This window comes from Theropithecus gelada, chromosome 4 (assembly GCF_003255815.1).
Source record: "Theropithecus gelada isolate Dixy chromosome 4, Tgel_1.0, whole genome shotgun sequence".
In the NCBI taxonomy this organism is placed as follows: Eukaryota; Metazoa; Chordata; class Mammalia; order Primates; family Cercopithecidae; genus Theropithecus; species Theropithecus gelada.
Genome location: NC_037671.1, coordinates 74,341,462 through 74,629,819, shown reverse-complemented (window position 1 = coordinate 74,629,819; position 288,358 = coordinate 74,341,462). Strand labels below are relative to the sequence as shown.

At 38.1% G+C, this 288,358-nt stretch overlaps 4 protein-coding genes, 1 non-coding gene and 2 pseudogenes across 8 annotated transcripts in view; 2 read left to right on the top strand and 5 right to left on the bottom strand.

The window, feature by feature from the left end:
- The window catches only part of MYO6 (myosin VI), a 161,005-nt gene extending 148,705 nt beyond the window's left edge, over nt 1-12,300 (bottom strand). Inside the window, exon 1 of the mRNA XM_025382209.1 lies at nt 12,059-12,300. The gene's annotated coding sequence lies outside the window, so the exon portion shown is untranslated. The remainder of the gene's footprint in view (nt 1-12,058) is intronic.
- Nucleotides 12,301-46,433: 34,133 nt separating this feature from the next.
- On the bottom strand, nt 46,434-66,032 carry LOC112622809 (sentrin-specific protease 6-like). Its single transcript, XM_025382709.1, has 8 exons — nt 65,519-66,032; nt 63,937-64,029; nt 58,481-58,908; nt 52,767-52,870; nt 50,951-51,039; nt 48,766-48,834; nt 48,523-48,673; nt 46,434-46,963 (listed from the first exon to the last, which is right to left on the bottom strand). Exons 3-8 carry the CDS (start codon nt 58,764-58,766, stop codon nt 46,754-46,756), a joined length of 909 nt encoding a protein of 302 aa, XP_025238494.1. The 5' UTR covers nt 58,767-58,908; nt 63,937-64,029; nt 65,519-66,032; the 3' UTR covers nt 46,434-46,753.
- Nucleotides 66,033-78,274: 12,242 nt separating this feature from the next.
- Nucleotides 78,275-156,789, bottom strand: SENP6 (SUMO specific peptidase 6). 2 transcript variants are annotated; one of them, XM_025382707.1, is made up of 16 exons: nt 155,704-156,096; nt 136,784-136,877; nt 134,418-134,478; nt 124,377-124,522; nt 123,260-123,364; nt 117,343-117,363; nt 110,224-110,294; nt 98,541-98,686; nt 94,438-94,735; nt 91,557-91,786; nt 87,418-87,588; nt 82,658-82,691; nt 82,073-82,267; nt 80,881-81,107; nt 79,461-79,570; nt 78,275-79,325 (listed from the first exon to the last, which is right to left on the bottom strand). In XM_025382707.1, exons 1-16 carry the CDS (start codon nt 155,753-155,755, stop codon nt 79,205-79,207), a joined length of 2,082 nt encoding a protein of 693 aa, XP_025238492.1. In that variant the 5' UTR covers nt 155,756-156,096; the 3' UTR covers nt 78,275-79,204. The 2 variants fall into 2 exon arrangements, with proteins under 2 accessions (XP_025238492.1, XP_025238493.1); XM_025382708.1 differs by lacking the exon at nt 117,343-117,363 and having other exon boundaries at nt 155,704-156,789.
- Nucleotides 113,932-114,025, bottom strand: LOC112623938 (annotated as a pseudogene).
- Nucleotides 156,790-164,702: 7,913 nt separating the features above from the next.
- On the bottom strand, nt 164,703-164,791 carry LOC112623941 (annotated as a pseudogene).
- Nucleotides 164,792-267,699: 102,908 nt separating this feature from the next.
- Nucleotides 267,700-288,358, top strand: part of FILIP1 (filamin A interacting protein 1) — a 202,777-nt gene continuing 182,118 nt past the window's right edge. For all 3 annotated transcript variants that reach the window (XM_025381365.1, XM_025381363.1, XM_025381362.1), the window contains exon 1: nt 267,700-268,200. The gene's annotated coding sequence lies outside the window, so the exon portion shown is untranslated. The remainder of the gene's footprint in view (nt 268,201-288,358) is intronic.
- On the top strand, nt 287,707-287,867 carry LOC112624030. Its single transcript, XR_003119348.1, has one exon. It is a non-coding gene; the product is annotated as a U1 spliceosomal RNA (small nuclear RNA).

The following is a 288,358-nucleotide window of genomic DNA, read 5'->3' as shown; positions in this document are numbered from 1 at the left end:
CCCCATAAAATATAACATTAAATTCTGATTGAAATAAGTACTTTCTGGTTGCTAAAACATCTGTCGTGACAGCTGGTCATATGGTCAAACTCATTCAATTTCCATCCTTCTTTTCCCTCCTCCCATACATGAAAGAAAATCTTTCTTTAACATAAACCTCTTCAATTAGCTATTTGAATACATGACGACTAGTTTTTCACTTTACATTCATCTGTTTTCTCCATCATCTCAGTGGCCAATACAAGCCACGGTTTTGTTTGAAATATCAAGCACAAGAATAATAAATACATGAAGTATTTTCTTCGTTCTTCTCATCTTAAAGCTCAACCATGATGAACAAGAGCAGAGAAACTAATACATTCCTCTTCAAAACACACACAGGTTCTTTGTTCTTCCCCCAGATACTAAGACCAAAAGGATAACAGACAGCAAATCATGCCCACAAACCAAAACACAGCTGGTTCATCTAATTTTAGAAAAAAAATAACAAGGAAGAAGAGAAAAGTTCTCTCTGGAATAACTCAATCCTCAAATCAAGGAAATTCAAAGAATACAACATGGAAAAACTAAGAGCCTCAAATATCTCCTGCGGGATACTAATTCCATCAATGTCAAATCCAAATAAACAATATGTTTTTAGAAGATCCCACAAAAGTCTGAAATCACTCCTTTAAAAAAAAAAAAAACGGGCCCACTTACAGAGAAAATATCTAAATGGTTGGTTTCCAACCACAGCTGTACAGGTGTTATTCAGTTGATTCCAAACCTGTTTCTCATTTTCACCATACGCTTTAAAAAAGACAAGCTGGGAAACATATTTGTTTGTTTGTTTAACTCAGTTATAACATTTATATCCAGAAATACACTTGATTTGTATGCTAAATTCTCACAGCCAGATGTTTATTAATTTGCTCAACCCTGCACAATACGGCTCTTCCTTTTCTGGAGGTCATGAACAAGGCCTTCTCTAGCTGCTTCTTAATCTGAGTAAGATCTTGTACTTCTTTTTAACTGGAACCCTCAAGAGAAGAAAGAAAATATAAGTCATAATCTAATTGTTTTGGGGGGAGTATTACTTATATCCCTAGAATCGTTCATACCATCTCTTTAAGATGAGAAATCATTTTCTTTAGTAACCCCTAAGGAATCTATCCAAAATAAAGAGCACAAACTTTTCACCAGAACTAAGATTAACTAGGTAAAATTGGTGTTAGCAAAATATCAGCTACTGCATGATAACAGCAAATTGCAACAGATTTATACAGAAATTTAATGTGTCCTCAAAAGGACTTCGGAAGGATGAACAACTATTTCCCAATAGTCTTGTTTCTATTAACTATTACCATGTCAACACTATGTTCTAGTGTTCTTGTTGTCAAAAAAAATCCAGGTGAATACGAAGTATAAATTCCAGAAAAGCAAAAGACTTATTGCCAAAATATTTTTAATTTAGCCACTAAAGATTTTTAATGAATGACACATGTATTCCATTAAACCCAGACTGCCTAGTGAAGAAAATTTCAGAAAACCTCAGCAAAGTACAACAATATATTAACAAAAGTGCTTTGTGTTAACAGACCTAGATTATGTTTCTTGTTGGGTTATATGGATCATCAAAAGTTCCTAAAATAATTGTTCGGTTAAATGAGAAAGTGATTAAACTATTTCTCAAAGTATGTATAAAACAATTAGTCCCAAGCATTTTGCAGATGTATCACAATGCTACAAGTTTTTTTACATGTACCAAGGAAATGCTACAAATCCCGAAAGGTTCTAAATAATGTCCTAGTTAATCTCCATTTGCTCCCTTACATCCTCAATTCCTTCTCTGCTCTTGCACTGGAAGAATGAGCCTTAAAAAAATAATAATAATTTGGGCTCCCCAGCTGGGTTCTAGTAAAGTAAGTCACTGGTGGAGACTCGGAGGAAGAGGGAGGAGAGATCAGGGAACCTCCCTTCATGCCCCTCCTGCTTCAAAACCGCAGCTCCCTCTAGCCCTCCTCCACAATGCCAGCTTTCTGCTCTGGTAATTTCTGGAGAACTAAGAGTTTCTTACTGTTTCTAATCCCTGAGCACTTTACCACACTTGTTCGTTCTCTAACCTCTGCAAATAGCCTCTTCATGTGAACCATCGGGGTAAAATCTCTTTCCTTTTGGGACTTTGCCTGATAAGACTAACAATACCAAGTCTGATTATTCAACAGTACACTATCTAAAGAAATCTAAGTTTTTAACAGTTTTTACAATCTATAGAAACGGCCAGGCACTGTGGCTCACTCCTGTAATCCCAGCACTTTGGGAGAGTGAGGCGGGTGGATCAGCTGAGGTCAGGAGATCGAGACCAGCCTGGCCAACATGGTGAAACCCCGTCTCCGTTAAAACTACAAAAATTAGCGGGGCATGGTGGCACATGCCTGTAATTCCAGCTACTCAGGAGGCTGAGGCAGAAGAATCACTTGAACCTGGGAGGGGGAGACTGCAGTGAGCTGAGATCATGCCACTGCACTCCAGCCTGGGCAACAGGGCGAGACTCCGTCTCAAAAAAAAAATTTAAAAAAAGATCTATACAAACATGTATTTATACATTTTTACTATATGTATAATTGTTAAAAATTAACAATTTTTAACTAATATTAACTAATCACCTCCAAATGAAGCTAGTTAAAAAGCTCAGGCCAGTGGCTCACACCTGTAATCCCAACACTTTGGGAGGCTGAGGCGGGCGGATCATGAGATCAGGAGATCGAGATCATCCTGGCTAACACAGTGAAACCCTGTTTCTATTAAAAATAAGAAAAATTAGCTGGGCATGGTGGCAGGCGCCTGTAGCCCGCTACTCCGGAGGCTGGGGCAGGAGAATAGCGTGAACCCAGGAAGCGGAGCTTGCAGACAGCCAAGATCACGCCACTGCACTTCAGTCTGGGCGACAGAGCAAGACTCCATCTCAAAAAAAAAAAAAAAAAAAAAGGCTGAAACAGTCATTACAATTTAATTTAGGTGCGAAATTTAACACTGCGTTGTCTTCTCCATACAAATGCTATAAGCCCCAAATAAGCTTAAAAAAAAAAAAAAAAAAGTCAATGGGCTGGACGTGGTGGCTCACACCTGTAATCCCAGCACTTTGGGAGGCCGAGACAGGGGAATCACAAGGTCAGGAGATCGAGACCATCCTGGCTAACATGGTGAAACCCCATCTCTACTAAAAATACAAAAAAAAATTAGCCGGGGGTAGTGGCGGGTGCCTGTAGTCCCAGATACTCGGGAGGCTGAGGCAGGAGAATGGCGTGAACCCGGGAGTCGGAGCTTGCAGTGAGCCGAGATTGCACCACCGCACTCCAGCCTGGGCGACTGAGCAAGACTCCGTCTCAAAAAAAAAAAGTCAATGAAGAGATTCTGGTAACATATTTCACTTCCCTCTACCACACACTGCCTGGTTAACCCAAACAAATTGTCGTTATTCTTGTTGAAGCCCTTCCTAACCATAAGATACAGAAAAAGTTTAAGCCAGTAGTTCTCTAATTCCAGTTTGCACATAAATCAAAAGGGAAGCTTGCAAACTTAGTGAAACCCCGTGTCTACTAAAAATATAAAAATTGGCTGGGCATGGTGGCATGCGCCTGCAGTCCCAGCTACTCGGGAGGCTGAGGCAGGAGAATTATTTGAACCCAGGAGGCGGAGGGTGTGGTGAGCCAAGATCGTGCCACTGCACTCCAGCCTGGGCAACAGAACGAGATTCCATCTCCAAAAAAAAAAAAAGCCAACTTCAAGATTCCAACCAAATCACTAATATATTGCTTTTCTTGCTTTTGTTTGAAAATTCCACATTAAATATGGCAAAAAAAAAAAAAGTAACAATAATAATGAATGTACAATATGTGCTAGCCAGTGTGATCTGTGTTTTACATGTATTATTATCTAATTCAATCCTCACAAGAACCACACCAGGTAGGTAATATTGTTACTTCCATTTTATAGATGAGAAAACTGAAGCCCAGATAAATAAAATAATTTGACCAAGTTAATAAGTGACAGGATTGCCTCAGGTCTGCCTATCCTCTTACCCAGGAGCTGGACAAGAAAGCATTGTGCTTAAATGCAACTCTGGAGCCCCAGGGCTGTCAGAGAGAGGATTAAGCCTGACAACCAAGTAGTCAGGCAAGCAATACTCTCCCATCTCCTCCCAACCCCAATTCCCACCGCTCACCCAACAAGAGACTCCCCACACCTATCACTCCCACCTTCGTGATGTGTCACACATCCTAGTAGAACATCAGAAGTCTGTCTCTATATGTGTGTGTGTATACATATATATACACACACACATATGTATACACATATATACATATATATGTATACACACACACACATAAGTACCCTTCCACATTAGTATCTACTACATGCTTAGACCTAACAGAGACCCAAATTCCAGCACCACCAAATAAGCCTGAGGAAATTTAACAGCTCTGCCCCTCAGTTTTCTAATCTGTAAAATGAAGGTCATAACACCAACACCACTGAGGTGACAGTGATTGAGCTAATGTATACAAAAGTACTCACTTGGCATAGTATCTGACATGGTAGTAAAAGCTCAATAAAAAATAGCTGCTATCGGTCAGGCACGGTGGCTCACGCCTGTAATCCCAGCAGTTTGGGAGGCCAAGATGGGCAGATCACCTCAAGTTCGAGACCAGCCTGGCCAACATGGTGAAACCCCATCCCTACTAAAAATACAAAAATTAGCCGGGGATGGTCACGAGCACCTGTAATCCCAGCTACTTGGGAGGCTGAGGCAGGAGAATCTCTTGAACCCAGGAGACGGAGGTTGCAGTGAGCCAAGATCGTACCACTGCACTTCAGCCTGGGTGATAGAGCAAGTCTCTGTCTCAAAAAAAGAAAAAACAATAGCTGCTATTAAAATTATACTTTGCTAATCTCTTCTCTTACAACACCAACATATCAATCCTACTCCCATTTATTTTTTGCTTGCATGTTGTTGGTTTTTTTGAGACAGAATCTGGCTGCGTTGCCTAGGCTGGCCTGGAACACCTGGGCTCAAGCATTCCTCCCGCCTTAGCCTCCTGAGTAGCTGGGACTACAGGTATGCATCACCGTGTCCAACTCTAGTTCCCACTTATTTTACCTCACTTTTCTTTGCTGAAAGTGTGACAAATGATGAAACATACTTACATTTATCAAAGCAGGTTGGTAACAGTGCCATAACCCAACAGTCTGGGAGTCTTTGACAGACGGGTTAGGAGTAGAATATTCCAGAGCAAATAAGTCATGCAGTAGCCCTCAAATTGCACCACTCTGACAACTGTCTATTTCCCAACTTCAGGGTCAGCCCTGTTGATTACATCCTAGTATGAAGAGTCTATAATTAACTTAACTCAAAACAACAATAAAATGTCAGTACAGGGGCTTGGTCTTAATTTAATCACTGTATCCCTAGCACTTAGAATAGTGCCTGGTCCGTGGTAGACACTCAAGTATGTTTTATATAAATGAAGACATAAAGGAACCAACACAGACACACACACAGTTCTTTAGTGAGTTTTACAAAGACAGTTGTAACTATCAGATCACTACCAATGCACAAAGTAACAAAAGTTATTTTCAAAATTCCCCCAGAATATTTTTCTCCTTCGTTTTAACTAATTGTTGGTTTTCTTTAAAAATTCTCCAACTAGAACAGCTAATTACCAATTTCAGTCTAGTAATCTATTAAAAATGTTAAAGTAGTTCCATCATGATGCATCATGCTCATCTTCTACCTTCCATTAAAAAAAAAAAAAAAACCTGTAACAATTTAACAATCACCATTTTAGTGACCCTAAGTTTTCAGAACTTCCTGAACCACCTGACTTGAAGCCATAAGGTGAGGTTAAATACATAAGCAATAGGGGGAAAGGGGTGGACTTACTACTTTGGGACTACACAGAGAAAGGTTCCATTCTCAATGATGCTTCTAAGTAGCCACACTGACCTTGAACAAGTTACTTAATTTTAAGTAATGTATTTATTTATTTAGAGACAGGATCTTGCTCTGTCACCTAGACTGGAGTGCAGTGGTGCAATCACGGCTCACTACAGCCTTGACCTATCAGGCTCAGGAGACCCTCCCACCTCAGCCTCCTACATAGCTAGGACTATAGGCGTGCACCACCACACCCAGTTAATTTTTGTACAATATTTTTTTTTGAAAGGGTTTCACCTCCAGGCTGTTCTCAAACTCCTGGGCTAAAGTGATCCTCCCACCTCAGCCTCCCAAAGTGCTGGGATTACCAGCGTGAGCCACCACAAGCAGTCAGTATTTTTAATTTTTTGAGTTTCCATTTCCTCACCTATAGAAAAGGAATAAATTTACTAAATCTACTTCATTGAGTTGTTTTAAGGACCAGATGCATATACAATTATATTAAAGCAATAAAATGCCATATGAATATAAGTTAATAGCTTTTGACATGTATGTCTTTGGATTTTAAATGGATGATTTCTATTTATTTTTTCCTATCTCTGCAACTCTTCCCATTTCCTGAATCCAAAGATATGCCAGGACAGGGAGGAATCAGTTCACACTTGACATATCTAAAACACAGTGGGCCCTCAGTAAATATCTGTTGAAAAAGATGTTCATCCACATATATTAGAAATAAAAAAATTCTGCCACACAAAATATATTACTTTGTAAAGGTTAGTCAGCGGCTTACTTTCTTTTTTTTTTTTTTTTTTTTTTTTTTTTTTTTGACGGAGTCTCACTCAATCGCCCAGGCTGGATTGCAGTGGCACAGTCTCAGCACGCTGCAACTTCCACCTGCCGGGTTCAAGTGATTCTTGTGCCTTAGCCTCCCGAGTAGCTGGGATTACAGGCACCCACCACCATACCCAGCTAATTTTTGTATTTTTAGTAGAGATGGGGTTTCACCATGTTTCCCAGGCTGCTCTCAACTCCTGACCTCAGGTGATCTGCCCACCTTGCCCTCTCAAAACGCTGGGATTACAGGTGTGAGCCACCGTGCCCCAGCCAGGTTATTTTCAAATAAAATAACAAATGACCTAACATACTCAAAAGATGACTGTGTTTTTGTAGGAGTTTCCTTTGTGCACATTACTCAGCTTGATATTTACCCCATGTGAATATACACTGAAGGAATGTGCTTCGGTGTTTTGGTTTCACTTGAGACATGCCTTCTGTATAAAATATTATTTCCTCTCTCTTTAGCACCAGCAAGATTTCTAAAGATGCCAGATTTCTTCTTTAGGTTTCACTTTCTATGCTTCAGTACTCACAGAGAAAACTTTTGGTGGACTTATGGTCATTTCTCAAACCATTATGTCATTCGTACATTAATCAATAAGAAAAATAAGCTAATTTTTGAAAACAGTAACTAGAAAGACACTGCAAAATATTTACAGATTCCAGTCCACTCAAATTTGTCAAATAAATCAGAACCATTTTAAATGCAAAAGATCCTGGTTCCTCTGAACATTATATAATGCCAGCAAGGCATGGTAGCTCATGCCTGTAATCCCAGTACTCTGGGAGTCCGAGACAGCACATCATCTGAGCTGAGGAGTTCAAGACCAGCCTGGGCAACATGGCAAATCCCCTCTCTACCAGAAATACAAAAAAGGTAGCCAGGTATGGTGACATATACCTGTGCTCCCAGCTACTCGGGAGACTGAGGTGGGAGTGTCACTTGAGCCTGGGAGATGGAGGCTGCAGTAAGCCGAGATCATGCCACTGCACTCCAACCTGGATGACAGAATGAGACCCTGTCTCCAAAAAAAAAAAAAAATATATATATATATATATACACACACACACACACACACACACACACACACGCCATTTCCTGAATCCAAAGATACGCCAGGACAGGGAGGAATCATTTCACACTTGACATATCTAAAACACAGTGGGCCCTCAGTAAATATTTGTTGAAAAAGACGTTCATCCATCTTTTTGGTCTTTTAGGACAAGACCATTAGCCCAGAAAATTATTTTGTAGATCAAGCCCCTCAATCTGTGATCTCTCCAATTATGCTAGATGCCTAATAAATATATAGATTATATATACACACACATATATATAATGCCTCCAAAAGAGAACTTAAGCTTATTTAACTCTAGTTCTTGATGTGGATGCCACAGATCATCTATTACCAATTTATATTAGTAATATTACTAATTTATATCAGGTGGGGTTTCGTATTTATACTTGAATATGAATATCCTTGAGATAAAAAATTCCTAATAGTTCAAGGCAAATAATGAAAAAACCCGTAATGGTAGCCACCCAACTCAGCCTTCCTACCTTGCTTCTGCTCATTTACCCAACTACATCCTACTGCTGAAATGCATGATTCCTAGTTTGCTACAAAAAAAATGGACTTTACGTGCTCATTTTTGTCATTTATGTCTATTGCAGCTCAAGGGATATTCCACAGACCATAGAAAAGATTTGTCCTAATGGTTTCTAAGTGACAATTTAATCATAATCTAAAAACAAGTCCCCCTCTCAAGATTAGAGAATTAATTACATAATATTTAAAGGATAGCTACTGCATTTATGGGCAATAATCTATCTTTTTCATTAGGGGAAAATTTTACAGTTCTATCCTAACCAGGAACATTACAATCTAATTCTAGTTCTTATAAACCTATCAAAGTTAAACGTGCACAATACATATAATGTTCTAGAACTAGATGAAAAATGAGAAGGCAGCAGCATCACCGTTCAAGGCTGTCAACTTGAGAATGAAGACACAAAAAGAGGATTCTAAATTAGTTCCAGAACTACATTCATGGCCTATCACATCTACTCCTGGATGCTTTTGTCAAACCTTGAATTATATTCTTTGACATAATACCAGTTTTGCTGGTTTAAACAGTCCACCAAGTGAACTGAAACCAAGGCAAACTGTTCTGGTGGAAAAAACACGGGCTTCGTGGCCAAATGACTCAGGTGTGAATCCAGACTTTGCCCTTCTGGAGCAAGCATTTAATTCTTTGAGCCTAGACTTCCTCATCTGTGTAAGGACAAGACCATTAGCCTAGAAAATTATTTTGTAGATCAAGCCCCTCAATCTGTGATCTGTCCAATTATGGTAGATGCCTAATAAACGTGCAACAATCTGATAGTAGTAAAGGGCCGGTTCACAAATTACCATGAAATATCTCATTATGGGGATCATAACTAAACTCTATGAGACTGCAATCCCAGCACTTTGGGGGGCCAAGGCAGGAAAATCACTTGAGCTCAGGAGTTTGAGACCAACCTGGCCAACATGGTGAAACCCCATCTCTACTAATAATACAAAAATTGGCCAGGTGTCGTGATGGGCACCTGTAATCTCAGCTACTCAGGAGGCTGAGGCAGGAGAATCAGTTGAACCCAGGAGACTGAGGTTACAGAGACCCGAAATCGTGCCACTGCACAGCCTGGGTGACAGGGAAAGACTCTAACTGAGAGGAAAAAAAAAATGAATAAATAAACTCTGAGATGTATTTAAGTTATAACACTTTTAAATATTTTATTTTTAGATAAGATATTTTAATATATAAAAATGAAAACTACAGAGGTTAGTAAACTCTTCTTAAAAGTGATATTTTACATGTCAAAAATGGAGCTTCAACTATCAACAGAAAGTTAAAATGGGTTAGTTTTTTTCAAATGTTTGGATGTTTGTATCTATTCAAGCCTCACATGGTCAAAGTCTTTAAAATTTTCTAAAGAAAGCTACATTTTGGAACCCAGATACAGCCCGGTTGTCTAAACAATGGGCTACATGATACACCACAGACTCCAGGCAAAGTCACAACAGGATGAGAACAGAGCCTTCAGCCTCTCTCAGATTTCCTGGCCACTGTTATTTTAAAACTTGACCATGTAAACATAAACAGGGAAAAAAATCCATTTCAGATAATCCCTACTGGTTATGATTTACGATCTTTTGTTTTTAATACAATATTTAATTGCATTAATTTACGTTAAATATTGTAATTGTTCATTATATTTTTCTTGCTCATGTTTCTGGGCACTAACCGAGAATATACATGTATACCATACATAGTTTTATATATTTATACAGTTTTTAATCATGATCTTTCCTTAAATGTCATTCATACTTCTGTTACTGACATTTACAATGGTTTCTGAAAACAAAATTGTAACTTACAAAGATGAGAGAATGATAAACAGTATGTCACACACACAAAATACAAAAGTAGTGGGTAAATGTACATAAGACTAAAATGACTTCTGTTTACCAATGTGGATGCAATTCCTGAGTAACGTAAAATACTCAAAATGAGCTGTATATATAAAAGTCGGTGAGCTATTTTGAACAGCGGCATGGTTTCAAGCTCTGGCTACAGCCCACTTTGTAACATTTGCGGCGGTTTCTACAATTAAGGGCAAAAGGCACAAAGGTAATTTTTTCACTAAACATTCTCCAGTTTGAAAACCACAACTCAAGACATCTAGGAAATTCAGTTAATTTGTACAGAAATGCTGTTTTGCCGCCAACCTTTGTACCATGACCACTACCAGTCCAAGTTCAAGATTCACGTTTTATGGTGTGAAGATAAGTTTCAGCTAAACCTTAAGCGTGTTAATTTTTAGTCCAGGCGCGGGGGTTCACACCTGTAATCCCAGCACTTTGGGAGGCCGAGGCAAGTGGATCACTTGAGCTCAGGAGTTCGAGACCAGCCTGGCCAACATGGCGAAACCCCCTCCCTACTAAAAATACAAGAATTAGCTGAGCTGCGGCGTGAGCCTGCAGTCCCAGCCACTTGGGAGGCTGAGGCAGGGCAATCGCTTGAACTCGGGAGGTGGAGGTTGCAGTGAGCCGACAGAGCGAGACTCTGCCTCAAAAAAAAAAAGTTAATTTTTAAAACTCTCAAATTATGACTTTATTTAGACTGCCTCTATACCACCAGAGCATTAAAAAAAAAAAAAAAAGAGTCTTGTTTAGCCCATACAGTCTATTAAGTTAGGGCAGTGCTCCTCATTTCTCACTAATACTTGTAAATCAGGATTTAAGCATCCCTCCACCACATCACTTTATGCCAGATAAGATGTAATGAATTTTTGGCCAGGCGCAGTGGCTCACGCCTGTAATCCCAGCACTTTGGGAGGCTGAGGCGGGTGGATCATGAGGTCAGGATTTCAAGACCTGCCTGGCCAAGATGGTGAAACCTCGCCTCTACTAAAAATACAAAAAAAATTAGCCGGGCGTGGTGGTGGGCGCTTGTAATCCCAGTTACTCGGGAGGCCGTGGCAGAGAACTGCTTGAACCCGTGAGGTGGAGGTTGCAGTGAGCAGAGATCGCGCCACTGCACTCCAGCCTAGGCGACAGAGTGAGGCTCCGTCTCAAAAAAAAAAAAAAAAGATGTAATGAATTTTTTAAACTGTGCGGAAATACTTTTAAACATGGATGTTCTAGTAATAACCCCATCAAATTATGTTCTACTTCAAATCCCAGAGTTTGCGCATTTTAATCTTTTTCGGGAGTTTTTGGAAATTAACAAAAAAAGTTCTTGTTCAGTAGCATATCCGTAAATTGACATACTCAAGGTACTGGACCACCTAGAGACTAAGAATAAGGCTTTAGAAAGTCTCAATCTGGTCTCCTACATGATTAGACTATTAATGGTATCCTTTGATCTTCACATCTCAGAACAAATTACGCTCTCCCTGCGCTGAATTTTAAGCATGTTTACAAAAGAGAAAATAAAACTATCACGGAGTGTCCAAGTCCGAGTTAGGCACCTGAGTGCTCTGCTTCTACCTGGGAGCCAGGGAAGAAACACAAAGGGACCTTGGTGATGAGAACCCATGAAAGGAAACTGTCTCTCGGTGGAAACGAGAACCACCTCGGCCCCACCGCTGCCCAGGGCCCACCCATCACCTGCTTCTCCCACCCGCGTCCTCGGGCAGTGAACAGAAGCGTCGGCTCCGGAGCTGCTACAGGAGGCCCGGGAGCAAGGCCGGGCCGGGGACCGCGAGACCCCGGCGCCGACGCACCGCAGCGGGGGCTCCGGGACACTCACCGGTGCGGGCGCAAAGGCAGGTGCGCGGCGGCAGGGCTACCTGTGCGGGTGAAGCTGGAGGGCGCAGTGAGAAGTGATGAGGGCCAGTGAAGAGGGCGACGACGCGGACGGGCACCAGGACGGGGCGGCTACAGCAGCCGGGCTGCGGCTGGCTTCCTGCTCGGACAGATCCCGAGTCGGTCTCCGCCCGCCGGCCGGCGCCCCGCCGAGTCCCCGGCACTGCGGCGTGCACGTCACGGCTACGGAGCGCCCGAGGGGGCGGGGGCGCCGGGGCCGCGGCAGGCCGCCGGGCGCGCGCTCTGGGAGGGGGCGCGCTCCGGCAGAGGGCGCGCGACCCCCGGGGTCGCCCCGCCCGCGGCGCAGAGCCTCCGGGGCGGGGGAAGGCGCCCTGCGGCGCAGGGAGGGGCTGCCGCGGGACGAGCTTGGAGTTGTTGTTCTTCCCACGGCGAAACGGCCTCCTTTGCCGCGGTAGTTGTTTCCAGACCCGACGAAGCAGGTCCTCTCCGGCTGGATGCTGTGACTGTGCAGTCTGCCAACAGCTAGAATCAGTTCAAGCAGGGAGAAAGTTGTTCGGAGAGGGGGCGAGGAGTCCGGAGCTCCGCGCGGGGGACCTAGGAACTAGGGGGACCCAGGAACCAGGTGTCCGCGCTTGGGCGGCAGCGAGGCTGCGTGGCGGTTGCGGCAAGAACCACTGTTCACTCGGCTCCGGATCGGGCCGTCTGCCCTTCCTAAGGAGGAACCTTCCTGCACAACTAAGTTGCCATTCGGTCTTTGTAGGAGGGAGTTTGGGATGGGAATTTCGCACCTGTTTGCCTCTTCCCCCTCCCACCTTCGCCACCGCATTCACTTTTTAGAGCCCCTACCTTCTCAGTCGTTTAAATGTTACTGTTTTTTTAAGTGACATATCTGTTAGTCACCTTTTAAAATATGAAGTACCTATGCAAATTTGAATTATGTGGTGAAAAAACACCTTTACGATGAAAACAGCTTCTTTTAAGGCAAGGAAATGACAATTGACTATAATGCTAAATGTATCCGCTGAAAAAAGAGCCTACTTACACATGAGAATTACACGTTTTTCTCCAACATTTATATGTAGCGGCTTGGAAACGTCTGGAAATCTAGAAGATTCTGACAAGGAGACAAATTTCTGATACTTAAAGGCTCCGCGGCTCTCTGGGTGGAGAAATTTAAAAACTAAGTTCTGATAAGATGTTTTAGCATTCAACTAAAACAATAAAATATTTAAAATAAAATAGGGAAGTAAGAAAGAGGAAGAGAAACAAAGAACGGAAATAATTTACAGCAATCTCAGAAATTTAATTCCAAATTGCCAGAAGGTAAGTCTTAGGTATATAAAACTAAATTTCAAAACAAACTGAAAAAAAGAGGGAGAAGATGAAGATGGCTGCCTCAGTTCGCTGTTCTGACTCAATTTTGGATTTAATACTAAACTTCATTTGGCAAACCAATAGAAGTCAATACTTTTTTTTTTATTTTCTTAAATTTTTTGTGTTGTTGTTGGTAAACAGGGGCTTGCTATGTTGCCTAGGCTGGTCTTGAACCTTGGCCTCAAGTGATTCTCCCACCTTGGCCTCCCAAAGTGCTGGGATTACAAGTGTGAGCCACCACTCCTAGAGAAATCAATACATTTTAAAGATTTTTTGTAGCTAATGACTTCCGTGATTTTTTTTATCTCCTTTGCCCCACACTTCCAATCCATTACTGAGTGCCTTTGCTTCTGGCTCTATAATATCTCTCTAATGTATCAAATTCCTCTTTATAGCCACCACCATTATCTTGTTTCAGGCCACTATCATTTCAAGTATTGCATATTGCCTTAGTCACCTAACCAGTTTCCCAGGCCGCAGTTTTATCCCCTTCTAATCCAGTCTTTACAACGTCATCAGTTTGTCTTTTATGCACTCCACTATTTAAGTTTATGTAATGGCACTCTCTGACTCTTGATGTAAAGTCCAAACCACTTAAGATATGTTGTAAGATCCTTCTTGATTTAGCCACTAGTCACAACTGGCTGTTTTTGTTTGCCTAACATAATGGGGATTTCCTTTTTTTCCTCTTCTTTTTTTTTCTTTTCTATTTTTTTTTTTTTTTTTTTTTTTTTTTTTTTTTTTTTTTTTTTTTAGAAAGAGTCTCCCTCTGTCTCCCAGGGTGCAGTGCACAGGTGTGATCTTGGCTCGCTGCAACCTCTGCCTCTGGGGTTCAAGCGATTCTCCTGCCTCAGCCTCCCAAGTAACTGCGACTATAGGCGGGCACTACCACACCCGGCTAATTTTTATGTTTTTAGTAGTGACAGGTTTTTGCCATGTTGGCCAGGCTGGTCTCGAACTCCTGACCTCAAGTGATCTGCCTGCCTTGGCCTCCCAAAGTACTGGGATTACAGATGTGAACCACCACACCCCCCGATTTTCTTTTTGAGACAGGGCCTTGCTCTATCGCCCAGTCTGGGGTGCAGTGGTACAATCTAGTTCACTATAACCTCAACCTCTTGGGCTCAATGAATCTTCCCATCTCAGCCACCTGAATAGCTAGGACTATAGGCACATGCCACCATGCCAGGCAGTGTTTTTATTTTTTACTTTTTTATAGAGACAGGGGTGTTCTGGGTTGCCCAGGCTGATTTTGAACTCCTGGACCCAAGCGATCCTCCTGCCTTGGCCTCCCAAAGCACTGTGATTACAGGTGTGAGCCACTGTGCCTGACCATGTTTTTTTCTTCTAAGTGAATGTGAATGTGTTTTCATTGGTTATGAGGTCCCCAATTCATTGCGGTCCAAAACTCACACAGCTGTCTGTCTTAAACCAGGCTTCCTCACACAGTGTTACCTGCCTGTCTTTGGAATGACTCGCATCCAGTGTCCTAGCCCTGCTTACCTCTCCAGTCTCATTTCTACCCACTGCCTTTCTCTATTTCTTGTCCTTTATATTCAGGCCATTCTGAAAGTACTTATGTGTCCCAGAACAGACGGCTATGCTATTTATTACATTGGAGCATTGCCAAGCTAAATCCAATTAATCCTTCAGAACAAAGCCTATTTGTTCCCTCCAAGAAGTTTTCCCTAAACCCCCTTGGTACAAATCCTAGGTGCTTTTTGATGCTCTTTCCCATTTCTCACTTAACACCCATTGCACATACCTCTTCAAACACATATTTCACTATTGCTACTTAAGTTTACTTATAAGTATCCTCCAACTGGACTGTAAAACTCCTTGAGGTCATAGTGAGGGACTTAATCTTTGCATCCCTAATGCCAGGCAGAGTGGCTTTCACATGGTAGTCACTCATTAAGCAGTGCCTACCATAAGTATTACTATTGAATACATGGGACAGATGGATAACAACTGGCAAGAGAGTTGACACTTGTAAGAAACTGCATGCACTGGCAGGGCTCTGTCGCTTATGCCTGTAATCCCAGCACTTTGGGAGGCCAAGGTGGGCAGATCGCTTGAGCCCAGAGTTTGAGCATGGTGAAACCCCATCTCTACAAAAAAAAAAAAAAAAAAAAAAAAAATTAGCTGGGCTTGTATTCCTAGCTACTCAGGAGGCTGAGGTGGGAGGATCCTTTGAGCCTGGCTTGGGGGGTTGAGACTGCAGGGAACCATGATCACACCACTGTACTCCAGCCTGGGTAACAGAGACCCTGTCTCAAAAAAGAAAAATTGCACGTGCTGTCGTTAAGCATGATGGATATAACTCATCTTATTTGTCGCAAAAACTTACCTTAACAAGTTATTCCATATCTCTACAGTCATGCATCACATAATCATGGGGATACATTCCGAGAAATTCATCATTGGATGATTTTGTCTTTGTGTGAACATCATAGAATGGACTTACACAAACCTAGAGAGTATAACCTACTCTCTGGGCTATATGGTATAGCCTATTGCTCCTGGACTACAAACCTGTACTGCTTATTACTTTAGTGAATACTGTAGAAAACTGTAACACGATGGTAAGTATTTGTGTATCTAAACATAGAAAAAATACCATAAAAATATGATATTATAATCTTTGGGACCAGTGTATATGCAATCTGTTATTAATCGAATGTCACTGTGCAGCACGTGACTAAGTTTTTCAGCTTTGCTGTCACTCGTTAAATATTTGTAAGACCCTGGATCTTCTTGTGCCATCCCAGAAATTTCTAACTGAGACCCATGGATCCTTTATCACAGATAGGAACTCCACAAATCCCCCTGAAATCATGTGCAAAAATTTGTAGTTTCATTTCTCTTTTTTTGTGGGAGTAGATATCATAGGTATGTGAAGGGCTGTACACCCTCCCTGGCTGACATCTGCTTTAACAGCTTCAACTGCATCTATGTCACCAACTCTTTTTTATTATAGGCAAGCTTTACTATGTATGAACTTGATTTCACATGCAAAGTTAGAATTACAATTTCACTGAAAATTAACTCATTAAAATATATAAACATCACAGTATAGATATGTTATCCAAAACTCCAAAAGGTAATGAAACTGGTAACAGATATTGCTACTCATTTTTGCTCAGATACAACAGTATTAATGAAACTGGTTCCCAGACAAGTACGTACCACTTGCTCCTGTGCCTTAAGGAGGAGAGGATGTTATAACACAGGCATTATTGATGCAGTGATTCATGGATAATTGCTCCTTATTAACACTGCTAAAATTAGGTTCACATTTTTTACTTTGTGTGGGAGCTGATGACTCTTGTGGAGCTGATGACTCTTGTCCTTTTGTTTTTGAGGGATGTCTTTCAGTGCATTGACATCAAACCCACTCATTGCAAAATGCATCACAGATGGAAATGTAAGCCTCTTCGCAAAGCAAACCACTGGAAATTCATAGGTAGTATCCAACATTGGTGTATAACTGATCTCCAAGAATATGGCAGCATCGTTTCTTTGGAACATAATTTTCTTAATCTCACAAGAAGTGACAAGAAAACTCAAATGACAACAGTCAGTTAAATGATAGGACAGTTATTTCCCAGGTGTATGTCCCCAATTGTAATGTCTGCGTTGTTATCAAAGGGCCTTATTTTCATCCTAACAACCAATCATCAGAAACTGTTGAAACTATTCAATAAACCAACCATTGAAATTATTGCTGGATTGAGTCCAGAAGAATTCCAAAACAATAAAGAAAAGAGGAAGGACCTGCCTAAGAGCACAGAGGTCTTCATTGCCCCAGACTCCAAGACATAACACAGGGACCCGGAAATGGCCATATGTCACCGACTTTTAAGTGAGGCAAGCTGAACACCCACAGGTCTAATATTTTTCTTCCTCACTGCCCCAGATAATCCCCTTTCCACAGACCTATTATGACTCTGTATAGTATTACCAGACACTGGTTCCTGGGTTTTAAGTCACCCAGGACTCCTTCCCTTCCTCAACTGTAGTTTTGGAGTCACCAAATCCAGTTCATTCTATATCATAAGGCATTTCCAAGTTGATGCCTTAATTCTCATCATCCCTTAGTACAGACCATCACCTTATTTTATCCAAACTCTTGACATTGCCTCTGCTCCTTCTAGTTCAGTGTCTCTACCACTCCTAGAGAGTTACCCCTCTCCCCAAAATCTGATTATGTCACCACCTTTACCAAGTTTTGATGCCTTTGGCTAAGAATATTTGCGTGACTAAACTTTAGTTAGGCTTGTGAACCTTCTCCTAGGTCCATCTGTGCCCTTCCTTATGAAATCCAGTTTTATCAAGAACTTTGCCAAGTCATTTTAGCAAGAACCCCCCATCCTCAATATCTGATCCCCTCTCTTGAAAGAAAGAGAGAAAGAAAAGAGAGAGAGAAAGGAAAGAAAGAAAAAGAAAGAGAAAAGAGAAAGGAAAGAAAGGAAAGGAAGGGAGGGAGGGAGGGAAGGAGGGAGGGAGGGAAGGAAAGAAAAGAAAAGAGTCTTGCTCTGTTACCCCAGCTGGAGTGCAGTGGTGCCATCATGTCTCAGTGCCGCCTCAACCTTCTGGGCTCAAGTGCCCTCCTGCTTCACCCCCACCTTTCCCAGTCACTGGGACTACAGGCGCATGCCACCACACCTGGCTAATTTTACTTTTTGTAGACGTGAGGTCTCACTATGTTGCCCTGGCTGGTCTTGAACTCCTGGGCTCAAGTGATTCTCCTACATCAGCCTCCCAAAGTGCTGGGATTACAGGCGTCAGCCACTGTGCCCAGCCATGTGGTTTTATAATTACATTTTTATATCTGTTTTTCTCTTTAATAACTCTCCAAAATACTGAGCTTTTAAATTTAAAAAAGGCCGGGCGCAGTGGCTCACACCTGTAATCCCAGCACTTTGGGAGGCTGAGGCGGGTGGATCACCTGAGGTCGGGAATTCGAGACCAGCCTGCCCAGCATGGCGAAACCCCATCTCTACTAAAAATACAAAAAATTAGTCGGGCCTGGTGGTGGGTGCTTGTAATCCCAGCTACTTGGGAGGCTGAGGCAGGAGAATCGCTTGAACCCAGGAGGAGGAGGTTGCAGTGAGCCGAGATAGCACCACTGCACTCTAGCCTGGCAGACAAGAGTGAAATCCGTCTCAAAAAATAATAATAATAATTTTTAAAAATGGTCTATTATTTTCTTTTTCTTTTTCTTTTTTTTTTTTTTTTTTTGGAGACATCTACTGTGTCACACAGGCTGTAGTGCAGTAGCACTCAGCTCACTGCAGCTTCAACTTCTCGGCTCAGATGATACCCCTACCTCAGCCTCCTGAGTAGCTGAGACTACAGGCTTGTGCTACCATGCCTGGCTAATTTACGCATCTTTTGTAGAGACCAGAGTTTCATCATGTTGCCCAGGCTGGTCTCAAACTCTTGGGCTTGAGCGATCTGCCTACCTTGGCCTCCCAAAATGTTGGGGCTACAAGCGTGAGCCACGGTGCTCAGCCTTTCTTATTATTTTCTTAGCACATTAGTTGGATTCGTACATTGCCTACCTCATTGAATTAATAAAAATAACAATGCTAAAATTTAATGAATGCATAGTATGTGCCAGAACTGTGCTAAGCACTTTACTCAAATCGTGTCATTAAATTTTCATAGCCCTATGAGGTAATGTGGTAAGTATTTGCTTTTTGCCTACCTCACTTCTGTACTGCCATCTTACTTGTGGAGAATCCTTCATTCTGAGTCTTAGTGGAGGCAAAGCCCACCTCACACGTTGGAAACTGGTGTAGGCCAAAGTCCTTCACTTCGCAACCTGGCAGCTAGGGTATAGGCATGACATGGAACATAGGCTAAGCCAACTGGATGCTCTCACCTGAAACCTGGAATTTGGACAAAGAGATGCAAAGATGCCGTGATGGAGAGTGGTAATTCACAATGGTGTGCGTGGTTGTAGCAGCCAGGGTCTGCAACAGTGCCAACAGTGACATCCTAAAGGATGGCCCTGTACCTTTTACAAACCTGGTTCTCCACTGTTCCCAGAGATTCTGTGGGCTACATTATATTCTTTCAATATATTCGCTTTCTGGATAAGTTAATCAGAGTTCATTTCTGTTGCCTTCAACCAACAACTCCAATAGATTTGGAGAAGTTATATTGTTAGCTCCATTTTACATAAGAGGAATGAGTAGGTGCTTATGTGTTTATTTAATAAATAAATGAGATATCTACAATTCAGTAGCTTCTAACAGTTTTGGTTTTTTTCTCAGTTATTAACAAATCTGCACTAATGTTTATCATCTGGAATGTGCAGGGAATTAAGCAGGTTCCCTAGACTATATCTTAACTCATACCCATACACCGTCAACATCTGCATCTACCATACTTTATCATGAAAAAAACCTAATGTTTAATAATTGTGAAAATCATAATTTTTTTTTTTTTTTTGAAATGGAGTCTTGAGCTGTCACCCAAGCTGGAGTGAAGTGGTGCAGTCTCAGCTCACTGTAACCTCTAACTCCCGGGTTCAAGCTATTCCACCTCAACCTCCTGAGTAGCTGGGATTACAGGTACATGCCATCACACCTGGCTAATTTTTGTATTTTTTAGTAGAGATGGGGTGTTACCATATTGGCCAGGCTGGTCTCGAACTCCTGGCCTCAAGTGATCCACCCAGCTCAGCCTCCCAAAGTACTGAGATTACTGGCATGAGCCACTGTGCCTATCCCATAAATCATTTCCTTAAAAAGACTGAATAGTGTTTATCCTCCTGAATTTGCTCTAGAAAGAAAGTAGGCTGGCTGGGCGCAGTGGCTTATGCCTGCAATCCCAGCACTTTGGGAGGCTGAGGTGGGTGGATCACTTGAAGTCAGGAGTTTGAGACCAGCCTGGCCAACGTGGTGAAACCCCATCTCTACTAAAAATACAAAAATTAGCCAGCCTTGATGGTGGGCGCCTGTAATCCCAGCTACTCGGAAGGCTGAGGCGAGAGAATTGTTTGAACCTGGGAGGTGGAGGTTGCAGTGAGCCGAGATTGCGCCACTTCACTCCAGCCTGAGCAACAAGAGCGAAACTCCATCTAAAAAAAAAAAAAGAAGAAAGAAAGTAGGCTAATATATTTTGGAAAGACTTTCAATATAAAGACTAAAATTAAAGCAGAAATGTGTTTTATCAATAGATAATTTTTAAACCTTTCTTAACCAAATTACCACACATCTCTTAACATTCTAGCTTCTGGAGATTTCACTATAATTTCTCTAATTTTAATTCCTAGCTGGGCCAGGTGGGTGGCTCATGCCTGTAATCCCAGCACTTAGGGACTCTTAGGATCACTTCAGCCCAGGAGTTTGAGACCAGTCTGGGCAACATAGAAAGACCCTATCTCTATAAAAAATAAAAAATTAAAAAATAAATTTAAACTCCCAGCTAGTTTGGACTGTTCCAGCAGCATTATAATTCACAGTAAACTGAAAACAATAGCACATATAACCAGAGATTATCACCTCAAATATCTTAATTGAAATGTTAAATATTTTAATAATAGTATTTCATCTACTTTGTCTTATCTTATGACCTTAAGCTCAAGTGTGGTAATTTGATGAAAAGAGGAGAGTTGATCATTTTTTTCAAACTGAGCCAGATGTAACCTAAACAGGTTGTAGAAATGAAAAGAAAGCAAATAAGTGAAAGCCTGATATGGTTTGGCTGTTTCCCCACCCAAATCTCATCTTGAATTTCCACGTGTTGCGGGAGGGACCAGGTGGGACGTAACTGAATCAGAGAGGCAGGTCTTTCCCCTGCTGGTCTCATGACAGTGAATAAGTCTGATAAGATCTGACAGTTTGGAAAAACAGGAGTCACCCTGCACAAGCTCTCTCTTTGCCTGCTGCCATTCATGTAGGAGGTGACTTGCTCCTCCTTGCCTTCTGCCATGATTGTGAGACTTCCCCAGCCATGTGAAACTGTAAGTCCAATTAAACCTCTTCTTTTGTAAATTGCCTAGTCTCAGGTATGTCTTTTTTTAGCAGAGTGAATGGACTAATACAAAGCCATTCTAAAGGAGCAAAATTAGATTATAATTTATTCTATTACTCAGTGAATAGTGTGAGAAGGAATGACAGCACTTGACACCAAGTGAGAAGCCACCAAGGTGAGGAACCTGCATCCAGGCCTGTCTTCAGAGGACTGTGACCTGGATAAATCATATAATCTCTCTGAGGTTCAGTTTACTCATCTATAAAATATGAGAATACCTCCTCCATAGGGTAATGATTAAATGATTAAATAACATAATCCAAAAATAAAAGCATTTTGCAAACTACCAAGAGGTCTACAAATAGCATATTATCAATGCCCATGTATAGATAATGTACACAATAATAAATCATTTAAAAGAATATGTTCATATGTAATCAAATGCTAGAACATTTTGTATATGTGTTTGAACAAGAAAAAAGTAGCTTTTTAAACATAAAACCGAGGCAGGAGGATCACTTGTGAGTAGGAGTTTGAGACCAGCCTGGGTAACAAAGGGAGAATCCATCTCTACGAAAAAAAAAAAAAAAATTTAGCTGGGCACACCTGTGGTATCAGCTACTTAGGAGGCTAAGGTGGGAGGATGACTTGAGCCTGAGAGACTGAGCCACAGTGAGCCGTGATCATGCCACTTTCCTCTAGCCTGGGCCACAGAGCAAAACCCGGTGTCAAAAATAAATAAATAAATAAAACCAGCCCAGAGCAGTGGCTCATGCCTATAATCCCAGCATTTAGGGAGGCCAAGGCAGGAGGATCACTTGAGCCAAGGAGTTTCAAACCAGCATGGGCAACAGAGGGAGACCCTGCCTCTAAAAAAAAAAAAAAAAAAATGGCCGGGGGTGGCGATGCCAACTACTTGGAAGGGTAAGGTAGGAGAATCACTTGAGCCCAGGAGATTGAGGTTGCAGTGAGCCATTATCATGCCATTGCAATCCAGCTTGGGTGACAGAGTGAGACCCTGTCTCAAATATAAATAAATAAAATAAATACTAACATTTATCTGAAATTAGTTTTGTTTTAAATGCAGAGATTAATATGAGAAATCAGTTACAGAATTTCTTTGTTATATGCAGTTTTGATGAAATCTGAATGTTAAAAATGTATAGAACTGTGTGTAAGAAATATAACTTCTAAAATGTTTTCCTACTTTAAAGATGTCTCCCTACTATAGCGATGCTACTCCCAGGAACAAAATAAGAAAAGTAGAATAGAGCCGGGCGTGGTGGCTCACGCCTGGAATCCCAGCACTTTGGGAGGTCGAGGTGGGTGGATCATTTGAGGTCAGGAGTTCGAGACTGGCCTGGCCAACGTGGTGAAACCCTGTCTCTACTAAAAATACAAAAATTAGCCTGGTGTGGTGGTGGGTGCCTGTGATCCCATCTACTCGGGAGGCTGAGGCAGGAGAATAATATGAACTCGTGAGGTAGAGGTTGCAGTGAGCTGAGACTGTACCATTGTGCTCTAGCCTGGAAAAAAAAAAGTAGAATGGGCGAGGTGGCTCACTTCTGTAACTCTATCACTAGCCAGATGTGGCACACACCTGTAGTTCCAGTTACTCGGGGCTGAAATGAAAGGATCACTTGAAGCAACCCAAAAGTTTGAGGCTGCAGTAAGCTGTGATTATGCCACTGTGCTCCAGTCTTGGTGACAGAGGGAGACTCTGTCTCAAAAAAGAAAAGCAGTTGAATATATGTTATTGTTGTGTGTATATATACATATGTGTGTGTGTGTGTGTGTGTGTGTGTGTATATATATATATATATTTTTTTTTTTTTAAGGCAGTCTCACTCTTATCACCCAGGCTAGAGTGCAGTGGCGAGATCTGGGCTTACTGCAACCTCCGCCTCCTGGGTTCAAGTGATTCTCGTGCCTCAGCCTCTCGAGTAGCTGGGATTACAGTCATGCATCACCACGCCCCGCTAATTTTGTATTTTTAGTAGAGACAGGATTTCACAATGTTGGCCAGGCTGGTCTCAAACTCCTGATGCCACCTCAGCCACCCAAAGTGCTGGAATTACAGGCATTACTGTTGTATGACTAAATAACAACTGAATAAATGGATATTATTTAATTTAAAAAATCAGATGTCTGACTCAAAGAAGCTTTGAGAAGGTAGAGAAAATAGCTTAAATTAAATTTGAAAGAAGGAAACCATAAATATATATTTGCTATAGATAGATCTTCTGTATATATTAGGCATAAATACCTGGAAAAAAATGAAAAAAAATCTGGTAGCACAATTCTGAAAGGTAAATTTTCTACAGTCTACATATTTCTGAACATCCAGTCCAGAAAACACACCAAAAAATTTATGGTGTTTAAAATCTGTAAAATTGTGTTTTTATACATTAATCGTAAATAGGTCACAATTTAAGCATTTTCAATAATTAGTTGACCCTTATTTAGACATTAATATTATAAACATAATTCTACCCTCAGATTGAATTTAATGCCCACAGGAAATAATCTGTGTAATTCTCTATTTTAGCACACTTTGTATTATATTGAATGTTTTATTTATTTATTTATTTATTTATTTATTTATTTATTTATTTTATTTTTTTATTTTTTTGAGACAGAGTCTCGCTCTGTTGCCCAGGCTGGAGTGCAGTGGCCAGATCTCGGCTCACTGCAAGCTCCGCCTCCCGGGTTCACGCCATTCTCCTGCCTCAGCCTCCTGAGTAGCTGGGACTACAGGCGCCCGCCACCTCGTCCGGCTAGTTTTTTGTATTTTTTAGTAGAGACGGGGTTTCACCGTGTTATCAGGATGGTCTCGATCTCCTGACCTCGTGATCCGCCCGTCTCGGCCTCCCAAAGTGCTGGGATTACAGGCGTGAGCCACCGTGCCCAGCCTGAACGTTTTATTTATATGCCTATGATCTCACTGAGGTCTTGTTTCTCTTTGCATATACAGAGCCAGCTGGGACATAAAAGGCATATACTCAGTAAATGTTTGTGGAATGAACTGAGCTGAATGAACTCTAGCTTTATCAGGTTCATACTCTTAACAGTGTAGGTCTTTCAGAAATGAACTTTTTTTTGGAGACAGAGTCTCGCTCTGTCACCAGGCTGGAGTGCAGTGGCGTGATCTCAGCTCACTACAACCTCCACCTCCTGGGTTCAAGCAATTCTCGTGCCTCAGCCTCCTGAGTAGCTGGGATTACAGACACGTGCCACCACACCCAGATAATTTTTGTATTTTTAGTAGAGACGGGGTTTCACCATGCTGGCCAGGATGGTCTTGATTTCCTGACCTCGTGATCCACCTGCCTTGGCCTCCCAACGTGCTGGGATTACAGGCGTGAGCCACTGTGCCCGACCAGAAATGAACATTTTTTTAAGAACTTTTTAGAGCTTTGCTATAGAAGAGAGGGGGGCTTTGCTCAATTCTCCACGGAGACATTAAATTGAAATAACTATTCCGCAGGTGATTCAATCTTTATAAAGTATATATAATTTTTTTTTCTTTAAAATGAATTTTCACTGTGCTTGTAACTTTTTTCTCACCCATGGACTTGGGTCACAGTACTTATTTTTATTTTTATTTTTTTGAGGCAGGGTCTTGTTCTGTCTCCCATCTGGAGTACAGTGGCCCAATCACGGCTCACTGTAGCCTCAACCTACTAGGCTCAAGCGATCCTCCTATCTCAGCCTCCCAAGTAGCTGGGACTGCAGGCGTGCACCACCACACATGGCTAATATTTTGTATTTTTTGTAGAAATGGGGTTTTGCCATGTTGCCCAGGCTGGTCTCAAACTCCTGAGCTCAAGCATTCCACACCCCTCAGACTCCCAGAGTGCTGGGATTATAGGCATGCCTGGCCCAGAATTTCTGATTTTTAATTTCACCAATTATCCTTCAATTTTACACATGTAAAATATTCTATGATGTTGCTAGTTTACAAAAAAAAAACTAACTTTTCTCAAGGTTATGAATAAAACATTCAAAGTTGATACCGTGTACATAAGAAATTACTATATATGTAATATAAAAAGGCAAAAGAAAATATTGGGGGTGGGGCGTACTATTTAAATAAATTAGTGATACCTTGTATTCTTCTGAAAAATGTTTGTTAAATAAATTAAAAGTTTGTTAGTGGTTGGTTTCCTAGTCTTAAAAATAGTAGTATCTTGAAAGAGATCAAGGAAGTATTGAGTCATCACTGACCAGGAAGTTCCTAATTAAATATGTGTCAGAGTTAAATATTATCCTTCAGTTAATAATAAACGTAACTTGAAAGTGAACAAAGCATTAAATTGATGCACAAAGTTATAACTTGAATTCATTCACTTAGGCTTTTTTAAGATTTACCAAATAATTAGTATATTAGTTAGCCTTTGCTATGTAGCCAACAAAGTCTCAACAAAATCTCAGTGTATTTACAAAGAGCATTTGTTTCCTTCCTGGTAAGTATACAGGTCATCAAGGCAACTCTAGTTGTCTGCTAGTCAATTCAGTCTGTTAATGTGTCTGTTTCTGGGGTATAAGATGAAGGTCCAGTGACTACCTGAGGCATGTACTCCTGTTGTCTTAGGTCAGAAACATGTGGTGCCTCTTAAAGCCTAACATCAGAATTGGCATACTGCTACTTCTGTACACATTTTATTGTCAAAAAAAAGTCAGATGGCCTATCCTAGATCAATGAGGCAGGATGAATAGTCTTATAATGAATGTGTGGGAAGCACATGTTTGCTGAATAATAACCTAATCTAAATATATATATTATAGATACTTATATGTAATATAAATATGTAATATATATTTATAATATATAATATATTATATTTATATATTATATATTATATTTATATATTATATTTATATATTATATATTTTATAATATATTTATATATAATATAAACATAATATATAATACATATATATTATATATATTATAGAGAGACAGAGAGAGTACATTTCCAACAATCTGTAGGTCAAAGTGGTCTATTAGAAAGTATTGAGGCCGGGTGTGGTGGCTAACACCTGTAATTCCAGCACTTTGGGAGGCCGAGGCGGGTGGATCACCTGAGGTCAGAAGTTTGAGAGTAGCCTGGCCAACATGGTGAAACTCCATCTCTACTAAAAATACAAAAATTAGCTGAGGATGGTGATGCACACCTGTAGTCTTGGCTACTCGGGAGGCTGAGGCAGGAGAATCACTTGAACCCAGGAGGCGGAGGTTGCAGTGAGCTGAGATTGCACCACTGCACTCCAGCCTGGGTGACAGAGCAAAACTTCGTCTCAAAAAAAAAAAAAAAAAAAGGATTGAAGCCCATTCAGTGATCCCAGCTACTTGGGAGGCTGAGGCAGGAGGATCCCTTGAGTTCAGGAGTTCAAATTGAATCCAGCCTAAGCAACATAGTGAAACTTCATTTGATATAGTTTGGACATTTATCACCACCCAGATCTTATGTTGGATTGTAATCCCCAATGGTAGCGGTGGGGTCTGATGGGAGGTGTTTGGGTCATGGGGGTAGATCCCTCATGGCTTATGCTTGGTGTTGTCTTTGTAACTGTGAGTTTTCATGAGCTCTGGTCATTTAAAAGTGTGTGGCACCTTCTCCCTCCCTCCACCTCTCCTCCTTTCCCTCCCACACGCCTCTCCATTCCCGTCTTTCATGCTCCTGCTTTCTATATGAATTGCCTGCTCCCACTTTGCCTTCTGCCATGACTGAAAACTCCCTGAGGCTTCACCAGAAAATGAACAGAGGCCAATACCATGCTTCCTGTAAAGCCTGCAAAACTGTGAGCCAATTAAACCTCTTTTCTTTATAAATTAAAACTGTGAGCCAATTAAACCTCCAGTCTCAGGTATTTCTTTTTTCTTTTTTGAGACGGAGTTTTGCTGTGTTACCTAGACTGGAGTGTAGTGGTGTGATCTTGGCTCACTGCAGCCTCTGTCTCCCAGGTTCAAGCGATTCTCCTGCCTCAGCCTCCCGAGTAGCTGGGACTACAGGTGCGCACCACCACGCCCAGCTAATTTTTGTATTTGTAGTAGAGACGGGGTTTCACCATGTTGTCCAGGCTGGTCGAACTCCTGACCTCAGGTGATCCACTTACCTTGGCCTCCCAGAGTTCTGTGATTGCAGGCGTGAGCCACCACGCCCAGCCCAGTCTCAGGTATTTCTTTGTAGCAATGCAAGAACAGCCTAATACATCATGTCTAAAAAGAAGGGTGAGGGTTTGGTAGATTAAGAAATGCATGTGGGAGACTTTGGACATACTGGTAATTTTTTTTAACCTGGGTAATGAATATACAGATGGGTTATCTTAGTAATAATACATTGAGCTGTACATTCATTCACTACCTGTGCACTTTTTCTGTACATGTAAACCTATAAAAGGGAAACTGTTTCTCTATACACTCACAGAATACTTCTGACACCAAATGTATGTAGTAATTCTCCAGCTATACCAACAACTGGGTATCCTGCAATTTAATTCAATTCTGACACTGTCTACCTGGTGTCAGACTTCCCTGGTTAAGGGCTTAGTCCCTCAAGACTGCCACCACTTCAGATGACAGTCACAAGTCCCAGGTTGTCACCTGCACTTCCGACGGACCATCTATAAATTAGGGATTCCCACGACCCTCTCCTTAGGTTTGATAATTTGCAAAAGTAGCTCACAGAACTCAGGGAACATCTGTTTATGTTTACCAGTTTATTTTAAAGGATACAACTCAGGAATGGTCAGATAGAAGATATGCCTCGGGCAAGGTATATGTAGGAAGGGGCTCAGATCTATGCTCTTGCCAGATATACCATCTTCCTGACATGTGAATTCACTCACCAACCCAGAAGTTCTCTGAACACCATCATTTAGGATGTTTATGTAGACCTCATTATGTAAGCATGATTGATTAAGTCATTGGCCTTTAATAATTAAGGTAACCTCCAGCATTTCTGCCCTACCTGGAGGTCAGGGGTGGAGGCTGAAAGTTCCAACCCTCTAATGACATTGTTGGTTCCTCTGGCAGCCAGCCCTCCCATTCTAAGAGGTTTTACAAAAGTCACTTCATTAATATAAGCCAAAGAGTGGTTGAAAAAAAGCTTGTTCTGAATGAAAAAGACACTGTATAGAAGTATGTATTTTTGGGGCAGGGTGGGGTGGCAGGGTCTTGTTTTGTCATCCAGGCTAGAGTGCAGTGCTCTGATCATGGCTCACTACAGCCTCAACCTGGGCTCAAGCAATCCTACTACCTCGGCCTCCTGAGTAGCTGGGACTACAGACGCACACCACCACGCCTGGCTACTTTCTGTGTTTTTTTGGTGATATGGAATTTCACCATGTTGCCCAGGCTGGTCTCAACCTCCTGGGCTCCAGCTATCCACTTGCCTCAGCCTTCCAAAGTGCTGGGATTACATGCATGAGCTATTGTGCCTGGTTCTGTGTTACATTTTTTGAACTAAAAGTTGATAATTTAAAAAATACAAGGCCGGGTGTGATGGGTCACAACTGTAATCTCAGCACTTTGGGAGGCTGACGCAGTTGGATCACCTGAGGTCAAAAGTCGAGACTAGCCAGCCGACATGGTAAAACCCTTTCTCTACTAAAAATACAAAACTTAACCGGGTATGGTGGCGCACATGTAGTCCCAGCTACTCAGGAGGCTACTCAGGAGGCTGAGGCAGGAGAAACGCTTGAACTTGGGAGGCAGAGGTTGCAGTGAGCTGACATTGCCCACTGCACTCCAGCCTGGGCGACAAGAGTGAAACTCCGTCTCAAACACACACACACACACACACACACACACACACACACAAAACAGCTGAGCATGTGGTGCATGCCTGTAGTCCCAGGTATTTAGGTATTTAGGAGGCCAAAGGTGGGATGATCACTTGAGGCCAGGAGTTCCAGGGCAGCCTGGGCAACATAGGTAGATGTTGTCTCTAAAATAAATAAATAAAATTTTAAAAATAACTTTCATAATTTATTCAAGAGGTATATATCAATATATCCAAGTTGGCACTAGAAAAAATTTTTACTGTTGTGTATTTAAATCTTTTGAAGCATAAAATACTAAAACCTTAGTGTTATTACTCAAATTGTGGAGGATGATAATATCAAGTAGTGGACTTTAAGGAGCACCAGAAAAAAAATAAGATAGAAATTATCAGAACGAATCTCTTTAAAAAGGTTAAGAATTGTTTTCTGAAGCTTTTTAGTTGAGTGTATGTGCATGGAGGGAGCTGTACGGAGAACTGTATTTTACATAGGAATTTAATTGAAAATATCCTGTTAAGTCTGACAAAGGATAAAAAATATCTGGCAGCCATTGCCTATCCCAGAAAAGATAGAATCTTCAGTTCATAAATCTGGTCTTGCTGTGGGATTTTTAGGTTATTTGGCAATTTGAGGAAATTATGACCAGTGCTGTATCCAGACTAGAACAATTTCTCCCTAGGAGGCTTATGATTATCTTTTTTATAGCCACCTTTCTCAAGATTTAAGGATTAAAAATAACTGACTGGGCTGGGCATGGTGGCTCATGCCTGAAATCCCAGCACTTTGGGAGCCCGAGGTGGGTGGACCACTTGAGGTCAGGAGTTCAAGACCAGCCTGGTCAACATGGTGAAACCCTGTCTCTACTAAAAATTCAAAAATTAGCCCAGCATGGTGGCAGGTGCCTGTTATCTCAGCTAATTGGGAGACTGAAGCAGGAGAATTGCTTGAGTCTGGGAGGCAGAGGTTGCAGTGAGCCAAGATCATGCCACTGTATTCTGGCCTGGGTGACAGAGCAAGACTCTGTCTCCAAATAGTAATAATAATAATGATAATGATAATAACTGTTATAATAATCTGTGAATTAGCATCTCAAACCCTGCTGGTAACAGACAGCAATTTTTTCAATTGTTCTAATGAATAATTAGATTTCTGGCTCACTTCAGTACTCATTATATTTCCCTTTTCACCCTTTGTGTGTTGTAGGTATGTCTTTTGCACATGGTCTTTCTCTGCCCCAGACAATTTCTTTAAACTCCTCTCATTTTCGTATTATCTTCCTCTCCAGATTCCATATTGATTTGTTTATAGTGACTTTGTCATACATTGAGATATTTTTTCTTTTTCTTTTTTTTTGAGATGGAGTCTTTCTCTGTCACCCAGGCTGGAGTGCAGTGGCATGATTTCGACTCATTGCAGCCTCTGCCTCCCTGGTTCAAGCGATTCTCATGCTTCAGCCTCACTGGGATGACAGGCGTGTACCACCACGCCAAGCTAATTTCTTGTATTTTTAGTAGAGATGGGGTTTTGCTATGCTGGCCAGGTTGGTCTGGAACTCCTGGCCTTAAATGATCCACCCACCTCTGCCTCCCAAAGTGCTGGGATTACAGGCGTGAGCCACTGTGCCAGGCCATGCTGATATTTCTTTTCCTGGCTTCCCTGGGGAATTTTTCCTTTGATCTAAGCTTTGAGGAGTTTTTTGTTTGTTTTGTTTTTTGTTTTGTTTTTTGTTTTGTTTTTTATTTTGTTTTGTTTTGTTTTGTTTTCAAGAGACAGGGTCTTACTGTGTTATCCAGATTGAAGTGCAATGGTGCCATCATAGCTCACTACAACCTCAAACTCCTGGGCTCAAGCCATCCTCGTGCTGCAGTCTCCTAAAATGTTGGGATGATAGGCATAAGCCACAGCGCCTTGGCAAGTTTTTGAGAGGTTAAAAAAAATTTAAAACACCACCACTAACACTACTGGCATTATATAAAGTTGCATTATAGTAACAGAATACTAGAAAGGAATCAACATTTTATAGTGTTTTGCCTTCCCTTCTGAGAACATGATTATCTGTTTCTTTCTGTTCTTTGTAGGTCTTGTGCTCATGGATGAGGTTGTGTAGTTCTCTCATTTGCCTTTTTTCTTAGTTTTATTCCTAAGTATTTTAATAGTTGTTGGTTATTACGGTGAATTTTTTTTCAATTCCTTTCCTACATTCTCATTGTTAGAATTAGTTTTTTATACAGGCATTGCCCAATTATCTTATTTGTTCCAGTGGTATTAAAAAAAAGTTTTCTGAGCTTTCTAGTTTGATAATAATCTAATAAACAGAAATGCTCCTTTTATTTATTTTTCCAAAGGTTATACCAGTTATTTCATTTTTCTAATGTTAGAATATTTGCTGTATGTGAAAAAACAATGAATAGTATTGTCTATTTCTTTATATTTAAATGGTTTTAAGTGTTTTACTATTTAATATATTGTTACTTTCTTCCATCTTTACTAGAATTTTTAAATTAAAGATATACTGGCTTTATAAATGATTTAGGATACCTTCACCAATTTGTATGCCCTAGAATAGTTCAAATTGCCTCAAATTTAGTATTTTTAATTATTTTTATTTTATTTACTTATTTTTAAATTGTATTTATATTTTTGGAGACAGGGTCTTGCTCTGTTACCCAGGTGGAGTGCAGTGGTGTGCTGATGGCTCACCGTAGCCTTCATCCTGACCTCAAGTGATCCTCTCACCTCAGCCTACTGAGTAACTGGGACCACAGGCCTGTGCCATCATACCAGCTAATTTTAAAAATATTTTGTAGAGATGGGTTTGCCCAGGCTAGTCTCAAATTCCTGGGCTCAAGCAATCCTTGTGCTTTGGCCTCCCAGAGTACTGGGAATACAGGTGTGAGCTACCACACCCAGCCCAAATTTAATTAAAAAATTCAAATCTAAACAGTGTGGCGATTCCTCAAGGATCTAGAACTAGAAATACCATTTGACCCAGCCATCCTATTACTGGGTATATACCCAAAGGATTATAAATCATGCTGCTATAAAGACACATGCACACGTATGTTTATTGCAGCACTATTCACAATAGCAAACACTTGCAATCACCCCAAATGTCCATCAGTGACAGACTGGATTAAGAAAATGTGGCACATATACACCATGGAATACTATGCAGCCATAAAAAAGGATGAGTTTGTGTCCTTTGTAGGGACATGGATGCAGCTGGAAACCATCATTCTCAGCAAACAATCTCAAGAACAGAAAACCAAACACCACACGTTCTCACTCATAGGTGGGAACTGAACAATGAGAACACTTGGACACAGGAAGGGGAACATCACACACTAGGGCCTATTGTGGGGAGGGGCGGGGGGAGGGATAGCATTAGGAGATATACCTAATGTAAATGACAAGTTAATGGGTGCAGCACACCAACATGGCACACGTATACATATGTAACAAACCTGCACGTTGTGCACATGTATGCTAGAACTTAAAGTATAATAAAAAAAAAAAAGAAGAGACCTTACAAAAAGGATATACTTTTTTGTACTTTTAAATTTTTATCAAATTTATCATAAGTTCACATGTTAGAGTCAAATGCTTATATTCTAATTTTTATGAAGCATAGTTTCTTACCATCACCCTACTTTCCCCTCCCAGAAGCAACATGCAACTCTTTCTGACTGATTCTTTCAGTGTTTTGTCGTCATTGTTGTTTTGTTTTGTTTTGAAGGTAGATGGTGCAAGAGAGTATTATTTAGGATCTAATAAAAGTTATAAGTAAATCTGAAAATAAATAAATGAATAATAAAAAATAAAAATTCAAATCTAGCTGGACACAGTGGCCCAGCCTCTGGAATGACCTGACCTCTGGGGAAAAAAAAAAAAAAATTAAATGCAATAACTGATCTTGTTATTTAACACATTAACACTTTGCCAGTATCTTCTAAGTGTACATAATCTAATCAAGTTGTTTACTTCTTGAATTAATTCTGATATTTTCTAACTCTTCAGAAATTTATGTAATTTTTTCAAGCTTTCAGATTGTAGTAGTATAATTACATGTTAAAGTCTTTTTTTTTTTTCTTGCTTTGTTGCCCAGGCTGCAATGGCACTATCTCGGCTCACTGCAACCTCTGCCTCCCAGGTTCAAGCGATTCTCTTGCCTCAGCCTCCCAAGTAGCTGGGACTACAGGTGCATGCCACCATGCCCGGCTAATTTTTGTATTTGTAGTAGAGATGGAGTTTCACCATGTTAGCCAGGCTGGTCTCAAAGTCCTGACTTCAGGTGATCTGCCCACCTTGGCCTCCCAAAGTGCTGGGATTGCAGGCATGAGCCACCTCGCCGGGCCATGTTAAAGTCTTTTTTAAGCCTTTCTGTATCTGTGATATGTCTCCTTTCTCCTATTTTCCTTTTAAAATTTTATCTCTCTCTTTTTTTTTTCCTATCAGTCTCAAGAATTTATCTAATTTATCTTTTCAAACAAATCGAATTGTGACTTTATTTTTGGACAGGGTATGGTAGTGTAGTAGGAAGTTCCAATCATTAATGTTAACTTCTGTCTCAATTTCCTTTCCCAATTTATTTGAAAAAAAAAAATGTATTCACTGTTCTGTTCCTAATTTTATTTTTGTATTTTAAAATATTTTGCAATTTAATGGACACACAAAACTTCACTGATAATAACAATTTCATAAATTAATAAGTGTTAGGAAGTTGGGGGAGTGGTCAAGGTAATAGGAAGAGGGAAACAGCCAGTGTTTTTGTACAGGTGCTGTTTCACAAATCACCAGATGTTCCTAATTTTTTTTTTTTTGAGATGAAGTCATCCAGGCCAGAGTACAGTGGTGTGATCTCAGCTCACTGCAACCTCCGCCTCCCGGGTTCAAGCGATTCTCCTGCCTCAGCTTCCCGAGTAGCTGGGATTACAGGCGCACACCACTACACCCGGCTAATTTTTTGTATTTTTAGTAGAGACGGGGTTTCACCCTGTTGGCCAGGCTGGCCTTGACCTCCTGACCTCAGGTAATCCACCCGCCTTGGCCTCCCAAAGTGCTAGGATTATAGGCATGAGCCACCGGGCCCAGCCCTGATTTTTAAACGAGAAGTTTTAGTTTCTTTAATTTTTGTGTTTAATAATGAAGATGTTTAAACCTATATATTTCCTCTGAGTTCAGCTTTCACTATGTTCTACAGTTAGACAATCAATATAGAAATTTCAGAAATAAACTTCAGTAATATAATAATTAAATATATGACACACATGGGAATTCACTTTAGTGTGAAACAGGATTTTTAATAAATAGTGCTGGCACAAATGACCATCTAGAAAAATATAAAGTTTTAAAGAGTATAGGCCAGGCAAGGTAGCTCACACCTATAATCCCAGCACTATGGAAGGCTGAGGCAACCAGATCGCTTGAGCCCAGGAGTTAGAGACCAGCTTAGGCAACATGGTGAAACCCCATCTCTACAAAAATACAAAAATTAGCCAGATATGGTGGCACATTCCTGTAGTCCCAGCCACTCAGGAGGCTGAGGTGAGAGGATTGTTGGAGCCTGGGAGGTCAAGGCTGCAGTGAGCCAAGATTGGGCCACTGTACTCCAGCCTGGGTAATGGAGTGAGACCTTGCCTCAAAAACCAAACCAAACCAAAACAAAACTGTGTATGACAAGAGATATGGTTATTATATTCTTTTTCTTTTTTTTCTTTTTGAGACAGAGTCTCAAAGGTTGGAGTGCAGTCACCCAGGTTGGAGTGCAGTGGCCCAATCTTGGCTCGCTGAAGCCTCAACCTCTGTGCTCAAGCGATCCTCCCACCTCAGCCTCCGGAGTGGCTGTGACTACAGCAACACACCAACACACTTGGCTAATTTTTAATTTTTTTGTAGAGATGAGATCTCATCACATTGCTCAGGCCAGTCTTAAACTCCTGGGACAAGCAATCCTACTGCCTCAGCCTCTCAAAGTGCTGGGGTTACAGGCATGAACCACCACACATGGCCATTTTTTTGTGTGTGTTTTTTAAGAGACAGGGTCTTGCTCTTTCACCAGACTGGAGTGCAGTGGCATGATCATAGTTCACTGTAACCTCAAAATTTCTGGGCTCAAGGGCTCCTCCCGCCTCAGCCTCCTCAGTAGCTAGAACTGCAGGTGTGTGTCTCACTATGTTGCCCAGGCTGGTCACAAACTCCTGGCCTTAAGCAATCCTTTACCTTGGCCTCCCAAAGCACTAGGATTACAGGCATGAGCCAGTGCACTCAGCCTCTGTAGTTTTATTACTTATATTTTAAAAATTTCGCAAGAATCATGACAGTAAATGTACTATTCTGAGTCAAGAAGGAATGTCTTAATCAAGATTGAAAACTCAAAAGATACATAAAAAGAAAAACTTTGGTATGGAAAGTATATGACAAAGTCTACAGACAATAAATTAGGAAAAAATACATTTGTAACAAGATGGCAATGTTATATGCAGAAGGCTTAAATATTAATGAAAAAAAAGACCAGTGGAGAATGGACAAATGATGGGCACAGCTAACGTGGGGGGAAAAAAAAGGCTCAAATTTAAACTAATGATGGGCCGGTCATGGTGGCTCACACCTGTAATCCCAGCACTTTGGGAGGGTAAGGTGGGTGGATCACTTGAGGTCAGGAGTTCCAGATCAACCTGGCCAATGTGGCAAAACCCCATCTCTACTAAAAATACAGAAATTAGCTGGACGTGGTGGCACATTCCTGTAATTCCAGCTATTTGGGAGGCTGAGGCAGGAGAATCCCTTGAACCCGGGAGGCGGAGGTTGCAGTGGGCACAAGCTACTGAGCTCCAGCCTGGGTGAGGGAGTGAGACTTCATCTCAAAAAAGAAAAAAAAAAAACCTAACTAATGATGAGGGAAATATGCAAATCAAAGTAATAATGAAAGATAGCCTTATATGCAAAAGGCTTGCAAAATTAAAAGAGCTATAATACCTATTGTTGATTAGGATTCAGGAAAAACTGTATTTTAATGGCTATAGAAAATTTAATATTACATCCTTTTGGAAAAGAAGCTGGTAATATCTACAAAAATTAAAAGTACATATGACCTTTGATCCTACAATCCTTGGGAAACTATTCTAAAGAAATAAAACTACCAGCATATAAAGAATCAGATAAATATTTTAGACAATGATGATTGCAAAAAACTGGAAACAAGTGAATGCCCATTAGCGTGGTAGTCACAAAATATTCCTCTCCTTTTGGAAATATGGCGAGAGTAAACTGATTTGTTCCTTGTGAAGTTAGGAGTGTCCACTGACTTCAGAGCAGTGCAGTGTGAATGGAAGTGATGTGACACTTCTGGGTAGAAGCTGGAAGACTCAATGTGCTGCTCACCAGTTTCCTGTCCCACCCTGGAGTAGCTATGGAAGTTTGTATCAACCTAGAGCTTCATCAGTCTGGGTAGGTGAGTAAATGATGAACAGAGCTCCCCTATTTTCCTCTTTGGAACATGGAGCATGACCAAAGAAAGGAAACTTTTTGGGGAGGGTAAGTTCTAAGATTTTGGAATTGTTGCTATTGCATAACAAGCCTATTGACACTGATAGAGCAAGGGAATAGCTAAATAAATTATGGTCCATCATAAAATAAACTTAATTATACCAGATGGCCTGGATTTCCACAAGATATGCTGAGACAAAAGAAAGATTCTGGAAAATGTTTTTATGCTTATCCTAGTTTTTACAAGAAAAACAATTTATAAATACACCTTTATACATGTATTAGTATGTATAGATGTATATAAGAGTATATGAATATAGGGAAAGATATGAAAGCATACAAAGTTAAAATAGGTTATAAAGGAAATTAAAATCCAGACTATAATAATTTAGAGAGCAAAGCTTTATGGGATGATCACATGACTCAAAGTTATTCACATTTAATTGTAATTACAAATAAAATACTGTCGGTAGATATGATAAAATAATTTCATACATGTTTCATTGAATCCTGATGCTTTGATGCTTGCTGCTTTCTTGGTCTTACCTGCATCAAGAGGTTTTCAAACACCTGGCTGAAAACACTACTAAGAAGCCATACATACATCCTTATGGTCTTGCCTGAGAACTTGTTGGAAATGTAAATTTGAAGGCCCTCCTGGATACTCCCTGAATCAGAAACTCTGGGGACAGGACCTAGTACTCTGCATTTTGTCAAGCCTTCCACGTGATTCTGATGCAAACCAAGGTGTAGCTTTATTCCAGAGATTAAAATATGAGGAAACAATGTCCATCTTAGAAATAAGGTAATTTATCCGGGTGCAGTGGCTCACACCTGTAATCCCAGCACTTTGGGAGGCCGAGGTGGGCAGATTACAAAGTCAGGAGTTCGAGACCAGCCTGGCCAACATGGTGAAACCCCATCTCTATTAAAAATACAAAAATTAGCTGGGCATGGTGGTGTACTTGTAATCCCAGCTACTCAGGAGACTGAGACGGAGAATCGCTTGAATCTGGGAGGCTGCAGTGAGCTGAGATCATGCCACTGCACTCTAGCCTGGGCAACAGAGGAAGACTACGTCTCAGAAAAAAGTAAATAAAAAAGAAAGAAATAATTTATTAGACTATCATTTTAACACACCATCTTCTCTCTTCTTCCAATTTGCAAATTCATTCCTTATTTTCCATCTAAATTCCCAGTGATCAAATCTGATTGGCCTGTTTTTGTTTAGCTTTTTATCTGCTAAGTCGTATCACTAAACTAACCTTCCTTGAGATCAAGTATCTACCCTAAATACAGTTAGCTGTGACAGGAGGAGAATGGGATGGGGGAGAGCAAGTGATACAAAACGTAACTAGCTATGTTACAAGAACTTTGGACAGTTTCGCTAAGAAACATTTGGAAATGTTGCCTGTTCAGATCAAGTATAGTAAACTGTTTTTATGTTGATAAAATCTTTTCCTCTGGAGTGTTGATATTCCATGCTAATTTTATATTTTTTATCTTTACATTTTAAAAATTGCAAAACTTTGGTGTTTTAGTGCTGGTTTTTTATTTGGTGGTATCACATGCTTTATACACAGTTTTGCTTTTAAAATCAATTTTCTTGCTGGACGCAGTGGCTCACCCTCGTAATCCCAGCACTTTGGAAGTCTGAAGCAGGAGGATTGCTTGAGGCCAGGACTTCGAGGCTGCAGTGAGCTATGATGATGTCACTGCACTCCAGCTTGGCCAATAGAGCAAGACTGTCTCTTAAAAAAAAATTAAAACCAACTTTCTATAAATGTCTTCAGTTAGACATTTTCTGTCCATTTTTCCGCTGTATATATTTAGCTAATTCCTTTCTTTATAAAGAAAAAACAAAAGTCCTAAGACAAAACCAACCAACCAACCATTTCCTTTTTTTTTTTTTTTTTTTTTTTTGAGACAGGGTCTTGCTCTGTTACCCAGACTGGAATGCATTAACTTGATCATAGCTCACTGCAGCCTTCAACTCCTGGGCTCAAGCAATCCTCCCATCTCAGACTCCCAAGTAGCTGAGATTTTAAAATTTTTTGTAGACCATGTGGCCTTGTTATGTTGCCCAGGCTGGTCTCGAACTCCTGGCCTCAAGCGGTCCTCCTGCCTTGACCCCTGCAAAGTGCTGGGATTACAAGTGTGTGCCACTGTGCCTGGCCTACTTCCTGTTTTTATTGCATGTTTCTAAAAGGAACATTTCAAATGAAATATCCAAATTATGTCTTACTATTTCAGCATTCCTATGATCATAGGCATAATTGTATCTGTTACCCTAACTACAGTACTTCATAATTAGTTTACTTATTAGAGTAGAGGTTTACACTCATTCTTGTCCCCAATAATGCTTTCATTACCATTGTGATATTTCTGACATTCACATTTGATGTTATTTCTCTGCTTGAAATGCATTATCCTAAAGCTTTTTAGGATAATGACCAAAATCAATCTTTTTTGGGGGGACGGTGTCTCACTCTTGTCCCAGGCTGGAGCGCAGTGGTGTGATCTCGGCTCACTGCAGCCTCTGCCTCCCGGGCTCAAGCAATTCTCCTGCGTCAGCCTCCCAAGTAGCTGAGATTACAGGCGCCCACCATGACGCTCAGCTAATTTTTTTTTATTTTTAGTAGAGATGGGGTTTCACCATGTTGGCCAGGCTGGTCTTGAACTTCTGATTTCAGGTGATCCACCCACTTCAGCATCCCAAAGTGCTGGGATAGGTGACAGCCACTGTGCCCGGCCATGACCAAAATCTTGAACATAGCTTCAAAAGCCTGCATGATTCGGCCCCAGCCTACCTTTCTACTTCATTCTGAACTCGTATTACACATTTTCATTTTTAAAATTATGAAAATGTTTACTTATATTAAAAAAATAACAAACCCCTATACAATCAGTTTCAGTAATAAGCAAAATTATGCTACACTGCATCTCTAAAAAAAAAATAGGTATATCTTATTTATTTTCACTTACTTTTATCTAGTACAGGTTAACCTAGCTTCTAGGTAAGGTTGTGAATTCAAAACCCAGCCTTGCTATTCCTTTGGATTTCTTTGTCCTGGAAATTGGGAGTAATAGCAGTACATCTCTTATGTCGTTGTGAGGAATAAGTGAATTCATTGATTTAAAATGCTTAGACCAGTCAGGTGTGGTGGCTCACGCCTGTAATCCTAGCACTTTGGGAGGCTGAGGCAGACAATCACTTAAGGTTAGGAGTTCAAGACCAGCCTGGTCAACATGGTGAAACCCCGTCTCTACGAAAAATACAACAATTAACTGGGCACTGGCTGAGTGCAGTGGCTCACACCTGTAATCCCAGCACTTTGGGAGGCTGAGGCGGGCAGATCACGAAGTCAGGAGATTGAGACCATCCTGGCTAACACAGTGAAACCCCGTCTCTACTAAAAATACAAAGAAAAATTTAGCCGGGCGTGGTGGCAGGTGCCTATAGTCCCAGCTACTCGGGAGGCTGAGGCTGGAGAATGGCGTGAACCCAGTAGTCAGAGCTTGCAGTAAGCCGAGATCGTGCCACTGCACTCCAACCTGGGTGACAGAGGGAGACTCTGTTTAAAAAAAAAAAAATTAGCTGGGCATGGTGGCGCGCGCCTATAATCCCAGCTACTCGGAGGCTGAGGCAGGAGAATCGCTTGAACCCAGGAGGTGGAAGTTGTAGTGAGCCGAGATCGTGCCACTGCACTCCAGCCTGGGCAACAGAGTGATACTCCATCCCAAAAAAATAAAATAAGATAAAACATAAATAAAATGCTTAGACCAATGTTTGCTATCCTTAATAAATGAAACCATTATCATTGAGAACGAATTACACATCTTCCTACCTCAGAGCCTTTGTACAGCCTAGAAACACTATCCTCTCTTCCCCTTCCAGAACTTCCAGACTTCCAGTTCAAATGTTACACCTTCAGGGAAGACTTCCTTAACCTCCCCAGATTAAGCTATCTTATCTTAATATACTCCATGAACTTATCTTAATATACTCTATACTTACTTGAAATGATTAATTTGTGTGGCTGATTAACATGTCTTTTCCATGACACTATAAGAAAGCTCCAGGAAGGAAGATGGTAACTGTTTGGCTGCTCTGTCACCAGCACCCAGTACAAAGTAGACGCTCAAAACATTTATTCAAAAAATAAGAACTAATTTATTTTCACCTAACTTGTTTTTGATCAAATCTTCTGTTACCATGTATAAAGCTAATTATGATTATGTAATAATATATTCTCTAACAGGTTTGAACAACTTGTTTTCAGTTAAGGGGTTAAAAACACTGGAAATTAATAACAATAATTTCTAACTTACAGAATAGTTAAACGTTTTTTACGGAGACAATTTTTTTAAAGACACGAAGGTCTTGCTTTGTGGCTCAGGCTGGATTTGAACTCCTGGGCTCAAGTGATCCTCCCACCTCAGCCTCCCAAGTAGCTGGGTTTACAGATGTGTGTCACCATGCTGAGCTCCAAGAGTACTTTCTTGCACATATATATTTTTTTTGAGACGGAAGTCTCGCTCTGTCGCCCAGGCTGGAATGCAGTGGCGCGATCTCTGCTCACTGCAAGCTCCACCTCCCAGGTTCATGCCATTCTCCTGCTTCAGCCTCCCGAATAGCTGAGACTACAGGCGCCCGACACCACGCCTGGCTAATTTTTTGTATTTTTTAGTAGAGATGGGGTTTCACCGTGTTAGCTAGGATGGTCTCGATCTGCTGACCTCGTGATCCCGCCTGCCTCAGCCTCCCAAAGTGCTGGGATTACAGGCGTGAGTCACTGCAACCAACTGGCGCACAGATTTCTTTAGAAGAAAAAAAAAATGCTTCTAGGTATAAACTTTGTCTATTGCAGTTTAATTCTAAAATAAAAGATAATTGAGTGGAAGTTGAGGGTTTAATCTAGCAGTTAAGTGGTTCAGATATAAACAGAAGGAAAAGTCTCAAGATAACGTTTCGATCCACTTTCATATTTTTACACAATTGCTACTTGTATATGAGGAATTTAGGGGATTTGCTAACCTTTCAAAAGATTAGTATCACTAAATTTGCTTTTTTCTAGAAGAATCCACTTGTATAAAAATATTTGTAATTTTTACACAATGGTTATTTTCATCATGATTAAAGAAAAATTCTCCTTATTAAACTTCATTTCCCTAAGACACTGGTCACATATTTTCAAGTTTCTGAATCATATATATACCCAACTATTAATAAAATGTAAAAAAAACAAACCTCAAATCAATTTTAAAAGCATCTTCTATCGAAGGTCAGTTCACAAAAACCCCCAATAGTTGAAACTATGTCTTCTGACGGGTAGCATTTATAAGGAAGTTTAGAAAGCCAGTCCAGGAGAGAAAGATTTGGTCAAATTCTACAGTAATGCTGTGTTCTGCACATTAGCCTATTAGAGACTCCAAGAAGTCCCATGAGGAGACCTGCTTAAACTGTTTTCTAAATTTAAATGACCACATAATCTATTATCTATGAAAACAAAGTTATCAAACACACTTTAAAAATTCATGGTCTATCTGCATTCTACCGATTAACTGGTCCAGAATCCCGTTAAAAATATTAAACAGGCTGGGCACGGTGGCTCACGCCTGTAGTCCCAGCACTTTAGGAGGCTGAGGCAGTTGGATCACTTGAACCCAGGAGTTCGGGACCAGCCTGGGCAACATGATGAAACCCAGTCTCTACAAAAAAAAAAACCCAAAAAACAAAACATACACACACACACACAAATTAGCCAGGTGTGGTGCCACACACCTGTAGTCCCAGCTACTCAGGAGGCTAAGGCAGGACAATTGCTTGAGCCCAGGAGTTTGAGGCTGCAGTGAGCCAAGATCGTGCCACTGCGCTTCAGCCTGGGTGGCACAGCAGGATCTGGTCTCAAAAAACAAACAAACTATATATATATTGTTAGTGGTCCCATGATCCCATGATATGATCCTGGTGACCCCTGCTTTAGGAGTTCATAAACCAGTCTTTTGATAATTCATCTTAGAGTCTTATCAAGAACTACTTTATAATTTGCAGAATCTACTTTTTCCCTTTGAAAATCAGGACGTTTGCTAGTTTCTAACCTATGAGTAGTTTAATATAGGTTGAGCATCTCAAACCTGAACATCTGAAACATTTTGAGCACTGATATGACACAAAAGAAATGCTCCTTGGAGCATTCCAGATTTCAGATTTGGAATGCTCAACAGTATGAATACAAACACTCTAAAATACAAAAAAATCTGAAACACCTCTGGTCTGAAGCATTTCAGGTAAGACATACTCCGCCTGTACTTTAATTCCTCAAGGCTTAGTAACAGCACGACCTCATCAATCAGGTTCTCAATGGGAATTTGGGGGAAGCACTTAAAAGCGTATCTTTAAGCACTGGTGAGAAGAAAACGCAGACAAGCCTCACTACCTTTGGGACCAGCAACAAGAAAGCCACCAGAGACAAATACTGATCCTTTCAAATCAGTGGCTTGCCACAAGGAGGTGTGCACCAGAAATAACTGGGAAATTCTTAGTTTATAAAGCTCCTTGGATGATTTTAATACATGTTTAGATAAAAATCCTAGTTTTGTGGCATGCACCTGTAGTCCCAGCTACTTAGGAAGCTGAAGTGGGAGAATCGCTTGAGCCAGGGAGGTGGAAGTTGCAGTGAACCAAGATTGTGCCACTGTACTCTAGCCTGGGTGATAGAGTGAGACCCTGTCTCAAAAAAGAAAAAAAAACCTATTTTTGGGTACCATCCTTCTCACTGTAATCATGTCCACTAAGTACAATTTAACCGTAATCATTTGTAATAAAGACCTCTATGCTTTTAACTTTTATGAGTATTTTAGGCCATGAGTCGATGGTATCTTTCTCTAAGTACACTGTACTCTTGTTTCCTTAATAGTATTTTAGGAAACTCTAGCATTATTCTTTGATCTGGCTTCTAAGAATTAAGGTGGTAGGGCTGGGCTACTTTCCCCCATAATTCATATTGCTTTCACTTAACCAACCAATTCTCCCTCTACAGGTAGTAAGTTTTGGAATAGCAGTTTTCATAACCCTTTTTCTTCTTCCTGAGTAGGAAATGACAAATGTACCAGAAATTTTAGCACATTTCTTAGTAGATAGAGTCTGGTTTTGCCTCTCTGTACTTGGTGGTCTTCAACTATTTACTTACATCCACTTGACTAAACAGCCTGTAGTTCACCTTAACAATAATCTCCCTCTTCTTTTGTCCTTACAGTGATCTAAAGAGCAGCCTTGTTATCTGTATCTCTTCTAGACAAACAGCACTACACTGAGTCATGAGCTGTTTCTTCTGACCAAGTTATTCCCTTCCATTGTTATATTCCAGTTGCTTTGCTCCACCAAACTCTTGGTCATATTATATATTAAAATATGTTCTTTATTATTCCTGTTCAGTGAATTGTCTGAGATTTTAAGTACAATTATTGATTTTGGGGGAATTAAAACTTACTCTTTTTACATTGTCTTACAGTTTTCAGAGTTTTTTTTTTTTTTTAAATAAAAATTATTGAATTCATTTTGTTAGCTTAAAACAAGATGTAATTTAGAGAATCATTTATGCTTTCAAATAAAACCTCCTACATTTAATTGACTAAAAGTTTAAGCACAAGTTACTACACAAAGAAAAGCTGTTTTAGGGTTATGTGAACTTGAAATAACACCATTAAGTTTTTCAGCTGTCTGAAAGTAGTACAGCAACATTAAAGGGAAGAGACTAAACACCACCTCTGCTCCTAAACTAACAAGAGCTGAGACACATACAAATTTTATGGCAAGTAATCTAAAACTCTTCTAAAAATGATTAACTGTTATTCTATCCAACAAGAAAACCAATACAACAGATCTATCTAATTAGTTAAGACACCAGATACTCGTCATGCAGTTTCAGTGTCAAGTAACAAACCTCTATAAGTTGTTTCACAAGTTCTAAGTACTCATAACATAACACATTTTAAAAGGCTGATCCCACTTTAAACTACATAGAGTACACAATTATCAAGTGAATGTGCATATACACCAAAGATTCTCAAGTCTAATTTTGAAGCTCAACCTGGCAGCCTCCAAAGATTTCAATATATTGCAATGTCACTAGCATAACTTCCAAAAATAAAATTTCACATGGGGTGGGAAAAATACCATCAAATAGCTGAGTATTCTACCTCTAGAAAGCTGACATACATTAATCTATATTTTTCATGTTAAAATGTGATTGACTTGAGTTGGTACAAGGGATAAATTATATGTTTATCTTACCAAACATTATCTAAGGGTGCAAAATGTAACCATTACAAATTAACACAAAAGTAGGCATTTTAGAATAGTTTTTCAGTACCTTCAGATTCTGACGAAATATAGTTCATTAAAAAAATTATGTGTGCCAATTTTGCTTATTGCTATTAGGTTTTTAAAAAAAACTTCAATTTTTTATCCCAGTTTTATTAGAGATTGCAAAGCATTTTGCCATGTTCAGAAAATAACAAAATTAAACTTGTTTTTCCTATCTGAGCTAATTAAGATATCTGAGCTAATAGCTCTAAGTTACTACTATAAAGAGATAATCAGAAATATAGTTCAAAGTAACAAACTACAATTGATAATCACTAATGGTGACCTTTCATTTTAATATTTCTCTTATTGAGACTCTATTGTGTCTCAATAGATATTTTTTGGTTGTTGTTAACATTCCCATTCACCCTGAAGACACCCATGGGACTTTATTAAATTCAAGAAAATACCCTAAGATATTGATTGCAATGTCAGAGGTGGCCAAATTAAAAATAAAATAATTGCTGATGATTAGGCCTTCTTTTTATTCTCAACTATTTTTGATATGTGTATTTAAAAACTCAATATTTAACAAAAAATGACTATGTTTCAAGTTTCAAAGTTCATTTGAAAGAAGTATATATCATTTCATTTGAAAAATAATGAAGTTTCTGCAGATATATGTAAGATCCCTATATGTGCTATAAATCTGTCATGGAAACCATCAAATTTTAGTACTTTTAAAGGGGAATTCAAAGATTTTTGCTGTATTATGCAATTTAATACAGTAATTTTACATGTAAAAAATAATTTACCCTGAAAAACTCAAGCAAAAAGTCTGATATTTTATCAAAATAATAACAAAATGAGCAATGAAAAAATAGCAAAAGTTTACCAAAAAATAGTAAATTCCTATTTAAATTCCTGTGTTTACTGTATGACACAGATTGTAGCATACTTCAAGCTGTAATATAAACACGGGATATTTGAAATTCAAGCTGCACTTACCAAAATAGTTTTAACCTGAGTCTTTGATGTCTTCAGAAATGCATTTGATGATAATATATGCCAGAATAGTTATTTTGTAGTAGTATAAGGTTACTTTTTTTGAATTGCTCTTAATACTCTTTCCTCTTAAATATTTGTGTAAAATTACAAATATTTATTACATTTCTTGGGTTCACTGAACACAAGGCAGTGTCTGAATTGAAAGGCTGTTACTTTGCTCCTGTTATACAAGCATATAAAGATGCTTAGTTCAAAAAATCTTAGATTTAATATTATTTTCACATTTTGACTTATTTTAGAACAAATATAAAGGGTCAAAATATTACCATAGATATCTGAATATTCCCATGAAATATGTCACACCCACTGAGGAATTAAACAAGTTCACTAAAGAATATCAAATTAATCATTTCCTCCTATAAATATTTTCTTTTTATTTGTGTTTAGAAGTTGCAATTTTAGGTACTATTAACAGAAAATACATAACAAAAGCTTCCTAACAAGTGAAAAAAATAATTATAAATGTTGGAAAAATTGGCCTCATTAACATATTTACAGACTTTTACTTAATACATACGCCTTTGGAAATTAATTATGTGACATTTATACAAGCGTCAAAATTTCCAAATCACTGAGTAGTGAGCACTTCAGTTCTTTACTGTCTACACCCAAATTTGAAAGTCATTTTTAGTTTTTGAAGGTAGAACTGACAAGTAACAGAAATGGTCAATCTGAGATACTATTGACATATTGTTCTATTCCTTCGCCTAAAGGTGCTTCTGTTGAGTAAGTGTCCTTATGCTTTTTTTTCTCTTTGCTCTGATCTTCCTGTAGCTTCAGAATTATGTTTCGGATTTCTTCTCTTTTTGTTCTCATTCTTGGTGGAGGAAACCAGTTTGCCAAATTCATAGGTAGTTCAAAATTGAGAATTGGATTCTGAAAATAAAACAATTAAATGCATATTAGAAAATTGTAATAAATAACCTTTCATTTCAATCACAGAAACATTCCAAAGTTAAAAATAAGAAAACCCAGCAACTCATTCAATATGTATTTGTGTATTATCTATCACAAGTCAAGTACTGTGCTAGGTACTGGAGATACAAGACACAGTTTCTGTCACAGATCTTACAGTCTAGATCAGGGTTTGCCAGTGGACCAAATTCTGCCCACTGCCTGTTTCTGTAATAAAGTTTTATTGGAATACAGTCACACTAACTCATTTACATATGGTCTACAGATGCTTTCACTGGACAACAGCAGAACTAAGAGGCAATAGAGACCGTACAGTTGCAAAGTCTAACGTATTTACTACTTTATTAACGAGTTTGCTAGCTCCAGTTTAGAAAGACAGGTAATTCAACAATTAAAACAAGAAATATGGCAAGTATTATGACAGACGTATAGAGTACTGTGAAAATACATATCTGGGGGTTTTATGCAATTCCAAGAGGAAGTGATATTTAGGCTAAGACCTGAAGAAAGAATATAGGTTAGACAGCCAAGGTATGATAGAAGCAACAAAAGAATATTCCAGGTTAGGAAATATGAATCAAGGCCCAGAGGCAAAAAAGAACACCAAACAATGGCATTCAGGTGGCTGGCTGTTATATTAAATGCTAGAGTGAAAATGGTGGGAAAATGAGGCTAGAAGCTTAAATTAGGGGTCATATCACATAGGTGTTTATCAATCATGTGAAAGATTTTGCTCTGTAAATCAACAGCCACAGGAAGCCACTATAAGATTTAAAGTAGGAAAAGAACAGGATTAGATTTATGTTTTTGTAAAACAACCATGAAAAACAGAAGGCAGGAGGCACAGGAATCTGTTAGAGATTGGTATAGCAGTTCAGAATAGTGACACTTGCGGATAAAGAAGTAAACCTATCTGACATTAAGTGACAATTCACAGAACCTAGTGGTCATCCACTGTATGGTGGATGAAGATAGGAGTCAAGATCACTATAAAGAATATCCAAGAGAGGTATGTGTGGTACTGTACCTCTGAAGTCAAAGCCAAGAGAGTGAGGAAGAAATGGTTGACACTGTCGAAGGGTGCTGGAAAGTCAAAAGCAATTTTAACATAAGGATAAGGATGAAGCCAGATTTTAGAGATTACAAAGGTAGAATCTGTAGAATTAGAGTGTGAATATAAACACTTCTTAAGAAATATATCTATGAAGAGGAGAAAAGAGGCTAAAAGAGGCAGTGTGAATCACGGGAGAGATTTCTTAAGGTGGAAAGAGCTAGTAGAGAGGGCAGGTTGATTGCAGGTTGATAGAATGAGCTCAACAAGCCTTGGATTTGATGAACTGTAAATATACTATTTTTATGCCTTGAAGGTTCTTCCATTTAGAAGTTTTTGCTCCATGGGACAATTTTTGAAACAATAATTTTGAAACTCTGAAATATTTGCTTATTGTGTTTTTTACTAAGGTAAAGTCAAATGCACTATTTTATTATTTATTATATCAGATCCAACAATTGAAACCCACCTCAAAAAAGCTCTCTACATACTGCAATACATATACACCACAGTCACTGAAGTTGTTCTGCTGTGGTACTTTTGGATTAGAGCCCTTCATAACATCTTTGGAAAAACTTCTTTTGCTTCCTTTTTTAACTTCCCATTCCACTTCTAAATACCTGCAATAATTCATATATATTAAGAATATACATATATATAAATATACATAGTTCTTCACCCCATCAGAATACAAAATAAAGTGTGAACTTACTCTCTTAAAATTTTGACAACATTTGACCGAGAAGGGCCTCGGAGTGAGTCCATAAGTAAGATACAAGGTCTGCAGGGTAAAAATAACCAAAAGTCGAATACTTCATAATATTTCAAAGGCATACAGGGATTAAAAGTGGCATATTATAAACAATCAAATTTAAAACCTCCAAAATTCCCTTTGTATGACTCAGTACTAGTGACGGGAAAAAAATGAACCTTATAGACACATTTGAACTTTATAATCTAATAATACTTAAATATCTATGGATATATTAAATATTGAATTATAGAATATTAACCGTATCTTAGCTATATTTTATACTAAAATTCTGTAGTTGGTTTCTAAAAGTACTTCAAAATTAGGAAAAAGTCAAAACAATTCTGAAAATTTGAACATCCCCATATTCCAAATCAAAAAAAGAAGGGCCATGAAAAAGTAGAAAGAAAATAATCCCCCCGACCCCAGGGTCTTACTCTTGTCACCATGTGAAGTGGCGTAATAACGGCTCACTGCAGCCTCAATGTCCCGAGCGCAGGTAATCCTCCCACCTCAGCCCACTGAGGAGTTGGAACTACAGGCATGTGTGACCACGCTCAGCTAATTTTTGTATGTTTTTTGTAGAGACAGGGTTTTTCCATGTTGCCCAGGCTGGTACAGAACTCCTGGGCTCAAGCTATCTGCCCGCCTCAGCTTTCTAAAGTGCTGGGATTATAGGCATGTACTACTGCGCCCAGCCAAAAACCTCATTTTTAACTAAAATTTATTATAGATAAAACAGGTAATCATCATATAAAACAATTAGTTTAGAATGTTTGGTTTTTTTTTTTTTCAAGATTTAACTTCAGAACACACTGTATAACACTCTGTATAACTCTGTATATAAATGTTGATGGCTGATGATTCAACTTTCAATATTTTAATTCTATAAAGTTATGTTGTAAACTCAAGTAAGGAAGTCTAATGTAGAGCCCAAAGCCCTCAAATGTTAAAAAAATCGAGGTTATTTTTTAGCCACCACACTTGGTTCTTTTTTTTTTTTTTAAATTAACTTTTTCCAGAGATGGGGTCTCACTGTGTTGCCCAAGCTGGTCTTGAACTCCTGGCCTCACGCAATCCTCCTGCTTTGGCCTTCAAAAGTGCTAGGATTATAAGTGTGACCCACTGTGTCTGGAATTGATCTAGGTTCTTCCTGCTAAAATTTTATAAAGTTTGGAGCAGATTCTTTAACTACCCTAGGTCTCTATTTTTCTGTAAAATGATGCTTCATTTTCAAAGTCTCTTAATAGTTTCTGTCAACATTTTCTATAAAAAAAAGTCAAAGGAGATTAAACCTAGAAATAGGTAATACTTCATCTAAGAAGTTCAACATCGCTGGAGAGACCTCAGAATAAACATGTACTTCTGAAAACCAAAACTGACTCATTTATTTGGAGCTCTCAGTTGGAACATGTCTCTTACATGTGCCTTAGGTTACTCCACAGCCTTCATAAAGCAGCTAAGGAATCAGTGTAAACTCCAACCCCATGTTACTATTTTATTTGATATATAGTAATTTCTGCTCCAAAACACTGTTAAGTAAAAAGGAACAGTGGTTCACTATCAAAACTTGTGGCCAGGCGCGATGGGTCATTCCTGTAATCTCAGCACTTTGGGAGTCTAAGGCAGGCAGATCGCTTGAGGCCAGGAGTTTGAGACCAGTCTTGCAAACATGGCAAAACCCCATCTCTACTAAAAATACAAAACTTAGCCAGGCATGGTGGTGCGCACCTGTAGTCCCAGCTATTCCTGAGGCTGAGTATGAGAATCGCTTGAACCTGGGAGGCGGAGGTTGTGGTGAGCTGGGATCGTGCCACTACACTCTAGCCTGGGTGACAGAGCAAGACTCTGTCTCAACAAATATATACAAAAAAAAAAAAGTAAACAAAACAAAACATTTGTGTGTGCACACGTGCATGCAGAGGCTGGGGAAACTGGCAAATGGAGGACTGAAATGATTATCCATTCTTCCCATTTTAATCCCTGGATAGCATGCCTCAAGTTTCCTCACTGACTCTGACAGCATTTATGAGTTTTGCTTAAGTATTTGTTAAAAAAAAAAAAAAAACTGTCCTGTTATGTTTTATTGTATGAGCATACTGAAATAAAAATTATGTAGTTTGCAAGATACACAGTTAATGCTTACTGTTTACAGATAGTAGGCTTTAAATGCCACTGTCCTATTTCTGAATTGCAGCTGTCATCAGCAAGGAATCCATCATCACTGCTATCATCCTATAAGAGACAGCCTACTGTTAATATTGAAAATATATAATCTAAATAACTAATAACCTAACAAAATAGCACATTGGAGACAAAATATTTGTAATGAATGTCAAAAATTTTTCTCTATTTAGGTGATTGGACAATAGAGATATGTTGCTTAGTTCCAATTATCTAATGCTACAACATTGATATTTTAAGGAAAAGAAACTACCAAAGGTTTATAACAAATTGTTACATCTATTTACTCAATCTAGAATAAATCTTTAAGATTGAATATATTATGACCGATTCTTATCTCACCAAATATCACTGCTCTGATTTTAGTTTATTTTTACAAAAATTTAGTTTGTTGGCTAAGACAGCTATTTCACAATAGGATATAAATAACATGTTACTTTACATGATAATGTTTTCACACCAGAAATATTTAAAGGGTTTTTGGAAACACTGTTTTCCTTGAGAAACCCACATAACCATCTCACTTGAGAGAAGCTAACTTAAGGACACTGTGTCCTTATTTTGCAGATTCTCTTGAATGTAAAATAAACAAGGCTTTTTTGGTCATTGTTGTTCTTTGAGAAAGCTTCTAGCAACTTTATGAATGGAATAATCAATAGTAGGAATAATAGTAATAATAAAGCACAGTTACATTAGCTTGTTCACATCACAGGTAACTGTTATAATCAAAAGTACCTAAGTGCTCATTATAAATCATGAATGTAATTCCTATATATGTTGGATTGAAAAGCTGTATTTAGCTGTCATACATTGTAAACCAAGAGATATCATAACATGCCTTTTGTTCACAGAAAGATAAAGCAAAAGGAAAGATGGTACAGTATAAAGCTATCTTCACTACTATACAACTCAGTATGTCCTAACAACTAACGAAAGGTCAGAGAATTAACAAAATGGTATGCTGTAGGATTATTATAAACTTTTCTCAATATAAAATCCTCTTTAACAGAAGCTAAAAAGTATTTTCACACATATACTTTATTCTTGCTGTTAATACTGTTTATTAACAGTATTTAATAAGAGACTCTAAGGAAATGTCAAATGAGACTCTAAGGAAAAGTCAGAATTCATCTATATTAACTTTAAATATTATCTGCTTCTGCCATGACATATATAAATTGAATCAGGCAGGAGAAAAAAAATCACTGGAAAAATGGGGAAACAATATAATTTTTTGGTACTCATGTACCACATAACTGAAGATTTAAACATTTGCTTCCTGAATGTCAAGTCAGGTTAAAGGTTAAGTATGACCCATAAATGCTTTGAAAGAGGAAAGTGGGTAGTGGTGGTGGTAGCTGAATTAGGGTGGGATAATTAATATTATACTAAAGTTCAGTCCACACCATAGTAGCAGCAACAACAGCATGAATACATTTATCCTGGCAACTTCTGACTTGAAAGCTGAATTTGTTTTTTAAGATATGATCCAAATCCAGAAGCCATGATAAATTACTAGTTGAAGAAATTGCTTTACAAGACTTTATAAAGTACAATTTTTTAATTTTTCTTTTTCTTTTCTTTTCTTTTTTCTTTTTTTTTAAAGAGATGGAGCTTCCTTATGTTGTCCAGGCTGAACTCAAACTCCTAGGCTCAAGAGATCTTTCTGCCTTAGCCTCCCAAGTCACTGGGACTACAGGTATGCACCGCCATGTTCAGCAAGAAAAACGTTTAATCAGATAGAACATTAGAACTTTTTGCCAAGCATTAAGTTTTACCTGGTTATCCTGATCTTCTGAGAAGTCAATGAGTTCATCTTCAAGCATTTTACCACCTTCAGGTGATTCATCGCTATAGTTTAGTCTGATATTGCTTAAGCCATCTGTACCAGTAAGAAACATTACATAATAAAAAAGGCCATGTCTATCACTCATGGTATATGAGGCTGAAATTAATGCTAGTAGTTAATTAAGGATATAGTAGTCAAGGACACAAAATCTGCCTTAGTCTGTAATATCACAAACATAAAGTGAGTTATTTTAAAAACCTGGATTGACATGTCAATTACAGTTGTTTCCACTACTCAGATGCTAAAATTCATTAAAATTTAAAAACTAAGTATCAGCTATATGATTAAGTATATATATACTTAAATACATATATATATGTATATGTGTAAAGAAGTAAGTACTTTTGTGCTAGGCAAGTCAGGTGTCTTTAGTAATGAAAGCTATGACAGTCTGAAAATAACCTATGTCCAATAACAGAAACAGCAAATCACAGAACATAAAAGAAAATGCAACTGCATAATAATTAAAATTTCAAAAATGTGGAAAATTATACAATTCAGGGCAAAAATGAACATTAATTACAAGTAAGTAATAGGTCTGTTTTTAGACAAATAATAAGGAACTATTTTGCCAAAAGAAGCTAATCACGTTTCAAAGAAATGCAAGATTTACTACCATTTCAAAATTTTATTTTACTTATTTATTTATTTTTTATTTTTTTGAGACGGAGTCTTGCTGTTGCCCAGGCTGGAGGGCAGTGGCACAATCTCGGCTCACTGCAACCTCTGCCTTCTGGGTTCAAGTGATTCTCCTGCCTCAGCCTACTGAGTAGCTGGGATTACAGGTGCATACCACCATGCCTGGCATCTTTTTTCTTTTTGAGTCTTGCTCATTGCCCAGGCTGGAGTGCAGTGGCGCAATCTCGGCTCACTGCAAGCTCTGCTTCCCAGGTTCACGCCATTCTCCTGCCTCAGTCTCCCGAGTAGCTGGGACTACAGGCGCCTGCCACCACGCCCAGCTCCTTTTTTGTCTTTTTAGTAGAGACAGGGTTTCACCGTGTTAGCCAGGATGGTCTGGATCTCCTGATCTCGTGATCCACCCGCCTAGGCCTCCCAAAGTGCTGGGATTACAGGCGTGAGCCACTGCGCCTGGCCACATTTTTCTATTTTTAGTAGAGATGGGGTTTTGCCACGTTGACCAGGCTGGTCTTGAACTCCTGTCCTCAAGTGATCCACCTGCCTTGGCCTCCCAAAGTGTTGGGATTACAGGCATGAGCCACCATGCCTGGCCTTATTTTTTTAAGAGACAGGATTTCTCTCACTCTTTTGACCAGGTGGAGTCCAGTGATGCAATCATAACTCACTGTAACCTTAATCTCCCAGGCTCAAGCCATCCTCCTGCTTTGGCCTCCCAGAGTGCTGGGATTACAGGTGCACACCACTATGCCCAGCTGATTTTTATTTATTTATTTTCCTTTCAAAAATTTGAAAAGCATGACTCTTAGGTATTTTAGACAGGATAAAATTAATTTTGGTTTAAGTTACTAAAAAGGTGTTAAGATATTAACATAAACAAGATGGGATGAAAAGGAAGCAAAAAATCTGAAAAGATATATAATCCAGACTGGCTAACACAGTGAAACCCTGTCTCTACTAAAAAATACAAAAACTAGCCAGGTATGGTGGCATGTACTTGTAATCCCAGCTACTCGGGAGGCTGAGACAGGAGAATTGCTTGAACCTGGGATACAGGGGTTGCAGTAAGCCAAGATCGCACCACTGTACTCCGATCTCAGTGATAGAGTGAGACTGTCTCAAAAAAAGAGAAAAGATATGTATCTAACTGTTGTGTTCAGAAGCATACTATTTAAAATAGCCAATAAACCAATAAAGCACCATGGGGCCAGACACAGTGGCCTAGCACCTGTAATCCCAGCTAGCACTTCGGGAGGCTGAGGCAGGAGGATCACTTGAGTTCAGAAGGATCACCTGGGCAACATAGCGAGACCCTGTCTCTACAAACAAAATAAAATAATCATACAGGTGTAGTGGTGTGCACCTGTGGTCCCAGTTACTCAGGAAACTGAAGTGGGAGGATCACTTGAACATGGGAGGTTGAGATTACGGTGAACTGTGATTGCATCGCTGTACTCTTAACTCGTATGAAAGTGAGAATATGTCTCGAAAAACAACAAAAATCCACCACCACAACAAAAAAACCACTATGAGCTGAGCGCAGTGGCTCACATCTGTAATCCCAACACTCTGGGAGGCTGAGATGGATGGATTGCTTTAACACAGAAGTTTGAGACCAGCCTGGGCAACATAGGGAGCCCCTGTCTCTACAGAAAATAAATTTTGCCGGGCAGGTGACACATGCCTATAGTCCCAGCTACTCGGGGGGTTGAGTTGGGAGGATTGCTTGAGTCCAGGAGGTAGGGACTTCAGTGAGCTGTGACTGTGCCACTGCATTCCAGCCTGGGCAACAGAGTGAGACCCTGTCTTTAAAAAAAAAAAAAAAGAAAAAAGAAAAAAAAGAATTACCTCTTCAAGTTATCTTTTCCAAAAATCTGTATTTTTAAGTCTGTTTAAAGCTAAAACACCTGTATCTGAATAAAATTTGTCCAAAATCTTCAGGCAATTCAGAATTAGTTACAATTGGGTTACTTCTAGCAGCAAATCATTATTATCTATGTAAACTGTGGTCACATAAATATCTATCTACCTTAAACTAAACTACAAATGCCTTTCAAAAACAGGAGAAAAATAGCTTAAATGATGCAGTCAATTCCCTCCATAAACAAATGATCTGGAGTAAACTGAGAGGTGATGACTTGATCAGTGGTTCTCTCAATCAGTGTCAGTTCCTGAGAACTTCTCATATAATGAGACCATGTGAAGATGCTGAGTGTGATTCCAGAGTTTAAGCGTACACATATTTCATGCACCATGGCAAGCCAACTATTTCACAAGGTGTCAAGTGAAAAAACAGCAAGTGAAAGTAGTGATTCCACACATTGTTACTTCCCTAGTTTACTGTAAAAACCTAATTTCCACTTATTTACTACAGCCTGTTATCTGACATAGTCAACACTTGTTGACTATATGTGAAATCACTGTATGTGATTTTTTGTAAAACATTTGTTTCAGAGGAAGAGATAGCTGATATGGTATACACATACTAAAAACAAAACAAAAATGTACAAAGTATAATTCAAAAATGAGTAAATGGGATAAACAAGTATTAAGGCCGCAAACTACATAAAACAAGTTATTTTTGGCTTTGGTCTCCATTAGGATTTTTGAGGCTATTTACTCAAATTTAACTGGATGTTACTTGACCAGAAAATTAATTTGTAGGTGAGAGCACTAGAAATCTCTGGAGTTGGTGTATATGAAGTCCTAGGCTTTTGTCCCATTGCTTTAAGTCAAGCACCTTAATTCATCTGAATTTACATTAAAGTACGTAAGATTATTGGCCAAAAGGAGACTTAAAAAAAGAGCCATACTAAAATTTAATTCACATACCATATACACCCATTTAAAGTATACAATCTAATATTTTTTAGTATATGCACAGTCATCACAACCAATTTTTAAACCTTTTCATCATCTCAAAAAGAAACCCCATACCACTTAACTATCACTCTCTTCCTACATTCCCACCCACCTCACCTGACCACCCCCAAAAGCCCCAAGCAGCCACTAATCTACTCTAGATTTTCCTGCTCAGGAGATTTCTTACAAGAGCTCAACAGGTCGAGTGAGGTGGCACGCACCTCTAATCCCAGCTACTAGGGAGGCTGAGAAGACAATCACTTGAACCTGGGAAGGGGAGGTTGCAGTGAGCCAAGATTGTGCCACTGCACTCCAGCATGGGTGACTAGGAGAGACTCCATCTCAAAAAAAAAAAAAAAAAAGGCTTAACTGTAGCTTTCTAACTCACTAAAATAATATAAGCTGGTATAAGTGCCAAGAGTATGTTCCATATTCACAATTTTTGATAGGTTCTTTCTGAATTCACATAATTTATTCTATGTCCTATACCAATATTTTTCATCCAAAGAAAATTCATTAATTCCATGAGCAAGGTGTTAGGAAAAAAAGAAGAAAAATGTATTAGATCTATTCACAGTTTAAGAAGTTTGCAATATAGCATGTTATGGGTTTTTATGGTGAGGACTATTTTACTTGTAGGTTGGAGAGGAAATTATACAATTGACTTGATATCAAATTTAAGAATTTGAACAGAAACTAGCTTTTTATTTATTTATTTACTTTTAAGACGGAGTCTCGCTGTTGCCCAGCCTGAAGTGCAGTAGCACAATCTCAATTTACTGCAACCTCCGCCCCCGGGTTCAAGTGATTCTCCTGCCTCAGCCTCCTGAGTAGCTGGGATTACAGGCGCGTGCCACCATACCCAGCTAATTTTTGTATTTTTAGTAGAGATGGGGTTTTACCACGTTGGTCAGGCTGGTCTCAAACTCCTGACCTGGCGATCCACCCACCTTGGCCTCCCAAAGTGCTGGATTTAACCACACCTGGCCACAACTAGATTTAACAGGTTCTACAACTACGGAACTGACTCAAGGACAAAAATCAATATATTAGAGCTGAAGAGAGATTTAAACAAGCAGAGATTGGACCAGTGCTCCTCTTCCCACTGAAAACAGTGAAGGAGAGTGAGGAATGAAGAACCAAACTTTAATTGGAATGTCCACAACTATTTTGAGGAGAAAACTTTAATTTCTGCCTTGGTCCATTTGATCTCAATTTACACATTGGTAAATTTGTGTTATACATCTAAGACTGCACAATTACTGTTAATGCTGAATACTGTAAATTTCCTATGAAATTAAATCCAAGTTCCAATAAATGGAAAATATAAACTTTGTTCTACAATTTCAAAATTGCCCTCTAGGGGTGACAGAAGAAACAGAATATAAAAAGGGCACAAGGGGATTTTTTTTTTGGAGTGATGAAAAGTTCTCAATTTTTTTGTTTTTTTATTTTGAGATGGGGTTTCCCTCTGTCACCCGGGCTGGAGTGCAATGGCGCGATCTCCACTCACTGCAACTTCAGCCCCCTGAGCTCAAGCAACCCTCCCTCCTCAACCTCTCAAGCAGCTGGGACCACAGATGTGCACCACCATGTCTGGCTAAGTTTTTGTATTTTTGGTAGAGACAGGGCTTCACCATGTTGCCCAGGCTAGTTTCAAACTTCTGAGCTCAAGTAATCTGCCAATCTTGGCCCCTCAAAGGGCTGGGATTACAGGTGTGAGCCACTGTGCCCTGGTCAGGTTCTCAATTTTGACTGCAGTAGTGATTACATGACACTATATATACATTTATCAAAGTTCATTAAGCTACACTCATAAAATGAGTGAATGTTATTATAATTACACTTCAGTATAAAAGTAAGTTGTGTTACTATATTGTTATAAGTAAATTCTTTAAAAATTTTCTATTTATTTATTTTTTGGAGATGGGGTCTCGCTATGTTGCCCAGGCTGGTCTCAAACTCCTGGCTTCAAGTGATCCTCCCACCTTGGCCTCCCAAAGTGCTGGGATTATAAGTGTGAGCCACCACACCCAGCCATTAACCTGATTTTTTTTTTTTTTTAAACAGGATCTTAATCCTGTTTATTAAAAAATCCAGATTATTCTGAATTTTTTCATTCTTTCAAAGCATTTAGATACGTACCTGTATGATGCGTGGAACTTAAACCTTCATTCTGTAGGCCGTTCTCACTTTTAGTCCTATCAGCACCTTTCTGGGATGTAGATTCTCCTTTATTCAATTCTTCATTTTCACTCGCAGTATGATTTATTTTTTTCACACTATATTTTACACTGCATATGTTTCTCTTATAACGAGGGTCACTTTCTTCCTGCCCAGGATTGGAATCAGTTACAGCTATGCAATGTTTTTTGTTTAGCATCTTCTTAATTACAGGCTTGGCAGAAGAGTTTTGTGAACAACTGTCCATTTCACTGGCTGAAGAAGAAATACAACTGTCCTCTACAGATGAACATTTCTGTATGACAGCATTTTCATGGTAATGAGGATTAGGTTCATACTTTGGTTTTTCCAAACCGGGGAAACAAACAACAGCCAAAAACCAGTGTGCACTGTAAAAAACAAATGAAATAACTAAATATGTTATTAGAAAAGTTTATTATATTTGGCAATACATATCAATTAAAAGTTTTTGTTTTAAAGTTCTTGCCAATGAATTTATTAAAAATGTCTAATTCTGGCCGTGGGGTAGCTCACGCCTGTAATCCCAGCACTTTGGGAGGCTGAGACAGACGGATCACTTGAGGTCAGGAGTTCGAGACCAGTCTGGCCAACATGGTGAAACCCTGTCTCTACTAAAATGCTACTCAGTAGGCTGAGGCAGGAGAATCACTTGAACCCAGGAGGCACAGGTTGCAGTATGCTAAGAGTGTGCCACTGCACTCCAGCTTGGAGGTGACAGAGCAAGACTCCATCTCAAAAACAAAACAAAACAAAACAAAAACCTTATTTTTAAAAAATTCTCAAATTAATCTTGTTTTATGTGATCATTGATTCAGTAACAGAATACAATGTCTATTCAAAAATAACATAGTTTGTATTAAAATTATGTAGCCTGTATTTACTTTTGCAAACAATCCCTGAACCTTTTCTTGTTTTTTGAATGAAAAATTCATTGCTTTTTCTGGCAAGTATGTCATTTTGCAACTCATCATTCCCCTTTGCCTTCTCTTTATGTAAAGAGATGGAAAAAGATTAAACTATCGGCCAGGGGCGGTGGCTCACGCCTGTAATCCTAGCACTTTGGGAGGCCGAAGAGGACGGATTGACTGAATTCAGGAGTTTGAGAACAGCCTGGGCAACACGGTGAAACCGCGTCTCTACTAAAATACAAAAAATTAGCTGGGCGTGGCAGTGTGCACCTGTAGTCCCAGCTACTCGGGAGGCTGAGGCAGGAGAACTGCTTGAACCTGGAAGGCGGAGGTTGCAGTGAGCCAAGATTGTGCCACTGCACTCCACCCTGGGCGACAGAGTAAGACTCCATCTCAAAAAAAAAAAAAAAAAAAAAAAAAAAGATTAAACTATCTTCAGCAGTTATATTAGGTTATATGATTTTCAACATTTTCTAAGAATTGCATATATAGTTTTGTTCTTTTTACTGTTACTGTGTGTTATTAAGATAGGAAAGGCTTAATATCAAAATACGTATATAAGTAATGTTTTATCTTATGCTATATTGAAATTTAATACATTAAAAATAAATAACATATCTAATTTAGTCCTTGTACAAAAATTTAAGTATTAGTAGACAGTTCCAGCTATCAAGCAGGTGTTTATGATACAGATGAATTCAGGTATCAATGTTCCCAACAGTAGAGTACAGGACACAAGCAATAAGCTGTACAGTACTGGCTAACATTCATTTTTTGCTAGACACAGGGCTCTGTTGGAATACAAGGAATAGGCTATAGATGTCAGGAAGCTTATTGGTCAAGTACAATAATGTTTGTCCTATGATAGGGTTTTCAATAAATATTTGCTGGATGAAAAACAAATTATCTTGCCATGGATAAAAATTATTCCACATTCTCATTTTTGCAAAAGATTAGAGTACCCAAGGCAGTAATAAGAAACAGCACTATCTATCTCTTCATCGAACAGTATCCAGTAGAAATGGCTCTCATAGGCTGGCTGGCTTCATCTTCAGTATTGCGAAGGCCAGATGGATGAACGCTTGCTTCTCTCCTGTTCTTCATTATTAATCCTTAGTACCCTATGGATTTAGATCAGGCTAACGCACCAACCTCCTCGTTTCATCATTTCTAACACAAAGCTAATTTTATTTATAAAGTCACATCTCAACTTCAGACATGTTGCAATGAGAAAAAAATGTGTTTTAAAAATTGATGCCGGATATGGTGGCTCACACCTGTAATCTCAACACTTTGGGAGGCTGAGGCAGGTGGATCGCTTGAGTTCAGGAGTTGGAGACTGGCCTGGGCAACGTGGCAAAACCCAATCTCTACCAAAAACACAAAATATTAGCTGGGTGTGATGGCACGTGCCTGTGGTCCAAGCTACTGGGGTTGGGGGCTGAGGTGGGAGGATACTTTGAGCCTGGGAGGCGGAGGTTGTAGTGAGCCAATATGGTGCCACTGCACTCCAGCGTGGGAGACAGAGTGAGACCCCATCTCAAAATAAATAAAATAAAATTGATGAAATACAGTGTAATACAGTGACTCTCAACCTACTGCTGTAATAAACCCTATCACAGTTCTTAACATTTCTTAGCTATGCCAATATGGCTAAACTACAAATTTCCTCACCTAAAAACTAGGAAAAATCCTTTTTGGCCTAAGAAGAGAAAGCTGAATCAGACCATTACTTCCAACAATTACTTCCTTTAAGCCAGGGTTTTGCTTTTATGATTCCTTTTAATAATAGCTACATTAACTTTAACAGCAGGAGAGATGCTAACACAGACTTCTGGCCAGGCTCAGTGGCTCACACCTGTAATCCTGGTGCTATGGGAGGCTGAGGTGGGGGAACTGCTTGAGGCCAGAAGTTTGAGACCAGTCTGGGCAACACAGCTAGACCCCATCTCTAAAAAAAATAAAAAAATAAAAAAAATTAGCTGGGCCTATGGCACACACCTGTAGTTCTAGCTACTTGGGAGGCTGAGACAGGAGGATCGCTTAAGCCTAAGAGTTTGAAGCTTCAGTGAGCTATGATTGCACCACTGTACTCCAGCCTGGGCAACAGAATGAGACTCTGTCTCTAAAAAACAAAACAAAACAAAATACCTAGGCAATTTCACTTAAGATGGATTAGACCCATACATCAAATTTGTGTTTCTGAAAATTACTATAACAATTTTAATAAACAGCTTAGAAACTTAAGAAAAAAATTGGGCCAGGTACAGGCACATGCCTGTAATTCCAGCACTTTGAGAGGATAAGGCAGGTGGATTGCTTGGGCTCTGGAGTTTGAGATCAGTCTGGGCAGCATGGCAAAACCCCATCCTCTAAAAAAAACACAAAAATTAGCCAGGCGTGGTAGCATGTACCTATAGTCCCAGCTACTCAGGAGGCTGAGGATAGAGGATCGCTTAAGCCTGGGAGGTTGAGGCTGCACTAAACTGACATCATGCTGCTACATTCCAGTCTGGATGACACAGAGAGACTCTATCATGAGAGAAAAAAAAAAAAAAAAAAAAAAAGAAAAAAAAATTGGTACCACCAGAAAAAATAAAAACAAAACAGATGACAAATATATGGCAGCCAATCTAACATAATTAATGCATAAGTATTCGTAGCTTTATCTCTTCAAAAAAAAAAAAAAAAAAGGAAAAACAAAAACAAGCTTTCTTGATTTATAGGCTATTTTTAAATCTATAAATGGTAGAGTCCTCTTACAGAGTTCATTCTCTACCTCTCACTAAGATGACTGGAAGCACTGATAATAACTTCCATGCACAGGTATAGTGATTAAGAGGGATGTGCCTCTATCCCTAAATCTTGTGTAATCAAATTATATTTCTATTTAAAATGTTTATAATTCATTTCTGACAAATGGCTTTCCTCCCTTTCACCTAGTAAGCTGTTCACATGTTACTTTACAAGACAAATTTGTACCCAGTCAAGAAACCTCTTTTCATTCTTTCTTTTTGAGATGGAGTCTCACTCTGCTGCCCAGGCTGGAATGCAGAGGCATGATCTTGGCTCACTGCAACTTCTGCCTCCTGGGTTCAGGCGATCCTCCTGCCTCAGCCTCCTGAGTACCTAGGATGACAGGCACACACCACCACGCCCAGCTAATTTTTGTATTTTCAGTAGAGACACAGGTTTCACCACGTTGGCCAACCTGGCCTTGAATCCCTGACCTCAAGTACTCCACCCCCTTGGCCTCCCAAAGTGCTGGGATTATAGGCGTGACACCACACCCAGCCAAAACCTTATTTTGAAGAGAATGAAGAAATCAACTAGTTTTAAATGTTTTAAATTTTACTATGATAATATGAATTTAAAAATATATAGCTCTGCGAGCAGTGGCTCATGTCTGTAATCCCAGCTACTTGGGAGCCTGAGGTGGGGGGGATGGCTTGAGGCCAAGAGTTCAAGACCAGCCTGAGCAACACAGTGAGATACCCACCTCTACAAAAGTTAAAAAAAAAAAAAAATTCGGAAGCTAGCTTAGCACAGCTAGACTTATTATACATAAACAATCTCATAGAATACCAACTCCAGGAAAGCATATTCTGCAACCATGATAGAGTGAGACAAAGTAGGGCCATATCATAATTTGTCTAAGCAGAGAAAAATATAAGGTTACAGTTGGAAACCACAAAATAGTCAACATTCTTCTTCTTTATTAATAAGTGAATGCTACTTCTTTACCTAGGCAAACCACCACTACTTTAGACCCTCCCCCATTATCACCCAAGGAAAGCCCAGATGCTTTCACAGATTCTTTGAAACTCCCTTTTAATGAGAGGCTCCAGAGCTGCCCATGGTGTGTGTTATTCCTTGATGTAAGTAATAAACAAAGTTTTCCAACTACAAATGTATTTCTGGTGGTCTTTGGATCAAGGGCATAGAAAAACAAAAGAACAAAATACAAAAAACTTTTAAGTCTTACTTGTAAAATAATACTATCTAGTCATTGTGAGAGAATAATATAAATATTTAAACACCTCCATTTACTCAGAAACTTCTTCAAGTAGTCTGCATGGTTTTTAATTGAAAAATGGCATAAATCCAACCATCATTTCTCCCTTCTGGTTAAAAACAGAAGTGTATTTTAAACTTAAGATTCCAACTCCTTTATGTGACCTAATCATCTTTTTGTAAAAATAATACTTTTCTATAGATTATTTGCTAGACAATAAGCACCACTTAAAAAAAAATAGTATTATTTGACATTAATGAATAAAATGAGATTAGAAAGGTATCTGGTCTACTGTCTGTAAAATTCAGTATCTTACATGATTCACTGTGAAACTGCATTAATTCTTGTAAAACAGGCAGTACAAATATGAATATATACAAGAGATTTCAGAAAGATGTTTTAAAATGAATTCTTCACCTCATACTAATTATTTAAAAATTGCCATCATTTACATAAAGGAAATCCTTACTCACGCTTCATTAAGGGGTACAAAAATAAAATCCTTCTCAAAAATATCTACATGCCGGGTCCATGTTTTTACTCTCCCATGTCGCTTTTGCTGTATTCTGTAAGAAAGAGATAAATTATAAGCTTCTGAAATATTTCTAGTGCTCCAGCTTATATGTAGTGATTTATAAATTAAGAAGATTCAGATGTAATAGCTCAAACAGTTGCATAAAATGGTTTGACAAACTGGGGAAAGAAAATAGAACTTGTTGGATTGAAACTAGGAAGGCATGGGACTACCCACTGTTGAATGTGGAGAAAGATATTTTACTCCTGTTACTCCATCTGAGGGGCGGAAGTTCTAGTGCTTATCTTGCCTAGACTTCTCTTTACTATTTTTATTACTGCAGAATTGGTACTGGCAACTATATTGAGAGGTGTAGCCAAGCAAAACTTAGGGTAACTGGGGAGAAAACAGTAGGAAAAGTGAGCATTATCTGATGGTAGATGAAGCAATATAGCTATGAGCACTGGTCAAAACCAATGACTATTATCAACTCTAAGAGGCAACATTAGGAATTGCTGAAATAAGAGAAAATATTAATTATTATTATTTATTATCACGCATAGCAGCCATCAATTCAAGACATCTAAGACTAGTTTTAAATTTTAAAATCTACTAATTCTTAAGTGTATCTTCTGATCAATTACCAGCAAATTATCAGAGCTAGATGCCATCACTATATGGAGAAGAATTATAAAGAAAATAGGTGGGCATGGTGGCTCACACCTGAAATCCCAGTACTTTGGGAGGCAGAGGCGAGCAGATTCCTTGAGCCCAGGAGTTTGAAAAAAGCCTGGGAAACATGGTGAAACTCTGTCTCTACAAAAAATACAAAAATTAGCTGGGTAGGGTGGCATGTGTCTTAGTCCCAGCTACTTGAGAGGCTGAGGTGGAAGGATCACTTGAGAGTGGGAGGTGGAGGTTGCAGTAAGACAAGATTATACCAATGCCCTCCAGCCTGGGTGACAGAGTGATACCCTGTCTTGAAAAAAAAACAAATCAGGCCTACTATGTACAATAGTATTTCCTTAATTTGTCTGAGAAGAATCACCCAAAGGGCTTATTAAGAGTATAGATTCACAGGTTCCTTTCTATTATGGATAAACACCTAGGATAAAACAGAGTAATCTGTAGTTAGTAAGTATCTAAGTAATTAAAAAAAAACCTATTAGTCACATCTGGGAAACATTATTCTACATATTTGACCTAGAACATTTATAAATTCTAGGTATTCTGAAAGTATTAGAATGTTATGAATTATATTAATTTTGTAAACTGATAAGTAAATGATATTGCCTCAATATAAGTAAGTTGTTAAAAAAAATTCCAAAACTAGCACAAAGTTAGTCTAAGGCAGGTGAATATGAACCCATGAAGCATGAAAATGGAATTGACTTATTTAGTGTGTTCTCTTCCTGGCTGGAGAATTTAAAAAGTAAGCAAAAGAATTGCAGAGATTTGTGTTTTCTTTCAAGTACGTGATTTTTTACTTAGTTAAATTTGAGTGACTTACATCTGTTAAATATTTTCAGAGTTTGACTTACGACAGATTAGTTGTTTCATGATTTCTCCTCTCTCTCTGATTAAGGCGTTTATAGAAAAAAGAACTGAATATATGAATTCGGTCAGCGTCTTCCTTCTTCAGTTTTTCAAGCACCAAATATCTATTTGATACAAAATAATTCAAATATAATTAATGTAACAGTTCACTTTATTTACTTATTTCTATTTTTTTGAGACGGAGTCTCGCTCTGTTGCCTAGGCTGGAGTGCAGTGGTGCGATCTCAACTCACTGTAACCTCCACATCCTGGATTTAAGTGATTCTCCTGCTTCAGCTTCCCAAGTAGCTGGGATTACAGGCACACACCACCACGCCGAGCCAATTTTTGTATTTTAGTAGAGATGGGGTTTCAGGTGTTGGTCAGGCGGATCTCAAACTCCTGACCTCAAGTAATCCGCCCGCCTCAGCCTCCCAAAGTGCTGGGATTACAGGCGTGAGTCATTGCGCACAGCCACAGTTCGCTTTATATTAAAAACTCAGTAAATCTTTCTTCTTTAGAACCATCAATCTCTCGAACCAAGGAAATTATTAGCAAAGTTTGATAACTATCAGATTATCTTCAGGCAAGGAAAATTACTATTTGCAAATAAAATTATAACATAAACATTTAATGTTTTAAAACAAGGACACATTCTATGCAGTGAGCTGAAATTGAGCCAATGCACTCCAGCCTGAGCAACAAAGTGAGACTGTCACACATAAAAAAACCAAAAATCTTGTTAGGCTGAGCACGATGGCTCATGCCTGTAATGTCAGCACTTTGGGAGGCTGAGGTGGGCAGATCACCTGAGGTTGGGAGTTTGAGACCAGCCTGGCCAATACGATGAAACTCTGTCTCTACTAAAATACAAAAAATTAGCAGGGCATGGTGGCGAGTGCCTATAATCCCAGCTACTTGGGAGACTGAGGCGGGAGAATCACTTGAACCTGTGAGGCAGAGGTTGCAGGGAGCCAAAATCACGCCACTACACTCTAGCCTGGGCATGACAGAGCAAGACTTGGTCTCAAAAAAATAAAAATAAACTTAAAAAAACCAAGGGCACACTCTAAATCTAGAGTAAAGCGTATGTCCCCACATCATTCATAATAGCCCAAAAGCATAAGAAAAATGCTCACTGACAAATGGAAAAATAAAGTGTTTCATTTATACGATCAAATATTTGAAATAGAAATGAAGTGCTAATACATATGATATCATAGAAAATCCTTGAAAACATGCTAACTGAAAGAATCTACTCATAAAAACCACCTATTTTATGGTTCTATTTATACAAAATGTCCAGAATACAAAAAGCCAGAGATAGAGAAAAGACTGACAGTTGCATAGGGCTGGAGGAGGGATTGGAAGAAAACAGAGATTGCTAATGGGTACTAGGCTTCTTTATGAAGAAATGAAACACACTGAATTGTATACTTTAAATGGGTGAATTGTATGTTATATGTATTATATCTGAATAAAAGTGTTATGTATTGTTTATTTCATTTTAAACAGTTCAGTTAATAAACCATGAAGAACCAGCAGCATAGTATTTTTTATGAAACTAGAAAATAAAGAGAAAGAACTTGTACACTGGTGAGGTGGTAACAATGACTCTGTAAAGTGATCTTCCATTGGCTCTAATTTTTTTTGAGATAAGAGTTTCGCTCTTGTTGCCTAGGTAGGCTGCAGTGCAATGGCATGATCTCAGCTCACCACAACCTCCACCTCCCGGGTTCAAGCAATTCTCTTGTCTCAGCCTCCTGAGTAGCTAAGATTACATGCATGCACCATCATGCCAGGCTAATTTTGTATTTTCAGTAGAGATGGGGTTTCTCCATATTGGTCAGGTTGGTCTTGAACTCCCGACCTCAGGTGATCCACCTGCCTTGGCCTCCCAAGGTGCTGGGATTACAGGTGTGAGCCACTGCGCCTGGCCTGGTTCTAATTTTTTATTGCCTTAGTTATTTTTTATACATCTATATCAAAACAAATAACAATAGTCATTTATATCACAAAGAGAAATTATGATATATTAAATTTATTTATGATCCAAACTTTCTCATAGGACTTACGCCAGTTCAAGCTTATGACCATATTAATATTATGAAAATGAGGACAATCTGAAAGCCTTGTGAAATCTTACACAGAAAGAGCAATGCTTAAAACATCTGGCCCCCAGAGGGCACGTTCTTGAGACCTGTTACTTTCATCACTAATAAGCAAAAATTCCATAGCTCAAATTTTAACAAAAAGGACATTAATTTAAAAGATTTCTTGCTTTCAGGCAACTCAGTGTGCCCCTAAAGAAGATAATACAAGACAGTGAATCAGATCAAGACATAGTTTACATTAATTACTGAATTCTACAATCTTCAAAACACACCATGTAGAGAAATAGCTATCAGTCCAGGGACTATACTGTAATGAGTGAACCATGAGACTTTTGCTGGCCCAAACTACAATGGCTACTTTGGGGTTTTTTTTTTCCCCTCAGACCGAGTCGCACTCTGTCCCCCAGGCTGGAGTGCAGTGGCACAATCTTGGCTCACTGCAATCTCCGCTTCCAGGTTCAAGTGATTCTCCTGCCTTAGCCTCCTGAGCAGCTAGGATGACAGGCACCCGCCACCACACCCAGCTAATTTCTGTATTTTTTTTAGTAGAGGTCGGGTTTTTACCATGTTGGCCAGGTTGGTCTTGAACTCTGTCCCTCAAATGACCCTCCCACCCTGGCCTCCCAAAGTGCTGGGATTTTAGGCGTGAGCCACTGTGCCTGGCCTACAATGGTTGTTTTACAAAACTGAATTGAATAAAGGGATATTCACCTTAAAAAAAGGAAATGTATTTGTGATTTAAGAAAACTGAGCTGGGCGTAGTGGCTCACTGCAGCCTCCACCTCCTGGGCTGAAGCCATCCTTCTACCTCTACCTCCAGAGTAGCTGAGACTACAGGCATACTCTACCACACCCAGCTAACTTTTGCTTTTCTTTTTTTGGGTAAACATGGGGTTTCGCCATGTTGCCCAGGCTGATCTTGAACTTCACCCTGGGTGACAGAGCGAGACTGTCTCAAAAAAACAAAAAGACAAACAAAAAATGAAACAAAAAAGATTTTAAGAGCCCGGGCGTGGTGGCTCACGCCTGTAATCCCAGCACTTTGGGAGGCTGAGGTAGGTGGATCACGAGGTCAGGAGATTGAGACCATCCTGGCTAACAAACCCCGTCTCTACTAAAAAAATACAAAAAAATTAGCCGGGCGTGGTGGCGGGCACCTGTAGTCCCAGCTACTTGAGAGGCTGAGGCAGGAGAATAGCGTGAACCTGGGAGGCAGAGTTTGCAGTGAGCTGAGATCAGGCCACTGCACTCCAGCGTAGGCAACAGAGCGAGACTCTGTCTCAAAAAGAGAAAAAGAAAAAGAAAAGAAAAAAAAGATTTTAAGGTTAGCCTCTCACGATATGAAAGAGACTCTGAACATAATTTTTATTAAAATAGTCCTCTTCTTCCCTACATTAACATTCCCCAGATGCAATGCCCTTCTATTCCTTATAATGTCGGCAAAGTTTGTTTCAAAGTTTCTTATTCAGAAAGTTAGAAATGGAGAAGAGTTGGCCGGGCGCGGTGGCTCACGCCTGTAATCCCAGCACTTTGGGAGGCTGAGGCGGGCGGATCACGAGGTCAGGAGATCGAGACCATCCTGGCTAACACGGTGAAACCCTGTGTTTACTAAAAACTTCAAAAAATTAGCCAGGCGTGGTGGTGGGCGCCTGTAGTCCCAGCTACTTGGGAGGCTGAGGGAGGAGAGTGGCATGAACCCGGGAGGCAGAGCTTGCAGTGAGCTGAGATCGCGCCACTACACTCCAGCCTGGGAGACAGAGCGAGACTCCGTCCCCCCGAAAAAAAAAAAAAAAAAAAAAAAAACATGGAGAAGAGTTAGCAACTCTGGTTGTGGCAGTTACTCATTTAGTAATGAAGTTAAAAAAAAATTTTTCTCTTTAATTCACTTCGATGAATGTCATGAGACAAACATAAATGAAGATCTTTTAAAGCATGGATTTTGTTAGGTCTTTTATTATTTGGTATCTCCCTCAGAGAAGGCAGACCTCATAGATATCATAAGTTTACTATATGGATTTGTTTTAATGTGTAACTGTAAAATTTTAAAGGTGTTTGCTGAAAATATAAAGTCAGTGTGATAAATATTAAAGCTCTACTATAGTGTAGATTAAGTATGAAACATGCTAAAATGTAAGCAAAATACAGGAGTTCAACTTAAGATTTTACATTGAGCAATATGCTTTCAAAAACACAAAACCATTTTAAATATAAAGACTTAAATAGCCTAAAAGTAAAGGAGTGAAGGGATATATGACATATGACATGTAAATGCAAATCAAAAGAAGGTGAAGTAGCTATATTCATTTTGAACAAAGTAGACAAGGACAAGGAAGATTATGAAAGATAATGAGGGACATTACATAATAATATAGAGGTGAATTCTCCAACACATAAATGTGTATGTGCCTACCAAGGGAGCTTCAAAATATGTGGCAAAAATTGATACAACTTTGAAATAAGTAGACAAATTCATAATTATAGTTGGAGATTTCAACAACCCTTTCTCAATAACTGATAGAACAAGTAAGCAGAAAATCAGTAAGTATGAAGATGAGCTGAAAAAGTAATATCAACCAACTTCACATAATTGACATTCACAAAACACTCCATCCAACAACAAAAACATTTATCTATACATTCACTTCAGGCTATTCAGTAGCTTGGTTTGTATTCAGGTAGTATACATTAGGACTGATAGATAATATTTTTTAAAATTGTGGTAAAAACATAAAATTTGGCCAGGCGCAGTGGCTCACGCCTATAATCCCAGCACTTTGGGAGACCGAGGTGGGCAGATCACGAGGTCAGGACCTTAAATGACCTGATGGAGCTGAAAACCATTGCACAAGAACTCCATAATGCATGCACAAGCTTCAATAGCCAATTTGATCAAGTGGAAGAAAGGTTATCAGTGACTGAAGATCAAATTAATGAAATAAAGCAAGAAGACAAGGTTAGAGAAAAAGAGTAAAAAGAAACGAACAAAGCCTCCAAGAAATATGAGACTATGTGAAAAATCTACGTTTGACTGGCGTACCTGAAAGTGATGTGAATAATGGAACCAAGTTGAAAAACACTCTTCAGGATATTATCCAGGAGAACTTCCCCAACCTAGCAAGGCAGGCCAACATTCAAATTCAGGAAATGCAGAGAACATCCCAAAGATATTCCTCGAGAAGAGCAACCCCAAGACACATAATTGTCAGATGCCCCAAGCTTGACATGAAGGAAAAAGTGTTAAGGGCAGCTAGAGAGAAAGGTCGAGTTACCTACAAAGGGAAATCCATCTGACTAACAGTGGATATCTCAGCAGAAACCCTACAAGCCAGAAGAGAGTGGGGGCCAATATTCAACATTCTTAAAGAAAAGAATTTTTGGCCAGGCGCGGTGGCTCAAGCCTGTAATCCCAGCACTTTGGGAGGCTGAGACGGGCGGATCACGAGGTTAGGAGATCGAGACCATCCTGGCTAACATGGTGAAACCCCGTCTCTACCAAAAAAATACAAAAAAAACCAGGCCAGGTGAGGTGGCGGGGGCCTATAATCCCAGCTACTCGGGAGGCTGAGGCAGGAGGACTGCGTAAACCCAGGAGGCGGAGCTTGCAGTGAGCTGAGATCCGGCCACTGCACTCCAGCCTGGGCAAAAGGGTGAGACTCCATCTCAAAAAAAAAAAAAAAAAAAAAAAAAAAGAAAAGAATTTTCAACCCAGAATTTCATATCTAGCCAAACTAAGCTTCATAAGTGAAGGAGAAATAAAATGCTTCAGAGACAAGCAAATGCTGAGAGATTTTGTCACCACCAGGCCTGCCTTACAAGAGCTCCTGAAGGAAGCACTAAACATGAAAAAGAAACAACCGGTACCAGCTACTGCAAAAGCAGGCCAAATTGTAAAGACCATCGACGCTATGAAGAAATGGCATCAATTAATGGCCAAAATAACCAGCAAACATCATAATGACAGGATCAAATTCACACATAACAATATTAACCTTAAATGTAAATGGGCTAAATGCCCCAATTAAAAGACACAGACTGGCAAATTGGATAAAGAGTCAAGACCCATCAGTGTGCTGTATTCAGGAGACCCATCTCACATGCAGAGACACACATAGGCTCAAAATAAAGGGATGGAGGAAGATCTACGAAGCAAATGGAAAGCAAAAAAAACACAGGAGTTATAATCCTAGTCTCTGACAAAACAGACTTTAAACCAACAAAGATCAAAGAGACAAAGCTATTACATAATGGTAAAGGGATCAATTCAATAAGAAGAGCTAACTATCCTAAATATATATGCACCCAATACAGGAGCACCCAGATTCATAAAGCAAATCCTTAGAGACCCACGAAGAGACTTAGAATCCCACACAATAATAATGGGAGACTTTAACACCCCACTGTCAACATTAGACAGATCAACGAGACAGAAGGTTAATAAGGATATCCAGAACCTGAACTCAGCTCTGTAACAAGCAGACCTAATAGACACCTACAGAACTCTCCACCCCAAATTAACAGAATATGCATTCTTCTCAGCACCACATCACACTTATTCTAAAATCAACCACATAATTGGAAGTAAAACACTCCTCAGCAGATGTAAAAGAACAGAAATCACAACAAACTGTCTCTCAGACCACAGTGTAATCAAATTAGAACTCAGGATTAAGAAACTCACTCAAAAAACTGCCCAACTACATGGAAACTGAACAACTTGCTCCTAAATGACTACTGGGTAAATAACAAAATGAAGACAGAAATAAAGATGTTCTTTGAAACCAGTGAGAACAAAGATACAATGCACCAGAATCTCTGGGACACATTTAAATCATCTTAACTTAAAGCAGTGTGTAGAGGGAAATTTATAGCACTAAATGCCCACAAGAGAAAGCAGGAAAGATCTAAAATCGACACCGTAACATCACAATTAAAAGAACTAGAGAAGCAAAAGCAAACACATTCAAAAGCTAACAGAAGGCAAGAGATAACTCAGATCAAAGCAGAACTGAAGGAGCTAGAAACACAAAAAACCCTTCAAAAAAAAAAATCAATGAATCCAGGAGCTGGTTTTTTGAAAAGATCAACAAAATTGATAGACCGCTAGCAAGACTAATAAAGGAGAGAAGAATCAAAAGACGCAATAAAAAATGATAAAGGGGGTATCACTACTGATCCCACAGAAATACAAACTACCATCAGAGAATAAACACCTCTACGCAGATAAACTAGAAAATCTAGAAGAAATGGATAAATTCCTGGACACATACACCCTCCCAAGACTAAACCAGGAAGAACTTGAATCTCTAAATAGACCAGTAACAGGCTCTGAAATCTCTAAATAGACCAGTAACAGGCTCTGAAACTAAGGCAATAATTAATAGCCTACCAACCAAAAAAAGTTCAGGACCAGACAGATTCACAGTCGAATTTTACCAGAGGTACAGAGAGGAGCTAGTACCATTCCCTCTGAAACTATTCCAATCAACAGAAAAAGAGGAAATCCTCCCTAACTCATTTTATGAGGCCAACATCAATGCTGATACCAAAGCTTGGCAGAGACACAACAAAAAAAGAGAATTTTAGATCAATATCCCTGATGAACACTGATGTAAAAATCCTCAATAAAATACTGGCAAACATAGTCCAGTAGCACATCAAAAAGCTTATCCTCTACGATCAAGTCGGCTTCATCCCTGGTATGCAAGTCTGGTTCAACATACGCAAATCAATAAACTTAATCCATCACATAAACAGAACCAACCACAAAAACCACATGATTATCTCAATAGATGCAGAAAAGGCCTTTGATAAAATTCAACAGCCCTTCATGCTAAAAACTCTCAATAAACTAAGTATTGATGGAAAATCAATAAGAGCTATTTATGACAAACCCACAGCCAATATCATACTGAATGGGCAAAAACTGGAAGCATTCCCTTTGAAAACCCGCACAAGACAAGGATGCCCTCTCTCACCACTCCTATTCAACATAGTGTTGGAAATTCTGGCTAGGGCAATCAGGCAAGTGAAAGAAATAAAGGGTATTCAATTGGGAAATGGGGAAGTCAAATTGTCCCTCTTTGCAGATGACATGATTGTGTATTTAGAAAACCCCATCGTCTCAGCCCAAAAATCTCCTTATGCTGACAAGCAACTTCAGCAAAGTCTCAGGATACAAAATCAATGTGAAAAAATCACAAGCATTCCTATACACCATTAACAGATAAACAGAGAGCCAAACCATGAGTGAACTCCCACTCACGGTTCCTACAAAGAGAATAAAATACCTAGGAATCCAACTTACAAGGGATGTGAAGGACCTCTTCAAGGAGAACTACAAACCACTGCTCAATGAAATAAAAGAGGACACAAACAAATGGAAGAATATTCCATTCTCATGGATAGGAAGAATCAATATCGGGAAAATGGTCATATTGCCCAAAGTAATTTATAGATTCAATGCCATCCCCATCAAGCTACCAATGACTTTCTTCACAGAATTGGAAAAAACTACTTTAAAGTTCATATGGAACCAAAAAACAGCCTGCATTGCCAAGACAATCCTAAGCAAAAACAACAAAGCTGGAGGCATCATGCTACTGGACTTCAAACTATACTACAAAGCTACAGTAACCAAATCAGCACGGTACTGGCACCAAAACAGAGATATAGACCAATGGAACAGAACAGAGGTCTCAGAAATAACATTACACATCTACAACCATCTGATCTTTAACAAACCTGACAAAAACAAGAAGTGGGGAAAGGATTCCCTATTTAATAAATGGTGCTGGGAAAATTGGCTAGCTGTATGTAGAAAGCTGAAACTGTATCCCTTCCTTACACCTTATACAAAAATTAATTCAAGATGCATTAAAGACTTAAATGTTAGACTTAAAACCATAAAAACCCTAAAAGAAAACCTAGACAATACCATTCAGGACATAGGCATGGGCAAGGACTTCATGACTAAAACACCAAAAGCAATGGCAACAAAAACCAAAATAGACAAATGGGATCTAATTAAACTAAAGAGCTTCCACATGGCCAAAATACACAAATCGGATCTAATTAAATTAAAGAGCTTCTACACAGCAAAAGAAACTATCATCAGAGTGAACAGGCAACCTATAGAAAATTTTTGCAATCTACCCATATGACAAAGGGCTAATATCCAGAATCTACAAAGAACTCAAACAAATTTACAAGAAAAAAACAACCCCATCAAAAAGTGGCCAAAGGATATGAAGACACTTCTCTACAGAAGACATCTATATAGCCAACAGGCGCATGAGAAAATGCTCATCATCACTGGTCATCAGAGAAATGCAAACCAAAACCACAATCAGATATCATCTCACGCCAGTTAGAATGGCAATCTTTAAAAAGTCAGGAAGCAACAGATGATGGAGACGATGTGGAGAAATAGGAACGCTTTTACACTGTTGGTGGGACTGTAAATTTGTTCAACCATTGTGGAAGATAGTGTGGCGATTCCTCAAGGATCTAGAACTAGAAATACCATGTGACCCAGCAATTCCATTACTCGGTATATACCCAAAGGATTATAAATCATGCTACTATAAAGACATATGCACACGTATGTTTATTGTGGCACTACTCACAATAGCAAACAGTTGGAACCAACCCAAATGTCCATCAATGATAGACTGGATTAAGAAAATGTGGCACATACACAACATGGAATACAATACACCATGCATAGTTGCAGCCATAAAAAGGATGAGTTCATGTCCTTTGCAGGGACATGGATAAAGCTGGTAACCATCATTCTCAGCAAACTATCACAAGGACAGAAAACCAAACACAGCATTTTCTCTCATAGATGGGAACTGAACAATGAGTTCACTTAGACACAGGGCGAGGAACATCACACACCGGGGCCTGTTGCGGGGTGGAGGGCTGGGGGAGGGATAGCATTAGGAGAAATACCTAATGTAAATGATGAGTTGATGGGTGCAGCAAACCAACATGGCACATGTATACCTATGTATCTATGTAGCAAACCTGTACATTGTGCACATGTACTCTAGAACTTAAAGTGTAATTAAAAAAAAAAAAGAATATAATCCTGATGTTGAGTAGATCCTGCTGGTTGATGGTGTTGTCGAGTTCTTCTATCTCCTTGTTGATTTTCTTTCTAGTTATTCTACCAATTGTTGAGAGAGGGGTACTAACATCTCCAAGTTTATTTGTGGATTTGTCTGTTTCTCCTTTCAGGTCTATCAGTTTTTGCTTCACACATTTTATAACTCTGTTGTTTAGTACATAGGATTAGTATGTTTTCTTGGTGGATCACATTTTTATCATTATAAAATATCCTTCTTGATCCCTGGTAATTTTCTTTCCTCAGAAGTTTATCAGATTCTGCTTTCTTTTGTTTAATATTTGTATGGTGTATCTTTTCCATCCTTTTTCTTTCAACCTATTTAATATCATTACTTTGACATGTCTTGTAGACAGTTCATTGATTCCTTCCTCTGTCTTTTCCATTCCGCTATTGAGCCCAGCCCCTGAAGTCATTATTTCAGTTTTGCATTTTTAGTTCTAAAATTTCCATTATGTTTCTTCCTTTTTGCATTTTTGTTTTTTTGTACAGATGAGGATTTTGCTATGTTACCCAGGCTGGTCTCAAACTCCTGGCCTCAAGTGATCCTCTCACCATGACCTCCCAAACTGCTAGGATTACAGACCCATCCATTTCTCTCTTCTTTACATTGTTTTGAGTTTTCATTTGTTTCACAAGTTGTCATCATGTTCATTAAAACATTTTTATGATGGATGCTGTATCAGTCCGTTCTCTCACTGCTCTAAAGAACTACCTGAAATTAGCTGGGTGTGGTAGTGAGTGCCTGTAATCCCAGCTACTCAAGAGGTTGAGGTGGAAGGACTGCTTGAATGTAGAAGGCAAAGGGTGCAGTGTGCCGAGATCACGCCACTGCACTGCAGACTGGGTGACAGAGCGAGACTCCATCTCCAAAAAAAAAATAAAATAAAAAACAACAACAACAACAAGAACTACTTGAGACTGGGTAATTTATAAAGAAAAGAGGTTTAATTGACTCACAGATCCACAGGCTGTACAGGAAGTACGGCTGTGGAGGCCTCAGGAAACTTGGAATCATGAGGGAAGGTGAAGAGGAAGGAGGTACATCTTACATGGCCGGAGCAGGAGTGAGAGAGAGCAAAGGGGGAGGTGCTACACACTTTTATAAACAACCAGAACATGTGAGAACTTACTCACTATAACAAGGATAGCAAGGGGGAAATCTGCCCCCAGAATCCAATCACCTCCCACAAGGCCCCTCTTCCAACAGTGGGGATTACAAATGGACATGAGATTTGGGTCAGGACACAAACCCCAACTGTATCGGATGCTTTAAAATCTTTGTCAAATAATTCTGACATTTGTGTCTTGTTGGTGTTAATATCTATTGACTTTCTTTTCTCATTCAGTTTGAGATCTTCCTGATTCTGGGTAAGGCAAATTATTTTCATTTTGAAATCTAGACATTTTGAGTATTATGGTTTTTGTTTTTGCTGGCAACTATGTAGAGCAATATAATTCTTGTGTTTTAGCAGACTTCCTCTAGCACCACACTCCAATGGGTAGTAGGGTGTTACCTCATATTGTGAGGTGGGACTAAAAGTACATGTTCTCTACTAGACCTCCACTGATACCAGAGGGCTTCCTGTTACTGATGGATGGGGTGGGAGGTCTCCAATAGGCCTCCACTGATACCATCTCCAATGGAGTTCAGGGGTAACTTGCTACCCCTGGGACTGGGATGCAAGTCCAGGCTGCATAGTTGACCTTAATTACCTTGGGGTCATTGTGAACTCAAAATTATACTTAGCCCTTATCTGCCCTGATCTCCGCTATATTGTTAACACTGAATATAATCTCCTTTAAAGCTCTCACTTCCCTTCAATTTCTCTTCTTACTTCTTGAACAGCTTTGGAAATTATTCATGGGGGCCTTTTTATTCTCGGTCTCTCTCTTCAAATTTAATCTCCAGGATCGATCTGTCCTTATACTCTTTTTCTCATTCTACATCCCTACCTAAGCAATTTCATTCACTCTCACAATTAAACAACATCTTACCATCTCTGTTGGTCAGAACTCAACCAAACTCTAAAACCATTTGCTAAACTGCTGATTGGCACTGTCTTTTTGTTATATCACAGATATCTAAAAGGGAACTTATCCCCTCCTCATCCAAGCCTGTTCTGCTTCTGCATTCACTGCTTTAGTGCCAACATCATTTAGCAGGTCTTTTGAGCCAGAAAACGAGGAGCTACCTGGCACCCTTTTCTCTCCTCCTTAATATCCACTTAATTAGTCCTGGAGTACTACTAATTCTATACACTAAACAATTCTACCTCATAAAACGTCCCATCATTTTAACTAAAATATCTTAATTAGGCTTCTTAAATCGTCTTGTTTCCTTAAATCACCTCTCATCTAGACTTCCACAGTGTCATGCCTGTCAAAATGGTCTTACAGAAATTCAATCGCATCATTTCGCTGATCAAAACTTTGCTCTTTATAACAACATGTGTTTTCCCACCAAACTGAGCTGCAACCACCAATAGGCTATAAAATCAATTCAGCAGATTCCAGCATCAATTTTTGAAAGTTTTGTTTTGTTTAATGAAACACAGTATAAGAAACTAGAAAATATTACAGAGAACTATGCATACTGATGCTAAGTTCTGTTTTATTTCATATACATGTCCATTTTATATCACAAACCAGTAAAAACATACAAATTGATACATGTATAAAGACACTGCACATAGGTGTATACATGTGTATGTTGGGTCATAACGTATATTGGGTCATAATGTAAGCTCTTCCAGGAAAGCTTCCTGGTCCCTCATATCTCCCAACCTCCAAAGATAATGAAGCATTCTCTCAACTGCTAGGTCTGCACCATGTTAATGCTTCTATCATTGCTTTAATTCCGTATTTGTGCTTCCTACAAGACCATAAACTTCTAACACTGTACTAGGCATTTTTCCTACTACTTCATATGTACGATCTCATTTAATTCTCACAACTCCTGTTTTTGGGGGGTGGGTGTGGGGGTAGGGTTTTGCTTTGTTGACCAGGCTAGAGTGCAGTGGCACCACCATGACTCATTGCAACTTCGAACTCCCGGGCTCAGGTAATCTTCCTGCCTGAGCCTCCCAAGTGGCTGGGATTATAGGTATATGCCTGGCTAATTTTTAAGTTTTTTGTGGAGACAGAGTCTCACTTTGTTTCCCAGGCTGGTCCTGAACTCTTGGGCTCAAGCGATCCTCCCACCTTGACCTCTCAAAGTGTCAGGATTATAGGCGTAAGTCAACTCCCTGGCCCAATTTTCACAACTCTTTAGACAGAATTCTCATTTTTAAAATGTGCAAAGATAGAAACAGATTAAATAACTCCCCAAATGTCACACAGTAAGTGGTAGAGATGGAATTTAAAACTCAAAAAGCCTGACTCTGGAAAACAGACATATGATATGATGGAATGTTAAAGATTTAATAAAAGATCAGTGGAAAATTAACTTACTTCAAATAAAAGTCTATAATAACATCATTTAAAAATTCTCCTTCATTTAGACAGTGTAGGTCCTCATTAGTAACGGAGATGCCTCCCTTAGCTGGAGGTGGTGGATATACTATCAACCTGTAACAAAATTAGAAGGCAAGCAAATAAACAAATCTATATATATGTATACACAACTGAAATGTATACACAACTGAAATGTAATAAAACAGAAAGACATTTAAGATCATTGCAAATATAAAAGAATTCTCTCACTTTTCTACTGGGCCAATGAAGATGGTATGGTTTTCTCCAGTTTCTTCTTCTTCATCAAAAAACTGAAATTCTTGTTTGCTTCTAAGCTGTATTTTAGATTCAAATGACACCTGGTAAAGGAAATTAGCAATTTACAGTCAATTAGGAAAAGTTTCAATAAAAAGGGTAAGCACAAGGCAAGAATGTTTTTCAATGCAAATGGATTAAAAATATGGAACTAGAAAGTATGCATGATATTTAACAATTAAAAATAAGAAACAGGCAAAACTAGGGGCCACTTTCTTTTTATCTGTAGCTTCTAGATAGTGACACTCTCCCAACTTATGTAACAGTAATTTTTCAGTATCTTACTTCTCTAAGATCTCTACTATCTACATTAAATCAGATAATGCTGGTAACATTCAAAGAACCTTTCTAAAAAACCAAAGTGGTTTTTGCCTCTTAGTTCAATGGCTAGGCAATCTATAAGATGCAGGGGCAGAGGCTCAGGGAACACAGTCGAATGAGTTTCAGCCCTCCATAAAGCTAAGTGAAATGGGTTACTTAGAGGAAAGAACCTTCCATTGAAGTTTGAGTCCATCCCAGTTGCATTATGCTACTCTTTTCTTCTGTTGGCACTGTCTCCCATGCCAACTATGCAAAAGAAAGAGAACCATTTCCCATCCTTCTTTTGTTCTTTTCTCAACCCACTAACTATATTTATAGTTTTTTGGGGAGTCCTTGCTCAACTATCACCAAGATTGTGCTGTGGATAGCCATATTTCCAAGTTTGTAGGCAGTTTGAGAGATCTGTTCCCAATAAATTAGGTCAGCAAAGCTAAGTTGCTATAATAGGAAATAAACTTAAGAGTTTTAAAATTATGTTTGTATTATTTACCATTATACTATGTGTTATAGTAGTATTGTGACCTTTGCTTCAGGTGGCTTCAGAGTTACCTAGCTATATGAGTAGTTATTCTAGTATTAGATACATGTTTTGACAATAAAGATCAAATAGCATGTATTCTTCATTTCTCATATATGCCTATGTTACACACAAATGTACACCATGGACCACAATTTTTTCAAACCTAAGACACAGGGTAACCAATCCATTTGAAAGTAGTGGTGTGTGCATATATATGTTGGAAGTAGGGTTTAAAGAAAAAAGGATGACAGAAAAAATGGTGATGAAAAGTAAAGATAAGGATAGAATGTGGAGGAACCAAAAATGCTTCTGAGAACTATTTGTACCGAGTACTATTTGTCACCCACTCACCACTGTTTTGACACAAGGTAGTTTACAAATCACACATAAAAGCAAGTAATTCTGAAATAGAATTAAAAATATTTAACACTGAAAGGAACAGTATTAAAACATATTTTCCTTTAAAACTACCCATAATTTAAGAATATTTTTAAAATTAAAAAACATAATTACAGTTTTAATTTTGTTTTCTTTTTGCCCACAACTTCCTTTGATGTTCTCTTCATAGGTTCGTGTACAGGCAACAAGTCTGCCATTAGCTTCTTCAAAGGGAATTTTCGCAAAAAAACTGGAAATGTTATTCTTTATACCAATTTCATTAATGATACTTTCAAATACCATATTTGCCCGATGATCAAGGCCATTTTGAAAAATTAAAATTATATATTGTTCTTCCAAATCTGAAAAGAAACAAATATAACTATAAGTCTAAAAAAACAAAAGTAAATAGATACTTTTAAAGGAGTAATTATTAATTCTTTCCGGGAAGATAATCAGAAATCCCAGTAAAAAGGTTCACAACGTCTGACATACAGTGGATACACAACAATCACTGGAAAGACTAGTGCGTGTTACATGCAAAGTTCGGTAGTTCGGTTAAGTTATTAGAAGGAAGGAACCAGAATACATTAATAACAGTTCAAGAACAAATCTATTCACGGATGTAACTAATTTACTTCATCTAATAAATCTAAATCTATATAGTTAACATTTTTGTCAAACACAAATAGAAAATTGCCACGTGAACTGATAGTATCTCAAGAGAATCTAACTGCAAAACATTTTTTCACTAATGTGCCAACTCTTGCAGATTCACTGGTAGCTAACACTTTTTCATAATTAAGCTGAAGCAGCAATTACTGCTGAAATGTGTTTATCTTCTAAGCAGTCAAGCCATGCTTTAAGTGTTAAAGGTGAAGGAAAAAAACCTGGAGAACCATATCTATGTATTATAAAGACTTAAGGCCCATTTTATGAACTTAATAACTTCCTATTCAGGCCAAGTTTCAAGATTTCCAGATTTATATGGCTGATTTACATTTAATATTCCTATCAGTTAAAAAATTTTAGTTTACTCAGATTACAGTGTTAGTTAAGAGTGCAGATCTTTTGGGTTTTAATCTACTTAGAAACTTTCTAAATGAGTAAGTCTGGGTTTTATCTTCAGCCCTTCCACTTTCTGTGAGTTTTTCCTTATCTGTAAAATGGAGAAAGTAATATCTATTTCACAAGGTAGCTGTGAGAATTGTAGATAATATACATCTAAGGCATCTGTCAAAGTGCACTCACATTTTGCTATTCAACAGCTATTGTAAATACAATATGTATTATAATTACATATTATAATCTGTTTTACACAACTTACTTGTTAATTTATTTATTCCTTTACAATCATTCCAAACTTTATCCTCCTTATTCATTTGCAGTTGCATGCTCAGCTTTTGATAAACTGCTGGAATTGCCTGAAGAAACACTACGGGTAATTTTCGGACATTACACCATTCACATTTAGTTAGATCAGAGGTATTTAAAATAATCTCTACAGGATCACGGTCTGGTTCTGGAGGAAAACAAATGGAAATGGAAAAATAACTTTTAAGAGGGTAATATCATGAATGGGGGAAATTGTGAGGAAATACAAGTTTAAATGTAAGTACATATTTATTATGCTCTGCACATCATTACTCTTGTGGGTAATAAAAAAAATCTTTATAACTGCTTTAAAGAAGCTTTTTTATTTTTTCCAAATGAAAAGGGGTTTCTAAAAAGTTAGGCTCTGTGATATTTCTGAACGAAATTTACACCAAGATATATGCCCTTTGATAAGAAGATATATGTAACAACTAACCATCTTAATAAATTCTATGAATATTTTTAAATCTTTTATTCCTGTAAAGTGCTTTGGTGTAAAGAAAGCTTTAGTGAGTAAAAAAAACATAAAATAGCTTACCGTCTAGCTGTATCTTGATAAAATCTAAACAAAACTAAAAAAGAAGATGAATTAGTATTGCTCTAGACTTACAAAGAAAGGCAGGTTTCACTTTTCTATTCAAGTACTTAGAATGTTTCCTATATTACTCGTTTATCTCTTAAAATCCCACAGAGAGGTTGGCATAACATTATAATGAACACCTAAATATTCCTTACCTAAATTCACTAACTGTTAAACTGTTAACATCTTGCCACATCCCTTCCATCACTCTTTCTTTTCTTTTTTTTTTTAACTTTTATTTTAGGTTCAGGGGTACATGTGCAGGTTTGTTATATAGGTAAACTGCACGTCATGGGGGTTTGACATTCACTGAATGGTTTTTGCATCTATTGATGGTCCTTGCCTGAATTATTTATTACTGGTGGTTACAAAATGGTATTTTCTAACTAATTATTTCAATGTGGAAAAGACACATTAAGCCTACTACAGCCTGAATTATTTTACAGAAGTTAACAGATTCAAAAAAAGAGGCAAGTATTTTGAAATGCATTAAAAAACAAGACAAACGAATACATACAGGGATGAATAGATATACAGAAAGCAAATACAATAAAATGCTAATAGTAGAACTTAGCTGGGAGTTATATAAAGTTCACTGCAAAATTCTTTCAACTTTTCAGTGTGAAGATTTTTATAATGTAACAAGAGAAAGGAAATATAAAATAAATTTAGCAATTACTACAATAATTAATTGCAAAGTCTAGAATGTCACTAAACATACTCTCTAAAGATTGCGTTTGAAAGGAGGATGTTAACTGGTTTCTCTGGGAAGTAATACATTATTTGGGGACATTAAGCACGGGTACTGGCAGGGAATGGTGGCTTTTAACCGTTATCCCAGCATTTTGGGAGGATTGCTTGAGCCCAGGAGTTTGAGATCAGCCTGGCCAATATAACATGGTGAAACCCCGTCTCTACTAAAAGTATAAAAAATTAGCCACGCATGGTAATGCATGCCTGTAATCCTGGCTACTCAGGAGGCTGAGGCAGGAGAATCGTTTGAACCCGGGAGGCAGAGGTTGCAATGAGCCAAGATTGTGCCACTGCACTCCACCCTGGGCAAAAATAGTGAGACATCATCTCAAAAAAAGAAAAATGTAGCCGGGTATAGATGGCATGTGCCTATAGTCCCAACTACTTGGGGCCTGAGGTGGAAGGACTGCTTGTGCCTAGGAGTTCAAGGTTACAGTTAGCTATGACTGCAGCACTGAACTGGGGAACAAAGAGAGACCTCATCACTAAAAAAAAAAAAAAAAAAAAAGTACTGTAGCTTGCGAAACGTTATAGCATACATGGATGTTGACACTGTATGTTTTGGAAAAATGTTAGCTGATTCAAAAAGTGTCAATAATGACGACATAAAGCATTCACTCATTCATTTATTTATCTGAGAATGAGTCTCGCTCTGTCACCCAAGCTGGAAGGCAGTGGCACAATCTTGGCTCACTGCAACCTCCACCTTCCGGGTTCAAGTGATTCTCCTGCCTCAGCCTCCCTAGTCGCTGGGGTTACAGTGCACGCCACCACACCCCGCTAATTTTTGTAGTCTTAGTAGAGATGGGGTTTTACCATGTTGACTAGGCTGGTCTCAAATTCCTGACCTCAAGTGATCCACCTGCCTCAGCTTCCCAAAGTGCTGGGAATACAGCCACCACACCTGGCTGACATTATGCATTTAAATAAAATTGTTGCATAAGATAAAGGAATTGAAGGAAGTTATATCTAAATACTTGTCATTTAGAAATATGTAAGTAAATCACACATAAATATTAATATTATAAGTAGACACCAGGCTGGGTGCGGTGGCTCACATCTGTAATCCCAGCACTTTGGGAGGCCAAGGTGGGTGGATCACCTGAGGTCAGGAGTTCAACACTAGCCTGGTCAAGATGATGAAACCCCATCTCTACTAAAAATACCAAAATTAGCCAGGCATGGTGGCAGGCACCTGTAATCTCAGCTACTTGAGAGGCTGGGGTAGGAGAATTGCTGGAACCCAAGAAGTGGAGGCTGCAGTGAGCTGAGATTGCACCACTGCACTCCAGCCTGGGCCAACAACAGTGAGACTCAGTTTCAAAAAAAAAAAAAAAAAAAAGTGGACATTGGTCTATTTTATCTACATTGTGAAAGTTTCTAAATTTAAACTGAATAAAAACCTTGATTTTATATATTCTCATTTGAAAAATGAGGGATTACTTTGAATTTGCGCATATGTGGTATTCCTAATAATATATGCCACCTTACTTCCTTAAAAAAGCACTTGCTTTTAAATAAAATAGACACTTCTAAATAATGCCACTTGGCTGGGTGCAGTGGCTCACACCTGTAATCCCAGCACTTTGGGAGGCCGAGGCAGGCGGATCACGAGGTCAGGAGATCAAGACCATCCTGGCTAACACAGTGAAACCCCGTCTCTACTAAAACTACAAAAAATTAGCCGGGCATGGTGGTCGGCGCCTGTAGTCCCAGCTACTTAGGAGGCTGAGGCAGGAGAATGGCATGAACCCGGGAGACAGAGCTTGCCGTGAGCCGAGATGGCGCCACTGCACCCTAGCCTGGGCGACAGAGTGAGACTCTGTCTCAAAATAATAATAATAATAACGCCAATTATATCACCGAGCGAATTAAAATGATTAAATTATCTAATAATAAATAAGTGTAGAATTTTATAAAACACTGAATATAGTAAAACATTTAAAACCTGTTTCTCAGATTAATCATAACTTGGCAGATAAATCATTTCACTACAAAACATAAGGAGGTTATGTTCAAGAAGAAGAAGAAAATATCAAATCATCTTTTTATTTATACTATCTGAAGAAGATACAGATCTACTAATTATTCTTCAACGCAGAACGCCCTTTGCGAAAAATCTCATGCTACAAGTAAGGCTAATACTACACTGCAAATTTCCACATTATATTTTTTGGCTGGAATATTTCATTTAGCATTATAATTTTTAAACTGACAATTTTACGTTACATATACTGCCTTTTATTTTTTTAACTAAATTTAAAAAGTTTTTCTTCACTGTAGCAAATATAACCTATTAGAAAAAATTCACCCAAATTTTAATATGGTTCTTCATAGCTTTAAGACTAAATATGTAACTTTCTAATTAAATGTCTAAATCACCAGCAAAACCTTACTCATCACACTGAAGAGTTATAAATAACAGTGCTAATGTGGGAGAAAACCATAAAAGTTACAGTGCACTCCTGAAAATTTTTGAGGTACAAAGTGACACAGAGTGACATTTTTGTTAATGGACAGAAACCAGGAAAGACAGTCTGCAGTATGAGGGCTGTAACAAAATACAAATTTCATAAATCCCTAAAAACACTGACATATGTTACAATATTATTGGGCAATAAAGGGTAGATAATTTATATATAATTGGCTTTGAATCTCCAGGGTACTTCTGAAACTTTTAGTTTGTAAATTGTGAGAAGCTTAAGGTTTTTGATGGAAAACAAAAATTTGCTGGATTTGCATAGAGCTGTGTGCTCTGCTAAGAAATCAGGTTCACATTTCATTTTCTCCTACAAATAATTATTTTTCTTTTGATCATACTGTATTTTAGAACCATGAAGAACCTTTACCAGAAAAGAAACAGTTATTATTCATTACATTAAATAATAAAACACCTTACAACTTTCCTGCTGTGATATAATTATTTCTCTCTCTCTTCTTTTTTTTTTTTTTTGTTTTTGGAGACAGAGGCTCAATCTGTCACCGAGGCTGGAGTGCAGTGGTGCAATCTCGGCTCACTGCAACCTCCACCTCCCAGGTTCAAGCGATTCTCCTGCCTCAGCCTCCCGAGCAGCTGGGACTACAGGCACACGCCACCACGCCCAGCTAATTTTTGTATTTTTAGTAGAGATGGGGTTTCAGCATATTAGCCAGGCTGGTCTCAAACCCGTGACCTCGTGATCCAGCCGCCTTGGCCTCCCAAAGTGCTGGGATTACAGGCGTGAGACACCATGCCTGGCAATAAGTTCTCTTAAAGACAAGTGCTTTATGTAAAAAGGACAATGTTAGGACAATTATGTAAAAAGGATAATATTAGTTTGAAAAAAGAGTTGGAAACACGTAGGGACACCAAGTTAAGACATTATAAAATAAAGGCTTACAGAATGCATACAGTGCTGTACAATTAATCTAGCAACAATGTTTAGAATACATTAGAGAGAAAAATGATGACTGACTAAGAAGACTAGTTAAGGAGATTATATTAAAATTTCAAACAGAAAATAAAAACTTGGATTGGTGGCAGAATAGTAAGTACACAGTTATGATGAGTAAGATAAAGTACACAAAGTCCTTTGGGCATTGTGGACAATGAACTAGTACAATGCACAATGCCTTTTGGGCAGCCATTATAGTACAATAATCTATTTCTAGGAGTCTTGATGCTGTAATACATTTTCCAGCAGATCCCAAAGCTTCTGGAATCTTCATTCATTCACTACAGTTCTTTAATATAGTCTTTTCATGCACTTAGCTGGCATGATACTAAATCAGTAACATATTGGAAGGTTTTCTAACTCATTTTAATGGTGAGGAGCTATACTCTTAAAGCAACGTGAAATCTTGAACTAATTTTGATATTCTATTAAATATTTTAATTTACAAATTTAAAATATTATATATTAGCTTTAGCAATGGAATTTTTAACGTTAAAATTGGTATAGTAAAGAGCTTAAGAATGTACTTACAATTACAGGCTCTATTAACAGCCGGAAGAGTGTTCCTACTCGTATACTTCGACAGTTTAAAATGACACTGTCAAAGGAACTTTGGCAGCTTAAAGCTAAAGTATCAACGAAAGCTTCTGGAGAAAACACTTTACGACGTTTTACAGGTGTGTTGATAATAGAATTGCCAAACTAAAAAGGAAAAGAAAATTTTCACTTAATAATTTACCAAAACAAAGCTGCAAGCTAGGTATAAACATATGCAAAGACCCAATAAAAGAAACGTAAATATCACAACATAAAACGGATTTCCCTTCAACAGTGTTAGATAAAATTGAAATTCATGGTTTTTATATAACAGTAAATACCTGTATCTTATTTAGCTATACTTTAGTTGTAATATAAATCTGAGTAATAGCATGGCAGTCAAGAATAGTACTCTGGGAATCAGACTGCCTGGATTCAAACAGCCACACCACCTTTTATTTTATTTTATTTTATATGTATTTATTTATTTATTTTTGAGATGGAGTCTCGCTTTGTCACTCAGGCTGGAGTGCAGTGGCGTGATCTCCACTCAACGCAGGCTCTGCCTCCCGGGTTCACGCCATTCTCCTACCTTAGCCTCCCGAGTAGCTTGGACTACTCGCGCCCGCCACCACACCCGGCTAATTTTTTTTTGTATTTTTAGTAGAGACGGGGTTTCACCGTGTCAGCCAGGATGGTCTCAATCTCCTGAACTCGTCATCCGCCCACCTCAGCCTCCCAAAGTGCTGGGAGTACAGGCGTAGCCACCGCGCCCGGCCAACACTACCTTTTAAAGATCTGATCTTGGACGGGCACGGTAGCTCACGCCTGTACTCCCAACACTTTGGGAGGCCGAGATGGGCGGATCACCTGAGGTCAGGAGTTTGATACTAGCTTGCCCAACACAGTGAAACCTCGTCTCTACTAAAAATACAAAAAATTAGCCGGGTGTGGTGGCAGGTGACTGTAATCCTGTCCACTCAGGAGGCCGAGGCAGGAGAATTGCTTAACTGGGAGGTGGAGGTTGCAGTGAGCCAAGAACACGCCACTGCACTCCAGTCTGGGCGACAAAATCGAAGCTCCTTCTCAAAAACAACAACAACAACAACAAAAACTGATCTTGTAAAACTTAATAACTTACGTAAGTTTTGGTTCCCTAAACTCTAAAATATACAGAGTAAGAGTATCTACTCAACTGAGTTAATGCATAAAAAGCAGTTTAGCAGAGTGCTTCATGCACAGTAAAATGCTGCTAGTTATAGTGGCAATGATACTTGAATTAAATCAGCAATTATTTAGAAAGCAAGCAATTTAGGGGAATGGTTATCTGCATTATGAAATAACCCTTCCTTATATATTTACATATTTTAAACTATTTCATTTGTTAAATTATGATTCCAGTCACTTCCAAATAGAAATTAATCATGAACACTTTATATAGGTATATAATTTTAATTAAAAGTAATTATATTAGTATCTTTATTATCATCACAAGAATAAAACAATATCTTGACAGAAAATAAGGGAAAAGAATGTCCACCATTCCCATTATCCTTCTAAAGGTATTTCTATGACATATGTCACAGGAAAAAATATGTATTTTAAACAAAATATGATCATATATATGATATAAAATCATACATATATGATTTTGTGAACTGCTTTTTCAGGCTTATTAACAGATTTATCATTAATATTCTCCATTACTGTTACTATTTTTTGAGATGGAGTCTCACTCTGTTGCACAGGCTAGAGTGCAGTGACATGATCTCGGCTCACTGCAACCTCCACCTCCCTAGGGGGTTCAGGCAATTCTCCTGCCTCAGCCTCCCACATAGCTGGGATTATAGGCACACGCCTGGCTAATGTTTTTGTACTTTTAGTAGAGACAGGGTTTCACCATGTTGGCCAGACTGGTCTCGAACTCCTGACCTCAGGGAATCTGTCCACCTTGGCCTCCCAAAGTGCTGGGATTACAGGCGTGAGCCACCGCATCCGGTCTATTTTCCCTTATTATTAAAGAAACCTGTTAGAGAGGTTTAAAAGTGTTTTGTTTTGTTTTTAGCTGTAGAGTTACATCTTCAAATGAGAGGTTATTTAGCTCACTAATAAAACAGGTAAGAGCTGCTCCAGTTGAATCTACAGTAAAGGATTTAGTCTAGAATTTGAATGTTCTACCCCCTCCATGGAGCATCATCGAAGACAGTACACACTGAGGTACCCTTATGATTCAGTGTGTCAGTCTGAAAACTACTCATCTAAACATTCCATTACATGGAAATTCATCATTAATTTAACTGAACTCATATGCTGGACATCTACGTTCTTTCCAATCTCTTGTGATAGCAAACTATTCTTCAAAGAGCATTTTTGCAGTCCAGTCAATTGTGGTACACATTTAGAATTACTGCCAAACTGTCCTCAACAGTTAAATCAACTTATACACTCAACATTCCACTTCTCCAAACACTGATCAAGATGAGACAATATCATAGTTTTAAAATTTTCAGCAATCTGAAGTTCACAAAAGGTATTTTAATTTCATTTTCACTACTTTGATTACTATGTTTTTTTGAATTCTATTCATTTCCTTTCCTTATGTCCCTATGGTTTGCCTCTATTTCTTGATTTTTAAAAAATTAAAAATATATTAAGGACTACTTTACACTTTGTCACATAGCTTACTATTTTTCCATTTGCATTCATCTATCAAATTGTGTTGAGTGTTTTGCTACACTGTTCTACTTTTCATTTAATCAGATATATTCATCTTTTCATTTACTATTTTTGCTTGTGCTACCATGTTGGAAAGGCATTCTGTAAGACTACATAAAAATATTAATCCAGCCGGGTACAGTGGCTTGCACCTGTAATCCCAGCCTGGGTGACAGAGCAAGATCCCCCCTTTAAATAAGTAAGTAAATAAATAAATCCATATATTTTTCTATTATCCTTATGATTACTTTTGTTGTTTCTCATTTTTTAAGGTTCCCATCTTAACAACCAAGTATATATGTTCCCATATTTTTATCTGTACTCCTATGAACACACTGACATGTATAAACACACACACAAACAATTTAACATACAAGTTTATTATTTTATAAAAATGTTCTTACTAAAATAATATACACATATTTCCTTAATTTGGTATTCTCACTTAACAATATCATGCAGATATCCTAAAAGTCACTGATATAAGTTCTAATTTTTATTTTCAATGGCTGCATCATATGGATATACCATAACTTCTTCAGCTATATCCATATTAACAGGCAATGACTTTGCCAATAATCATGTCTGTATATAAAGTCTTATGTACTGGGGAAGATGGAGTCTAAGGAATTATTTGGTCAAATAGTACGTATTAAAAATTTTTTAATGGTCATTTTTACATTTCTTTCCCAAAAGACCATAGTAACTTTCTTTTCTATCAGCAAACTAGGAAAGTATCCTTTCCCTTGGATTCTTGACAACAGCACAATATTAACTGATTTTGCAACAATTTTTAAAGTCCATTGAATACAGTTGTATTTCATTTTCCTTAATTTGCACTTTTCATGTGGTAGTTTACTGCATGAATTTTCTATTTTTGTCCATTCTTATCCTTTGTTCACTTTATTTTTACCTTGTAAATTTTAAGAGTTCTTAGTCTATTACAGACATTAAAATATTATGTCATCTGCATTACAAATAGTTGTTCTAGATATTGTTTGTCTATTGACATCATCCATATTACCTTTTTCCATGTGAACTTTTTGAAACTTTTATAGTAAAATATAAAACATAACATAATGAAACATACTATTACAGTAAAATATATCCCTGTTAAAATGACTTCTCTCCTCTGCTAGATTTTATAAGAAATCTTTGTACATACTGACATTTTATTGTAAGGTTGATACTGTGTTTTCTTGTTGAATTTTTTAAACTTTAAGCCTTAAGTTTAATTGAAACTTATTTTTGTATATGGCTTAATGTTCTTTCAAATAATCTCCCACGTAGTATTTAAGCCCCACTTAATGAATAATCCATCGTTTTCTCCTGGTGCTACCAAACTGCCTTCTAAAAAACGTTTACACCCCAAAATGGAGGCATTAATCTGAACAAACGTCAATAAATGTGAAAAGTACCTGGTCTTTCATTCTTGCTTTTCTTGGCAATGTAACTGTACTTAACTCTGAGTCTTCTGGAATGCTTCGTAGTTCACGCTCTACTCTGCAAGTATTTTCATTTAGTGCTGCTTCTACTTTTCCAGTGGATGGTGCGGGGGAAGAACATGCTGAATCAGCAGGCTGAGGAGATATGCTCTCTCTTCTGTTAGTTCTGTCATTGTCATCATCATCATCACTGGACAAAATGACTAAAAGTATTTTAATAATTTATAATTTATATTAAAACTACAGTTATAATTTTATATTTCATTTCTGTCCATTAAAAAGTCAAATAAATTACCAAAATGGAAAACACACTGAATTTGCTTTGGACCTCCTCCAGACCTAAGATTAATAAAAATGAATGAAGATACAATCCATTCTATCTGATAAAAAGTTAAATCTGAAGAAAGCATTAAGACTTGGCATCTTTTAAAAAAATTATACAAATATAAAATTTGATTTTACAATTCATCATCACTCACCCAAACAGCAATATCAGCAAGTTACAAGAAGAATGGTAGGTCCATTTCAGAGTCCCAAAAAATTTAAGGTGTAAAAAATAATTTGCATACAACTTGTTCGCAAAATAGCACGCATTGTAAATATGTGTGAAACTCCATGTAGTCAAGTTTTTTTTTTTTTTTTTGAGATGGAATCTCATTCTGTCACCCAGGCTGGAGTACAGTGGTGCAATCTTGGCTCACTGCAACCTCTGCCTTCTGGGTTCAAGTAATTCTCCTGCCTCAGCCTCCTGAGTAGCTGGGATTACAGGTGTGCACCACCACACCCAGCTAATTTTTGTATTTTTAGTAGAGATGGGGTTTCACCATGTTGGCGAGGCTGGTCTTGAACTCACGACCTCAGGTGATCTACCTGCCTTAGCTTCCCAAAGTGCTGGGATTATAGGCTTGAGCCACTGCGCCCGGCCATGGCCAAGTAATTTTATCTCACACAGGAAGTTACTAAAATCTTAACTGGTCCTTGGAAAAATCTGGACCAGTACCTAATGTTCAATAAGTCTTGCTGATAATAAATGGACGTGAGCAAGAAAAGACACTACAATGGTAATTTGCTCTTATATCTTGTACTCATTACTGAATCTTAGCGAATCTATCTCTGTATCTTAATTCCGCAAAGCCACTCATTTTGTATTTGAGTCAAATACAAACTCCTTGCTATGGTTTATAAATTTACATAATCTGGCCCCTGCCTATCTGTCCAATTTTCTCATAATATTCTGTTTTTTGTTTCTTTATCCTCCAGGCACACTAGTCAGTATTTCTGTCCCTCAAACACCACAAGCTTGCTCCTGCCTGAATTCTACTTCCCTCAATATTATGCATTCTGGCCACCAAGTTTTAGTTTACATATCACTTTGATAACCCAATAAAGTAAGCACACTCACAGTCAAATTAACTGATTTAAATCTTCTGTTGTTCTTTGTTGCAGATGTTCACTTGCTTATCTGTTTCCCCCTGCTACACATAAACTATAAGACAGCAGGGACATTGTCTTGTTCACTGCTATATCCTCAGGCCTAAAATAGCCTGACACAGAAAAAGCATTCAAAAGTCATATGTTGAAGAATGCATGAACTTGAAAGAGGAATTTTTCTTTATTAGTATTTCAAACATAAATGCTTAATTTTTACTGAGTAATGTACATGTCCCAGAGAAGCATCATCTCAGCATTTCTCTACCTGTCTTATTAATTTTACTGGCCAGTCTCAGGAACAAATACTGAGCATGGTTTCTCTTTCAACACTGGTCTTTCATTAGCAGAAAACCTAACAGGCCGGATTAGACAATCTAAACAGATTTACATACATAGCATTTGGCAGGTGGGGTTTTGCCACTTACTGGTTATTTGGCTCAATTTCTCTTCTCCGTAGAATTAAGGACAGTAAGGGTATCTATTTCACAGAATTGTTGCAAGGAACAAATGGTATGTAAAATGCTTAGCACAGTACCTGACATATATAGATGTATATATACATACAGATGTACGTGTACACATGTATACAGATTTTTTAAAAAGGCCCATGAACTGTATTTTTAATGAAAAACGGCACAAGTATATATTAAAAGCAAACTCTAGTGTTCTATTTACAATTATTAATATTTTTTTTTTCGCAACAGGGTCTTGCTATACTGCCCTGGTTACACTTCAACTTCTGGACTCAAGCAATTCTCTCATCTCAGTCTCCTGAGTGGCTGGGACACCACTATGCCCAGTTTCTATTTTTTAAAAGAAATTATGCTCATTCTCCACAGTATACACTCTTATCGGTAGCTTGCATTACTCACTTAATTAAGGATCTTGGAAATTACTCTATACAGTTTATCAGATCTTTCACTCCTTTATCGCTGTATACTCTAGTCAACCAATCCCCAATAATTTCTAATCTTTCGCTATTTATTATAAACAAGGACTGCATGCCATATGCATACACACAAGAGTAAAAAGACATGATGCAGATTAGGAACAAATGTGGTAAGGATATTGTATGTCAAATATTTTATTGGGCTACACGTATTTTATGTTATTTTAGCTCCCCCCACCCCAGAAAAAATTTCACTATCAGCAGGAGATACACACATTTACAGATCAGAAAGATTAAATTAACCTGGCCAAAGTCCGAATGCTGGTTTTAACTAGCAATTCATCTAAGACTAGGGTCAAGTTCTGTGTTTTTTTTTTTTTTAAAGTATTTAAGATGGACAGGATGAGAACAAGATTAGTTTTAAGCTCACACTTACATTAAAAATACATATGGGGTTGGAGAGACTGGTTGTAAAAATATATCTGAAAAATATTGGATTGATATAAGCAATATTAAAGGGAGTAAAATACTTACTTGGATCATTTAGGTCTGATAAACTTGTTTTCCTTTCTTTCAAGTTTGTGATTTTGGGTATTTTTGCCCCAGGTAAAATGACTTTTCCATTAGTCTGTAAATAAGTGTGTTTACTCTCATCACAATTCACAATAATATCAATTGGAATCTTTTCCATACTGTTGCCATAAAACTTCTTGGTTGTTAATCCTGTGTTTTGTGACTTCTGTCCTCCAGAATTCTGATGAATTGACGTTCTTAATAATGGTCCAGCAGACTCATTCAAAGTAATAGCTTGTCTGCAATTTCTTTGCAAATCCTTAGGAAAAAGAACACCATAACTTTGGCATTTGGTCTGATTTTCTTTTTCTTTTCCACATTTTGGACAACATTCACGGTGTTCAGAAACTTTAAGTTCCAAAAGAATAAAAGAAATAAAAGATTTTGGCATTTTATTGCATCATTAAGGAATCCCCTCAAAGTCTCAAAATTAAGTCCCTCTCTTCCCCATCATTACCATCATGGCTACCAAGAGATCCTAAATAAGTCATGTTAGTTGGGATTTAATATCAAGATGCTGGAAGAAATTTTCAAGACTATCCAGTCTAGCAGTCAGCTATATATAAATTAACTGTCACCAAGAATCTGAGGATACGATCACGCTGAGTACTGACTGGTTCCATTACATTAGTGTCTACAATAAAGGTAAAGGGGGCATATCTAAATGAAAAGAACTCCATGGAAAAGTGCTATTTCTTCTCATAAAATTGACACTAAAACAGAAAAAACACATTCCTACTATTAAAATCCCCAAGATTAAAATATGAAAGGAAGTATGTTCTGAGCTATTACCATACGCCTTCCATCAGCTAAGAAACATGTATCTTGGAACTCTGTGAGAATTAGGAACAAAATGTAGATACACTACACTGAGTAAGATAAAAAAACTTTCATGATAAAAACTAGAGATTAACATTTTATGAACCTAATTCTCTAAAAACTAGAATCTTAATACTGCTCAGTTTTAGTAGAGAATACTGTAAAGTAATACATTTTCATAAACATTTTATGTTAAGTGTAATTTCTTTTGGAAAACAAAAACTGACTAAGCCTGGACATTGTGGCTCAGTTCTGTAATCCCAACACATTGGGAGGCTGAGGCAGTAGGACTGTTTAGGGTCAAGAGTTCGAGACCAGCCTGGGCAACATAGCAACATCCAATTTCTCCAAACAAAAAAAATTCAAGAAAAAGAAAAACTGATTAAAATCTCATTCCCTGCTTTGGTCAGAAGTGGAAGGCTTTTTACAAAATTAAATAATTCCAAACTACATATCACATGGTATCTGCAAGACTACCTATAAATAACCAACTGCACTTAGTAAGTCTGTCTTTGAGACTATGTCATTTTTATTAAATATCCTAAAGATGTTAATCCCATTAAATTCACAGACCTTGTTTTCTTTTTCATTTATTTATTTATTTAGAGAAGGAGATTTGCTCTTGTTGCCCAGGCTGGAGTGTAATGGCACGATCTCGGCTTACTGCAACCTCTGCCTTCAGGGTTCAACAGATTCTCCTGCCTCAGCCTCCCAAGTAGCTGGGACTACAGGTGCCCACCACCACGCTCAGCTAATTTTTGTATTTTTAGTAGAGACAGGATTTCACCATATTGGCCAGATTGGTTTCAAACTCCTGACCTCAGGTGATCCACCTGCCTCGGCCTCCCAAAGTGCTGGGATTACAGGCGTGAGCCACCGCACCTGGCCCACAGATCTTGTTTTCTTACAAGTGGTACATAGTGTAGAATTTCAGAGACTATACGTGGAAAGAAAAACCACTAACTTTGTCTAGGAATTAAAGATTACATAGAGGCTGGCTATAATTCTTTATCTCCACTAAGAAGAAAACTAGAACAACTGGCATAGGAATAGGGTAAAAGAAGAAGACTTTTATTAAAAAGTAATTATTGTTGTGTTTAATACCTAGGTGATGGGATGATCTGTGCAGCAACCACCACAGCACGTTTACCTATGTAACAAACCTGCACATCCTGTATGTGTACCCCTGAACTTTAAAAACAAACAAACTGAGGTTTTCAGTGGGCATGTCCACTGGACGAAAGATGTTGTATCTAGGGAGGAGCTTTCCTTCTCCTTTATCTAGGCTAATCAGTAGGTGATATCAGTATGGTCTGAGCCAAACTTAGGTTGGCATGGCAGGACATTACCACATAAAGAAAAACTAAGCTAACAGGTAAATACACTGGGAATGATGGGAGTCAAGTTAATCACTTCTGGAGAAGGGAGTTACAAACATGAAACGTGGGAAAAATTAAAGTCAGTGGTGTTGGACTGGAATTAAGAGTTATCGTGTGAACTCATGGATTCTAATATGGATTAAATATTAATACATACACATGTATTTCTTAGCTTTGTCCACTGAGAAGGCCGAGAAACAATAATGCCCACATGAATGAACATAACTAGTGTCCAAACATGTTCCCTCCACTTAAAGGAGAAGATATTTCCTTTTCCTTGTATGCATGGCTCCTCGGAGAAATGAATGACTCTAGGGCTGAGACAGAAATACAAGATAATGGCCGGGCACAGTGGCTCAGCCTGTAATCCCAGCACTTTGGGAGGCTGAGGTGGGTGGATCACCTGAGGTCAGGAGTTCAAGACCAGTCTGGCCAACATGGTGAAACCCCATCTCTACTAAAAATACAAAAATAAGCCAGGTATGGTGGCATACACCTGTAGTCCCAGATACTCAGGAGGCTGAGACAGAAGAACTGCTTGAACCGAGAGGTGGAGGCTACAGGGAGCTGAGATTGTGCCACCCAGACTCTAGCCTAGGTGACAGAGCAAGACTCCATCTTGAGGAAAAAAAAAATACAAGATAAGTTAAGACCATCTTGTTATACTAAAAAGCAGAGAAGTGAATGTCATAAATGTCTTCAAAGAATGATAGGGACATGTCAAAAAAAACAGAGGCCAGCTTGAAGGGACTCACATGGAATATGGGACAATTGAAGTATCAAAGTAAGTCATGAAACATCATGGAAGTTACAGACTATAACCCTTTTGAGTAAAACGACTATTCATATGTACATGCTGATATAAATGAATATATAAATGTGGGATAAGAAATACTTCTAGCTCATGTTAGAAATCTTATTAATAAATTAGTCAAAATACCTATTAACTGACATTGCAGTGAAGAAATCTAGAACATCTTAACTAAGGCAAAATATCATTAATGTGAAAATCAACATCATATGTCTCCTGATATAATGCAGTAAGATTACAGCATCATTTCTGAAGCATTCTTGAAAACTACATACATCATTTACAAACATCAGACAAACCCAACTTGAGGCACAAAGTGTCCTGTACTCCTCAACAAATACCAAGATTATGGAAGATGAGACTATGAAATTATTTCTATCGAAAAAGACTAAAGATTCGTGGAAACTCAATGCAGCACATGACCCTGAATTGAATTCTATACCCATAAAGGACATTTTTTAGGTGAAATTTGAATGGGATTTGTGGATTAGATGGTAATTTCGGATCAATGTTAATTTTGAGATTTTGACAGATGTACTCTAATTATAAAAAAAAATCAAAAACACACATACTTAAGTATTAAATGGTAAATGGGCATCATGCTTGTAACTTCAACTCAAACAGTACAAAAAATACGTATACACATGTTTATGGGTAGGCAGGAGGAAGGAGGGAACAAGGCATAGAGAGCGAGGACAATAAAGCAAATGTGAAAAACAAGGAATCTGGAAGATAAATATATAGATTTTCTTTCTACTTTTTTTTTTTTTTAAACTTTTCAACCTCTTAAAATTATTTGAAAAAATTTCTGGCAGACAGCAATCATTTGAAGTATGTTGCAGGGAAGCGCTGATAAACTCTTTACAGAAAAATAAATTCTATATTTTGGACAAGCATAAAAATGGTCTACTGAAGGCAGAAAAGTTTGCCTAAATAACTTTTCCAGGTCTCTTCTGGTCCTATGATAAAAGATCACCTAGAATTTAATAAGTACTGAAACTAATATTAATAAAAACACAATCTGATTAGCAATAAAGAATAATTTCTCTACTTACCTCCAAATGGGTTAAACATTTTTTTGAAGCAGGAGATAGAGGAGAAGTAGGCTGATAGGTACTACAGTGCCGTTTCTGTTGTACTTTCCTCTTAATTTCAGGCTCCGCTTGTGATTCGGACTCTTCTGTTTTCTTCATTATACGTTCTAAAGGAAGGAGAAAAAATAAAGTTTAAGTTTTACTTAAAATAAGCTAGTGTTTCAACAAAAAAATAATCAGAACATAAGACCAAATAATAGTTATATCCTGGCTTACTCTTATTTATTTTTCACTCCTCAGCAGGATCTCCACAATGTGGACCACTTCATCAAGTTATCAATATCCTCTTCCCTTTAACTTCATTTTGTTCTACTAAGGTAACACAAACCTTTCCTGTGCCTAACCACTCACATACTCACAAATCCTTTTTTTTTTTTGGAGACAAGGCCGCATTCTGTCGCCCAGGCTAGAGTGCAGTGGCATGCTCATAGCTCACTCTAATCTCAAACACCCTAGCTCAAGTGATCTTCCCACCTCAGCCTCCAAACTAGCTGTAACTACAGGTACGCACCGCCACACTCAGTTAATCTTTTTTCTTATTTGTAGAGACAGGGTCTCCCTGTGTTGCCCAGGCTGGTTTCTTTCTTTTTATCCAAGTCACTTAACTCTAAGAGTAGCAATGAGAAAAATCTGAATTCAAACAGTACAATTGTTTGGTAAAAGAAACTAAACTAAGCCTGCCTCAAGCTAATTTTCTTTTTTAACTTCAGAACACACAAGGTAATTTTTCTCGATATTTTTAATGTAAATTTAATAATTTTCATTACAAATATAATTAGAAGTTTCAAATGATTTGATGAACTCCAAACCAGGACAATTTAAAATTTACCACAATCTGACTTTATCAGCAAAGGATTAAGTATGCAAAAGGCCAAACATGTTTCTAAAACATAAGTGAAGAATCTGTAAACCAAAATAACCTGCACAATCCTAGCTTTGTTAAATACTTCTACTTCTAGTTTCCCATATTTAATATTCTTCTATCGGTTGGTTTTTAAAAATAAGATTATGTAGACAAAAAAATCAACATTATCTAATATTTAGTTTGATATACAACACTGTCTTAAGAAACCTATATAATTATTCTTGCTTAGTGCAATCACAAAAAGTTTCACTAAGTGATTATCATCCTCTCATTGTTTGCATGTCTATTTTCCTAGACACCAAAGCTAGATGTTTAAGTAATCGATGACTCCTCCTTGTCCCTTCATCTTTACTTCTAAATAGCTCTTAAGTTCACTCTGTCTTCTCCAAACCCACTGCCACTACATTTCTGATGCTTAACTCTTGCCTAAACTGATGTTCTCTATCCCGATTTTGCTCCTTTTAAATCTTTCCTCACTACTGCCAAAGTGACCTAGTTAACAATTGTGACTTTGTCATTCTAACACTCTAACTAAATTCCATCTCTTGGCAAGCAGAAGTTCCTGTTTCAATCTTACTTCCACTCAAACTTTACCTCAAAAAGGTTCATTTCTTCATATGTTCTCTCTTTCACCCTCACATATGCTGTTCTTTTCATAAGTGAAGCTCTGCCAATCTATGTGGTGAATTCAAACCCTTTTTTGTTAAGAAGCTGCCTCTGCCCCACTCTAGGCACAATTAAGCAATCCTTAGTTTTCATAGCTCTCATTTTATTGTTATTTGTACTTCTGTTCCCCCATTGTATTGCCAGCGCTGGGAAGAGCAGAAATGATGTTTTAGTCATGTGTTTTCCCAGTATCTAAAAACTGCACAAGGGCTTAATAAATGTTTCCTGGATTAATGAAGTACATGAGAAACATAAAACTATATGACACATTAAAAAAATTACAGGGGTCGGAGGAAGAGACATTGTCACTACGTCATCTCTGAAAATGGCATAACCTTTGACACACAGAGATAATGACTCATGCACAGATCTAGAACCATAAGGACTTAGCCTCTGGCCAGAGAGTAACTAAAAACTGCTTTTTTTCTCCCGAGATCTAAAATCTGAGGTTACAGAGCAGCTGCTCCAGTCCAGAGCACCCAGGTGTTATTATTTTTATGAAGGCTAAGTTACTTTGTTGAAGAGCTACGATGTGACACTATAAGAAGAAGGCAGACATTTTGGAATCCAGAAAATAAACACAGTTGTCTGAAACACACAACCAATTATTTGAAAAACTTAATGTACAGTAAAGCAGTCTTAAAACATAGGCCCCAACAAGCTTTTTTGGCCTTACTAAATTTGATAATGTACCCAAAGGAAAGCTTTTTTCTTATAAACATACTTCATTAATCTTTTTAAGCCACACAGTATCTTTGCACATTATTTTGCTCAACCATGTATCTAATTAGTTTTCTGCTGCATTCTGGAGACTGACATTTAAAAAACAGTATCATTTCATCTTGATTATGTAATCACACTCTTCTCTTCACCATACCTATATCAACATGTTCATGTTACATTTTCTCTACCATCATAAGAGGGAAACAAACGTCCCAAGCTTTGATATAATGCAAAATTTTAATTGATAATAGAGAAAAATGACATTAAAATTCTGATCCCTACCTAAATCAAGGTTTTTAATAAGGTTCCGAAGGAAAGAGATAGAAAAAGGAACCAATGAAGAAGGTTAAGCTGAGACTTTCGAAACCAACGTCATGAGGAGAAATGATAAATGACTGACAGTGTAGGAAACTAGAGTAGAGAGTCAAGAAAAAAACACAAAAAATGTTAGCCTCAGGGTTAAGAAATTCCATTAGGATTCCATTTTCTAGGGAAAGAAGAGAAAAACACTTGAGAAGATCTGGTAACTCAAGTAAATGAACTAGTCTCAAATTACAGCAGAAACATAAAATTGCAAAAAGCTTAAGATTGGACTGGTTCAAGGATGGCAAATACTTAATAAGTGGCCCGTGGAAGTTTTACTAGCTAAGTGATCACAGAAGTGATTTTTGCTAGGCTGTTGTAGCCTCAAATCCCCAACAGATTACTCCAGAGAAGTATTTAAGATGAAAACCATGTAACATTATGCTGAATCCCTCTTACAGGGATGAGAAAGAGAATAAAGAGTATTTACCAAAGACCCTATGGTAGGAACATGAAGATTAGGATACTCCCTTCTAGACTTTGTAGCTCAATGTTTTGTTTTGTTTTGTTTGTTTTTGTTTTTTTCAGATGGAGTCTTGCTCTGTCGCCCAGGCTGGAGTGCAGTGGCGTAATCTCAGCTCACTGAACCTCTGCCTCCAGGGGTTCACGCAATTCTCCTGCCTCAGCCTCCTGAGTAGCTGGGATTACAGGTATGCATCACCATGCCTGGCTAGTTTTTGTATTTTTAGTACAGACAGGGTTTTGCCATGTTGGCCAGGCTGGTCTCGAACTCCTGGCTTCAGGTGATCTACCCACCTCAGCCTCCCAAAGTGCTGGGATTACAGGCGTGAACCACCACAACCAGCCTAGTTCAATGTCTTTTTAAATACACTACACTACTTCCAGGTATGCACAAAAGGGGAGACTATGGAAGATATTACTGGGTAAGCGTGATCTATATACAGGTGGGATATAAATAGAACACATTTAAAAAATCAAGTTAAAAAAAAGATCCTCCATAAAAAGAAAGTTCATAGCAGCTTTATTCTTAATAGACAAAAACTGGAAACAACCCAGGTGTCCATCATCAGGAAAATTGATAAATAACTTGGTATACCCATACAATGCAATGTTAAAAAGAAACAAACTATTGATGCAAGCAACAGTATGGATGAATATCAAAAAAAGATCCTGAGTGAAAGAAGCCTCACATAAGAGTATACAGTGCATTACTCCATTTACATGAAGTCCTAGAACAGATAAAATTAATCTATGCTAGGAAAAATCAGAACAATGCTTACATTTGAGGGGGAAGAGGTAGGGACTAACCGTGAAAGAACATGAGGGAACTTTCTAAGGTGCTGATACTATTTGTACTATGTCTTCGTGGGGATTTTGGTTAGAAAGGGATATGTAGTTTTCAAATTTTATTGAACTATATACTTAAGATTTATGTATTTCATTGTAGTAAATTTTATTTCAAAAGAAAGAATGTGAGGGCGATCTGGCTGTAACATCTGTCACCCCACTGATCGCCAGGGGTAACTGCGCTGATCCTGTTGGCTAGGTGGGTGTCTACTTCCTCCCTCATCACTCCATGCGCATCCCTTCCAAAGCTGCACGCTGGGTTAAAGAGGATGACCATCCCTGATAGAGGAGGACCGTCTTGGGTCAAGGTCAAGGGTATATAAGTAGCTGTGCTCCCCTGCTAGAACCTCCAAACAAGCCCTCAAAAGAAAATAAACTGTAAACAAATATTGAACTCTAGTTAATAATATGCCCACTCAAGTGTTTAGAAGTATACCAGGCGTCTGCAATTGACTTTAAAATGCATCAAAAAAATAAGATGAATTAACGTATAAAGGGATGACTAGAACAGAGAAGTGTTGATTGTAGAATCCATGTGGTAGATATACACATGTTCACTGTAGAAGTCTCAACTTTTCGGCATATTTAAACATTTTTATAATAGAAATTGTGTGAGAAGCAGGGTAAGAAAGAGGCTTAACTTTCTTATTTGTTATTTTAGTTGTGATACTAATATGCTGAAAAATAAGTACCCAGAGGACAGTGATAGAATACAAACGGTTATTTTTATAATGGTTATGTATTTGCTTTTACATTATTTTTTATAATCTTTCAAAAGAGAAAGACAAACTAAAAAAAATGGTTTTCTCCATCATGTAGCTGCTGACTGACTTTCAACGTAAAATAAAACTAAAGTCATGTGTCTATCACATTCTCATTATCTTCTTTAAAAATCACTTCTGGCTATATACTATACTTTTGGCCTATAGGATTTTGTAAGAACTCTTTAGCATGACAATCTACCTCTACTTACTTCTATGGCTTCAACTCTGGCTATCCTCTACCCATTCTCCAATCAAATATATCATTTGTTAAAAAAAGATGAGACTCTTTCACCTGTTGTGCCTTTGCATTCCATCCTCATTAGGTGCAAAGCTTTTCCTCCTCGATTTGGTATGTCAAACTCCAATGATTCAAAACTCAGCTTTACTTACGTTTTGTTTTGTTTTTGAGACAGGGTCTCACTCTGTAGCCCAGGCTGGAGTGCAGGGGCGTGATCACAGTGCACTGCAGCCTCAACCTGTGCTCACTGCAGCCTTCACCTGCCAGGCCCAACGGATCCCCCCACCTCTGCATCTTGAGTAGCTGGGACTACAGGTTCTCATAACCACACCTGGCTAATTTTTAAATATTTTATAGAGACAGGGTCTCACTACGTTGGCCAGTCTGGTCTTGAACGCCTGGGCTCAAGCGATCCTCCCACCCTGGCCTCCCAAGGTGCTGGGATTACAGGTATGAGCCACCATGCTTGGCGTCATCTTTGTGTGTGAAGATTTAAATAAAACTCCAGAAAAGGGTAGTGACCACTCCTTTATGATACCACATTTTAAATTGGCTTTTACATACTACTTTCCAACTCTACAACAGTACGTTTAGAAGTTTGTAGTCTCTCTAGCCCTTGAGTTTGCCAAAAACAGACACTGTCATTTTATAAAGACATGAGGCAAGCTTGAATTAATAATCATACCTAACTATCAGTGGAAAACTTACAAATATATTTGCAAAACAAACTACTTAAAGAAACACAACATTCCAAAAACATGAGGAGAAAAAATACAGTTGAAATTGATTCCTAGAGCAATTTATTAAATACTTCAGTAGGCATTCCTGACATTCACCCAAATTCATTGAGGGAAAACAAAGTTAATTAATAAAATAATGCTGTTAAATAAAAATGATTTACACGTAAAAACACGTAAATAAATAAAAATAAATCTACAAGGACTTTTGGAAAATAAAGGTGAATATTTTTAAAATTCCAGGGTTTGGAAAAGCTTTACTAAACACAACACTAAGGAAACCCAACTTTAACAACAGGTTCAACTACAATTACTATTTGACAACATTAGAAAAAAGTAAGGCCAGGCATGGTGGCTCATGCCTGTAATCCCAGCACTTTGGGAGGCCGAGGCGGGGGGATCACCTGAAGTTGGGAGTTCGAGACCAGCCTGACCAACATGGAGAAACCCCGTCTCCTCTAAAAAATACAAAATTAGCCGGGCATAGTGGCCCAGGCCTGTAATCCCAGCTATTCAGGAGGCTGAGGCAGGAAAATCGCTTGAATCTGGGAGGTAGAGGTTGAGGTGAGCTGAGATCGCGCCATTGCACTCCACTTGGGCAACAAGAGTGAGACTCTGTCAAAAAGAGAAAAAAAAGAAAAGAAAAGAAAAGAAAAGAAAAGGAGTAACAGAAAAACCACAAAAGGGAAAGAAAGATATCTACATCAGAGATAACAAAGAGTTGCTAAATAAGTAATAAATAGGCAAAGGACATATAAATAAATGGACAGACATAAATAAAAGAAATTCAAATGGCCATTAAACCTGTAAGATATCTCAGCAGTTACGAAGAAAATATAAGAAAAACATTTTGATCAGACTGGCAAAGACTAAAAGAATGATAATCTAAAGTTGCTGAAAAGTGGGAGAAAATAGGCCAACTCAAGTAATACTGTGCTGGGAGCTAACCACCTTTATACAGGGCATTTCTTTTTTTTTTTTTGAGATGGAGTCTCACTCCATCGCCCAGGTTAGAGTGCAGTGGTGTGATCTCAGCTCACTGCAACCTCAGCCCCCCAGGTTCAAGTGATTCTCCTGCCGCCCGGCTATTTTTTTTTGTATTTTTAGTAGTGATGGTATTTCACCATGTTGGCCAGACTAGTTTCAAACTCCTGACCTCAAGTGATCTGCCTGCCTCAGCCTCCCAAAGTGCTAGGATTACAGGCGTGAACCACTGTGCCCAGCCACACAAGGCATTTTGGCATTAACATATCAAGTCTTAAAAATGTGTGTATCATTTGTCCCTGAAATTTTATTTCTACAGATTTGACCTAAAGAAATATATCAAATATATAACATGAATGTACCAGTATAGTAATAATATTTTAAATGTCAAAACATTGAAAACAAAATTATGCCACATAAATATAGTGGGCCACAATACATTTATTTAAAAAAAGATTATAGAAACTTGGATATAAAAATTTGTAGCTGGGCATGGTGGCTCACGCCTGTAATCCCAGCACTTTGGGAGGCTGAGGGGGTCAGATCACGAGGTCAAAAAAAATTTGTAAGGAAGTCCTCCACAAATTTAAGAACCATTTGATTCTTTTCATTTTTCTGAGATATGGTCTCACTCTGTTGCTCAGGTTGGAATACAGTGGCACGACTGTGGCTCACTGCAATCTCGACCTCCTAGGCTCAGGTGATCCTCCTGCCTCAGCCTCCCAAGCAGCTGGGACTACAGGTATGCGCCACTATACCCGGCTAATTTTTGTATTTTTTTGGAGAGTTGGGGTTTCATCACGTTGCCCAGGCTGGTCTCAAACTCCTGGGCTCAAGCAATCCTCCTGTTTTGGCCTCCCCAAACGCTGGGATTAAAGGTGTAAGCCACCATGGCTGGTGCATTTCATTCTTAAACTTCCTTTAATTGTGTTTTCCATGCTGGTTCCATGTCTGTCATCTTTTAATGAGTGTAAAAACTAGGTATCATAAAGGCAACAACCAAGTTACATACAGAACAGTACACACAGTATGAATACTGTGTATCAATTTTAAAAACGAGTATATGTGCATAGAGAAGGTCTGGAAAGTTATATATTAAAATGTTAACAACAGTTACCCTGACTGGTTGAAAGTAAACATGTGGCCAGAGCAGTGGTCCAAACCTGCAATCCCAGCACTTTGGGAGGCTGAAGCGAGCAGATGGCTTGATCCCAGAAGTCTGACAGCAGACTAGGCAACACTGTGAAACCTCATCTCTATAAAAAATACAAAAAATTAGCTGGATGTGGCAGCATGTGCCTGCAGTCCCAGCTACTTGGTGGTGGAGGTGGGAGAATCATGTAAGCCTAGGAGGTCGAGGCTGCAGTGAGCCATAATCATGTCACTGCACTCCAGCCTGGGAGACAGAGCAAGACCCTGTCTTAAAAATGAACAAAAAGCAAAAGTTAACGTGTGTTAAGTACTGCTAAATTAGGTGATTGAGTTGTAATTACACAATGTAATTACATGCAGAATATAATTAAAAGTACATTCAGAGACAGTATATGTCTGTTCTCTCTAACAAGGATACAAAAAACAGACTGGAAAAAAAGAGAGTTTAAGAAACAAATGACAGAGTAAGTGGGGAGAAAAATAGGATCTTAACAGTTGTTATTCTTTATGTTTAGAAAATAATTTTAAAGCAACTAAACAAAAAAGCAACGGGACATGTGGTCTGACCAAAAATTATACTTAATGGTTTACAAACTTTAATTTTATAGTACAGAACTGCTTATCAATGCTGGTAAGTACTGATATGTGGCTATAACTTATAAAAAAAAAATCATACTAAGTGCCTCAAATTCAAAATAAATAAGGTAAAAAGAACAATAAAGAAAATCATGTTGAGTGTTAACTAGAAAGACCATGATATTGTTTAGGAAAAAATTATGCTTGGTGTTATGAAAGTAATTAGTGATCCTGCGGTTTGAAATCTCAATGTTTTAAAAATTATCTCCAAAGGAAATCATGAAATAAAATGCAATCCTCATATAACAATACATACAATATTATTATAGCATTGCTAGTTATCCTACACCCAAGCATACATGTACCTACCTAACACAAAAGAAGCTGAAAACAAAGTTTACAAGTTAAATATATCAATATTTCTCTCCTAAGGTTTACAAGTATTACTCGTAAAACCCTCATTTATTAACAATGAGTCCACAGGTATAAATAATTAATTATCAACAAATATATCAGGAAAGTACAGATCTTCCCTACAGAAGATTTTCAATCAATAAATGTAAAAGAAATGAAGAAAACAGAAAATCACCATTAGACAAACATTAAGCAGTAATTGATGCCAGCAAGATCCACTAATGGATGCTAAAATCAGTGGGTGAAAGTTTGAAGAAAAACAGGATATCTGCACAGTTTCAGAGTATATCTCTTCTAAAATCTTTATTAAGTACCAAGGGAAAATAGTAATTTTACAGTGAAAAAACCCAGCAGAGAGTATCTTAACCAAATGATCATGGTTAACACTACCAATCCTAAGACATACTCAACATCACGGAACCCCTAAAATGATGCACTGAGAAGGCCACACATCACTTCTTGGGAAGTCTTGCCCCAAATACATAGGCTTACTCTAATCCTAAGACATCATCCTCACCAAATTGAAAGGCATTATACAGAGCAACTGACTAGTCTTCAGAATCATGAAGGAAACTAAGAGAACATGACAAATGCCATGTGGGATGACAGAATGAATCCTGGAACAGAAAAAGTATATTAGTGAAAAGCTGGTGAAATCTAAGTAAGTTCTACAGCTTAGTTAAGAATCTTATACTCATACCAATTTCTTAGTTTTGATAAGTGTACTAGGATTATAAAATACTAACATTAAGGGAAGCTGTGTGAAAAAATAAATATGTATGTCTTTGTATCAATTTTGTAAATTTTCTCTAAGCCTAAAATTATTTCAAAGTAACAGGTTAAGGGCCAGGCACGGTGGCTGACGCGTGTAATTTCAGCACTTTGGGAGGCCGAGGTGGTAGGATCACAAGGTCAGGAGCTCGAGACCAGCCTGGCCAACATGGTGAAACTTTGTCTCTATTAAAAACACAAAAATTAGCTGGGCGTGGTGGCGGGCGCCTGTAATCCCAGCTACTTGGGAGGCTGAGGCAGAGAATTACTTGAACCCAGGAAGCGGAGGCTGCAGTGAGCTGAGATCACACCACTGCCCTCCAGCCTGGGCTACAAAGTGAGACTCCATCTCAAAACAACAACAACAACAACAAACAAACAAAAAACCCAAGTTAAAAGAACAGTAAATAAGCATGCTCTTTTTTCTTTTAACTTGAGTATGCCTATTTACTTAATGAATGTTGTTGAATAAGCTTTAAAAATTATTTGTAACAAGCCTGGCTGACTGGCATCTAAAACCATTATTAGTGGGCCAAATCACTTAACGTCTTTGAAATGCTTTTTTTTTTTCACTTTTGAGACTGAGTCTCACTCTGTCACCCGGGCTGGAGTGCAGTGGTGAGATCTCGGCTCACTGCAACTTCTGCCTCCTGGGTTCAAGCGATTCTAGTGTCTCGGCCTTCTGAGTAGCTGGGATTACAGATATGTGCCACCATGCCCAGCTAATATTTGTATTTTTTTTTTTTTTTTCCAGTAGAGATGGGGTTTTGCCATATTGGCCAGGCTGGTCTCGAACTCCTGACCTCAGGTGATTGCCTGCCTTGACATCTTAAAGTGCTGGGATTACAGGCATGAGCCACTGTACCTGGCCAGAAATGCATTTGTTAAAATAAAAATAACACCTTTTGTACGGTTCTGAGGTAATCTTCTTTGTGACAGAGCAAGAATACAGTAATGTACAGTGTTTAAGAGTGTGGGATGTGGCATTAAATAGACATGAGTTCCAATACAAGCTTTGTCATTTACTAGCTCTATGTCCTTGAGGAAGTTTTTTAGCTTATAGGAACCTTGAACAGAAAGCTAGGATAAAAATAAATAATGAAAGCAAAGCACTGGACTCAGCATATAACTGAATAAGAGCTCAATAAAGATTTAAAGTATAACAGAATAACAGAAGAGAGTAGTCACTATTACTAAACTTAATAAACTTAGCATAACTATGCTTAGTATGTAAAGTATAATAATTCACATCTATAAATACTGCCCATTATTAAGAAAGGATGAAATAAGTTTGGAATATTCTCTTCATAAAATAGAGAAACGTTCACTACATGCACAAAAGATTTTCACCCAAAGTAGAAAAAAAAACTGTGGGTGTTTTTTAAAAGCACATTCTTAGCTATCAGAAAAATCTAGCTTTTAAAAATTACTCTATTTTAGAACTAAGAGCCATCAGAGCTATTTAAACAAGCAAAGGCCTTGGAAAAACAAGATGGACACACATTATTAAGAACCATGATTCTAGATAATGAAAACTGATTTTATGATGATATATTTTTTATAAATGTTATTTGCCCTTATTTTAATTTTTGGATTAATAACCAGTATATTGAAAAATATTTCAATATGAATATAAATTTATACTCACAATGATTTTCCAGTATCTACTAGTAACACAGTTGTAGCAGGTATGGTCTCTTTTTAATTGAGTGTTTCTCTAATGTATTCTAAACTTTAGGAGCAAAACCAGTAAGTGGAAACACAATTACATAATACAACATTATAACACAGTTTAATAAAACTCAATTTCAAAGCTATAGCTCAACTACAGTCACTATTTGCATTTGTAACATAACAAAAACGCTAAAATAATCAAAAGATTTCAAACTGTAATCACCTAACTGTGCAACTGTTCCAGGTATCAGGTTACCATTAAAGAAATTCTCAAATCAATTACAAAAAATGGTTTTTCATATATATCTATTATACCTGGGAATATTCTAAAGCCAGCATCATATCTCCATTGTACTTTTCATACAGCAATTTGAAATCCTTCACAGGTGTAACAAAACTGCACACTTACCAACACCTTGGAGCCGACTTAACCTTACAGGATTAATTTCAACTTTTTGGACATGAGGTGGGTATTCTTTCCTAAAAAAGAAATTTATATAGTTTTATTCTAACAGGAAATACAGTTTTCAAAATGAAAAAGTTAATGGCATACTTACAATAAGCTTATTAAAAGCAAATCATAGCTTCTTTGCCATATAAAGAGTGATACTATAAAATAACAAAACTATACCAATAAATGAAACTCAATTTGTAAAATTTTACTGTAAATTTTTTTTAGTTGTTTAAAAACAAATAAATAAAGGAATAAATATTGAATGAGATTGTCTTGAGGACAATTCCAAAATCAGAACAAAAAACATTATGTACAAGACCAGCAATCATGGAACAAGCATTTACTCTTGTAGTATGATTACATTATGTCAGGGCTGTAAGTACACTTGTTTTAAAGTATTAAATTCCACTGTTAAACTTCAAATACATACAATATCATGGATTTTAAACATAATCCTTAGTAACTAAATACCGTATCTAAATACTATATCCAAATACTGTATCTATTTGAACACGAATAAACACTGATTTTGGGGGAAAAAAGCAAAATTTTGGGGGAAAAAAAGCAAAAACCTTATGGCTAATTGTAGGATAAAAGCATTAGAAAAGGGGAACTGCAAAAAGTGCAATAGACCAGGGAGTTACAAGAGCTACTTTCCTACTCTAAATAAACCACATAAAAATAAAAGAGGCTATTTATTTGAAATTCTATTCACACTGGTGATCCAGTAATGTAAATCATAGCTTTCATTTCATTAAAATCATTTTACTCAAACAAAAATTTCAAAGAAATTTTCTTGCAAGAATTTAATATTCTTATATTATAAAGTCAAAGCACTTGAAGTGAAAACAAAATATGAAAATAACAAAAGAAAAAATACTATGGGCAGAGACAGTAGTGTACTTACTTTTTTTTTTTTTTGAGATAGAGTCTCACTCTGTTACTCAGGCTGGAGTGCAGTGACGCAATCTCGGCTCACTGCAAGCTCCGCCTCCCAGGTTCACGCCATTCTCCTGCCTCAGCCTCCCAAGTAGCTGGGACTACAGGCGCCCGCCACCATGCCTGGCTAATTTTTTGTATTTTTAGTAGAGACGGGGTTTCACCGTGTTAGCCAGGATGGTCTCGATCTCCTGACTTTGTGATCCGCCTGCCTCGGCCTCCCAAAGTGCTGGGATTACAGGCGTGCGCCACCACGCCCAGCTGATAGTAGTATACTTATAATAGCAGTTAGAAAATAGCATCATGTGCCATGTGTGCTTTGTATCTATTAATTTCTTTAATCCCCCCAATAACCTTATATGACATATTATTAATACTTTATAAATGAAAAAACTGAAATGCAATGAGGTTAATCAACTTATCCACAGTCACACAATTAAGTAGCAATGCCAGAATCTGAATCCCAGCAAATTGCACCAATATCAAGCAGAGCAACATCTGGTACAACTGGGCAATTTCCACCCTGAAAAATTTGAAATTTGTGAAGATATGCATTATGAAAATGAGAATTTGCCTGAGATGTAGTAGTAACAGTCCTATAAGAAAAAAGGTAGGTTTTTAGTTCCTAACTTGGGATTAAAATAAAATGCATATTTTCAAATTCCATACACTCGCACACTAAAGAGAACATAATATAGTCTTATTTCCAAATCCAGGTTTACCCAGATTTAGTAAAAACAATTGACACAAATCATCTGAGACAGTAAATCATACATGCATGTATAGAGATTGATGAAACTATTAATGCAGTGCTCTCGCAATTTGAACCTGTGTACTGAACCATCCACTGTGAATGAGGGACAACATACTGAATACATCATATGATAGCCACAATCTTACCAAGTATTGTCACATTAAACTAATGTGTATACTTCCCTGTATTTCCAGAATTTATGGCCACTGTTTTCAATATTTGCTATATTTTTTCCTATAAAAGCAGGGCAAATTAAAGTTCTGTTTTTTAAAAATTACAATAAATTGAAGAAACAGTATCTTAAATACAAGAATATAAAAATTTCAAGATAAAAATGTGTTTGATAAAACTACCTAGCCCTATATTATTTTCTCCAAAATTCAGTTTTAAAAACTTTTTGCTAGATGATCTAAAATGAAAATTTACATTATCTTTTTTTTAAATTTTGAGACAGAGTCTGGCTCTGTCGCCAGGCTGGAGTACAAGGGCACAATCTTGGCTCATTGCAACCTCTGCCTCTTGGGTTCAAGCGATTCCCGTGCCTCAGTCTCCTGAGTAGCTGGGATTACACGTGTGTGCCACCATGCGGGGCTAATTTTTGTATTTTTAGTAGAGACAGTGTTTCACCATGTCAGCCAGGCTGGCCTCAAACTCCTGGCCTCAAGTGATCTGCCTGCCTCGGCCTCCCAAAGTGCTGAGATTACAGGCATGAGCCACCGCACCCAGCCGGCATTTACATTCATTTCTCAATTTGAGGATTCCATTACTCTTGCAGGTATAAATTTCAAACTCCAAACTCGTTGAAAATCAAGGCTAGGATTTAATCTCAGTGGCTATTTCTTTTCTACTCCTAACCAACCAGAGGCAGAGAAGCTCTACTGTCATCTGCTGTCTTCCTGTGTAGGTGGGGTAGAATTTTTGCTTCTTAGGGTTTGTGTCTGTGTAGCTTCAGAGGTCCCATTTCATAAACCCAAGATTTTTACAAGCTGTTTAAAATAAACTAAAGAGCATTTTATTTCTCTATCCTGAATTGTTTAAATAACATCAGAATGCTCTGTTCATTAAAAGTTCGAACAGCCTCAGTTGTGAAAGTCTATTTATTGTAGTAAACTAAGTTTGAAATAATATTAGATTTGCAGAAAAGTTACGAAGACAATTCAGAATACCCTTATATCTCTTACCCTAATGTTAACACCTTAATATTTCCATTACACATGTCAAAAAAGAAACCAACACTGGTACACTATTATGAACTAAAGTCTAGCCTTGGAAATTTACTGGCTGGGCAATGTGGCTCACGCCTGTAATTCTAACACTTTGGGAGGGCAAGGCCGGCAGATCACTTGAAGCCAGGAATTCGCAGCCAGACTGGCCAACATGGTGAAACACTGTTTCTACTAAAAATACAAAAATCCAGCAGATCACTTGAGGCTATGAGTTTGAGGCCAGACTGGCCAACACGGCAAAACACCGTTTCTACTAAAAATACAAAAATCAGCCAGGCATGGTGGTGCGTGCCTGTAATCGCAGCTACTCAGCAGGCTGACGCACAAGAATTGCTTGAACCTGGGAGGCGGAGGTTGCCGTGAGCCAAGATTGCACCACTGCCCTCTAGCCTGGGCGACAGAGCCAGACTGTCTCAAAGAAAAAGAAAAAAAGAAAGAAAGAAAGAAAGAAATTTACCAGCTATTTGTAATACCCCATTTTTGTTCCAGGATCCAATCTAGGATACAACGCATGAAGTCATCATGTCTCCTTAATCTCCTTTCTGTGTTTTTCAGTATTTAAAAGAGAACTCATCAGGTATTTCATAGAGTGTCCCTTGGTCTAAGTTATAATCCAACTGTTACCAGTTTGGCTATTTGGGAGCTCTTTCAGTTGGCTCCCGTCTCCCTCTGATATAACTACATCCTTTTGGTGTTTTTTTTTTTTTCTTTTTTACTGTGATAAAATATACATACACAATTTACAAGAATACGAAATGCTTTACTAATTCATGTGTCATCCATGCTAATCATCTCTCTATTGTTCCAATTTTAGTACAGGTGCTTTTGAAGTGGGCACTCTTAATTTGTTGAACATTTTCTAGGTTTCTGATACCACACTCATTCTGTGTCTGACCTATCACAACCCCAGAATCAGCCATTTCTCCACATTCCTTTTAGTGGAGACTGGTTCTTAGAAACCAGGATCTGAACACCATTTCTCTTTTTGTTATTGTTGTTTGCCTTGCTTTAATGATAGCTCTTTTTATTAATCTTTCCATTATTACAAAAGATGGCCAAATATATACATTTCTATGAAAATGAATCATCTTATTTATTTTACAGTTAAAATCCATTATTCTTATTTAACTGATAAACCAGTTTAATTTTCAAGATATATTAAAATCTCCCACAATTGTATTCATTGTTTTCATTTTTTGAGATGGAGCCTTGCTGTCACCCAGGCAGGAGTGCAGGGGCGCTATCTTGGCTCACAGGTTCAAGCAATTCTTGTGCCTCAACCTCCCAAGGAGCTGGGATTACAGGCGCATGCCACCATACCTGGCTAATTTTTGTCTTTTTAGTAGAGGCGGGGTTTCACCATGTTGAATTTCTTGAATTTTAACTATTTTAGGGGAGGCTTTACATTTACTTGTTATGTTCCTATAAACTATGCCTATTACAAAATGTGCTCCTTTATCCTGTCTACTGCTTTTAATCCTTAACTCAATCTCCCTTGTTACTAAAATTCCACTCATGCTTTCTTTTTGTTTGCATCTCTTGTGGCTCTAAACTTACTTCCACATTATTATTTTGGTATGATGCTTGTAAACAATGTAGTATAGCTGGGTTTAATCAAATCAGCATGTCTTTTACTAAATATGCTCTAATACAGTCATTATAACTGCTGATAGGACTTGTTTTCTTTTCATCTTACTCTATTACTTTTTATATTTCTATTTATGTTTATTATTTCATTTTGTTTCCTCTTTTCTCCTATTTTTATACAATATTGTTTGCACAACATACTCTTTCCCTTCCTTATTGAATTTAACAAATGAATATAGATACCTTCCCTCTCAACGCTTATTACACTTACCAAGATTCAAATGATTTCCTCAAGCAAATTCTATTATATCCCTAATGGGATGAGACCTTCAAAATCTTTTTATTTTTCCACCTTAACCCTCCCAATCCCCTTCTCCCCCGCTGAAAAGATTGGTTTTACTTCTGTCTTTCTAACGCCCCAACTCCTAGACCTTGCTGAGATAGTTTTAAGTACTTACAGACTATTTGATTTTCCTTTGTTACACATCTCTATTTAGAGAGGAACTTGCCCAGCCTTAACTGAACTGGCACTGATTTAAACTTCTATTTGTGCCAAATTATAAATCCTATGCAAAATATTGTGTTTAAAAATCTCAAATATTTATCAGGTAACAATACTTCCCTACCTTAAATACTCTGAAAGCTTCTGTTGCACTAATATAAAATCCAAAAGCTTCAGATCACCTTACAAAGCCTTTTATCACCTAGGTCCTAGCCAGTCTCTCCAAACCCATCTCATAACATTGTCTCCTTTGCTCTCTAAGCTCCAGCCTTAGTTGTCCCTTTTTTCTGTTCTTCGACATGCCAAACTCATTCCTGGATTAGTAACTTAGCACAACCTCTTCCCTATCTGGAAAAGCCATTCTTATGATCATGGCACTGCCAATTCCCCATTTAGTCTTCAGTTAAATGTTAGCTTCATAGTAAAGAGTTTCCCTGAATATGCAATTTAAAGAAATCGTACTGTCAGTCTATCACATCACCCATTACACTTCTCTACACAGAAATTATTATTTCATGTTTTACTTATTCAGTATTAGTCTTTGTTCCATAAGAAAGTAAACTATAGGACTGCAGGGATCTTGTCTGTTTTATTCATCACTGTATCCTTATGCCTGTAACAGTAGGTTCGATAAATACTTGGAATGAATAAAAGTGTATGCCTTAAAGGCAGCATGTAATCAAAAATATATTTACCATTTCAAACAACTGTAGAAACATTGCTGTCCATGTCATCACCAAGGATGGTAATGCTGTCAAAACTGAAGCACTGGCCACCATGCCCATGCAGAGCCATCATATATCAATTCAAAATATTAATCCATCAGCTGATATACAAATGTCAAAATTCACGCATTTGAAAGGCACTATAGACTCATTTTTTTTAATTGATTCCACAATTTGGTTGGAAATTAAAAATAGCTGGACTTTCCGGTTTGTTTACTGTCTTACTACCTATACCAGGCCAATTATTTTATTTTTTTGTAGAGACAGGGCCTCACTATGTTGCCCAGGCTAGTCTGGAACTCCTGGGCTCAAGAGATATTCCCGCTTTGGCCTCCCAAAGTGCTAAGATTATAGGCGTGAGCCACCATGCCCAGTCCAGAGAAGCTACTCTTATGGACACCCACTTTAGAACAATTATGATCATTTTACTTTGAAATGTTCAAAGAAATGTGTCTGTTTTCTTAAACACTTTTCCATGCCATTATAGCACTCAAATATCCCCTAAACGCCAGTGTTCTTACAAAGAGAAAAAATAATGACAGAAGAAGACTGATCACAAGATTCTCTTACTTTTCAGTCAGAAGAGAATACACTTGATGTTTAAAGTTTTAACTCTAAGCTTAAGGTGTTCTAATACATTTCCCTGCCCCCCATCTATTAAAGCAGAAAAACAAGAGTATTATCACTAAAATATAATGACAAAGATTCTGATAATGTAACTGAAAGCAATTTTACTACTAAAGCATTGAAATATTCTATTTTAAAAGAAAGTAGTCACTTATTAGCATAAATATAACCATTCATAGAAAACTTTACATTCAGAATGAGCCTCAAATACCACCTATATAAGCCAAATACCATGTTGTATTGTCAACAAGTTTCCTTTTACTCTAGAGAGTAGAACTGTGGATACTATAGGCTGAGAAGGGTGGGGGAGGAGAGGATGGAGAGAGGTGGGTTAACAAATACAAAATTACAGCTAGACAGGAAGAATGAGCTCTCACTTTCTGTGGCACTTAGGGTGAATATGGTTAACTATAATATATGTTTTCAAAAAGCCAGAAAAAGGGACTTTGAATGCTGACAACACAAAGAAACAATAAATGTTTGAGGTGATGGATATACTAATTACCCCGATCTGATCATTACACATTGTATACCTATATTGATATATACTCTGTATCCCATAAATATGTACAATTATTACATGTCAGCTAAAAATTTAAAATTAAAAAAGTTTTAATTATAAACTCTAATTCAACAAATATTTTTCAAAACATATAAACAATTTTATATTTTACCACTATATCCATGCTCTAATTTCTTCAATATTAAGCTTACCTTTCTTTTCGGTCCAGACTGCTTAAAACATGAAAAAGAAAAAAAATGTAAGAGGCAAGACCTCATTGTTGATATATCACTGTAGTTGTAGTAACTATAGTCATAAGGCAAAACTATAATGTGATCAACTTGTTTTAAATACATTATATATATATATAAAAAATACACTAGGTTTTGAGTCATGTCTAAATTGTTTTTCAATTTCTATCAATACACAAAATAAATAATCTTTTTAGATATTTACCAGGAAGATGAATACACAAAAATATAAAAAATTCTTGAAAGGGCTTTAACTATCAAATATTTGGAGATATGTTAGAACACAATATTCCCTGCTATTCTCCAAGGATCTGTTCCAAGACCCTCAGTGGGTGCCTGAAACGGAGGATAGTACCGAATCCAATATACTAAAATGAAGCATTGGTGGAAACATTTCATAAACAAAATGGCTGTCAACCACATTTTCTGATTACGTTGCCAGAAGATGAGCAAATGTTTTTGTGAGCTCACAGGGTTTTTGCTCTGTATACTACACTTGGTTTTATCATATGCCTGAGAGTGTTGCTACATAGCACCAGAGTTAGCCTGTCCTTTCATGTTTAATGCCATGGTACCTCCTTTGTACTTCTATGAATAGTATGTACTTTCCTCACCTGGACATAATTCTCAATATCTGAAAAATTCAATAATGACATCATAGCAAATTTAGAAACAGTCTCAGTACTAAAAAGGGAATGGTTAAATCAAAACCACAAATAAGGAGGAGACTACTGTTGTTACAGAAATAGACTTCAAGAAACAATAGCATTTCCTAGAAGTTATAAAATTTGTATTGGTTCTGGACTGATCCTAATATCAGGTATGATTATTTCCTTCGGAGTAAGAAAAAAAAAATTTTAAGGCTGAAACTTTTGCACAAAAGTCTTAGATTAAATACGGTATATGATTTGGGACACAAGGAAAGGCCTATAATTTAAAATCATGGCTTCTCATCACATGTCCAATGTATAAAAGTTGCACCCTTCTCCATAGTTCATGAAAACTCCAAAATGCTATTAACATCAATTACTCAAGAATGAAATTATATAATCCCTCAATTTAGAATAAAATGAGATTCACATCTAATATTATTTCTCCTTATAATAAAAGGAATGAAATATTTGGAACTATCAGCAAAGCATAAATTACAAAATCCCCAAATTCCTTTATCAATTCTTATACTCCTATCATGTGGAGTATGCAACTACAATATCGATTTAATCCTAGCAAATGGAGAAAAAAATATATAGTAACTTGTTTTTACATGAAAACATTAAAAACACACACAAATTTTTAAAAAATTTTCAAAAGGAAAAGCATTATAAATGTACATGAATATATCTGAAATTTTATCTTTGCTATTCAAAAAAGAATAACCTGCATAAAATAAATGTTAAATGACAGAAAAACGAGGTAATATAATCACACCCCTATTAAAGAAGCGAAGCAAAATATAAACATAAAAGTTTAAATCTAGTCTATCCTATCCTATGTATTTATTTCTTATACAGCTGTATTTCCAGAAAAAGTAAAATGAAAACCAAAAGTTAGGCATTAATACCTAATGTAGCTATTTCCAATTCTATACTGCTGTGCCCAAGAAATAAGAACAGTTTAGTACTCTCTTGTTTTTGTTTTTGAGATGACAGGGTCTGGCTCTATCACCCAAGCTGGAGTGCAGTGGTATAATCACAGTTCACTGTAGCCTTGATCTCCCTAGGCTCAGGTGATTCTCCCACCTCAAGCAGCTGGGACTACGGGTGTGCACCACTATGCCTGGCTAATGTTTGTATTTTTTACAGAGACATCAAGCAGCTGGGACTACGGGTGTGCACCACTATGCCTGGCTAATGTTTGTATTTTTCACAGAGACAAGGTTTTGCCATGTTGCTCAGGCTGGTCTCGAACTCCTGGTCTCAGGGTATCCTCCTATTTTGCCCTCCCAAAGTGTTAGGATTACAGATATAAGTCAACCACGCCCGGCCTTGGTTGTTTTTTATATTCACCTGTACAGAGGAAAGGAAATAGGTAGAAGAACAGAGGTAGAAGAAACGGGTTAGGTATAATGCTTCCCAATAATCCAAGGGAGTTAGGAAAAGGAAAACAGTAAAAATTAAAAATATATATATATACAAAGACACACACCAATGCTCATTTTTCTTATCCTTGAGAAAAAATGCATTCATTATAATATATCTGATTAACAAGTCATGGAATTCTTACAAGTATCTTCGATATGTGTTTTTATCAAGACCTGCCTTAGAGTTGCTTACATATTAAAATAAAACATAAACAATGGGGAAAAGTCATTATTAGTAATGCAGGACTTTGTAAAAATGTCAACTTACATTCTTGTTGGACTATTTCATACAATATAGAAAAGAAAAATTACCTTCAATTAGTACTGTAACTGTGGCATTAAAAAAAAAAAGAAAAGAAAAGAAAAGAAAGAAAAGAAAGGGAAGGGAAAAAGACTAATAGATAAATTCTGGTATCATTGATCTCATTTACAACTTCAAAAATTCTCTCAAAATGGGCCAGGTGTGGTGGCTCAAGCTTGTAATCCCAGCACTTTGGGACGCCAAGGTGGGCGGATTATTTGAGGTAAAGAGTTCAAGACCAGCCTGACCAACACACTGACACTGCATCTCTACTAAAAATACAAAAAAAAAAAAATTAGCATGGTGGCACACACCTGTAATTTTAGCCACTCAGGAGGCTGAGGCAAGAGAATTGCTTAAACCCAGGAGGTGGAGGATGCAGTGAGTGGAGATCACACCACTGCACTCCAGCATGGGCAGTAGAGCGAGACTCCATTTCAAACAAACAAACAAAACAAAATGGTGCTTTTCACTAATAATTAAATATTACTTATTCCAGAAGCCCATATTCCTATTTATGAATTACATAAGCTTTCATAGCTATCCATTTGCCCCTGAGGGGGAAGACTAGATGATAAGAAGACTTATAAGAACCTTATAAGAATATTATCTATACTTAATAAAAAGTCAAAAAAAGTGTAAGTGTAAGTAAAACATAAACCTATATAATGTGTTGTTTCAACAAGTCTGATTGGAGTTAGGGGCACGGATGGTATGTATAGACTTTTAAACTTCTGCATTTTGTTTTTTTCCCATACTTCTCTACCATTATTAGTGTATAAACAATCTATCTTTTAAATATGAATTTAATTAACAGTTGGAATAGTAGTAAGAAAATAGACTGGAACCTTAATTATGTCCCAAAGACTAATCTAATGTGATATTTTACCAAACTTCACTCATTCTGTTTAGATAAAAAGGTGTAAAGCACTCATTCCCATGTATGACTAAAGAACTACAAATTACCCAGATTTTAGCACGTCTGATTTACTTAAAAGACAAGATATACCACTCACCCCAAGAATACACTATGCATGAATTACCAGATTGATGGCATTTGTTTTCATCTCAAATTATTATAAGACTTGAGGCAGGTGCAGTGGCTTAGGCCTGTAAACCCACCACTTTATGATGCTGAGGCAGGAGGACTGCTTGTAGCTGGAGACCAGCCTAAGTAACAAGGTGAGACCACATCTCTACAAAAAATTTGTTTTAAAAGTTAGCCAGGTGCAGTGGTGCATGCCTGTAGTCCTAGCTACTCAGAAGGCTGAAGTGGGAGGATTGCTTGAGACCAGAAGTTTGAGGCTGCAGTGAGCTATGACTGTGCCACCACACTCCAGCCTGGGCAACAGAGCAAAAACCTATCTCTATAATTTAAAAAAAAAAAAAAAAAAAAAAAAAAGACTTCAGAAAATAAGAACATTTAGGAGAAGCTGTAAAAGCCAATGTGTTTACCCTCACCTGAAGTCTAACAATTGTGCTAAATCCCTGGAAGCAACAATCTTAGTTAAAGCCTTTCTTTGTGCCTTTGAAGATGTGATTCCTCCTGCATGCAGTGTCCTCTTCTACCTGGTACACTCAAAAACTCCTTTAATGTTTCCTTTATAAATTATTGTTCCCTTCTCTATAGTTTCACTACACATATTTTGTATATCTCTACTGCTGCCCTAACTATGCATGTAATCATTTGTTTACTTGTCTTTCTGTACCCTAATCAACCTCTACTGCAATCAAACTTGAGCTTTACTGGTAGGAATTTTATCATAATCATCTTAATGCACCTCATCTATGCCTGGTATGCAGCATAAAATCATTCAATGTTTTTGAAGGAATAAAACTGAAAAACTCTCATTGACTTGTCTTTGAACATCAAAATCTTTTTAGTGACAGTCATACTGCAGTTGGAATAAGAAATGTTTATTCTTATACAGAATAAATAAAAGACAAATGTAAGTAGTATCTGTCCTGCTGACTTGATTATACAGTTTTCTGTCCTGCTGACTTGATTATACAGTTTTCTTTACTGTCCCTAATCGTTAAGAATTTTTCAATCAGGTTTATTTCTTAAATACAAATTAACTCAGGTTGTTGATTTTAACAATATTTTAAACATTTTACCAATATATACAAGTTCATATTAACTGAATCTAATCTTTTATGTAAATGAGCAATAATACACATGCAAAATGTTATAGGTGTTGACACCTAGAGTAAAACAAATCGCAAACCAATTTCCAGACTGTTAACTGTTTTTTTTAACATTACCAATGAGGAAATGAGGAATGGAGAATAGGTCACTAGTAATTCTAAACCAACAGACAACTTCAAAAGCAAAAATAATGTAATAATTTTGGTTATAAATGAATCACCTAAGTTGACTATAAGGTTTAAATTAGTATTTCAAACTTAGACTACATTATCAGAATATTAAGACACCTTTATCAGCAATGGTTTCTATTAGTATCATCAGTGCATGAGCACGTGTCTACTCTTTTTCTCTCCCCTAATTATTCTCCTTTTATTATTTGTTCTCATGTTTTTGCCACATGTAGGCCAGAGAGCTTGATTTGTTTGTGTACTTTGCAGTAGAGCAAGCCAATTTTTGGTATGCATAGTAATTTCTTTGTCCTTTTAAATTTTTCAAGTATCTTATGTGAATACTATTTGATACAATAATATATTCAAGGCAAAAAAAAGGTTGGTTTATCGCGAGTGTGAAGTTACTTAACGTTTTTAAGTAAAAGAGCTGATGGCACATCTATGTAAACAGAAAAATATAGCAAGGTTCAGGACATGTCTTCTAAATGAGTCTAGATTTTACATTTTTAAAAAATGAAAAACAGCATCTAAAATATATGCCAAATTTTTAAACGTTACTAGTTATAAGGAACTGTTTATAATGCAATAAACAGATTATTTATTTAACTCTTTTAGCCTAAGAATTTCAGTCAACTGAAAGGTCATGTAACATTCCAAAAATGGTCCCCCAAATGTTACTTTCATTATTTCGAGTCAAGCAGTACTTTCAAGATCAATGAGAACTCCTAAATCTAACTAAAACTACAAAATAACATTTTCTCCAACATTTAAAACTAATGTGACTTGTTTTGATGCTATGAACTTTTATAAGCCTTATAAAGAAAGTATGGTATTAACTGTAATTTTACTCTTCAGAGCTAAACCACCAACTGAAGATAGTTAAACACTGTAAGGTCATTATTGTAAATCAGTTTAATTTAAATATCATCTTAGAGTCTCTGGATTATAATGCAATAGAATAGGTCTTATTGAAAAATTCTCTATTTACAGAATGTGATTACTCAAAAACAGATATAAAATAGTATAATTTCATGTCATGAATTATTTCAGAGATATATCTCTCTACAGACAAGTGAAAACAGTAAGTTTTCACAAAGGAAAAAAATGGTTAAAAAAGGTGAAAACCTATTGAAGAGGATGCCATGTATATACTAACCGAAGACAATTAGAATTCTTACCTTTGGGCTGCTGTTTTTACTACTGGTATCTGTGCATGAGCATGATGAAAACGTCTACCATGAACTACAGTTCCAGAACATAATGACGTATTTTGCGTATTTTCACTGCAGATTCAAGAAACACAAAATAATTTGAACACAGAAAAATTATATACACATTTATAAAAGAAATCTTTTAAAATCTGAACAAACACACACAAAAACCTTTACCAATAATAATTTTAAAAATTTATGGATAAACCCAATTGTCTATTGGGAGTTTTCCATTTCTTGAATTTGTCTTTCAAATGTTTCCAGTCCAATTAAAGAAAACTAAAAAAATAGCAGATCACCTGAGGTCAGGAGTTTGAGACCAGCCTGGCCAACATGGTGAAATCCCGTCTCTAATAAAAAATACAAAAATCAGCCGGGCATGGTAGTGGGCACCTGTAATCCCAGGTACTCAGGAGGCTAAGGCAGGGAATCATTTGAACCTGGGGAGGCGGAGGTTGAGAAAATTTAAAAAATAAAGCAGAATACTAAAATAAAAATCAGGAGTCCTAAATACTATTTCTGATTTTGCCACTGACTTGAAAGTTACTGAGCTTTTATGTACTTCATTTGTCTATGTGTAAGTTGAGACAGCAGAAATAAAAGTGAGTTTCAACCCTATTTCTGAGTTGCTACTGATACCCAATCCTACCAGTAACAGTGGTTCACTATGGTAACCAGTATGAAAGGTGGGTTATTTCTGAAAAAAGGAGGAAGAAGAAATTTTTAAGTCCCCTATTGAGACAATCCTGATTAGTATTTCCTAAAGGAGACATGACCACATCACTCTATTGTGCTTCTTCAAATATTATGACTGAGATTCTACTAAATGTATGAAAACAAAATCACGAGATCCCACCCTAATAAAGTATTTCTTGCAATGTTTTATTCAGAAACAAGAGACACTGCAATAAATCCTACTCCTAAGATTCAAAGCAAAGAATCCATATACTGGGACCATGCTACCTCTTGGCCCTCTTGACAAATTCAGAAGAAAAGGTACAGGTTGGGCCTATTAGCCTCAAAGTTTTTGGTGTCAAACTCTTCCTTTATCTTTTCTATAGGATGTGTGGTGAAGTGCCTATACCTCAATTTCTTATTGTTGCTCAACATGTTAAGTCCAATTGGGTTGCCTTTCAAAGTTTTAAAACTTTCAGACTTGTTTCGTCTTACATATGTCTTCAAGATGAATTCACCAGAACTATTAGCAACAATTTCAGATCGACGATTTAACTGTAAAAAAAGATCCAGAAATATGAGTCGATAAATGCTATAATGTGATAATCTATCAACAACTATTTGAAAACCATTTAAAAGTAGTAAAAACGTACAGCTATTTGAAATGATGGTGGATAGCACTGGCATGGATCTAAGAATGATTCAACTGCCTACTTTTTTTTCCTAAAGACAATGCAAATTTGTAAGAACACGGAGGTTTATTATATTACTTTCTTTTTATGTAAATCTCTCCAAAGATATTTGAGACAATTAGGGTAGAGGATCTTAGGACAGCTTTCTCCAGAGAGTAAAAAGTAAGCATTTCCCCTGCTTATCAGGCCTTGCTGCTATCTGGAGAACACTACAGCCAAATATGGCAATCGGCTGTCATTTCAACTTGTGCTTTTGTGTAAGAACTTTTGCCTTAGTATCAAAGTTTCTATACAGACAGAAATTGATACTTTATACTTCAATAGATGCAAATAATAGTATAAACATATCAGTAACAATCACTTTAGAGAGATCACAGTATATAACGGGCAAAAGGAGCAAAATAAATTTGTAAAGATTCTTTTATCATACAATTATACAATTACAGGACACAATTTCAGTTCCCAGAAAATTTAGAGACAACTGTTGAATTAAAATACAACATATATAGGCCGGGCGCGGAGGCTCAAGCCTGTAATCCCAGCACTCTGGGAGGCCGAGATGGGCGGATCACGAGGTCACAAGATCAAGACCATCCTGGCTAACACGGTGAAACCCCGTCTCTACTAAAAAATACAAAAAACTAGCCGGGCGAGGTGGCGGGCGCCTGTAGTCCCAGCTACTCGGGAGGCTGAAGGCAGGAGAATGGCATGAACCCGGGAGGTGGAGCTTGCAGTGAGCTGAGATCCGGCCACTGCACTCCAGCCTGGGCAACAGAGCGAGACTCCGTCTCAAAAAAAAAATTAAATAAATAAAATAAAATAAAATTAAAATACAACATATAAATTATTTTAGAATCCTGGCAAATCTACTCACCTCCTAATTGTTTTGATTTTCCATCATTTTATTTGTGCTCCTAATTTGGTAATCTACATCAAATTACTGGGAGGAAATAAGGTGTAAATAAGTTTTTAAAAATTTATGGTTGATTATCTCACAGATTAGAGTACTCCGATTAATAAAATCATGATGATATGTTCAGTCTGGAATTGCCTAAAACTTTAATCCACTGCCCTACCCCAGCCTAAGACAGTTTTCCAGGTAATGCAAGCACAGCATCAAGAGAACTACTGTGAATAGATGAATCCATTTGTTCAAAAAGAGATCAAATGACTAGAAAACCAATTACAAACAAGGACCTTACTGATGTCAGACCTGAAACTATAAACATTATTTGCAAAGAAACATCAGTTTACAAAGCTTCAGTAACACTGCATTTAATAATAACAAAATGTAGCTCTTTCCAGAAAACTGCTAGTGTCATATACTGTGTGAATTACATCATCTCATATAAATCTCATGACAATTCTAGAAAGCAGACAGTTATTGGCAAGCCTAGAGTCTGCTATTCTGTCTGGTTAACATACGACTTATCCAACAATACTATATAGTAGTCCCCCTTTATCTACGGTTTTGCTTTCTATGGTATCAGTTACTAACAGTCAATTGCATTCCAAAAAATATTTTAATTTAGCCACTCCTCTGCTAGTACATACTAAGATTGTCTCTAAAGTTCTTCTATGGTATCACTGTTAAGTTTTTCAGAGATTATGAATAACACTCAGGCAAGGGAAGTACATACTAATTCATAAAAATGCACCAGGGCATAAAACATGAAAGGACAGCTTAACTCTGGTACTATGTGGCAATGCTGTGGGGCATAGTTAAAACCAGGTATTACTGTCCGGAGTGTTTAAACCCACACGCTCCCAAAAACAAAAACAAAAAATATCTGCCTGTGTTCTGGCAACACAAGTAAAGTGTGGGTGACAGTCACTTTGTTTATGGAATGGTTTCACCAATGCTTCATCCTAGGATATATGATTCAGTATTCTCTGGGGTTTCAGTCATTCACTGGGAGTCTTCAAGGGGGACTCTGGATATCAATCTATGAAATACATTTATACAAAATAAACACTGACACAGGGATCAGCAAACTTTTTCTGCAAAGGGCTAAAAGTATTTTAGGCTTTCTTGATCATATAGTCTTTGTATCTACTCAACTCTGTCCAAATATTCAAATCTGTTGTTGCAGCACAAAAGTGGCCACAAACAATTTATAAATAAGCATGGCCGTTTTCCAAGAAAACTTTACTTATGGACACAGATTTGAGTTTTATATTATGTTCACATGTCATGAAATAGAATTCATTTGATTCTTTCTTCCAAGCATTTAAAAATGTAAAAACCATTGTAGCTAACAGACAATAGATTTCAGGCTAGAGTTTTAACATGACAACCCCTGTTTATAACATTAATCATTAAGTAAATAATAAGCATAGCAAGTTACTAAAATTTAAGTTCTACAAGAACAAAAAAATCTGTTTTGCTCCAACACTGTGCTCAATATGTATTTGCTGCATCAATGAATACTTCATTAAGAATACTAAATATGCAAAAAATTATCAATGTTATCTTCCACCCAAAATTATCACACATCATATAATTTAAGTACAAGTACTGATATTCAGGAAGTTTAGCACTGAAGAATATCAGATAAGAGAACCTAAATGAAACCATTAAGTTAGAGACATACGTATGTTAAAAGCACTCAAATTCTGGAAAAAAAAAAAAGAATTGAAACAGTAAAAAATTAGACACACTATAGAAAACACAACTTTGAAAGAGAACCAACAGCAGTTCTATAAATGATGTCACTGAAATTTTTAAAAAGTACAAAAAAAAATTCAATGTATGGATTACCTAGCAGCTTAGATAGAGCTAAAGATAAAAGTAAATCGGAAGATAGAGCTAAGGAAATTACTCAGAATATGATACAGAGATATACTTCATTCCATTAGCCTTTTTTTTTTTTTTTTCCTTTTTTGCTTTTAAAAATAAAATACAGGTTACGGGATTCTTCTTTTTTTTTTTTTTTAATGATGGTTTTATGTCTATTAGAAGGTCTAGAAATAATAATGTAGAAAGGTAAAATCCACAGAAATAATGACTAAAATGTTTTCTTAACTAACAAAAGATATAAATCCCTTAAAAGAAGCACAGTGAAACTGCAGACGCCCAAAGGCAAAGAGAAGATTCTGTGAAAGAGAAGGGGAAAGATATGAAGACACTGTGAACTAAAATAAAGGATTTCTCCTAATTCTACACTCATTTTCAAACGGAGAAACCAGTCTATAATAGTTTAAACCAATGATCCATATGGACCTGAGGAAAGAAAAACAGCTCAGAGCAGTCTGAGCTCTGTGAGGCCCAGAGAGACTTAAGGAATTTCAGTCATAGTCCCCGACCCATGCCCAAAGGCAACTATTTAAAGGTGTTATGTGCTTTTTCTTGCCTGTAGTTTCCTGACTAGCAGATAAATTACCTAAAATGTTGGCCAGGTACAGTGGCTCACGCCTGTAATCCCAGCACTTTGGGAGGTCAAGGCTGGTGGATCACCTGAGGTCAGGAGTTCGAGACCAGCCTGACCAACATGGCAAAATCCTGTCTCTACTAAAAATGTAAAGATTTGCCAGGCGTGGTGATGCATGCCTGTAATCCCAGCTACTTGGGAGGCTGAGGAAGGAGAATGGCTTGAACCCAGGAGGCGGAGATTGCAGTGAGCTGACATCATGCCACTGCACTCCAGCCTGGGTGACAAAAGACTCCATCTCAAAAAAAAAAGTTATCACAAGTTGCACACTGTGGTCCTCACTCATTATCTTCATGTTCCAGGAATTTGTGATACAAAGAACAAAGTATGGCCAATCAGTATCTATTGTTAGCTATTTTAATGTAAATTCTTGGTAAACAACTTAGGAATAGTCTCTTCTTTTTTTCATTAAAAAACTCACTCGTAACTGCTGCTAATCGAAGCATACATGTGGGACAACTTAAATCTATGCTCCCAGGTTGCAGTCCTCAAATGTGACTCAAATAAACTCACTATAATATATTAATTTTTACTATATTAACTTATTAACTACATTAATTTTGCCTCAGTTTCTTCCTTTAGTTTGACAGATCTATACATTACCTGTAAGCTATTCAAAATCCAGGTAGATATATGTATATATCCCTGGGACACATAAAGACTTTCTGAAGGATTATCAAGCATGGTAGTCATGGTAATCAACTTTAAATCCTCAATCTGGCTGGGCGTCGTGGCTCACACCTGTAATCCCAGCACTTTGGGAGGCCAAGGTGGGCGGATCACCTGAGGTCTGGAGTTCGAGACCAGCCTGCCCAACATAGTGAAACCTTGTCTCTACTAAAAATACAAAAACTATCCGGACATGGTGGCACATGTAGTCCCAGCTACTCAGGGGGCTAAGGCAGGAGAATTGCTTGAACCTGGGAAGGGGAAGGTTGTAGTGAGCCAAGATCGCGCCACTGCACTCCTACCTGGGGGACAGGAGACTTTGTCTCAAAAAAAAAAAAAAAAAAGTACTGTATTGGCAAAAGCATACAGAAAATAAAAAGATTTCAGTTTTTCCAATTATTTCTGAGAGTATTTGGTTAAAACAAAACAAAACAAAAAAAGAAACCTAAAAATAACAAGTATACTAGCTATTCAAACCTTGGTAAAGCTTTTTTAGTGTATTTCTCCAAAATCTGGAAGGCCAGGACCTAATGACTGGATTACAAATTATTTTTAATTTTTAAATGTTTGGTCACTATGTAATTTTTGGCATTTAACTCAAAAGGAAAGAACTGTGGCTAGGCACGATGGCTCATGTCTGTAATTCCAGCACTTTGGGAGGCCAAGGTGGGTGGATCACTTGAGGTCAGGAGTTTGAGACCAGCCTGGCCAACACGGCAAAACCACTAAAACTACTAAAAATAGAAAAATCAGATGTGGTGGCAGGCGCCTGTAGTCCCAGCTACTTGGGAGGCTGAGGAGGGAGGATCACTTAAGCCTAGGAGGAAGAGGCTGCAGTGAGCTGAGATTGCCCCACTGCACTCCAGCCTGGGAGACAAGAGATTCTGTCTCAAATAAAAAAAGAATTGTACGATAATACTATAGCAAGACTATTTCCATATTTATCTACTTAGAATGTAACCAGGATTTCTCAGCACTTGTGTCTAACAAAAAAGTTTAAAGAAATTTCCCTCCATAAATATGTACAACTGTTACGTGTCCATTTTTAAGAAAGAGTAAAATTATTCAGAAAGTTTCATTCAGGTAATACGGATTCATGAACAGATGAACTAAATGAATAAAAAGGGAAACCATCAGCCTCATCCATGTTAAAAGATAAATTTCCAATACTATTTTGCATAATAAATTTAATAATTATAAATATCTATAATAATACTTTTTAGATCAAGTGTTCATTAATCATTATAATGATAACTCAGTTTTTAAAAAAACAAACTTTAGTAGCAGGAGTTTTACTTAATGTTAAGCTTCAGTAAAGTTTATCTTCAGTGAAGAATATCTCTATTAAAGTGCGATAGGATAATAAAAAGATTTTCAATTACATAAAAGTATATCATATTAAGATTCTGTGCGAAAACTGAACAGAAGAAATATGAATTTAAGAGGGAAAAGGCACAATATAAAATTTCTAACTGTTAAAGAAGAGATGGTCCATGTATATTTAAAATAGATGATACTATCACATCAGAATGATCTTTAGAGTTCACTACATAAATCAATGTGTCCTGTAGGTTTTACCTTAAAACATAAATATTTACATTTTAAAAATATGTAATAAAGCATATACTTTTACAAAAAATCATAAGAAATCTGAAAGCAGGCCAGGCGCAGCGGTTCACGCCTGTAACCCCAGAACTTTGGGAGGCCGAGGTGCGCGGACCATGAGGTCAGGAGTTTGAGACCAGTCTGACCAACATGGTCTCTACTAAAAATATAAAAAATTAGCCAGGCGTGGTGGCATGGTGGTGTCTCCAGTCACTCTGGAGACAGAGGCAGGAGAATTCCTTTAATCCAGGAGGTAGAGGTTGCAATGAGCTGAGATCATACCACTGCCCTCTGGCCTGGGTGAAACAGTAAGCCTCCATCTCAAAAAAAAAAAAATCTGAAAGCTCTATGTATGTACATTAAGACCAATGCCCTATATAAGTTAGTGATAGAAAACATCTTTTATTTTTTATTTTTTATTTTTGGTAGAGTCTCATTTTGTTGCCCAGGCTGATCTCAAACTCCTGGCTTCAAACGATCATCCTGCTTCATCCTACCAAGGTGCTGGGATTACAGGCAAAAGACACCGTGCCTGCCCACATCTCATTTTCATCTACCCAGTTCACTCCTTTTTTTCTATTTTTTTCTTGTCTATGTAAAGAACACCTAAAAAGCAGCACTTCAGGAAATCCAGATGTTAAAATAAAAGCTAGGAAAACCTGCAGTGGGAAAAACCTTAAGAGTTTTTCAGTATGAAAAACTTCATAAAGAAAAACTTAATAGTATTAACAGAAAAACATCAAATTCAATAATTTCCTCAGGCCGGGCACAGTGGTTCACGCCTGTAATCCCAGCACTTTGGGAGGCCAAGGTGGGCAGATCATTTGAGGTCAGGAGTTCAAGACCAGCCTGACCAACATGGTGAAACCCCACTTCTACTAAAATATAAAAATTAGCTGGTTTGGTGGTGTCCGCCTGTAATCCCAACTACTCAGGAAGCTGAGGCAGGAGAATTGCTTGAATTGCTTGAACCTGGGAGGCAGAAGTTACAGTGAGCCGATACTGCACCACCGCACTCCAACCTGGGCAAGAGAGTGAGACTCAGTATCAATAGATAAATAAACAAAATAAATTTCCTCAAATTATGACAAAATAGAGCTGTTGCAGAGGGGGGAAAAAAAACCCAGAAAGACAGGAAAAAAGGAAATGTAAAAGTTCTTCAAATTCTTACAGTGTAAATACAGGAAATATGTGAAGAAGGTGCTATGTTCAGATCAGCAAAAATTCAAGTGTGACTACATATTTTGCAAGATTATAGGGAAATAGAGTCATACACTGCTAGTGGGAATGGCTAATGTTAACACTTATAGATAGGGAATTTGGCAGTATCTAGCAAAATCACATGTGAATTTCACCTCTGAAATAGCAACTTCAATTCTAGGAATCTAGCCCACAAATATACTACACAGACATGAAAAAAATATATATGCACAAGGTTTTAGTAAAGTCTTATATGTAATAGCAAAAGACTGGGGGGAAAAAATCTCTATTCATCAGTAGGGACAAATTAAATATCTACAGTATATCCATCCAATGGAGTACTATATAATAAAAAGGATGACAAAGATCTGTAAATACTTTGCTGTACAGTGATCTATATAACATACTGTTAAGTAAGAAAATCAAGGTGTCAGCAAACAGTATGGATAGTTTTTCCAAGAAAAGTAGTATATGCTTACATATATATTAAAAAAAAGCTAACCCACCTAATTTTTAAAACAAGTCACTTATAGGGAAAACCGAAAAAAGGGAATCAAGATAAAATTAGATTTCTCTGAAAATTACTTCTTTTGAGATGTGATGCTGAAACCATACAAAAAATTTATACAATAAAAATTAAAATGAAAATAAAATGCAATTCCTCACTACAAAAAACAAAATTAAAAACAACAACAACAACAAACCTAACTCTCTATTCAGTTGGTAGAATACCAAACAGAAATAAACAATTCCAAATGACTTAAAAATATACTAATTTAAATACACATTCCTAGTGGGACACACATACCTGTTATATGTGTCATCAAAAACTAGGAAACAAAATAATTTGAAAATCATTTTATTGGTAATTATGTTGGTATTACTGTTGTGAAACTATTTTATATATCTAATAAGACAAAACATATAAAAGTGGGTTTTTTTGTTTTATTTTTTGTTTGGAGACTGAGAGTCGCTCCGTCACCCAGGCTGGAGCGCAGTGGCGCAATCTCAGCTCACTGCAACCTCCGCCTCCTGAGCTCAAGCAATTCTCCTTCCTCAGCCTCCCAAGTAGCTGGGACTACAGGCGCCCACTACCACGCCTGGCTAATTTTTTCTATTTTTAGTAGAGACGAGGTTTCAACATGTTGGCCAGGCTAGTCTCGAACTACTGACCTCAAGTGATCTGCCTGCTTTGGTCTCCCAAAGTGTTGGGATTACTTGCATGAGCCACCGTGCCCAGCCCCAAATAAGTTATTAAATTAACATCATTAAAAACAAAGACAGTAGACCCAAAAGCCTTTAAAAGAAAAAATGATACACTTGATGACACAAAGAAATATATTTTCCCCATGGCAATAGCCATCATAAGCAAAGACAAAAGACTAGTGAAAAACCTGAGTTAAAATTTTAGTAATGGCCAGGTGCGGTGGCTCAGGTCTGTAATCCCAACACTTTTGGAGACAGAGACAGGACAATCACTTGAGGCCAGGAGTTCATGACCAGTCTAGCCAACGTGGTGAAACCCGTTCTCTACTAAAAATACAAAAATTAGCCAGGCATGGTGGCGTATGCCTGTAATCCCAGCTACCCGTGTGGCTGAGGCATGAGAATTGTCTGAACCCAGGAGACGGAGGTTGCAGTAAGCTGAGACTGCACCACTGAACTCTATCTTGGGCAACAGAGCCAGACTCTGTCTCAAAAAAAAAAAAAGTACACACACACGTATATATATTTACAACTAGTATCACAGCAAAGGGCCAATTTCTCCAAAATATCTTATTTCATCAAACCCATAAAACTATTACATAATATACCACTATCGTATGTACTGTACAAAAATTTTTATTTTTTAGAGATGGAGTCTCACTATGTTGCCCAGGTAGTCTCAAACTCCTGACCTGAAGCAATTCTCCCACCTCAATTTCCCAAAGTGCTAGGATTATAGGCGTGCGCCACTACGCCTGGCCAAAAACAGTTTTTAAAAATAATTAAAGCGTATCACACTATCTTATAAGATGCATCTAGATTTCAAAGATGTCAAAATGTGAAAAAAAAAAAAAAAGTGTGTCTTAGACTAAATATAAAAAGAATTCCTATGAATAATATTCTAAAGACCAGATAGAGAAATGGGCAAAGGATATTAACTGACAATTATTTTAGAAAAGAATTAGACTATACATATGAAATGATATTCAACCTCACAAAAAATAAAATGGAAATTAAAACTACACTGAGATACCAGTTTTCACTGGCAAAGATCAAAGGTTGATGACATTATGACAGATGTGTGGGGAAACAGATAACGTTCAGATATTGATGGAACAAGTGTAAATCTGGTATGCCAAAATTAGAAATGGACCTGTCCTGATAAAGCAGTGCAACTTTTAGGAATTCATTCTACAGATATGCTTGTATGTCTGCAAAATAACCCATATAGAAGGCTAATTTACACATTATTTTAGAAAAGAATTAAAAAGTTGACAACACTAAATATTCATCAATAGGTGCAATTGGTTAATGGTATATAACACAATGGAATACTATGCACTCACTGAAAAGAATGAGGTGTTTTTATGAACTCTTACAGATGGTCTCCAAGATACATTAAGTTAAAGGAAGATCATGCACAGTATCTTACCAATTGTGTAACATGGGAGGTAGAAATATTTCTCTTCTTTATAATGCATAAAACATTCCCAAAGTGATAAATAACAAACTGGGAACACCATTTGCCTCTGGGGTGGAGAAAGTGGGTAACTGGGGTTTATAAATTAAAAATATTAAGTCTTCTTTTGAGGTAACAATTTTTTTGTATATAACGTAGAAAAAAAAAATATTTCAAGCAACACTTGCCTTTTTTCCTTTTGAGGTTTCAGAATCCTCATCTTCATCCACACTGAGCAGATTTGTCCCACTACACAGAAAATAAGGGGAAAAAAACCTTAAGTAGCAATTATAATCCTTATATTACATTCTGAGGTTTTATCCTCTATGTTCACCTAATTCAGGGAATCAGCAAACTTTTTCTGTAAAGGGCCAGACCACAGGCTTTGCAGGTCATAGGGTCTCTGTAGTAGCTACTCATATGTTGTATGAAAATAGCCATAAACAATACATGTAGCTATGTTCCCACAAAAATTACTAATTAGATAGCACGCAAGATTAGCCCATGGATCATAGTTTGCTGAACCCTACAATAGATGAACACATAATTCTGTTTATTTAGCTATGGATTTTGTTTATTCTCACTTATTTTTCCTTTCTGTCTTAGATTGAAAATTAAGGATAGAAAGACAAGAGAAACAAAATAATGGAGAAGAAATGAACTTAAAAGGAAAGAAAGTCTTAGCTAATGAAAAGGAAGTAATTCCAGTGTTATTACCATGGTAAAATAGTATACTTCCACCACTCTTGGAAATATCAACTCTTCACTGAGAAATCACTGGCCTGAAATTCTAAAAAGATTAAATTATCATGTTATCATGTTAATAGATAACATGAACCTGTTAATAGATACATGTTCAAAAAGCTGATATCCCTGAGACTCATGATGAACCAAAAAGTACAATTCATAAATGAAATGTACAGAACAGGTAGCACCTTGAAGACAGCTTTTAAAAAATGTGTAACTATACTAAATCTGCCACCAAAGAAAGTCAAATACAACCTTTTCGAAGACAACTCAGCTAAGGTATTTATTGTAAAGTCCTAGATATTTACACAAAAATGTAAAATATTTTATTACAATGTTTATACATCCCAAATTTTTTTAATGATAAAAGTTATCTTGTAAACATTTTACAAACATGTTTAAGAGGTGTTATATTTTCTATGCAGCTTAATTTCAGATTTAACTCTAATTTTTCAAAACTATATGCATACTGAATATAACAATAATTGTTTAATATTTTAAAGTAATCAGAAAAAGTATAAAAGAAATGAAAGAAAGAAAACCATAAAATACTGATTTTAAATGAGAGACTTACCAGTTCAAAGCTCTCCTTCAAATAAAACTTCAAATCAACATCTCATCGGTGAAGGCACATAAAGTGGTAATGATGAACGGAGCTGTTGCCCAGACAGAAGTGAAGCACCTACAATATTTAGCCAATATATTCTGAATGACTTCTTGTATAAAAATTTCTCTAACATATTTATAGTTTTGGTAGAACTTCGTGTGTATATTTGTGTATCTCTGAATTTGTTGTTTATTTTGGCCAGCAGAAAACAAGATCAATAAATCAAAAACCTAAAAACAATGTTTTCTTGTTTGTTTTTGTTTTTTTGAGACGGAGTCTTACTCTGTCGCCCAGGCTGGAGTGCAATGGCATGATCTGGGTTCACTGCAAACTCTACCTCCCGGGTTCAAGTGATTCTCCCGCCTCAGCCTCCTGAGTAGCTGGGATTACAGGTGTGCACCACTACACCCAGCTAATTTTTTGTATTTTTAGTAGAGATGAGGTCTCACCATGTTGGCCAGGCTGATCTTGAACTCCTGACCTCAAATGATGCACCTGCCTTGGCCTTCCAAAGTGTTAGGATTACAGGCATGAGCCACTGCGCCCGGCCAAAAAACTGAATGTTGAATTTTAAAAACAAATCTCACAACATACAAAAAGTTCTATTAAAACTATCATTTAAAATTTTTACACAACAGTCATTCCAAGTAGATTAACAAAGTGTAATGAACACTTTGCTTAACTTCTGTCTGGGTAAACACCTGTGTTTATCATTTATAATGGTTCTGCTTTCCCTGGTGAGAATCTGACCTAAGATGGATGTGGTAGGGGTGTGGTCACAACTGGGGAAGAAAGATACTACAGTATTTAAACTTTCATACAAAATGCAAGGGTCTTAATCTGGGTTCACTTACTCATGATAAATGGTGGCTTTTCAAACTGCTGCCTGAACAGAATGCCTTTTTAAAAAACAAAAAACAATTTCCTTATTTCGAAGCCTTCCATTGTACAGTAAATTTTTAATTATAAGGTTACATGTATTACAAACATATATTTATACATTTCAAAAGATAGAGAAAATAACAGTAAAATAATTTATCAATAAAGAACTGCTTTTTCTTTCCTTAAAGCAACTGTGAAACAGTTAAATGTTTTCTTAAGAATACCATATTCCTAAAAATATTTCTATGGAATAGAAATTGTTTTTCTAATGAGAAGTTTTATTCTTATAAAACATCTGAGGGAAAAAAAAATCCTTACTCTTTATCTGTATCTCCTTCACTTTCTTCTTCATGATCAAAGCTCCAATTATTTTTAAAACCTCCATCTCTCTTAGACTCTGATCTAGCCAAAGCTGAAATAAAAACAAACTGCAATAAGTATTCATTAATAGAGCTATTCAATATAAAGCAAATGTGAGCATTTCCCAAGCTCTTTGATTATTCTAGATTTTGTTTTAATTGGCTTGTCTTTGTCTATTTTTTGTAAACATCTGATTTCCTCCAAAGAGAAAAAGGCATTAAAATCTGTTTTTACTAATTCATAGTCATCCATACATGTGTTTGCTACACAAAGAAGCTCAGATTAGAAAGCTATAATAAAAATCGAGGGCACATGAATATGTATTAATATATAAAATCAGCCCTAAATCTCATCTTTGATCACTGATTCTAGAAATAAGTACCTATAAATAGTTTGCTTGCCTTCTTCACGAGAACCATATGCAGACTGCTAGACTCTCCCTTAAACTCACTGATACCTGCCTTTTAACAGAAGAAGAACAAAACAAGGTTTCCTGCTTTGGCAATGTAGTTAAAACTTGACAACTTGAAAAACTCTAGATCAGAACACTAAATGTGCTCATTATGAATTTTAAAAAATTTTATAAGTGCATGGCTGAAACCTCTTGAAGCGATTAACAACTAGAAAGTGGGAACCCGGAGGGCTAAATGAAATTCCAAAGATGGCATTTCTTTCTCGGTACTGTATGACTAAAAACCCGATGTCCTAGAACCCAGGATTTATTAGGTTAACCTCAAGGCCCCAGCAAAATGAGAAGTCAGACTGAAAACCAGAAAAGCTGAAGGGCAACACTCTGACTGGGTGAACTAGGGAAAAACAAAACAAAACAAAAAACTCACTGAAGACGCACTGGAGATAATTCTGATGTCTTACGCTTGGTTCTGGTTTTTTGACTTGAACTAAAGACAAATAAAGTATATTCACCCCATGGTCAGTGCTACGGTCTGAATGTTTCCAAATTTATATGGTGAAATCCTAACCCCAAGATACGGATGGTATTAAGAGGTGGGGCCTGTGGGAGCTGATTAGATCACGAGAGCACAGCTCTCATGAATGGGATTGGTGCCCTTATCAAAGAGGCCCAAGGGAGATTGTCTGCCCCTTCCATTCCTTGACGAGACAGCCAGAAGGTACCATTTGTGAAAAAGTGGGACCTTACCAGATACTGAATCTGGACATCTTGATCTAACTTCCCAGCTTCCAGAATTCTGAGAAATGTGAGGTTTAAAAGCTTCTCAGTCTATGAACTTCAATAAAGCAGCCCGAATAAACCAAGACAGTTAGGAAATCCCTAACCATAAGAGACCACAATTAACTAGGGTATGTAGTCAGAATTTTCACAACGTACAAGGCCATGAAAAACCCATAATTAAAATACCCTCCCATGAAAAGATGCTCAGCATCACTAACCATTAGAAAATGCAAATCAAACCCATAATGAGATACTACTTCTCACCCATTAGGACAGCTTTTTTTCTTTTTTTTTTTTTTTTTTTTGAGGTAAGGTAGCCCAAGCGGGAGTGCAGTGGCGCCATCATAGCTCACTGCAGCCTTGACCTCTTGAGCCCAAGTGATCTTCCTGCCTCAGCCTATGGAGTAGCTGGGATCACAGACACATGCCACCATGCTCAGGCAATTTTTACATTTTTTTGTAGAGGTGAGGTCTTGCCATTTTGCCCAGGTTGGTCTCGAACTCCTGGCCTCAATCCATCCTCCCTGCCTCAGCCACTCAAAGTGCTGGGAATACAGGTGTGAGCCACCCTGCCTGGTTGCTATTATTTACTTTTAAAAATGGAAAGTAACAAGTACTGGCTAGGATGTGGGAGAAATTGGAACTCTTGTCATTGCTAGTGGGAATGAAAAACAGTTCAGGCACTGTAGAAAAGAATTTGGCAGTTCCTCAAAAAGTTAAACATAGAATTACCATATGAGCTAGCAATTTCACTTCTAGGTAGACATCTAAAATAACAAAAGCATGTATTCAAACAGACACTTGTATGCCAATGTTCACAGCAGCATTATTCACAGTAAGCTAAATGGCGGAAACAACACAAATTTCTATCAACAGATTAATAAACAAAATATAGTATGTGTGTACATATGTACACACACACACACATAGACACAATGGAATGTTATTCACCCTTAAAGGGATACAAATTGGATACAGGATACAAGATGGAAGAACCCTAAAAACAGTTACTAAGTGAAATAAGCCAGATGCAAAAGGACAAATATTGTATGATTCCACATATGAGGTACCCAGAATAGGCAAATTCATAGAGACAGAAAGTAGAATGAAGGTTACCAGAGGCTAAAGGAAGTAGAGAAATGGAGAATTGCTGTTTAATAGGTACACAGTTCTTGTTTATAATGATTTAAAAGATCCAAAAATAAATATTGGTGGTGGCTGCACAACATTATAAATGTACTTAATACCAAGGAACTGTATAAATGTACACTTAAAAATTGTTAAACAGTAACTTTTATGTTATGTATATTATACCACAATAAAAAACTGCTTTTAAGGGGGGGGGGACGACAGCCTGAAAGTGACTAACACAAGCAAACACAAATCCTCTCTAAAAAATATAAAACTTCAATGCAAGCCCGAAAAAAGGTTTCAGAAATATCACGAAGAGGAGGAAATAAGTCTTAATGAGCAAACTACCAGTATACATTAAACTTCTTAACATGTATACTGGGATTGAAAACATAATAGGCCGGGTGCGGTGGCTCACGCCTGTAATCCCAGCACTTTGGGAGGCCGAGGCAGGCAGATCACGAGGTCAGAAGATCGAAACCATCCTGGCTAACATGGTGAAACCCCGTCTCTACTAAAAAAAAATACAAAACATTAGCTGGGCGTGGTGGCGGGCGCCTGTAGTCCCAGCTACTTGGGAAGCTGAGGCAGAAGAATGGCGTGAACCCGGGAGGCGGAGCTTGCAGTGAGCAGAGACCATGCGTCACTGCACTCCAGCCTGGGTGACAGAGCGAGACTCTGTCCCCCCCCCCCACCAAAAAAAAAGAAAACATAATAAATAGTAGATAATAGAAACAAGGTTTCTCCCTGTCAGATAAAGAAGTTACAAATAAACAAGAGAGGAAAGATAGAATGAACCCTGTGGTAGTAGGTTACAGTCGGACATACCAGCATGAACTCACATTTATTTAATATATATACAGATGGACAGGTATGTTGTAACATGGGTTAGTATAGAGAGTTAGGGCTGCTTTCTTAGAGGGTCTAGAAGCAGTGACACCCCAGTAGCAACAAACACACTTACAACTAGATCTTGGTTTCTATATACCATTCTCTCTAATAAAAGGAGCCAGGGCTCCTAGAAGAAATGACTGATTCTAGGCCAGAGGCAGAAAAAAATGCCAACATGAACCTGGTGTAACTTACAGGGTCAGAATGCAAGACAGTCATTTTTTTTTAAAGATGGAGGAGTATCAAAAGGTTATGGAAGCCAACTTGAAAGAATTCCCAATGGCCAAAGTTGGAACAATTTTAGCAAAAATAAGTAACATTGGCATTGGGTTATAACTCCTAAATAAAATAAACATTCCAAAATCCATACTGATAAAAACAGATGATTGAATAGATAAATAAACGGAAAGAAGGGACACATGTTCCTTATAGAAGAATTCCAAATAATATAAGCATATACTCCTTTCTCCAAAGGTAAAAATGAATTTTCCTTGAGTACGGGCTCACCTTGGTAACTTACTTCAAAAACACAGACATAAAAGGGGGGGAAAACAAACTGACAATGGAGACTACCTCAGCCAAGTGATCATACTTAACATTCATAGTGATATATCTTATTCATGGCATGTACGCTTTAATACGGTATGATGAAAATAGCACTTCAGCACTGTGATCTTTTCCCTGAAACTCATAATCCCAGTTTAATCATAAGAAAACATCAGACAAACCCAACCTGAGGGACATTGTATAAAATACCTGTATACAGTACTTTGTACAACTGCCAAGGTTATGAAAAACAAGGAAAGATTAAGAAACTGTGAAAGAACACAGTATACTAAGGAGACAAGACAAATCAAATCTGAAGTCTTGGATTGGACTCTCGAATACGAAAAAGGCGTTAATGGAATTACTGGTGAAATACAAAATAAAGTTTGTAGTTCAGGTAATAGTAATAATACTATCATACAAATGTTAAATTTCATAGTTATGACAAACATACCCTGGCTATATTTGGTGGCAACATTAGTGGAGGCTGAGTAAAAGTTACATAGAAATTCTCTAAACTGGCCAGGCGCAGTGGCTCACGTCTGTAATCCCAGCACTTTGGGAGGTGGAGGTGGAGGTGAGGCTGGCGGATCACCTGAGGTTGGGAGTTTAGACCAGTCCGACCAACATGGAGAAACCCCATCTCTATTAAAAATACAAAATTAGCCAGGCGTGGCGGTGCATGCCTGTAACCCCAGCTACTCAGGAGGCTGAGGCAAGAGAATCGCTTGAACCCAGGAGATGGAGGTTGTAGTGAGCCAAGATCACACCATTGCATTCCAGCCTGGGCAACAAGAGCGAAGGTTCATCTCAAAAAAAAAAAAAAGGAAAGAAATTATCTAAACCATCTTTGAAACTTCTATTAAATGTATTCCAAAATAAAAGGTTTTAAAACACCAAAGGCTGGGTGCAGTGGCTCATGCCTGTACTCTCAGCATTTTGCGAGGCTGAAGCGGGCAGATCATTTTAGCCCAGGAATTTGAGACCAGCCTGGGCAACATGACAAAATCCTGTCTCTACAAAAAAATACAAAAACACTAGCCTGGCATAGCGGTGCTTGCCTGTAGTACCAGCTACTGAGGAGACTGGGATAGGAGGATTGGACGGAAGATCAACTGAGCCCGGGAGGTTGAGGCCGCAGTGAGCCATGATCACACCACTGCAATCCAGCCTGGGTGACACAGCAGGAGAGTCTCAAAAATACATAAATAAAAATTTAAAAACACAATGTAAAATGAACTATGTTTCAAAAGTCAAAAGAGATGTTATAATATTTACGCACTAAAGGAACTAGGGTTCTTTACACAGAGTTTTTTTTTTTTTTTTTTTTTTTTGAGACGGAGTTTGACTCTTGTTGCCCACGCTGGAGTGCATTGGTGCAATCTCAGCTCACTGCAACCTCTGCCTCCCGGGTTCAAGCAATTCTCCTGCCTCAGCCTCCTGAGTAGCTGGGATTACAGGCGCACGCTACCACGCCCGGCTAATTTTGTCTTTTTAGTACAGACAGGGTTTCACCATGTTGGTCAGGCTGGCCTCGAACTCCTGACCTTGTGATTCACCCGCCTCGGCCTCCCAAAGCATTGGGATTACAGGTGTGTGCCACTGCGCCTGGCTGTTGACACACAATTCTAGCAAACTCAAACATACCCTAATTGATATTAGATTAGAACCTCTGTAGAAGTAATAATTTCAAGGAAGGAAAATTACTGAGGAATCTCACATAAAGACAGATATAAACTTTAAATAAAACATTAGCAAATCAAACTCAGTGATATATAACACATTACAATTAGGTAGGGTTTATTCTAAAAAGCAAAAGAAAATGTTTGAAAATCATGAATGTAATTTACAATATCCACTCACAACAAAAAAACTCTTAGCAGGCAGGGCATGGTGGCTCACGCCTGTGATCCCAGCACTTTGGGAGGCTGAGGTGGGTGGTTCACTTGAGGTCAGGAGTTTGAGACTAGCCTGGCCAATGTTGCAAAACCCCGTCTCTACTAAAAATACAAAAATTAGCCAGGTGGCGCCTGTAATCCCAGCTACTCGGGAGGCTGAGGCAGGAGAATCGCTTGAACCCAGAAGGCAGAGGTTGAGTGAGCTGAGATCGCGCCACTGCACTTCAGCCTGAGCGACACAGCAAGACTCTGTCTCAAAAAAAACGAAACAAAACAAAAAAATCCTCTTGGCAGGATAGGCGAGATAATCCCAGCACTTTGGGAGGCCAAGGTGCGTGAATCACTTGAGATCAGGAGTTCAAGACCAGCTTGGCCAACATGGCGAAACCCTGTTTCTACTAAAAATACAAAAATGAGATGGGTGTGGTGGTGCATGCTTGTAATCCCAGCTAACTGGGAGGCTGAGGCAGAAGAATTGCTTGAACCCGGGAGGTGGAAGTTGCATTGAGCTGAGATCAGGCCACCACTGAATTCTAGCCTGGGTAACAAAGTGTGTGAGACTCTGTCTCAAAACAACAACAACAACAAAAAAACTTGCAAATCAGGAATAGGAAGGCACTTCTGTAATCTGAAATAGGAATAACTCCCCAAACCTTCAGCAAACATCTAACTCTTCCCCAGCAATAAACTATCAACAAGTCTACTGAAGTACATAGTGAAGGCCAAATTTGGCGGGGTCATAGTTTTGTTTTCTTTTCTATTGTTGGTGCAGTACAGGGAGAAAAATCACTAGGGAACCACTATATTAATAACTGGGGGATTCAGGCATGAATCATCAATGGATGCTGAACCGGTGGGTGAAATCGGGTAAGAAACAAGTTATTTACAAGGTTTCAAAATATCTCCCCACACAATATTTATTAATTTCAAAGAGAAAGATAGTGGCTGGGTGCAGTGGCTCGCACTTGTAATCCCAGCACTTTGGGAGCCAAGGCAGGTGGATCCAAGGTCAGGAGTCCGAGACCAGCCTGGCCAATATGGTTATACCCTATCTCTACTAAAAATACGAAAAATTAGCCTGGCGTGGTGGCGCACACCTGTAATCCCAGCTACTCGGGAGGCTGAGACAGGAGAATGGCTTGAACCCGGGAGGCAGAGGTTGCAGTGAGCCAAGATTGCACCATTGCACTCCAGTCTGGGCGACAGAGCCAGACTCCATCTCGGAAAAAAAAAAAAAAGATAGTAACTTTCAGCAGAAAAATCTGGCGAACATCACCTTAACTAAGTGATCAATTGATCAATTTCCCCAACAACAAGACAAATTGACATCATGGTCCTCTCGATATGACACACTGAGAAAAACAAAAAATCATTTTTATGGCATTCCTTATATTTTTAAAAAATGCATAACCTGATTTGAATCATAAGGAAACATCAGATAAACACAAATTGGGATTAAACTACAAAATAACCATCCTGTTTTCTTAAACAATGTCAAGGTCAAGAAACACAAAGTCTGAAAAGCTATTTCCATATTATAGAAGACAAAAGGGACATGACAAATCAATGCAAACATCATTCTGTATCAGATCCTGAACCCAGAATTTTTTCTCTTTTGCTATTAAGGAACATTTTTAGGTCAACTAATGAAAGTGGAAAAATGTTTGTAGATTATAGTAGTGTATCAATGTTAATTTTCTGAGTTTTATAACTACACTGTAATAATTTAAGAGAATGTATATTTCCTAAACAAAAGTACGGGTAAGTTACACAATAAAGTAATTAGGGTTAAATGAGCAGCATGTCTGAAATTTACTTTCAAAGGGTTAAAAAAAAAAAAAAACCCAGTGCTTTCATTTTCATTATCATTTAGTGTTCCACAGTATAAATATAATCGCTTACGTATATATCCTCCATTTGTGGAAATTTAGTTTACATTCACCTTTTTACTGTTACGTACGTTGCTACTATGAACATTTTAGTATGTCTCATATTGCTATTAAGAACTTTTTTTTTTAAGTTTGTTTCCTTGTGCATGTGTGTTTCTCCAGGGCAGAGGTCACCAGTCTTTTTCTGTAAAGGGCCAGATAGTAAATATCTTACACTGTGTAGTCCACACAGTCTCTGTCAGTTACTCAACCTTGCCATTTCAATGAGAAGGCCGGGATAATGCAAATAGGTATTGCTATGTTGCAATAAAACTTTATTTAAGGGCAGTGACATTTGAATTTCATGTAATTTTCATGTGTCATAAAACATTCTTCTTTTAACTTTTTCCCTCCAGTCATTAAAAATATAAAAGCCATTCTGAGCTCATGAGCCTCTTAAAAACAGAACGCTGGCCAAATTTGGCTGGATCATAGTTTTCTTTTCCTTTTTTTTTTTTTTTTTTTAAGATAGAATCTCGCTCTGTCACCCAGACTGGAGTGCAGGGCACAATCTTGGCTCACCGCAACCTCTACATCCTGGGTTCAAGTGACTCTCGTGCCTCGGTCTCCCAAGTAGCTGGGATTACAGGCATGTGCCATGATGCCCAGCTGATCTTTGTATTTTTAGTAGTGAGGGGGTTCTCACCATGTTGCCCAGGCTGGTTTTGAACTCCTGGCCTCAAGTGATCTGCCCACTTTGGCCTCCCAAAGTGCTAGGATTACAGACGTGAGCCACCAAGCCCGGCCTGGGGCATAGTTTTCTGATACCTGACCTAGGATATCCCTTAGCAATGGAATGAAATTGCTACATCCTCAGGGATGTGCAATTTCAAGTTCAATAGGTATTGCCAAATTGATCTCCAAAATGGTTTCAGTAGCCGTTTTTATGTTTTCCTGTTTCTATGCATCATCTCCCACTGTAGTGATGTTTTAATTTCTGATAGTCTCATAGGGTTATCAGACAGCTTACACCTATAATCCTAGCGTTTTGGGTGGCTAAGGCAAGAGGATTGCTTGAGGCCAGAAGTCGAGACCAGCTTGAGCAGCATAGTAACATTCTGTCTCTACAAAAATAAAAAAATCAGCTGGCTGTGGTGGCACATGCCTGTAGTCCCAGCTACTCAGGAGGCTGAGGCAGGAGGATCCCTTGAGCCCAGGAGTTTGAGACTGCAGTGAGCCATAAGTGCACCACAATTATGAATATGAGAAAAACTCGTAAGAAAAATGTAACTGAGAAATATAAATGCAGCAAAAGAAAATACAGAGAGAATTAAACGTGAAAGTTAGGAAAGCAATTTTATGTGGTTTTGTAGGCTACAGCCCAAGTCATTCTCAAGAACTATCAAGATTTTTCAAAGCCTTGAGTTACCATGTTACAAGTCTGAGTATCCTGCTGCAGAGGCCATCTAAAGAGGTCTTTAGACTGCAGACATGGAACTTCCCAACCAAACCACACAAACCACCACCAAATCATCCCTGCAGATGCTACATGAAGAAGAAAAATCACCTAGTTAAGCCTTTCTCAAGTCCCTGATCTTCAAAACCTGTATCTTTTGGTACAGAAGACAAACCAATAGATCACTACTATCTTCAAGATAAAGTCTTAAAATATTATATTTCTGGATGTCATATTAAATTAGACCCCTCTGTGAGCTACCAAAACTAAAATATTCTTTCCCTTAGGACCCCAGTTTCACTAGGCTATCTATTTCTATGTACCTTTCAGCAGGATGCTAGCATAGTCAGTTCAGTTCATCACTGAGGCAGCAGTTTAGTGCTACAGGTGTTGCCAGAAACTCCTTAGCTTTCTATGGAATGAAAAAGTCTAGCAATGATACCTATTCCAAAGTGGTGCAGTTGGTGCTACCTTTACACAGAATACACAATCTCTTAAAAATACACGTATCTCAGGCTGAAGCACACAAACTTAGAAGCCAGAAACTAAACTGAGAAATGACTGCATGAGATAAGTAGTTCCAAATGTTCCTTATGCTCTAAAGTGAGAGGATCATCAAAGTGTCAGGGAATTCAGGATTCTGTGAGACAGACCAATGACATTTGAGGAACACTCTAACTCTCAAAGTGCAAACACATAATTCAAGAAGATGGACAGTTTCATAAAAAGCTTACATTAACAGAGACTCAAGAAACAAGTGAAGTCTGTAAATGGTGAAAGCAAAGGAGACTGAGGAGCTGATATCCAAACTTGTGAAGGAGAAGCTGATAAACAGCCTCAGATTTATTTGCTATTATGATTTACTAAATCATTCTTTGATATCTCCTGTGGTTAAAAAATGAAAACCAACCTGGGCTGAAAGCAGAAGATCAAATGCCAAAATGTTTGGAATCCCACTTCATTCAAATAGTGACCGCTGGGGTTATGAAGAAAAAGAAGTTATTGGTTTCCACAGAAGTAGAGTCAGCAGGTGTCATGGTAGTTAAGAAGTAGTACCTTTATCTTGTCTCCAGAATTTAGTGCTAGATTCATAAGTAGGAGGTTATGAGGGTACAAAGTTTGTAGATTTTTGAATATACGAAACAACAAGGTTACTAAACAGTTTAAATTCTCCAAGCCTAGGAGAATTTCTAGTTCCTCATTGTCCACTCTTTATCAAAAATGAAAAGTGAATTTACCATCTTTTGGATGCCAGCACTTTGTTATTTTTTTCTCCCACTCTGTTTCAAAGACTGTAATGCAGTGAATTTGGGAGGGGAAAAAAACACATCTTCAAAAAGTATAAAATGTGTTTGAAATAGCAAGTCCTCTCTCACCCCACCCCCAAACAAAACAAACAAAAACAACCTCCAAGGGCAAGATCAGAACATGGCTGTTGTCATACTACTCCAGGCTAGTTTCAGATGGCTTCAAATTAGCTGTTGTTAAACTAGGACAAGGCAGAGTGTCCAAACATCCCAGTGTGCCTGGTACTATCCCAATTTTAGCACTGAAAGCCCCATATACTCTGAAGATGATAGGTCCTAAGTTTTCCCAATGGATGCAGAAGATTCTGGGAAGCACAAAACCCAAAGGTAGACAAAAAAATTAGGGGCCAAAAGCAACCCTATTTTTAGTGTCAAACGGATATGGCACAGATTATCTATCACTTGAATTTTAGCCATTGTTTTATTACCTGATGATGGCAACCATCATTTGCAGTTCACAATAATGGATTATCCATTGTTGCATCATTCTAAGTAATATGACTTAGGTATGCAATTTAAGTGTACTGTAACTGTGAGCATTAACAGTCTGTGACTTAGTGTATTAACTGGCACTTTGTATCAAGATACTGTTTTATTTTTAATATTGTGAATAGTATGACCATTTCTAAGAGCTTAAGTAATGAAAATGATAGTATGACCCAGGCATCACTAAGTGAAAGAAAAAACAAAAGGAAAGAAAAATTTCTTTTTTTTTTTTTTTTGAGACGGAGTCTTGCTCTGCCGCCCAGGCTGGAGTACAGTGGCCGGATCTCAGCTCACTGCAAGCTCCGCCTCCCGGGTTCACGCCATTCTCCTGCCTCAGCCTCCCGAGTAGCTGGGACTACAGGCGCCTGCCACCTCGCCTGGCTAGTTTTTTGTATTTTTAGTAGAGACGGGGTTTCACCGTGTTAGCCAGGATGGTCTCGATCTCCTGACCTCGTGATCCGCCCATCTCGGCCTCCCAAAGTGCTGGGATTACAGGCTTGAGCCACCGCGCCCGGCCCGGAAAGAAAAATTTCTAACATTCTTCCTCTTTTGTGCATACTTATGCTTGCCTAGTTTCAGAAATTCCTGAATCCATTCCCAATCAACTAAAAATTAAACTAAGGCCAGGTGCAGTGGCTCACACTTCTAATCCCAGCACTTTGGGAGGCTGAAGCGGATGGATCACTTGAGGTCAGGAGTTTGAGACCAGCCTGGACAACATGGAGAAACCCCAATTCTACAAAAAATAGAAAAATTAGTCAGGCATGGTTGTGCGTGCCTGTAATCCCAGCTACCAGGGAGGCTGAGGAAGGAGAATTGCTTGAATCTGGAAGGAAGGCGGAGGTTGCAGTGAGCTGAGATGGTGCCACCACACTATAGCCTGGGCAACGGAGCCAAGACTCCGTCTCAAAAAACAAAACAAAACAAAACAGTAAACTAATGACTGTTTCTGTTGCTATTTATATCTTTGAAATAAATTACTAATTAAGTTGCCAATTTTATTTTGTCTTTCTTTAGCTTCCCAAACTGTCCAAAAGTTGGATTTTCGGTTTCTTAAGAATTGTCATTTAAAATACTATATGACTGCTGAAAAATACTATGACTGTTGAAAGAATGGGGAAAAAATACCAGGTAGGTATGGGAGACAAAAGATGGCTGTATAGATTAAGATAGCTGCAAATAATTTGCCATTCTTCCCACTGAAGGGTGGAATCTACTCCCTCTCTCCTTCAATCAGGGCCAGCTCTGTGTTCTTTTGGCCAATACAATATGGAAGAAGTAACACTAAATTTCCGAAGCTGGGCCGCAAGAGATTTGTGGCTTTCCGTTTTTGCCTTCTTAAAAGTGCTGCTTCATCAATAAATAATACTTCTCCATAATAACTTATTATTTTTCCTTCTCTTGTTCGGTTGCCCCTTCCTTTAGGGGGAGGTACAGGAAAAAGAGGTAAGAGTAAGAACAGGAAAGCAAACTGATGAGGAAGAGGGGAGAAAGAGAGAGGAAGGAAATGCTGAAGAAAGCTGAAGCTATTAAGTCGGTCCCAGGCTACAGTCTGACTTCCCCAATAACTTAAGCTGTGCCACACAACCCTTCTATACATCAAGTTCCTCAAATATTCAACATACTTTTCTAATAGCAACAGGAATACTCAACTTATGAAAGTCTAGCCATACAAAGTATGTAATTTCATTCTCTTTCCTCTCTCATTACAACACTGGTCAAAATCAGTTACTATCTAGAAAAAGGTAGTCAGTGAAAGAAAAACAATGCAAATTAAAATTCAAATAGAAGACAAGCAAGGAAAGGAAACTGTTTTTCTTTTCTCTATCTGCTAATAAAATAAACAATATAAAGTTACACGGAGTGCTTATTATATGCCTGGAATTGCTTTAAGTAATATATATTACCTCAATCCTTATGGCAATCTTAAGGTAACTACAATTATTATTTTTTAACGACAATTATTATCTTTGTTTTACAGCTGAGAAAACACAGAGAGGTTAAGTAATCTATCCAAGATCACATAACTAACAAGTAGCAGAGCCAGATGTTGAACCTCAGCATTCTGACTTTTGAATTCATATTCTCAATGCATTTCTACTGAAAATCACTTTCTTTTCTCCTTCCTCTTTCTCCCCCCTTTCTTCTCTTTCCTCTTCTTTCTTCCTCCCTCCCTCTCTTTTTTTCTTTCTTTCTTCTCAGCTCTGTAACCCAGGCTGAAGTGCAGTGTCATGAACTGCAGGCCTCAACCTCCTGGGGTCGAGCAACAAGCAATATTCCCACCTCAGCCTCCTAAATTGCTGGGACTTTGGGTGCATGCTGTGACATCCAGCTAATTTTTGTATTTTTTGTAGAGGTGGGGCCTCGCTATGTTGCCTAGGCTGGTCTTGAACTCCTGGGCTCAAGCAATCCTCCTGTCTTGGCCTCCCAAAGTGTTATCTCAGGATAACAGGTATGACCCACTGCACTTTGTCTGAAAATCACTTTCATTCCAAGTGAGGTTTTACTTTACTATTTCAAGTACATGAACTCACATGATAAACAATTTATCACTTTAACTGGGATGAAATCAGGAAATAAACATACTTAAGTAAGGAGTAAATAAGGAATGACACCATGATGTAGTTTCCAAAAGTAATGCAATCAAAAGAAAAAGAGGTGTATTCCCCTAAGTAGGCAGAAACTAAAAACCCTGTTCATATTCCATAGAATGCCAATCGTTTGGGAGAAACTGTGCTCTAGTTCAACAGACAGTGTGAGGTATTTAGGTCTCCAGTAAAACTGGCAAACCGATTGGGTTGTGCACTGAGTTTATGTATAACATAAAAGACTGGCTAAAGGGAAATGGAAAACACTTTTCATTTGGAGACAGAAATATTTTTGTTGGTATCTGTAGAGAACAACATTGCATGCAACAGTTTAGCAGCACTCTTTTCAACCTAGTAGAGAAGGTCCATAAAGGAAGACAGGCTGAAATGAAAAGGAAAACAAACTAAAGTAGTAATATATGTATATTAGAAAGGAAAGGCAGAAAAAAGTTACTTCAGGAAAAACAGGAGAAAATATAGGAGAAGGAATTCACTTGGTCAAACAAAAAAAAGAAAAAAAAAAGGAAAAGAAAACCAGATATGAAAAAGTACAATACAAAAATGAAGAAATGAGAAAGTAAGTAGACTTCTTAGAGCCCCCAGAGTGAAAAAAAGAGGAGGCAGAATATCAAAAGAAAGTTTATAAGACAAGCTAGCTACCATCAATCACCTTTGTCCTATGTTCCAATCATCTCCTAACTGGGTAATCTTTTACCCCTCTCTGAAGCATTCTCCATGTAGCAGCTAATGACTCTTTTGGGGGGGCAGCAGGGTCTCGCTCTGTTTCCCAGGTGGGAATGCAGGGATACGATCATGGCTCACTGCAGCCTCGCCCTCCTGGGTTCAAGAATCCTCCCACACCATTTTTTTATTTTTTTGTACAGACATGGGCTCACTATGTTGCTCAGACTGGTCTCAAATTCCTGGGCTCAAGCAATCCTCTCACCTCGGCCTCCCAAAATGCTGGGATTACAGGCATGAGCCACCATGCCCGGCTGTTGACCTTGTTTGAAACAAATGATGTCACCTCTAGTATCATCTTGCATCACTCTCCTGACACCATATTGTCCTCCCTTAAGTTCCCCAAACATGCCATGCTCCGCTATTTTATTCCCTCTGCCTAGAAAGCGCTGCCTCCCCACCTTCTGTTCTCTAATATCCACTCAAACCACCCTGATTAGATCCAATTCTCATGATTTCAGGTTAAGTGTCCCTTATCCAAAATGCTTGAAACTAGAAGAAATGTTTCAGATTTCAGAATTTATTTTTCCCGGATTTTGGAATATTTGCAAATTATATTATCCCAACTGAGCATCCCAAATCCAAAAATCTGAATTGATTCAATGAGCATTTCTTAGGAGGGTCATGTTGGCATTCAAAAAGTTTCAAATTCTGGAGCATTTCGGATTTCTAAATTTGGGACGTTCAACTTGTATAAACAACCCACCATTGCTGTACTTGTCAGTTGTAATTTTACATTTAAGAGTATTATTATTTTATTATTTTTTACTTTCCACACTAGACTGAACACTCTATTAAAAAAACATGGTTTCTTCTCTCTCACTGTTATGCCTCTCAGTGCAGCGCCATTGCCTACAACACAGCAGGTGTTCAATAAATATCTGTTGACTGAATAAATGAATACAGGGGAGCAACCTGCCAAAACTGTCTATCATAAGTGGAAAAGGGGTATGAGCAACAGTTAGTGAAGAGAAGTGAAAGAAACAAGTCAAAGAGGGGAGAGGAGAGTAAAAAAATTTAACACGTGACTTAACGAAATCCATACAATTTTAGTGTGTTTTTGCATGAATAAAATAAAGAATGCAGCCAGTACGTCTCCTTTTCCCTAGAGAAGCTATAAAAAGAAATGGAATTAGAATCTCAGTAGTTATAAAGATGTAAAACATACTTTAGAGCAAAAATGTCAAACAGGCATCTCAAATTTAATATGACCAGTGTTGTTAATTTCCTTCTCATTCTTCTATCAGTCTACTCCATCTCAGTAAACGGCAGCAACACCAATACCTCAAGCTAAACAAAACCTTTTGATTCCTCTTATTCTGATACTCAGTGTACAATTCATCACCTATCAACTTCTTTCCCAATCTCCATTGACATCATGCTAATTGAAGACCTGACCACTTCTATCTTGACTACTACAATATTATGCTAATTTATTGCCTTGCTTTTAATCTTGTCCCTTTTTAATTCATTCCACAGAGAGCAGCCAAAGTGATTTTTTAAAAAAGATAAACCATATCATTACACCCCCTTGCCCCAAACTCTTCAATGGCTTCCCGCTACTGAGAAAGATATAAAAATTATTCATGATCCTGCATGAAAGATCTCCTGCCTCTCATACCACTCTCTCCTTTGCTTTCTACATTTCAGCCTTTTTGCTTATCAAATGGTACCATATATTACCTCTGAATCTTTACACATATCCCCTCTGCCATATTCTGAAGTGTCTCTTAGTTAAGGTGTTTACTTAAGTGTAACCTCCTCAGGGATACCTTTCCTGACTTCAATGCTATGTAAAATGGCTTCCCCATCACTGCTGTTTATATGTCTTCCAGTGTTCATCACACTGTTTATCATCTGGTTTATTTCATTAACAACAAACATGTTTCAGGTGCAAGACATATGATGATGAAAAGATAAAGTTATTACTTTTTCACAGTTTATTACAGAGATATGCTTTCACAGAACCTAAGATAGAAGACTAAATAAAGGCAGAGTCTTTGACTCTCGTATGCACTGTTGTTTTCACCGTGGTACACTGCCTGGTACAGTAGGATGCTGTAAATGTGATGAGTGAATGAAAACCTAGTTTAGTTTTTCAAGGAGTCGACTGGAAAGTAAATAAAGTGTAATATGTAGATGTCTTAATATTAAATCCTAGGAGCCTATGTATGGGGAAATATTTTGAACATCTATAAACCTGATAATGTAGAATATATGGCAAATTATGGTGGAATATTTTATTTTTATTATTATTATTATTTGAGACGTAGTTTCACTCGTTGCCCAGGCTGGAGTGCCAATGGTGCGATCTTGGCTCACTGCAACCTCCAGCTCTCGGGTTCAGGCGATTCTCCTGCCTCAGCCTTCTGAGCAGCTGGGATTACAGGCGCGCGCCACCACCCCAGGCTAATTTGTTTTTTTAGCAGAGACGGGGTTTCACCATGTCGGCAAGGCTGGTGTCAAACTCCTGACCTCAGGTGATCCGTCCACCTCGGCCTCCCAAAGTGTTGGGATTAGAGGCGTGAGCCACCACGCCTCGCTGAAATATTTTATTATTATTAAAAGTGTAAGACACCAAAAGAATCATGGGAAATTAAGCAGAAAACATAAGTAGTATTAAATACAATTCATTTATTTGGAAAGATTCAATATAGTATATGAAAATGTGTTATGAGGAACTAAAATTGCTCCTTTCCCTTACGCTTTTTTTTTTGGAGACAGAATCTCGCTCTGTTGCCCTGGCTGCAGTGCAGTGGCGCAATCACTGAAACCTCTGCCTCCCGTTTTCAAACGATTCCCCTGCCTCAGCCTCCACAGTAGCTGGGACTACAGGCGCACGCCAACCACGCACGGCTAACTTTCGTTATTTTCAGTAGAGAGGGGTTTCGCATGTTGGCCAGGCTGGTCACCAATTCCTGGCCTCAAGTGATCCGCCTGCCTCGGCCTCCCAAAGCGCTGTGTGTGATTAAAGGCGTGCGCCACCGCGCTCAGAACCCTTATGCTTATGCTCTAAAGAAGTTACCCTTTGCTTGCTTTATGAAAATGCTTAAGACATGGTGAAACTCGAATGTATCACACCTGTACACTCAAAGACCTTTAGATTAGAATAATCTAAAAGCAGTAGTTTGAAACTCACATTAACTCTACATCTGTGGCTTTATTTGTACTTTTTTCAATCCTCCCTATGTTCATCCAATTAGAATTTTAACTCAATCAGGCCTACAGAAGCTGGAAATCTAGGATAGCAGAAAAGTATAATCATCTGCATACTGAAGATAATAAGCACGAGTAAGCTATCTTTTGTTTCCAATTTCAAAACAAAAACAACACACAGAGCACTACCTGTAACACAAGCTGCACCCTCTCAGCCTCTTGACAGGTACCCATTCTGCAAACTGGAATGGAGGTAATACGAAATGAACCCAGAAAAACTCAGAAGCTTTTCTTACTCTTACTAGGAAATCTCCTGTAAAGTTCTCATCACTTTCAGATAAAGCCTGGCTTGTACGGTAAGATTTTTTTTTCACTTCACTATACTCAAGAAAAAAGAATTAAGAAAAATTACCTCTATTATTCACTAGTCTTTCACTAGACTAATATTGAGTACCTATGGTGTTTCAGGTACTGTTCGAGGTGCTGTTAACAAAGCAGTACCAAGGCATTCCCATTCCTCAACACCCTCCTATAGAACCTGTTTAGGGGTTTTCTTAATTTTAAGTTAAATCGTACTTTCTTGATTCAGTAATGTTTCCGAAACATACTAAAAAAAGTTATTTTTTGAAGTAAAGCTTATGACATATTGCAATGAAAATCATCTTTGCAAAATTATCCAAAGAGTAGTTAATCCTTTTTAACAAAACGAGTCTGTGAGCAGCAGAGACTCATTTTGATAAACATATTTACAAACTCAATCACTAAACACTGAACCCATAGTCAAATTAAGTAATATAGACACTTCTTGGTCTACAATTACAATAACATTTAGCTCTATTTTGGGGGTCCTTATATATTCATAGGCCAAAAAATCAATATTGCTCCCCATTACCACCTTCCCCAACAAAAACGTACAGCTTTTCTTGAGACTGGCTTAGTCTACTTACAGCAAACGTTTAACTTTCCCTCACGAGTGACTAAAACACTCAAATTGTGTCAATGAGCTTTATTTACGGCCCCAAAATTGATACTGTAAACCTTACTCTTTTTCCAGATAATTTTATAGAATGTTTTTATAAAAACACATTCCGAAAGAATATCAGACAAGGCCAGGCCTAATCGGAAGGCTGGCTGCAAAAGCAAGCCTGAAACTCTGAGAAACAGACCAGAGGATATAAAACACACCTCAATGAAACTGTCTGTCCCCTCCCTACTTAGATTGGTCCCCAATTGCACCCAACCTTAGCAATTTGAAACTTTTCATGAACACCAAACAAGATGTGAATGCTGGCTGCTCTCATCCTTAGGCCACCACCCCAAAATTTTTTTAAATGTCAAAGACTTCAGCGCGCACTCTCAAAGGACACCCACCAACTCTGGCTCGCGGCTCAATCCACCCGCGCCCCCTGGGCCGAACCGGCTCGCAGCCGAGCCCCTCGCCTGGGCGGACTCGAACCAAGCGCGCTCGCAGCACACTCCCTCTCCGTCATCGCTCATCCCTCGTACTTCACCGCCCCCCAAACCCACCCAGCGCAGATAACTGAATATCCGGGGTTCTGGGGGCCACGTTTTCCAGTATACCCTCTTTTCTCTCCGTCAAGAGCAGAAATAGACGTACCTTCCAGAAAAGTAATCTCCCCGGCGCTGCTGCCGCTCTTGCCGGCCGCCATCTTCCTCCTCCCACGCCGCCTCCTTCTTAATCCATGGCCCACACCGCCGCCGTGCTCGCCGGGATGAGGGGCCGCGCCGGAGGAGGGTAGACGCCGCAGGGTTGCGGGCCTCGGGCTCAGCCGTCAGGCGGGCGGCGCTCCCACGTTCAGATGGGCCTACACAAAAGCAGGCCAGGCGCGCCCGGGCCTGTCCGCGGGCTGGCGGGCAGCGAGGCCCGCGGCCCGAGCTTCTCAGGCCCCTCGGGGGGAACGCGAGCGGCGACGACGACGACGGCGCTTCCCGGGCCCGGTTCCTCTCGGCCCACGACTCCCCATCCACCGCCCACCTAGGCTGCCTGAGAAACTTCCCCTAGCCGTGGGTTCCCAAGAAAGGAGGATGAAAGCGAGCACACAAACACGCCTCCCTTCGTCCCAGGCCGTAAAATGGCCGCACCGCCGTGCCGGAGCGGCGAGGTCTCCGCGACCGTCAGGCGCCTCCAGGCCCCCAACTCGTTCTGCAGCCGCCGCCGCTACGGCCGTCCGCCCACCCCGCCCAGGCGTGAATGCATCAGCGGAGGCCTTTGCGACTGTCCATGTGGACAGGGGTGGGTCTCCTCTGCCACCGCCTCGCGTCGGTCGCCACAGCAGCTCCAGCCGCCGCCGCTGCCGCTCCTCCCCCACGGGCGCTGGAGCTGCCGCCCGGCTCCCGCCCCCGCCCCGACGCCGCCGCCCCCAGCGCGGCTCCCCCTCAGCAGCCCGGACTCGGCTCGCCCGCAGAGCTGGCTGCCGCGCCGCACCGAGCCGTGACTTGTGGGCGCCCGCCGCCCGGGCTTTCGGCAGGGTCGGCCTTTCACGGCGCGGGTTCGGCCTAGACACGTTACATCCAAAATCCCCACAGCTCGGGGCCCCGTGGCAGACCTGGCGTGTGCGCTTCTGCGCCAGGCCGGTGATGGGTTTGTTCCTCTGGCACCACAGATGCCTAAGAAATGTGAAAATGTCATTTCTTGAGGAGGCCTTAGAATTTAAACTACAGCCATCTGAAGAGAAAAGGTAGTGAGGTACTGGAATCACATGTTTGGTAAATGATTCGTGGTCTACATTTATTTTTCAAGAAGTTTTCAAAATAACTTAGGGAAGATCGTACCAGTCAGCTTTAAATGGCAGTGTTTTTTGTTTGTTTGTTTGTTTTTTAAAGTCGCTTGTCATTTACGTGCCTGAGACTTAAAAAAACCATACCCTACCTTACAAGTGAGGCTTTTTTTTTTTTTAACTTCTTTTCCTTTAAAAATTTTTTCATATTAAAAAACTACATTCTCATTCAAGGAAATATGGAAAGCACAGAAAACGATTATACTATTTCACGACTGAAACTCAACTCCTTTACGTTTGTACTCCTCTGATAGCATTTTTCTTGTCTTTCAGTATCGTTCTTTAAAAAACAAAAATGAGGAAAAATCTATGCTAAATGTCAATGAAAAGTCAACAGCAATTAAAATGATGCAGAAAACCGGTATGATTAAGTGCAGTCTTTGGGGAATGGACTGTTCTAATTCAGTTGTCCTATTAACGAAGGCCTATGCAGAAAGGCTTATTGTTTTAAACGTCCTTTAAAATCTTTTTCCTAATGCGAACCAATAATCTTTCCTGATTGGCAAGAGTAGTGTAATGAATATAATTTATTTTTGTTGCCTGAGGTTATTGCATGATCCTGTTGTGATGTTCTATGACATCGTCTGTGCCAATGACAGTATAATACTGAGATGTGTAGGTAATAGGCAAATGTGGGTAACTGGCCATTTGTACAGACTTCAACATGTAGTTTTTAAAAAAATCTTTCAGGCTGGGCGCGGTGGCTCACGCTTGTAATCGCAGCACTTTGGAAGGCCGAGGCGGGTGAATCACCTGAGGTCCGGGGGTGTTAGAGACCAGCATGACCAACATGGAGAAACCCCGTCTCTACTAAAAGTACAAAATTAGCTGGACGTTGTGGCGCATGCCTGTAATCCCAGCTACTCGGGAGGCTGAGGCAGGAGAACTGCTTGAACCCGCGAGGCGAAGATTGCAGTGAGCCGAGATCTTACCATTGCACTCCAGCCTGGGCAACAGAGCTAGACTCCCAAAAAAAAAAAAAAAAAAAAAAAAAAAATCTTTCAGCAGCTTGATTCCATTTGGAGAAATTGTTTTTTTAATTAAAAATAAATCTTTGCTTTTAAAATGCATATATGCTGGCTTTGAAAATGGAGGAAGGTGCCAGGAGTCAAGGAATGTGTGTGGCCTCTGGAAGCTGGAAAAGGCAAGAAAATCAATTCTCCTCAGGAGTCTCCAGAAAGGAAAACTGACACTTTGACTTTAGCTCAATCAGAAAGGTATTGGACTTCTGACCCTACAGAACTATCAGAAAAGGTTTGTGTTAAATTGCTAAATTAGTGGTAATTACCATGTGTTACAGCAACACATGCAATGGGAAACAAGGTAAAATGTGTAGAAGATTTTTTTTTTTTCCCCGAGATGGAGTTTTACTTTTGTCGCCCAGGCTGGAGTGCAATGGCGTGATCTCGGTCCACAGCAACCTCCGCCTCCCAGGTTCAAGCTATTCTCCTGCTTCAGCCTCCCGAGTAGCTGGTATTACAGGCGCCTGCCACCACACCCGGCTAATCCACGCCCAGCTAATTTTTGTATTTTCGGTAGAGACGGGGTTTCACCACATTGGCCAGGCTGGTCTCGAACTCCTGACCTCAGGTGATCCACCTGCCTCGGCCTCCCAAAGTGCTGGGATTACAGGCGTGGGCGACCGCGCCTGACCCTTTCCTGGTTGTCTTAGCCTAGTGAATAGCATTGTCATTCACTCATGTCATTCACGAATTTCTGGTTTCACAAGCCAAAAAACTAGGAATCACTCGTCTCCCTTTCTCGCTCCCTCTCTCTCCTGTTCCCCTCTCTTTTAAATCAAATCTCCTTCCTGATTATCTCTTGAATCTATTCATTTTTTCCAGTTCCAGTGTGTCCCCACCAATCTTAGCCACTATAATCTTTCAGCTATACTACAATAATAGCTTCAAACAGGTTATTTCTTATTCTCTCTACCCCTCTTCTAATCCATTTCTCACACAAAAGCCACAATAATCTTTTTAAAAATTAATTATTATTGTTGAGACAAGGTCTGGCTCTCTGACTCAAGCTGGAGTGCAGTGGTGCAATCTCGGTTCACTGTAACTTCTGCCTCCCAGGCTCAGGTGATCCTCCTACCTCAGTCTCCCAAGTAGATGTGACTACAGGTGTGCACCATCATGCCTAGCTAATTTTTTTTTGTATTTTTTGTAGAGACAGGGTTTTACCGTGTCACCCAGGCTGGTCTTGAACTCATGAGTTCAAGTGATCCACCCACGTTGACCTTCCAAGGTGCTGGGATTACAGGTGTGAGCCACCGCGCCTGACCTCTTTTTTTTTAATGTAAACCAGATCAAAGCACTTTACCGTTTAAAACCACTCAAAGATTTACCTTTGCTCTTAGGATAAAGTCCTAAATCCCAGGCCCTTCCCTACCTACCTCACTAACCTCCTCTTGCAGCATTCTCATCTTCTTCATTAAGCTCCAGCCATTTTCAATTTTTCAGTTTCTCTTTTCTACATCGGAGACTTTGGACATGTTTTACCCTCCATCTGCAATGCACTTTTTGTCTGAATAGAATCCTGCACCAATAGATATTAATACATATCTGCTTAATGAGTAAATAATACAATAGATCAAAAATAATTTTTTCCCAAGGAAAATTTAGGATGATAGGATCGTAGAACCAAGCTCCTTAAAGACTATGTAATACAATCTTCTCAGATGTTCAGAAAATGTCTATGCCCCAAATAACATTGTGGTAGAAATCAAGGAAAGATACTCTAAAAGGGACCAGCAATCGGGCTGTGAACCTAGGGTTTGGATTTGAAGATTATGATGTTGAAATAACCTAAGTTGCTCTGAGGGGTCTGGGAATTGACAAAAGGAAGATTTGAGTTGGTTATAGACATATAACAAAGTTTTCTCTCTGTGTATGTTATCCCTAAGGCTGCAAATTCTTTTGTATCATAGCTGATGTTTCCTCTATTTTAGCCAAATTTAAAGTGCTGTATATAAAACTACTTGGATAAACTGACCCATAGTCTATACTGGTAGAGCTTAATAATGATTAATAAAATAGCAACTTTTAATATTTTAATTTAATATTTTAATATTTCTTTGAAAACATAGTTATCAAATCCCATTCTTCTAAACACCACACTGAGACATGCAGTATATAGTTAATCCACAACTAAGTACAAGTTTCAGGAGACAATAGCAGGTTCTGCAATTAGTGACTGGTTGATGGTTTTTCAAGGGCTAAATGTATTTGTGCCCGATGAAACGAGGAGCATTATATGAAAATAGTATATCCATTTCTGTTATAAGGATATAAGTTTCTGTTCTAACATAATTTCTACATTATCCTATTTCGCTTTCAACTTGCTGATTATCTTATTATTGTTTTTTTTAATCTTACCATATTTCATGCTCATTTGTAATTTCCAGTTCTTCTCTTTAGTCAATGATTTCTGTCCCTGTTCCATGTTGCAGATTTTTTCCTAGTTTTAGCAGGTTGTTTATCAGCCATTTTAATGCTTACAATTTTAAACTTTTGATTAAATGAATCTCAAAACTAATCTTTTAAAAATTGTAAGTGAGTATATCCTCAAAATAGCACACATTTCTTACACATAGTCAGTTCCTACCAGGCACCTTCAGTGTCAACATTTATAAGTGAACAGGGAAGTTTTCAGGTGACTAGGGCTGCATTATGACTTTCCTGGACCCTAAGCACTATGACTTCATGGGGCCCTTCCTCCATAGGAAATATATCAAACTTTTTTTAGCAAGAGTTTAAATGCTATATATAAAACTACATTAAAAATTTTTAAATCAGTTAATTTTACAACTACTTTGGTATGACGATAAAATATAATCCAGATTGGATTTGTTGTTATATACTTATTATCATTATGTTCATTTTTTTCTTTTGATTAAAAAAATTAAAACATTTTTCTAAGACCTTTAAAATGTCATGGGCCCTTGGCACTGTGCCTCTTGTGCCTAGCAGATAAATTGGTCCTGCAGATGACTACTAGATCCCTTCATGTTCATTAATGGAATTGATCACAGGGAAATCATTTCTAGCCGATCTCTGAGGCAGTAGTTCTCAAACTTTAACATGCATTAAAAATCAACTAAAGAGCATATAAAGCAGTTTCCTGGGCCCTATCCCAGACCATCTGATTACATAGGTCTGGGTAGGATCCATGAATTTGCATTTCTAATAAGCTCAAAGATGGTGCTGATCTGAGAACCACACTTTCAGGATAATATAGCTATTTATGTAAAGGCAGTACTCTCTATATGATTTGGTAGGTATACTATCCAGATCTTCTAACCAATATTTACCGAACATCTACTGTCATTCTTCTTTTTTTTTTTTTGAGACGGAGTCTCAGTCTGTCACCCAGGCTGGAGTGCATTGGCACGATTTCAGCTCAGTGCAAGCTCCGCCTCCTGGGTTCTTGCCATTCTCCTGCCTCAGCCTTCCAAGTAGCTGGGACTACAGGCACCCACCACCACACCTGGCAATTTTTTTTTTTTGTATTTTTAGTAGAGATGGGGTTTCACTGTGTTAGCCAAGATGGTCTTGAACTCCGGACCTCATGATCCGCCCGCCTCGGCCTCCCAAAGTGCTGGGATTACAGGCGTGAGCCACCGCACCTGGCTATTCCTATTTTATAAGTGAAAATAGACTTAAAGTTCAAATGACCTTGCTAAGGTGACTCAGCTAGAAAACTGTAGACCTAGGATTTGAGCTGAAGTCCATTTAGACTCCAAGGTTCATGGTCTCTTATTGTCATTATAATGTGGTAACGACAGGTAGAATATAATCCGTGGACCTAGAAGCAAACATTTAAACATGAAATAATGCATAAAAGTGGTACTTTCATAGATCATCATTATTGTATTGTCCTTATTTATTTGAGTCTGTTGAAGGCTGCTTTCTTTCTTGGTATTTATTCTTCACTTCTTAACTCCAGTTAATAACAGCAAAAGGAATGCAGTAATGGCATGTAACACAGTTTTCTGAAAGTGCTATTCTGTTCTTTTTTTTTTTTTTTTTTTTTTGAGACAGAGTCTCACTGTGTGGCCCAGGCTGGAGTTCGGTGGCGCAATCTTGGCTCACAGCAACCTCTACCTCCTGGGTTCAAGTGATTCTTCTGCCTCAGCCTCCCAAGTAGCTGGGACTACAGGTGTACACCACACCCAGCTAATTTTTGTATTTTTAGTAGAGACAGGCTGGTCTTGAACTCCTGACCTCAGGTGATCTGCCAGCGTTGGCCTCCCAAAGTGCTGAGATTACAGGCCTGAGCCACTGCGCCCAGCCCGAAAGTGCTGTTCTTTAAAGCTGACTCCAAACTAAATCTGATTAGAATTTTGTGTTTTTCATTAACTTCACTTTGCAAACTGAACTGCCTCATTACTTCTGCAGGTTGACAAACTTTAGTCTTCAGAACACACACAAAAAAGGATTAAATAGCACTCTGAGCTTTGGACTTTAAACGCCTTTGCCTTAGGAGATTAAAAGACTCATTTTATAACTAGCTTCCTTATCTATTCTTCTAAATATAATTGTATTATAAATACATATGTGTGAGATAATTACTTTATCTTTCTCCCTAATTTGTGTGTGTACATATTTGTAAGTTTCTTACTGCTTTTCTTTCTCTGATTCTTTTATTTCTGAAGAACATAGTCTAATACAAATGTTGGCTATTTTCTAAAGTCATATTTTTCAAGAAGATGCTTTGATGACCTCAGAGTTTGCCAAACTGTTGTTCACCACCCCAGTGTAAAGGGGCCACAATGTTTTCAGCAATCACACAAATGTTAAGTATAGGAAAAATATATATATACACATATATGTATATTTTTAGTAGAGATGGGGTTTTGCCAGGTTGGCCAGGCTGGTCTCCAACTCCTGACCTCAAGTGATCAACCCACCTCAGCCTCCCAAAATGCTGGGATTACAGGCCTGAGCCACCATGCCCAGCCAAGTATGGAAAGATATATTATCAGGATAGAGAAATTATCAAATACACCATGGAACATCTTTTTGGCAGAATGCTTTGCAGCTATTTAAGCCAGTGAAGTAGATCCATTAGTACTGAAAAAGTTGTGGATATAAGGATATATTTTTGGTAAAGAAGGTTAAAAAGAAAAGGATAATTTTTTACAAGAAAGAATCTTGTATGGTAAATTTTTGTCCTAATGCAAAATGACTGGTTAATAAAGAGAAGTATGAGACAAAGCAGAAAATTCAAGCATGTCATCAGTGGTCTGAATAAGGTTGTGATAAGGTTTGTGAAAGCAAACTTTATGAGAGGAATTTTGTTTATGATCAAGTTGGCTATAATTAGAAGGCAATTGTTTATGAGTCTTTCTAAAATTGAGCTTTAATATTAAAAATACACTAATACAAAACTAAACAAATTTGGTCCCCTATGTTAGAACAACAGGATTTTTAAAAAGTATTCATTTGCTCTTAATAAAATTACTGGAGGTTTTGATTCTGAAATCTGTTTCTTTAACAGCCATCTTCTAAACTGCTAACAGTTTGTATTTCTGCCACATTTCTTCCTGAGATCTATTTAGTTTCCCAAGTTTTAGGTTGGAGATGCTGTCTTTGTTTTTGTTTTTGTTTTTTCTTTTCTTTTCTTTTCTTTTTTTTGAGACAGAGTCTTGCTCTGTCACCCAGGCTGGAGTGCAGTGACACAATCTTGGCTCACTGCAACCTCCGCCTCCCAGGTTCAAGCGATTCCCCTGCCTCAGCCTCTGGAGTATCTGGGATTGCAGGCATCCTGTACCACGCCCAGCAAATTTTTTATATTCTTGTAGAGACAAGGTTTCACCATGTTGGCCAGGCTGGTCTTGAACTCCTGTCCTCAGGTGATCCACCCGCCTTGGCCTCCCAAGGTGCTAGAATTACAGGCGTGAGCCACCGTGCCTGGCCTGATGCTATCTTTTCCAGTATGACTAATAATTTTATTTCTCAAGGTAAAATTTTTCCTTTTTGTAACTTCTCAGATTTGTATTTTAGAAGTTCAACCAACTTTTTTTTTTTTTTTTTTTTCAGATGGAGTCTCACTTTGTCACCCAGGCTGGAGTGCAATGGCAGGATCTTGGCTCACTGCAACCTCTGCCTCCCAGGTTCAAGCAGTTTTCCTGCCTCAGCCTCCTGAGTAGCTGGGACTACAGGTGCGTGCCACCACACACGGCTAATTTTTGTATTTTTAGTAGAGACGGGGTTTTGCCATGTTGGCCAGGCTGGTCTCAAACTCCTGGCCTCAAGTGATCAGCCCACCTTGGCCTCCCAAAGTGCTGGAATTACAGGTGTAAGCCACCACGCCTGGCCTTTTTTTGTTTTTTTTGAGACAAGTTCTCATTCTGCCACCCAGGCTGGAGTGACAGCTCACTGCAGCCTTGACCTTGCATGCTCAAGCAATTCTTCCACCTCAGCCTCCCGAGTAGCTAGGACTACAGGTGTGTGCCACTATATCCAGCTAATTTTTGTAAAGACAGGGTCTCCTATACCCTCCAGGCTGGTTTCGAACTCCTGGGCTCAGTGATCCCCCTGCCTTGGCCTCTCAAAGTGCTGAGATTACAGGTATGGGCCACATGTTCAGCCTAGAAGTTCAATGTTAACTTAAGAAAAAAAAGTTCAACTTTTGCTGTACCTTGTTGCATGTGATTTGCAGGTCATACATCATTGCCCTTTGTTCTTTCTTCCTTTGAAGAGGTGTATCTTTTTTCTTGGCTGAGGTGATAACTTTCTCCTTCAATATTTTCATCAATTTCTATAACTTTTTTTCTTCCAACTCTACTATTACAGTTGATGCTCGAATTTTTAAAAAATTATTATTTTTTAACAGCTTATGGCCATGCTAATCTTCTCTGTATCATTCCAACTTTAGTATATGTGCTGTCAAAGCAAGTACTGAAATATTTATCTTAAAGGCTTAGAAACACAGTGTGTTCCTCCAGTATACCCAATTCTGTACACTTGGCTTTTACTGATGTGCCTAAATTGTTCCGTGTAATCAGGACACTTCCTATGTTGTTAGTGAGAGCCATGTATTCCCCCACTCAAGGTATTAGTTTTCTTGTTTACATTGCTGTGTAATGTAATGCATATTCTTAACCCTAGACACATTCTTCCTGTGCCTGATTAAATTCAAGTACCCTTTTCATCAAGATTGACTTCCAGATTATCTAAATGGGCTTCCCATAAGGAGAAGCAATCACGCTACAAGAGATTTTTCTTGTAGCGTGTTCTGGTAACTGGCCTGAAAAAAACAAAGATTTTACATTTTATCAAGATAATTTCCTATCTTGTCTTTATTAGGTTTTGGATTACATAGAAAAACTGAGCTTTAAAAGGGTTAGGTTTTTACATCCATATAACTTTCTGTACTGCTTTTGAAGTCTTTTGTCACTGTGGTTAAATTAATGGCTATTATTTTATGGTAACCTGTGATTTTGTTTTGATCAAGTGTTTTGAACTTTTTAACATCTTTGGCAGGTCCTCCCCGCACCCACATCATCAAAATCTGAAACTAAATCTTTTTGACTTAAAATTAACATTGGGATTTTCCAGTTGGGCCCCTGGAGAACCTCAAAGTTGTGTCTGTCATCTTTTAGAGATATTAAATAATTAGGCTTATTTGGTAAATTGTATGAGAAGCATTGTAAAATGATAAGTGATACTAGATATTCCCTCAATTACATTTATGTATGTGCTATTGATATAAATGTTCTAAAAGTTACATCAATTCATAAAAATATAATATGTTACAGTCATAATTTTGGTGGCTATGTTAAATCTTTCCTAAACTTATATTTGTATGGATATGTATTAATGTGAGTATTCTAACAGTTGTATAAAATTTATAAAAGTTTGATCCTTCTGATATGACATTGTCAGTCATGATTCTGATTCTTTTTTTTTTCTTGTTGTTGAGATGGAGTCTCGCTCTGTTGCCCAGGCTGGAGTGCAGTAGTGTGATCTTGGCTCACTGCAACCTCCGCCTCCTGGGTTCAAGCGATTCTCCTGCCTCGGCCTCCCAAGTTGCTGGGACTACAGGTGCCTGCCACCACACCTGGCTAATTTTTTGTATTTTTAGTAGAGATGGAGTTTCACCATATTAGCCAGGATGGTCTCCATCTCCTGACCTCATGATCTGCTGACCTCGGCCTCCCAAAGGGCTGGGATTACAGGTGTGAGCCACTGCACCCAGCCTGATTGTCATCTTAAAATACTGCATGTAATGGAAATAACTACATTTCCTTGTCAATTGGTAAATTATTTATTTTTTATTTTTTTGAGACAAGGTCTCACTCTGTTGCCCAGGCTGGAGCGCAGTGGTGTGATCTTGGCTCACCGCAACCTCTGCTTCCTGGGCTCAAGCAAGCAATCCTCCTACCTCAGCCTCCTGAGTAACTGGGACTATAGTTGTGCACCACCACACCCAGCTAATTTTTGTATTTTTTGTAGAGATGGGGTTTCACCTTGTTGGCTAGGCTGGTCTCAAACTCCTGGGCTCAAGCAATCTGCCCACCTCAACCTCCCAAAGTGCTGGGATTACAGGTGTGAACCACTGTGCCTGGCCAGGAACTTTCATCAGATTTTTTTTTTTTTTTTTTTTTGAGACAAGAGTCTCGCTCTGTCTGCCTGGCTGGCGTGCAGTGGCGCCATCTCGGCTCACTGCAAGCTCCGTCTCCCGGGATCATGCCATTCTCCTGCCTCAGCCTCCTGAGTAGCTGGGACTACAGACGCCCGACACCACGCCCGGCTAATTTTTTGTATTTTTAGTAGAGACGGGGTTTCACCATGGTCTCGATCTCCTGACTTTGTGATCCGCCCGCCTCAGCCTCCCAAAGTGCTGGGATTACAGGCGTGAGCCACCGCGCCCAGCCAAACTTTCATCAGATTTTTAACCATGACTATTTTAAGTTTCTGTCATTGACAGTTATTGCTTTGAAATCTTCTCTAAAAGCATTTGCAATCAGCTCTAGTCCAAAATGACTTTTCATGGAAAGACTCTAACAAGTAGTCTTGAACACAGATTTCTAATAACTTTAAGAGCAATGAATGAAATAAAAATCTTCAGAACTCTAATAAGGAAACTTATAGGTTCATAAAACTGCTAATCAAGATCAAGCAAAACAATAAATTAGTTACATGAAATTAAGTAATTGGTAATGTTTTTATGACTTATTTAAACCATTGTTGGTTCTTTATTTAAATGTTTTGTTTTTCAGATTTAAGAAATTTTTTTCTCATAAGCTATTTATAGTTTGCAAGAATTTGGTAAAGTATACTTTTAATAAAGATGGAAACATCTTTGCTTTTTTCCCCTAGTTGATTCTTCCAAAAATTGGCAAATATTTATGAGTATTCTTTATTTACGTAAGTTCAATAAAAATTTGCTGTCTCTTCATAAACAGGATGTAATTGGAAACACTGAATTTTTTTTTTTTTCCACCAAGCCTTTTTTGTGTGTGTTTGTGTTTTTGTTTATTTGTTTCTTTAGAGACAGAGTCTCACTCTGTAATCTAGGCTGGAGTGCAGCGGCATGATCAAAGCTCACTGTGCTCTCAAGCTCCTAGGCTCAAGTGAAACTCCTCCCTCAGCCTCCTAAATGGCTAGAACTACAGGTGTGTACCACCATGCTTGGCTAATTAAAAACAAATTTTTTTTTGGTAGAGGTGGGGTCTCACTATATTGCCCAGGTTGGTCTCAAATTCCTGACCTCAGGTTATCCAGGATCCTCCTGCCTTGGCCTCCCAAGCTTCTGGGATTACAGGTGTGAGCCAGTGCCCCATGTCATTTACCAAGGCTTTGAATAAAATGTTGTATTTAAGAGTTTGCATAAAGTGTCTGGCTTTAGGAGTTTCTAGCCTTACAGTGAGTAAATAAAAATTGTCACTTCTTGGCAGACCCAAGAACCTTAAGACTGAAATAAAGTCTAAAGTCTGCCTTGGTTTGGCTTCCCATGCTCAAGAAGTTTTTAAGCCTGAGATTCCTAATGATCAGTGTAGAGAGAAAAAGTTATATTTCTAAAGAAATTTAATACAGCTGTTATTAGATAGTAGCTCTGTGCATTTTTTTTCAAGTTCTTGTTATCTACCTGTAGACTAGATCAGACCTTGAATTCTCCTAATTTCCTTCAATAATTGACAGTAAGCTTCTTTGTTCCTAAATCCCTATAAGTCAAAACTAGATTAAATTTAAGAAACAAACCTCATGCCTGATGTATGGGCCGCACAAAAGGTTTACCAAGCCACTTGGTGTCATGACCAGAGACTTTCAAATTATAAACCAGGAGCAGCAGTTGATGTTTTCACGCTGTAGATAGCTTTTCTCAAGACATTGAAGCAAGACTCCATATCATAATTAGACTCTTACCCCTCTTAATGCTACCTTTTACACTTGGTAAGCTAATGATGTAATTGAAATTTCACCATCAGTATATTCTGCTGGTAACTTAAGAGAGCCTAACCTAAGAAATTGTTTAGTAGGCCGGGCTCAGTGGCTCATGCCTGTAATCCCAGCACTTTGGGAGGCCGAGGTGAGCGGATCACCTGAGGTCAGGAATTCGACACCAGCCTGGCCAACATGGTGAAACTCTGTCTCCACTAAAAACACAAAAATTAGCCAGGCGTGGCGGCACACACCTGTAGTCTTAGCTACTTGGGAGGCTGAGGCGGGAGAATCACTTGAACTTGGGAGGTGAGGTTGCAGTGCCAAGATCATGCCACTGCACTCCAGTCTGGGTGACAGAGAGAGACCCTGTCTCAAAACAAAACAACAAAATTGTTTAGTGTCCATTGGTTAAATAAGAAAATGTCTGTGCTATTGGCAATACTATGTGCTATACCTGGATAAATTCCTCTGGAAAAGTTGAGACCCATATATACAAAATAAGAAAGTAGTTCACCTGGTTACAATAGGTCTCGCCTAATTCCCTATGGTCATTTGATTTATTCAATTGGTTATCTTTAAGCCTAGATTAATGGCTCAAAATAATTATACAAATTAGAATAGTCGTATTACTATTAATTTTACTTCGTCTTTTCCCTTTTTAAACTTTGTGTATGTTAACTGTAAAATTTTTGCGGAAGTACTACTCCTAACAAAATAATGCTGACCCAATACTTTGAGATGAAAACAAAAGACCACAGAACAGAACTTATTAATGGACTTCAGGTAGACTGAGCCTTACAGCTACTCCCTTTAAACCTCCCTTGTTGCTCAAACATGGCTAAAAGAGTTTTGACACTGACTCCTAGTTGCCAATTACTCCCTATGAGAGAAGACCAATAACAAAGACAGGTCCATTCTGTACTGAGGGACATCAAAACCTAACTACAGGTTGATTAATCAGTGATGCTTTTGGAGGAAGATCTTGATGAAATGAGGAAATTGTGGATGTTGTCAGAATCAAAATGAAGTTACTGATGTAAAAAAAAAAAAAAAACCCCACTGACAAATAGAGCTGGTGAACGTCATAAAGAAAAGGCTCTCATGCTTATATGCCTGATAATAAAAACTATCACAGACTGTAAAAACCACAATCTTTCATAAAACCCATTGCAACCTTACACAAGAAATACTTCTGCAGGGACATCTGCCCAACAACTGCCTTTCCAACCCTGCACTGGCGTCACACTTGTTACAGATCTTTATAGCCAAGGATAATGATGTCAAAACAATTCTGGGATCCTCTTCATTTTTTCCCTTAAAAACCCTTGCCTTCCTTTACCTCCCTGAATATGCACATAATTTACTGTGGCACACATATTCTCATTGCAATGCTCTAGCCCCAAAATAAATATCTTTTATAGCATCTTTTATAAAAGGTTGACAGTACTGATCAGGAAAGCATCCATGATTAATTAAGAGAAAAAACAAAGGTGTGGTGGCACACATCTGTAGTCCCAACTACTCAGGAGGCTGAGGTAGGAGGATTGCTTGAGGCCAGGAGTTCAAGCCCAGGCTGGGCAACATAGTGAGACCCCCCATCTCTAAAAAAAGATTAATAGAAAAATTAATAGAAAAAGAAAAAGCAAGCTATAGGCCATCTTTTTTTTCATCAGAGCCATCACACTGGATACAGGCCAATTTTATATCATTTATATAAACATAACTTATATATAGCTAATCTGTGTGGCATAACTATGTCAGAAGAAAGGAATTAGAGGATTGGTGTGGATGACTTTGTCTTTTTTTAAAATTTATTTTTGTTTTTTGAGACAGAGTCTCACTCTGTTGCCTAGGCTGGAGTGCAATGGTGCAATCTCAGCTCACTGTAACTTCCACTTCCCGGGTTCAGGCAATTCTCATGTCTCAGCCTCCCCAGTAGCAAGGATTACAGGCGCACGCCACCATGTACCCAGCTAATTTTTGTATTTTTAGTAGAGGCAGGGTTTCAACATGTTGGCCAGGCTGGTCTCAAACTCCTGACTTCAAGTGATCTGTCTGCCACGACCTCCCAAAGAGCTGGGATTATAGGCATGAGCCACCATGGCCAGCTTGTCTTCTTTTTTATGGAATTTTAGTTTGGAAGAAGTTACTTTCTTTCTAGTATTTTTCAGTATTTTCAAATAATGTTAAGCTAACAAATAAAGAACAGTTTAGATGTTTTCTCTGAAACTCCAAAGTTTGACAGTATTATCTTACCTTTCTTTTTAAAAAGTACACCTTTTCTAATGAAAATATGATCATTGGCCAGGTGCAGTGCCTCATGCCTGTAATCTCAGCATTTTGGGAGGCTGAGGCAGAAGTTTGAGATCAGCCTGGCCAACATGGTGAAACCTGATCTCTACTAAAAATACAAAAATTAGCCAGGCGTGGTGGCACATGCCTGTAATCCCAACTACATGAGCCCAGAAGGCAGAGGTTGAAGTGAACCTCCCAGCACCAATGAACTCCAGTCTGGGTGACAGAGGGAAACTCTGTCTCAAAAAAAAGAAAAAAAAGAAAGAAAAGAAAAGAAAGGGAAAGAAAAGCAAAGCAAAGGAAAGAAAAGAAAAGCCAATGTGGTCATTGTGGACTTTTCCATATTTTGTGTAAATTTCCTCATTTTTCAGGCCTTGCCCGTCATTAAGGTTTTAAAATTCTAGATGTGAAGACCATACATGTTCTATAATCTTGAAAGTAGGAAAAACATTTTATATATCAGTCAAAACTGATTTCTAGATAACAACAGTTGGTTCATCTCTTCTCTCTTTCTTTTTTTGTAGTTTAATGTATTTTGATAGCAAACTTGCAGGGATAGCACAGAAGACAGACAACATTAAAAATATGTACTTGCATATGGGACAATTCAGTTAGAAAAGTGAATGGATGGAATGTACTGTATGATAAACTTGCAACAAATACCCTTTAGTTGCCATCAATAAGCATTTACTTGTTTTAAAAATGCTGGCACTGTCCAGAAAATTTTAACAGGGTTATTTATAACCATTATAAAGTTGAAACAGTGAAACTTGTTCACTGAAACATTTTGACTTGCATTAATACTTTACATCCCTGGCATTTATACTAAAAATTCACACGCAAATGAAAATGGAAAAATTGCCAATACCTGTTTCCTGTCCCCTGTTTATCCACTCACAATCATATATTTAAGTACCTTTTGACCCCAAGAAAAAAATATAATGTTCAGAACTACCAATAACAGGAAGAAGAGAATTTTTTTTAGAGTGAATATTTCCCATCATAGTGGATTCTTAAGCACTTTTTCCCACATATGCAGCATGCTACCTGGATGTCTTTTGGCATAATTTATTACACATGGATAGCACACAGTTTGGTGTCTTCAAAAAGGCCAACCAGATGGGCTTCACTTACCTCCTGCAAAACACCAATAGCTGTGCTCTGGAAGTACAGATCTGTTTTAAAGTTCTGAGCTATTTCTCACGCTAGATGCTGGAAGGGAATTTGGCAAATCGTAAGTTCAAGGGACTTCTGTTAATGTCTCATTTCAAGGAGTGCCACAGTACCAGGTCTATAATGATGAGGTTTCTTCACCCCTTAAGTAGAGGGTGCCCTCTCTCGTGTGGCTTTTTTAGCCATTTGCTTTCTGGATGCATTACCACTGGTCGATTTGCAGGCAGTTTGCTTTGTATGAGCTATGGTACCTTCTTACCCCACTTCTCCTTTGGCTGGAGCTCTGTGAGCTAGGTGCACTGCTGATGTTGCTGTGGTGACTGCCTCCTCCATTCTCTTTTATTATTATTCAGTTTGTGTATACTATCTTAAAATCACTATGGGATAAGATGGAATCAAATGAATTGCTATTTTTAATTAATTAATTTTAGAGACAAGGTCTTGCTCTGTCACCTAGGCTGGAGTGCAGTGATGCAGTCATAGCTCACTGCAGCCTTGAACTCTTGGGCTCAAGCAATACTCCTGCCTCAGCCTCCCAAAGTGCTGGGATTACAGGTGTGAGCCACCATACCTGGACGTGGCTGTTTTTGTAGGCCAAAATGATCAAATGTTGGTACTTTCATATGACTCTATCTAGTAATTAATAGCTGTTTGAATTACGTTGTGTGTGTGTGTGTGTGTGCGCGCGCACGTGTTTTTGAGACAGAGTCTTGCCATCTCTGCTCACTACAACCTCTGCCTCTGGTCCAAGCGATTCTCTTGCCTCAGCCTCCTGAGTAGCTTGGATTACAGGTGCACGCCACCATGCTCGGATAATTTTTGTATTTTTAATAGAGACAGGGTTTCACCACATTGGCCAGGCTGGTCTTGAACTCCTGCCCTCAAGTGATCCACCCGCCTCAGCCTCCCAAAGTGTTGGGATTACAGGGATGAGCCACTGTGCCTGGGCAAGTTGTATGATATCTTTACTGTGGTGGATGAACAGTGACTATCTGGGGCTGGTAGTGTAGGGGTAAGAAAAATTTACCAAGACAGTTGTTGATAAATAAAGACAGATTTGTTAGAGAAAGTATGAAAATACATTGCAAGAAAGCAACAGGCAAGTTAGCAAGAGAGGAGCTAACTACAAAGAGACAGAGGTGCTGGAAATTTTATAGGATTTTATAGAATGGAGCTTGTACTATGTGCTGAAGAGGGCTTTGTGCAGTATTAATGTCAAGGTTGCAGTGAGCTAACTTACAATTTTTCTATCAGCTGAGGGTCTGGTGATAACTGGTCACAGGAAGGTTGTGAGTTGTTTGCACAGGACGGTTATGTGTCCTGGACCATGAAGAAAGGCAGACTTGTATTATAGCTCATTTGCTTCTTCTTTTTGCTTTACCCTGGTCCCACCAGCTTGACTCTGTGACCCCACCTCCTCCCGGTTAGGACTCCACATTTATCTAGCAAATAATTGTGAAAAATTTAGATTTGTCTTAATATTATGTCATATGCACATAAAAACTATACTGGAAAGTTTGGTTTACTGAAGGTATTGAACTTACATGGTAACTATTAAATCTATAATAAAGGGATATACTACAACACTGGTTTCAATGTATTAGAAAAGCAGATAGTACATACCAGTACCATGCTGTTTTGGTAACTATAGCTTTGTAGTATAGTTTGAAGTTGGGTAATGTGATGCCTCCAGATTTGTTCTTTTTGCTTAGTCTTGCTTTGGCTATGTGGGGTCTTTTTTGGTTTCACATGAATTTTAGGATTTTTTTTCTAGTTCTGTGGGAATTGCATTGAATCTGTAGATTGCTTTTGGCAGTATGGTCATTTTTCACAATATTGATTCTACCTGTCTATGAGCATGGGATGTGTTTCCATTTGTTTGTGTGGTTGATGATGTCTTTCAGCAGTGTTTTGTAGTTTTCCTTGTAGAGATATTTCACTTATTTGGTTAGGTATGTTCCTAAGTATTTTATTTTATTTTTATTTTCTGCAGTTGTTATAAAAAGGATTGAGTTATTGATTGTTTCTCAACCTTGTCCTTGTTGGTGCATAGCCATGCTACTGATTTGTGTACATTGATTTTGTATCCTGAAATTTTACTGAATTCATTTATCAGATCTAGGAGCTTTTTGAATGAGTCTTTAGCATTTTCTGGGTATATGATCATATCATTGGTGAACAGCGACAGTTTGACTTCCTCTTTACCAATTTGGATGCCCTTTATTTCTCTTGTCTGATTGCTCTGGCTAGGACTTCAGTACGATGTCGAGTAAAAGTAGCAAAAGTGAGCATCCTTGCCTTGTTCCAGTTGGCAGGGGAAATGCTTTCAACTTTTCCCCATTCAGTATAATGTTGACTGTGGGATTGTCATAGATGGCTTTTATTACCTTGAGATATGTCCCTTCTGTGCTAATTTTGCTGAGGGTTTTAAACATAAAGTGATGCTGGATTTTGCCAAATGCTTTTTCTTTATCTCTTGAGATGATCATATGATTTCTGTTTTTAACTCTGCATATGTGATGTATTTATTGACTTGCGTATGCTGAATTATCCCTGCATCCCTGGTATGAAACTTACTTGATCATGATGTATTATCTTTTTGATATGCTGTTGGATTTGGTTAGCTACTATTTTGTTGAGGATTTTTGCACCTGTGTTCATCAGGGATATTGACATAGACCAATGAAACAGAGTAGAAAACCCAGAAATAAAGCCAGATGCTTACAGCCAACTGATCTCCACCAAAGCAAAGAAAAACATAAAGTGAGGAAAGGACATTCTATTCAACAAATGGTAATGGGATAATTAGCAAGCCACATGTAGAAGAATGAAACTTAATCCTTGTTCTCATCTCATACAAAAATCAATTCAAGGTGGGTCAAATACTTAAATATAAGACCTGAAACCATAAAAATTCTAGAAGATAAAATTGGTAAAACTGTTTTAGATGTTGGCTTAGACAAAAAGTTCATGACCGAGAACCCAAAAGCAAATGCAACAAAAAGATAAATAGATGGGACCTAATTAAAATAAAAAGCTTCTACATAGCAAAAGAAATAATAAGCAAACAGACAACCCACAGAATCGGAGAAAATATTCACAGACTGTGCACCTGACAAAGGACTAATATCCAGAATCTATAAGGAACTCAAACAAATCAAGTAAAAACAAATAACCCCACATAAAAGTGGGCAAAGGACATGAGTAGACAATTCTCAGAAGAAGATACACAGGCTGGGCGCAGTGGCTCATGTCTGTAATCCCAGCACTTTGGGAGGTCGAGATGGATGGATTTCCTGAGGTCAGGAGTTTGAGACCAGCCTGGCCAACATGGTAAAACTCCATCTCTACTAAAAATACAAAAATTAGCTGGCGTGGTGATAAGCGCCTGTAATCCCAGCTACTCAGGAGGCTGAGGCAGAAGAATCCCTTGAACTCGGGAGGCGGAGGTTGCATTAAGCTGAGATCACGCCACTGCACTCCAGCCTGGCGGACAGAACAAGACTCCGTCCCCCTCCCCCCCCCCAAAAAAGAAAAGATATACAAATGGCCAATAAATGTAAGAAAAATGCTCAACATCACTAATTATCAGGGAACACAATGAGATACCACCTTACTCCTTCAAGAATGGCTATAATTAAAAAATCAAAAAAATAATAGATATTGGTTTGGATATTGTGAAGAGGGAACACTTTTACACTGCTGGTGGCAATGTAAACTAGTACAACCACTGTGGAAAACCGTGTGGAGACTCCTTAAAGAACTAAAAGTAGAATTACCATTTGATTTAGCACTCCCACTACTGGGTATCTACCCAGAGGAAAATAAGCCATTATATGAAAAAAACACTTGCACACTCATGTTTATAGTAGCACAATTTGCAACTGAAAAAAATACAGAACCAGTATAAATGCCCATTGACCAACAATTGGATAAAGAATATACACCACTGAATACCACTCAGCCATAAAAAGTAATGAAATAATGGCACTTGCAGCAACCTGGATGGAGTTGGAGAACATTATTCTGAGTGAAGTAACTTAGGAATGGAAAACCAAGTATCCTGTGTTCTCACTTGTAAGTGGAAGCCAAGTTATGAGGACACAAAGGCATAGGAATGATATAATAGACTTTGAGGACTTGAGAGGGAGGGAACAAAGTGGGTGAGGGATAAAAGACTGCACGTTGGGTAGAGTGTACACTGCTTGGGTGACAGGTGCACCAAAATCTCAGAAATTACCACTGAAGAACTTATCCATGTAACAAAATATCACCTGTTCCCCCAAAATGACTGAGAAAAAAATTGGCCTGGAGCGGTAGCTCTTGCCTGTAATCCCAGCACTTTGGGAGGCCGAGGTGGGCAGATCACCTGAGGTCAGGAGTTCCAGACCAGCCTGGACAACATGATGAAACCCTGTCTCCACTAAAAATACAAAAAAAATTAGCCAGGTGTGGTGGCACGTGCCTGTAGTCCCAGCTTATTGGGAGGCTGAGGCAGGAGAATGGCTTGAACCTGGAAGGCGGAGGTTGCCCTGAGCCAAGATTGTGCTATTACAGACCAGCCTGGGCTATAAGACCAAGACTCCGTCTCAAACAAACAAACAAACAAGCAAAAAAACAAAACAAAACAAAACAAAAAAAACACCAAAAGAAAGCAATTAAAAATATTTTTTTAAAGGATTGGTTATACTCTGTATATGAAACATAAATCATTTTCTTTTAAATCTCTGCTAAAAAGATGCAGCAAATATATTAGCACTATGTAATAAAATTTGTAACTGAAAAAAGAAAAGCAGAGACTATAATATTAAGAATAGATACCAACAATTATCTGTAGTATGACAAATTGAAGATGTAAGTTTCTATGAGATCATCTCATTTGGAGAGGGGAAAGGGAAGATGTGTCAGGCCTTTAATGGGAGTTCCTTAGGCAGAATTATTTATGATTATCTCCTCTTGGGAAAAGGACAAGCAAAAGTTACAATTTAGTTTGGAATGTTTTGGGAATGCATTATATAGTGAGCTAGACAACATTTTGTACTCATCAGGACTTTATGCTCATGAAAGTAATTTATTTTCTAAATATTGCCAAACATTGTCATCTTAAGCAAGATAAAACAGTTAGGTATTTGGTTCCATAAATGGGTCTTTATTATGTAAAGGCTATTGCTTCTTAGGTAGGAAACTTGGATGAGTGGGACAAGTGCTTATTTTGGATACAGAGAAGCATACTAGCATGCATTATGTAAAACTTGAATTGTAGCTATAGACCCTATTTTAGCTCTCCAGCTCCCTTTCCAGAAAAGGCTTTATGGACAGCCTATGGACAAGCAATGGTCCTGGAGGAGCCATTAACGCTGTGTCAGTAGCCAGTCATATGTGCCTTGAAGGGGAGAGATTATTTGGAAGAAAAGAACTGCTGCCAGTTTCTCAGAGCTAAAACTATCTTATGTAACCTTTCTTCCCGAAAACTTTTTGTATTTTTTGTTCTTCTTCTCAGAAGAACAGCACACTCTGAGGTCAGGCATGAAAGAATAGGGGAATAGGAATTTGGTGCTATTTGCTTCTTATCTACTGTTATCAGTAAATTGGCCTATTTGAAAAAAATTTTAGAGAGCAGAGCATGGTGGCTTACACCTGTAATCCCAGCACGGGGAGGCCAAGGTGGGCGGATCACCTGAAGTCAGGAGTTCAAGACCAGCCTGGCCAACATGGTGAAACACTGTCTCTAAAAATTAGCCAGGCATGGTGACAGGTGCCTGTAATCCCAGCTACTCGGGTGGCTGAGGCAGGAGAATAGCTTGAACCTGGGACGTGGAGGTTGCTGTGAGCAAGATCACACCGTTGCACTCCAGCCTGGATGACAAGAAAAAAAAAAAAAAAAAGAAAAGAAAAAGAAAAAAAATTTAATTATCTGATCTGTTTTTGTTAAATCACGTGGATAAATTAGGCTGCCTTTGGTGTCTTTAATAGTTTTACACGATAGATTGTAATATGGAATACAGAAGTTCCCCTTTTATTAGAGATATCACTTTCCATGGTTTCAGTTGCCTGTGCTCAACCGTGGTCCAAAAATATAAAATGGAAAATTCAGAAATAAACAATTCTTAAGTTTTAAAACACAGGACACTCTGAATAGCACGATGAAATCTCATGACTTTTCATTTGGGAGATGAATCATCTCTTTGTCTAGTATTTTCACACTGCATATGGTACCTGCTCATTAGTCATATAGTAGTCTTCTCAGTTATTAGATTGACTGTTGCGGTATTGCAATGCATGTGTTCAAGTAACCCTTTTATTTAATGATGGTCTCAAAGTGCAGGAGTAATGATGTTGGTAATTCAGATATGCCAAAGAGAAACCATGAAGTACTTCCTTTGAGTGAAAAAGTGAAAGTTCTCAAAAAGGAAAGAAAAAATTGTGTGTCAAGGTTGTTAAGATCTATGGTAAGAACAAGTATATCTGTGAAACTGTGAAGAAGGAAAAATAATTTCATGCTAGTTTTGCTGTTGTATCTCAAACTGCAAAAGTTATGGGTACAGACGGTGATAAGTGCTTAGTTAAAAGGAAAAGGCCTTACATTTGTGGGTAGTAGATAGGAACAGTAACACGGTCCAATTGATGGTGTTAACCAAAACTAAAACTCAGAAATCATTTGATAAAGGTTTATTGGAAGCCAAATATGAGGATTGACCTGGGAAAACACACAACAAAGTTGGGAGCATTCTGGAGTCTCACAAGTTGGAGGGCTTTTGTAGGAAAGTTTAGGAGAAGGAAGGGGGATTCCTCTTACCATAGTTGTCCTTTTTTTATTGGAGGATACAATAAAGAGGTTGCAATTTTGGATACAGTTGCAACATATGGGCTAAAATATTAATATCTACGTGCAAGACAGTCAGTAAAACTTTATGATTCAGAAATAAATCAGTGTCCTTTCAGTGTCAGTAGGTTATGCATTAATCAGCACATCAACAATTTGAGAAACTTATGATCAGATTCTTTACTCAGGAACAGGGGTTGCCATGAATTATAAAACCTTCCTTAGGCCGTTAATCTGAGAGCCTGTTAACTTATTTATTTATTTTTGAGACAGAGTCTTGCTCTATTGCCCAGGCAGGAGTGCAATGTCATGATCTCGGCTCACTGCAACCTCTGCTTCCCAGGTTCAAGTGATTCTCCTGCCTCAGTCTCTCAAGTATCTGGGATTACAGGTATCTGCCACCTAATTACAGGCATCTGCCAGGCTAATTTTTGTATTTTTATTAGAGATGGGGTTTCACCATGTTTGCCCGGCTGGTCTCGAACTCCTGACCTCAAGTGATCCCCCCGCCTCTGCCTCCCAAAGTGCTGAACTTAGAGGCATGAGCCCCTGTGCCCGTTCACCTATTTACTTTTAAAGAAAACTGTCAAATGTGACCTGTGGGTTATCAATGGCAATCAGGTTTAGTACTATCCATGTTTCAGGCATCTTGGAATGGGGGTCTTGGAATGTATCTTCCACAGATAAGGGGAGACTATGGAAATTTTATAACAATTAAATAGTTTTCTGTTAAGTTCATAGAATAACTTTGTCTAACCCTGTGTAGGTAAATATACTTATTTTCTCCACACAGTCTAAGGCAGGTCGTGTACTTTGATTGTTTTTCTAAATTAAGAATCAAATAGTTGTGACTTCTTCATGTTTGTGTCAATGTCACAGAGAGATTTTTGGTGTATTGGACACTGAGGCTGACCAATAAGGTCAATTTGCACCTTGTTCTGATATATAGTCATTATGGCTTAGGGCTGACCCCAGCTCTAAGGGACATGCCTGAATTGTCTAACTCAGGCTAACCCCACTCCCCTTGGTATAGTGATTGTTTCAAATAAACCAATCTAATCCTAAAATACACCTTGATAAAAGTGAGTTATCTTTCATGTTGAAGAATAGTATCCAAAGCCCATTAATATCATCTTGACAGTTGGCTGGCTTTATCAGTTTCCTAGTCATTATATTAGCCTGTTTCAGAGGGTTAACTTTGTACTGTGGTACAGTCCTCTTTATGACTACACTATGTAGAGTCTGTGTGTGGATTAAGGTTGTAGAAAACTGAAATGGAAATACAAAAAGTTTTGGGGAAGAAAGGTTACATAAGATAGTTTTAGCTCTGAGAAACTGGTAGCAGTTCTTTTCTTTTGAGAGGGGTAACTAAAGTGGAAGGGAAATTTACTTTTCACTGCACATCTTTCTCTACTTTAAAATTTTTGTACCTTATGTATGCGTATTACCTAATAAAGATACTTTTACATATTAATTCTTAATTTTTTTTAATTTTAGAGATAGGATCTCACTATGTTGCCCAGGCTGGACTCCAGGGCTCGAGAGATCCTCCTGTCTCAGTCTTCCAAGTAACTGAGACTACAGGCTCGCATCACCACAACTGGCAAGAATAATTTTTAATTGGTGCTATAATAGTCTTAAAAAGCTCTCTGGACACTTCCGTAGTTCTCACTTTTTCTAAAGTGAGGCACTGCATATGTGACAACGATGTTACTGAGCCATTGCCCTTCGGTTTTTATTTCAGTTGTCAGTTCACAGTAATTATTACTATTACTTTTTTTTTTTTTTTTTTTTGAGAGGGAGTCTCGCTCTGTTGCCCAGGCTGGAGTGCAGTGGCCTGATCTCAGTTCACTGCAACCTCCACCTCCCAGGTTCAAGTGATTCTCCTGCCTCAGTCTCCTGAGTAGCTGGGATTACAGGCACCCTCTGCCACGCCTGGCTCATTTTTCTATTATTAGTAGAGATGGGGTTTCACGATGTTGGCCAGGCTGGTCTTGCACTCCTGACCTCAGGTGATCCGCCTGCCTGGGCCTCCCAAAGTGCTGGGATTACAGGTGTAAAATTAGTCATGCTTCTATTTTGAAAAACTCATCTCTCCCTCTCTCTCTTCTCTCTCTCCTTTCAGAGAGAGTCTCACTCTGTCACCAGGCTGAAGTGCAGTGGTGTGATCTTGGCTCGCTGCAGCTTCCGCCTCCTTAGTTCAAGTGATTCTCCTGCCTCATACTCCCAAGTAGCTGGGATTACAGTCGTATGCCACCATGTCTGGCTAATTTTTGTAATTTTTGTAGAGACAGTTTTCACCATGTTGGGTTTTACCATGTTGGCCAGGCTGGTCTTGAATTCCTGACCTCAAGAGATCCTCCTGCCTCAGCCTCCCATAGTGGTAGGATTACAGGCCTGAGCTACTGCGCCTGGCCATTTTCTAACTTTTTATTGGCTACTTTTATTTCTTCATTAGCGAATTGCTGCCTGATATAATTTGCTCATTTGCAGTTTTCTTATTGATTTGTATAAACTTTCTGTAAAGTAATAACTCATTTTTTGGTCGTTTTTGCTGCTAATGTTTTTATCCAGCTTGTTATTTTCTTTTGTATTTCAGTTTTTTTAAGGTACATACATGTAACATTATTATATTGTCAATATTATGTTACTTATGTGTTCAGCGTGTTTCATTGGATATTTGACAAATGTTCACTTTTCTTACCTTTTCTCCTTTGGTTTTAATTTCTTAAGATTCTAATATTCCATCTATTTATTTTTATTTGGAACTATAGGGTGAAGTGAGCATTTTTTTTTCAAAATTTATAAATTGTCAATATTTTAAAAAATACTTTCTTCTTTCTTATGGATTTGTGATTCCTCCTTTATCTAATATTAAACCATAAAACAGGGCATATTTTTATGCTCTATATTTTATTTCATTAATGGTCTTTTATTCCAATGTTACTACTGTACTTTAAAGATTCTTGTCATTTTATAATATATTTGAATTATTGATAGGGCTTTTTCCTGCCCATTGCTTTCTATTCTCACCTAATCATACTATATGATTTTTAGTATCATATTATTTTCAAGTTCTAAAATAAAAATCTCCTTGAAATATCAACTGGAGTTATTAAGCCTATAAGGAAAACAGAGAGCATGAGGTTTCCAGTTAAGAAAAAATTACTTTTAAGAAACTGGAGGGTGTTTTTTTGAGTCTTCCAAAAAAAATCACCAGGCTTTAAATATATTTTTCCTTTTTACTCCCCAAATGGCACCAGCTGTGTAATTTACTGCCAGCCAGAATGTTGTTTTCAACTTCCACTGGGTGTTTTTTCTTGTACTCAATTTGCAAGCTCTTTTTCTCTATTGCATTTGCCATAACATGACATATATACTGAAGTATATTTTATCACATATTGCATATATATGGAATTGTTATATATGCATTACATAAACACTGAAATACATTTTATTTCTATTTATTTTTATATTCTTTGGATAATTTTAATGTAAATAATCTTTTAGCATTTGGAGTATTTTTATTTTTTATTTATTTATTTTTTTACTTTCAGTTCTGGGATACATGTGCAGAACGTGCAGGTTTGTTACACAGGTATACGTGTATTATGGTGATTTGCTGCACCTATCACCCGTCACCTAGGTTTTAAGTCCCACATGCATTAGCTGTTTGTACCGATGCTCTCCCTCCCCTTGCCCTACCCCACTACCACCGATAGGCCCTGGTGTGTGTTGTTCCCCTCCTTGTATCCATGTGTTCTCATTGATCAACTCCCACTTATAAGTGAGAACATGGGATATTTGATTTTCTGTTCCTGTGTTAGTTTGCTAAGAATGATGGCTTCCAGCTTCATCCATGTCCTTGCAAAGGACATGATCTCATTCCTTTCTGTGGCTGTGTAGTATTCCATGGTGGATGTGTACCACATTTTCTTTATCCAGTCTATCGTTGATGGGCATTTGGGTTGGTTCCATGTCTTAGATATTGTGAATAGTGCTGCAATAACATACCTGTGCATGGATCTTTATAATAGAATGATTTATATTCCTTTGGGTATATACCCAGTAATGGGATTGCTGGCTCAAATGGTATTTCTGGTTCTAGATCCTTGAGGAATTGCCACACTGTCTTCCACAATGGTTGAACTCATCTACATTCCCACCAACAATGTAAAAGCATTCCTATTTCTCCACATCCTCACCAGCACCTGTTGTTTCTTGACTTTCTAATAATCTCCATTCTGACTGGCATGAGATGACAGCAGTTTTAATTTGCATTGTGGTTTTAATTTGCATTTCTCTAATGATCAGTGATATTGAGCTTCTTTCTGTATGTTTGTTGGTCGCATAAATATCTTCTTTTGAGAAGTGTCTGTTCATATCCTTTGTCCATCTTTTTTTTTTTTTTTTTTTTTTTTTGAGACAGAGTCTTACTCTGTCACCCAGGCTGGAGTGCACTGGCATGATCTTGGCTCTCTGCAATCTCTACGTCCTGGGTTAAAGCAGTTCTCATGCCTCAGCCTCCTGAGTAGCTGGGATTACAGGTGTGTGCTACCACACCTGGCTAATTTTTGTATTTTTAGTAGAAATGAGGTTTTATTATGTTGGTCAGGCTGATCTTGCACTCCTGACCTCATGTGTTCCACCCAACTGCTCAGCCTCCCAAAATGTTGGGATTACAGGTGTGAGCCACTGCACCCGGCCTCCTTTGCCCAGTTATGATGTGTTTTTTTTTTTCTTGTAAATTTGTTTAAATTCATTGTAAATTCTGGATATTAGACCTTTGTCAGTTGGGTTGATTGCAAAAATTTTCTCTCATTCTGTAGATTGCCTGTTTGTTCTGATGATATTTTCTTTGCTGTTCAGAAGCTCTTTAGTTTAATCAGATCCCATTTGTCTATTTTAGCTTTTGTTGCAATTGCTTTTGGAGATTTCATCATAAAACCTTTGCCCATGTCTATGTTCTAAATGGTATTGCCTAGGTTTTCTTCTAGGGTTTTTATGGTTTTGGGTTTTACATTTAAGTCTTTAATCCATCTTGATTTAATTTTTGTGTAAGGTATAAGGAAGGGGTCCAGTTTCAGTTTTCTGCATATGGCTAGCCAGTTTTCCCAGCAGCAGTTATTAAATAGGGAATCTTTTCCCTGTTGCTTGTTTTTGTCAGGTTTGTCGAAGATCAGACGGTTGTAGATGTGTGGTCTTATTTCTGAGGTCTCTGTTCTGTTCCATTGGTCTATATGTCTGTTTTGGTACCAGTACCGTGCTGTTTTGGCTACTGTAGCCTGGTAGCATAGTTTGAAGTTGGGTAACTTGATGGCTCCAGCTAACCTTGTAGCATAGTTGAAAGTCAAGTAGCTTGATGACTCCAGCTTTGTTCTTTTTGCTTAGGATTGTTTTGATTCCATATGAATTTTAAAATAGTTTTCTCTAAATCTGTGAAGAATGTCAATGTTAGTTTGATGGGAATAGCACTGAATCTATAAATTACCTAGGGCAGTATGGCCCTTTTCACAATATCTATTCTTCTTATCCATAAGGAAGGAATGTTTTTCCATCTGTGTCCTCCCTTATTTCCTTGAGCAGTGGTTTGCAGTTCTCCTTGAAGAGGTCCTTCATGTCCCTTGTTAGCTGTATTCCTAGGTATTTTATTCTCTTTTATCAATTGTAAATAGGGGTTCATTCATGATTTGGCTCTCTGCTTTTCTATTGTTGGTGTATAGAAATGCTTGTGATTTTTGCACATTAATTTTGTATCCTGAGACTTTGCTGAAATTGGTTATCAGCTTCCTCTTTTCCTATTTAAATTTGCTTTTTTTTTTTTTTTTTTCTTGCCTGACTACCCTGGCCAGAACTTCCAATATTGTGTTGAATGTGAGTGGTGAGAGAGGGCATCCTTGTCTTTACCAGTTTTCAAAGGGAATGCGTCCAGCTTTTGCCCATTCAGTATGATACTCGTTGTGAGTTTGTCATAAATAGCTCTTATTTTGAGTTACGTTCCATCAATACCTAGTTTATTGAGAGTTTTTAGCATGAAGGGATGTTGCATTTTATCAAAGGCCTTTTCTGCATCTATTAAGATAATCATGTGGTTTTTCTTATTGGTTCAGTTTATGTGATAAATTATATTTATTGATTTGTGGCTGTTGAGCCAGCCTTGCATCCCAGGGATGAAGTCAACTTGATTGTGGTGGATAAGCTTTTTGATGTGCTGCTGGATTCAGTTTGCCAGTTTTATTCATTCATTCATTCATTCATTCATTCATTCATTCATTCATTTATAGAGATAGAGTCTTGCTCTGTCGCCCAGGCTAGAGCGCAGTGGCATGATCTTGGCTCACTGCAAGCTCACTCAAACCCACTCCTGGTTTCAAGCGATTCTCCTGCCTCAGCCTCCCAAGTAGTTGGGACTATAGGCACACGCCACCTCGCCTGGCTTTTTTTTTTTTTTAAGTAGAGGCAGGGTTTCACATGTTGGCCAGGCTGGTCTCAAACTCCTGGTCTCAAGTGATCCACCTGCCTCAGGCTCCCAAAGTTCTGGGATTATAGGTGTGAGTCACCATGTCCGGCCTGCCAGTATTTTATTGAGGATTTTTGCATTGATGTTCATCAGGGATATTGGCCTGAAGTTTTCTTTTTTTGTTGTTGTGTCTTTGCCAGGTTTCGATAGTAGGATGATGCTGGTCTCATAAAATGATTTAGGGAGGAGGGCCAGGCGCAGTGGCTTATGCCTGTAATGCCAGCACCCGCCAAGGCAGGTGAATCACTTGAGGTTAGGAGCTTGAGACTAGCCTGGCCAACATGGTGAAACTCCATCTCTACTAAAAATACAGAAATTAGCTGGGTGTGGCAGTGTGCGCCTGTAACCCCAACTACTTGGGAGACTGAGGCAGGAAAATCTTTTGAACCCAGAAGGCAGAGGTTGCAGTGAGCCAAGATAGTGCCATTGCACTCCAGTTTGGGTAACAGTGAGACTCTGTCAAAAAAAAAAAAAAAATTTGGAGAGGAGTCCCTTCTTTTCAGTTGTTTGGAATAGTTTCTGAAGGAATGATATCAACTCCTCTTTGTACTTCTGGTAGAATTCAACTCTGAATCAGTCTGGTCCTGGGCTTTTTATGGTTGGTATGCTATTTACTATTGCATCAATTTCAGAACTTTTTATTGGTCTATTCGGGGATTCAACTTCTTCCTGGTTTGGTCTTGGAATTTATCCATTTCTTCCAGATTTTCTAGTTTATTTGCTTAGAGGTGTTTATAGTATTCTTTGATAGTAGTTTGTATTTCTGTGGGGTCAGTGGTGATATCCCCTTTATCATTTTTTATTGTGTCTGTTTGATTTATCTCTCTTTTCTTCTTTATTAGTCTAGCTATTTTATTAATTTTTTTCAAAAAACTAGCTCCTGGATTCTTTGATTTTTTAAACGGTTTTTCATGTCTCTATCTCCTTCACTTCTGCTCTGATCTTAGTTATTTCTTGTCTTCTGCTAGCTTTTGGATTTGTTTGCTTTTGCTTCTCTAGTTCTTTTAATTGTAATGTTCGTTCTTTCCTAGCTTTCCAATGTGTGCATTTAGTTCTATAAATTTCCCTCTTAACACTGCTTTAACTGTGTCCCAGAGATTCTGGTATGTTGTCTCTTTGTTCTCATTGGTCTCAAAGAACTTGATTCCTGCCTTAATTTCATTATTTACCCAGGAGTTATTCAGGAACAGGTTGTTCAATTTCCATGTAGCTGTGTGGTTTTGAGTGAGTTTCTTAATCTCGAGTTCTAATTTGATTGCACTGTAGTCTTGAGAGATTGTTATGATTTCAGTTATTTTGTATTTGCTGAGGAGTGTTTTATTTCCAAATATGTGGTCAATTTTAGAGTAATTGCCATGTGTCACTGAGAAGAACGTATATTCTGTTGTTTTGGGGTGGAGAGTTCTGTAGATGTCTATTAGGCCCATTTGATCCAGAGTTGAATTCAAGTCCTGAATATCCTTGTTAATTTTCTATCTCACTGATCTGTCTAATATTGACAGTGCAGTGTTAAAGTCTCCCACTATTATTGTGTGGGAGTCTAAGTCTCTTTGTTGGTCTCTAAGAACTTTTTTTTTTTTTTTTTAATGAATCTGGATGCTCCTGTATTGAGTGTGTATATATTTAGGATAGCTAGCTCAGCCGGGCGTGGTGGCTCACGCCTGTAATCCCAGCACTTTGGGAGGCTGAGGCGGGCGGATCACGGGGTCAGGAGATCGAGACCATCCTGGCTAACACTGTGAAACCCCGTCTCTACTAAAAATACAAAAAATTAGCTGGGCATGGTGGCAGGCGCCTGTAGTCCCAGCTACTCGGGAGGCTGAGGCAGGATAATGGCGTGAACCCGGGAGGTGGAGCTTGCAGTGAGCCGAGATGGTACCACTGCACTCCAGCCTGGGCGACAGAGCGAGACACTGTCTCAAAAAAAAAAAAAAAAAAAAAAAAAATGGATAGCTAGCTCTTCTTGTTGAATTGATCCCTTTACTATTATGTAATGCCCTTCTTTGTCTTTTTAAAAAATCTCTTTTTGTTTAAAGTCTGTTTTGTCGGAGACTAGGATTGCAACTCCTGCTCTTTTCAGCTTTCCATTTGCCTTGTAAATTTTCCTTCAACCCTTTACTTTGAGCCTATGTGTGTCTTTGCATGTGAGATGGATCTCTTGAATACAGCACACTGATAGGTCTTGACTCTATCCAATTTGCCAGTCTATGTCTTTTAATTGGGGCATTTAGCCCATATACATTTAAGGTTAGTATTGTTATGTGTGCATTTGATCCTGTCGTCATGATGCTAGCTAGTTATTTTGCACACTAGTTGATGCCATTTCTTCATAGTGTCATTGGTCTTTATATTTTCGTGTGTTTTGTGGTGGCTGGTACCAATTTTTCCTTTGCATATTTAGTGCTTCCTTCAGGAGCTCTTGCAAGGCAAGCCTTGTGGTGACTAATTCCCTCAGCCTTTGCTTGTCTGAAATGGATTTTATTTCTCTTTCATTTGTGAAGCTTAGTTTGGCTGGATATGAAATTCTGGGTTGAAAATTCTCTTTTTCCGCTGGGTGCAGTTGCTCACGCCTTCATCCCAGCACTCTGGGAGGCCAAGGCGGGCAGATCACAAGATCAGGAGATCAAGACCATCCTGCTAACACAGTGGAACCCTGTCTCTACTAAAAATACAAAAAAATTATCTGGGCGCGGTGCCGGGCACCTGTAGTTCCAGCTACACTGGGAGGCTGAGGCAGGAGAATGGTGTAAACCTGAGAGGCGGAACTTGCAGTGAGCCGAGATTGCGCCACTGCACTCCAGCCTGGGTGACAGAGCGAGACTCTGTCTCAAAGAGAAAAGAAAATTCTCTCTCTCTCTTTCTTTTTTTTTTTTTTTTTTTAAGGAATGTTGAATATTGGCCCCCACTCTCTTCTGGCTTATAGGGTTTCTGGAGAGAGATCCACTGTTAGTCTGATGAGCTTCCCTTTGTAGGTGACCTGGCCCATTTCTCTCTGGCTATGCTTAACTTTTTTTCCTTCATGTCAACCTTGGAGAATCTGATGATTATATGTCTTGGGGTTGATCTTCTTGTGGAGTATCTTAGTGTGGTTCTCTGTATTTCCTGAATTTGAATGTTGGCCTTATCTTACTAAGTTGGGGACGTTCTTCTGGATAACATCCTGAAGTGTGTTTTCCAACTTGGTTCTATTGTCTTTATCTCTTAGGTACTCCAATCAGTTGTAGTTTCGGTCTTTTTACATAGTGCCACATTTCTCAGAGGTTTTGCTCATTTCTTTTCATCCTTTCTTCTCTAATCTTGTCTGCCTTCCTTATTTCAGCAAGATAGTCTTCCATCTCTAATATTCTTTTTTTTTTTTTCTTGAGACAGAGTCTTGCTGTGTCACTCGGGCTGGAGTGAAGTGGTGTGATCTTGGCTCACTGCAACCACCACCACCCAGGTTCAAGCGATTCTCCTGCCTTAGCCTCCCAAGTAGCTGGGATTATAAGCACCACGCCCAGGTAATTTTTTGTATTTTTACTAGAGACGGGGTTTTGCCATGTTGGCCAGGCTGGTCTTGAACTCCTAACCTCAGGTGATCCATCTGCCCCAGGCTCCCAAAGTGCTGGGATTACATATCTGATATTCTTACTCTCACTTGACTAATTCGACTATTGATACTTGTGTGTGCTTCATGAAGTTCTCATGCTGCAGTTTTCAGCTTCATTAGGTCATTTATGTTCCTCTCTAAACTGGTTCTTCTAGTTAGCAGCTCCTCTAACCATTTATCAATGTTCTTAGCTTCTTTGCATTGGGTTAGAACATTCTCTTTTACCTCAGCAAAGTTTGTTATTAACCACCTTTTGAAGTCTACTTCTGTCAATTCGTCCATCTTATCTTCCATCCAGTTCTGCACCCTTGCTGGAGAGGTGTTGTAATCATTTGGAGAAGAGGCACTCTGGCCTTTTGGGTTTTCCGGTTTTTTTGTTGATTCTTTCTCATCTTCATGAGTTTGTCTATTTTTGATCTTTGAGGTTGGTGACTCTCGGATGAGGTTTTTGTGGAAACTTTTGTTGTTGTTGTTGATGCTGTTGTTGTTGCTTTCTTTTTGTTTGTTTTTCTTTCAATAGTCAGGTCCCTCTTCTGTAGGGCTGCTGCGGTTTACTGGGGGTTCACTTCAGGCCCTATTTATGTGGTTCACTCCTGCATCTGAAGATGTCACTCGAGGAGGCTGGAGAACAGTAAAGATGGATGCCTGCTCCTTCCTCTGGGATCTCTGACCTTTAGGGGTACCAACCTGATGCCAGTAGGAACGCTCCTGTATGGGATGTCTGACAACCCCTATTGGTCAGGGGTGATATGGTTTGGCTGTGTCCCCAGCCAAATCTCAACTTGAATTGTATCTCCCAGAATTCCCACATGTTGTGGGAGGGACCCAGGGGAAGTAATTTGAATCATGGTGGCTGCTCTTTCTCGTGCTACTTTTGTGATAGTGAGCAAGTCTCACGAGATCTGACGGGTTTATCAGGGGTTTCTGCTTTCACTTCTTCCTAATTTTCTCTTGCTGCTGCCAAGTAAGAAGTGCCTTTTGCCTTCTGCCATGATTCTGAGGCCGCCCCAGCCATGTGGAACTGTAAGTCCAATTCAACCTCTTTTTCTTCCCAGTCTCGGGTATGTCTTTATCAACAGACTAATGGGGGGGGGTCTCACCCCGTTGGGTGGCATGGCAAGCAGGACCCATTTAACAAGGCACTTTGGCTATCCCCTGGTGGAGGAGGTATGCTGAGCTGGGGGGAAACCTACTCATCTGGGCTGCCTGGATTCCTCAGAACTAGCAGGAGGAAAGACTAAGTCTGCTGGTCCACAGAGACTACTGCCACCCCTCCCCCTAAGGGCTCAGGCCCAGGGAGATCAGAGTTCTGCCCCTGAGCCCATGGCTGGAGTTGGAGTTCCTGCAGAGAGGCCCTACACTTGCAGTGTTGGCTGCCGCCTCTCCCCCAAGGAGTTCAGATGGCTTAGAATGCAGGCAGCCACAGGAGTAGTGATGGCTGCCCCTCCTCACTGGGAACTTGGCAGGCTTACACCGATTCTAGCTGAGTGGTGTTGAGAATCTGCGTGGCTTTGTGGTTGGGGCTCAAGGCCCCAGTGGCATGGGTTCCTGAGTGGGATCTTCTGATCCATGGATTGCACAGTTCTGTGGAAAAAGCATGGTTTCCCAGGTTAGGGAGCAGGCTCACTCAGCACTTCCCTTTGCTGGGGGTGGGTGCTCCCCTGCCATGTGTGGCTTTCAGATGGGCTGCCACACCACACTGCTATTCCTTCCTCTTCATGGGTCAAGCCAGCCACCTAGTCAGTCCTGTTTTTTTTTTAAATTAAATTTTTACTTAAGATATTTTCTTTCTTTTAGTTTTTTAAGTTGTTTGGTGATCACTAAGAGAAAAAAAGAAGAAAAAACATATTTTAGTACCTCTTCTACTGCAACTGGGATATCTATAGGCATGGTCATAAATGCCAACTGGCTTGTTGCTCACTAAGGAAGGAACCATCTGAGGATAGCTCTATTGAAGAAAATCTCAGTGGCTCGTGCTTATAATCCTTGCAGTTTGGGAGGCTGAGGCAGGAGGATCACTTGAAGCCAGGAGTTCAGCAAAGTGAGACCCTTGTCTCCACAAAAAGTTAAAAAAAAAAAAAAAGGAAAATCTTAAAATCATGTCCTCATATGATATCTCCAATTCTAATTCAACATGTCAATTTCTTTTTGATTTCTACTTACCCATGTAAGTAAATGCCTTCTCCAAGTGGGAAATCTGATTCTTGTAACTTTCAACTTAATTACTCACTGTCTCAATTAATTTACTTATTTTTTGCATTCTATCTATTTCCCAAACTCTTGTCTCCTTCATTCACCATCTCTGTGCAATGCCTTCTTACCTTTCAGATCCAGTGTGCACGCTGCTGATTAGTCTCCTAATGGCTTCCTCCTCCCCTCCTTGCATTCTCTTCTCATGCACTGGCAGCTGTTGTACCTCTGCATAGCATCCTATTTGCCTCTTCCTCATGCTATACCAAGAAGAAAAAGAAAAGAAAGGGAAGGAAAGGGAAGGGAAGCAAAGGGAAGGGAATAGAAATGAAAGTGAATAGGAAGAAAAGGAAATAGGAAGGGAAATGAGGGGAAACAAAGAGAAACAAAGAGAAGAGTTTGTTTTCATTTAATTTTTAGGAAAACAATATAGTACGTAATTAGGTATATAAAATAAACAGGACTTCTGAAGACTCCAAAGGTTCTAGCAATAAGTGGAACTCCAGCACTTTTGGTTTAACCTGTGTAAAATTAGGTGACATATACAACTTTATTTTATCATTTGAGTGTGCCACATTTGGGCAAGGAACATACTTACAGTTCATCTTGGCTATTGGTTTCTACTTCAGTTCTAATTTATTGAGGCTTGACTGTTAGAGTAGACAATGGGAACAATAGGGCTGAGACGGCAGAGAGGCTTTCTTCTCTAATCTGTTTTGGAATGAACTGTTTTGGGAGACACTGCTTCCTGCGTCCCAGAAACTCCAGCTCCAGCTGTGGCTGAAGGGCCCCAGATATATCCCAGGTTGCTGCTCCAGAGAGCACAAGCTGTAAGCCTTGGTAGCTTCCATGTGGTGTTAAGCCTGTAGGTGCACAGAGGACAAGAGGTGGTGCTTGGGAGCCTTCACTTAGATTTTAGAGGATGTATGAAAATGCCTGGAAGTCCAGGCAGAAGTTTGCTGTGGGGTGGAGCCCTCATCGAGAACCTCTGCTAGGGATGTGTGGAGGGGAAATGTGGGGTTGGAGCCCTGACACAGAGTCCCCAATGGGGCACTGCCTAGTAGAGCTGGGAGAAGAGAGCCACTGCCCTCCAGACCTCAGAATGGTAGATACACTGATAACTTGCACCATGTGCTTGGAAAAGCCATAGGCACTCAATGCCAGCCCTTGAGAACAGCCATGGGAGCTGAGCCCTGCAGAGCCACAGGGGCAGAGCTGTCCAAGGTCTTGGGAGCCCACGCATTGCATCAGTGTGGCCTGGATATGAGACATGGATTCAAAGGAAATAATTTTGGAGCTTTAAGATCTTATGATAGCCCTGTGGAGTTTCAGACTTGCGTGGAGCTTGTAGCTCCTTTGTTTTGGCTGATTTCTGCCTTTTGGAATGGGTATGTTTATCCAATGTCTGTACCCCCATTGTATCTTGGAAGTAACTAACTTGTTTTTGATTTTACAGTCTCATAGGCAAAGGGACTTGCCTTGTCTCAGATGAGACTTTGAACTGTGGACTCTTGAGTTAATGCTGAAATGAATTAAGACTTGGGGGATTGTTGAGAAGGGTTGATTGTATTTTGCAATGTAAGAAGGACACGAGATTTAGGAGGAGCCCCCTCACCTCAATTTTTTAGAATAGTTTCAATAGAATTGGTACCAGCTCTTTGTATGTATGATAGTATTCTGTTGTGAATCCATCTGGTCTGGGTTTTGTTGTTGGTGGTGGTGGTAGGTCTTGTGTTACTTACTTAATTTTGGAACTTCATATTGGTCTGTTAAACGTTTCAATTTCTTCCTGAGTCAATCTTGGGAGGTGGTATGTTTCCAGGAATTTATTTATTTCCTTTAAATTTTCTAGTTTGTGTCCATAGAGGTGTTCATAAGAGTCTCTGAGATCCTTTGTATTTCTGGGGGATTTGTTTTAATGTCACCTTTGTCATTTCTGATTTTGTTTGGATATTCTCTCTTTTTCTTTTTTTATCTAGCTAGTGGTCTATAGACCTTGTTCATACTTTCAAAGAACCAATTTTTGGTTTTGTTGATTCTTTGCATGGGTTTTTGGATCTCAATTTTATTCAGTTCTGTTTTGACTTTAGTTATTTTCTTTTTTCTTCTAGCTTTGGGGTTTGTTCTTGTTTTTCTAATTCTTCTAGGTGTGTTGTTAGGTCATTGATTTAAGATCTTTCTAAGTGTTAGGACTATAAATTTTCCTCAACTGTGCTTTTGTTGTACTCTAGAGATATGGTATGTTGTGCTCTGTTTTCATATATTTCAAATAATTTTTGGATTTCTGCCTTAATTTTGTTGTTTATCCAAAGTCATTCAGAAGCAAGTTCTTTAATTTCCAGGTAGTGTGGTTTTGAGAGATCTTCTTGGTAGTGATTTCTATTTTTATTCCACTGTGGTCCAAGAGTGTGACTGGTATAGTTTTGGCCTTTTAATTACATGTCTATTAGGTCCAATTGGTCAGGTGTCAAATTTAAGTTCAGAACTTCCTCATTGGTTTTCTGCCTCAATGACCTGTCTAAGGCTGTCAGTGGGGTATTGAAGTACCCCATTATTATTGTGTGACTGTCTAAATCTTTTCATTTCTAGAAGCACTTGCTTTATGAATCTGGGTACTCCAATGCTGGGTGCATATATGCTTAGGATAGTTAAGTCTTCTTGTTGAATTGAATCCTTTATCATTATGTAATGGCCTTCTTTATCTTTTCTTAACTTTTGTGGGTTTGGTTTAAAGTCTGTTTTATCTGATATAAGAATAGAGACTCCTACTCATTTTTTTGTGTTCCATTTGTGGGATAGATCCTTCTCCAATCATTTACTTTGATACTATTGGTGTCCTTACATGTGACATGGTTCTCTTAAGATGGACTGATGGGTCTTGTTTTTTTATAGAACTTGCCACTCTGTGCCTTTTAAGTGGGGTATTTAGACCATTTACATTCCAGGTTAATATTCATAAGTGTGGTTTTGAACCTACTGTGGATTTGTTAGCTGGTTTCTTTGTAGTTTCTATCATGTGTTTGCTTTATAGGGTCTGGGGGCTTATACTTAAGTGTGTTTTTGTGGTGGCAGGTATCATTCTTTTGTTTCCATGTTTAGAACTCTCAAGGATTTCTTGTAAGGTTGATCTAGTAGTAACAAATTTCTTCAGCACTTGTTTCTCTCTTATCTTGCCTTCATTCATGAACCTTAGTTTGGCAGGATATGAAATTCTTGGTTGGAATTTTTTTTCTCTAAGAATGCTAAAAATTGGCCCCCAATCTCTCCTTGCTTATAAGGTTTCTGCTGAGAAGTCCACTGTTAGTTTGATGAGGTTCCTTTTGTATATTATCTGACATTTTTCCCTAGCTGTTTTTAAGATATTTTCTTTAGTGTTGACCTTGGACAGTCTGGTGACTAATGCCTTGGTGATGTTCATTTTGTGTAGCATATTGCAGGTGTTCTCTGGATTTCTTGTATCTGGATATCTACTTCTCTAGCAAGATTAGAGAAATTTTCTCAAACTAGTCCCTCAAAAAATGTTTTCCAGGTTGTTCTCTTTTTCTCAGGAATGCCAATATTTATAGGTTTGACTGCTTTACATAATCCTATATTTCTTGAAGACTTTGTTCATTTTTTAAAATTCTTTTTTCTTTATTTCTGTCTGACTAGGCTAGTTTCAAAGACCAGTCTTCGAGCTCTGAAATTTTTTCTTCTTCTTGGTCTAGTCTATTGACAAAGCTTTCAACTGTATTTTGAAATTCCTTAAGTGAGTTTTTCAATTCCAGAAGCTCTGATTGATTTGTTTTTAAGATGTTCATCTTTTCCTTCATTTTCTGAATTGCTTTAGGAGTTTCTTTGAGTTTATTTTCAATCTTATCTTGGATATCATTGAGCTTTCTTGCAGTCCATGCATTGAATTCCTTATCTGTCATTTCTGAGTTTCCATTTTGGTTAGGGACAATTACTGGAGAGCTAGGGTGATCCTTTGGTGGTGTCATTACATTCAGGTTTTTCATGGTGTCAGAATTCTTGCCCTATTTTTTTTTTTTTTAAATTTAGAGATGCTCACACCTCTAATAATTTTCATGTGGGTAATATTGTTTATTTTTATGTCTTTCCTTTAATATTCTTCTTTTATCTCCCGCCACGCCCTCCCCCCGCTTGTCCCTCCACACCACCCCCCAACGCCACACACACACAGAATATGACTATAGAGAATGCTGGGTAAGGTCTTTTGGCTTTGGTTCTATAGCCCTAAGCACTTTTGTTAGCAGGTTTTTATTGGGCTGTGCAGTTTGACCTACAAGCCAGTAGATGGGGCACTTACGTGTAACAGCCAGCTATGGTCAACATTGCTCCAGAGCAGGTGCTCCAATCTCTGGCTTGAGACTAAAATGCTTTGTGGGAATGCTGCCAGGTCAGCCAAGAAATGGCTGACTGTATGAGCCCAGATTGAAAATGGCACTCCATTTTTGGTCCCACATCTGGGAAAATGCCTGTGGCATCTCCAAGTCTCTCCCCAAGTTAGCTCCAGGGCTTGGGAGAAACAAAATGTTCTCCCTTGGCCTGAGTTGCCCTGCTCTCCAGGGGAAAGTAGTCACAAAGGGAGGCCCTATGCCTTGCTCACATACCGCAGCTTCACCCACTTACTTTTAACAGCTAGATGTCATCACAGCGTCTGTTTGCTTGCATTCTCCTTCCCAGGATCTGAGGTGTTCTTCATGATTCTGGTGAACTCCCATTTTTCTTCTTGAATTAAAGGTCACGAAGTTAATATTTATGCAATACCTTACTATTTCCAAGTGTCTAAGGCATGCTAAAAGCTTTAATCTACCATCTTGGGGAAAAAAAGAAAACTCTTTAATTATTTCTTTGAAATTTCTCTTTACTCCTTTTCTCTATTCTTTCTGGAACTCTTACTTGTATGTTGTTGAATTTTCTATGCTGATTCTTTACTTTTCTTTAACTTTTCCTCTCCTATATTCCCTCCTTTTTTTTCTTCTATGCTCTGAGAGATTTCCTCAACTTTGTATCCAATTCTGCTACTGAACTTTGAAACTTACTGTCCCCTTTTTTGAAAACCTTAATATTTCAAAAAAGAGGAATATTATTAGGTGAATCAGAACAGAATACATTTCCAGGGGGAATATTTTTCACTGGCTGCAGGTAAGATGTTACAGCTATCTAATTCATCTATTCTATAAACATTGCTCAAATTTGGAAATGCCCACCTTCTGGGAGCACACCAAAGATTGGACCTCTGCTATTGAAAGTTGTATACAGGCCGGGCACGAGGGCTCATGCCTGTAATCCCAGCACTTTGGGAGGTGGAGGTGGGTGGATCACCTGAAGTCAGGAGTTTGAAACCAGCCTGACCAACATGGCGAAAACCCGTCTCTACTAAAAATACAACAAATTAGCTGGGCTTGATGATGGGTGCCTGTAATCCCAGCAACAACTTGGGAAGCTGAGGCAGGAGAATCGCTTGAACCTGGGAGGCAGAGGTTGCAGTGAGCTGAGATTGCGCCATTGTGCTCCAAGCTGGGCAATAAGAGCAAAACTTCATCTTAAAAAAAAAAAAAAAAGAAAAGAAAAGAAAAGAAAAAGAAAGAAAGAAAAAGAAAAGAAAGATGTATGCAGATTTCAATGTTCTATGAGAAGTCAATGACAATTCTTATCTTTCTGTCCTTATGTATAATGTGCTTTCCCCCCTTGGGCTCCTTTAAATATTTTCCTTAATAATGTTTGGTTTTTTGACAATTTGATTATGACTTCATGTGTTTTTCTTTACGTTTATGCTGCTCAGTGTATGGAACCTCTTGAATTTGTGGGTTGATAGTTTTCATCAAATTTAGAAAAAATTTGGCTGTTATTTCTTCAAACTTTTTTTTGCTTCATTGTTTCTTCCCTCTGTCTTCTTTTGTATTCCAATTACAACATTTTAGGCCATCTGATTTTGTCCTACAAGTCACTGAAGATTTCATAATTATATTTGACATTTTATCTTTGTGTGTTTCAATTTGAGTAATTCCTACTGTCTCTGCTTTCTTTTCAAGTTCACTGAGTCTTCTCTTCTTTGGTGTCTAATCTACTATTAAACCTATCCAATAAAATTTTCATGTCAGATATATTTTTCAGCTCCAGGATTGGTTCTTTTGTAAAGTTTCAGTTTTTCTATTGGTAGAATATATTGCATCTGTTCACTCATTAGGCCCTTTAAACATATGTATACACACATATATATACACACACATATATGTGTGTATATATATGTGATGTGTGTATATATATGTGTATATGTACACACATATATGTATGTATGTATATATGTATACACATATATATACACATATATGTGTATATGTGTGTGTGTATAGATACACATATATATACTTCTGAGTCTGTAAAATCTGTTTTTTTTTCCTGCGTATGGCTAGTATTTTTATGCTTCTTTCTATATCTAGGAATTTTAAACTTTCATATTGGACATTGGCTGGTACATTGTTATGAATACAGATTTTGTTTTTTTTGAAGAGGACTGTGTTTTGTTCTTGCAGACAATTAATTTACTCGCCAAATGAGCTTGATAATTTTGAGGCTTTAAAAAAGATGTGGTTAGGGCAGGTCTAGTCTAGCCTTTACTTTACAGCTTAAGCAGCCCTCCTCCTCCTCCTCCTCCTCCTCCTCCTCCTCCTCCTCCTTCTTCTTTTGTTCTCCTAGTTTCTTTTTCTTTTTTTAAATTATACTTTCAGTTCTGGGATACATGTGCAGAATGTGCAGGTTTGTTATGTAGATATACATGTGCCATGGTGGTTTGAAGCAGCCCTTCTTCCAAAGTGTAGATTTTCTGGGGTCTCAATTGAATGCCTAGGCTAACTGAAATGTCCCTACTCTGGCATTTGAACTCCAGCATCTCTCAAGCATGTGGCCTCCAGAACCCTCTTTCTTCATGGTTCTCTAGTAGCTAGTCTCTGCCAGGCCTTACATTGTGTCATCCTTTATTAGTATTTGGCCAAAAATTTAAAGGGTCTCTAATGCAGATTTCTGGAGCTCATTCTCCACACAACTCTCTCTTCTCTAGCACCCTACCCCACAGGGTTCCAACTTCTCAACTTTGATCTCTGCTTTCTCAGAGGCAATGAGACCTCTGTATTCAACTCGGTCTCCTTCTCTCTCTATGTCATAGTCTGGGATGTGCTCCCAAGGGAAAATTTAGTCAATTATGGAGCTCACTCACCTCATGTGTTTTCCTTTTCTTAGCAATCACCATCCTATGCTCTAGTTGTCTAATACCTGAAAACAACTATTTCATATATTTTGCCCAATTTTTTTAGTTTAGTTAGTTTGTTTTTTTACTGCCGAGAGGGCTAGTCTGAGACTAGTTACTCTGTCATAGGCAGAAGAGCAAGTTGCTTTTATGTTTTTAATCCCATCTCCACAAGAAATTAAAATAAACATTAGCCAGGCATGGTGGTGTGCACCTATAGTCCCAGCTATGCAGGAGGTTGAGGTGGGAGGATTGCTTGAGCCTGGGAAGTTGCGATTGCAGTGAGCCATGATTGCACCACTGCACTCCAGCCTGGACAACAGAGTGAGATACTTTCTGAAAAAAATTTTTTGTCTAAGAAATTTTTTTTTTTTTGAGACAGGGTCTCACTCTGTCACCTAGGCTGAAGTACAGTGGTGTAATTTCAGCTCCCTGCAGCCTCAGCCTCCCAGGTTCAAGCAATCCTCCCACATCAGCCTCCCAAGTAGCTGGGACCACAGGTGCATGCCACCACACCAACTAATTTTTGTGTTTTTTTGTAAAGATATGGTTTCACCATGTTGCCAAGGCTGGTCTCAAACTCCTGGGCCCAAGTGATCCACCCACCTTGGCCTCCCAAAGTGCTAGGATTATAAGCATGCGCCACCATGTCTGGCCTTTTTTCTAAGAATTTAAAAACATTCTTTAATGTTTTATTCCTTCTGCATTTTTTTTTTTTTTCTGAGATGGAGTCTCATGTTGTTACCCAGGCTGGAGTGCAGTGATGCAATCTTGACTCACTGCAACCTCCTCCTCCTTTGTTCAAGTGATTCTCTGCCTCAGCCTCCCAAGTAGCAGGGGTTACAGGTACACGATACCACACTCAGCTAATTGTTGTATTTTCAGTAGAAACAGGGTTTCACCATGTTGGCCAGATTGGTCTTGAACTCCTGACCTCAGGTGATCCGCCCACCTCGGCCTCCATAAGTGCTGGGATTATGGCTGTGAACCACCGCACTGGCACCTTCTGCACATTTTTTATCTCAAATTCTTTCTATTTCTTTTTTCATTACTGATTCACATTAGAGACTTCTCAAGTATCAGGCAATCCTTGGCTATCAGCTTCTATTGGATGGTAAGGCAATGTGAGGTTGATTTGAAGCTCTGGATGTGTATGCAGAACTAGTCACAGGTAAACTTTACTATAGTGTCATCTGGCAGGGTCTGATACCAGACTCTTCAAGTAATTTTCCTTGAGCTAGGAGAAATCTTCCATTCTCCCAGGGAATGGGAGTCAGAGATCTTATTTTTTTAGTAATGAATAATGATCACTTGATCATTCTGTTTCAGTATCTTGTCCTTGAATTAAAATCTCTATAGTTCCATTTCTTCAGAGAGCAGATCTTTAGTTGTCTTCCAGGATTGGGGATGGATAGTAGCTTCAGTTTTGGGGCAGGTTTCTGAGGGAGAGGAAGCTGTCAAACTATATAGCATTTAAAGAAATCAATTTTCTATTTTAAAATCCATCTGTACTAACTTTGACTTTCAAGTGTAACTGATGCTTCAATTTTCTGAGCATTTCTGGGATTTCGTTGTCTGTTTCTGGATTTCCCTTACCCTGCTAGGTTTTAGTATTCTGTGTTTTTTTAAGTCAGTTACCACTCATCCATCTGCTTTTCAGCCAAAATGTTGATTGCTACGATCTTTTTTTAAATTCTCTTTCTCTTTGTGGTTAAAAAAAATCTACTTACTGTCGTTTTAGTGTGGTTTTAGGAGAGAGAGGCAATACATTCTATATTTTTAATCTACTGTGTTTAACTAGATGCCTGTGTTCAGGATTTTAAGTCTACAATTGTCACATAATTAGGGCTAAATATTTCTGTGGTAGCCTGGTCTCAATCCTTAGTTTATCTGCGTTGTGGTGAAGTTTTTTTATTTTCGTTTTTAAAAAACTGTGCAACAGAGCAATGACTTTGTGATTTTCTGTTAATCAAATATAATATTGATTTCTGAAATATGAGTTAATGTTTTAAATATAAGAAAAATATTACTGATACCAAAAAAGCCAAAAAGAGTTCATGGATCCTTTGAAGTTCCTCCACAGAACCAAACGTGCTAAGCATGAAGTGCATAATTAAATAATCAAATGAAGAATATATATATATATATAAAAAATATATATTTTATCTCAAAAATCTTTTACTTTTTTTTTTTTTTGAGATGGATTCTCACTCTGTCGCCCAGGCTAGAGTGCAGTGGCATGATCTTGGCTCACTGCAACTTCTGCCTCCCGGGTTCAAGCGATTCTTGAACCTCAACCTCCAGAGTAGCTGGGATTACAGGTATGCACCACCACACCCAGGTAATTTTTATATTTTTAGTAGAGATGGGATTTTGCCATGTTGGCCAGGCTGGTCTCCAACTCCTGGTTTCAAGTGATCCACCTGCCTTGGCTTCTCAAAGTGCTGGGAGTACAGGTGTGAGCTACCATGGCCTGGCCTGTCAAGCTTTTTTATAACAACATCAGTTCATTCATGATGGTGGAGCCCTCATGACCTAAATGCCTCCCCCACAGAAGGCATTGGGGATTAAGTTTCTAATACATAAAGTCTGGAGGACATATTCAGACCATAACACTTAGTAAATTGTAAGGAAATGTTAAGAGAATACTTATCTTTCAAACCCATAAAATCCTCCTTCCTTCCCCTATTTACCTTCCTTCTTTCCATACTTGTTTACTAGTAAATATTTTCTTTAGGACTGGATTAGGCACTGTAAGAGATTAAAAACAAGAAATTGAAAATACAGTTCAGTGTTGATAGAAGATTGATAAAGTCTATTTTAGGACATGATGCTTGTGTTTGTGGTTTATCTTTAGCCTATGTCGATGTTACAAATTAGCTGAATTCTTTTTAGAGGATGAGTTGCTTTGGCATATTGGGTCATTTACTTAGAGACAGCCTGAGAAAACTGCATAGAAATAATTGCATTTCAGAAGAAATACGGGGGCAATGTGATTAACATACAATTTGGGGTTTATGATTTTAACCAGATCTAGATCATACCTTCGGTTACCAGACTGTTTATGCTCCTGGAAGCCTGGGAAAACTTGTTTTAGCATCTGCTAGTAGTTTTGGAGTTTCATGTTGTTTATCTTTTGGAAAATAATTAAACTAATTTATTTGAAACAAAAATACAGCACTAAAAAATAGTGTTAATGGTGTAGAAATCACAGAGATTTACCTGAAACAAACTTGGGGAGGGGAAGCAGTGTGTAGTTTTTCTACTCACTAGCCCAGAGCTCAGGAAACATTTCACTCTGTTGTACCCATCCAGGAAAGCAAAAGTAAGTGTGTGCTTTGGTACTTAATGAAATGAAATGTACTTTGTTAAGGTACACATTTCTTCATTAATGGATGTGGTTGGAAAGGTTAGGGGAGGATACTGTTGTTACTTTGCTGAGGTTTTGTCAAAGGGCAATAGACTACTTGTGATCCAGCAAAAACTGAGATTGCGTTAGAAATCAAGTGTAGACCAGATTCTCTGAGTTTTAACAATGAATGAAAGTGCTATATTTTTGTAATGTCTGCATTTAAAATTGTATAATCTATTTAAGAACTTCATATGGCAATAAGCTTACCTTGGGGATTTGTATTAGTTATCTACTCCTGCATAATGCACTACCCCAAAATCTAAATTTAAGCTACTAATAGCTTAAACAAAAATCATTTATTATCTCACAGCTTCTTTGGGTCAGGAGTCCAGGTACAGCTTATCTGGGTGCCTCAGTCTCAAGATTTCTCATAGGCTGCAAACAAGGTGTTAGGTGGGACTACAGTCTCGTCTGAAGCCTTGACTGGGGGATGATATGCTTCCAAGCTCGCTGTCATGGCTGTTGGCAGGCCTCAGCTTTTCACTGGTTGTTCACTAAAGACTATGATTTGTTGTCATGGAGGCCTCTTTCATAGGATAGCTTACAACATGGCAGGTAACTTCCTTAGAGTGTGTGTGTGTGTGTGTGTGTGTGTATATGTGTGTGTGACAGAGAGAGAGAGAGAGAAAGAAAAACACAAAATAGAAGCCACAGTCTATGAAACCTAATCCTGAAAGTGACATTTCATCACTGTCGGTACTCTGTTAGAAGTTGAGTCAGTAGGTCCAGCTCACTCTCAAGGGCAGAGGATTATACAAGGCTATGAATACCAGGAAATGCGGACCATTAGGGACCATCTTTGTTTTCCCCATCCCCACTCATCTTAAAGGCAGCTTACCATTAAAAACCATCTTAAAAGCTGCCTATCATGATTTTGTGGGACTCAATGTTAAATAAAAATGCAGAGCTCTTTGTTCAAAGAATATTAATATTTTCAAGATGATGATAGCAGTGAATTAAACCAAGTCTGGGGCTCTTTTAAGTGTGGGTCCTGCTGATTGTCCAGGTCACATGACTATGAAGTTGGCCCTGCTGCCTACCATAGGTCTAACTTTCCATCCTGGTCACTCACTTCGTTAAGCCAGACTGTAAACCACCTGGGGCCACAATTTTTTTTCTGACTTATGAGGAGGAGATGAAAAAAATCTCTTTCAACAATGATCTTCCAAACTTAAAATAATTTGAATGCTGAAAAGATACAGATGAAAATGAATACAGCTAGGATTCTGCATATATTTTAGTAAGTGTTATGAAATTTAAAGAAAGAATATCAGTTTGAGGTTAAATGAATTTTGAATTGCAACTTGGGAAAAAGAGGAGCAAAGAGTTGAGATAAAACATGCAAATATTAGTTTAAGAACTAATTACAAGGGTTGAAATGATTTATCAGTTAGGGCCTGGAATGAAATGGCATACTCAAAGTGTATAATTTGAGATGAGTTGTAAAAAGGAGCTATAGTTATCCCCTGGCATCTTTAAGGGATTGGTTCCAGGACCCTGTCAGATACCAAAATCCACAGATGCTCAAGTCCCTTATATAAAATGGCATAGTATTTGCATACAGCCTACACATTGTCCCATAGACTTTATTTATTTATTATCATTATTATTTTTTGAGACAGAGTCTTGCTCTGTTGCCCTGGCTGGAATGCAGTGGCATGATCTCAACTCAACTGCAACCTCTGCCTCCCGGGTTCAAGCAATTCCCCTGAGTAGCTGGGACTACAGATATGCACCACCATGCCCAGCTGATTTTTGTATTTTTGGTAGAGTTGGGATTTCACTGTGTTGGCCAGGTTCGTCTCAAACTCCTGATCTCAGGTAATCCACCCTCCTTGCCCTCCCAAAATGCTGGGATTACAGGCATGAGTCACTGGGCCCAGCCTGTCCCATATACTTTAAATCATCTCCAGATTACAGTAAGTTTTATAATACCCAATACAATGTAAATACCCCATAAATAGTTGTTGTACTGTATTGTCTAGGGAATATGGACGAGAAAAGGAAGTCTGTTCATGTTCAGTACATATGCAACTGTCCACTTTTTGGAATATTTTTGATACATGTTTGGTTGAATCATGGATGTAGAATACCTGGATATGGAGGGCTGACTGTATTTACAAAGCTGTGGCTGGGGTACAAGGAACCTACAAAGAATACAGCAATAATCTGGTTCTCATAATAATGGGACTGCTACCATCTCTACAATTGAATGATGTGGTGGGGGTGGAGAGAGGGACATGAAGAAGCTGGTACTGGAATGTGGACACACAGCAGGCTGTGTGGGAGGGCTTGCTGACAGGAGCTGTAATCCATGGTGGACAAAGGCAGCTCTTCCTGGGATGTCTTGGAAGGGTAGAATTTAGGAAAATACAGATGGTGCCTGACTTACAATGACTCGGCTTAAGACTTTTTTGACTTCATGATGGCACAAAAGCAATACACCTCGAGTAGAAATCATACTTTGACTGTTAAATTTTGATATTTTCCTAAGCTAGCAACATACTCACTCATGATGTTGGAGGTGACAGTAAGCTGCTGCTTTCAGTCAGCTATTGACCACCACCATTAACAACTAATATTGTACTCTACTGTGTGCCATGTTCCATAAATTATGTGAGATATTCAACACTTTATTATAAAACAGGCTTTGAGTTAGATGATTTTGCCCAACTGTAGGCTAATGGAAGTGTTCTGAGTAGTTACAGTAGGCTATGATGTTGGATAGGTTAGGTGTAAGTGCATTTTTGACTTAGAGTATGTTCAACTTAATGATGGGTTTATGGAGACATAACCCCATTCTAAGTGTGAGAGCATCTGTATCCAGATCTCACTGTCTTTTTTTCCTTCAAATATCCTGCTGAACACAAGCAAGGGTGGACAATGGGTAAGTACCAAACAAAAGATTTCCAGCAGTGATAGATACCAAAAGAGGACTGCAGTGGAACAGTCTAATAAAGTGGACGTAAGTATCTCATCTGCCTATTTATAATGCTTTTGTATGGGTTTAGACTTAGGTCTAGGTGGAGGGAGTTGCTTAGTAGTTTCTTTTGCAGCTAACATATATTTATAAACAAAATCACCTTCTAATAAACGTAGATTCTATTTTTTGTATTTAAAATTATTTAAAATGTTTTAATTATACTTTTTGGTGATATACATTTCTATGGTTAAGAATTTGAAATGCAAACACTATCTCTTCAATTCCTATGCCTCAGTCCCTGAGTTTCCCAGTCACTGGTATTAGTTTTGAATATACCCTTCTTGAGATATTATATACTCAATAAAGCAAATATATTAATAAGCCATTTTCATCTTTAAATGGATACTATACATATTTTTCTGTACCTTACTTTTTTCACTTAACAATATATCTTTGAGGTTACTTTATGTCAATACACAGAATCCTTCCTCTTTCTTTCTTCCTTCCTCTCAGTAATGTATTCATTTAGTAGCTATATGCAAGGTATTGTCCTAGGTGATGTGGTAGATCTCGTATTTTTTTTTTCAGCTGCATAACGTTATATCATATGAATGCACCATAATATATTTACTAGTCCCTATTGGTGGACATTTAGGTTATTTCTAACCTCTTGATATTACTAATGATACTTCCTTGATTAATCTTGGTCATCCATCGTTTTGCAAATAAATGAGTATATCTGGAGGGTAAATTCCAAAAGTGAAGTTGTGGGGTCAGAAGGTAAGTATATTTATAATTGTGATAGATACTGTTACATTACATTTCATAGAGGTTGTGCCCACTACATTCCCAGAAGTAATGTATCTTGCCTGTCAAAGTGTATCAATTTGTTAATCTTTACCAATGTGGTAGGTGAAAAATTATCTCAGAGTTGTTTTGCTTTTATTTTATTATGAGAGAGACTACTTTTTCAGCAGCATAAGAACCATTTTTACTTTTTAATAAACCAACCGGGTATGGTGGCTCATGTCTGTAATCCCAGCACTTTTGAAGGCTGAGGTGGGTGGACTGCTTGAGCTTAGGGATTTGAGACGAGCCTGGCCAACATGGCAAAACCCTGTCTCTGCACAAAAAAATAAAAAAATTAGCCGAGTGTGGTGGCACGCACCTGTAGTCTCAACAACTCAGGAGACTGAGGTGGGGAAGATCACCTAAGCCCAGAAAAGTTGAGGCTCCAGTAAGCCCAGATTGCACCACTGCACTCAAGACTGGATGACAGAGTGAGACCCTGTCTCAAAACAAAAAAACCAAAAAACCAAAACCCCAAAACCGAAAAACACCACAACCCAAAAAACCCAAAAACAACAACAAAAAACCATCTCTTCATAAAATTTGCCTATTTTTCTAAAGGGCTCTTGAGCTTTTTCTTATTAATTTATGAAAGATAGGTATAAATACAGAAATATCAGTCATTTTTCAGTGCCATGAGTTGCAATATTTTTCCCAAAGTGTTTCTGTTTATGATGGTTTTAATGTGCAGATATTTTAGCTTTTTTAAGTGGTTGAATTTATAAATCTTTTATTTATGGTTTCTGGGTTTGTGCCATATTTAGAAAGACTTTCTGAAACACTGATTCATCTTTGTGTTCCTGGAATAAATCACATTTGATTATGGTGTGTTGTTCCTTAATTGTGCTACTGAGTTTTCTTTGCTAATATAATGTTTAGCATTTCTTCCTACAAATCGGTATTATTCATGATTTAGCTCTTTCTTCTCTACTGTTTGAAACAAAAGAGATGTTTTTGTTACTAGTCTATGTATGCTATGTCTCCTGTTTTTGACAAGTGGTTTCAGTTTCATACTTCAGTGTGTGTCTGTGATGGTTAATTTTATGTGTTAACTTTACTGGGCCATGATGTGTTCAGATATTTGATCAAACATTATTTTGGGTGTTATTGTGAGTGTGTTTTCGGATGAGATTAACATTTAAATAGGTAGACTAAGTATAAAGTAGAATGCCCTCCCCAATGTGGGTGGGCCTCATCAAATCAGTTGAAGGCCTTAATAAAACAAAAGGGCTGATTGTTCTTGAGTAAGAGAGAAGTCTTCCTGCCTGACTGCCTTTGGACTTCAAGTGAAACATTAGTTCTTCCTAGGTTTTGAGGTTGCCAGTGTTTAGATGGGAACTACACTATTAGATCCCCTGGTTCTCAAGTCTTTGGACTCAGACTGGAACTACTGTTAATTCTCCTGAATTTCCAGCTTGCTCGATTCACCCTGCAGATCTTGGGACTTGTCTGCCTCCATAATTGCATGAGCTAATTCCTCCTTATTATATGCCTCTTTGTGTGTGTGTATGTGTGTTTGTGTGTGTATATATAATCAGAGACAATAGATTATAGATAAAATACTAAAATATATACTATATAAATATATATCACATTAATATATAGGAACATAAGATACTATGCATGTTTTATATATTCATAGATATACACACATATATACATCACCTATTGGTTCTCTTTCTCTGGAGAACCCTGACTAGTATAGTGTCTTTTACCTAGGAGAAATGTACATTGCTGATTAATTCTGAGATTTTTACCAACAGACCTCCTCTCTCTGTTTTCTCTTGACTTTATTTTTTCTTCTCTGGTTTTGGCCTCTCTTCCAAATATATTGTGGCTTGGATATCAGCTGTCTCTAGTCTCATCAAAGATGAACCACACATTTTTTTCTTTCATGTTATTTTGGTTTCTTTCACATTATCTTGTTTTTAAGTGATTGTGTTCTGCAAGGAGAAGAGGGAATTTCCTATGGTATTCTTTGTTCTGTAAACCACAAGTTTAGATCTTGTTAAACTGACCATGTCATTATTCTGCTTATCCCCTTCTTAGGTTTGTTATTAGTGCTTTACAAAGAAGGAGGAAAATTTGGAACACTGAGTAATTTGGAAAGGAAGAAATAAGAAATAGGATGGGGATGAAAGGAGATAACTTGAGGCCAAAGGAGCAAAACAATTGCTGGAAAATTACCAGTGCAATATTTAGAGGAATTTTAAGTATGACAATATCCACCATGCTATTTGAATTTGTATGAAAATCCTTTCTGAGACACATCCCCTCTCTCAATCCTCAGTAAATTCTTCTGGAAGTATGAATTTTTTTTTTTTTTTTGAGATGGAATTTCACTCTTGTTGTCCAGTCTGGAGTACAATGGCATGATCTCGGCTCACTGCAATCTCCGCCTCCCGGGGTTAAGAGATTCTCCTGCCTCAGCCTCCTGAGTAGCTGGCATTACAGGTGCTCACCACCACACCCGGCTAATTTTTATATCTTTAGTAGAGATGGGGTTTCACCATATTGGCCAGGTTGGTCTTGAACTCCTGACTTCAGGTGATCCACCTGCTTTGGCCTCCCAAAGTGCTGGGTTTACAGGCGGGAGCCACTGCACCGGGCTGGAAGTATGAAAAATTTTATGAACAAATTCTCTCTCTTTCTCTCTGAATATGCATTTTGAATTGAGGGAAAGGCTGAATATCATGCCTGGGACTTCTTGGTGTAAAACAGAAATAGATTATGCAGAAACAAACTTCAAAGCAGAGGTGCCAATGAAAAAACCTCCTCGTAGTAGATATTCAAAAAGATTGAGACAGGTTAGGAGCTCTCAAAATGTGGAATAGCCATTCTAGCTAATCACATCTAGTTGTAAAGGGTTTGAGAGACTCGAAGACGATAACTTTTTTCTAAACTGATAATATGCATTTCTTTTACCATTTATGTATACTTTAGGGTAGATGCCTTTGGGGGCATACAATCATAAATAAATCCCCTGTATCAGAAGAACTCATAGAAGTAACCCAAGTTTAGAAAAGAACAATGGTTTGATATGTTCACCTCCTTTCTACTCTTATTTAGTCAGCAGACCACTCACAGAAATGTGTCCCTCCATGGTGTCCCTATGTGTGCATGATGTAGGGGAATATCTGTATGTATGTAAAAGCACCAAACTTGGTCCCATGTTTCTCAAAGCTTTTATATAGCATAAGAGCATTTAAAAAACAGTATTTGGGGTGGCTGAACAGGGTTTGAAAAACCTTTCTCTTTCTACTCCTACCTTCCCATCTTTCAGTCACCAAAAAAGATATTTTTGGAGATGGTTTAATGATGAAAACAGTTCAAAAATTATTTGGGAAGAAGAGAGATAAATCCTGTGCATTCATTATGATTGGTGTAAAAATTTTATTTGAATGGAAAAATAGACAAATGAAATTTCTTTCAGTACTGGGGCACTAGATGATTTCTTTCCTAAAAATTTCTGTGTATTCTTGATTTAAAGGTTACTTCCAAATTTTGATTTAATATGTATTTTTTTCTTAAAAACAGTGACTATGATGTTTCTTTCTTTCTTTTTTTTTTTTTTGATACGGAGTCTCGCTCTGTCGCCCAGGCTGGAGTGCAGTGGCGCTATCTCGGCTCACGGCAAGCTCCGCCTCTCGAGTTTACGCCATTCTCCCGCCTCAGCCTCCCGAGTAGCTGGGACTAGAGGATGTTTCTTTCTTAAAAAGATGATTTTCTTTCTTAAAAATTTCCGTGTATTCTAAATTTAACAAAATTATATATATGTGTGTATATATATATTATATATGTATTTTTTTTTGAACCAGAGTCTTGCTCTATTGCCCAGGCTGGAGTACAGTGGCATGATGTCGGCTTACTGCAAATTCCGCCTCCCGGGTTCAAGTGATTCTCCTGCCTCAGCCTCCTGAGTAGCTGGGATTACAGGTGCATGCCACCACCCCTGGCTAATTTTTGTATTTTTAGTAGAGACAGGGTTTCATCATGTTGGCCAGGCTGGTCTTGAGCTCCTGACCTTGGGTGATCTGCCTGCCTTGGCCTCCCAAAGTGCTGGGATCACAGGAGTGAGCCACCATGTGCAGCCATATTTTTTTTCTTAAAAACAGTGACTGTGATGTACACATGTGTAGACTGTGGAGTGCTGACTTTCCAGAAACTTGATAGTCTTCTTTATTTGATCTCTACTGTACACTAGATGAGTTTTTATTTCTCTGTCATGGTTTTACCTTAATATATTTATGTGTGTGAGACATATATTTGCATATTCCTATATGTTAACTTAATGAACTAGGAAAAATGTTCTAGTTAAATATTTGTAGAATTTTAAATTCAAATGTACCATTTTCTTTGTGGAGAAATCTATTTTCTTCTTAATTTAAGAATCAAGATTGACAGCCTTTTATATCTGACAAAATAAACAGCTACTCTCTTGGTGAAAAACAGCATCCAATTTATAGTATAAAGTTACATTACATATCTGTGGTATGCAAATATTTAAAATAATAAAATTTTAATTATTCAGGATAAATATTAGGTGGGAAGTTAATGTTTGAGCTTATCCAGTGTCTAAGCCAAGATTACTTTAGTGGCAAATAACAAATTCACAGAGGCAAGATTTAGCAAGGAGAGGAAATTTATTATAAGGATGCAGGGATATTTCTCAAAACTCAAGGGCAAGGATATTGTCCAGAACATTCTCAGGCCTTGAACCAAGTATTGGAAAGTCATTAGAACTACAGAGAGCTGGATCCTGTGTCTCTCTGGAGACATCTGAACTCTCTCTCTGCCTGTCCTCTGTTTTATTTTTCTCTGTAGACAGGTCTGTCCTAGTTCTTTTGCAGATGACAACCTTAAAGCATTTCATTTTACATCCTTGGCTCAAGTGAACATCTCAGACTGATAAATGTTTCAAAATTTCAAATCTAAATTCCTAGAATAAAGGATTTGATGGACCCATACTGAGATGAGTTTCCAACCCCGGGTCAATCACACATGAGGAGTGTTTGAGGTCATATATTACTAATATAGTTGCCGAAGGTCTGTATTTGAAGAAGAAAGTGCTCAAAGAGAACCGATATTCCCTCTTTTTTTTTTTTTTTTGCCAGACAGAGTCTCGCTCTGTGGCCAAGGCTAGAGTGCCGTGGCACGATCTTGGCTCACTGCAACCTCTGCCTCCCAGATTCAAACGATTCTCTCACCTCAGCCTCACCAGTAGCTGGGACTACAGGCACGTGCCACCATACTTAGCTAATTTTTGTATGTTTAGTAGAGATGGAGTTTCACCATGTTGACCAGGCTGGTCTCAAACTTCTGACCTCAAGTGATCTGCCTGCCTCAGACTCCCAAAGTGCTGGCATTACAGGCGTGAGCCACGGCGCCCGACCTGATCACTCCCTCTTATGTGCCTTCCATGTATCTACTAAATATGTCTATCATAGCACCTGCTAACACTTTGTTGCATTTGGTTTTTTCTTTGCATGTGGAGGACAGGGACAGCTTGCTTAGTGTCCCTATCACTAGCAGACATGAAATTAGGAAGTAATAATAATTAACATCTATTTAGCACTTATTTGTATATCAGGCATTAAACATTTCTTTTTCTTTTACTAATTTATTTAATTTTCTCAGCAACTCTATACAAGGAACAATCTTAATGTTCTTCTTTAGAAATGATTAGATGAAAAATAGCATTGACAATGAGTCTTAGAAGTAACATATCTGCTATAGTATGAATATTTATCCCCTCCAAAACTCATGTTAAAATTTATCTTCAATGGGGCAGGATTGAGAGGTCAGGCCAATAAGAGGTGATTGAGTCATGAGGGATTCATGAATTAATGGGTTAATTGATTAAAGGGCTATCATGGAGGTGGGACTGGTGGCTTTATAAGAAGAGGAAGAGAGAACTGAGCTGGAATGTCATGTGATGCCTTGCAAGACCTTGCGACTCTGCAGGGAGTCCCCACCAGGAAGAAATTCTACACCAGATGTGCTCTCTCGACCTCGGACTTCTCAGCTTCCATAACTGTGGGAAAGAAATTCCTCTTCTCTATAAATCATATCGTATTTAGAATACCAGTTTCAGGCATTCTGTAATAAGCAACAAAAAATGGGCTAACAAAATATCACTGACTGAAAGGCTGTAAAATTTTTGGTCTACCCATAATAATACCATCTGCAGTATTGTTTATTCAAAGAGCTTATACTTTTGTTTTTTTTTACCACTTGGTGTCAGAGTTGTACTATTTGAATATATTAGTGCACTTGGGAAATCTTATGGAAATTATCTGTGAGCTTTTAAGCATTTACTCTTTTTTTTAAAGAATTTCTTAGTACATAACTACCTTTCACATGACATCACTAAGGAGAGCAAATGTTCTTTTAGTCTTCCTCTGATATTTTTAGGTTACATTGCATTTGCTGCCACATTGGAAGGGAAGATTACCACTGTGAGAAATGCACACAGAATTTATGAGAGAATTCTTGGAGGCTCAAACAATGTTTTCTCATTTTTGCATAAGACAGGAATAAGTCTGTCTCTCAGATTAATCCTCTATGTAAGAACCAATTAAATACTTCTCCCTTTAAATGACATCTAGGAGGATTTACCTCTCACAGGATGACAGCCTGATTTCTGATTGATGGATCAGAGAACCAGGATAAATACTGGATAAATGGATCAAGTATTTCAAATACAAAAACAGTGCTAAATGACTATTAAGATAAATCACTTATTAATTTATTCAACAAAGACATATTGATCTTCTGTAACGTGCTGGGCCCTGGTTTGGGAAGATTCCTGATTCCCATGGTATTAGCCAACTTTTCTTCCCAGCCCACCTTTGGTGTCTGTCTATTCCAGTATTCCTCACATATCCTGAGTTTGACAAACATGAAAAGGTAATTACCTGTTATAAAAAGAGACTCAGCCCAGACCAGTTTTATAACAGGTAATTACCTGTTATAAAAAGAGAGACTATTGCAGGAAAAAGAATCGTCTTGGTGCGTGGAATATTCAAGGTGTTCTCTTTTAAACAAGTGGTAAAACATACATAAACATAAAATTTGCCACTTTCATTCATCATCAAAGTGTTATTAAGAATTTGCCTGTTGGACCCTGGCATGGTGGCTCATGCTTGCAATCCCAGCACTTTGGGAGGCCAAGGTGGGTGGATCATGATGTCAGGAGTTCAAGACCAGCCTGGCCAGCATGGTCAAACCCCGTCTCTATTAAAAATACAAAAATTAGCTGGGTGCAGTGGCAGGCACCTGTAATCCCAGCTCCTCAGAAGGCTGAGGCAGGAAAATTACTTGAACCCGGGAGGCAGAGGTTGTAGTGAGCTGAGATTGCGCCATTGCACTCCAGCCTGGGCAACTACAGCAAAACTACGTCTCAAAAAAAAAAAAAAAAGAATTTGCCTATTGGTATCAAGGTTTTGCAATGACATTTTAATGAAAGTGGGGTTATAAGAATATGATTAGACCAGGTGCAGTGGCTTACTCCTGTAGCACTTTGGGAGACTGAGGCGGGCAGATCGCTTGAGTCCAGGAGTTTGAGAACAGCCTGGGCAACATAGTGAGACCTCATCTCTACAAAAAATACAAAAATTAGCCGGGCATAGTGCACACACCTGTGGTCCCAGCTACTTGGGAGGCTGAGGTGGGAGGATCATTTGAACTTGGGAGATATAGGTTGCAGTGATCCATGATTGTGCCTCCAGCCTGGGTGACAAAGTGAGACCCTGTCTCAAAAAAAAAAAAAAAAAAAGATTAATTAGACACATTAAACATGAACGTAAAAGCAACTATGAATAATTAAGGAGTTAGTTTAAAAAAAAAACTAAACGGAAGTGGAAGATTTGCATAATTACTTTGAAACTGGAGATATCAAGGCTGTATACTATGCAATTTTTTCTTTTTAAAAATTTTAATTTGGCTGGGCGCCGTGGCTCACGCCTGTAATCCCAGCACTTTGGGAGGCCAAGGCGGGCAGATCACGAGGTCAGGAGATCGAGACCATCCTGGCCAACATGGTGAAACCCCGTCTCTACTAAAAATACAAAAATTAACTGGGCGTGGTGGTGGGCGCCTGTAATCCCAGCTACTCAGGAGGCTGAGGCAGGAGAATTGCTTGAACCAGAGAGTTGGAGGTTGCAGTGAGCCGAGATTGTGCCACAGCACTCCAGCCTGGCTTCAGAGCAAGACTCTGTCTCAAAAAAAAATTAATTTATTCACTTAAAAATATATTCTCAAGTTTCAAAACTCAAAGACATAAAAGTTTTTTTTTCTTTTTTTGAGATGGGATCTTGCTATCTTGGCCAGGTTGGTCTTGAATGTTTGGCTTCAAATGATCCTCCCACCTCAGCATCACCAAAATGTTGGAATAACAGGTATAAGCCACCATGCCAAACCCTAGAAGGTTTTATATATATACTGAGAAGCTTCTCCTTATCGTGGATCCCTAGTCACCCTGTTACCCTTGCTAGAGGCAACCAATAGTGATAGCTTTAAAAAATATTTCCAGAGATATTTTATTCTTCTGTATACCAAAATGCATATATTCTCTATCCTCCCACCCTTTTTAATGTCTGAATAGTATTTCATTGTATTGTCAGGCAAAATTGTGAAAGATTTTGAAAGGGGAAAAAAGAAACAGAGAAAAGAAAAAAGATTACTGGGTGTCTTTTCAATGGAATACTAAGTATTTTTTAGTGAACACTTCTAGGTTACCTAATACTATAGGAGTCTGTATCTTCCACTGACTTAATGGAGTATTTTAAACAGGGTGGAGAAAACAAAAAGTAATATAAGTGAATTTTGCTTGCTGGAGAGGCAATTGATTTCCCTTTCTCCCCAAGAGGTCCATTTTATATCTATTAACAAATTAATTTCATTATTCCTAATGGCCTGTATTTCTGTTATTTTTATCTTTATTTTATTATTTTTTTTGAGAAGGAGTCTGACTTTGTCGCCCAGGCTGGAGTGCAGTGGTGCAACCTCAGCTTACTGCAACCTTTGCCTCCTGGGCTCAAGTGATTCTCCTGCCTCAGCCTCCTGAGTGGCTGGGATTACAGGCGCATGCCATCAAGCTCAGCTAATTTTTGTATTTTTAGTAGAGACAGGGTTTCGCCATGTTGGCCAGGCTGGTCTTGAACTCCTGGCCTTAAGTAATCACCCGCCTCGGCTTCCTAAAGTGCTGGGATTACAGGTGTGAGCCACCATGCCCAGCCTATATCTGTTATTTAGATTGTTCTTTGAACAATTTATTACAAAGAAAATTTTTCTTTTTCTTCTTTTAAAAACCTCATGGTCTATGTAACATCTTATTGGTTCCCTCATTAATCACTGAGTTACAATGTTGGCATATGTTAATTTCATATTTGTATGATAGCCATAATTTTACCAAATTATCCTTGATAGTCTTGGTGGTCATCCACTGAGACACCTGATGACAAAGCCAGGTAAACTGTCTTGCTGGAAAAGTGGATTTTGTGGGTTACTTAAACCTAGGCATATTGTTTCTTAGATCCCAGAATAATCCCTAGTGTCAGTAGAACTTTAACTTGGCTATTTCTCTGGTTTTTTTCCCCATTTTTTTTCTTGATTTTGTGTTTTCTTTTGTTCACACATGACAAATAAGTATTCTCTATTGGTGGCAGCAGTGACTGGGGATTTGATTTTATGGTATGGCATATTTGATGCTTTCTGTAAATGGATGATAGAGATTTATTTTCTATTGAGTGAGAGATGACAGGAAATTTGGCTTGCTAGGTTTTTTTTGTTTGTTTATTTTGAACTCAGTTAAAAATGTTATGTTCAGTGGGAAAGAGAACAGTTATTTGATATTTGCACTGTTGGGCTTCTCTGTATGTGTGTGTGTGTGTGTGTGTATGTGTGTGTGCGTGTGTCTGTGTGAGAGAGACAGAGTCTCTCTCTGTCACCCAGGAGTGCAGTGGCACGATCTCGACTCACTGCAACTTCCACCTCCCAAGTTCAAGCAATTCTCCTCCTCACCCTCCCAAGTAGCTGGGATTACAGGTGCCCATCACCATGCTCGGCTAATTTTTGTATTATTAGTAGAGATGAGGTTTCACCATGTTGGCCAGGCTGCTCTCAAACTTTTGACCTCAGGTGATCCACCCGCATTGGCTTCCCAAAGTGCTGGGATTACAGGCATGAGCCACCGTGCCCGGCCATTGAGCTTTTGTGTTTCTATGTTTACTCTTGACCTATGGCTGAAGTTGTAGAACTGAAGCTATAAGTTTTCTATATATCTGTGCCTATGTGCCTTTGTGTTTATGTGTCTATAATTCAGAAAGACCCTTTCCTCCCATTTTATGAGTATAAAATATTTTCTTAGCTCCAGAAAGTATTAATAAATTAGATTGTAATCTCTTAAATTAAAGCGGCTCTGTTCTGATTGGCTTATTGAGTTAAATAAGTACTTATATAAACCAAATGTCCCTAAAAATGCCTGTAACAGAAGGACTTTTTTCCCCGCTTTTTGTGGAGAACAGGGTCTCACTATATTGCCTAGACAGGTCTCGAACTCCTGGACTCAAGCTATCCTCTCGCCTCTACCTCCCTAAGAGCTCTGATTACAGGCATGAGCCACTGCGCACAGCCAGGACTTTGACTTCTAACATTTTAAATGTGCTAAACTTAAAAAAATTCTTCTTACAGAAACTTAATTTAAGAATATTTTAGGAATCCCCATTCACATAATTAAAGCAAATGAGATCAGTATAATTTTGATGAGAAAATAACAACTATATCTTTTCTGGATTTATCAGTGTATTAAATGATAAAATACAATTATACAATTTATTTTACTGGGGCTTATTTTTTCTAAACTTATATAGGACATACAGATTTTCTAGTCAAGTAAGCTAACAGTTCTCCTCCATAATGTTTAAGATTATAAAAAACATAAATTTGTTTGAAATAAAATTGAATAATTATTTTGACAAACTTTTATATAAAGAATAATTAAGTTTTTAAAGTCTTCCAGTTTAAACAATTTTTGAGATCTTTGGATAGCTTACAATCTGAATTAATATTAAGTTAAGCAAATGTATGAGTAATTACTGGATATGTAAATAATTTCTAAGATGCAATTCTGAGATTTTGATTATTAAATATCATATTATTTCTATGCTTTTGCTTATTTTTAAATATTCTATAAATAATCTAAATCTTTGGATCATTTAATGAATGTGCTCGTGTTGCCACTCTATGATGTAAAAGGGATGTGTGTGTTTGTAGAAAGTTGTGTTATGTGTGTTCACGAACTTTGCTAGTCTACTAAAATACTCCTTTATATTAAACAGTTTTCAATTACCTACCTTCATCTAATTTTCTGTGTAAAGCAGAGGTTAACTACTTTGATTAAAAGTTATAACTACAGCTTGGGCAACATAACAAGACCCCATCTCTACAAAAAAGAAAAAATTAGCTGGGTGTGTTGGCACGTGCCTGTAGTTTGTCCTCGCTGCTCTGGAGGCTGAGGTGAGAGGATCGCTTGAGCCCAGGAGTTCAAAGCTGCAGTGAGCTGTGATTGCACTAGTGCACTCCAGCTTAGGTGACAGAGTGAGACCTTGTCTAAAAAAAATGATAATTAATATGGCGCATTGAGACTATACTGTGAACATTGGTGATAGAGAAATATAATTATTTATGTGCTTTGTTTTTCAAGGAAAAAGAGTAGTTTTATCCTAATGGAAGTATTCTCAAACCCTTTGGTCTCAGGATCCCTTCATATTTTTAAAACTTTTAAGGACAACTAAAGAACTTTTGTTTAAGTAGGTTATATTTATCAGCATTTGCCATATTAGAAATGAAAATTAAGAAACCTTTAAAGTATTTGATCCTTTTGAAAAACAGAGATGATGAACTGATTGCATGCTAACCTAAATAACACATTTAATAGAAACAAATTATATTTTAAAAAATTAGTGAGGAGACTTGCATTGTTTTAAATTTTTGCAAATCTCTTTGAGAGCTGGCTAATGGAACACAGCCAGAGTCTCATATCTCCTGCATTCAATCTGTGATATCACATATCATATGGCTTATAAAAAAAACTTCATTGTACACTGGTGAGAAGATAAGTGAAAAAGGCAATTCTAAAGTGTCAATTTATTCCAGAATATGAAACATTGAAAATGAATTTGCCTTGGTTTATAATACCTGAGTCTGAAAAGAATATATGCAATGGGCTAAAATTTTGGCATAGTTTGCCTAGTTTTGATGGTCTTGCTTTCTTGGTTTACCGATTAATGCCTTTGCCTACAATAGGTGAGATTAAAAAAAAAAAAAATTCTGTGTACTCTGGATAGCAAAGTGTCTGTGTTTTACCAGAGTAATTTTCTGTGTTTTATATTAACTTATATGTTCTATTTTTTTTTTTTGAAATGGAGTCTTGCTCTGTCACCCAGGCTGGAGTATAATAGTGCGATCTCAGCTCACGGCAACCTTGGCCTCCCAGGTTCAAGCCATTCTCATGCCTCAGCCTCCCAAGTAGCTGGGATTATAGGTGCACACCACCACACCCAGCTAATTTCTGTATTTTTAGTAGAGACGGGGTTTCACCACGTTGGCCAGGCTGCTCTGGAACTCCTGACCTCAGGTGATATGCCTGCCCCAGCCTCCCAAAGTGCTGGGATTACAGGTGTGAGCCACCACGCCCGGCTTTTTATGTCCTTATTTAGAAAAAATAAGAACAAAGAGTCTTCATTTATGAAAGAGGAGGCTGCTTACAAGGCAGCCAGGTGAGGAGGATGGGTGGTATTTCTTAAACCACCTCCCTGAAAATTTGGAGATGAGGGTTTTTAAGAATTGTCTGGTGGTCAGGAGCTAGGGGATGGGTTCTACTGATTAGTTGGGTCAGGGATGAAATCATGGGGGTGTCAGAACTGTTTTCATGTGCTAAGTCAGTTCCTTGGTGAGGGTAACCAGTCGGGGTGGTGTCAGTTGGTCCACCAGAATGCCAAGTCTGAAAATTATCTCGAAGATCAGTCTTAGGTTTCACAATAGGGGTATTACCTATAGGAGCAATTGGAGAAGTTACCAATATTGTAACCACTGGTTATGTGACTCCTGAGCAGTAAGCAATTATAAAAAGTGAGCTAAGAGACAATCATTGGTTACTGTTTATGCATCTATTTTAACAGAATTCAGGGTCCTACCGTAATCTTAACTTTGTAGGCTTTTATAGTTTTATAAATGTGGTTTCCGACCCTAAACAGAGGGGTGAGTTTTGGGAAGGGACTGTTATTTTATTTATTTATTTTTTTCTCCTCAGTTCTTGTTTTTTTTTTTTTTTTTTTATACTTTAAGTTCTAGGGTACATTTGCACAACATGCAGGTTTGTTACATATGTATACAGGTGCCGTGTTTGTGTGCTGCATCCGTTAATTTGTTATTTACATTAGGTATAACTCCTAATATTATCCCTCCCCTCTCCCCCAACCCCATGACAGGCCCTGGTGTGTGTTGTTTCCCTTCCTGTGTCCAGGTGTTCTCATTGTTCAGTTCCCACCTATGAGTGAGAACATGTGGTGTTTGGTTTTCTGTCCTTGCGATATTTTGCTCCGAATGATGGTTTCCAGCTTCATCCATGTCCCTACAAAGGACATGAGCTCATCCTTTTTTATGGCTGCATAGTATTCCATGGTATATATGTGCCACATTTTCTTAATCCAGTCTATCACTGATGGACATTTGGGTTGATTCCAAGTCTTTGCTATTGTGAATAGTGCTGCAATAAACATATGTGTGCGTGTGTTTTTATAGCAGCATGATTTATAATCCTTTGGGTATATACCCACTAATGGGATGGCTGAGTCAAATGGTATTTCTAGTTCTAGATCCTTGAGGAATTGCCACACTGTCTTTCACAATGGTTGAACTAGTTTACAGTCCCACCAACAGTGTAAAAGGGTTCCTATTTCTCCACATCCTCTCCAGCACCTGTTGTTTCCTGACTTTTTAATGATCGCCATTCTAACTGGTGTGAGATGGTATCTCATTGTGGTTTTGATTTGCATTTCTCTGATGGCCAGTGATGGTGAGCATTTTTTCATGTGTATGTTGGCTGCATAAATGTCTTCTTTTGAGAAGTGTCTGTTCATGTGCTTCACGCTTTTTGATAGATTGTTTTTTTCTTGTAAATTTGTTTGAGTTCTTTGTAGATTATGGATATTAGCCCTTTGTCAGATGAGTAGATTGCAAAAATTTTCTCCCATTCTGTAGGTTGCCTGTTCACTCTGATGGTAGTTTCTTTTGCTGTGCAGAAGCTTTTTGGTTTAAATAGATCCCATTTGTCAATTTTGGCTTTTGTTGCTGTTGCTTTTGGTGTTTTAGACATGAAGTCCTTGTCCATGCCTATGTCCTGAATGCTATTGCCTAGGTTTTCTTCTAGGGTTTTTATGGTTTTATGTCTAACATTTAAGTCTTTAATCCATCTTAAATTAATTTTTGTATAAGGTATAAGGAAGGGATCCAGTTTCAGCTTTCTACATATGTCTTGCCAGTTTTCCCAGCACCATTTATTAAATAGGGAATCCTTTCCCCATTTCTTGTTTTTGTCAGGTTTGTCAAAGATCAGATGGTTGTAGATGTGTGGTATTATTTCTGTTCTGTTCCATTGGTCTATATCTCTGTTTTGGTACCAGTACCATGCTGTTTTGGTTACTGTAGCCTTGTAGTATAGTTTGAAGTCAGGTAGCATGATGCCTCCAGCTTTGTTCTTTTGGCTTAGGATTGACTTGGCAATGAGGCTCTTGTTTGGTTCCATATGAACTTTAAAGTAGTTTGTTCCAATTCTGTGAAGAAAATCATTGGTAGCTTGATGGGGATGGCATTGAATCTATAAATTACCATGGGCAGTATGGCCATTTTCACAATATTGACTCTTCCTATCCATGATCATGGAACATTCTTCCATTGGTTTGTGTCCTCTTTTATTTCATTGAGCAGTGGTTTGTAGTTCTCCTTGAAGAGGTCCTTCACATCCCTTGTAGGTTGGATTCCTAGGTAGTTTATTCTCTTCGAAGCAATTGTGAATGGGAGTACACTCATGATTTGGCTCTCTGTTTGTCTGTTATTGGTGTGTAAGAATGCTTGTGATTTTTGCACATTGATTTTGTATCCTGAGACTTTGCTGAAGTTGCTTATCAGCTTAAGGAGATTTTGGCCTGAGACAATGGGGTTTTCTAAATATACAATCATGTCATCTGCAAACAGGGACAATTTGACTCCCTCTTTTCCTAATTGAATACCCTTTATTTCTTTCTGCTGCCTGATTGCCCTGGCCAGAACTTCCAACACTGTGTTGAATAGGAGTGGTGAGAGAGGGCATCCCTATCTTGTGCCAGTTTTCAAAGGGAATGCTTCCAGTTTTTGCCCATTCAGTATGCTATTGGCTGTGGGTTTGTCATAAATAGCTCTTATTATTTTGAGATACGTCCCATCAATACCGAATTTATTGAGAGTTTTTAGCATGAAGGGCTGTTGAATTTTGTCAAAGGCCTTTTCTACATCTATTGAGATAATCATGTGGCTTTTGTCTTTGGTTCTGTTTATATGCTGGATTACGTTTATTGATTTGTGTATGTTGAACCAGCCTTGCATCTCAGGGATGAAGCCCACTTGATCATGGTGGATAAGCTTTTTGATGTGCTGCGGGATTTGGTTTGCCAGAATTTTATTGAGGATTTTTGCATTGATGTTCATCAGGGATATTGGTCTAAAATTCTTTTTTTGTTGTGTCTCTGCCAGGCTTTGGTATCAGAATGATGCTGGCCTCGTAAAATGAGTTAGGGAGGATTCCCTCTTTTCTGTTGATTGGAATAGTTTCAGAAAGAATGGTACCAGCTCCTCCTTGTACCTCTGGTAGAATTCGGCTGTGAATCCGTCTGGTCCTGGACTTTTTTTGGTTGGTAGGCTATTAATGATTGCCTCAATTTCAGAGCCTGTTATTGGTGTATTCAGGGATTCAACTTCTTCCTACTTTAGTCTTGGGAGAGTGTATGAGTCCAGGAATTTTATCCATTTCTTCTAGATTTTCTGGTTTATTTGTGTAGAGGTGTTTATAGTATTATCTGATGGTAGTTTGTATTTCTGTGAGATCGGTGGTCAAATCCCCTTTATCTTTTTTTATTGTGTCTATTTGATTATTCTCTCTTTTCTTCTTTATTAGTCTTGCTAGCAGTCTATCAATTTTGTTGATCTTTTCAAAAATCCAGCTCCTGGATTCATTGATTTTTTGAAGGGTTTTTTTGTGTCTCTATCTCCTTCAGTTGTGCTCTGATCTTAGTTATTTCTTGCCTTCTGCTGGCTTTTGAATGTGTTTGTTCTTGCTTCTCTAGTTCTTTTAATTGTGATGTTAGGGTGTCAATTTTAGATCTTTCCTGCTTTCTCTTGTGGGCATTTAGTGCTATAAATTTCCCTCTACACACTGCTTTAAATGTGTCCCAGAGATTCTGGTATGCTGTGTCTTTGTTCTCATTGGTTTCAAAGAACATCTTTATTTCTGCCTTCATTTCGTTATGTACCCAGTAGTCATTCAGAAGCAGGTTGTTCAGTTCCCATGTAGTTGAGCGGTTTTGAGTGAGTTTCTTAATCCTGAGTTCTAGTTTGATTGCACTGTGGTCTGAGAGACAGTTTTTTATAATTTCTGTTCTTTTACATTTGCTGAAGAGTGCTTTATTTCCAACTATGTGGTCAATTTTGGAATAAGTGCAATGTGGTGCTGAGAAGAATGTATATTCCGTTGATTTGGGGTGGAGAGTTCTGTAGATGTCTATTAAGTCTGCTTGGTCCAGAGCTGAATTCAATTCCTGGATATCCTTGTTAACCTTCTGTCTCATTGATCTGTCTAATGTTGACAGTGGGGTGTTAAAGTCTCCCATTATTATTGTGTGGGAATCTAAGTCTCTTTGTAGGTCTCTAAGGACTTGCTTTATGAATCTAGGTGCTCCTGTATTGGGTGCATGTATATTTAGGATAGCTGGCTTTTCTTGTTGAATTGATCCCTTTACCATTATGTAATGGCCTTGTCTCTTTTGATCTTTGTTGGTTTAAAGTCTGTTTTATCAGAGACTAGGATTGCAACCCCTGCTTTTTTTTTGTTTTCCATTTGCTTGGTAGATCGTCCTCCATCCCTTTATTTTGAGCCTATCTGTGTCTCTGCATGTGAGATGGGTCTCCTGAATACAGCACACAAATTATCCAATTTGCCAGTCTGTGTATTTTAATTGGAACATTTAGCCCATTTACATTTAAGGTTAATATTATTATGTGTGAAGTTGATGCTGTGATTATGATGTTTGCTGGTTATTTTGCTCGTTAGTTGATAAGGTTTCTTCCTAGCATCGCTGGTCTCTACAATTTGGCATGTTTTTGCAGTGGCTGTTACTGGTTGTTCCTTTCCATGTTTAGTGCTTCCTTCAGGAGCTCTTGTAGGGCAGGCCTGGTGGTGACAAAATCTCTTAGCATTTACTTGTCTGTAAAGGATTTTATTTCTCCTTCACTTATGAAGCTTAGTTTGGCTGGATATGAAATTCTGGGTTGAAAATTCTTTCCTTTAAGAATGTTGAATATTGGTCCCCACTCTCTTCTGGCTTGTAGAGTTTCTGCCAAGAGATCTGCTGTTAGTCTGATGGGTTTCCCTTTGTGGGTAACCTGACCTTTCTCTCTGGCTGCCCTTAACATTTTTTCCTTCATTTCAACTTTGGTGAATCTGACAATTATGTGTCTTGGAGTTGCTCTTCTCGAGGAGTATCTTTATAGCATTCTCTGTATTTCCTGAATTTGAATGTTGGCCTGTCTTGTTAGGTTGGGGAAGTTCTCCTGGATAATATCCTGCAGAGTGTTTTCCATCTTGGTTCCATTCTCCCCATCACTTTCAGGTACACCAATCAGATGTAGATTTGGTCTTTTCACATAGTCCCATATTTCTTGGAGACTTTGTTCATTTCTTTCTACTCTTTTTTTCTCTAAACTTCTCTTCTCGCTTCATTTCATTTATTTGATCTTCAATCACTGATGCCCTTTCCTCCAGTTGATTGAATCGGCCACTGAAGCTTGTGTATTCGTCATGTAGTTCTCATGCCATGGTTTTCAGCTCCGTCAGGTCATTTAAGGACTTCTCTACACTTGTTATTCTAGTTAGTCATTCGTCTAATCTTTTTTCAAGGTTTTTAGCTTCTTTGCAATGGGTTCGAACTTCCTCCTTTAGCTTGGAGAAGTTTGATTGTCTGAAGCCTCCTTCTCTCAACTCGTCAAAGTCATTCTCCGTCTAGCTTTGTTCCATTGCTGGTGAGGAGTTGCGTTCCTTTGGAGGGGTAGAGATGCTCGCATTTTTAGAATTTTCAGCTTTTCTGCTCTGTTTTTTCTCCATCTTTGTGGTTTTATCTACCTTTGATCTTTGACGATGGTGACGTACAGATGGGGTTTTGGTGTCGATGTACTTTCTGTTTGTTAGTTTTCCTTCTAACAGTCAGGACCCTCTGCTGCATGTCTGTTGGAGTTTGCTAGAGGTTCACTCCAGACCCTGTTTGCCTGGATATCAGCAGCAGAGGCTGCAGAACAGTGAATATTGCTGAACAGCGAATGTTGCTGCCTGATCGTTCCTCTGGAAGCTTCATCTCAGAGGGGTACCCAGCCGTGTGAGGTGTCAGCCTGCCCCTACTCGGTGGTGCCTCCCAGTTAGGCTAGTCGGGGGTCAGGGACCCACTTGAGGAGGCAGTCTGTCTGTTCTGAGATCTCAAACTCCATGCTGGGAGACACACTACTCTCTTCAAAGCTGTCAGAAAGGGACATTTAAGTCTGCAGAGGTTTCTGCTGCCTTTTGTTCGGCTATGCCTTGCCCCCAGAGGTGGAGCCTACAGAGGCAGGCAGGCCTCCTTGAGCTGCGGTGGGCTCCACCCACTTCCAGCTTCCCTGGCCGCTTTGTTTACCTACTCAAGCCTCAGCAATGGTGGGCACCCCTCCCCCAGCCTCGCTGCTGCCTTGCAGTTTGATCTCAGACTGCTGTGCTAGCAATGAGTGAGGTTCCATGGGTGTGGGACCCTCTGACCCAGGCGTGGAATATAATCTCCTGGTGTGCTGTTTGCTCAGTTGGAAATGCAGAAATCACCCTTCTTCTGCGTCGCTCGTGCTGGGAGCTGTAGATTGGAGCTGTTCCTGTTCGGCCATCTTGGAACCCGGGAAGGGACTGTTATTATCCTCACTTTAAAGTTAAATTATAAACTAAATTTCTCCCACAGTTAGCTTGGTCTATACACAGAAATTAGCAAAGGCACTTAGCTTGTGAAGTTAGAAACAAGATGAAATCAGTTATGTCAGTTTTTCTAACTGCTATAATTTTGCCAAGGCAGTTTCAGATTGTTTACATTTTTCTAGTTAACTCTCCCCTTTTGCCCTGCGAATACTTGCCAGCAGCACTTGCAGCTGCAATATTTACCTCAAAATAACTTTGCCATTAAACATCTCACTTTTATTATTATTTTTGCATTGCTCTAGTATGTCAACTTTAGAAACAAAAGACATCATTCTATTTATAGCATTGTTTTTGGTAGTGGTATTTCCATTTACAAAATATAATAATTATCAACTGCCGAAAATATCAAATCCTAGAAAATGTAGCATTCCTTTGCACGATGTTAACATCATTCTTGAACAGTTGTTGACCAAAGATTCATGTGATGAATTCAATTTTTCCGAAATAGACAATTCTGATGATTCGGATGATTCTGATGTTAGTTCTGTTTAGAAATAACTCCAAGATCAGTTTTTATATTTTTTATATTTTATTTTCACATTAAAAATCAGACAGATTTGCTTCAGCCTCAGAGCATGTTTATGTAAAATTAAATGAGTGTTGGCAGCAAGCTGCCCCCTGCTTTTTTTTAGATGGGGAAAGGGTTCAAGAGGAAGATTAGCATTTTTCAAGGGGAAGTGTTTCCTTACAGAGGGGTTTTGACTAAACAAAAGGAGTATAGAACTTTTTTTGGTAAGGAGTAGCAGTGAGTTCCTGAATGGATGAAATGGTCTACTAGTTAAGAAAACATTTACAAATTCCCATAGTGTGTGTGCTCATGGTTATTCTTAGGATAATACACAACATCTAGGTCTAAGATTGGAAAGGGGAATATCATGTATTATTTTGAGTCTTCTGGTTGGGGATGTTAATAAAAATGTGATAAAATCAAGGTAAACTGAACAAAACCTTTGCTCCCAAAGCTGATTCTTCCAGACAAGATAAGAACAGAAACATTGGGAACCAGCAAAGGGTATACACGTAGCCAAAGGAAATAGTAACTGAAAAGATTAATATAATTTACAGAAATGATCTTCAGAAGAATAAAGAGTTGATCAATTTGAATTTGTAAAGGAAAAAAAGGAAAAAGAAGAGCTAAAATAGGATCCAAGTTTTGTCACCTTTGACAGTCTAGCTAGAGACTGTATAGGACTCTTGGGAATCTCTCCAGAGTAGATGGGAAGTTTTGGTCTGTCCCTACATAGATAGGAGAAATTTGGGTAACTGGTGGTTTGTAATAGACATTTGTCATTTTGTGCTGTCATCATTCTGTTAACAGTGTCCTAACTTTTTTCGGATAAAGCATCTTTTATCTCACTTCCAGGTCATGTAGTTTATTAGTTTAGATTCCTTTAAGCAGAGCCTGAGATTAGAAGTTGGGTATGGGGATTTATTTGGGAGATGATATCAAGAAGCAGAAGTGAGGGAGTAGGGAGAGTATGAAACACATGAAATATGGAAAAGCCAATAGCCAATAGAGTGATTTATCAAGTTCATTATCACTGTGGCAAGTGGGGCTCAATTCTGTCAAAGATCCTTTGGGAACTCATTAGAATGTTCCTAGGTATAACCTCTCTGAAGGTTGGGAGGCTGAGGAATTATCTGCTATCTCCATCCCTACTTTGTTGAATATTGCCACTAGGGACATTAAATCCCCTGCACTTTGGACCTGTGGCCATGTAGAGGTTGAAGAAATTCCCATTGCTTTGGAAAGCCTTGAAGCAGAAAAGTGGAGAAACACAGGGCAGGTGCTTGAGTGTAGGGGGTTCAGCATGCACAGAAAATTCTATCACAGCTGATGCTGAAATCAGAGGTGGCACAAGGGGAAGGGACACAGGGTACCAAAGAGTCTGTTACAGTAGCTTAAGTGGTATTGAGTCCATTCCATGTTCAGGAGCAGGGATATGACTTAACTGGGAAATCAGACTGGTGCATTCCCTGGGGTGTTTGGTTTAAAAATGGGCATGCTACCCTATTTGGACTGATTAGAGTCAGGCCTAAGACTTGTTTGTCTACAATTGTTTTCTGGGGTAGAAGCAATAAAGACATAAGCCTGGAGATGCTGACTGCCATCTTGCTACCATGTGGATTAGATCTCCATGAAGAAAGTCAGCATGGAGGAAAGAAGAGTTGAGAAATGGAGGGAGAACAAGTCGTATTGACACTATCTGAGTATTGAATCCAGCAAAGCTTAAGTCTCATTTATGTGAGCCAAGAATTCCTCCTTCTTTGAACTTATCATCCCTTACCCCCAAGCCAGTTTTTTATAGCTTACAGCAGAAAGAAACCTGACAGACACATAATCTATTTCTAATTGGACAAGGTCTTAGAGCTTAGATGGTCTCTCTTAGTAGAAGAAAGCCATCTTGCAGAGGGGCAGTTTTGGTACCTGAACTCGTTTGTTAATCAATGAGAGAGCCAAGAATCTGCTGAATTATAAAATCTATTCCTGTCCATCTGCAAACATCACTACTTTCCCCTGCAGCTGTAGTATCAGATCACTTGATTGTCATTTGCGTCTTTAGCTTCTGGTAACTTTATTGGGAATTGCCTGTGCATTTAAAAAGTATTTTTGTTACATTTGCCTAGTGTTTTTAAGTGCTTATAGCAGAAGAGTTTTCTGTTTATGTACTTTGCTGGGACCACTCTTTATTAATTTATGTATTAACTTACTCTATAGCAGATGCCAATGATGGCTGCCCTATATTCCCCTGGCTCCATAAATTCACCTACATCAGCAGACAGTTGTTGGCACTTGGTCTGTCACTGTTTTGCTGTTTGAGGGCTTTCTCTGCCCTGTAGGCACTTGCTCCACTAAAGGCAGGGGCAATTCTATTTTCTTTGTACTGCGGTGGAATGATTTTTGAAGTTTATTTTATCTGATACTAGCATAATTACTTCAGCCTTCTTATAGATATTGTTTGCATGGTATATCTTTCCCATCCATTTCCTTTCAAACTGTGCCTTTATATTGAAAGTGTATCTCTTGTAGATAGCGTATTGTTGCATCTTGCTTTTTTATTAATTTTATAATCTCTGCCTTTCAATTGGAGTATTTAGTTCATTAAAATTTAATGTAGTTACTAATGTGGTTGGATTTAGAGCTATTATTTTATTACTTGTTTTCTGTTTGTTTCTGTTTTTATTCTTTCTTGTCTGCTTTCTTCTTGTTTGAATATTTTTTAAAATTCCATATTATTTATTTATTACTGTTTAGCTAGACCACTTCATGTTATTATTATTATTATTATTTTTGGTGGCTGCTTCATGTAAAATGTAGAAACCATGCAACTTTATATATCAATTAACCACCCCCTTTGGCCATTTTTGCTCTACAGTAGTCTCCCCCATTGTATGCTGTTTCACTTGCTGCAGTTTCAGTTACCCATAGTCAATTGCAATCCACAAATATTAAATGGAAAATTCCAGAAATAATTCATAAGCCTTAAATTATACACTGTTCTGAGTAGTGTGATGAAACCTTGTGCCGTACTCCATCCCACCCAGAACATGAATCATCCCTTTGTTTAGTGTATCCATGCTGTATACTTCACCCACCTGTTATGGTTTTGCTATGTCCCCACCCAAATTTCATTTTGAATTCCCACGTGTTGTGGGAGGGACCTGGTGGGAGGTAATTGAGTCATGTGGGCAGGTCTTTCCTGTGCTGTTCTCATGATAGTGAATAAGTCACATGAGATCTGATGGTTTTATAAAGGGGAGTTTCCCTTTATAAGCTCTCTTCTCTTGTCTGCTGCCATGTGAAACATGTCTTTCACCTTCTGCCATGATTGTGAGGACTCCCCAGCCACATGGAACTGTAAGTCCATTAAACCTCTTTCTTTTGTAAATTGCCCAGTTTGGAGTATGTCTTTATCAGTAGTGTGAAAATGGACTAATACACTATCTATTAGTCACCTAGTAGCCATCTTGGTTATCAGGTTGACTGTCATGGTATCAAAGTGCTTGCTTCAGGTAACCCTTATTTTACTTAATAATGGCCCCAAAGGGCAAGAGTAGTGATACTCACAATTTGGATATGCCAAAGAGAAGCAATACACTGCTTCCTTTAAGTGTAAAGCTGAAAGTTCCCAACTTAATAAGGAAAGAAAAAAATCACATGCTGAGGTTGCTAAGATCTGTGGTAAGAACAAATCTTTTGTCTGTAAAATCGTGAATAAGGAAAAAGAAATTTATGCTAGTTTTGCTGCTGCACCTCATACTGCAGAAGTTATGGCCGCAGTGCATGATGAGTGCCTAATTAGGAGGGAAAAGACATTAAGTTTGTGAGTGAAAGACATGCATAGATATGTGTTTTGCTTAATGGCAATAGGGTTTGGTAGTACCTTGTTTCAGGCATCCACTGGAGGTCTTAGAACATATCCCCTGAGAATAAGTGAATACTACTGTAGATGTTATATTTTACAACTACATATATTAAAAACTTCACAGGACAATGTCATATTTGCTTTAAATAATTATATTTATCTTTTAAAGAAGAAAAAATGGTCTCTCACATTTACCCATATGAATCACTTCAAAAGCTCTTTATTTCTTTCTGAAGATCTCAGTTTCCATTTGGTTTCATTTTTCTTTCAGTCTAAAAAAAGGTTCTTTGACATTTCTTATAGTGCAGTTCTCCTTTTAATATTCTACTGCTTGGAAATGTCTTTATTTTGCCTTTGTACTTGAAAAGACATTTTCATTGGATATAGAATTCTGAGTTGACAGATTTTTTTTTTCTTTCAGCACTTTAGAGATATTTCACTGTCTTCTGATTGCCATAGTTTCTGAGGAGGAAATCAGTATATATTAGAATGGTTGTCCCCATATAAGCAATATGCCATTTTTCTTTGACTACTTTCAAGAAGATTTTTTCTTTATTGTTGCTTTTTGGCAGTTTGACTGTGATGTGTGTAAGTGTGGTTTTCTTCAAATTTATCCTTCTGGGCAGCCTTTTTTTTCTTTTTTCCGAGACAGGGTCTCACTCCATCACCCAGACTGGAGTGCAGTGGTGTGATCTCGCCTCACTGCAACTTCCGCCTCCCAGGCTCAAGTAGTTCTCCTGCTTCCGCCTCCGAAGTAGCTGGGATTACAGGTGCGTGCCACTACCGCCCAGCTAATTTTTGTATTTTTAGTAGAGATGGGGTTTCACCATGTTTGCCAGGCTGGTTTCAAAACTCTTGACCACAAGTGATCCACCCACCTTGGCCTGCCAAAGTGCTGGGATTACAGGCGTGAGCCACTGCACCCGGCCTTTATGAGCAGCTTGACTCTAAATTATATCTTTCACCCAATTTCAAAATTTTGGGCCATTAAATTTCAAATATTCCCCTCTCCCCCCAGCTCCATTCTCTCTGTGTTTTCCTTCTGGGAATATGATTACATATGTGTTAGATCTTCTGTCATTGTCCCATAGATCTCCAAGACACACTGATAGTTTTAAAAATTATAAAATCCTTTGTCCTTCAGACTGAATGATATCTGTTAATCTAAGTTTACAGATTCTTTCTTCTGTCATGTCCAGTTTGCTGTTAAGTCCATCTAGTTAGATTTTAATTTTCAAAATTGCATCTTTTATTTCAAGAATTTTGATTCTTTTTTAAAGTTTCTATTTTTTGCTGATATTCTTTATATTTTCACTAATATAAGCATATTTCGTTTCATTTCAGTGAACAGAGTTATAAAATCTGCTTTAAAATTCTTGTCTGCTAATTTTATCATCTAGATCACTTTGAAATTGATCTTTTAAAAATTTTTTTTCTTGAGAGGTAGGATCTCACTGTGTCACCCAGACTGGAGTACCGTGGTCTGATCATGGCTCCTTGCAGCCTCAACTTATTGGGCTCAAGTGATCCTCCGTGTGCCTATTGTCCCAAGTAGCTGGAACAATAAGCACATCACACCATACCTGGCTAATTTTTGCATTTTTTGTAGAGATGGGGTCCCACTATGTTACCCAGGCTGGTCTCAAATTCCTGGGCTCAAGTGATCCTCTCACCTTGGCCTCTCAGAGTTCTAGGATTATAGGCATGGGCCATTGTGCTCAGCCGAAGTTGATCTCGGCTCATTGTCTTGTCTCTTGAAAATGAACATTTTCCTTTTTCTTAATATGTTGAGCCATTTTGCATTGTGTTGTGGACTCTGTAGAATGTTTTGTAGTTAAGATTCTAGTTTCTACTGTATTTCTCCAAAGAGTGTTAATATTTCAAGTGGAAAATTAACTTTGTCAAACTCCTACTGTACGTGCTTTCTCTTGGCCAGCAGCTGAAATCTCAACTCATTCCTCTTGTCCTTAGCTGAGGTACTTAGAGTCTCTGCCTCATTCATGTATAGTTCAGGGACTTGGGTAGAGGTCATAAACAGAATTCTGGCCTCTCCCTTTCTGGCTCTCTTTTTTCTCAGATTCCTTCCACACTTTCCATGTTCTGTGGTCACTCTGAATTCCATTCTCTAATTCTTCAGGCCAGAAAGACTGCTTTCTATTAGAATTTTAGCCACCCTGTGTAGTGCTGACTTTAGCGCGCCCTCAGGCTAAAATCTATAACAATGGGAAACTCATCCTCTTCTAGTCCTTCTTCCAAGTTTTAATTCTTACAGAATCTTCTTGGTTTTATTCACTTTCCAGTGACTTCGGATCATTTTTTGTTTGCTTGTTTATTTTACTTTATTTATTTTATCCAGAGATTATAAGTAAATATGGATTCTTATTTTTGAAAAGATTGGTGCTGATAGGTTCTTACTTGGTCATCTGAGACATATCTCATATAGTATCTTAGTGGGCTTGAGCCCTTTTCCCCAAATTATAACCTGATCATTTTGTTGACTTTTCTCATTCTCAGTCTCTCTTCCTCACACATGCTTCCTAAACTGCCTACATTTAAGGGTTTATCATGGTCCAATTTAATGGTGACATAAATTAAGACATACATTTATTAAATCATTTGGACAGTCAAATACATTATTTAATCTTCCCAACAGGTCTAAAAAGTGTGCTTTGTGAGAAGAATTTAAATATTATCTCTGTTTTACTGAGTTTCATTGTGATTGTACCTTGCATATAATGCTAAGTTTACTAAGCGGCAGAATCCAACTTTAAAACCAGGTGTGTCTGATTCTAAAATCTTACAGTACTGTGTGTTTTGGACTAGTTACTTTACCTTTTTATCCTTGTTTCCACATATGTAAAATGGGGATGATATAGCAATGGCACATAGAATTATATGTCAGTCAAATGAGATATTGTGAATATATGACATAGTGCAAGCAAAATAGTGGGTATTTATGTCAGCTTTCATTGTATAACAACCTCGAATTCTCAGTGGTTTACAAGAATAAATATTTATTTCTTGTCTCTGGTTCATGTTGTCAACTACTGGTTGGATGCTATGACTCTATGCAGACAGCAGGCTGAGTCTGCTCCATATATCTCCTTATTTTGGGACATGAACTAAACGAGAGCCTCCTGTGCAACATGCCTTTCTTATGGCAGAGGGCACAGAAACTAGAGTACTTTTGGAGTCTTGTAATCTCTCTAAAAGCCTGTGTTCAGAAATGATATACATCAAATATTCCATTGGTCAAAGCAATTCACATGTCCAAGCCCCAAATCAGTGGGCTGGGGAAATATATCTTATTCACAAAGGAGGGAATTAATAATTGTAAACAATAACATAATCTACCACAGATATAATCATCATGTTTTGCTTCTATAATACCACAGTTACTGTTTTCCAATTACCGGAGTAGAAGGTGGATGATAAAAAGGATATGGCTACTTGAAATGGCAAAAGTACAAAGGAGTATTTTATGACATGCCAAGATAAGGGTTCATACAAGAGCTGCTATGGGCATTTAGAGTTAGTGTGAGCCACAAGGACTAGAAAAGTCTCATGAATGAGAGATGGCTTGATCTGGGTCTTGAGAGATGATTTGAATTTAAATAAAAGTCATTTGAAGCAGCTATAGCAAAATGAGCAAAGGTACAGGGTTGGATTAATTTGATCCTGTTATTGGGATGATTTTGCAGGGAGGATCATTGGAAGCAGGCTGGAGAGACCGAATATCAGGCAGGAGATAAAAAGGAGACGTTAATAAATTTTAAACAAGATTCAGAATTGAAAAGTTATGTTTTAGGAAGATTGTCCTGGCAATTCTGTAGGAGGGAAGATGGGCGGCAGGGAATATTTCTCCAGCGTTATACACAACAACCATTCTTCTTTTATGTAAGTTGTACACTGGTTCTGTGAGACGAGCATATCACAAAAATGTGGTGAGCATGACAAATATTTCCTCAATGCATATTTGACTCCCACTGGTAAGAAAACTAAACTTGTCTTACTTGTTTTTCTCAAAATCTCCTGTGTGACTAAATAAAGAGCATGCTTTGGTAGGAGACAATACTTCCCACACAGAAACATAATTAAAGCAACATATCAGATAGGCTGGATGGTCAATAAAACATTGCAAACTGGAGGAAAATATTTTTGCACTATCATTTTTTATTTTGCTTTTGAACTAATCAAGGAAAGACAATTTGAACACAATTTTCTTTTGTGCACTTAAAAGTAGAGAAAAGATTTCTAAAATTTTCCATCTTTGAATTATTTTAGCAAAATACAATGCCCAGAAGCTTTTGGAAGGCAGTGACAGTGGCTGTGGTAAGAATTTCCATCCATTATTGTATCCCATTATTTCTCTGATTTTTTGTTGTTATTGGTTTTGGTTCATTAATGACCTCTGGTAAATATTTATTATGCAATGCTGCTCTATTTTGGATTTGAAAATTAGTAACATAAGTTTGAATGAGATTATTTGATTTTCAGAATTGTATTTATGACTTAGCTAAGTGGAAAAATGCTCAACAGTAATGTGTGCGTTTATCAACCCTTAAATCAATCACCTAAAAAATTAAGACTTTTTTCAGATCTATTGGGCCATCATTATTTATGTCATGAAGACTACATTGCTTCATAATTGATATGATATTGAAACTAGATATCACAGGATGAAAAGCACTTAAAAATATATGTAGGTTAAAATCTGGAATCTTGGTGAAATTGAGAAAGAGAGAAGGAACTGAATATTTATGTACCTTTTCTTCCATGCCAGAAACTGTAGAGTGCTATACTTACTTGTTAGAATAATCATTCAGTACAGTTGTTGTTATTATTCTCATTTCGCATATGAGGAAACTCAGGCCCTCCAAGGTAAAGAAAACTACTCAAGGCCTCATAGTTAATAGTGGGTAAAGCTGGTGTTCAACCTAGATGAGTTTGACTCTAATATCCAATCCCCTTCCATCACATAATGTTGTCTCTCCACATTGCTCCGTTCTCATATTTCCTAATCCTTTGTCAAAGGGAGCTGGATTCCACATAGAACCTAGAATTTCTATTTTAGTTAATGAATGGTCTATATATCAGTGGTCCATGATTTTCAGAAGTTCAAATTAAAAAAACTAACTTAGTACTGTAAACAAGGAAATTAAATTTATAATTTTGTGCTTTAAATATATACTTATATAAAGCAATTTTATTATAATAATAACTTTAAAAATATCCAAATGTCACCATAAATCATCTCTTAGTTTTCCATGTTGTCTTTTAGTTTTTGTCCATGTACAAACACAATTTGGTGAGAGTTATGTTCTTTAATTAAACATTTTAGTTACTATACACTATTTCACTAGGTGGACATATCATCATTGATTAAGTCATTTCCTGTAAAGTTTGAAACTTAAGTTGTTTTCAATTTTCTGCCACACTGTAATAAACATTTAAATTCATGTAATGCTTTTCTTATTTTATATAATTTCTATGGAATAAATTTCTGGTAGATATTGGGTCAAAGAGCAGCAAAATAAAAAATTAATACAAAATGTTCTACTTATAATTTTTTAGCTTAATGAAAGAGAAAATATTATCATATTGAAATGCTGTTGTGTCAGGGGTTCCCAGTACAACTCTCAGGCTTGATGATTCTCTAGAAGGACTCGTGGAACTCAGGAAAGCTGTTATAGTCATGATTACAGCTTATTACAGTGAAAGACTGTAGATTAAAATGAGCAATGGGAAAAGGTGCATAGCTGAAACCTAGGAGAAATCAGTCACAAGCTTCCCGGTGTTGTCTAGCAGTGAAATTGCAGGGCAGATGTGCTTAATTTGCTCAGTAATGATCTGTGACAATATGTGTGAAGTATTGTGAACCAGAGAAGTTCCATTGAAGCTTAGTATCCAGGATTTTTCGGGGGGTCAGTCACATAGGTATGTAGTGCCCATGTGGTTGACCATAGCTACTCAATCTCCAGCCTGCTAAAGGCTGGAGGCATGCAATGGCTCCAATACAGAATGGCTCAAGGTATGAGGCATGCAAAAGCATTCTTATCAGGCAGGATATTCCAAGGACTCAGAAGTTCTGTCCCAGGACCAGGTCAAGAGCCACTCCTTTTTTTAGATTGTGCAGTTTGAGCAGGCAAAGCCTGTTGAACTAACTCTTTATTACACATTGGTGTAGAAATAGTTCAAGAAGGATTGAAAAATCATGATCTTGCAATGTTTAAAAAGGCTTGGAAGATTAATTAGTTCAAACTTAACTTTATAGCTTGAGTAACTGTGGCTCAGAGCAGCTAAATTATTACCCAATCACACAGCTAGTTAGTGATAGACAAAATGCATCAGGATTAAGTGGAAGGTTTTCAATGACCTTCCACTTAAGGTCATTGTGTAGGTTTATTGTTAAAATCTTTTTTCCTATTAAAATGCTACCTTATTTTTTCTCAACTTTTTAGAATGTAGAAATACCACCTAGAGTGCATGTTTAAAATACGGATACCCATGGCCCAGCTTCAGATATTCTTATTTGGTAAATTTGGGTGGGATGTAGGAATTTGCAGTTTTTAACAAAGTACCCAGGTGATTTCTGATACTGGTCAGCCAAGGACCAAACTTTGAAAACATTGTTACACATTGATGACTGATGACTGATAAATCTTCCTACAACCCAGATTAAATTATGCCATTGTGTTTTTAAAAGAAGTCATTGGCTCTTCACTTTCTGCCTAATTAGGTACCATTTTCTTCAGCTCCTCATTTCACTAACTTCCACATTATAGCCCCAAGTACCTTTCCTCTCACTGTTCCCTAAAGCCCCCAGCAGAATTGACTTTGTGCACTTCCCTGAATGGTTTGTGTGTATTTTTACTCTTATAATTTGTTCCTATTGTAACTGTAATTGTTACTTCTTGTTTTTGTCTGCCTAGCTTTTTTTCCCCACTCATTTCTTCTCAGGGAATCTGCCTCTGTCTCACTCCATGTGGTTCTGGGCTGGGTGGGTATGCAGGAGATGGAAAGATTCTCTCAGGCTAGTAATATTTGGACTCATGGAACATGCATGGTTTAAATTAGCATTTGGAGGATAAATACGACTTTGAGAGGGGGAAGACATAGTGAGTTGTGGCTGATGCATGGGAAAGAGCATGTGGTGCAAAATGAAGAAATGTACTTTCGGGTCAATTGTGGTGTAGGTACTTAGAAAATTTTGGTCAGATGATGGGTCAGCAGAAAGATTGGAGCTTCAGAAATAGAAAGCATTAATATGACAAGATGGTGTGTCCTATATTTTCTATTAAATTTTCTGATTTGCAAATGAGAAAGATGAAAGCCTGTTATTCAACCAAAGGAATTCTGCAAACTGTAATTTTGAGCACTGGAGTGCTGGTCACCTCTGGATCCTGACTTTGCTTGCCACCTCCCTTATAGTCCTGATGACTCTCATTTTCTCTTTCATGGGCAGAGATAAGACTTTATTGGTGCCTTCTATTATTCTTCCAATGAATTGATATGGTGTATACTTTAGGTACTGTTCCCCTAGGGACCTTTTTTAAATGTCATTAAACAAAAACCACAGTGAATATTGACTGCTTCTTTCTTGTTCTCTTGACTTAACAATTTTCTTACTGATTTGGGGGAGGATACAAGAAACTATGGGGAACAAAGAAAGTGAATATTTAAAAAATGTTTTCTTTCACTCAGAATGGGACCATTTTCTCCAATGGCTCAAAGATGACATTAAACATCTAATACCTAGTTTTCTAATTCCAAATCTCATGCTTCTTCCAAGAGGGGAGAGTGATTAATGATACTCAATTAGGATGTTAAAACATGATATGTTGTTAAAAATAACCAATACTACTATTTTTTGTCTTTCAATTTTTGCATTATTAGAGAATATTTGACCATAATAAAACAGAGCTACTTATATATTTCAAAAAATGGATATTTTGTGTTACGAGGTTTAGGATTCTACAGTCTTTGAGCAGGTGATCTATTTGTCTGGCAAATAATGTCTTCTTTTAATTTGGCATTTGGAGTGCCAGGCTGGTGCAAGGATATTCTCATGTCAGACTATCAGACTAAAATTATAGTGTGTGGAGAAAGAGAGCCACCAGGTAGCGCTCAAGTACTATTCATCAATGTTAGAACACGCATATGCGGTCAGGTTAGTGTATGATGATGAAGCAACCAATTTTGCTGAAAAAATAAAAGTACTTAATTTTAAGAACTTTTTCTCATATATGAATGAATTCTAATATAGAACCACAAACTCCGTTGTGGTTAAAATCTATTGAAACTAGGATAAAATGTTATTGCTTATCTGCTATGAATACATAGTTTTCTCTTGCACACTGCAAAACAAGATAGGAATTCATAATTGTCTTATTGATCAGGTGCTTGAAAATGTATATCAATAAATAGTGCCTAAAAATCTTCTGTCAGAAAAATGGCCAGAACTCCCATGCAAAGAGGAAAAAGTTTGCATACAGGGTTACTGCTCTGTAAGATGCACTTCTCCCTGGGATTTCTCTGGAGGGGCCTCCTCTTCACCCCAGAGGGTGTCTGACTTTGCAAACCCCTTCCAAAAATATGGAAAATGATAAACATTCATACCACTTTTCTAAAAAGATTATATTCTTATTACTAAAGTTAATTTTTTCTAAGTACTTTAATATAGCATTTGAATATACTAAAGAAAAATGTGTAGTTTCTATATGTAATTAAAACTTCTTAGATCTATGCTGAATTAATACTATTACAGAAAATACCTAACATGGTAATTTGAAAGCATACAATCAAAATGTGATTGTTATTTTAATGTTAGTTTTATGCTTTTATTATGTGAAATTCTGAACATACGCAAAAGAAAAGAGAATAATACAGTTGATACTTTGACAACAGGGGTTTGAACTGCACGGGTCCACTTATACAGGAATTGTTTCGATTAACCACATATCTCAATGGATGGAAAATGTGCCTATGTGGGGTGACTTTTGGCTTACAGAGGATCCACAGGCTGACTGTGGGTCTTGAGTATATGTGGATTTTGGTATACTCAATAGTCCTGGAGCCAATCCCCTGCATATACATGTACTCATCACTCAACTTCAGTAATTACCAACATTCTGCATCACTGTTTCATCTATACTCTTCAAGCTTATTTTTTCTGAAGCATTTGAAGTATTTTTAAGTAACAAGAGGTCATATCATTTTATCTGTGAAATTTAAGTTTGTATTGCCAATAGATGAGAACTTCAAAAAGCAAACCCACATAATCACAGTACTGCTAGTCCATTACCCAAGCACGTGATATGAAACTTTGTTTTAAAGCTCAGTCAGGCAGTATGCCATCCTCAGTGAGACAATATTTGTCTTGAGAGTTTAAAATAAGAATATGCTGTAGAATGTTAAATAAATATTGTTTTTAAAAAACAGGTGGCTGGGCGTGGTGGTTCACGCCTGTAATCCCAGCACTTTGGGAGGCTGAGGCGGGTGGAGCACCTGAGGTCAGGAGTTTGAGACCAGCCTGGACAACATGGTGAAACCTCGTCTCTACTAAAAATACAAAAGTTAGCCAGACGTGGTTGTGCGCACCTACAGTCCCAGCTACTTGGGAGGCTGAGGCAGGAGAATCACTTGAACCCGGGAGGCGGAGGTTGCGGTGAGCCAAGATCATGCCACTGCACTCTAGCCTGCGCAACAGAGTGAGACTCTGTCTCAAAAAAAAAAAAAAAAAAGTAAAAGATTTTTAAGATAAAATGTATTATATATATATTCTACATTTCATTATTTAATTAAGCCTTGTGTATCTCATGTGTGGATCATTGGACAAATGAAAAGCAAATACATTTCTCAAGATAGGTGAGGTCTTAAGTTAGATAAGTGCATATTTCCAGTGTTCATACTTCTGTTTATAAGTTAGATAAGTGCATAGCCCTAATGTGCATGTTTCTGTTTTATTGCCGTTGTCTGAATAAAAATCATGAATATGGCTATATTAGCTAAACTCTGCCTGCTGTGAGATTTAAGACTTTTTGATGTGCAGCTCTGTTTATTTTGGCTTGCTTTCTTTTTCAGACTTTATGTGAGGTAGTGTTCCCTATGAAACTCTGACATCAATAAGGATAGGAACTGACTCATTACATTTTCTGAAGATAATCAGAGTTTTTAGGCTTTTAGTATTCTCCTCCATGCCCGTCCATATTGACAGATTGCTTCAGCCGAGGCAGGCGTGACCACAGAGTTCATTTACCTCAAATAGCCAAAGTTTAAGATCATGCCGCAGAGTTTAGATAAGACCAAGAGAGGAATGCAATTGCCTAGCCTGAATGTGAGTGATATTGCATATCCTTTTAGGAATGTAATGTTTAGATTATATCTAGTGGCAGTGAAGAGTAAACAGACAGCTTTTTTCCTGTAAGACCTTGTAATGCTTCCATATTATTTACAACATCATTATTTTAACCCAGTGTATTGCTTGTGTGTGACAGCTTTGAAGGATTTTTCCTGCCAGACTATTAACTTAAAATATAAAAGAATGCATGGAAAAAATTGCTTATTGGATTAAATTGCTAATCCAATAAGGATAAAGATTTTGACTATCCTGTCTGTATGCCTGCTTTTCTTTATAAAGGATTAAAAAGCATAGGACAAGTAACTTTGTCTCATCAAATATCTCTGAATTTTATCTATTAACTAATTTACGAAATACTTAAACCAAACTTCTATTAGGTAGATAGATTGAATTCTTTGTTCAAATTCAGCAATTCCCCAGCACTTTAAACCTTATGAATTATTTATACTTTGATAAGTATTCACCTATTTTTTTTCTCCATGCAAGTCTTGATAGGGAAGTGAGTAGAACTGGGTTCTTATCTGAAATTATAAAAATATAAAATGTATATATATAATATACACACACACACACACACACACACATATACACACACACAGACCATCTTAAAAAGCAGATTTATTCAACAGAGTTAGTTCCAGTTAGGTTTTGACTAACTAATCTAAATAATACTAATCAAATTTGTATTAGCAAATGGCCTTAATGTGCCTCTTTTTACCTGTTCAGGCATAAAAAATGTTCTGCTTAACAAAAAGTGTTATCAGAAGTATTTTATTTTGTATAAAACATTATAGGCTAATGTAGAGTTGACTGATTTTATCTAATTTCCCTGAAATGTATCTTCCAATCAGAAAACTTTCAACATAACCATCTACTGAAAATTCCAACAGTAGAAAATGGAAAATTTCCAACTCTGTTAAAAGGAGCTACTTTTTTTCAAAGGTGCAGAAACTTCAGAGAGAGATAGTACTGGGTATGCATTCTAGTTCTGACACCGACCTTGGTTAAGCTACTTACTTTCTCAGAAATCCAATTTCCTCATCCATCAAAAGAGCTTAATACTGCCTAATAATAACGGCTATACTGTTGTTGTTTTTTTTTTGTTATTGTTGTTTGTTTTTTTGAGACAGGGTTTCACTGTTACCCTGGCTGGAGTGCAGTGGCATTATCTTGGCTCACTGCCACCTCAGCCTCCTGGGCTCAGATAATCCTCCCACCTCAGCCTCCTGAGTAGCTGGGACCACAGGTGTGCACAACCATACCTGGCTAATTTTTTTTTTTTTGAGAGGGAGTCTCGCTCTGTCACCCTGGCTGGAGTGCCGTGGTATGATCTTGGCTCACGGCAACCTCTGCCTCCACCTGGCTAATTTTTGTATTTTTTGTAGAGATGGGGTCTTGCCATGTTGCCCAGGGTGGTCTTGAAATAACAATACCTTTTAATAACAAGTAATTTTATTTTTTACTTTAATAGCTATATTTTATTGAACACTGCACAAACATTGTGCTACTGCAGAAGACATGTTTAGTGCCCATTCCACTTTATCTGGGCCTTTCATGGTGCTCCAGTGAAACCCCAACTGCCAGTATGTGTGTCTCTGTGCCTCAGTATGTTTCTTCCAGCTCTGAGTGGGTGTAGACTCAAGTGCTAAGTAATTCATATCCCCAGGAGCTGCCCTCAACCAATGACCTCAACCCTTTGTTGGTGCATAAATATCACAGTTACCTCAACCCTTGGGTGGAATAATTTCTAAGGTGTATTCTTTGCACCATTTTCCCAAAGTTTTCTTACAAAATTAAGCTCCAGTTTCCCCTTGTGGTAGCTGCTTTACCCGTGTCCTCTTTATTGGTTGCTTCTGTTGCTCAATGAGTTTTTCTGCTTCTTTAATATATTCTCTGAAATACCCAAATTTACTAACTTCAAATTTTTGCATTGTGGTCTGCTTCTGGGAAAACTCAAATGAAGACAGCCAGCTACTTTATATTTCACCATGTCAGCTTAAAACCATTCTCCAGGCCAGGCACAGTGGGTCATGCCTGCAATCCCAGCACTTTGGGAGGCCAAGGAAGGCAGATCACTTAATCCCAGAACTTTGGGAGGCCGAGGAAGGTGGATCACTTGAGTTCAAGACCAGCCTGGACAACAAGGCCATATCTAATTGCAAGGGACTTTAGGAAATGCCAACTACCTGGGTAATCAGGTAACTAACTATAATTCTATTATTATAGGAAAAGGGAAGATGGGTTTTTGTAGACACCAGCACCCTCTACCACATCTTTGTAGTAGAGTATGTATTTTTGGCTCCTTGTGAACCTCACTAACTGCAGACAAGGGGACAGAATATGAAACTATCAATCTCTCTGGCATCTTTTATGCAAATCAAGTCACAGAGCTTTTACATACTAATGATAATATCTTGGATTTCACCTCATCTCTCTTTTTTACCCACCCATATACTTACCTAGAAAAATATACCTTCTCCCCTATATTTTTATACATTTGTATACAACATCTTGATTTATATGTTGACTTATCAGTAATGAATATTTAGATTGAGCCTTGCCTAATCACTTGTGTGTGTCTATTCCACTTTTTACCAAATAACTTCTGTTGCTTCATTGGTTGGAAAAAGAGAAGTGAAATGGAAATGAATGAAAGTTATTGCAGGGAGTCTCACACTTCCATACATAATAACTTCCTGAAAACGATTTTAGAAAGTAAAATGTTAGAAAGTTGCTGGTATGCTGATATCTGTTCTCAGACATGTAAGACATAGTATATCATCTCTAAGTATATTTCAAGCAAATGCTATATTTATTTATGTATTTATTTTTGTATTTAAGCAAAGCAGATGGTAATTAATGACTTTCAAAAGTAGGAGGCCTGGGGCCAGGGGCCTCTGTTGCCTGTTCCACATTCCTGGGGGTCTGTTACTCTTCTGTAGCTACCTGGGAAGATTGTTGTGCAGTCAGTACTATTTTAATCAAGTATCAGGTCTCAGTAAGTTCCCAGAGCAAGAATGAGGGAAGAGGTCTTTTGCCATCCAACTATCATACCACTATCTGGTGCATGTGCTACTCATGGTAAGGCTCCCCATATACTATCTGCTTGAGGCTTATTTGGAAATAAAGAAAGGAGACGGTGTTGGGGTAGGAGGGGAAGTAGTGTTAGGGGCACCATGGGAAAAAGCAGGGTTTTTTACCCATAGTTTTTGGTGGGGGTATGGGGAGCTCAAGAGAGGATCAGAGGTAGGGCCTAGGTTTGCTACAGTGGACTTGTGATGGTTAATTTTGTCACTTGACTGGGCTAAAGAATGCCCAGATAGCTGGTAAAACATTATTTTTGGATGTGTCTGTGAGACTGTTTCTGGAAGAGATTAGCATTTAAATTGGCAGACTGAATAGAAGAAGATAATCCTCACCAATTAGATGATGGGTGGGCATCATCTAATTCATTGAGAGCACAAACAGAACAATAAGGCCAAGGAAGGATGAATTTACTCTCTCTCTCTCTTTGAGCTGGAACATCTCTCTTCTCCTGCTCTTGGTCATTTGCACTCCTGATTCCTGGGCCTTCAGACTTCAACTGGGACTTGTAATACCACCCTCTCACTCCACAGTACCCTTCTGCCCCCATTCTTAGGCCTTCAGAGTCAGACTGAATTATAACACTGGCTTTTCTGGTTCTCCACCTTGTAGGTGGCATACTGTGGAACTTCTTGGCCTCTGTGATTGCATGAGTCCTTTTGTATTTTATGTATATCCTATTGGTTCCATTTCTTTAGAGAACTCTGACTAATACAGATTTTGGTACCGAAAGTGGTTCCAGAGGAAGAGAATTTTAAGAATAAGTTTTCTGGGTAGGTCGAGGACTTCTAGAGTTGGCTTTCTAACCTGATTAAAGTTGCTAATACTTGATTTCCAGTCGTAAAGAGAGCACTTATAGTTCCATGGCATGAACTGTTAATAGAGCTTTGCAAAATATCTGCATTGCTTACTCTTAATCAACCAATTATAAGAAGCAAGGAGATAAGTGACTCTCTATATAGTACTTTTAAACATTTTTTTTTTGTAAATTAAAAAATATAATGACATTAGTTGGTTGCTCCTAATGTCTCTGGACAAACTGGTGAAAGAAAAGGGTGAGCTCAGATATTTGAATTCCCAGCTAATGCATAGCATAAATGACGTAAAAGCTAGGTGTGCCCTGAAAGAGAGCCTTATTTCCTGTAGCTGCAGGACTGGAATTGCTGAAAATCAATGATAGAACTTCATCCTTCCATTGGCTGAATTACAATGCAAGTGGAATTCCCAGCTTCACAGGGTGTCTAATGTTAAAGTGAGGGCATTAATTGGGAAAGAATGGGATTCCATAAATGGAGATGGGCATGTGTGGGAAGATCTTGATGAAGCTGGGGACATTGAGTCCCTAAATTCTGATGAGTCTTCTTTGCCAGTGGAAGAGGTCTCCCCATCCCCAGTGGAAGTAGCTTCCCTACCCATAGTGGTGTCAGCCTTTCCACTGCCATCTGAGAGGATTAACCCTGCCTTGCCTGAGGAAATGGTAATGGCTTCCCTAAAGCAGTTGCCACGCAAAATTTGAATTGGTTGATTCTCCTTAGTACCACTCCCCACCCCCTCAAACCATTCTTTGCTTCTAGATCTATTACCAAGAAGTGAAGTGACCTGCATAAGAGATTTCTATGTGAGTTTATTAAACTCAAGCCCTGGCAGACCCTTGAAGGTGAGGTACAAAATGTGACCCATCAGGAAGTACACTACACTCCAATGAAACTACTTGACTTTTCTAATTTATGTAAGCAGAAGTCCAGGGAAAATGTGTGGGGGTTGATATTAAAGGTGTGCAATAATGGTGGAAAAAACATAAAGTTGAATCAGGCCAAATTTATTTATATTGGCCCTCTAAGTAGATATTCTACATTTATGTTGCAGCTTGGTGAGTCAGAAAGATCTCTAACAGTTTGTTTGTTTGTTTGTTTGGCTGAAACATGGGCCGAAAGGTAACTCACTGTGAGGAAATCGATATGCCTGACAACCCTTGGTTTAATGTAAAGGAAGGGATTCAAAGACTTAGTGAGATTGGAATGTTAGAGTGGATTTGTCATTTGAGACCTATTCACCCACACTAGGAGGTCCAGGAGACATATTTTTCACCAATACTTTGAAAAAATAAATTTGGCAAGGGACCACCAGCATCCTTGAAGAGCTCAGTGAATTCTGGCCTCTTCTCTGTAGGCCAGATTTTACAGAGGAAACCATAGTCGCTCAATTGGAAATGCCAAATGTAATTGGCATAATTGGATCCTGGAGTGAGAGGGGCCAAGTGATGGCACTCAATTGCCAAAGACAAGGTGGGTATAGTTAGTGTAATGAACAGAAAAGTCAAAGCAACAATCAGAACCCTCTGACTTGTTTAGACATAGGGTGCTGGCTAGTTAATCATGGTGTTTCTAGAAGTGAAATAGATAGGAAACTTACTAAATTCTTACTTTATCCATATAAGCAGAAAAGTTCCAGGTCAAGTGAACAAAGTCTAATCATAAAAACAGAGAATCATGGCTCCCTAATCAATTCCCAGATGATGGGGTTCAGGACTCACTACCCCAAAATATAGCTGTAGGAAATCAGAGTATGCTACCCCAAATATGCCTTTTTGGCATAAGGACTATTTTAAGCTGTTTATTTTGAGAAACTGCAGATACAGGAGAAGCCTTGAAAACAAAGTAGAAGTTATCATTTTCTAAGATAAATTTATATCCACAAAGAGAATCTCCATTTATAAAAGTGTCTCTTCTGCACCAGGAGGAGAGGGATTACTAAATAAAAACTCTTAATGGAGAAGGCATTGACTTAAATCTGGATAACAAATCTTAACTTTGTTTACTATACTTGTTGTAACCAGCCTTTCCCCACACTCTTATTTTTTTGTTTTAGCAAATGATATTTAAGTCTGAAGTTTAAATTACTTCTTTGAGACCTACTCTAAAGATTTACTCATTCATCTGGGTTATCTCCTATGTATACAGAAGGTATACATGTTATTAAACTTCTTTTTGTTTTGTTTTTCACTTGTTAATCTTTTTTTGTTTGTTTGTTTGTTTGTTTGTTTTTGTTATGGGGAGTCCCAGCTAACAACTCATGAAAGGTGGGAGAAAATTATTTTTCCTTTCCTACACAGACTTGAGCCAGTTTACAGATCCAAAACCATTTGAATGAAAGGGAGGCTGGATCCCTTGAGGAAGAATCCTGGCACACCACTAAAAATGTATAGCCTTAATGTTTCTCTCAGCCTTCCCCAAAGGGACATGTGACCTTTTACCAGAGTAACTGTGCATTGGGGAAAGGAAATAATCAGACATTTTGGGGACTATTGGTCAATGGCTATGAATTGACACTGATTACAGGAGATCCAAAACATCTCCGTGGCCCTCCAGTCAGAGTAGAGGCTTTTGGAAGTCAGATGATCAATGGAATTGTAGCTCAGGTCCAATCTCACGGTGGGTCCTGAAACTCTTTCTGTGGTTATTTCCCCAGTTCCTAATGCATAATTTGAATAGACATACTTAGCCTCTGGCAGAATCCCCACATCCATTCCCTGATCTGTAGAGTAAGGGCCATTATGACGGGAAAGACCCTGTGAAAGCCATTAGAGCTGCCTCTACCTAGGAAAACAGTAAATCAAAGCAATACTGCATTCCTGGAGGGATTGCAGAGGTTAGTGCCACCATGGACTTGAAAGATGCAGGGGTGATGATTCCTACCACATCCCCATTCAACACTTGTATTTGGCCTGTGCAGAAGACAGATCGATATTGGAGAATGACAGTAGACTATTGTAAGCTTAACCAAGCAGTGACTGATTACATCTGCTGTACCAGATATGGTTTTATTGTTTAAGCAAATTAATGCATCTCCTGGTACCTGGTATGCAGCTATTGATATGGTGAATGACTTTTTCTACCTACCTGTCTACAAAACCCACCAGAAGAGGGTATATTAACTCTCTATCTCTATGGCATCATTTAGTTTTTTGGGATCTTGATGACCTTCCATAAGATATCACACTGGTTCATTACATTGATGACAGTATGCTAACTGGACTTAGTGAGTGACAGGTACTAACTACTGTAGATGTATTGCTAAGACATTTGCATGTCAGAGGGTGGGAAATAAGTCTGACTAAAATTCAGGGGACTTTTACTTCAGTAAAATTTCTAGGGATCCAGTGGTGTGGGGTATATCAAGATATCCCTTTTAAGTTAAGGATAAGTTATCGCATCTGGCCCCTCCTACAATCAAGAAAGAGGCATAATACTTACTAGGCCTATTTGGATTTTAGAGGCAATATATTACTCGTTTAGGTGTGTCACTCCAGCTTATTTACTAAATGGCTCTAACAGTTGCTAGTTTTGAGTAGGACTGAGAACCAGACAAGGCTCTTGGGACAAGTCAACTCTCTTCTGCCCTTGGACATCTATCCGTTGGCACTCCTGGTTCTTGGGCTTTTGGACTTGGACTGGGATTCACAGCATTGCTGCCCCATTCCTCTGGTTCTCAGAACTTTGGACTCAATACTGAATTACAACACCTGCTTTCCTGGTCCTACCCCCTCACAGACAGCAGATTGTGGGATGTCTCAGCTTCCATAATTGTGTGAGCCAATTTCTATAATAAATCGTTCTCTCTCTTCCCCTTATCGATTCTGTTTCTCTAGAGATCCTAATCGAGGACATATGTGACTTCCATCAGGGATAGAGGGATGTAGGGAACTGCTCTAAGTGCTTCTAAATGCACAGGCAGTTCCCACAAACATGGCCAGTGTATGATACTCTACTTGCCGTTCTGATGGAGAACAGGTCTTCTCTCCCAGAAGCAATAGCTTGCACATAGTACCACCTTGTGACAGCTTGAAATAACTTTTAGTCAAGTGAATTATAAAACTCTGATTTGGTCTCTGTGGTTTAAGGGAATTGATACATGATGTATCAAAGCATGAGATTTTTGGAATTTGAATGTATGAAACTTGAGGATCTTGTAGATGTATTTCAATTACCTACATAATTTCTGTCTCTGTAATCATGAATATTTGAGAATTAGCTAATCTCTTCGTTAGGCATGTGGTGTGCTCTTTGTCTAATATTTATCTATCTGCGTTTCTGATTTACCTAGACCCTTTTGAAAGGGTATTTCTTCCTCACAAATTCCTGCATTAGAGAAGAGTATTTATGACTCTTTTTCCTAATTCTGTTTTATGTTATCTTAATTATAATTCTAACAATTAGAATACACATTAGTTATAATTGTGTGTATTTATATCTATTGTATTAACTAGAGGAAATTTGTTGAAGGGACAGACAAACATAATTCTTTTTATTCCTAAGAACAAGCTTAGTTTACTGTTGGTACTCAATGAATGTGTATTGCTAATTATATAATTTATAAGGCAGAATGTCTTCTTCTTTATTTGGTTTCTTTTTTTTTTTTTTTTTTTTTTTTTTTTGAGACGGAGTCTCGCTCTGTAGCCCAGGCTAGAGTGCAGTGGCCGGATCTCAGCTCACTGCAAGCTCCGCCTCCCGGGTTCACGCCATTCTCCGGCCTCAGCCTCCCGAGTAGCTGGGACTACAGGCGCCCGCCACCTCGCCCGGCTAGTTTTTTGTATTTCTTAGTAGAGACGGGGTTTCACCATGTTAGCCAGGATGGTCTCGATCTCCTGACCTCGTGATCCACCCGTCTCGGCCTCCCAAAGTGCTGGGATTACAGGCTTGAGCCACCGCGCCCGGCCCTTTATTTGGTTTCTTAAGCACCTTTTCATTCAGATGAAGTGCCTAGAGGTATTTTGGAGAACTATCCAGATTTCCATACAGTTTCTTTTTGCTAAGTCCCATCTAATTTGGATATGCAATAGGAAACTGCATTTCCTAGAATAGTCAGTTGTACAACACAAACTCCAAAGAAATTGTCAGAAAGTTCTGGAATTTAGGGTTTGGAGAGGGTAGCTTGACTTGATGAATTAATAGAAATTCTTCCAAACTTGTAGACTTCAATGTTCTACTCCTTTCTAAATAATTTATTGGAGGTATAGGATTCCTCCCCTAACCCTTCCAATGAGATACTGCCTTGCATATTTTGCTGCTCTTTGAAGAACAGTTGTTCTCCAATAGTTCATTCTTAACATTTCAAAGAAGCTTCAGATGTTTTCCTTAGGTTTATTAATCATAAAAGCACTGTAAAACTTTTCCAGACAAACTCCATCTGGCTACTTCTTGTATGGTCCTTCCACGATTCTAATCACTCAACATTTTTGTGTTTCTGTTTGTGTTTGGAAATTGCACATTAGTAAACAGAACTTTTTTTGGTTAGGATTATTGCAAATCAACTGAAATAACAATATACATTGAAACACCTTTGTTGCCATTAGCTGACACTAAATGGGATAAATAGAACAACTAACCCATTATAATGCCCTTGTGAAACATCACAAGCTTTGGGGAACTCTCAATAATCCCTGCTCAATATTGGAAAACCATTTAATGCCACTCTAAAACATTAAGACTTGCAGTTTAGGTTTGAGACACTTGAGTAAGCAAAGCCCTAAGTGGAAACTTGATATGTAATACTTTTTGGCCTTTCAAAGATAAAAATCACAGAACCATAGAATATTTAGAACAAGATCTTAGATCTAAAAACAGCTGACCCTTGACCTCTGAAGATCTAATCATTCTGACAGGATGTCTCATAAAGGGCATATGTATAATTGCCTTATCAAGTCTGGGTTAAGAAGTTTAATTTTGAATGACATTAAATACTTTTCTCACTGTAGACAACATGAGTAAGAATGAATAGCCTTCTATATGTTACAGTTACTTTAATTTGCAAGTATTAAACCAATGCATTTTATTTCTACCTTTTCCCTTAAATCAAATCATTTTCCCTTTGTAATCTTCTCCTTCTAAAGCTGGGCCTTGAGGGTTGCAGGTCCAGGATAAGAAGATAGGTACTGGACTTTAACAAGACAGTAGGGTTCAAACAAGGCTAGTGGAATTGAGAGTGTTTCTTTTTTTTCCCCCTTTTCCAGTCTCTTTTAGCTTTGATTTTACCCACCAAAGGGAAAGTCTGGAGAACTTGGGTCACAGAGTTTTCCCATAGTGAAGAGAAGGTATCCCTTCCCCTGTGGCATCTGACTGAGCCATTTCCCTTTCTGGGCATTGGCCTGAAGAGGAGGAGGTGTGTTAAACAGTTGTGTGGGAGGCTATTTCCATTTTGGATCAGAAAGAGATTGATTTTTGGGCTAACCTAGACCAACCTGGGACTTAGCCACAACAAACTGAACTTTGGTTATATAATGTGACTAGGTGGAGTCTGCAAAGTTAATTTTCCTGGGCCTCTCCTCCATCCCTTGGAGCAAGAACTCAAGAGTTCTTGAAACTTCTGGAAGGGGAACTTGCAAGGCAGCTAAGTTGAGAGCAAGTGGGCCTGCCCTATGTCCTAATTGGAGATTATTCTAATTTACCCCTATTGTTTCATTATAATTATAGTAGACCTTTTTATCACTCTCACTTTGAATGACAAGTTATATTTTAGCCTAGCTAGTGGCCCTGATTAGGTGTGGTTCATCCTGAAGCAGAGGCAGGAGGTGGATTGTTGGGGCAGACGGTTGGATGTAGGAAATATCACAGATGAGGGGAGCTCTACAGCACTACTGAGAACTGAGCTAAGGCTCCATTAACCTGGTAATGCTACCAGGTTTTTAACAAGCTAGGAACCAGATCAAGGACAATTCCAGAACAGGAGTTTTGTTATGAATGCCAGCAGAGCAAGCAGCAACAAAGTGGGCCTGAACATCAAGCTTAGATTGGGGAACTTTAATGGTTCTCAGTTCACACATAAACCATAGCCTTCCCCCATATGCTCAGGTACCATCTTGGAGAGCTGCAATATGTGTGGACCTGCATATGTACTGCACACATAGATGTGGTGAGAGGCTGAGAAATTTCTCTTTCTTTCTTAGACATGTCAGAACATGGGCCTGTATTCTTATGTGATAACAATGGATTATTTCAATTATTGAATAGGTCTAAATTTTAAGCAAGATTGAGGAAAGCTAATTCTTCCTCTCTAACCATCTGATGGAGGTTTGTGAAGATCAGAGCAATTTCAGTCAAATAAAGGAGTTCATTTTTCTTTGAATATCTAACTTGCAGGATGCTGGTAAATTTGTGACCTACTACATGTTTATAAAAGCAGTCTAGTGTACTGATTAAGAAAACGTGCCATGGAGTTGGTCTGCTTGGTCCCAAATGCCAGTTCTGCCAGTTACAAGCTATATGATCTGTATTAACCTAACTTTCCTAACCTCTTATTTTTCTATGTGTAAAATGAGAATAACAATGCCTAACTCTACGTATCATAAGAATTAAATGAGATGTATTTACTGGATACCTATATATCCTCAATGAATATTAGCTGTTGCTGTTATTGCTCTCTACAATTACAGTTACATATCTTTTTATTTTTGGCTACTTGTAAGTACATATATTTGCATCAATCTTATATCTACTTGTAGGATTCAAGCTCCTTTAGGGAATCAGAGTTCCTTTATTTTTAACTCACACATGTTAAATTTGCTGGGTACTAATGATTATCAATAAATATCCCTTCAACTGTTGACCACAGAAGGCTCAAGTTGTTAATAATAGAATACAAGTCATTTTTATTCTTTCTCTAACTTTCAGTATAAAATCTGTCAGCAAATATTGTATTTTCTGCTTCCAAAATACACTTAGAATCCACTTACTTCTCTTCATTTCCATTGCTACCACTCTATTTTAAGCCATGATAATCTTTCACCTGGATTCCTGCAACACTCTCCTCATTCATATCCTTATTTCCATTCTTAGTCCTCTCCAATGCATATTTGCACAGTGAATGGTGTAGAAATGAAGCAGATTACATAATTCCTTTGCTTAAAATATGTCAAGGGCTATCCTTTATTTTATAATAAAATTCCACTTTTAAAAAGCCATAACTAATAAGGTCCTAAATTAGGAACTAGAAATTCAAATGCACACAGAGGCCAAATAGGCAAAACGAATGAATGAAAAGACAGTTGATGCAGTGGTGAACATGAGGTCACAGGTCTTGTCTCAAGTGAGTGGATCCAGCTGATTGTTGTCCCATGAGAATTCAGGCCCATTGCTGACAGATATTTTAAATTTTTTCAAAATCCAGATGTATTTATATGATATCTTTTACTTTTCAACTTTTGGCAACTAAATTAAGAAAATGCATACATAGCTTTAACCAAGATCCAGGCCTGAGACCTCTCTTCTGCATGGCAGGGTGCTTATGTAGCTTTCCAAACTTCTCTATTCCATACTCTGCCATTGTCTTTACATTTCTTGAAGGTTCTGTGTTCTATTCCACATCAAGGACTTCTGATGTGCTATACTTCTGTCAGGATTACTCTTCCTCTTCCACTATATAGTTTGCATGGTCTTCTTATCCTGCAGGTCTCAGTTTAGATGGCATCTCTGTAAACAGTCCTTTTCTTCTTATGGGAATCCCTAACTTAGCTCAGGTATCCTGTAATGCAGAAGCTGAAACAAGGATTATGCTCTAAGCTTTATTTGGGAGGTGTAATTCCAGGATGGCAAAACTCACAGAAAAGAGAAATGAAGAAGGAGGGAAGGATGGAAATCAATGCAAGATGAAGCATGACAATGCTGCCCACGGCTTCACGAGCCACAAAGAGGCACAGCTGGTCACCAGGTACTGACTGTATAAATAAACATTTTCTTCTGTTAGGTATTCTGTGAGGACTGCCAATCTAGAGCTTCTTATTTTAACATCTTTGATTGGGGACTCAAAATGATTGTTGTATATTCGCTCATCAGACCCACTGAAACCTGGTTTGTAGTAATGAATTCTCAGCATAGGCTGTTTTTTTCCTCATCCAAAGCCAGGCCAAGATGGATGTTTTCTTATTTTCCTGTGCCTATAATTTGATGTTTTCATTTTTTGTTTTTATTACAAGCATCCTAACTTTATCCAGGGGTTTTATCTCTATGGGCCTGAGGCTTCATATCCTATCCTATCCTTAGCTGGCTATTAAAATCTATTGGTTTCTGAGACTAATACAGCCCCCATACCTGAGAAACCTCATATTCATGGCTCTGATTTTCAGTTCCCTCTTTGGTTTTGGCCCTTAGGGATTTCCTGTAATGTCTTTCATGTCAGCTAGGTTTCTAAAAGAGTATTTGTATTACTTTAGCTGGAATTTCTAGGTGTTTTTTGGTGAGGAGATTTTCAGGATTATTAGACCATGGTCCAACATTTTCGGAAACAGAAGTCACACATTGAAATCATGCACTTGTTGGTTTGAGTTTTATCTCTCTGCTCCAAGAAACAGTGTGCTCCATAAGAACAGGAACCTTGACGATTGAAGTCTTATGTCTCACAAAGCGCCTGGCACATAATTGGCACTCATAACACATTGACAGAATGAATCTCAATAATGTCAGTGTGGAATTATAGATGTAACCATTCTGAGTTCCAGAGAGCAGTGACTCTGTTTTACTCAGCTTTGTCTTCTCAGACAGTGTAATAGAGTTGCAAGAATAGAGTGGATCTTTCCATAGATATTTGGTGGTTAATTTATTTTTATTTATATTAAAAAGGAATGATAAAAATCACTAGCACCTTTCAATTTAGATTTTTAAGGAATGTTAAGATGGATATTTACAGTGTTATTTTCCTTTTTTCTTCTTCAACTTTTATTTTAAGTTCAGGGGTACATGTGCAGGATGTGCAGGTTTGTTACATAGGTAAACGTGTGCCATGGTGATTTGTTGCATGGATCATGCCATCACCTAGGTATGAAGCCCAGCATCCATTAGCTATTCTTCCTGATACTCATCCTCCCCCAGCAACCCCATCCTTTGACAGGCCCCAGTGTATGTTGTTCACCCCCGCCATGTGTCCGTGTGTTCCCATCATTTAGCTCCCACTTATAAGTGAGAACATGTGGTGTTTGGTTTCCTGTTCCTGCATTAGTTTACTGAAGATAATGGCTTCCAACTCCATCCATGTCCCAGCATGGATTTTCATGGCTGCATAGTATTCCATAGTGTATATGTTCTTTATTCAGTCTATCACTGATGGGCAGTTAGGTTGATTCCATGTCTTTGCTATTGTGGATAGAGCTGCAATGAACATATGGGTATATGTATCTTTATAATAGTATGGTTTATATTCCTTTGGATATATACCCAATAATGAGATTGCTGGTCAAATGATATTTCTGGTTCTGCATTTTTGAGGAATTGCCACACTGTTTTCCACAGTGGTTGAACTAATTTACATTCCCACCAACAGTGTAAAAGCATTCCTATTTCTCCACAGCCTCACCAGCAGCTGTTGTTTCTTGACTTTTTAATAATCACCATTCTGACTGGTATGAGATGGTATCAAATTGTGGTTTTGATTTGCATTTCTCTAATGATCAGTAATGTTGAGCTTTTTTTCATATGTTTTTTGGCCACATGTATGTTTTCTTTTGAGAAGTGTCTGTTCATGTCTTTTGCCCAGTTTTTAGTGTTTTTTTTTTTTTTTTTTTCTTGTAAATTTGTTTAAGTTCCTTGTAGACTCTGGATTTTAGGCCTTTGTCAGATGGATGGATTGCAATAAATTTCTCCCATTTTGTAGGTTGTCTGTTCACTCTGATGATAGTTTATGATAGTTTCTTTTCCTGTGCAAAAGCTCTTCAGTTTAATTAGATTCCATTTGTCTATTATTGCTTTAGCTGCAATTTCTTTTGGAGATTTCATCATAAAATATTTGCCCATGCCTATATCCTGAATGGTATTGCCTAGATTTTCTTCTAAGGTTTCTATAGTTTTGGGTTTTACATTTAAGTCTTAAATCCATCTTGAGTTAATTTTTGTTTGTGGTGTAAGGAAGGGGGTCCAGTTTCAATTTTCTGCATATAGAAAGAATGGTTCTCCCAGCACCATTTATTAAACAGGGAATCCTTTCCCCATTGCTTGTTTTTGTCAGGTTTGTTGAAGATCAGATGGCTGTAGGTGTGCAGTCTTATTTCTGAGTTCTCTATTCTGCTCCATTTGTCTATGTGTCTGTTCTTGTACCAGTACCATGCTGTTTTGGTTACTGTAGTCTTATAGTATAGTTTGAAGTTGGGTAGCATGATGCCTCCAGCTTTGTTCTTTTTGCTTAGGATTGCCTTGGATATTTGAGCTCTTTTTTGGTTCCTAATACATTTTAAAATAGTTTTTTCTAATTCTGTGAAGAATCTCAATGGTAGTTTAATGAGAATAGCATTGAATCTATAAATTACTTTGGGCAGTATGGCCATTTTCATGATATTGATTCTTCCTATCCATGAGCATGGTGTGCTTTTCCATTTGTTTTGTCTTCTCTGATTTCTTTGAGCAGTGGTTTGTAGTTCTCTTTGAAGAGAGCCTTCACTTCCCTTGTTAGCTGTACTTCTAGGTATTTTATTCTTTTTATAGCAATTGTGAATGGGAGTTCATTCATGATTTGGCTCTCTGCTTGCCTGTTATATAGGAGTGCTAGTAATTTTTGCACATTAACTTTTTAATTAATTTTTAATTTTTATTTTTTTGAGAGAGAGTCTCACTCTTTCGCCTAGGATGGAGTGCAGTGGCATGATCTCAGATCACTGCAACCTCTGCCTCCCAGGTTCAAGCGATTCTCCTGCCTCAGCTCCCCAAATAGCTGGGACTACAGGTGCACACCATCATACCAGCTAATTTTTGTGTGTTTTTTGTAGAGACAGAGTTTTACCATGTTGGCCAGGCTGGTCTGGAACTCCTGACCTCAGGTGATCCACCTGCCTCGGCCTCCCAAAGTGCTGGGATTACAGGCATGAGCCACCATGCCCAGCCAATTTTTGCATATTAATTTTGTATCCTGAGTCGTTGCTGAAGTTTTTTGTCATTTTAAGAAGTTTTTGGACTGAGATGATGTGGTTTTCAAGATATAGGATCATGTCATCTGCAAACAGAGATAATTTGACTTCCACTCCTCCTATTTGAATACCCTGCCATCTTTACTGTTTCGCAGCCTTCACTGGTGATACTGAGACAGAATAGGGTCTGGAGGTAGGGAACCTAAGGCCAATTCATGCTGACTTCCTAGAAATGAATCAAAAGGAGAACCTTACCTCTCCACCCCAAGTAACAAAAGGATCAGAGGCTATTCCCTTTGCACTGCATTGCAGATGAAAAATGGAAAGTACCTCTGCTAGGTCCCCTCCTGCAACAAATCAGACTGGTCGCGGGCCTAGTCTTCATTCGCATAGGGGTATAACTTTGTAACTTCACTTCAGCCTCTAATCGTTCCCCTCCTGCAACTAATCATGGGTAACTACTTCATTTACACAGGGTGTGACCAAGGAAACAATAGGGAACCTCTAGAGGATATTTAAACCCCAGAAAATTCTGTAACTAGCACCCTTGAACCTCTTACTTGATCCTACTCCCACTCTGTGGAGCGTACTTTCATTTTAATAAATCTGTGCTTTCATTGCTTCTTTCATTGTTTTGTGCATTTTGTCCAATTCTTTGTTCAAAACACCAGAACCTGGACGACCTTCCACTGGTAACAATACCTCCAGGTACAGTGTTATTTTTCAAAATTTTCACTGATCCCTAAGCTATAAATAATTTTTCCTCTGTATATTTCTTATAGCTTTTCTTGCTTTGCCCATTTTGTTATGTATTTGCCTCCTCTTTGTTGCCAGACTCTAAGCTCCTGAGGGCCATTCTTGTCTGATTATTATTACTTTTTTAATCTTCCAATGCAGGGTTTCTTCACCTTGGCACTATTGACATTTTGGGCCGGATAATTCTTTGTTTGGGGCAGCTATCCTGTACATTTTAGGATATTTAGCGACATCCCTGGCCTCTACCATTGGATGCCAGTCCAACCCTCAGTTATGACAACCAAAGTCATCTCCAGATATTTCCAAATGTCCCTTGGCAGACAAAATGTCTCTCACTTGAAAACCATTGCTTTAGAGGGCCTCACACAGAGTAAATGCACCACATTCATTTATTATATAAATCCTATAGCAGATTTTGGTTGAATTCCACACAGGCAAACATGGGATTCATATTTTTCAAGGGAACTGGTTTCATGTTGGACCAACCTTCTTGTTTGCAGATCTGAACTGGCACTGAGATGAGCTATGCTCCTGTCACCACTCATTGTCAACTCCCTTTTCAAAGCCTGTTCTCTCATTCTCATCTACTTATTTATAGTTTGAAAACATCTAGAGTTTATGATCTTGGTGTGTAGCTTAAGTCTATTACTTCCGTAATACATGTATTCATTTTCTGACAAATGCTATTGGTCAATTTACATTCAAATGCACCTTCTTTACAAATGATGGAATTTCCAAGCACACACAGACACAGAAGTTCAGAATACTTACTATTTGTTTACATAAATGTGCAAAATTTGACTTTGGAACTGTAACATTTATTTCTTTCAGCAAGGTTACAACTAATTAAATCAGCAGCTTTTGAAAAGAAAGATTCCTGCATCCTTACTTTACATATCTGACAATGTTTTCAACAGTTTAGAGTTATGTATAAAAACCTAAGCAATATATTAGGCCAGGCGTGGTGGCTCATGCCTGTAATCCCAGCACTTTGGGAGGCTGAGGCGGGCAGATCACCTGAGGCCAGGAATTCAAGACCAGCCTGGGCAACATGGTGAAACCCCAACTCTACTAAATATATAAATGAGCCATGCGTGGTAGTGCACGCCTGTGGTCCCAGATCTCCTGAGGCCAGGAGTTCAAGACCAGCCTGGCCAACATGGTGAAACCCTGACTCTACTAAATATACAAAAATGAGCTGGGCGTGGTGGTGCATGCCTGTGGTCCCAGATCACCTGAGGCCAGGAGTTCAAGACCAGCCTGGCCAACATAGTGAAACCCCATCTCTACTAAAAATACAAAAATGAGCTGGGTGTGATGGTGCGCGCATGTGGTCCCAGCTACTCAGGAGGCTGTGGCAGGAGAATAGCTTGAACCTGGGAGGCAGAGGTTGCAGTGAGATGAGATCTTGCCACTGCATTCCAGTCTGGGTGACAGAGTAGACTCCATCACACTTACAATAAATAAATAAATACAATAAAATATGTTTTGTAAAAAAGGTATTTTATGTTAGAAATGAAGCTTATAACAAGGAACCCTTTTTAGGTAATGAAAATATTTTTAGGCAATGAAAATAATTTTAGATAGTGGAAATTGACTGGGGTGAACCCAACCACACCATTGCCTTTTGTTTCTCTCATGGAACATTCTCGTTCTTAGAGCAGTGGCTCCCAATCATCACAGTGGTGGTGCTGGTGGAGGGTGCAGAGTGGCAGTGGAGTGTGCAGATTAAACACCATTATTCCCACTTGACAATTTAGGAAATAGGCTCAGAGGGATTAAATCATTTTAAAAAAATTGTCTTGCTAGTTGGGGTCAGAACAAAGTCTCCTTTTTCCCAGACCTCATTCTATCGTAACACATGTTCAGATAGTGATGTCATGTTCTAGCTATTGCTAAGGAAGTGCAAAAAGTGTTTCTCTGTCCTCTATCACTTAAGGTCAACAGCAGCAAAATGACTGAAACTTTTCCTCAGGTAAGCCCTAAAGGAGAAAATATCTCCTCCTTGCATCATGCAGAATTTCCAGGCAGACCCAAACACAATCGATGGCTCAAAGGGAAAATGTCATGGGAGAAAACTACAGAGGCCAATGCGATGATATAGTGTTATGGCAAGTTAAGACATTCTTAAGGATAAAAGAGCAGAAAAACCCATATACAGCATGGAAAGCAAAGCAACCGTAATTCATTTTGAAGAATCACAACATGACCTTTTTTCTTTATTCTGTGAGTGAATATTAAGAGGAATTTAGTTAAGGAAATTGAATGCCAGACCCACACCAGACATAATTCAACTATGTCATTTGCTTAATAATTACATTATCCTGAGGCAGACTCATTGAAATCCCGAGTAGTAACAGGAAAGGCAAGTCATACCAAGCATGAATCTTCAAGCCTCCACCTCAGAAACATGTTGGAAAACTACCCCAATAGCAAATAATTTTAAATTATCTTATTTTCCTATTATAAAAACAAAATGTCAATATGAAAACTTTAGAGAACATACAGAAAGATAACCATTGTAATTATTATGTGCAAATATTTCAGATACACACATATATGTATGTGTGTATGTATTTCTATAGAAATGTGGGGAGGGCATTTCTATTTTCATATCTGTTTCTATAACTATATTATCTACATAATCTTTAAGTGGGATAATGCAACAATGTATTTAATGCTGTTTTATTACCTGCTGTTTTCATTTTACTTTCAGTGAGTTTTTTTCCAATTCATTAACTAAATTTAATATTTTCTGCAATATTATTAAATTTTATTAGAGACGGGGTCTTGCTCTGCCACCCAGGCTGGAGTACAGTGGCACAATCATAGCTCACTGCAGTCTCGAACTTCTGGGTTTAAGCCATCCTCCCACTTCAGCTGGGACTACAGGTGTGAGTCACTGCACTGACTGTAAAGCTGTTTTTAAGGGCTAAAGATTCAACAAGGAACTTGTAATTATCTTATAGAGGTCAGTTTTGTTTTTTAAAAAATTACTGCTTTGTAGTTTTCATTGACTTTTTAATTGTCTCACTCTAATGACTCTAATTTCCACATTTATTGTATATTATACTTATTTAACATAAAGCTTCTAAAAGAATGTTCTCCATCATTTCACCATATAGTTGACTTAGCTCATAGTTCTCAAGGTAGGTGACTGAAAGGAAACTTTGAGGCACAAAGTTTTCAGATATTTTGTCATTTCAAAAACACTTTCTTGTCCCTTCCACCTCTTCCAGGAGGTGATTTATTACTTCATTTTCAGATGAAAAAAGTGAAGAACGCAAATATTAAGGATACAAGGGCCCACTCAGCTGTAAGATGGATACCAAATTCAAGTGTTTCTGAACATTTGTTGCCCTGAATTTTTCATCCTGAATGTTCGAACTTTGTGATGACATTTCCTGTTATTTACTAACTGTTGGCCTACAGCTTTTGCTGTCTGGATGCCTTACTTTCTTGATATTTTTTACCTTTAATTATCAGATAAGGCAAAAAAAATATGCTGTTAGTTTTGTTAATAAAACCAAGAATGAAGCCTCTTTTCCGGTGGTTTTAAAACTAATTGCTTCAGGTTGGCATTTCTAGTTTCTCTACTTTATTTTTTTCTTAAAATTGTTTTTCTTTTTTTAAAAATAATCACCACCTTTGAGAATAAACTTTTTTTTTTTTTTTTTTTGAGACGGAGTCTGGCTGTGTTGCCCAGGCTGGAGTGCAGTGGCCGGATCTCAGCTCACTGCAAGCCCCGCCCCCTGGGTTCACGCCATTCTCCTGCCTCAGCCTCCCGAGTAGCTGGGAGTACAGGCGCCCGCCACCTCGCCCGGCTAATTTTTTTTTTTTTGTATTTCAGTAGAGACGGGGTTTCACCGTGTTAGCCAGGATGGTCTCGATCTCCTGAACTCGTGATCCGCCCGTCTCGGCCTCCCAAAGTGCTGGGATTACAGGCTTGAGCCACCGCGCCCGGCTGAGAATAAACTTTTTTATATTCAATTTTTTAAATCTCGGTTGCTAATAGTGTATATTAATAGTATAAATTCAATTATCTTTTTTTTTTTTTTGAGATAGAGTCTTGCTTTGTGGCCCAGACTGGAGTGCAGTGGAGCAATCTCGGCTCACTGCAATCTCTGCCTCTCAGGTTCGAGCAATTCTCTTGCCTCAGCCTCCTGAGTAGCTGGAATTACAGGTGCACACCACCACGCCCAGCTAATTTTTGTATTTTCAATAGAGACAGGGTTTTGCCATGTTGGCCAGCCTGGTCTCAAACTCCTGACCTCAGGTGATCCTCCCCACTCGGCCTCCCAAAGTACTGGGATTGTAGGCATGAACCACTGCCCCTAGCCCTCAATTATCTTCTTAATTATCTTATGACACCAATGGAATTCCATGTGACTTCTATGTAAAGACTCAGATAGTCATAATATTAATTCTATAAATAATAACTATCATTCAGTGAGTGTCTATTTATATGCCAAACAGTAAGCATTAAAGACATTTAATTATGCGGTGGCTCAAGCCTGTAATCCCAGCACTTTGGGAGGCCGAGACGGGCGGATCACGAGGTCAGGAGATCGAGACCATCCTGGCTGACACGGTGAAACCCCGTCTCTACTAAAAAATACAAAAAACTAGCCGGGCGATGTGGCGGGCGCCTGTAGTCCCAGCTACTCGGGAGGCTGAGGCAGGAGAATGGCGTGAACCCGGGAGGCGGAGCTTGCAGAGAGCTGAGATCCGGCCACTGCACTCCAGCCTGGGCGACAGAGCGAGACTCCGTCTCAAAAAAAAAAAAAAAAAAGTTAAAACCTGTATGAAAATAGAAAGAGTGTGCAGTATAATGATTACCTGTTTCCCAGCTTTAACAGCAGTCATGTGATGGTCAATTCTGTTTCATTATACCCTCACCCAGTTCTCTACCTCTCCCTACGCTGGATTTCTTTTTCTTTTTTCTTTTTTTCTCTTTTTTTTTTTTTGTTTTTTTTTTTGTTTTTGTTTTTTGAGACTGAGTCTTCCTCTGTTGCCCAGGTGGGAGTGATCTCGCCTCCCATGGATTCAAGCAATTCTCCCGCCTCAGTCTCCAAGTAGCTGGGACTACAGGCGTGCACCACCACACCCAGCTAATTTTTGTATTTTTAGTTGAGATGGCATTTCACCATGTTGGCCATGTTGGCCATGTTGGCCAGGCCAAGGCAGGTGATCTGCCCACCTTGGCCTCCCAAAATGCTGGGATTACAGGCACGAGCCACCTGTAATCCCTCCCAGCTAACACTGGATTGTTTTGAAGCAAATTTCAGACATCACATTATCTGTAAATATTTCAGAAGGTAAGGACTTATAGGCATGATGTATTTTAAATTACATTTAATTGAAAAAATTTCACTAAATTATAACATACACAAATCATAAGTATATAGCTTGATTAATTTTCAAAATTGAACATACTGGTGTCACTAGCAAGGAACTAAACATTACCAATGCCATAGACTCTTTGCTCATGTCCACTTCGAGTCATATTCCCATCTCCTAAGGGCAACTACTATCCTGACTTCCAACACCATAGATTAGCTTTGTCACTTTTTGAACTTGAAATGTATGGAATCATACAGTGTACTTTTTGAGTCTGGTTTCTTTCACTTAACATTTTGTTTGAGAGATTTATTTACACAGCTGTGTAGTTGTAGATTGTTTATTCTCAGTGCTACTGTATGACTATACCACAATTTATCTGTTCAATTGTAGAAAGCATTGAGTGTTTCTAGTGTTTGGATATTGTGAATAGTCGTTTTTTCCATTTTAGCAGTTTTAATTGAAAGTTTTATATAAAATTACTTTATTCCTACATCTTCTCTATTGTTTCTTCCTTATATATCCCCCTTTCCCCACTATTTGAGAAGATTGGCTTTCCCTTCAAGGGTCTTTTTTGTGGTCTTCGTCTAGTGTTAGCCCAGTGACAACCACCTTGCTGGAGTAAATGCCCACATGGACAGTGGTGCTATTATTAGCCTTTTCCTGCTGCACCTATTCAATGCAGATGACATAGTTTTTCCTGTGAACCTGAACTACTTTGCCAATTTGCTGACCTTTATAGTGTTCTTGCACAATCTGAACTTCATCATCCTTTCACATAGGCATGCATCTAACATTGTACTTCAGATCCAGCTCTTCGAAAAGAGGAGAAGACATAATCTTCCTGCAAATGTGGGAAGGTGCATTGAAATGCTTCTTACAGTTCTGTTTCAGTCAGAAGTCCCAAAGGGGCTGGACTTCATTTTGGCTGCTTCTGCTTCAGTGATGGCTGCAAAAGGGAAGAACTGAATAGTCTTAAATTCTTTTATTAATCTTATAGAAGAGGGAAAGGTGGCTTAAGAGAGATTAAGTGATTTGCTAAGCTCACACAGGTAATAAATAAGGGAGTCTGGACTTAAACTAGCTTTACCCTACTCCAGAATCAGATATCTTAATGTCTGTATTTTTAAGAAAGCCCATTTTTCAGTTAACTATATATATGTGTGTGTGTGTGTGTGTAGTGTGTACATACAAACCTATATACTTTGTGGAGAAAATGCATTGTTCTGTGTGGTTCTATGCCCAATCACTGGCTTTCTGATTCTGTATCTGTTTCTTAGAGAATAAATGTCCCAATCTCTTATAAGAAATTGTTAAAAGTCATCCTTTACAACTAAGAATTGAGTATTGAGCAAGAGTAGGTCGTGACTCTGGCACAGGAAAGGAAGCAGGAAATAGTCTCAGGAGAAGGTTGTCTGACCCTATTGAAAAGTTGGATGCTTGTGATCTGTAAGTGTCTGTAGAATATGGTCCTGAAATAACTTTAAGGATTAGACATGTTCTAGTAGGCTTGTCCTCCAGAGGTTGGCTCATGGGGTGTCAAAAAAACAACAACTTTTAGGATTAAGTTCTAATAACCCACTTTCAAGCACACGTGCAGAGAAGTGGGAATTTTAATGTCTAATACATGCATATAAGTGCTTAATTTATGGCAAAAGCAGAAATATTATCTTATTAGTTTATTTAAAACCTAGTTTTTCTCTTTCCTGAAGCAGTTGGAAAAATAAATAATTTAATATTTTATGAATATTTGTGGGTGTGACAGTACTTATTAATTGTCAGGACAAGTATTTATTTTATTACAAATATATGTATATATTATTATAACAGTGCTAGTGCTGTTTCTTTTAAGGTTTTATAAAATCTAAATAGAAGAATAGCTAGATTAATTGAAAATGCAAGTATCTTCAAATTGTGAAAGCTGATTATATGAAGTGTAATATAATATTATGTTGATGCCAAATAACTTACTAATGTATGATTTCCCCTACATTGTTTTTCATTTTTTCTTGTTGTTGGTTACATCTTTGAGAACACATAGCTCCAAAACATTTTAAAATTGTTTATCAAATCATAGACCAAAAGTATATTTTTAGAATGTAATTTTAGAATTTCATTAAGCATTAAACTCATTCATCATAAAACATCATGCATTGCTTGTTTTAGAAACAATACTGAACAGCTCATATCCTTTGCTTAAAAATAGACTTTTTCTTAAAGCAATTATTTTCTTTTCAGTCCAATTTTTTCTTTTCTGGTATTCAACAGGACTTCAGTTCCAATGAATTTTTATTTTACTATGCTAATCATGAAATTATCCCATCTTTTTTTCTATCTCCTCCAAAACTGTTGGATTTTAAATGTATTTGTTGATCAGAAGTATATATATTCAGGGCTAGTGAAGTTCATATGCCTTAACCCTCAGTGATTGATAAGAACCGGCTACTGTGACTATTGTATGTAAGAGGCAGTTAAGTAGTTAAGAACACATATTTTTGGAACCAGATTTACTAGTTCAAATTCTGGTCCTGCTATTTACCAACTAACATGTGACCTTGGCCAACTTATTAACATCTCTGTGCTTCAATTTTTTTGCTTGTAAAATGTGGGATAATAATACTACCCACCTCATAAAGTTATTGTGAGAATTAATTGGGTTAATATATGTTAAGCCCTTAGAACTCTGTGTCTGGCTAATAGTAAATGTTACATAGATATTTTAATTATTATCCTGAGATCTATTACTTTTCTTTGAAATTTTAACAAATTCACTTTTGGGGACCAAGGAGGGCAGATCACTTGAGGCCGGGAGTTCAAGACCAGCCTGGCCAACATGGCTGAAACCCCGCCTCAGTCAAAAATACCAAAAAAAAAAAAAAAATTAGCCGGGCTTGTTGGCGCATGCCTGTGGTCCAGCTACTCAGGAGGCTGAGGCAAGAGAATTGCTTGAACCTGGGAGGTGAAGGTTTCAGTGAACCGAGATCACACCATTGCACTCCAACCTGGGCGACAGAGTGAGTGAAACTCTGTCTCAAACAACAACAACAATAAAAAATTAACAAATTCAAAATAATTAATTCACAATAAAATAATTTCCTTCTACAAATTTTTTATAGGTATCTAATGATGACCCAACTCTGTCCAGAGAGCCTGGAAGCATTTTCTGTATGCTCTATAGTTTTCTTTATCTTTTCTTTAATCTTTTATATGTTCATTTGCTCATTCAGTCTTTCTTATTTATTGAACACTTACTGTGGTGCTTAGGTAGCCGGAAAAAAACAAACTGAAAAATTCTCTGGTACTGGTGAGCTTATATTCATCATCTCAGAGTCAGGCAATAAATGTTAACAGAGCATGTTTGATTGAAAACTTGTCTCATGCCACCCACCCACTACCCCCAAACATTATTAAAGTAAACATTGTTTTGAAGCAAATGTCTATTTTTCTCTTCACTGGTATATTAAAGAACTTAATTAACTTATTAAATAACTTACTTTTGCTTTTAAAAATCACTGTGCTTATTTCAATGAACAAGGCGGGAAAATTTGGTTTTAGAAATGGGTATACAGATAATGGGTCAATGCTCTTATTTAATTTATTTGCCTTTCCCTCCCACCCCTGATAGCATTAGTCTATCTTCTTATTAAAAACTTTCATCATGACTCATCCTTGAGGTTGGGATATTCAGCTTTACTTATAAATGGATCAGAGGTTCTCAGAATGCTCACACTTAGGGCTGTGGGAAAGGATGCAGCTGAACAGTAATATATTAACAATATGTGTTGAAACAGCAGTTCCTTGTTGACTGTATACAAAACACAAATTTCTAATAGTTCTTAGCTGCACCACTTCCTCTGCAGATTATGTCGGAAATGCTTTAGTCTGAATAATCATTCCCGGGGGGAAAAGCCTTCAAAATAAATTTACTTTATCGCCTGTGTGTGTGTGAGTGTGTGTGTTAGAGAGAGAGAGAGAAAGTCTGATTATTGTAGAATACCGAGTCAGTCATGTACATATGCGTAGTATAATTAAAGAACATAATTTGATGATAGCAATTATATGAATATCTAATTATATGAATTATTCTGTATACTGTGGCTTGTGACCATGTTGTTTAAAAATAAACTAATAGCAACAATAGACAGCTAATCCAAAGGTTAAGGAAAACCATGGTGAGGGAATAGGTATTCATTAGACAAAACAAAACTGAAAACTTTAATTATCTGGATAGTTACGGAAGAAATAAATCTATCACCCTTTTTGGCCATAAGGGCAAAGGGGGTTTTTCCCCTCAGTTATCTCGACATTTGGCTACCACTCTTCTTTGATTCATTTTGGTCTGAAGATATCTGTAAAGTAAACTCTTAGTAGGGGTCAAATAATATATACCCAGAGTTATTTTTAGTGGATTTTAACCTGGAGCTGTTGCATTTGGTGTGTGTGAGGGGAAGTGTATATATTTTCAAACAGTAATTTATCCACATCCCACCCTGACCCCCCACTTTTTTTGGAGACAGGGTCATGTTGCCCAGACTGGAGTGCAGTGGCACAATCATGGCTCACGGCACCCATGACCTCCTGGTCCCAAGCCATCATCTCACTTCAGCTCCCCAAGTAGCTGGGACTACAGGCATGTGCTACCATGGTCGGCTAATTTTTTGTAGAGACAGGGTTTTGCTGTGTTGCCTAGGCTGGCCTTGAACTCCTGTCCTCAAGTGATCCTTCCACTTCAGCCTCCCAAAGTGCTGGTGTTAGCCACTGTGCCTGGCCCCTTTGTAATTTTTTAAAAGTTCTGATGATTCTGAATTATCTCATACTTCACTTATATACTTTCTACCTCTATTAGAACCCACTTTTGGGGACTGTGAATAGATTAAGTTTCTAAAAGATCCATTAGCTCAAGAAGAGTCAGTCAATTTCACATGAGAGCTCTTTCATCTTAATAGAAGGACTTTTTTTTTTTTTTTTTTTTTTTTTTTTAAATCAAGGTTGGCTCAGACTCAGAAAGACTGAGTCTGAACAAATGCAATTTTACATGTGTATGGTAGTAAGCACGTTAAGGGGGCAGGTTGCATGCTGTCAGTGTGCTATTTGGAGTGAGAAGAACTGAGATGTTTTCGAATGGCTTGAGCAGGTGAGGGTCATTTCTTTAAAAAGAAGGACACGCACACACTCCTGATTGAAGTGGCAAACTTTCTCAGAGACATAGGGTTACCCAGCACATAAGCTACTTACTGCAAGTATGCAACTCTTAAAATATTACATCCACACCTTTACATATGTCTTTGGTTCATCTTCAGTTTGCATGTCAAAAAGAGGGTATCTTTAATCTGACAAATTGATCTCAGGAAGAGGGTCAACCTTTATAACGGTATTGGTGAGATTTTTGTCAGGGCCATATTCTAGTTTGTTAATCAATAATGTTTCTCTCTCTCTCTCTCTCCCTCTCTCTCTCTCTCTGTGTGTGTGTGTGTGTATGTGTGTGGTGTGTGTGCCTCCCTTCCTATTTTACCTGTGGCCAAAAGGACCTCCCTCAGTTTCCCTTAGTGTTAATTTCACATATGTAATTAGTAAAACAGTCCCCAAAACTAGTTAAACAATTTTTAGAAAGTTTCAGCCTCAGCAGATTCATACCGTTTTATTATGTAGGATGAAGCACATAAAGTATCTTGAGACATTCTTCATGTTGTGGAGACTTGAGGGTTAATGATGAGGCAAGCCTATTAACAACCAGAGATATCTCGTGTCCTGGATTTCCTGGAGTGTTTACCGTGTGTTACTTTGAATGAATGACCTGAGTGAGGATGCTAAGATTTTCCGTCTTAACGTTACTCCTTTCAAAATCATAATGTTATAGACATTCCTTTATGGTAATTTTATTTTAATAACATTCAGGTACATAGCTGGACAAAAGTCTGATATGTCTAGGTAAGTGATCTAGCTATAAATGAAACACACCGGTGTCAAACGCTGTTTGGAAGTGATCTCGTATTCATTTTCACAACCAACAGATGTGATACACTTTTTTGAAACCTCCCTTTATGCAGAAGAAGTGATATACTTTTAAAAAGCACTTTTTATTTCAGAACATTTATCTGAGAGAGCCTAATTGAGAAGAATATTGCATTAGTAAATTGCTCTGCCCAAGACAACAGCTGCTCTGTTTCTCTTCACGTTTTAAAACCTAAGTCCCAAATCTCAGTCTGTAGTTAAGAGCTTCAAACAATAATTACCTCTGTGAAATAAGCAGAAGTCCTTAAAAGGGTCTGTCGGTTTTCCCGCAATCTTTTACAGGGTGAGCAGCGCTGTATCCACTGATAACCCAGCTGCTTAGGAACTGAGTAAAGCCGGCTCCAAACTTCTCAGCTGTTGACAGGCTTGACTTGCTGAGAACACCAGTTAAATATAGCACCCGCGAGCTCAGCTCCTCAACATAGTCATTGCTCTGACAGTGTTGTGAAGGGAGCAGAAGAGGAGAAACCTAATCTCAGAACCCAACAACACCTAGCAACAGTTGAAAAAACTTTTAAACAAAAGTCTGGGTGGGAGATATACAACAACTTCCAATTTCTGCTGATCAGGATTTCAGGGAGAAGAAGCTGCTTTCCCCCCTCTCTACTCTGTTTCCTGCATGACTTCAGCTATTGGCTAGTTCTGGGAAAGAAAGTGGGAAAAGCTTTTTCCTCTGTATTCTTTTGAGCTGGATAGTTTTTAAGAACTCAAATCTGTCTTGGGCTGTGAGACAAGCCACTGGGTTCTTCAAAGGATAAACTACCTCCATAGAGGACATACCTTTGGTTAAAGGAGCTGCCGTCAGGTAAGACCAAAATAAATAACTACTTGCTCTCTTAAGAAATATCTGTTTCCACAAGAAGAGAGTTCTCTTCCATTCTGTTTTGTCTGTTTCCTTTGATTATTCCTGTTCTACGATGTGATAGCACATTTAGAAATTGTAACCATTGTGAATTATTTTTAAAAAGTCAGAAACATCATCTTTTCCTCAAAATCATACTGATTCCTTTTTAAACACATAATTTTATTGTGTTTTAGTAGACATCAAAATATTTCTGCCAAGTTAATGCTCTTCGGCAGGTAACAGAAATATGACAAAGAACATTTCACATCTCCTTTCACAATTGGGATGGCTAAGCAATGAAAAGGATATCTGCCCTAGAAGTAAAATAACTTTCATTTACTGAAACTAGCTAACCAGCTTGTGTGGTAAATGACAGGAAAGTCCCGCATGGTGTTTGTATTGCTGTACTTTTTAAACCTGCTGTTGTATGTGTCTCCTTTTGCCTAATTCTCTGATTACACTGGTACACCTTGTGCTGGTTCTGACCTCGTTACACTAGAGTCACCCCGAAGGCTTCTGACTGGGCATAAAATATGCCTGGTATTAAATCACTACTCTTGAAGTTGTTGACTATAACTACTCAAGATAATGATATTTGTGTATTTTTAAAAAATAAATTAATGCTTGTGTTTAGATATAACAGATTCTGTTTTTAAAAACTTAATTAGAAAACGTTTTCTCTTAAGTTGCATGTATGTGTGTATGAATGTGTTTACTATAGTGTGAAGGAAATCCTCCTTTCACGTGATGACATCTTGTCTCCCCTTCCATGAGTTGCCATGCAATTTTATCAGAATGCTTAGAGTAACCAATTTCATGTTGAATATGACAACTTATGGCTGTACATTGTTGACATAGTTAGTATTGACATCTGGTGGTTTGTAATTGGGCTAGATTTGCGTAAAAATATTTTTCCTCTAAATGAACATGATGATTTGAATAATTTTTCTAGTCTAAGGATAATATCAAAGAATTTATTGAAGCACATTTTAATTGGAATTTTTAAAGTCTATTCTATCAATGTAAAGAAAGTACCCAAGACCAGTTTTGAACATATTATTTGTTGACAAATAAGAATGTATCAGCCTTTTCAGAAAATGATCCTCTTTTAAGAAAAGCTAATTAAAGCTTATATAGCATATACTCAGGAAAATGAAACAGGGCACCCATTTCAGTATGTATTATGTTTTATAATTCTGATTACTTGTTTATACAGTAAATAAGTGAATCACATATGATACAAATATGTACAAATAATAGTGCAAAAGGCACTCTGGTAAGTTTACTATTAGAGAATGAAACTCCTGGTGCTTTAGTAGAGATGAAATATCTTTGTCTCAAAGGAGTTTGAAAAGTCAGAACTAAATGCTTTACATTGTTCTTGTTTTTATGCTAAGAAGGGTCACGTTGTTGGCTTAAAAATGTATGTGTAAGGCCAAAATCTACCATTGATTCTAGGCATGTAATTTCTTTTGGAGTCAGTGGGACAGTGTGGCGATAACTGAGTGCAGCATTTGGCCCTGTGTGAAAGTCGTGTTTGCTTATGAAGTGAATTTTTCAGTATCATTAATTGTCTTCATTGTCGTACATTTATTCTTGAGAATCAAGAGCAACTCAGCTCAGGCTAAACCACACGGTTTCCTCCACTACATGAACAATCAGGCTCTCCACGACAATGCAGATCTGTTCTCCTATTCACTCAAGTTCATAGTTCTGTGACATTTTGAAATCGTCCCTTTCCCCTTTACCATGAAAGTTGTTAGATTCCATTGCCATGTCTTCCACCACACTAATGCCTGTTCTCTTCATGCTAGTTTGGGTTCTAACAATGCTGTTCCTTCCTACCCCTTGTAGCCATCCAAATCATCTTGCCCATGACCATGAGATTGGTTTTACTAAAGCATTGCTATGTTTGTCTATCTACTCTTCAGTTATCTTCTGGGACTTCTAGTAGCTGCCAAACACCTAGGCTGGGTATTTTGAAAACCTTCCATCATCTGGCACCTACTTAACTTTTCCAGTCTCACTACTATGACTCAACAACAAGGTCCCACTGCTTCAGGTATTTCAGATTATGGGCCATTCTCCAAACACATACTCAGCGAACATTTCAATACCCCAGCTTTGCCCCAGCTTTTATTCTCCCCGCCTGGAAGACATTTACTCTCTGGTCCTGTAGAAACTTTGCCTACTCTTTAAGACCCAGATCAGAGTCTTCCACTTTCACAATGATATTCTGGACCATACATTTTAGAAGTGATTCTTTCTAAGTTTAGACAGCTTGGTGCTCTGTTAGAATTAGGGTACTTTTGAGTAGGGCTTGCCTCTTTATATTCAGAACAATTTTATGACGTCTATTAGGCGCAAGGCAGTATCCTAAGCATCACTTGGCTTTGGAGCTTCTCAGCTGCAGGCATGTTGCGGATGTTCCATTCACATTTGTGGCTCTGATATCTGATGATAAGAGAAAGTATGGATAAGTATAGAATCAAGAAAAGCAACTGTAAGTTAATAACTTTTTACTTCAGAAATTTCTTAAGGAAAGTCTTCATAGTTTTACCATACACAGAAAAATTACAAACACTTTTAACTACACTCATGTACTTGATTGTGGAAATGATGTTGTATCTCTCAGGAATAAAATAGAAAGGGGAAATATGACAGGACTGTGTATGTATATATGCATGCATGCACACACACACACACACACACACACACACACACACACACACACACACACATATCCTGTGTATCTACCTAGACCTCTAAATACTGTAACTTATATACTTTTGTTATCTTTTGGTGCCAGGTTCTACTTACAGTTACTTTTGGTACAATTCATTTAAATCATGGCTCCTGTTTGTGGATCGTGAATTAGAATCTGGCTTTGAACAAGAAAACATTTAAATGCGTTATGATTCTTTTTGTGTTCTTTTTCTCTTGATATTTTGAAAAAGAGACGTTTTTCAGTGTTATCTTTAATTTCTCATGAAAACTGTAACCTTATTGGGTGAGATAAAGCAGGAATCATACTTTCGAAGCAATTTGTTCTGTATCCACCAAAAGAAAAACATTCTCTTAGTATTTATATTTTAAGATGGGCAAAGTGGTGAAATTTACTCTTTTAAATGGATATTCAGTAAGAAACCCTATGGAATTTTCCAATGAAATTTGTGAAATATTTAATATATTCATTAAGCACCGGTTTCCTTGTGGTTATAATTTTTATTTATTGTTTAGAAGTGAAACTTTGGGGTTTACACAGTCTAAATAATGCTACCTGTGTTTTCCTTTTTTGGCAGATGAGCATTTTTTCATAAAACATATTCCTTAAGATATAAGATTTTACACAGTTTGTTTAATCCACATTTTCATTCATTTGTCTAATCTTCCTTCTTTAAACTTGTGGGTTTTAGAAAGGTAGCACTAGGAGAAATGAGGGGGCAAGCTCATGTTGAGATTTATCTCAACAGAAAGGTTTAAGAGAAAAAAGATTAGTTAACAATTTATTAGAAAAATGACATCTAAAAGTTTGCAGTATAAAATTGTTTTTACATTGTTTTTAATACATATAACAATAAATAGAAAAAAAGATAAGCTAATAAAAATACATTTTGTTTCTTTAAATCTGAGTTGAGGATATAACCAGAATATGTTCATGGAAGAGGAGTCAGAAAAGGTTAGTACTTGAGTAAGTCAGTCAGATAGCCTGGATTCAGATTTCAGCTCAAGGTGACCTTAGGCAAATTAATCTCTGTGTCTCAGTTTCTTCATCTGTAAAATGAGGGTAATAATGCTATTTCCTTATAAAGTTTTTTTGAACATTAAATTACTTATAAAATCTGTAGTTTATAATTTATTCTTTAATAAATTTAAGCTAGTATGGCTTTATTATACCTTAAATGTAGTTATTTGTTTACTTTAATCTTTGTTGCATACAAAATTCTTGGATGCAGATAGTTTGTGATCTCAACTTCATAGATTATAGGAAAGGTAGGAGAATGTATTATTTAAGTTTGGAATCCTGCTTGGGACATACTTTTCTGCTGGGTACTCTAAGCAGACACAATTTGAACACCAGCCAATCATTTAATATGGAATTTATGTTTCAAACTCTCCCGTATCACTCAGCAGTCTGTTGTCTTATAGAATCATTACTAAAAAGGCTAAGAAATCACCCACAGCACAGACTGTTCTATGGTTTCTATATTTGCACTTGGAGATAAAGTATGTTTATACATAGTGCTTGGGTGTCTGTTTTACAGCCAACTACACTGGGTAATGTACAGCAACGAAGACTTCCTCCTCCATGCAAGAACACATTATTAAATTTATCATTCTTTATTTCTTTCCTTAGATGATTTGTTTTGTTTTACTAACCTAGTAACAGATAAAAATGAAAAGACCAAAAAAGGTCATCTTAAGCTAACTTTAACTTTACTAAATGGAAATGAATTCTTGCTATTCATTGCCCTTAATCCTATTCATTCTTCTTAAATATGAAAAGAAATATACATTCCAAGACAAACAAAAAGTGTTATCTCAGAAGATGTGTGTGTATGTGTATTCTGCTTAATATTCTGTATACTTAAAAATATATAAAGCACCCTTATAAGCAGGAAAGTTTCTTAGCAGCTTTAGTGGCAATAAACCTTATGCAGGACATACATGGTTTAAATCTGTCAATTTTACTTTATTTTTCCCAATTGAAAGGATAAGTCTCTAAAAGATGAGGCAAAACAAATTTTAAAATTGTCATTCTCTAATGAAAACTTTGTGTGGAGAGAAAGAAACAAAGGAAGGTAGGAAGGAAAAGTACAATAAAGAAAGAAAAGAAGGAAATAATTTTTCCTGGCTTTGCAGAATGAATACATTATAGTGGTACCAGGGCAAAAATATAGGAACCTCAGGAAAGTATATTGGATTATGTTTTTCTTTTTTATTAAATGGTCAGTCTATGCTTTAGCTAATGAGAGAAGGGAAAAGGCAACAGGCAGAATATAGCTTTCCCTGGTAGAAGCTAAGGCAGTGAATTTCAAAGACCAGGAAGCCTGTTGTGGAAGAATTTAGAATAAGGAAAATCATACATGAACTGAGCAGCTTTAGCTGGCTGTTAACCAGCTGATTGCAGAAATTGAGAAACTCCCAGCACAGAAGTGAAGTAATACAACATAAACCAGCATCCCCATGCTGCTGTGTCTCTGAGGGCTTTGTTTAAGCCTTAGCAACACTGAGACATCAAAAGAAGGTTTGGGTCTTTTTTCCCATTTTTGGAAATGGTGTCAATGTGCATAATATTGGGTGATTTATGTGTTTCTGAGGTCTGTGAAAGACAAACTAAAAAGAATTTTTAAAGCTAATGCAGAAATTATCTTGAGTGATCTGATTTTAATTGAGCCCTTAAGGTTTAAGGATATTTCTGTTTTTATTTGCTTGCCTAAATGCTGTTGCCTACCTCCTTTACCAAACATTGAGGAAACGATGATTGTTGCTTCACTGACCAAGGACCCTATAAGTCTGTACTTGAAAATAGTCTTTTTTGATCTTGTAAAAACTCTAATTGCAATCTTCCCAAGTTACTTTCAATAAATGAATTATCTGCTTCTTATCTTTGTAAGGAAAAGATATAAGAAAGGTATGAAATGGACACATCAGAGTTGGCTAAATGCATTCTTTAAAAAATAATTTGCTGAAGATTTCAGGCCAAAAGAAAATTTGACTGAAAACAATAGACTGCTGGCACCACCAAGACAATGGAGTTACTGCCAACTTGCCCTTGTTTATCTAAAAGATCTATGCAAAAATTAGGTTTTCACACATACATGTGCGCGCACACACACACACGATGACACAGTAATGGGAATAAATGAACATTCTTTTTCTTTCATATACTTATGTCTTAAGTAACTCCTTTTAGGCCTTGCCTCTTTGACCGTGGTACCAAGCACAACAGGAAAGGAAGAGGTATTGCTGAGTTCATAATGCTATTTCAGTGTGGCAGCCTAAGTGCACATGAGGAAATGATGCCCTGCGCCTGTATTTGGAGCCCTGTAGTTACTGTGACGACAATACACACTAATGGCAAACAAAGAGGGTCTGCTCATCAGGGCAAGCCAGGAAGAGTTTTGCCAGCTCAGATTTTTCCTAATTATTCTGTAAGTCTTGAAATGTGACACTGGAGGAATTCAAGGATCTTTGGGTTTCATTAACTGTTTAGTAAGTGACACATGCTTGAAGAGCAGCCTGGTATTTGGATCAGGGAGTGGCCTTACATATAAGCTTAACTTTCATATGCTGTGTTGATAGATATCATCTTCTGGTCACCAAACCAACTGGTTTGGCCATAGCCTGTTTATTTTGGTCTTTAAGGAAGTCAGCTGCATTGGTAGAGTTCACTTCTCAGGGCCCCTCAACTTTTGGTAAGACATCCCCACCTTCTACATTCTGCTCATTGCACAAATAATAATGATAATGGCTACATGTAATATATATTATCTATATAATATACAACATATGCAGTACATTTACTATATAAAATGATATGAATAACTAGCATATACTTGAGAAGATTACTATGTGCCAGGAATTGTGCCAAGCATTTTACATGGATGATTTTATTTGCTTCTCATAACAATCCTATGAGGTACTATTTTTATCACTATTTTACAGATCAGGAAAATGAGGTTTATAAATGTTAAATAACTTACCCAGTGGTAGATTTAAAATCCAAATCCAGGCAATTTGACCTTATCTGTTCTATGTTTTCAACCACTTTTTAAAATTCAGGCAGTTGTTTATGGAACACCTCCACCTAGATGACTATGAGATGTTTTAATGACATGTATAGAATGTGACACTGCAGGGTAACAGCTGCCTCTATAGCATGAAAAGATTCACAAAGTGCAAAGAATGAAGAGATTTAGGGTTAGAAAGCCAACAGAGGCTCTTTTCCAGGATCCCAAAGTGGAATCAGAAGCTTCAATGGCCAGTAGAGTTGGGCCACCCTCGATAAGCTAGGCCTGGGGCACTGAGAAGCAGAAGCGATTCTTCCAGTTATTGATGGGGCAATGTGGTTCTTGGTTTCTATACTGCTGGGTTGATTCCTAAGAAGAGGATGCCATGGAGCATTTGATTTTGTACCACCTCCTTTGACACTGTTGGGGCTTTGGTCTGCTGTTGCTTCTATTGACAACTCAGAGCCACACCTTCTATTGTAAACTTTGAATGTGCTGCCAGTCTCTGCCTTGGTCATAAACATTTAGTTTGTGAAGTGGGTTCAAGAGGGAATTCTATGAAATACTTATCTCCATTGTTGGTAGCAATACTTCCTCAAGAAACCTTTGGTGGAGTGTGTGTGTGTGTGTGTGTGTGTTTTGGTCAGGAGGCAGTGAGGAAGCGGCTAGAAAGTGCTCCACATAAAGGCTTGTTATTGGTTCCAAATGACTTTGTTTTGGTAGTGAGTTGTTATTCTGGCAGCATGACGCTCCTTCAAAAAAAAAAAAAAAACAAAAAACAAACAAACAAAAAAGACAAAACAGAGAGCTTGCTATAGTTTAAGAAAAATTATCTGACACTTTTCAGCCATTGGTTTGCTACTGTAGATCAGTGGCATATTTTATTGGATATTTTATTTAATTCTTTTATCTTTATTTGCCTGCATGATGTCCAAATGTCTGACTATTTGGAAATAATTGAAACTTTTGAGTTTCTATTTGCATTTCTGGCATTTAACTTTCAGATTGTCTGAAGTAAAAGGAGAGCAATTCTAATAAAATTTTGATAGAGCAGATAAGGCTTTGCTTTCTCTCATGCCAGTGGCCATAAAGACTCCACTTTTCCGGAGTATCACATATCCCAGGTAGTGGGATTGAATACCCCAGGAAGGTGAATGTTTTATATGGGATGACATATGATGGAATAAATCTCTACCTTCTGAGAAATTCTATTCTAATAAATTGAAACAGTAACTTGTCACAACTATACTAGCTCACCCCCTCCCCAAACACACTACATTCATTATTGGTTAATAGCACAGGACTTGTACTGCTACTCACCTGACAGGCTAAACATCTTCCTGAAGCAAATATACTGTTTGCTGTGTGACACAGACCTGTTTAATCCAAGCCAATGAAAAAGAAGTAAAGGCAGAGATGTATTACATTTCACGAAGGCTGTCTTCTTGACATTACATCTCTTGATTTCTTTGCAGTAAACTCAGTTTTCCTTTTGTCTTCTCCTGTCTTTATATAAAAAGATGTAACAGTGTCAAAGGAGAAAAAGAATTGTAATTTTTTTTTCACCCACCCAGAAAAAGAGTATTAGTGTTCTATTCTTTGGAGACAAAGAGTTTGACTAGTTGGCCTCTGGAAGTATTTTCTTTCCCTCATTCAGTTATTCTAAATTTCTTTTGGCACACAACAGCAATAATTTCCACATTAGTCTTTAGCTAATTGTTAAGATATTTACAGCTTATCATAGTCATTCAAGAATTATCTAAGACTTCGGTAAGATTTCCTAGTTCTCTTTGCACATCTGCCCCTAGTCTAATTGTGAGCAGGCACAGGGCCTTGAGTACCACAGTGTCAATGATTACATGGCTTTGGTCCTGGGAACAGCTATACCTTATAGGAAACCAAAAGGAATGGAAACCTCTAGCCTCTGACCTCACTTGAAACCATCAGATTATCCAGTACTGTGGTTCTCAATACTCTCCATGCATCAAGGTCACCTGGGGTGCTTTAAAAATGCAGATACCTAGCCTATGTCCCCAGAAGTTCTGATTTAAGTTGGCCTGAGAGGGTGCCCAAGTATTGGTCTATTTTGTAAGCTTTTGTGTGATTTTAATTTGCATCTGATATTGAGAACAAGTTATTGCAATCATTTTAAAGACAGTACTTTAAAAGTACTTTAAAAGATAGTACTTTAAAATGATGAGTGCCACCTCATCATTTTAAAGAAGATAGTACTGGAATGAGAAGTAACTCAGCTCAAGTTATGAAACCCTTTGCAGGTAGAATTGAGTATGGAACTGTGCTTACTCAACCCTTGGTAGTGGGTACTTTCTACACCTTGCAGTGGCTATGTTCCTGTCTTAAGAGAACTGAAACTCAGGATCGTTGCCTGGCTTTACTTTTAAGATCTTGACTTAAGGATTTTTGATTACTTTCTGGGTCCATTTCTATGACTGCACCTCAGTTTTGTACTAGAGTCACATAGGTAGAAAAAGAAGTAAAGCAAGGACCAGAACTTAAATCCCCTGAGCCCCAGTCTATTACTTTTTTCTATCACACAATCATAATAAAGTAGCTAATATTTAATGAATGCTTTCTGTATGTTAGGCACTAACAGTTTCATGAGGCAGATACACATATACTATATATTTTACAGATAAGGAGACTGAGGGAATTGTTCATCCTCCCCTCAGCCCCCAGCAAGCAGGTGGCAAGTCTGGGATGAGTCCAGGCAATTGGACTCCCCAGCCTGGGCTTGTAAGCTCTTAATCACTTTGCTATTCTGGAGCCCACTCTGAAAATATAAGGTGTTGAATGGCAGCTGCTCCCTCATATCAGCATCAGGGGTCTTGTTGCAGCTGGTTATGGTGCCCTTAGTTCCTGCTAACTGGGCTTTCTGCTTGACTAGAGATTGGGTCCTTGCCTTTCCCTCTGTTTTCCCAATGAGTGGCCCAATTGGAGACAACCTATTCTTGTCAAGATTTTGTTATAATGCTCTATTTCCCCTAGTGACTTTGTTTCTTATTTCCTGTCTTTCCTTTCTCTTGGGGACCAATATAATATTTTATGCCTTACTTTTGGGCACATGAACTTTACCCCAGACATTCTGAACACAAATTCTACTGTCTTGTTTGGATCCTTGACTTTTCGCCTAGTCTTGTGAGTTTGGCTGGGTTCCCCATTTATCCTGGGATTCCTCTCTCTGGACCTCCTCCTATCTTCTCTCACAATACCAACAACAACAGGAAAGGATTAATCACTTTGCTTTCCTATACAGCCGGTACATTGGAAACAAGTTGATCTGTCCTGTGAAACTGACAGGTCAGTGTGTTAATGTACTCTGAAGAACTTTTAAAATCTACATTTTTAGGTAGCGTGTATGGAATTAATTTTCTGATTGATTCTTTAAGTTTGAAATTCTATAGAACAGGCTCTTTCACACCTAGAGAAAAATTTATGTGTGTTGTCTGGTAAAACGAACCTTACTAAGATGAAAATCACCAATAACAAATACTGTAGCACAGGTTTTTCTAAGCAATAGAAAGCAAACAAAAAATGAAAAGATTCTTATAATTATCATATAACACATATTTACATGTAAATTCAAAAATTCAATGTGATAAATAAATTCTGTTATGACTTGGCACTGTTTTTAGAATCACCTTGCACCAAACAAGTACTCAATAACTGTTAAATTGAATTCATTAAATATCATGAAATTGATAAAGTAAATATTAATGACCAGTTTCCATTGATTGAAGTGAGCATAATTTTTCCTTGATAAACATGGCAGTAACAATTAGTGACCATTGGTGATTATTTCTCTGCTTCTCAGTTTTCTCTAAACCTTTATGGTCATGTATTGCTTTTCTAACAATATTAATTAAAAATAAACAAATGTTTTAAATGTTCACTAGAGTATCACAGAATAACCAATTCATAACTAAGTGGGAGCTGGACTTAGTAGCTCTAATGAGCATGATGCATACATGTTTCCATTAATAGACTAGAATTCTTACTTTAAAATACAGTGGCATAGACACATAACTATTGACAAAAGTCTAATTGCAGCTACTAACCCAAAACCACAACCAGGCTGTAGTTCATTAGCTGGAAACACTTCCATCCTTGGAAATCTATTTTGGAGTTAGGATTGCTCCACTCCTCTACAAGTGGTAAAGCAACAGCTGCCTTTTAATTAATGTTTCTGCTGACAGTTCCAGCTGATGAATACCATTGAATTTCCCTATTACCATCAATACTATCTACATTGCTCCAAAAGGATATATTGAGTATAATTGCTTTATTTTGCCTTATTTCACCTTATTTCTTTCTCACATCACTTCTTCCAAATTCCAGTGATGCCATTATTTACATCACCATTCACATCTTCCAGGGAATAAAGTCCCAGTGGAACACATGTGTTCCTGGTGATGTATTGTGATGGAATCTCACCAAAACGAGCACGTGAAATGCTGAGCTCAGAGAAGAGGACAAGGGGGAAAACCAGATGAAAGTGGCCTGTGGTTTCTCAGAAAGTGAAGAATTTTGTCCTTTTGAGAGAAAGATTAGGGAAAAAACAGAGCTCTTGTTTTTCTACATTGTATTAGTGAAAGATTAAAATCATCCCATTTGAACTATATCTGGGTTATATTATTTCAATTTCTCTTTCCAGACACTTTTTCATAGGAGCTGAATGTCAACAGAGCTTTCACTGTTAGTTGTGTGAGAATTTAGAAGGATTTTGTCTGTGTGAAAGTACATGATTATAGAGTGAGGTCCACTCAGTCTGCTCATCTTAAACAATATGTCCTGGGACTCAATCAGGCAAGGCTCATGTTTTGTAGCTAAAAGAGGGGTTGGATTGATGCTGAACTGAGAGAACATAGGATCTAAATGGCATGCCATCAGATGGTAGAGTGGTTCAAGCTAGCAGCTGGCATCTGAAGGTCTAACATGCGGTTATGGGGTATTCTGGCAGGCGGTTAGAGGATGCTTGCATTCTGACACAGGCAGGGAGTCAGTCCACATTTGGGCAAGCTTGTCAGCAGGAGCAGGAAGGAGAGCAGGGAGGTGGGAATCAGGAACAGGATAGCTGTGGAGGAGGAGCAGTCCTAGAGACTGTGAGTGAGATGCCAACATTGTCATACAATGTCAAAACAACTAAGAGGATGCTAAATCCTAGTGCTGGGCTAGAGTTCTTTGTGTCTCTCCTGCTTCACATTTAGTAAAAATAATGTACTCATTCACCAACTATTTTTTGAAACTCATGTGTTCAGGCACTGAGCTAGGGATTGGGATACAACGGTGAATGTTATATTATCTCTGCTCTCTAACAGGAGTTACAGGCAAAACAGTGGCAATTTCAACACCAAGCGACTAGTGGGTAAATGGTTTAGTGGGACCACAGAAATGGGACCACTCACCTGGTTTGGGATCGTCAGTGATTGGTCCAGAGACAGTATAAAGTGACTCTTGCTGTGGGAAAGGGAACTGTAGAGGCCGAAAACAAGATAGGGCCTGATAAACAAGGTCTAAGGGAATGCATCAGACATGAGTGTTATTGAAAAGCTCAAACATCTGACTTGTTAAAACAAGTCTACATAGCTCTACCAGTAGTGGGGAATTAGTGAGTTGCTTTCTTTCACTTACATGACAATTTTAATGTTTTAAAAAATAATGTGATGAAGAGGTCTGCTATATACATATATATTCATCATAGTTAAATCTTTAGTGGCCATAATGAGGCAACCAAAGAAGCCTCTTGCGGGCTAGAAAATTCCTGACCCTCAAACCACATTGCTGAGTATTTTTTCTAAACAGTGACTACTTGAGAGTATGTTTAAAAGCAGATGATGAATGCTTCCTATAAAAGTATTTGCTTTAGGACTTTTATAAGTTTGTGCACTTTGAAAAAATACTTACATATATTCAACACTCCACTTCAAGTGCCTAACTGCTGCTGAGGCAATAAACCTAGGTCGTAGCCAGAAAATTTTTGAAGCACATGTTGGAGAATTGCCTTACCACATATTAAAATGAATTTTGAACCAGAAGCAGTGGAGGTTGAAGGGGGAGTATCGATTGAGCCCAGGAGTTCAAGTCTAGCTTGGGCAATAGAGTGCAGCTGAGTCTCTTTAAAAAAAAAGAATTTTGAACCCATATTAATTAAAACACTTTGCAGGTGGTATCAGAATCAGTTCACATCAGATGAGGAGATCAAGGGAAAATAGTAGAAGGTTCAGGAAAGTATATACCTATAAAATTGGTGTACATTTTTAATACTATAAAAATGTAGTATTATAAAAAAGAGATTTCAAATCTATACTGAAAATATGAATTATTCCATCAACAGGGTTGAAATAACTGGAAAAATATGAAATTAAATTCCCGTTACAGCTTAACTAAAATATGCACTAGATGGACCAGAAATTTAAGTCTAAAAAAATGAAGGTGAAATACTAACAAAAAAACCTAAAAACATATATAGGTGGGGAAGGCTTTCCTAAGTAAGACAAAAAGTCAGTAAAACATAAGACTAAAACATTTGATTCCATAAAAACTGAATGAAAACTTTTACACTGAAAAAAAAACCCCTTATAACCATCATGAGCAAAGTTAAAATTCAAACAACAATTTGTGACCAAAATAATCAGGAACAAATGTCCTTAATATAAGACTTTTGTTTTGTTTTGTTTTTGAGATACAGTTTTACTCTGTGGCCCAGGCTGAAGTATAGTGGTATGATCTTGGCTTACTGCAACCTCTGCCTCCTGGGTTCAAGCAATTCTCATGCCTCAGCCTCCTGAGTAGCTGGGATTATAGGTGCATGCCACCACGCCAGGCTAATTTTTGTATTATTAGTAGAGATTGGGTTTCACCAATCTCTGTTGACCTGGCTGGTCTTGAACTCCTGACCCCAGGTGATCCACTGGCCTTGGCCTCCCAAAGTGCTGGGATTACAGGCCTGAGCCACCACTCCAGGCCAAGACTCTTTTAAATGAAAATAGAAAAAGAGACACAATAGAAAAATTGACAAATGACATAAATAATTTGGAATAAATATGTGAAAAACTACTTAATCTTACTTATAATCACTTATAATTAAAAATTAAATTAAAAGAAGATGTATTATTTCAACCAATACATTGACAAAGACAAAACAATTCAATACCCAGTATGATAAGGGTATGAGGAAATTGACATTCTATGTTGCTGGTGGGAAAACCAACTGCAAAGGTTTCCAGAAAAGCAACAATATGTGGCAAAAATCCTTATAATCAGAAGAAAAATAAGAATATTTCCATTTTGAGAAATAAAAAAATCTAAACACATGCAGTGCTTTTGAGAGTACATTGTTTGTTCTTCCTCCTATTGTTCTCAAATCTATTGACTTGTAAAAATTTGGCAGACCTAGAGACTCTTACATGAAAAAAACAGCCAATATACTTCTTTCTCAGTTGCTTGATAGGATTTCCTAGGAGGGACCTTGTTAGAATAGGATTGTTAAAACAAGGCTGCATAGTCCTAAAGTGTCAAGTACATCTTGATAGCAACTTGTTTCCTTACTTTTGTATTATTAAAACAGACTGATAGCCAAAATTGACACATTTATGACTAGATCATGAGGGTGAGGGACCAAGGAGCAGGTGGAAGAAATGGCTAATTGCACCAAACAACTCTTTGCCATGGATCATTACCTAGAATAAAATTACTCAGGCTCATTAAACTGTTTTGGGCATGAAATACTCTGAAAAAAAATTGATTTACCATAGTATTTGTAGCTACTGGTAGATGCTAAAAGATAATTGACTCTAACCTCTTTTTAGGAAAGATGATGAAGTTGAGACCTAGAAAGTTTAACTTTCTCAAGGTCATACAGCTTATTAATTCAGATGTATGAATTCATAGACAAGTCACAATGCTGTGGCACATATCTTCCTAGAATCCAGAACACCACCTGTCTTACATTATTTCCCAAGATACCTGTTGTATAAGAGCTGTTATAACTGTTGTATGATTTCTCTGTATCCTCATGCCTCTAGCACCACCAGATGTTGGGCTTTTCGGCAGCTCACTACCCATCAATCCTGCCTGTTACTCCAGGGTATGGAGAGAGGCTGGTGCTAACCTAAGCTCCAGTTATAGAGTGGTATCTAGGGTGAATGTGTCCTATGTGGTGTCCATTGAAGGTGGTAAATGATTCTCAGCTGCTTCTCACTGCACTGACAGCAGGGTCATTTTGTGAATGGGTAGGGAGCAGCAATTTGAGTGAAATCTCACTCAAGATCTTGTGTGCTAACATTTTTCTTCTTTCTCCTGGGGAAGCACTTTTTTGGAATAAGCCACTCCTAAAACATTACCCCGAGTAAAGCTAAGCATGAAGCATTTTAAGCCAAGCTGATCACCTAGATTATCTTTTGCTGTTTGATCCTGCAAAGAATGTGCTGAGATGAGTAGTAGTGCTGTATCACATAAGTTGTCCTTTCGTTTTCATACATTGGGCTCAAGCGAATGAAATCTCTTTACTTCTCTCATACCCACAGGTAAAGAGGAGTGAGTCCAAGCATCATATTTAATTCTGTTAATTACAATGTAAGTGTAAATAATACCAACAACGGCGCTCTAGTTTCGACTTCTGTTTGATGATTGTCAGACCCAGAAATCTAACAAACAGTACATTATTCAACGGATTTTTCACATTGTCCATTTGTAGACGTCTTTTCTTTAAACAGTCTAGCCAATTATATTCTCATATCCTTGTTTCCTATTATCTTTTGTAGCCTCCTTGACATAATCATACTGTGACTTATGGGAATTGTATCCCCCTCTTCCCTTTTCCTCTGGGTTCAGGCTTGGATATGTACAAATTTTGTCCCTCTGCATCACACGAGGACCCTTTCCATTAGGCCTTGTATTCAACTTCCTATGCTTTCCTGAGCTTATTCTTTATTATCTCTTATTTACCTTTTATTCAGAATTTTTTTCTTTCTCCTTATTTTTTTAGATATTAAAACATTTTTAAATTATTAATATAATTTTTGGTGGACAAATTATAATTACATACATTTTTGGAGTATAATGTGATGTTTTGATATATGTATACATTGTGGCATGATTAAATCGGGCTAATTAATATTTATCACCTATCATTTTGTATAGTGAGACATTTGAAATTTACTCTCTTATTTTGAACTATGTAATGCCTTATTATTGATTGTAGTCATTCTGCTGTGACATACATCTCAAAACTTACTCTTCTTGTCTACCTGAACTTTTGTACCCTTTAATCAACAACTCCCCATTCCTTTCCTCTCCCCCATTCCAAGTCTCTGGTAACCATCATTTTACTCTCTATTTCCATGATTTAACTTTATTAGATTCCACATATAAATGAGATCATGCAAGAACCCTTTTTCTGTTATTTCTTCTGCTTCAGCCAGTCTTAGAGCGTCTTTCAACGTTAATATACATGAAAGCTACACAAAATCAAGGCACTTTTATTAATGTTGTAGAAAAAGGTATATTCACAGGGATAATTTTTTAACCAATAATTAACCTTCAAACTCAAGATGTATTATCAATTTCCAATTAAAACTGGTAACTCCAATCATTCTCCAGGAAATATCCACCTTGGAGGAAGGACCCAACATTTCTTCCATATTGTTGTATAACAGAGCAGAGTTCCAAGAACAAATTGATATTCAATGAGGAGATCAAACCAAACACTAGGGAGCAGGAAGATTGTCTGTCATGACTCTTCCTAGGTTTTAACATTTGTTTTTCTATTTTGGAATTTGGTGCTGTAAGGAGGAATAGTGTCTACTATGCTCAGAAACAGGGAGAACGTGGTGTGAGTACAAGGGTTGTAAAGGGTGCTCAATATACTAAGAAAAGGCCAGAATCTTCATTATATAAAGTCCTTAGCTAAATTCCAGATATTTTTCATAAGTGCATTGGAGCAATAGCTTAACTTTAAAAGGAGAGTTATAAATAGGTATGTAAAATATGCATGTAGAATAATTGAGCACCATTTTATGAAATATTCCCGAAAAGATTCTGCATAATATTGATGTTTAATTACTTTCTTTAACTCAACTTAAGTTCTTTATTAATAGTGGTTGACTTATTTGTTCAGTTTTGTTCAGACCAACTGAAGTTTACAACTGATTAAACTGAGGGTATAATCTCTTATGTTTTGTGTGATCTGGACCTGACTACAGAAGCAATTTCCCAGGTCACCTAAATCCCAGTTAAACTGAATGACAAATTAAGAATCATGATACCGATAAGACCCAATCTCTAAGCTGTCACCTGAATATGATGATCATCAATGTCACTTTTTTTTCTTTTTTCTTTTCTTTTCTTTCTTTCTTTCTTTTTTTTTTTTTTTTTTTTTTTTTGAGACAGAGTCTCACTCTATTACCCAGGCTGCAGTGGCGTGATCATGGCTCACTGCAACCTCCACCTCCCAGGTTCAAGTCATTCCCCTGCCTCCGCCTCCCAAGTAGCTGGGATTATAGGCATCTGCCACCACACCCGACTAATTTTTGTATTTTTAGTAGAGATGGGATTTTGCCATGTTGGCCACACTGGTCTTGAACTCCTATCCTCAAGTGAACCGCCTGCCTCAGCCTTCCAAAGTGCTGGGATTATAGGTGTGAGCTACAGTGCCTGGCCAATGTTACTTTTAATATAACTATTAAAGCTATTGGCTCTAGATTAGTAAATGACAGATAATAATAGTTACTTTTATTGAGTGCCTCCTACCATATCAGGAACTGTGCTAAATGCTTTATGTCCATGAGATAACTATTATCATTTTCGTTTTATGGATATAATCATACTGTTTTTTGAATTCTTCTCTAAGACATGATCTAAACTCTTGTCAACTAAAATTTGGGCTTGTCTAAAACCTCAGATATGTAGATTTTTACAGAATGAGGCGAGGCTCATAAAATAATTTTTTTCCTAATAGATTTTCTAATACTTGATAGTTTTGATTTGTATACAAAATTCACTATGAAATTTAAAAATCTACCCACAAAGATATTATCAGAGTAAAAAAATGTGAGCCATATTTAGTCTTTTTAATTTTCTAAACCTCAGAAAGATTTTTTATTGTTTTAATAACAGTATCATCATAATATATTAAGATGCTGTGCCGTCCTTTGTAGGGAATGGTGGAACAAGGGATGATGGTTAGCCATCATAAATTCAACCAGTACTGTGAGCTGATTTCAGGAGAGGAATTGAGCATCCATTATTTCCTGCCAGATTGCTCTCAGGATTATTGGGAAATAAATATTTCCTTGTGGAAGGCTAACTGCTCTTAGAGCAAATCTTCAATCTTCACCTGTGTCTCTGGAACTACTTCACTGACCAGCCCAGACTATGTGTGATTTATAATTCAAATAAACATTGATTTATATTTAAGATATACTTTATTGAAAAGTTTTAATTATACTCACTTTAAGTTAGAGATCAATTAAACCTGTATTAGTCCATTCTTGCATTGCTATAAAGACATATCTACAACTGAGTAATTTAAAAAGAAAAGAGATTTAATTGGCTCATTTTCTGCAGGCTGTGCAAGAAGCATGATTCTGGCATATGCTTGGCTCTTGAGGAGGCCTCAGGAAATTTACAATCATGGCGGAAGGTGAAGTGGAGAGTAGGCATGTCACATGGCCAAAGCAGGAGCAGGAGAGAAGGGGGGCGGGTGCCACACACTTTTAAATGACTAGATCTCATGAGAATTCCATCACTATTGCAAGGACAGTACCAAGGTGATGGTACTAAACCATGAATGAGAAACCACCCCCATGATCCAATCACCTCCCACCAGGTTCCACCTCCAACACTGGGGATTACAATTTAATACAAGGTTCGAGTGGGGACACAGATACAGACCATATCAAAACTTTTGTCTGATATCTTCTTTAAATACCTAATGAGTATAATTGTCTCATGGAAAAAGGAAGCTCTGGGGAACCTAATGTACAGCTCACTCACTGCTGTCATGTCAATTGCAGACCTCTCAAGCAAGCACTGCTGGAAGAAAGAAGAACTAGCATCTCAGTTCTTTCGGTCCCTCTGTTTGCATACACTGATTGTTCTTCAAGAGAAGAAGCAAGACCCATTTTTGGGTCTGACATATGGCTACTTACTAGTTACTTCCTCCTTCACTTCCAGTCCTTCAGTAATAGGAGGTGGTAATACAGAGAGCATGGATGTTTAACTGCATCATGGGTATATGATGGTAGCATTATTGTTATAGTGAAAAGTTAGAAACAAATACATGTTTAATAATAGGGTGCTATTAACCAAGAAAAGGTGAGATTTGAATAGCTCTTAATACATCCACTTAATGACAATCTGCAGACATAAAATGTGAGAGTAAATGATATTAATAAAATAATATATTGAGTAAAAATAAATGCATTACAGAAAGTATCTTTAAGATTCTATTGCAAAAACAAGAAGATTATATTTCTAACATTAACAGTAACCATTTCCATTTGGAGATATAAATGTGTGATTTTAAATTTCTACATTAAGCATGAATTACATTTAATAAGGAAAAGAGTTGAAGCTATTTCAAAATAATTTAATGGATCAGTTCACATGGCCAAATAGATAAGAAATACTCCTTTTAAACTCAAAATTTAATAAGATATTCTCTAGAGGTCATAGTGCCAAAATTGTATGTGTGTATGTTTATACCCTTACCTTCTTCCATAAAAAGTATTAAAACCATGATCAGGAAGGTGGTTTTCCCAGGGCGAGGCTCATCCATTGCACACCGGATGTGCTGACCCCTGTGATTTCCCCAAATGTGGGAAACTTAACTGCATAATTTGTGATAGTGGGGGACTGCGTTCATGCTTTCCCCTTAAAAAAAAGTTTTCATGTGGATTTGGTAGAGATTGTTATCCATTGTCCCAAATAAAACTATGTCTTTATGTTTTTAAATAAAACATTTCTTAGTTAGCATATGCATGGACATTTTGCTTTCCCATGAGTGAATTTGTTTCATTTTGTTTTTTAAAGATCGAACAGTCACATATTTACAGAAAAGCTGGAAGCACAGACAAAGACTTTTTTTTTTTTCTTGAAACACTGGAGAGTAATTTCTGATCTGATGTCTCACATTTCTTTTGTTGGATCACCTACAAACAAGGATATTCATCCGTATAACTACAACACTAGCATCAAGGTTAGGAAATTAACATTGATACATCACTATCATCTAATACTCAGAACCCATTTAAGTTTCTCAGTTGTCCCAGAAATGTCTTATATAGTGAGATAATTTATTTCAGAATCACACATGGCACTCAGTTGTGTCTCCTTAGTTTATTTCACTCTGTAACATTTCCTTAGCC

Bases quoted from the DNA above. Each gene is read 5' to 3' on its own strand.
- LOC112622809 (XM_025382709.1), bottom strand. From the start codon at position 58,766: ATGGACAGTTGTTCACAAAACTCTTCTGCCAAGCCTGTAATTAAGAAG. The intron at 52,871-58,480 runs GTACGTATCTAA...TTACTGGTACAG, and splicing joins AAGTTCCACGCATCATACAG to ATGGCTTAAGCAATATCAGA. The intron at 48,674-48,765 runs GTAAGTTCACAC...GAATTATTGCAG, and splicing joins GTTGTCAAAATTTTAAGAGA to GTATTTAGAAGTGGAATGGG.
- SENP6 (XM_025382707.1), bottom strand. From the start codon at position 155,755: ATGGCGGCCGGCAAGAGCGGCAGCAGCGCCGGGGAGATTACTTTTCTG. The intron at 134,479-136,783 runs GTAAGGATTTTT...TTTTCTGTGTAG, and splicing joins GAAGGAGATACAGATAAAGA to TGGGACAAATCTGCTCAGTG. The intron at 98,687-110,223 runs GTAAGTGTGCAG...TCCTTCCTTTAG, and splicing joins AAGTCGGCTCCAAGGTGTTG to AACGTATAATGAAGAAAACA.